Source organism: Morchella sextelata, assembly GCF_020137385.1.
Source record: "Morchella sextelata strain SCLS chromosome Unknown scls_6, whole genome shotgun sequence".
Lineage (NCBI taxonomy): Eukaryota > Fungi > Ascomycota > Pezizomycetes > Pezizales > Morchellaceae > Morchella > Morchella sextelata.
The window spans coordinates 1163745-1412343 of record NW_025408621.1 but is presented as its reverse complement, the minus strand read 5'-3'; the positions used below and the strand labels follow the sequence as shown (position 1 = coordinate 1412343).

Sequence of the window (248599 nt, the reverse complement as noted above, 5' to 3'; positions counted from 1 at the left end):
GACTCTCGGTACATCACATCAAGGGGAAAGCACGGCTGCGATGCGCGAGATGCCGGGGTTGCGGGCTTGCTTTTTTGCGATCTATCCTCGCCTATCTGTCTAATCTTGCCACATTCCGGCTCTAATTGGCACGATTCACGAGTAATAAGGCTTAGATCTTATGATCATGCAGGATGCCCAGGGATTATGCCCGTCACTCTCTAAAAGAACCCCTATGGAGCCAGATTACGCATGTGCGTCTTGGGTCGGTTGTTATGTGGTCGTTGAGTGGTGGGCGCGAAGCAAGTGAATGGTCTCACAGCGAATTTGGAGACGTGTTCATCCTGGTTTCCAAAAAATGACCAAAATCTAAGTCTACGAGAAAGAAACCTGCTTTGATACTGCAGGTCCTTTGAGGTTCTGTAACATTTTAGCAGAGTCCTGACCTAGCCATGGCAATGTTTCAGACTTGACTGGAAAGGAAGGAAGGAAAGGAGGGAGGGGGTAAGTTAGGTCCTGGGTCCTTAAGTCCACTTGGAAGAGTGAATCATTGACACATATCCTACCTGCATCGTTGATCTCTATCCCCAGTCAGACAAAGATCCTACAGTCTAATAAAATCCCGAGATCTAGAACAAGCGGCCGCCGATATGTGACGATTCACTACTGCAAGGCCCGCCAACCCACCCAGTTTAGGGAATGAGCGCATTTATCAACTCACTACTGTTCTGGAAATAAATCTAGCAGAGCCAAAATACCGCGCCGCCGCAGGTGTCTGAGTGTGCTGATGCCTATCTCACAGGGCACGGGAACAGGAATTCCCATATACAATCTCACATTGCCCATTCACCTAAACCCACTTTAGTCAAGAGAAGCGACCTTCAACGGCTTTCGGTAGGGGGGAGGGCCGTTGTTGTGGTTGGGGGACTCTACCCAAGAAAAAAAAAGGAAATACCTACACATAAAAAAAAGGTCTCAGATCGCCATGTACATATACTTCCATCTCAGATCGAGGCAATTCAAGATCGATTCACATGTTTCACACATATACCGCAACGTAGGTGTCTAAGATGCGAACTGAGCACTGATGCACTGATGCACCCCACATGCGAGTTGCTTCCGGGATTAGTACGTGGCCGTTGAGCGATCAAGGGTTTTTCTCGATTTTGGATTCCTGTTTTTCCAGGTCTCAGATTTTCGAGATCCATGTAGGGTTAGGGTTGATATTTTAAGCTCAGGGCCCTGACATTTTAATTTGGGGGGAGTAGATCCAATGACGTCAATGAAACCTGGTTGTAGGTAAGGCTGCTGCTACTGCTGTGCTGTTTGGATGAAGTCGGGACGAAGATGAGACATAAAGCATGTAGTTTTGGCGGTAGAGCTAAGAGCTCCGTACTATGTGAAGCTGTAGTAAGACAGGATGGATGGCGTAGAAGGAATATGCTGAAGCTGTAGTAAGACAGCAGGAAAAGAATCACACAAAAGAATTGGATGCTCGTTATTCTTCTCACTAGCCTCTAATTGGCTACACGTTGTTTTCCTTTTGCCTCCCGCAGATAACAAGTTGGGCTAGCTTCCGCTTTCATTTGTGGTACGGAATAACCCATCAGCCACAGCCTCTGGCCAGATAACTAATACTTGCGTGTGAGCGTGTGCCCTCCACCGGAATGTCTACAACATATGCACACTCTATCTACATCATGTATCCAATCTCAGGAACAACCGCCCTTAAACTCGGTGTTTAACCGTCTGTTCATCCATCTTCCATTGACTTCTTCCTCCTCTCACTCAACCCTTCCCCCCCAAGGGCATCCTTGCATAATGCTGCAAGATTATCCTGCGCTAGGGAATGGGTTCTACTTGTGGGCGGTCCAGATATCAAACGGTCTGAATATCACTCGCCTCGCTCCATGAAGCAAGTCCTCCATGAGTAACCTATCATCCATGATCGCACAGGCAAGTGCTCTACGGTAAATTCTCTAGTGTAAAACTGCACAGTGACTGACTGACCGCTCTTCTTCTTCTTCGCTACACATTCCCAGCACTAAACTACACGAATAATCCCGCACCGAGTTTGAGGAGGACACCCCCCCCCCTTCCCCCGTAAGCAAGATTACCGAGCCGATGCAGCTTGTGCATACAAAGCGGGCACGAATTATGCCGTCTCGTTTTCTTCATATGAGCACCCCCATTGTTGAGTACCCCATTATTAACCAACCAACCATGATAAACCTTGCCTGTCCACCGGATACCAAACACATGGATCCCCCAATGAACAGGCAGGCCCTCGCCGGTGCTGATTAGCTGGCCCAGTCATTCCACAGCGCTCCATGACGAGCCACGCACCCTTCCTAGGACAGCCAGCCGCCCACGATGAAGGATCGAGCCAAACTTGAAAAAGCGCCGTCGGAAGGTTGTAATCCTGGGAAGGAAAATCGGGAATTCCAACGTGGGCCACTCTATCTTCCTCGCTCTCCCCCCATGCATTACAAAGTTAGATACACCACTCAGAAGCTTCTTTAGGAGAAAAGCCACCTCTCACATGTTAGTAGATAGATTGATGGTCGTTTGTTTCCTTTAGTTAGATGCTCATCTGGTTCCTTCTCTCTCTCTGAAGTTGTTTAAACGGTGCTTTTCCCCAAACCGATCAAATCTTCCTTCTCCCCCGCGCGCCGAGAGAACCGAACCGATCGTGCAAATCTTTCCTGGTGCACTCAATCAATCAAAACCCACCCTTTCCTTCATATCACATCTCACACACTGTTCTTCAAACTGTACTACCACGCCTTCTTTTTCCCATGAATTATTTCATTTATTTTTTGGTATTAATTAATCCCCTACATCAACTACTATATACCTACTGACCGGGGAAATTGATCTCCCTGACTCCAGATACACATCCTCCTCGCGAATCGCATATCGTGCGTTGTCCCGCGGAACAATCAATAAATAGTAAGAAAACAGTTACCTACAGGGAGGCTAGCCTAATCTTATTACACCCCTACTAAGTTAACTATTTGCAATTATTACTACAACAACCACAACTACGAACTACCACCACCACCTATCACCACCACAACACTCTGCTACTACCGCCCAGCCGGCTGTGTGCGCTTTCAGAATAGTCATTCGAACAATCAGGCCGGCAGTAGAGTACAAGAAAAAAAAATAAAAACCACAGGGCGCATAAAACAGAAAAACGTTCCGAACAACTAACTCCCATGTACAGTTGTCATTAACCCAAATCTCCCCTCCTATTTCTCCGGCAGATCCCATCAATGATCCATACTAAACCCACCTCCTTCCCAGCCCTAACCCACATCAGCAACATCAGTGAGATTCACATCCACCCTGTTTTTTTCATTTCCCTCGCTCCTTCCCGTACCCGCCGCTACTGGCTGGGGGGTGGAACGAATATAGTAACCTACCCGTAGTGGGGGAGCGTCCGTCGCCTAGACCACTCTCAGGGCTGCCACGCGAGCGAGAGGAACGCGGCCTGTTTTGGCTTGGCGGGGGGAAGGAAAAATGGGAACAAAAGCTTAGCGGAGGCTAAGCTGGAGTTGTACTAGAAAGAAGTTCCCCCACCCTCCATCTTCCCCCATTTTACTTTTTTTCTTTCTTTTTTGGGGTGGCTTGTTTGAGAGGTCTCACATCGTAAGAAAAATGAGAGGAACTACTATGTACTACTAATCATTTTAATTATCATCTCTCCCCAATTCCATTGCGGATGGCGGATAGCGGATAGCGGCGAGAATGAGTGAGTGTGAGAGACTGGCTGCACTGGTAAGTACGGGCAATTGTGACGGCAGTATGGTTGTGGATGTAGGTAGGCCGAGGTGGTAGGTGGGAAATTAATGAGATATCCCCTGACTTACCTAAGCTGGCCGGCCAAGAGAAAAAAGGGACATAATAGTAATAAACCTTGGGAGAGATGGATTGATGAGGCAAAAAAAAAAAAGGCCACTAGGTGTACGGACCGGATTCTTCCATGAAGCTTACTTTTTTTTTTTGATTTCTTCAATACCCTAGTTTCCTATTTCCTAACCCAGAATAAAATGCGATATACATTTCGATGTCTCGATGCCAAAAAAAGTTAAAAGAAGCTTTAGTTACCTGTAGAAAAAAATAAATAAGAAGTTTTGACAAAGGAAATAAAAATAAGGCCCCCCAAAAAGAAGTTGCACGCACAAATACCCAATCCCAGTTTTCTGTGGATTAGATCAATTGCAGTGGGAGAAGAAAGAAGATGAAAGTAGATTTCCCGTTCGCCGACCAGTGGAATTTGATATGAAGGTGGTAAAAGACATCCGTACAAAAGAAAAAAAAGAAGAAAAAGGTGAGATCCGTTTAAGTAGAGCGTTGATAGAACAAATCGCAGATGTGAAGAAAGAAGAAACAATTGACAATAAAAACAGGCTCAGAAGGTCAAACGGAAAAGAAAATATAACACCGCTACAAGAAAAATCATGATCATGAAGAACGCCCCAAGACCCCCGTGAATGGAAAACAAAAAACTAACCTGGCCTAGCCAGGGGTTTATTGGGTAGCATGGCACCACACACCGTCATCAAATGCAAAAAAGGGAAAAAGATAAACCATCGGCAATAAGAAAAAGTAAACCTAAGGAAAAATGTGGCTGGTTTTTCTCACTCTGTCCTCGCTATGGTAGGGGCGAATTTGGTGCGTTCCTTCCCGCGATTTGTCCGCTTCCGTTCGTGTTCATGTTGGATTTGCTCAACTTCCTGGTGAGCTTAGCGTAATCTGTTTCAATTTCGATCTAAATCAGTATAGCTATTCTCCTATCCATCCCCCCCTCGAAAAAAAAAATCCAGATTGCATGTGACATACGTAGTCCGCAGGCGTTACAGAGCGTTCTCGCACCATCAGGTCCTCTTCTCCACTCAGGTGTCTCGGCCCGGTGGCAGCTATGACAGCGCCCAGGTGGTGCAGCCCGCTGTTTCAAGTCAGCGGGGATGAAAACTACGAAAACTACTTTGGGCACACAAGAGCACTCACGCCTCTCCGGATTTTCTTGGCATCGGGTTGTGCCGATCCATTTGACCTGGTATCATCCGCATACCCATGATTGTCGTCGCCCCCATATTCCGACGAGTGGTTGGTGCTCACCCTCTGTGCATTCTGCTCCGCATATTCCTTTGCACATAATTCCTGAAATACCTGTTGGCAGCTTCTCAGAGCCTCTGTATTCCGAGTCGAACAGTCAATCGCCTCCGACAATTCCCTCAAACAATGGTCCAAAAGGTTCGGTTGTAAGTTTTTGGCGACATCTTGGCAACTCTGTACAATGTAGTAGATTCTCGACGAATTATCTTTGGTCTGTGAAAAAAGTAAAAAAGTTAGAATTTCAAGTTGCTTCCAATATAATTCTTAAATCCTTACCAAATCAAAGTCCCTTCGCAATGTCGAGATAGAAAGCGCCCTCTCTATTGTAGATCCATAATTTCTCTTCATCCCTCCCCCTGAACCAGGCGACGTTTGTGGTGGATCATGCGGTGGATATCCATCTCGCGGAGGATATGAGTACGACGAAGCTGAATGCGGAGGTTGGGGGTGTGGCTGATACGTTGATTGTGGCGGCGGAGCACTTGAATGCTGCGGGAACGGATACTGTTGTGATGTACTACTACCGTTACTATACGACGGTGTCGGTGGGTATTGCGGCGATGTGATATGGTGCGGTGGGGGCGGAGGGTAATGGTGTGATGGTTGATACGAGGAATGGCCATTGGGTGGTGGTGCTGGGTACGGGTCGCTGGGTCGAATCGCAGGAATGACAGGTTGCGGAGGTGCAGCTGCATAAGGGTTAGGCGGTAACGTCCTTGAATGCTCTTGGCTGTTTCGTCGGTTATATGATTCGTGGCTGTGCATCGGGCCAGGACCTGCTGAGCTCTGCGGCGCCGGTGGGGGTGGAGGCAACGGCGTTGGATGTGAGTATAACGAGCTCGAAGTCGAGCCTGACAGTGGCAGCGTCTGCACACTCGGCAGCGTCTCCGGTTGACTTCTCGGCATCGAATCCGGGTGCGGTGCTGAAGGCCCCGAGAATGAACCTTGGCCTAGAGGTGGTGTCTGCATTGGTGATGGGGCTGGAAATCGGTCATCCTTATTGTACAGAGCCTCCGACAACGACGGTAACGACTGTCGTCCCTCCGCCAGCGGTGGCAGAGTCTGCCTGCAATCCTCATTCCTCGATGTTTTTCGCGAGTCGGGCGGTGTGTTGTAGCCACTGGTAGCATGCGATGATGCTGGGGGTGGTGGAAACGACAGTGGTGGCGTTGGGCCAAATGTGGTTGTTGGACTGATGGGCGAGGCTGTCGATATGCTTGTGCGATTTATGGACGGATGTCGCTGGTGGTATTGGGCACCCTCCCTCGATACCCTCTCGAATTCCATGTAAGTGGACATCGATGGCAGAGTATCACTAAAAGGTTAAGATTAGGCTCAGGTCTGTTTGATATTTAAAGGTATCCTTGCGTCTTGTGTAGTTGAAACCCTTGAAAAAGCGTATTCATTACGTCGTCTCTACCTATTGAGGAGTAAAGAGGTAAAGCATACAGAGGTATGAATGTAGCGGAGAATAAGGTAGAATTTGAGAGCGGGTAAGGAGGCGGAGTGAGGTAGGTATTGAAGGAAGGTTATTGGGTAAGTGTGTGGCTATTCTTTACATACCTCTGCCTTCTATTTTCCGATGACTCCATGCCTGTGGCGGGAGACAAAGGAGGTGATAACAGGATCGCGGAGGGAAGAATGTTGAAGGCTTATCTCGAGATGAAGGTAACTTTCTTGAATAAGGCGGGAGGCGAGCCGCCGGTAGCTGAGACTAGTGTGTTACTGGAGCTAAAGGGCTGGATCGTGGGTAGTGGATGGTCGTGGTCGTGGTCGACGACAACGACAACGAACGAACGACAGCGACGAAAGGCTAATCACAACGACTCAGCCTTAGGATTTACCGCGAACACAACTGCAGGCAGGCGAATTGATGCAATCTGCGATAAAAAGATTGGAGGTTTAGTATTTCTATGGTTCCTTGAGGATAATGAAACTTCAGCCGTCGCAAAGTCTCCCAGGGCTAGTTACCAACGCAGCAATAAACCAGCAAGAGTTGACGAAGGAAGTAGTAGTAGTAGGTAGTTGTAGTAAGTATGTAGGTAAAGGTAGGTACCGGGTTCCGGTAAGTGAGTGAATCGAACTACTAGACTAATAATAATATAACAACAACAACAACACAACCCTGATGTGTTCTATTATCTTGGTTCCTGGCTGATTGTAAAGAAGGCCAGGCGTGACGTTGGGATAGGTGGGTGTTATGTAGTTGATCGAATGTGGGAGCAACAAACGAATGTCTGCGACGACAGATGGGCGGACCTGGGGATAAGTAGGTATTATGTTATGCGAACAGGTGGCGGAAGCTCGCTCTTCTGTTGCTTCTATCTATGTCTGTCCTGGTAAGGGGGGGACTTTTGTGAGCATATGAAGCTTTTTGCGCGGGGGGGTGTGGCAGTGGCAGTGGTAAGTGGGAGAGGTGGGAAGGGTTGGGTTAAGTTGGGGTGTGGTGTGTATGTGGTGGTGGTGGGTTGAGCCTAGCGAGACTAGAGATCGATCCAACGATCTAACAGCGGCACCGGGGAGGCTTCTGTCTGGATGTGATATAAAGATGGGTGGTTGTGAGGTGAGGAATATTATGTAGACTTACTTTTACACTCACTCAGGAAATCAACGAGCAGGAGCGCGGCAGTATGTAGGAAGAGGCAAGCGAGGGGATGGTCGGACCAACAGGCAAAGGGAGACACCCGGGACGGCAGAAGAAGTAATTGACGGATTTGGGGTGTTAGTGTTCTTGATCTGGGCGAGTGTGGAGGGTGTGGAGAGAAAAGAGTAGATAGAGGGAAAGTGTGAGCGTAAGAAGTAGTAATGTATGTATGTGAGACTGAAATGACCAGAAGGGAAAGTACGGTAGGTACGGTACGGTGAGTGAGTATTTGTGTGTGTGGAGGAGGATGTGGGTGATTGTGAGTGAGTGGGTGTGTCTGTCGTTCTGTCTTCTGTCCGTCTGTCTGTCTGTCTGTAGTGTATGTACGCACGAAATATGTGTGTATGTACGAATATGTACGTATGGGTATGGATGGAACGGGGGTGGGAGTGGAGTGTGGGATGTATGTATGAAGCAGCAGCAGAAGCAGCAGAAGCAGCAGAAGCAGCAGCAGCGCAGAGACAGAGAAGTGAGTGAGAGAAGATGTGATGATGATGGCTGGTCAGAACAGAACAGCGAACAATGGGAGGACGCGGACGGGGCGGGCTGGGATTATTAGATCGAGATGATGATGACAGCGACTTTCTTTTCTTGGGGTCCAGGTTCTGCTTTAAGGTGGATGGATGGATGTGGATGGGTGGATAAGTAAAGTATTGAAATGATGGTCACTGGGCGTATGTAGATATACGGTACACAGCTTCTTCTTTCTGTCTTTCCCTTCCCTTCCTTTCTTCAGATGAGGCCAAAGGAGGAAAAGAGAAGAAAAAGAAAGCACACAGGAAAAAGAGAGGAGGGTCCCGCCTGAGAAACTACTACGAAGCCAGGCAATAAATAGAAACCTCCCGGGAGTAGAGCTGCTTTCAAAAAAAAAACAAGCAACAAGCAGATCTGCGCAAAACGGGGAAGCAAGTGGAAGTGCTAGATGGAGATATAGCTACGACTAGCTAATGCAGGGTGTTTCGCGAGGAACCGAGATATGAAGTGAAGGGGAAATCGAGAATTAATCTCAAAGGGTAATGTATCTAGTAGCTAGTGACAAAAATATGTTGCGCGCGCAGAGATGGAAAAAGTGGAGAGATAGGAGTAGTAGTAGTAATAGCAGCAGTAGGAGCAGAAGATCTTTTCCTTCCTTCTCCCCTACTAACTCACTCACCCTCTTCGAATTCGTTCCCTCTCCCCAATTGCTACTACCACCTCACAAAACACAAAGACCTCAAACTTGACTCAAGATCCGTAGCCACACAGCCGCCACACGGTGCAGGGTCAAATGGCCAAGTCAGAATGACGAACAGATAGTAACCCAATAACCCAATTCCAGATACATATTAGCAGCTAGTAATGTAGCAGCAGAAGCAGCAGCAGCTGGGTATGTGCTTCCTTTTGACATCTGAGCATAAACGGCCAAAGGTTTAAAACAGAACATGACATCCATCCAACCAACCCGATGGAGCTGACATGATGACGGATCCAGTTACAGTGTCGACCTTCCCTTCCCCTTCTCTTCCTTCCCTTCTACATACATAGGTACATACATCTACTGGCAGGAACCTCCTCCGCCCTACATCACAATATCACAATATTAACTAAATGTATGTACCTAGGCTACGGTACCTACCTCACCCCTCCCCCCCAAAAAAAAACGTAGAGTAACCCAGGCGCCAAAACAAAAACGCAGCAGAAACCGTTCAAGGCAACAGGGTATACCAGGGCCGGGGATCAAACGGGCCTACATCGACGATTTGACTCTCCCCTCCCCCCCACCCCCTTCCCACCCCTACCAACTACTCTAATTCCTGTTTAAACAGTTGCGCCGATCTCTCTCCCACGCGCAGGCAAAGAGAGAGAAAAAATTCCTGTAGTTTATAATAAACCCGCCGCCGGCGGAGATCATGAGGTAGGTTATGTAGTTAGCTAGGCCGGTAAGGGAGTGGAGGGGGGGGGTGGATGTCTATTATTATTATTACTATTATTTCCGTTGCTGTTTTATATCTACGCCCACCGGGCTTCCTCCTACCTACCTACCCTTCCTCCTCCTCAGGGCGGCTAGAATGGGAATATCAATTGGATCGCAATTGGTGGAACTGATTCTCCTCCTCACACAAAAAGGAAAGAAGAAAAGGAAGAAGAAAAACACACCCCCAGCCAGTACCACAAAAAAGAAAAGAAAGGCAAGAGAGCAAGAAGACAGAGAAAAATAAAATAAAAATAAACCCGCCATACATGTCCACTTCTTGAGCGCCGCAATGAACAATTCACACTTTCATGACCCTTCCACTTCCACCCCCCATCCCTCGTCTCCTTACCGGCTTCAGCGGTTCCCATAAATATAGTCTACATCTCTAGTCCCCTTCGGCGGCGGCCACAAAAGTGCGGAGAGAGAAATCATCGTTGATTGAAGACCCTTGGGGGGGGGAAGGACAGCAGCAGATGGATAGATGGATGGGGGTTAGCTGCCAGCCCAGCAGCCCAGCCCAGCCTAGCACTCCCACCTCGCAAAAAAGGCGTTACATTACGCTAAACACGCTAGTGCCCCTACCTACATGTAACCTCCACCATCCACTCCACGCGCAACCGTGATCGATTTCATCGACAAGCGGTTTCGACCCGCCGGGAATGGACCAAAAGCAGATGCGTTGACGCATCTGCAGCTCACCAACCCATCCATTCATCTATCCACACCACCACACCCAGGTCCAGGTCCATCCATTCAGCTGGGTTCTACAAATATACCCTGTGTGTGGATGTGTGTGATCTTCTGTGACCCTTGGCCCGTGAGGGAAATTGCTTTTTTACCCTTCTTTCCTTTTTCTGGTCAAAAGGGAAAGGAAAAAAAAAAAAAAAAACTGGTGATGGACCTTTCCCAAGATCTCGTGTCTCTTCGCTTGATCAAAAAAGCTCGCAAATCGCCTTTTCGGATTCACCCGGCGCCCCCCTCCCTCCCTCCCTCCGCTTGCTTGCTTGGCTCTATAGTAAGTATTATTGGCCAATTGGAGATTGCCTAGCGGCATTGCGAGCGAGGAGATGATATCTCATGATGCTGGAGCGGTGGGGAAAAAAAGAAAAGAAGAATCAATTATGACCCGGTAAACCTATGTCTCCTACCTCACTACTTCCTCTCTACTCTACTCTACCGGGTGCTGCAACTAACTAATACTACATGCTCTAGTACATGGGTTCGTTCGATAATGATTCATGAGTAAGAAGGGAGTGAGTTGGTAGGTACAGTATAGTGACGTTAGAACGAAAAGAAAACCGAAATGAAAGGGGCGTCCTCAAATACGAGAATTGACAGTTCCTGCTGCTGCTGCTGCTGCTCCTGTACGTCTAGTCGACCCAGCTATCTGGCATCCTCCGCGCACAACACAGACCAGCTGGGTCGTAAGGCATAAACTCACTTTCCACCAGCTAGCTAGGCAGAGGCGGCTGTGGGGAAGGGACCGCGGGAGAGGGAGGAGAGAGCAAGCAAAGCAAAGGAAAAAATAAAACGTTTTTTTTTCCATTTATCCAAGGACTGCCTTGTCTGGCTATCTATCTCATCCGTCAAAATCCAGCCCAGATCATGATACAGAAGGTACGGGGAGCGCCGTCCAGAGTATTGGCATACGATCCCATCCGGCCCAACAAAAGCGCAAAAAAAAAGAGAGGAAGGGCCACCCCCCCGAAAAAAATAACCCAGATCTGGAGTTTCTCCCCCATCTAATCGAAGCTTCTATCACATCAGCCAGCCACGCGAAAACCCAGGAAATTGGTCAGTCAGGACCTAGAGTAGACTTAAAATGCGAAAAAGCAAAAAATAAAAAGGTAAAAAAAAATGAGAGACCATGGTGAGAAACAGAAACTGCCACATCAATTTGCTTGAAAAGGGAAACAGAAGCAAAGAAAGAGAAAACCCCTAGTAATTTCACCTGGGACTGGACTGGCTGGCATGGATAGGCATGGCGTGTCCGTCAATCTCCATCTCAATCTCAATCTTCCTCACCTCACCTCACTCACCCCCTTATGCGGGCGATTTTCGTGCACATATATGCTTTCTTTTTTTGAGGGGGGAGAGTTGCGTCTATTAGATAATGGACACCAGAAAAAGTGGTACCTACTGATGAGTCGTTGGGCTAGCTAGGTTCTTCTAGATCAGTAGAGATGAGAGATTCAATTCCACTCCCAGAGATCCTTCTCTTCTAGCTGTGATCTCCGCGCACGCGCTCCAACCTCCTTTCGACTATCGCAAAAAGAAAAGGAAATTCTCTTCATCCGTTTTTACACTTTTGCTTCTGTTGTTGGCGACGATCTCCCATCGACGAACGCCATACGCCTCTCTCCCCTCCCCAATCCGAAGCCAATCATGGGGGGCGGCGCGTGCGTGCAGGGGGAGGGAGGAGTTTTTCCTCTCACTCTTGTCTTGCCGAGATCTCTTTTACCAGACGTTACACAGGTATCTAACTAGCATAGTTCGTGTAGGGTGAAGCTGGTAGGGGAATATCGCTCAAAGAGCTTCTTCCCAGATCTACTTGTCACTAAAACTAAAAAGAAGTTTCATCATGACGGATTCCCGCCTGTCAAGCAACAGCTCACACTTCACAAAGGTGCGGTTGCGGTTACGGTTGCGGAACATCCCATCGCGCGAGCACTCCACACCCCGGGTCAAGTTGCCCACCACACACACCACACCCATCCCGATCACCCTCCAGATCCGAGATTTCAGATAACCGGCAGACAAGGCTTCCGGGGTAGGATGTGCCGGGGTCGACACTTAACCTAGGAGGGAGATGATAGACATGCTCGACAGTCGACAGAGGACTAAATAGACTGAAAGTCTGAGATGACTGACTTAGTCTGACAACTGTTGTTGTTGCTGGTAGTTCAGTCAGTAGGTGTAGGTGTAGGGTGTAGGTGGTGGAGGTAAGGTAGTGATGGTGGTGGGGGTAGGGGGTTAATTGTTTATATTTATATGGGCATGAATGTATGTAGGTAGGCACTCGTGAGATATCAGAGATTCTGATCACGCCCGTCATCATCTAGTGAGTAAGTAATCAACGTGAACATCTCCAAACCCCTCTCTACTTTCCTCTCTCTCTCCTCTTCCTCTCATCATCATCGCCGTCATGTCCTTGCCATGACTCTACATACATAACCCTTTCCTTTACCTGGTAACTCCTCTCTCGACCCCAGGTACATCCCTCTCCCATGCCATGCCATGCCCGATCGTCCCCTCACTTCCGCCACTCGCAACAACCCCAATCTCGGCAAAGCAGGTCACAGCAGCCACCCTAGATCCCAAATCTCTCTTTTCTCCTCCTCCCCCCAGTCATGTCTTGATCGAATCGGAAAACCCGCAGTCTATTCGCAAGCACGGAGGGCAGTGGGAAGGCAGGAGGAGCCGGATCTCAGATCAGACCACTCTTTTTTTCTCTTCTTCCTTTCCCAAGGGGGGGAGGGTAGGGAGGCCTAAGCGACAAATGGACACAAGACAAGCAGGACAAGCAAGACAAGACAGCAGACAGCCCTCTCTTGCTCCTTCTCCCTGGGATACGAGACGAGCGAGAAGGAGAGGGCGAGAGACCCGATACACCCGACACAGTGGATAGGTGGGAGGGGCGCTAAGCTGTTCTGGGGCGTGGTGGTCGCTGGTGGCTAACTGATGGGCGATGATGAAGGGATGCTTATCTCCGCGCGCGCGGGTGCGGTTGTGCGTTTGCTGACTGATGTAGGTAGGTAGAGGTATATTTAGTCATTTAGTTCCGTAGATAGGGTATGTGTGATATGTAGGCTCAGGGGCTAATTGTTTCGTTTTGTCTCCGCTTTTTTTTTTCTTTTTGCTCGTAATAGAGGCGGATCAGAGAGAGATAGATGGGACGGAAGGGATGTGAGAAACGGGATGGATGGATGTTAGGGATGGGATGGAAGGGGAAATGAGCGGATGTGATGTGATGTGATGGACGTTTCCTCCAACGACAGCTTTTTAATCACCATCATACAACAGCATACAGATACAGCATAACAGCATACAGAAGAAGAAGCTCCAATTCCAATTCCAATTCCCCGCGGGAAAGGGGAAGATGTAAGATGGACGTAGGTAGCCTTTCGAATCAAATCCACTCTAGATCTGTCACCGTCTCCCCTTCCTGTCCTGTCCTGTCACTCCCGTAAGCATAACCGGGGATCGATCGTCCACAGCTACATGGAGTACTACCAAGTACCTACCAGATCAGTAGAGTAGATGGGACGAAAGGGGGAGGGGAGGGTCTGGTAATGATCAGATCTATCTCCCTCACACCCCCCTCGCCAAACCCCCCCAAACCCCCAAAACCTCCCGTGGGGAAAGACAAGACAGTTGAATATCAATGACGCACCGGCCGTTACTCTACATACACACCTAGGTACATGTAACGGCCATCTGTGTCTGTATCTGTACCTGTACCTACCTGTATCTAGCCACTTTATTTCGCTTGCTTGCTTGTCTGGACCCTCCCCTCCCCCCGGACCCGATTACTATTCACCCCGTCCGATTCGAATCTGGGCCAGCGCCCTGGGATGGGGAATTTATATATGTTTTTTTTCTGGATGAACTGTTCGCTCCCCCCGCCCCGGTAGATTCTGTCTCTAGATATAGTGTCCCTATCGGTCGGCGCGCGCGAGCGAGCACGCACACAATCTCGATCCCATCGTTCCTTTCGTGCTTCTACACAGCCCTCTCTGTCACAAATGGGTGTTGGGTTGGTTGGTGCTGGGTTGGTTGGTGGTGGTGGGTTAATTACTGTAGATACAACACCACATGTAGCCCAGTCTACAAACATGTACCCTACAGGACCCTACGCTACTGTAGGTACTCTACACACAAAGCTAGCCAGCTAGTTCAACGGGTGAACATGAGGCGTTGAGTTATATATCTCCCCCTCCCACTACCCCCTCTCTATCCCTCCCATTTCACCCTCTTCCCCCTCAATATCCCTCCCACTCTGCTCCCTCTCCTCTCCACACCCCATACATACCCATCCACCACCACGGCACACACCCCCACCCCGCCTCGCGATGATCTGCCCCGCAGCAGTGATTGGCCCCATTCTTCCGATGCGATGCGGAGTGCGATCGATTCCGATGTCGTCGACACGATGTGTGGTGGTGGTGCCCCCATCCCTATTTTTGGCCTGGTCATATCTCACAATGGAGGTTGAAGAGGGTGGAGGAGAGAGCTTGAGATAGGCGGGGTTGCCGCCGGTGTGTATGGTGTGTGTGGCTGGGGATGGGGTGTGTGGGTGTAGTGTGAGTGTGGGTGGTGGTAATGATAGGGTGAGTTGGAAAATGGACATGGTATGTAGAGAGAGGTTATTAGCCCAATAGTAGAACAGCAAGAGGGTCCAGAGTGAAAATAGGTACTTTGAAACACACGGTTTAGTAGTAGTAGTAATAGTAGTCATAGGTAGTAAAAAGTAGAAGTAGAAGAATGAAGAAATGAAACACCGCGAAAAAACCCAAACGCCAACTGATACTGAGACCCGCCTCCCTGACAGTTATTTTGCTGCCACTACTACAACAAGCCATACAACTCTTACTGTAAAACCACACCGCCCGATATTCCATAACCAAACAGAGGCCAGCCAGCACATTAACGAAATGAAAGAGAAAGGGAAGTCTCTCAGTTCTGTACAACCCATCCGATTCTACCCGGACGTCCATGCTACTTTCAAAAAAAAAAAGACTTAGGACAAGAATAAAAGAAGAAAAAACGAACGTTAAAAAGAAAACCCATATATAAGAATGCTATGCAATCATCGTTCCAGTCTCGCTAGTGACCTAAGAACCTCCATCAACGGCAGCTTCCCCGTCCCCGCCTCACCCCTAACCTTGGCCTCCCTCACCGCCAGCGCCGCCTCCGCATCCTCCAGGATCCGGCCCGCCAGCCTATCCGCCGCTTTGCCATAGTGGTTCAACTTATGGATCCCATCAGCTAGCTGGTCGACCTGGAACTCAATCTCCCCGCTGTGCTGCTTGACGAGGCCCCTTGCCTCCGCCAGTAGGTCCTGGGAGCGGGATGAGGATGCGAATGCCGACTCGGACGGCTGCAAGAGCTTATTCATATCGGGCCCGCCGGCGAGAGAGAGAGTGGCTTTGATATCGGTCTTGAGCAGCGACTTCCATGTTGCTTTTTCGGCTAAAAGTCTGCAGATGGTTAGCGGCTGTCAATGATCAGAATGACAGGAAAATGTGGTGACCTACTTTTTTAGGCTGGCTTCAATGGCTTCAACCTTGGCAAGGTTGTCAATGTTACGGGGATTCGGTTTTTTGATTACTGTAGAAGGTTGAGAATCTTCCTGCATGGGATTGTCAGCTCCAAACTTAACTACCTGCTGAATCTAGGGCTGCCTGAGTGCATAAGGCTGAAGCTGAAAATGTGGGGGTGGATGTACTTACCCTATTGAACCAGCTTGACAGTCCGGGGTTTGATAGGACGTCTGATAATACTTCTTCTTCGATTATTCGTGCTGTAAAGATAGACAGTAGTCAGCAATTGTATACAAAGCTAGTATTTTTGACATTTCGAGGCCAATGATAATCAGAAGACGCCCGGAATCTTGACTTATGTTGCTAAATCTATAATGCCGGACTTTCTGATATATTTCAGTATTCAAGTCGTTATTATAAATTTGCCATAATTCAAGTCCGTAAGCACCTTTCCGGTGTATTGGAGAGCTTTAGCTGTTCGGTCACGCGACCGAAAGTTGAGAATTTGGACAACAAATCCAACAACTTTTGCGCTGCACGAATCTGCAGATCAGATCCCATGTCACGAATATCTGTCTAGCTCAGACAGCTAAAACCCTCCAATATCACAAATAGGGGGTTATATTCCGGAGGAGGGGGGAATAATCAGAACAGAGTAAGAAGAGTCCCGGTAAAACCACCGAACCTCTATCTCAAGGCCTAGCTTTCGTCTGATATCCCATTACTCCTCCTAATTACCCCCCTGCTCCTCCGGCCCGATCTGATCACAATCATCCCCACAAATTTCCAAAAAAAAAAACCTACCAACAGCCGCCGCATTAGCGTCCCCCACTTTCCCATCTTTCGGCGTGAGTGCTTTTCGTCCACACCATGTCAGCAGTTGCTTCATCCTCTGGGGTTCCAGAAGCTCGTCGTGAATGTGCTTATAGTATTCCTCGTGCGCAATCGACGGATGCGGTTCAGCTAGAATCACCCCGTAATCAGTCACTTCACCATGCCCCCACTAAGATCCATAAAAAACATACCGAGAACCCCCGTGTCCATCAGCGAGCTTGCCCTCCGTCCTCTGAGCCCAACACTACTCCTACGGTTCCCCCCACCCTGCCCGCCTTTCCGCATCTGCTGATTCCGCCTGATAATCGGCGTATCCGATACCGGTAGCGCCATCTTTGTGCTGCTACCACCACCGGGCGGTATTCGCGGCGGCGGCGACATGGGTATGGGTGCTACGGCGACAGGAACTTTAGATTTCGCCGCCTTCTTAGTTTTGGCGGCCGCCTTCTTTGGCGCCTTCTTCTCCTTTACCTCCTCCTCTTCCGCCTCGGCCAAGGAGATCTTCTTCCGAGTCTTGAGCTCCGACTCCTCGATCGGCGGAGGTGAGTCGTGTGCGCGCTTCCGGGAAGTGGTGGTGGGTTTCTTCTTCTTGGGGGGTTCAACAGCGACAGGCTGCGGTGGAGCGTTGGGCAGGACGACCTCATTAGCTGCAAGGCTGGCACGGGTACGTGGTCGGGGGCGGAAGATGAAGCCTTCGTCTTCGAGAATGTCGGGTTTGGTGCGCTTTTGCTTCTGTGTAGGTAGGGGATCATGTCAGTATTTGAATCAACCTTGAATTGGGCAGCTGGTCCATTTGTTCCGGTCCTGCGATCTTAGATATCCATTCCCAGGCCGGTGAAGGGGGAAAAACACCCCCGCGTATCATAATACCCCAAACAGAAGAAGCAAACAGCCCACCAATCGCCCGGAGAACAAAGAAAAACAGAACCAACCTTCTTTGGCGGCTTCTCCTTCACCTCCCCCTTGTCCCCGCCATCCTCCTCCTTCTCCGCCGCCTTCTTTGCCTTTTTAGTCTTTTTTTTTAGCGGCTCCACCGGCGCATTCTCTTTTTCTTTCCCATCCACTCCGCCATTGACCCCATTGCTGTCATCGTCCAGTCCCGCGGTGACGCTTTTCCGTTTCGGCCGTGTGCTGGTCGGCATTACTGTCAGTGTTTGTAGCGGCCGTGTCGTGGTCGCGTGTACGGGCATGAAAGTCAACGTCAAACTCAATTCCGGCGCAGATCCGTAGGGTATAGTGGCACCGTCGAATTGGTGCCTTGCTGGGTGGGACAGTAGGGGGTGAGGTTATCGACACCTGTTGTATCTAAGAAACGTTGGGGGGTATATTGGGGGGGGGGGGGGGGAGGGTGAGGGTGAGCGCGTGTAAGTATTGTCGTTTGTTATGGAGCTAGCTGACTGGTTGATGATGATGATATGATGGTCTGCCAATAGTGTACTCGTCCAACTAGTTGCCTGCCCGTAGTACTAGTAATGGTGGTAATGAATGTCTGTATTAGTGCTAGTGGTGATCTGATATCGTAAGGGGTGTTCGTGATATGCTGGCCGGCGGGCAGGCGGTGGCGGGGGTGTGGGGAGAGGGGAGGGGAGGGAAGGGGAGGGGAGGAGGGGAGGGAGAGGGAGTGATGACGGGTGATGGAGGAAAGGATGGATGGGGCGGGCGGAGAGACAGATGTCGGTCTACAGACGATGGTTGGGGGTTTGTGGTTGGGTTGGCTTGGTTGGGGTGTCGCGTTGTTGCTGCCGCTGCGCTTCTGCTTGTTTTGATCAAACTCAACAACGACGACCCACATGCGTCTTGGCGTGTCAACCGCAACGCAGGCGGAAGGAAGGAAGGAAGGAAGGCTTGTTTACGCTGGTGTGCGTGGATCTTATCACGGCCCTTGCGTTCCACTCAACGTCGAAATTCGCCAATCACACCGCAGACAGGAACAGAACCAGTGTTGCATGAAGCATTGTAGAGTGGTAATAATAGTGGTAATAGCTAACTACACGGTAGCTGTTCGTAAACGAATACCCGTCGCCTTCGTCCCCTCGTCCCCCTTATTCGTCTCGTTACATGATGAAGTACATATCTCTCTCTTACTACCTGCCATCCTTCCCTTCTCCTGCCATCCTTCCCACCTCTTCCTCTTCCTCTCCCTTTTCCCCTTCCCCGGCTGTCTCCCCCGTCTTGCCTTTCTTTGATATCTTAATGCCTGCCTGCCTGCTTGCTTGCTTGCTTGTTGAAAATGCCGCCCTTCACACCTGCATACAAACAACAAAAAATACCAAACTAAACAACAAAAACACACCACTCCCGCTGCTGTAGACCTAGCTTCCATGTTGAATAAAAAAATCTTTGTCACCCATATTTATATGGGCCAACAGTTGTGCCGAACCCGAAATTGAAAAAGAAAAAAAAGTAAACTAAAAATAACAAGCCAAAATAAAGGATAGAGAAGAAAAAAGAGATTACAATTCTGTCCCAAACAGCTCCCCGCCAAACTTGTCACAACAGCGTAGAACGGCCTTTTTAGATCTCTCTCTCCCAAAATGATGTCTTGTTTGACAAAAGATGCCTTCTAAATCGTAAAAATCCATAAACCCATTTTTTGGTATTGGTACCTTAATCATGTAGATCTATTGGTAGTCATGTCAATACATGAGCACGTCTAGGCAGGATTTTGCGATTGCGTACCTGAACAGCTTACGGGGCAAGGCTGCCTTCGATCCTCCTGCGAGCCTCCATCTTCTCTTCCTGGCTCACATTTTCTTTCCTCATGGTTACAGCACCTGTTTCTGGTGTGTGGCCAATGCTCATTCCTACACGGATCAAAGTCTCCAGCGCGGTCCTTGAGTTATCAACAAGGTCCTCATCGAAAACCATCCTTCCAGGTTCAAATAGACAGACGATGGTACTGCCACCAAACTGGAAATAGCCCAGCTCGTCTGTACGCTTGACCTGTGATCCCGCCTTGGCTGTGATGACTGTGCTACCAACCATCATGGCTCCGACACAGATGACCATCACCCTGCCGTGTTCTACAGAATCTATAGGGACACAGATACGGACGTTTTCACCATACACATCAAGTCTATCAAAATCAGCGCTGACTTCATTTCCACGTTAAATCAAAGAGAACTTACGCAGATCGAATAGCCATTGGGTTGACGGTATAATACTCCCCCTTTATCATCTTGGGCTCACCCATGAGCCCATCGACGGGGATGTGAAACCTATGATAATCTTGTGGCGCCAACCTAAAAATACCTAATGCACCCCCAGTGAACCGCTTGGCATCATCCGGATAGGCGTCACCAAGAAGCCTCTTGATTGTGAATTCTCGGCCCTTGATCCATATTGTTGTTGCTTCATCAATACTGTTGAATACCACAGATCTACAATCTGCCGGAGATACAATAACTCTTTGATCCTCTGGTGAGGCGCAAGGGCGTGCACCAGGCTTAAGAGCACGGTAGAAAAATTCGTTGAATCTACGATTTCAATTAACGCAAATTCTTTGAAAGTGGTTTAAAACAGGGTATGCTTACGTCTTGAACTGATCTAATGGCAGAAGAACCTCAGAAAGGTCGAGCTGATGGAAAGCAATAAATCCCTTTATATCCCTGGCGGAAGCAGGGTTATCAAACTTCTTTCCTTGCTTGACACTAAGTGATTTTAACAGTTTTTTGACTATAGATATTAGCTTTCTGATCCAATGTAGTACTTGATCTTAGGATGATATACTCTTCTTATTCTCCATACTGCTGCTGCTGAGACCCTTATAAAGCAATCGAATACCCAAACGAACGTAAACACTCATACGTTCTTCCTGGATCTGCCCTGTAATCCTGTCCTGGACCAAGATATTCGCCGAGTTCGCACCCAACTTGTAGCCTCCGTAGGATATCTTTGAGATAACCTTGGAGTACCATTTGCGTTGAGCCTGACTAGATGTCACAAACCCTCCCATCACAAGCTTATCCACCTGTCTCCAATCTTGTGACGCACATGTCGCCAAGTGCGTCACAATATCTTGTTCCGACCTTTTATTGAGGCGAGGCTGATGGCACAGCGGACACTCTTTGATCTGAATGACATGCTCCTCTGCCTTCTCGTCTGCAAGATCATTTTCACCAAGCATCATACCCTCCTCTCCCGCAGCACCAAGAACATTGATATTTTGTGTTGGCGGCAAAGATACCATGCTTCTACTCCTTGGGTCGGCCGGAGTATTTGAGCTGGTGCTGTCCTCCGACTTCTGAGACCTGTCATCCCTTCCTGAATCATCCCTTCCAGATGTGGAGGGGGTATGGCTCGGTGTCTTCGGTGCGGTTGACGAAAGTTGATTCTCTAGACAGATAACTGCCTGATCAATAGTCAATTCCACATCTTCCAAGTCCGTAACCCCGTTCTCCTCTCTAAATCTCTCGAAAAACCCATCAATGGTGTGGGCTGACAGTGTAGACCCCAGAGTATCAAGCATAGTGGTAAGTTCCACACGGCTGATTTCACCACTGTCATCTGCATCATACTGCCTGAGCATGACTCGCCAGAATTGCTGCCGGAGTGCAGGGTATGGAACATATTTGGCCTTGATCTTGATTTCAGGATTGTGTTTGTCTTCCCATCGATCTTTATTTTTAAGAGGAAGAGCCAATGTGTACGGCTGTAAATCATAATCCATAGAATCATTGTTTACTTGTATCATCCTATTCCCTGGTGGGGTAGGGCCATTTTCATCACCAGGAGTCAAAGTCCCATCAGATGGGAAAGCGCTTGCCACGCTTCTCAGTGAGTTTGCAGATGTTCTCCGCTCAAGATCTGGTCGGCCCTTTTTGCCAGCAGAGAGATTGGTTCCGGAAGACGACCTAGGTAGTGGTATACGGAAACGTGATTTCCCAGTGCCAGACGGAGTCATAGGAGAAGGTGGAACTTCATCTTTCAAAGGCTCTCGAAGATTATATAGCCCAGTTACTGGGTCGGCGGTGGGCTGTGTGGAGATGATATCTTGTAGCGCAAAGTTTGTCTGTGCTACAAAGTCATTTGATGAGAACTTATCGCGGTCTACAACTGCAATATTCAGAGAATATCTCTGCTCATTCCGTAGAACTTGAAACACCATTTTCTCGTCGTATACGGGATTCAAACAGTGTCGGATATGTCTAGTACGGTATGTTTTCTTTCCCAGCGAGACAACAACAAAAGGGTCCATATCGAAACCGGTACGTGTCACTATTCCGCGTTAGCAAGCCAGAATTTGTTAGCATGCACATCATGAAAGTCCAACTTACTGTTCTTCTCTGGTGGTAAGTCTGTAATGGAATTGATCTCTAGAAAAACAACTCCAACAACATCTGACTCCCTGGATAGCTCATAATGACGGCCCTTCTTGTCGCCACCTGCCTTGCCCTTCATCATCGAAGGAGTGATCGAAGGAGCAATCGAGGGTGCCATTGAGACTGAAGTTCCCATCCTGTCGAATCTAGGACGACCCAGGGTTCCATCTGGTTCCATCATATCTTCTTCGTCGTCAGAAATACCAGTATCACCCAGATCCCGCGAAAGAGGGTCATCCTGCTCATAGATACTGGGAGAGGCGCTCGGACTCGGGGTTCCGTTGAAATTGCTGAGCCATGTCGTCCATTTCTGCATGATTTGCTCGGGGGTTGCAGCATCATCAGACGTGTCCAGAAGACAGAGTTGAAGTTGGATCTCCCCGGAAATTGTGGCCTTTTTGCGGCTAGACTTCAATGGGAACCATCGGGGCTGAAAGAAGAGTTGTTGGGTTAGCAGGGGCCCCAACATAAGGATAATAAAGGTGCTGACTGACCTCTTGGCTGGTTCGTCCATTTGAGAAAAATTCATCGAGATGAACTGTGAGGTCGCCCATGTAGTCCTATATTTCCCTCTTCACATGTCAGAAACTAGGAATTGCTCTACTGCATCATCGTTCGCCCCTTTCCCCGATCCGAAAACCATCCCCTAGGTGCATGGGTAAATCCAAACCTTTCCAAACCGGTCCTTGTCCCAACAAACGCATTCCAACGTAGATGAGTTGGCTCCGCTGAGCGGTATTTCAAAGTTGTCGAACCATTCAGGGTCGAGGGTCTTGGGTATCGCTTCCGTCTGGAAGCGATACTCACCCAACGATACGACAAGATACTGATGGCGATTAAAAGAGTCAGCTTGCGGGTGGGGGAAATTGTGGGGTGTAGCGAATGAAGGAGGTGACTTACGGGATCGCTGAAGCCATTCTTATCCTTCGGAGCTAGATCTCGACCCTGCACGATGTACTAAAGTCAGTAGTTGAACCCCTCAATTTTCTATCCGATCTGATTTTGGATCCATACTCTGAGCACAGTGGCCTTGAGGACGAGGGAGCTTTCGTTCATGAGTTTTGGTGAGCCTGATCGGCTTGGTACTGGAGATGTAGGTTTGGAGGTTGTCTTCTTTCGAGTTGGGAAGGGAAGGTTAAGGAGCACCATCTTGCCAAAATCCGTGCCCGGTTTTGTTTGAGGGGAAGCTACAAACAAAAAACGTAAAACTTGATTGCGCGCGATCCGAGGAACAGCTCAAGGCTGATTTGCTGGTCGGGTGGTGTACAGCAGTAGCAGTAGCAGATGCACAACTCACAAAAGAATCCACTCAAAGTATTGAAGTTGGATTGAATGTGATCGAGACGTGCAGGCACACACGATATCGTGGATTTCCTTTCTTCTTACTTTTCTTTTTTTCTCTTTCTTTTCTTCTTCTACCCCAGGTATTCGTCTGTTCAACAGGTGAATAAATGAATGATAGAAGGGCAACAAGGAGAGGATGGTGAAGCTGGAACTTCTTCACCTAGACTGAGTTATTGTAAGACTTGGGGGTGTGCGAGGGTGGTAACAGCAGAAAGAGCAAGCGTGTTTAGGTGCTCGTTCAACTTGCTGAGATCATAGCAAGAGAATATATTCCCAAAATATGCCGTTTTAACTTCGTCAGACTCGCAGACACGGCCAAGCTTAAGCCGCTTCCCCTTTCCCATAGTCTGACCAGGGGTGGAGGGGTCTACATAAGTACATGACCTAGCTGCTGGGGGTGTGAGGAAGAGGGGCATTGGAAGTTTGTGGTAGCAATATTACAACGATCACCAGCCAGAATATTCATAGCATCATCTTGCGGCCCTGGAGGAACAGCAACTAAAGGTCCAGTTGATCCAAACATGGGCCATGCGCGTTGGGCCATTTCAATCCTGCATAAGGGCACATTCAGCCCCAATCTCTCTCCACCAACAACACGAGATGCCATCGCGTGGTTGTGATTGTAAGGTACATGGACAATACACTGACAGTGTTCCACTCAGTAATATCAATTTTTATATTGACAATAAACGTTCCACAACAACTCCAGGACATTCTATCACATACTGCCTCTTGCACCTAATGCCCCTGTAGGAGGATCGAAGAGAGAGCAGGCTTTTGAGGTCTTTGCAAATGGATAAGACCCGTTGTTGTCGCGTACTACTCGGATACACCACTACGTTCCGTCTTCTCCGGCCTTTCCCCAGTCCCGGAAAGCGGAAATCACGTTGACCGAGACAGAGACTCACCACCCACTTGCTCACATAACCCCCCAGGTTTTCGAAGGTCTGATACTCTCCCGAGCCAAGACCTCCCGATTTTCTTTAGACTGTAACAAAACGGAAGGAATCATCGCCACTAGTTACCAGGGAATCACAGGAATTCGCATCATCTATCATCATAATAAATAGCATCCTCTTACACTTTGGCTTTGCCTGATGGATGCTGCAAGATCATGAATCAATTTCCGGCACAACCACAACCGACGTCACAGCCTAAAGGTGTGTGTGTATGTGATGCTCATTCCGAATCCTTCAGATACTACTTCCGTCCAATCTTTGCACTTCGAGCCTGGTCCTTGAGCTTTTGGCCCTACTCTGAAAAAAATCGTCTTCTTTGTTGCGCAAGGAACGGGAAATGCGGCATCAAGTAAAAGTTCATAGAACTACCAAATGGGCTTTCAAGGCTAGAATTAGTTGGCGACATAAACTCCCAACAGTCAAAGTTCTAATATTCGCGATATCTAAAGGTCACCAACCACCAACCTCTGTGCAGGTGCGGCTGATCCTGCGGTAGGCAGCGGTTATTTCTGTTTCTGGAAGATAAATCGAAAGCTGTGCCCTGTGCCTTACCTACAATTTGGGGGTAGCACAAAATCGGAGTGGTTATGAATATGCCCGTAGTGGCATTAATATCAATGGAAGCCCTTTTTCTCCAGGAAATAATGAATTGATCTACGCCGTTTAAACAACATCTTGCCCCATCAGGAACATCAGGAATCAACGCGCCCCCTAATTGTCACTGGCCGGCTTATTCTATTTTGCGCGTCGCTCGAGACTTGATACACTGTACGATCCCACAAAACTCCCCGTTTCCCTTGTGTGACACCGCTGAAATGTTATATAGCGGGGTAAACATGGAACACCCCTCGCAGCGCTTGTGGCTAAGCTCTAAAATGACGGATCACAAAATGCCCATACTTCCTATTTTGGTCGCAGTGAGGCTTAATCGTGCAGTAAAAAAAGGACACCAGAGCATCTTCAACACCGGACCGGACTGACCAGGGCACGCAGCACCACATTTTTTTTTTGCTTGATATTTGGTTGCGCGAGCGAAAAATGGAGAAGTGTCTCTAGATTTGGGGCCCACTATGCATGTGACGCTGAGTTGTGGTTGTGGATAAATCAACCAACCCCCAGAGCTGTCACGTGCGATATAACTCTAGATTTTCTGACGAATCCCTAGAACTTCCTGAGCTCCTTTTTAAAGTCTAATGGGTGTCTATCATAAGATCTCACGGGAATCCCTAGTTTCAGATTCTACCCCTGGACCCCGAGCTTGAGAGCTTGGCATATTGTTATTCTTGGCGCTGACTATAAATTCTGATACTGTATCAGTCTGAGCCTCCAAAAACCGGTTCCCAAGTTAAGGTTCTAAATCGAAAATACAATACAGGGAATTTCAGAGCTGAAACGGCCTTGCGACGGGATAAGAGGCACAGATTCCAGCTTGACAGCTGTCCCGAAGGTCGTGAGCAAGGAAGTTTGGGCCGGGTAACAACAATTTCAGCCCTGACCCTGAGGACCCTGGGTGTTCGAACAGCAGTCAGGGTCTATATAGTGTTTACGAACTATGGGTATTTACATACATATACGGCCTGAAGAATTGGGCTGGGTTTTAGTCTGTAACACTAGCCAGATTCTAGGGGATATAATTCCTGGAGCTCAGAATATATCGATATTGAAAGCTTTATTAGGGCACTTTAAAGGCCCTTAATTGCGCGTAACGATAGGTTAATTGATTAATATATATCGCATCAATTAATCATGACCGAGTTGGAACACTGGTATGTAATATAATTTGAACATGGTTTTTTAATGGTCGATGCTTCAAAGGCACATTTAGAAATACATGTGGTAGCCAACATAGAGTATAATCATAAAATATGTTTTCAGCCTTAGCATTTGAGGAACGATTACATGTTGTAATATTAAGGAGGACTGAAGAGGGCTGAAGAATTCATTGTATCATAACAGGTGGTGAGGGCCTCGTGTATGAAACAGGGACATTCATGGATAGCCCTTAACAGCAGGTAAGTTACATAGTGTATTATTCAACCCGAAGTGAGATATGTTAATTAAATTACTTAGATCTAAATATCATGTAGTGGTGTTCAGTCACTAGACCAAGCTACCAACGAAAACTTGGCAGACCGAGTGATATTGCATGATCAGTGGCACCCATCACCAAGAAAACCCCAAGCCTCTTGGCCTATGATTACTTATCGATAATGCGTATATCGCACAGGGATAATTTTATGTAGCTCACCGTTAGATCTAGTCTTAGGGTGAAAAAAAAGTTACTGCGCCCATTATCTTGTCCTATGCTATGTTTGGGTGCATCACCTCCACCACTATGGTCAAAATACACGCGTATCAAGCCGTGTGTTCCGGTAGACTTCAAGCGACGTCACTCTTAGAAATAAAAGGCTGGGTACGGAGACATACATCACTGATAATGCGAGAAGTGTGACTCCTAGGGTTGTCGATCATATTGAGTGTGGTGCGTCGTGTGACTTGGGTTTATGGAGCTAGACTTGTGTTGGATCAGTGAATAAGAAAACAATATTACGGAATCTTCGGGCGCGATTTCTTCATGACAGGCCTAAATAGCGCGCCAATATAAGGCCCTTCATTCCGGAGTCTTCCCGCCCAATAATAACGTTGATATAATCCACCATTTAACTTGCGGCGATTTGATGATTGACAAATGGTTGAGGTTTAGGGAAATTCCACGGGTGGAGACTAGGTATATCTATAGATATCACATGATTTAGTCCCGTTAGCAGCTGGAAATCGATGCTAGCCTTGTTATTTAGCATTATTAAATATACCCCGCATGCGCGCATGCGCACTAGGACAGCGATGTGTTCCCCTAACATCCCCACCTACAAGGAACGTCTATATGCCCGAGATGGATGGCAAAACGACCTTAACCTTATAGTCCAGGCTATAGAGATCTTATGCTTTCTATTATATCCGCTATGTGTATGCTGATACCTCTGATATTTGTTATCTCTGGCATTTGTTACCTCTGACATTTGTTGCCTCTGACATTTGTTGCCTCTGACATTTGTTGCCTCTGACATTTGTTACCTCTGACTTGCACAGTACCGTATTTGTAATCGAGTGAGATTTCATGATACAAGGCAAAATTCCCGGGTAATTTTGTTTCTGATTTAATTTATTATTCTAGTGACCCCAGGAAGAGCCACTTGGCTAACATAAATCAGAGAAAATCTTTTTATTAATGCTAACATCATGTTTGCAGAAATGCCACCCTTCCTCATAATACATACAGCCACTCAGCAAAAGCGTTCGTGATTTGGTTTTAATGTCAGTGCGCACCGCCACGGTTACATATGGAGAAATGTCTCACTCCGAAATCGGAATCACGAACACTTTTGCAGAGTGGTTGTATATAACCTTTTGCTTATATATACCATGTCCTCCATTGTAAGGTATAAACCTCCTTCCTATCGAAGGTTCTCGAGCTCTTCTTCCCCTGCAGATATCTAAGTGAATGCCATCACGACCCTGCGCCCTTGCCTCGGTGACATAACTTCGAGGATATATACAAAACGAGTGATTTACAATGTCTAGGGCAAGCTTATCGAGGTCACTATTTGTCGTTTCCTTGAGGCAATAATAGATAATGTACATAGGGGATATCGTAGCTTGAATTTAGGGGTTCGCTTCAGTCATATGGATCGAGTTGTATTGTAAATGACCGCTCCGGAAATCCTTACTGTCTTGCCTTGAAAGATTTTGTTACATTCTATTTACTCGAGACGGGTTGACTAACAGATTGATTTGATGCGGAGGTCTTGAATTTGTAGCTAGCCCTTTGGCAAACACGGTCCATACATGAACACAATCCTACATCAGAACTAATAGTGTTAAAATCAGTCAGTTCGTGCACAGATGGCCTTCTCCATAAAACATGCATTCTGACTTCAAGCCACGACTTGTGTTGAGAAGTAAAATTCCATTCCTGAACTGACTGAAGGTCATAGTCCGACTGGCCCGTTGCTGCCGTCGTGTATCTATGAGGGACGCCTATTGGCACAGTTTTTCGTACAGTAGTCAGAACGTTGAATTTTTTGAGAGGGCAATTGCGGATCGTATGATATGAGCACTGTAGCGGATATCCCACCAATATGCAACAAACCCGAGGTTATGATACTCGGATGACTTGTGGCTCGTCTGAGTGTTTCCCCATAGTTCGCAGACAGTCCAGCAGTTGGCATTCTTTCCGGCTGCTACATAGTCTTGTTCAGTGGTTTCCAGACATTTGCGAGTGACAGCCTGTATTATTCGTCAACGGGGGTGCTAAAACTTATATTAGGAGAAAGAGACTTCTGACCTATAAATCAAACTAATTATATATAGTGTAGTGTAGTGTAGTGCAGTGTGTTGGTATATCCAGCCCCGGCTTCTGTAGGTTGGGGAAGTTCCGCACTGTGAAAAGTTGCTGGTTGTATGTATCATGTTCCGTGTCAACGGCCAAGATGAGACTAGGATACGATCTGGGATATAGAGGTGAGCTGATCTTTATATCCTGTAGCGGGTAACAGTGAAGTAACTCCGTTACTACCTATAGTTTTTTCTTGGTTCACTAAAGACATAGTGTAATACAATCACAAGTGGTGTATCACGACGGTACAGTCTGAAACTTGTTGATTGGTCGGACATACATTATCACTCGACGAAAAATATGACAGGTGGTAATTGTTGACTTCAATACAAGTAGGTACATACATGTAGTCGAGCAATTCTCGAACAGAAAAAACGATCACGATATTTGAGATATACAGCATAGCCTTTAAAGTGCGTCTATAACGTTATTTAGGTCATCTCATTATTTATTTAGTAACTAAGGAAATTCTCAGTAATTGAGTAGTGGTCATGGATATTGATGTAAGCAAACGAGTAAGGGGGGGTAAACGGTGAAAAGACATGAGTGTGCGAGAATATTCGGGCGGTGTATCACCTTTCCAGCTATTGCACTCAATCTTGTTTTGCCCAAACCCTGATGAAATTCGTTCGCTTCATAACAAAAATAAAATGCTTTTGGAACCCGTTTATTTCAAAATTTTTTTTGATAGATCCCCGAACCCCCACCATACAAGAAACAAGAACAAGAACAAGAAAAGTACACAAGAAACAAAATTAAGCAGAGGCAATATCCTTCTTGAGGGTTCCCAAGAAAGCGTGCTTCTCCTCTTTGGTCTGGTACTGTCCGTGACCGAACTTGGATGAGGTGTCGATCCATTTGAGGTCGACCTTCTCGAGGGATCGGCGGGAGGTGTGGATGAACATGGATTTCCTGAGGGTCATGACTCTCTTCTTGACACCAGGGCATGAACCCTTGATCATCACGAAGTCGTTCTTGACCTCACCGTAGTGGGGGAAACCACCAAGAGGAGTCTAAGGGTTTGTTAGCTCCAGTATCAACTATTTTGAGGGTAATGTGCTGTTTTGAGGACTTACGATAGTCTTCTTGGTGACGTCGAACTCGGTAGAGGCGTTACCAGCATCGCCAGCCTTTCCGATACGGTAGATCTTGTGGTTGACGGAGGTACGGTGGTGGTAACCGTCTTGACCAGCACGGGCAACAGTCTATCAAATATCGTTAGTGCGTGATTTTTGGGCAAAATTTCTGCAAACTGGAAATTTGACGCACCCATTGCACGTGAGCAGGATGCCAGGCTCCAATACAAGCGACCTTCCTCAGACCCTTGTGTGTCTTCCTTGGCAGCTTCTTGGTACCCCATCTTGATGTAACACCAGAGAAACCGTGACCCTTGGTAACGGCAATAACGTCGATCATCTCATTCTTCTCGAAAACGTCGCTGATCTCAATTGGCTTCTCGAAAAGGTCGCGGGCGAAGTCGACCTTCTTGTCAACGGTGCCACCGTTGACTTGGATCTCCATAAGGTGGGCCTTCTTTTGCTTGAGAGGAGTGAGGCGGACCTGGGAGTGGGCGAGGACACGGACGACGGTGCAGTACTTCTTGATACGCTCAAGCTCGAGGGCAATGGCCTTACCCTCACCAGCGTGCTTCTTGGCGTACTTGGTGAAAGCCTTCTTCTTTGACTTGTACCAGTTCTTGTAGAAACGACGGCGGACGGCATCTGAGAGATGCTCAGCCCAGACGGTGGTCAAAGAGCGGAGACCACGGGGAGTCTCGATGTATCCGACAACACCGACAGCGATCATCTAGAACGCATCAGTCTGAAAGCTCCCTCCAAACTCCACCAAATCCTTGAAAAAACATACAGGAGGAGTGTCAATGACAGTGACGGCCTCAACAATCTCACGCTTGTGCATCTTGGCACCGGGTCGGTCAAGATCACGGACAATGGTGGTCATACCAGCCTTGTATCCGAGGGCAGCGGTGAGGTGGACAGGCTTCTTCTGATCATCCTTGGGGAAGGACTAGATAGGAAACACAAGTAATATTAGTGACTAAAATTCCCTTCCCTCCTAGCTAAAAGCAACCTCTTCTGTGCTCTTCTTACCTTAACCTTTCCTCTGTGACGGGCGGCACGCTTCCTGGGAAGGAACGCAAGAGAACCGTGTCTCGGAGCTTCCTACAACACCATCAATATCCATTCCCAAAAACCATCGTTGAACCATTCCGTCGATCTTTCAAGGATTTATTTTCGGCGGGTTGTGGGTGAACATACGAATTTTCTCTATTGAAAAAAAGTTAAAGTTAGCATCAAAACCTTCAATTCGAGAAAATGAGAATAGGAACTTACGTGGGACATCTCGGACTATTGCTGGTCAGTTGTCGAATTTGATTGTTGTCGTTGGGTTGAGATTGTGAAGTTAGAATATTTGCCTCATGGAAATCGCTGTAGTGGGGCGAAATGGTGTGGGTGTGGGTTGTGCTTAGTCAATGGGCCTAGGGCTGCGAACCAGCAGTCACGACTGAACATGAAGAAAGCAGGGTAACCCTAGCTGTGACAATCTTGTAGGCGTGCAGACGAATATTATAGATCGTTTATACACGATATTGTGCGAAAATGCATGTAGGCACATTTGATTACTCTGCAAAGCACACCTATCCTGCTTTGCGCTCGATTCAGAACTACATACAATTCACCTATCGAAACCCTAACCCTGCACCGTTTGTTTCAGTACCTACGAGCTATCGAGTATGGGTATCGCGACTCTTACACCCTATCGAATTGGTAATGCTCCTTCTTTCTATCTTTTTTGGGCCTGAGTTTTACCAAACACTTATTGATTAACTAGACTACTAAGTAATATACACCAATTGCTTCCTGAACACCCATCCCCAGCACAGCTGTAAGAAAGAAAAGAAAGAAAGAAGAAAAAAAAACGAGGTCAAAAACGCCAAATATCGCCTACCCAACCTGTTACTCCCTCAAAAGATCTACATGCCAAATGGCTGGCTTTCCCTCAGGTCTGCCACTAAACCCTCAACATTACTCATGAACTCCCCAAGCATCCTTTGCTTTTCTTCGGTTGTTTTCTCCAGTCTGATGTCATCCTTCCTCCTGGATGTCCTGGACGGCTGTCTGTCGCCAGCAGTCTTTTCGCCGACCTTTTGCTTCGATGGCGTACTAGGTTTATCCGTGGATCCTGGCGCCGTCTCAGGCATGAGATAAAAGTACAGGAATTCCAGTATCTTCAATTTGACTTCTCTAGGAGTGTCGCGACGCTTGAAGAGCGAGGTAACAGTTGCGAGGCCATCAAGGACTTCGAATGTCTGATAAGGCATCAGTATTGAAACGTTCATGCAGGTGGTGACTGGGGGGAGGGTGGAGTTACTTACTCGAGTATTCGCAGGGTTATCCAGTAGCGCGCATACAAGCGTCAACAGAGTTGCGCATTGGACAGGCCCACTGTTGTCGGTATCCAGGAGATCCAATAGAACCTGCAGATAACGGTTCGTCAGCATGCCGCCTGTTTGAGGTCGTGGGGGGTTCAGCGGACTAACATTCATATGGATTTCACGTGCAAACAACTTTCGCGACGAAGGATGGAGCAGTAACAACCCTTGAATCAAGTCAAGGGTAGAAAGAATCAACAGATTGTTTTGACCACCTGCATGTTCCAAACGTCAGTTATTGCCTAGATCTATGCGAATTTGAAAGGTGTATTTACTAGTCGTTCTCCCAAGTAAACGTTCCAAGCATGAGATTAGGCGTATCGTGACTGCAGCCGCATTAGCTTCCTTATTATTATTTATTTCCCTTGTTCGCGCATCAACCAAACTCACCATTATATTCAAACCCGTTCTGTAATCTCATGAACTCTTTAAATACAACATCCTTTGGCCTGCTGGCCACAGGTTGGTTCCCAACTGCAGCTGCAGGGTTTGAACTCGATCTCAGTTTATCACCGTGACTTGAAGCACCAGTGTTTGCGAGGCACATTTTCGCTAGAAAACCTTCAAGGCATCGTAGTCCCTTGCGAATGTGCACCGGATCGTAGGAGGATAGGAGGTCAAAAGATGTAGACAGGAGATGCTCCATTGATCTACGTTTCGGGGTGAATTAAGTTGGTTTTGTTTTGTTTGGTTTTGGTTTATGCGTGTGTAGCAAAACGCGTAAAGTGGCGGCAGCAGCAGCTATGCGGGTAGCTAAGCAGAGTAGATCGATTTTGTGTGATGGATGTAAGAAGCTGAGTGAGATAAATCGATCCTATGGGACGATATGTGATGGGATGGGGATGAGGTTGGGGGGGTATGGAATATGATAGGGGGCTTTCACTCGGGAATGGAGAGAAAAGGAATAGAGCTACTGTAGGGCGCAGGCTGTAGGTGCTTATGTGCGTGATGCGTGAGATGAGTAGCGGAGGGCTGCAGTGTCAACAAGCGCCAAGATCAAGGGGCGGAGCCTCAGTTCACGTTTCCAGGACAACCGCTGATCGGGCTGGTTAATGCTTGTGGTGATCAGTCTAAACCTTCTTGAGGTCCACAAAACACCTCGAGCTCTCGAATCGTCCTGTTCTATTCGCTGCTAGCACCCCGCTACCAACTAAAATTATAATAATTGTTTCATTCTTACCGCATTCACCCTTTATATATTAGCCGTCGGAATATCCACCACTCATAGTTCAGCTGTGATATTAAGGGAGAGGCTGGGTGTGGGATACATCGAGTTTTGGATTGTTTTGATATTGAAAATCCGATAGATATTGGAGTTTTTACCCGAAAGGTTCTACCCTTTTCGAAAAACTCGCTCAAAAGGGGACGACGGGTGACCTTTTGCATCGTTTGATACTATTTATAATTACATGTACGTTCCGGTTTCGAATTGATAGATACATGTAATTCCACACACAAATACATGTCTTTATTGGAGAGTGATTACACATGTCTATATACTCGTGAAAGGGCATAATGATTTTGGTTATAAGGTACATCTCCTCTCCTTTTGTGACTTCCGGGTACAATACCAGTTCATGTTATTTGAAAATTCGTAAGTAAGCGCGTTGCGTTACCTTTTGTAGAGTCGGCGCGCGCGTGACGTAATTATAGGGCTGAAAACCTACCGGCCGCGATGCTGATTGCATGCAGGATCATTCAGAAAATTTCTGCAGAGCTGACAGATTGATTTCGTCTGTCTCTAGTTCTAGGACTGGTACTTGCATTGGTGCAACTGGGCTGATTAGTTATGATCAAAACAAACAAACACAATAGCGGGGTAAACTCATGATTAAAGAGGATTTTATGGGGTTTTGATCATTAAACATTAACTCAGACATTTAGGGAATCCTAGCTGTTGTTTTATTTTAACCGGCTTTGTCATGGTCACAAACCCCGATAACGATATTAACTTATACGAACATGATTATGAATGCTGCTAAATTCGACATTCATCAATCGTTATTGGATATCAATCTTCTTTCTCGTAAAATCATCTCAGCGTATTCGGGAGTGGCAATAACAGAGGCCATGATACATCATATCACACTTTACCAAGCATCAATCCTCATTAAAGAGATATCATGCGGTGCTATTAATGAATGATCGAGTTTCTTCCTTGCCTATTTGCTAATCCTGTCCTGGTACAAGTCAGAACTAGAAAAACCTAATGTTAATAATGTCCGTCTGAAATTAAGATAAACACTCCGATCCATAGCCCTGTGCGGTCTTCTGATATCTATAGTTGACATGCGTATATAGACCTAGTCAAGAGCTCTCATTTACTACTCAAAGCTTAATAGATAGAAGTACAGTTCGTCATTCAGATCTAGTACGTTGTAAGCCTCGATGCTGTCGTACCAAGGGCTATCTGCGTGAAGTAATGTAAATATATAGCTTCTTCTTCTTCTTCTTCGGCATGTATCATTACCACAAAACTTTATATGATAGGTTAAAATCACTAGGAAGAGCTGAGCGTATGCATCTTGTTGAACACCAGAAGTTGTTTGTATTTTGCTGGTCGATTCTGAAGGATTCCCATGGTCGATTCAATTGTTCAAGACGCGAGCCTGGACATGGATTTGTTAAATCATAGAATTTCTTTTTCAAAATGAGCGATCGCAGTATTCAAGCCAATGGGGTATGACTGGTGGAGGGAGGATGTATAAAACACTTGGCCAATTAGCGGAGGTCTTATTAGATTAAAGCCGTGATGACTATTGGTAATCAGTGATAGGCCTGTGGATTTATGTCAAAGATCGAAGCTCCACTAGTCGAAGATCCTGAGCGGTACATGTCGCGGGGTCCGAAGATCCCAAGGACTGGTGTAGTACACGCCCAAATGGCTAAAAATAAACGCTTTCAGGAACGAAATCAAGTTTGGCGAGAGCTATGTATGTACAGTATCCGGTAGAATTATTGCGAAAGTCAGAACTAAAAGGGTGGGTTTCTTGGCCCGTGCTCACTGCAAAAATTCCTTTGAGGGCCAATGGGACTATCGGGTCACGGAAAACCCACTTTCGCATTAATTCTACCACAATCTGTATATACAAGGAATACTTAAGCTTATAGATAAGAATTTCGAGAGAAAATACCAAGAAAACTTTAGAATCCGTCAGGTGTACGTTAAAGGGTCGAATTGGGCACAGAACCCTAGGAGACCAAAGGAAAAATGAGAAACATGCACGGCAATGCATGTATTTCTTGCCCATAAATATTACTGGGAGGAACGATAGCGGCTTGTCCTCAGTTCACCGGTTCATAGGGTCAGCGTGAAGATTTTGAGATTTGGTAGATGGGGGTGATACGATAAAAAATTTGAACCAATAGCATCTATGGGACTTGACCAGCCGGCTTCGGGTATATAGACTATATTGTAATGCAAGTAACAACTTAGAAGTCGGCATTCATTTACCTCCACACACATATTTCGTAAGGCTATGCTGATACTCAACCAAGTGGTGGACTTATATCTCATCCGAAAACTTTGCAGGAAGTAGCTAAGCCTTGTAGCGAGTGGTTTTAATGAAATCTCGATGCCTGGGCGATAGAGTTTCCTCGTATTATAATCATAACCACTTGCGGTTCGCCAACTGAGCGAGCTCCCGTTATGTTCTTTAGAATTTACCGGAACCAAAGAAAATCGGATCTAGCCTCGTTTCCAGGCTGTATTACGTAATAGTAACAAGGTCAGGGTAATGTTATTACAGCCACACATCCAGCCACATCATGATATATCACGTCAAACCTTCATACAGCCTGGTGAATTTGATCCTCACCACATACACCTACCACCGCCACATCGTATACTCTGCCCCTAAACCCCCAATTCAATTCCTAGTGCACCATTTTCCACGCGCAAGGTATTCTACACGCACGGCGTACCCTACGCGTACCCATATTCTTGTATGTATGTCTACATTCCTGCGCTCATGTTTGCCCGCGCATCTGTGTCACCGCGCTCCTTTTTCCCCGCGCATCTGTATCATTGCGCCCCTGTTTCGCTGCGCACCTCTATCCTTGCGCTACCCGCTCTCCTGTTTGGCTGCGTACTTCTATTCTTGCGCTCCTTTTTGCCCGCGCATCTCTATCCCCGCGCGAGTACACGGGCGTGAGGATCCCCGCGCGAGTACACGGGCGTGAGGATCCCCGCGCGAGTACACGGGCGTGAGGATCCCCGCGCGGGTACACGGGCGTGAGGATCCCCGTGCACCTTTTATATTTTCCTGCGCAAGGATAATCACGCGTACTCATATACTAGTGCGCGTGAAAAAACACTGCACCTCACATAGATATATATCCATACTAATATCTTGCTTGCCCTTTAGCTCGCAATTAAAGCCGTACACCAAACATGGCAGGGCCAGCTCGCAAGCGCACCCATACTCCTGGCCCCACGACGCCCCCCCCCCCAAAGCGCTCACGCAATGCCCGAGTGGAGGAAACCCCAGATCCAAACTCCACCCAGGAGCCAGACCCCAAAAAGAAAAAGCAGCCTGCTTCAAAACCTACCATTAAGCCTGATTACGCACCCAATCATCTCCGCAAGTTCATGCGAAGCTCTAAGGTTTGACCCCCCCCCCCCCCGCGCCCTACAGATATTCCCACGCGCTGCCTACTAACCTTCAATAGTCGATTGAAGAATGGAGCGCGCGCGTGCCGCTTTACTGGGCCCAAGTATTCTTCGTGCGCGCCGGGTTTCTTCAAGCCCCTATACGCGCCCTCTTTAAGCAACTCCTGCCCGCCGAAGAGTTGTTTGCCAAAGCCGAACTTGATCTTCTTGGCGACTTCCAGGCTGCGCACGATAAGGTTTTAAACCATCTGGTCAAAAAGGTCAAGCAATACGCCCAAATCTTCCAGGAAAGCCCCCTCCTGGAAGACTATCTTAAACGACGGTCCCTTGCAGAAACTGCGCATAGGGTTCGCCCCTCCCCACCTTTGGCGGACGTTACCGCTTTTGGGATGACGGAGCTCATTGAAATCCACACGCCCCTACTGATAGGCGTGCCCACGGTGAAAGCTCCGCCTGGCCATATTGGCTGGCTCGAAGATGATACGGATGAATACTGGGAAAAGACCCTGCGCGATAGATTTTGCGTCGCTGTGGGCAAAGCTCTCCATCAGTGCGGCACAGACCCCATCAGCGACCTGGGCGATAATTACATAGCGACTATCTTCAAGGACATAACCCCTGCCACCAATTCCCCCCTTATATGGCCTCCGCCAATTCCCTCCACCCCCATCAAAGACCGTCCACCCGCCTTACTACTGCCATATTGCCCCACGGAGAATTCATCGCAAAATAGCGGCTACACGCCAGTTCTCCCCACTCCCCCATCGCCGCCACATGGAGGTTTACTCTCCGACTTTGACGACCCTAACTTTGACTTCACTGGCATCGTGAAAGATGCGGAGAATGCTGTTTCGAGTACCAACCAACAGATCGCAGAGGATGTAAGCAAGTTCCGGGCTTTGCGCGCTAAATCTGCGGACCTAGTGGACGCAGATATATTTGCGCGCCCAGGAAATCTTGACTCCGCCTGTGATTACAATGAAGAAACTCCACTCTCCAATACCCTCGCCAAGATATACGCGCGCTCCAATATTTACATGAAGCATGAAATTCATCAGCGGGTAATCCTCGACGAGTGCAACAGCATGGATACTATCGCCTACGCTGCCCTACGCCGTAAGGAATACCTCCTCACTGCTACTCGTAAACAGCACGCTCTTATTGAGCAGTACAAAAGAAAAAGAGACAAGCTCTGTGAGCTGTACGGAGAAGAACCATCGCTCCTCGAAAATTTGTCTAACGCAACGCAAGCCATGGAAACTGAGAGAGCATATACTACGCGCGCGCGCGATCAGTCCAAACAGCCAGCGCAACAGATGCAGCATCACTCCAACCCCTCATGGCAAAACCACCCCGCCGAAGCTCCTGGCACCGCGCAACAAGCAATGTCGCCCACCAGCGCCTTCTTCGGCATTCCTCCTGCGCGCCTACCCACCGAGCATATTTTTAAATCGCGCAAGGTAGCAAAAGCCCCGCCTGCAGAATCCTACGTGAGCTCGAGAGGTGACATGGGCTCCCAATATCACCACACGGCGAACCCTTCTGCACCCCTTAAAACCATGAGAATAACCCCCGAGCGTAAAACGAGTGAGCACGCGCCATCACCGCTATCTACGCAAATGGATCCTCAATCGCCCCGCGAAAACATCACGCGCGCGGGGTCGAGATATTGGCCCCCTAATATGACCACTGCGTTTCGTGAGCCTTCCAGTGAAGCTTGTAGTGTCATTGACCTTGAAGCCGAGGATGTTGTCGATTCTGGAGCGCCCCTCCCTACCCCCGCGCCCCTCTCTACCCCCGCGCCCCAGACTCCCCGCTATGGCCCTAGACCGCAGAGCCAGGGCTTCGAGGATAGGCATAAAGGGCTCTATACAAGGCAAACCTCCAGCAGGGCGGTTTTCCCACCTAAGCTTGAAGTGATAAATGAGAATGAGGCAGGCTCCTCCCCCACCGTCCCCGATACCCCCCAGCACGAGGACGTCAATACCGATGCGCGGCGCCCCACCCGAGGCTCAGCAGAAATATCACAGAAGACGACAGATGTCGGCAATTGGGTGAATGCAATCCCCTCGGACGGAGATGTAGAAGGGGGGGCAGAAAGTCTAGAAGGGGGGGCAGACAATCTAGAAGGCGGGGCAGAAAATCTGCCAAAGCAGGATTCTTGATTTTGGTGCGAGCTCCATTTCTCGCGCCAACCAGGCCGTGTCTTTAAAGGGTTTCTTTTATACTAACCTGTGTGCGCTCTCTATTTCTTATAGCTTACCTGTGGTAGATGCGCGGGGTATCATTCTTTCTTGTTCCTGGTGGTGCGCGCTGTATTTCTTGCGCGGGGGTATCATTCTTTCTTGTTCCTGGAGGTGCGCGCTGTATCACTTGCGCGGGGGGTATTCATTCTTGTTCCTGGCGGTGCGCGCTGTATCTCTTGCGCGGGGGGTATTCATTCTTGTTCCTGGCGGTGCGCGCTGTATTTCTTGCGCGGGGGTATCATTCTTTCTTGTTCCTGGCGGTGCGCACTGTATTTCTTATAGCTTACCTGTATTTCTTGCGCGGGGGTATTCATTCTTGTTCCTGGTGGTGCGCGCTGTATCTCTTACGCGGGGGGTATTCATTCTTGTTCCTGGCGGTGCGCGCTGTATTTCTTGCGCGGGGGTATCATTCTTTCTTGTTCCTGGCGGTGCGCACTGTATTTCTTATAGCTTACCTGTATTTCTTGCGCGGGAGGTATTCATTCTTGTTCCTGGTGGTGCGCGCTGTATCTCTTGCGCGGGGGGTATTCATTCTTGTTCCTGGCGGTGCGCGCTGTATCTCGTGCGCGGGGGGTATTATTCTTGTTCTTGGCGGTGCGCGCTGTATCACTTGCGCGGGGGGTATTCATTCTTGTTCTTGGCGGTGCTATCACGGGGACTATAGGCGATAGACTGTGGTGCCAAGGAATACAACCTAGGTAGTGACGTGGTCGTGGACGTAGACGTAAAGGTATACTTTAACTATGGACTATGGGGTGGCTCTACCTGGTATGATAAACCAGTTGAAGCCCTATGACGTAGTGCGAACAAAGAATAGTATTCGTAGAATAAATACAGAGGTTGCGTAAGGAAGAAAGAGAAGAAGGAAAACAGACAAAAGCACGAAACAACGCCCCCTTATATATCCATCCATAATCCAACGATGACTAATACCTTCGCGTAACAGAAACCCAAAGAACATAACAGAAATCCCCATTACAAATCCTAATTCCACTGCACGATACCTCCTTCCCTCATCCCAGTTCATCAACTAGCCGAAATACGTAGTTGCCGTTACAGACCACGCCCCCCTCTAAGGCCTACCTCCTGGTAGGCTTAGGCTTCTTTGGATGACGCTCATGGAATCGTCTAATAATTTCAGGTGAATGTTCAAGGTCCGATAGCGGTTGCCAGGAGGCTTCGTCATATCCCATATATCGTACCAAATATTCAAATCTTCCTCTTCGTTTCCTCGAATCCAAAATATCTTCGACTTCCCATTCTTCCCCCCCTTCGATTTCAACCGGAGGTGGTGGTAATCGTTGTTGTCCTGGTAAAGGATCATTCGCTTCAGGTGACAATAACGAAACATGAAATATTGGATGAATTTTCATCGACCGGGGAAGTTCCAACTCGTAAGCATAGGGATTAACGATTCGTTTAACGCTATAAGGTCCAATACGTTTCCAGTCGAATTTCTTAGAGGGTCGCTTTGTTAGAATATGACGGGTCGATAGAAAAACCTTATCTCCTAAATAATATCGAGGAGCTGGAGTTCGATTCCTATTGGCTGATTCTTCTTGTATCCTTTGCGCCCGGAACATTTCTTCTCTTAGGAAGTCCACCACATCCTTCATTTCCCTTGCAATACGGTTCGCTTGATCCTCCGCCGTCGTTCGACCATGTTCCAAAGGCCCAAATGTTATCCTAGGATTCCTTCCCGAATTAGCATAAAAGGGGGAAACTTTTGTTGTTTCGGAAACGTGGTTGTTGGTTGCAAATTCAGCCATCGGTAGCCATCGGACCCAGTTATCTTGTTGATAGGAAACATAGCTTCGGAGGTATTGTTCCATTATGGCATTAATTCTTTCTGTCTGTCCATCTGTTTGGGGGTGGAATGCAGTAGAGAACTTTGGTGAGATTTCCAATCGATCACAAAGGGACCTCCAGAATTCCGCGACGAACTGTGTTCCTCGATCGGATACCATAGTGTCGGGTAATCCATGTAGCTTCCAGACGTTATCAATATATAGCCTTGCTACTTCCTGTGAGTCCGCCTCCTTTGTCGTTGGTATCAGATGCCGCATTTTGGTTAGTCTATCCACCACGACCAAAATCGCATTATACCCATCACTCTCAGGAAGATCAGTCACAAAGTCCATCGAGACATCTGTCCAGGGTCCATCGGGAATTGGCATGGGGCGAAGTACTCCATAAGGTGCATTGTGTGATGCCTTGCTACGGGTGCACACATTGCAATTCCTAATATACTGATCGACAAACTTCCGCATCTGTGGCCAGTAATATTCTCGACTTAGAAGCTCCAGAGTCTTCGCTCTACCCGGATGTCCTGCAGATGGTTTGTCATGATATTCTTTTAAAAGCCTTAGTCGAAGGTCATCGTCGTCTGGTACATATAGCATGCCTCGATAAAGCAGCCGACCGTTGTTATCTTCCATACATTCGGCAAGTGAGATTTTGTTTGAGTGGCGTATGCCATTCCGAAGCATATTGAGGACCTTGTTTGGGAAACTATCCACTTGGTAAGCTTTTGAAAATAACTCCTCTACAGTGGACACTCCTTCAGCGGATTCATTTGACAAAGAACCCGCGAACAAACTTAGCTTGGTATCCAAATTTTTTCGCTTCAGAATCACTTGACTCTGATGCGTTAACCGTTCATCCCCCTCTTTAGGTAGGTCACCTGACCTCCTAGTCAATGCATCTGGTTTTGTTCCTTGTTTTCCTGGCCGAAATTGTATAACGAAATCGAAGCGTGAAAGAAATTCGGACCAACGGGCTTGTCGACGATTTAACAATTTTGTTGTCATAAAATACTCAAGATTCCGATGGTCGCTAAGAACTTCAATTGGAAATTGAGCTCCCTCCAGATGATGTCGCCATTCTTCAAAACATCGTATAATTGCTAAAAGCTCTTTGTCATAGATTTCGTAGTTGCATTCTGCGGGAGAGTGTTTCTTGGAAAAGAAAGCAACTGGATGTAGGATTCCTTCGTTGTCACGTTGAGATAGGATTCCTGCTGAAACATAGTCGGATGCATCAGTTTCTATCACAATTTTTCGATCTGGATTGAAATGAGCTAGTATCGGTGCCGTTGTAAACATCTTTTTCAAAGTCTGAAATGCTTCCTCCCTTTCATCCGTCCATTCAAATTTAACGTTTTTCTTTGTCAAAGCTGTAAGCGGGGCAACAATTTTCGAATATCCCAAAATAAACCGTCGGTAGAAATTTGCAAATCCTAGGAATACTTGAACATCACGAAGGTTTCTCGGTGTAGTCCATTCCAAAACATCGATAACTTTCTTTGGATCCATTCTATTCCCATTCGGAGTAAGGATTAAACCAAGATATTTTGTTTCCTGAACCATAAATTCACATTTTTCAGGTTTAAGGTGAACATGATTTTCATCAAGTACCTTTAGAACCTTCTGAATATGTTCTTTATGTTCTGATAGGGTCTCGGAATAGATAAGGATATCGTCTAAGTATGCTGTTACGAATTGATCGAGGTAGGGACGTAGAATATCATTGATCCAATGCTGAAATGTGGCAGGGGCATTAGCTAATCCAAACGGCATTACTGTATATTCGAAATGTCCATATCGAGTCCGGAATGCTGTTTTCCATTCATCTCCCTCCGCTATCCTGATTTGATTATATCCCCATCGTAAATCCAACTTAGTATAGTATTGTGCTCTTGACAACTTAGCCAGGGTTTCTTTCAACAATGGTAATGGATATCGATTTTTGATTGTAATCGCATTTAGGCCTCGATAGTCAACACAAAGTCGAAGGGTTCCATCGCTTTTCTTCACAAACAGTATGGGTGCTCCCGCTGGCGATTCACTGGCTCGGACAAATCCCTTTGGTAGATTTTCATCCAAATATTCCCGTAGTGCTTTTAATTCGATTTGGGACAATCCATATATAGGTCCATATGGTGGTCGTTTGCCTTCCTCCAATACTATCTCGATATCATGGGATGGTCGATGTGGTGGGAGAATTGAAGCATCATATTCTTTGAACATATGAAGACGATGGTGAAATTCCTTTGGTACTAGTTGTTCAATGTTGACAGTAGATTTTTCGATTGCTGAAACAATGATCGTATGGTGTTCCGGTAAGGGAATCGAGATTCCATGAACAACAACTGCGGTACCAGTGATTGAACAGTGTTGACAACAGCTTCGAGAGTCAAAAACAAGTAGATTTTCTTTCGGTCGAATCGTAACATCATGTCGTCGCATCCAAGGTATCCCCATCACAATCGGATAATGTCCTAACTTCGTTACAAAACATGGCGCAACTTCCCGATGACCATGAATGTCTAGCGAGACATCGACAATGTGGGTAATCTTTCCTGACTTAATAGGCCTTCCATCTATAACATCTACGTGGCGGGGTATTTTGAGGAGGGTCATTGTAAGATTGTTGTGGCGTGCAAAAGATTCATCAATGAAAGCATATCCTGATGCTCCGGTATCAATAAGGGCGTAGGTAGGTATAAACGAATTTTTATTCTGTGAAATCGAACAAGTTACTACAAGTTGATTTCCATCCATTTCCTCCTCTGATACCGAAAAACCAGAAATACACATTCTAGAAAAATCCTTAAACAGTCCCTGGGCTAAGCCACTTAGTGCAGGGACAAATCTTTTGCCGACTCATTATCGCTTCCATCATTTTCTTCCACTGTCAACGCTGCTCCTCTCATCACAGGCCTCCTTGGTTGATTTCCAGTTGCCCTCGCTTGGGGGCAATCCCTAACCATATGTCCAACACCTCCGCAATAGAAACATCGGCCCTCAACTAAGCGGGCATTTCTTTCGGTAGGGGAGGGGCGACGACGTCCTCCAGATAGATCCATTGGTACATCACCTCCCGGGCGGGATGAGGGATGACTTTCAGTAACGGGTGCATTGGCGACTGGGGCAGCAGCACGAGGAGTAGAAACAGGCTGTGGTGGGGGACGAGGGGCCGGAGTAGTAGTAGTCCAAGGTTTTCTACTTCCTCGCTTAGCTTCTGCCGCTCGACGACGATTATCCAACCGTTGTAGAAGTGTCGCACAGGCATTTACTGTTGTGGAAGTGTCATGGTGTATCATTGATTCATCGAGTTCCGCATTAATACCTTCCATCAAAGCCTCAATCCGAGAGACTTCATCCATACCCGACTCAGCAGCATACCGTTGAAACTCAGCAAAATAATCGGCGAATGTTCGATTTCGTTGACGGATGTTCCTAAGATTCCTCCTAGCCGTACGCATCCGATCGGGATCCCCAAAAGCAGTGTCCAAAACCTCATAAAATCGTAGCATAGAGGGCAAAGCAATGCCTTCTTCACCGACATATTGTAAAAACTGATTAGCGGCAACGCCTTCCAATCTGCTGAATGCATAGGATAGTTTAGACTGTAGTGTGGGATAGCGATCGGCATTTCCCAATAACTTAATCTTCATTTGTTGCTTAAACAGGTGTAGTCTTTCTCGATCACGATCCCCCTTGAATACTTCAGGATTTGGGAGCTTCTCCGACCGGTAGATAGTATCTGTAGCAGGTGGTACTGGGGGTGCAGGTGGAACATTATCTTCGAGGGGTGCTTGCACAGGGGCGACAGCCTCAACAGGAGCCTGTTGAGCTCGGGCAGCAGCAAGATCTTGCTCAAACCTTCTTCTCGCCCTCTCGGCTTCCGCTTCTACCTCCTGTAAATCCGTTGCATATTGAGCAAGACCATGTTGGCACTGCTGGAGGAGCGCATAGGCTTCAGTTCCAACAGTATCGTCGACCCGTGGATGCGCTTGAAAAAGGGCTTGGAGACTATCGCTGAGTTGTTGATAATCAATAGGTGCATGTTCCGACATTGTAAACTATGGTGTTGTATTGGTTGGCGATAGAGCACGCAACCTACGTATCACGGGGACTATAGGCGATAGACTGTGGTGCCAAGGAATACAACCTAGGTAGTGACGTGGTCGTGGACGTAGACGTAAAGGTATACTTTAACTATGGACTATGGGGTGGCTCTACCTGGTATGATAAACCAGTTGAAGCCCTATGACGTAGTGCGAACAAAGAATAGTATTCGTAGAATAAATACAGAGGTTGCGTAAGGAAGAAAGAGAAGAAGGAAAACAGACAAAAGCACGAAACAACGCCCCCTTATATATCCATCCATAATCCAACGATGACTAATACCTTCGCGTAACAGAAACCCAAAGAACATAACAGAAATCCCCATTACAAATCCTAATTCCACTGCACGATACCTCCTTCCCTCATCCCAGTTCATCACCTAGCCGAAATACGTAGTTGCCGTTACAGGTGCGCGGGGTAACCATGTGCTCCACTGTATCTACTACGTAGTTAGTTTTCAGGCACCAATTATTGTCACATCGCCCCAACCTCCTGTGCCAAAGAGTTCTGAAGATGGAGAGTAAAAAGTGGTTAGATTCCGCCGATGTCGACCCAAATCATTTACGAGCACACTATATCTTGCGCGCGCTCAACGTTGCCCGTGCAATGTACAGCATCAAGCTCCATGATTGGCAAGCTGCCGCCATCGCCGACGTATTGATGCACCGGGACGTCGTTGTCAGTGCCGGAACGGGCTCAGGGAAGAGCATTATCTTCCAGACGTTGCCATATACTGTGCAAAATGGAATTATCCTAGTGGTATCTCCACTGCTGAGCATAATGTACGACCAGGCAAGTAATCATGTGAACCTACACGGCATACTAGTAGCGCGCGCGCATACATGTACGTATAACTGACCAAACATAGGTAGCGTGGCTTCAATCCAATCAAATAGGTGCTATCGCTCTTACCGCGACGGAGATTCAAGCGCGCCCCCAAGCATTGCGTGAGGTCGCTGAGGGCAAATATCGTCTCGTATATGCATCCCCAGAGGTCCTCCTTACCTCTGGGTCGTATTTCTGGGTGCACATACTGAGAAAGCCCTGCGCGTTCAGAGATAACCTCCTTGCAATAGCCGTGGACGAAGCTCATGTGGTGTGGGGATATCGAACATTCCGCCAAGAGTATAGCAACCTCTCCGATTTCCGCGCGCACCTACGCAGCATTCCCATCATTGCACTGTCCGCGACACTTGCACCCAACGTATTGGGCTATATCCATAAGGTTTTACTGCTTGCGTCGCCGACTATAATATACAGGCGGCCAATCGGCCGTGCCAATATTACCCTCGCGGTTATACCTATTAGACAAGCATTACTAGCTGCGCTACATGAACTTGACTTTCTTATAGACAGACAGGTGGTTATTGGCTCTATGATTCCAAAGGCATTCGTATTTGTGGACAACGTTGATAGCGCGCATACAATTGCGCGCTATTTACGAAACCTCTTGCATCCCTCGATATCTGCGCGCGCCAAAGATCTTATAAAGGTCATGAGTGCATCCCTTGAGCCAGACACCCGTGCACAATACATGAGAGGTGTGAAGGATGGCTTGCACCGTATATTTGTTGGCACAGAGGTGTTTGCTATGGGTATCAACTTTCCAGACATCGATGTCATCGTGCAGTGGGGAATAATGCCACATCTTACCCTCGCTGCAGTATGGCAGCGCATTGGTCGCGCGGCGAGGGATTCAACGCGCCATGCGGTGGCATGCATATTTGTTCAGGAACGTTATTTTCTGCCGGAGGAAAACGACCGCCCAGGGAATGAAGGGGGCTTCTACTTTGGATGGCGCCGCGCGGCTGACCCCGCGCGAAGGCAATCCATGGAGGAGTTTCTTAGGGGTCTATACAGCGCACTCGCGGCGGATGTGCGTTGTGTGCTGGATAATATTGACCCTGCACTAGTATGGTTTCTGAACACCGCGGGGTGCCGTTGGCGTGCTGGTATTTGCGCGTTTGGGGACCCCTCCTGGATATCGGGCGTCGGTATTCCCGTGCCTCCAACGAGTGCGACGGCGTCTACTTGTTGCGATAATTGTTTCTTCAATAATGCAATAGAATGGGGGGACGGGGATTTTTTGATAGGGCCTCTGGATATTCGGCGCTCAATACGCTATACATATACTACAGAGTACCACGAGACCCAGTATTGTGTGCTATTCGAGAAGAATATGGACGTAGTAGTGGCAAAGAGCAATGCGCCCTCCAAATCTGGGATGGTATTGGCGCGTGAGAAGCTTATAGAATGGCGCGCAACGGAATACAACGCCTGGGTGCGCGGGTTATACCCTTCCTTGATGCCTACGGATTTCATGAGCGAGGCTGCCATCGCCAAAATTACAGGGGAGCTATTCACTATTAACAGCCCAGAATCCTTGGCCGAGGTACTGTCGCCTGAAGTGCATCTGGAATACTCTGTCCTCCAGGCCTCCACACAGTCGTTGCTATCACTCATCGACAGTATCAAGATGGTGATTTCCCCGCGAAGACGTGAGCGAGCACCGCCACGGCCCCGAATGTATGATTTCAGTTTTGTTCAAGTGGATCCCGGAAACCCCACGCAGGCGCCACTACTAGAGATTCAGCGTGCCATCGCAGCTACAGACAAAGCTAAAGAACAGCGCGCGGTGCAAAAGAGGACTATTCTGGCGGCACGGAAGACACAGGAACAAGTTGAATCAAAGGCAATAGCAAGCTGGAACGAGAAAGCAAAGGGATTAAATCTGCCACTAAGGCCTCGGGGAGGGCTGCGCGCGGGTAAAGTCAGGGCCGCTGCTTCAGTACGCACGGGCAGGAAAGAGTGATTTGATAAATATATATTAAGCCTATTGATTTATTCCCCAATTCAATATATTTACGCGCAAATATGCACACGCAAATGTGTGTCCCTAGCATATACAGCGCGCAAGAACAGCGCGCATAAATATCCGCGCTCTTTCTCAAAGGTCGAGGCATCCAAGAAATGCCAGAATTTTTCGTCTGCGCGACGTAGGATTATTCGCACTCGCATAATTGAGCCAAGGTATATGAGTCAATCCATAATGTGCTGAGACGGTGCCCATTTGCTGGGGAGTCATGGCTAGCAACTCCTCGTGGTTGCGCGGGAATGTAGCCCCTGGGCTAGAGCCATCTACATGTCGCATGGGTATCCAAACCTCCCGTGATCCGCTCATATATATTGCGCGGTTGATTCGCCGCGCCTCCGCATTGAACAGATGGGCTCTAATCTCGATCAATTGGTTGAGTATCTGGCACCCAGTATTGAGCGCTGCCTGACCGACTGCAAAATCCACATCGACCGGATGCTGTATAGGATGATTTAGATTGGCTGCCATAATTTGTCCACTGCTACATGTCGGGCATTGGTCCAGTTTGTCCCTCGAGTATGCGCTCAAGTCTGGGATTTATAAGAAACAGTCTACATAGTCTAACAAAGAAATCCTGCGCACAGAGAAGCCCGCGCGCAGGGACAAAGAAACTTGCGCGCAAAGAAACCTGCGCGTAAGGACAAAGAAACCTGCGCGTAGGGACAAAGAAACTTGCGCGCAGGGACAAAGAACTAAACCATCAGACAAAGAAACCAGCGTACAATGTGTCAGAGGAGATCGTCTAGCCCGGCTTCTGGGCCAAGTATATCAGTATCAAAATCTTCTTCGGTTTCGAGATCCAGCGATGACGTGTTTGATGAGGACTTTCCAGGGTGCCAGCTGAATCGTGCACGCTGCATATATTCGCGCAGTGGCACCCCAGTTGCGAGGCGCGCTATTCCCGCGCCCATCAAATCTGTTGCCTCCCAGTGCGGTTGTTCCTTCACACTATCCAGCGCGCGGGGGATCGAGTCTCTGCATATGGCTTCATCGAGGAGTACGCGCACAATATTCGCCACATCAGTTGAGCTGCGTACCAAGGATGAGTGCGTCCCATAGCTGTGCGCACGCGATTCTCGCTCCATAGAAACCTTACTGGCGTGTAGCGACATCACTTGGCGAGATATTGTTTCTCTAAGGTGTTGGTCCGAGTGAATATTGCTGCTTGGGTGGATCCTAGCCTTGATCTCACGCACAACATACTCACCAAATAGGTCGTCGGGCACCCATGCCCCCCTGCGCCCAGAGGGATTAACCAGGCAGTTGTGGCGCCATATATTTCTCATCTCTGGGGACCATATTTTCTCCATGCAAGCAATCAAATGAATCACCTCGCGCGGGTAATTGATATTTTGGGTACCATGTAATTGCGTGGTCCAGAGGCGAATGATGTACTCCAGGCGCCCGGGATCCCCCGCGCATACCGCCGCACCGTAGTCAGCGTACACCAATCCTTGCTGCAGTAGTAAAATCGCATTTTCATATAGAATATCTCTGGATTGGTGCGGAACAGGAATGCCGCGCTCACAGAAACGCCTGCGCTTGACGACGGATAGTCCCCCGCATACTGGGAATATAGCATCAACCATATCCTCTATTACAAGACGCCAGTTGGCTGCGCGGAGGCGGTGATTGAACAACTCGACGGTGTCGGCGTTGAGAGTTTCGGCAGCAAGAGATATTACATGCGCTTCAAGTATTTGTTGAAAGAATTGATCGTATGCGCGGAAATCCTTGGGTTTAGGTGTGTTTATCGCGGGCTTTCGAAGTAATTTAACAAACCGGAGGATACTAGTGGGCTCTGGACCATCATTCCCCCAGTGCGCCTTAAATATAGTGCCCAGCATACACATTTGCAGATGAAAGAGACCAATTACGGGCTCCACGTATTCCATTTGGTGCGCAGGTTGATCTTCCTGCCTGCGAAAAACAGCCTTCCTAGCGGAAGTTAGCTTAGGGAATGCAGAGTTGTGCCAAGTACGCACGTACAGTATATTTCTCACGGTCATATAATCGCCCTTGAAGAGGATCAGTTTGTCCATAAGCTGGTGGGCGGTGATATCAAGCTCCTGTAGAATTGATTTTATGATGTCGATAACCTCGCTGATTATGGCCTCATTCTTATGGAAGGTGGGCATCGTGTGAAGGTCAGATTTTTTCAAGGGCAATGGAAACAGTGCGGGGGCAATGAATGGTTCGTAACCTGGCTTGATGATAGTGCCATCTTTTCCTCTGCGCTGCATATTGAGCTCTATAGCACCATGCGCATGTTTGTGGAGTATATTCCATATGTTGGCCTTCGCGGCGTCGCGCGTGTATTGGAAGGTTGTTGAGTCCACCATTACGTCGCGCGCAGATATCAATCGGGCACTATCACGGTTGAGCATTTCAGCGCGAGGGAGGAACCCAGCGCGCGGGGTGCCCTGCAGGAATGCAATATACCCCGCAGTGTAGTGTTGTTGATATTGACGATTACCAGTAGTATGAGTCTTTACCCTTTGGTAGAAAACCATGTTGTCGAAGGAAACAAAGAACGGGTGGGCAGCAGCCTTGATGCGTAGCATATCACGCAGGGCAGAGGCGTTAGCACGCAGTGCGTGGTTTACAGCCTCATAAGTGACAGAGATTCCCAGGCAGTGGAGGACCTCTATCACTCGTTTACCGGCGCCGGAGGCGTTCAAATAATAGCCCACCATGCCCTGAAGAGAATTGGCGCGTTGTGAGCGCCCATAAGCTGCAATGCTGATGGCAACTGTAGAGACAATATCATAACGCTTGGTGGGCGCAGGTTTCTGCGTACTAGTCGTACCGACTCCCAGCTCTATGAATGAAGGGAGATCTTCTGAGTCTTCTTGGTGGGGTTGATAATGATTGCCCAGCGGGGAGGCGGGGTCTTGAGCGTGCGCGGGGTCTTGAGCGTGCGCGGGGTCTTGAGCGTGCGCGGGGTCTTGAGCGCGGGGAGGGTGTTGAGCGCGCGCGGGGTCTTGAGTGCGCGCGGGGTCTTGAGCGCTAGGCGCTATCATTGCATCAACGAGCCTTTTGACTGTGGGGGCGAAGCTGTTTTGCGCTACTGCAATATCAGAGAGTGAAAATCCGCTGATGTATTCATGGGTAAATTGATTCATCTTTTTGCGCATGTGCGGTGCAGCTATAAGGGCGCTCATTTCGCTGTGCACAAGGTTCTCGACGATATCCACACATGCATTACGCAAATCAATATCCTTTGCGAGGGTTTTGATGGAATTAGAAGAGTGTACGAGCGCAGCACATAAAAGCTTGCCCATGCTACCGCGCTGCAAGTAAGCTTTGGAACGCGCGAGCACGGATGGATCTGTACACTGAAGTTCTGCTAATAGGCAATTGGGGATATCATCGAAACCATACTGTCGCACCATATTCCGCGCAGCAGATAAGCGTTGAGCTAGGGTAGGAGGCGGAGGCGGCGAGGTCTAACGGGGACTATGGACGTAGGAACTATGAAGCCAAGGAATACAACCGAGGCGAAGACGTAGAGGTAAGGAGGTTCGTGGACTATGGACTATGGGGCCGAAGGGTACACCTAAGGCAAGGACGGGGACTGTGGACTATGGACTATGGATGGTTATACCTGGTCTAGTATACCGGGTAAACCCTATGACGTAGCGCGAACCAAATAGTATTCGTGACTGTAAAGAACAGAGGTTGCATAAAGAGAAAAGAGAAAGAAAGAGAAACAAGAAATCACGAGACAACGCCCCCCCTTATATATCCATACCCTATCCCAATGCTGACTCATACCCTCGCGTAACAGAAACAGAAAGAACATAATAGAAACCCGCTTTACTAAACCCAACCACACTACATTATCCTTCTCCCTTATACCCAAACAACTCACATAGCCAACCCGTCTAGCTGCCGTTACAGACCACTCCCCCCTCTAAAGCCTACCTCCTGGTAGGCTTAGTCTTCCGTGGATATCGTTCGTGAAATCGTTTGACAATATCGGGCGAATGTTCGATATCCGACAATGGTTGCCACGAAGCTTCATCATAACCGGCATACTTAACCAAGTATTCAAATCTTCCTCGACGATCCCTGGAATCCAAAATATCCTCGACTTCCCACTCCTCCTGTCCTTCAACTTCGACCGGCGGTGGTGGTAACTGTTGTTGTCCTGGTAAAGGATCGTTTGCTGCAGACGACAATAAAGAGACATGGAATACGGGATGAACTTTCATAGAACGAGGGAGTTCCAACTCATAGGCATAAGGACTAACGATCCGCTTCACGATATATGGTCCAATGCGTTTCCAATCAAGTTTCTTCGAAGGGCGTTTGGTGAGGACATGGCGTGTTGATAAGAAAACTCGATCTCCTACTCGATAGTGGGGCGCTGGAGTCCGATTCATATTGGCCGACTCCTCCTGTATCCTTTGTGCTCGGAACATTTCATCTCGTAGAAAATCTAATATTTCCTTCATTTCCCGTGCAATACCATTTGCTTGATCTTCCGCCATGGTCCTACCATGTTCCAAGGGTCTAAAAGTCATTCGAGGGTTTCTTCCCGAATTAGGGTAGAAAGGAGAGATTTTCGTTGTTTCTGAAGCATGGTTATTGGTTGCAAATTCTGCCATTGGTAACCATCGGGCCCAGTCGTCCTGTTGATAGGAAACATAACTCCGAAGGTACTGTTCCATCACGGCATTAATCCTTTCCGTCTGCCCATCCGTCTGAGGATGGAACGCGGTAGAAAACTTTGGTGATATTTCCAGACGGTCGCAAAGAGACCTCCAGAATTCCGCAACGAATTGTGTCCCTCGATCGGATACCATAGTGTCAGGTAATCCATGTAACTTCCAAACATTGTCAATATACAGTCTCGCTACTTCCCTTGAGTCCGCCTCCTTTGTTGTTGGTATTAGGTGTCGCATCTTAGTTAACCTATCCACCACGACCAAGATTGCATTGTATCCATCGCTCTCTGGGAGGTCGGTAACAAAGTCCATTGACACATCCGTCCATGGTCCATCGGGTATTGGCATCGGCCGGAGTACTCCATAGGGTGCATTGCGTGGTGCCTTGCTACGGGCACACACATTGCAATTCCGAACATACTGATCGACATACTTCCGCATTTGTGGCCAGTAATACTCCCGATTCAGGAGTTCCAAAGTCTTCGCTCTGCCTGGATGACCTGCCGATGGTTTGTCATGATACTCTTTTAGAAGTCTTAGCCGAAGATCATTGTCGTCGGGTACATAGAGTGCGCCACGGTAAAGTAGCCGACCGTTGTTGTCTTCCGTACATTCGGCAAGCGAGATCTTATTCGAGTGACGGATGCCGTTCCGAAGCATCGCGAGTACTTTGTTCGGGAAACTGTCAACTTGGTAAGCATTTAAAAACAACTCTTCTACAGTGGACATTCCTTCAGCGGATTCATTTGAAAAAGAACCCGCGAACAAACTTAGCTTTAAATCCAAATTTTTTCGCTTCAAAACCACCTGGCTTTGATGCATCAACCGTTCATCCCCCTCCTTAGGTAGGTCACCCGACCTCCTAGTCAATGCATCCGGCTTTGCCCCTTGTTTCCCTGGTCTAAATTGAATGACGAAATCAAAACGTGAAAGAAATTCCGACCAACGGGCTTGTCGACGGTTTAATAGCTTTGTTGACATGAAATATTCGAGGTTCCTATGATCGCTGAGGACTTCGATTGGAAATTGTGCCCCTTCCAAATGATGTCGCCACTCCTCAAAACATCGTACAATTGCCAGAAGTTCTTTGTCATAGATTTCGTAGTTGCATTCCGCAGGGGAATGCTTCTTTGAGAAGAAAGCAACTGGATGTAAAATTCCTTCATCATCACGTTGGGACAGGATTGCAGCAGAAACATAGTCGGATGCATCGGTTTCTACTACGATTTTCCGATTCGGATCAAAGTGCGCTAGTATGGGTGCCGTTGTAAACATCTTTTTCAATGTCTGGAATGCTTCCTCCCTTTCATCCGTCCATTCGAACTTAACATTTTTCTTCGTCAAAGCCGTAAGTGGAGCAACAATCTTTGAGTATCCTAGGATAAACCGTCGATAGAAATTAGCAAATCCCAAAAATACCTGAACATCATGAAGGTTCCTTGGTATAGACCACTCCAAAACATCGACAACTTTCTTCGGATCCATTCGATTCCCATCCGGGGTGAGAATCAGGCCGAGATACTTTGTTTCCTGAACCATAAACTCGCATTTCTCAGGTTTAAGGTGAACATGATTCTCATCAAGTACCCTCAGAACCTTCTGAATATGCTCTTTGTGCTCCGACAGAGTCTCCGAATAGATCAGGATATCATCGAGATATGCCGTTACAAATTGATCGAGGTAAGGACGTAGAATATCATTGATCCAGTGTTGAAATGTGGCAGGGGCATTCGCTAATCCAAACGGCATTACAGTATACTCGAAATGTCCATAACGAGTCCTGAACGCCGTCTTCCATTCGTCTCCCTCGGCTACCCTGATTTGGTTATATCCCCAACGTAGATCCAGCTTGGTGTAGTATTGCGCTCTTGATAATTTGGCCAGGGTTTCCTTTAACAATGGTAACGGATATCGATTTTTAACCGTGATTGCATTGAGACCTCGATAATCCACACAGAGCCGGAGAGTCCCATCACTTTTCTTTACGAACAGTATGGGTGCTCCCGCTGGCGACTCACTGGCCCGAATAAATCCCTTAGGTAGGTTTTCATCAAGGTATTCCCGTAGTGCTTTTAGTTCGGTTTGGGAGAGGCCATATATCGGTCCATGGGGAGGTCGTTTACCTTCCTTCAATATTATCTCAATATCATGGGACGGTCGATGAGGTGGAAGGGCTGAGGCATCATATTCTTGAAACATATGGAGACGATGGTGGAACTCCTTTGGTACTAGTTGCTTGACGTCGACGGTGGATTTCTCAACTGCTGAAACGACAACAGTATGATGTTCCGGTAGAGGGATCGATATTCCATGGACAGTGACTGTCGTTCCACTGAGTGAACAGTGTTTAAGACAGTTCCGAGAATCAAAAATAAGTAGATTATCCTTTGGCCGAATGGTGACATCGTGACGTCGCATCCACGGTATTCCCATCACGATCGGATAATGTCCCAACTTTGTAACGAAACATGAGGCAATTTCTCGGTGACCATGAATATCCAGCGACACATTGACAATATGGGTGATCTGTCCTGATTCAATAGGCCTTCCATCCATAACATCTACCTGACGAGGTACTTTAAGGCGGGTCATTGTAAGATTATTGTGGCGTACAAAAGATTCGTCAATAAAAGCGTATCCAGAGGCTCCGGTATCAATAAGGGCATAGGTGGGAATGAAAGAGTCGGGATTCTGAGAGACCGAGCAGGTAACAACAAGAGAGTCTTCGGACATCTTATTCTCAGACACAGCGGCAACAGGGAGAACAGAAACAGGTGGCGGGGCTGGCCCCTTTGGTTTGCCATTTTTTACCAAAGGGGCTGACCTTTTAACGCCGGCTTTGGGGATCCATTTTCAAGTGGCCTTTCTCGCCAATTGCTAATGGAACGGGGATCTTTGGCGCGAGGAGCCAGGTAACGAGGTTTGGAGACATGGCGAGATTTAACTGTAGCGGTGGAAACAGAGATACGAGAACGAAGGTCAGCGATAGTGGCATTGGCTTGGGCCTCCCAGGCCTTTGCAACAGAGGTGATATAAAGAACCTCATCTTCAACATCAGCGAGGTTCTCGTCGGCAATGGCGAGACTTTCCTGGTGTAGTGCCAGACGGAACCGAAGCTCTTCTTCTTCAGCTTTCGATTCCTCCAGCTCAATCTTCAAAGCAACAATAACCTCGTCGCGACCTCGGATGATCTCGGTAGAATCTTCCTGGTTATCGCACAAGGTTTGCCAAAAATCTGCAGCCTTTTCGTTGGCTGCTTCTAGTTCTGTGGTGAGGCCGGCAATGACCTCTTCCTGAGCCGTATCGATAACGGGTTCTAGTGGCGCGGGGGTTTCAAGAGGCTTGGTGAGAGCCTCCAAACACTCAGCAATAAGACCATGAGCCTCCGTAAGTTCTTCGCCGAAGTCTATATCGGCTGGGAGGGGACCATAGGTAATCAGAAATTCTGAAAGACGCTGCAACAGCGTATCCTGAGTGGTGTCGGACATAGTCACGACCAGAGCTAAGCAAGGTGGTGTTGTATCGGTTGGCTGTAGGGATGCAACCTAAGTCTAACGGGGACTATGGACGTAGGAACTATGAAGCCAAGGAATACAACCGAGGCGAAGACGTAGAGGTAAGGAGGTTCGTGGACTATGGACTATGGGGCCGAAGGGTACACCTAAGGCAAGGACGGGGACTGTGGACTATGGACTATGGATGGTTATACCTGGTCTAGTATACCGGGTAAACCCTATGACGTAGCGCGAACCAAATAGTATTCGTGACTGTAAAGAACAGAGGTTGCATAAAGAGAAAAGAGAAAGAAAGAGAAACAAGAAATCACGAGACAACGCCCCCCCTTATATATCCATACCCTATCCCAATGCTGACTCATACCCTCGCGTAACAGAAACAGAAAGAACATAATAGAAACCCGCTTTACTAAACCCAACCACACTACATTATCCTTCTCCCTTATACCCAAACAACTCACATAGCCAACCCGTCTAGCTGCCGTTACACGAGGTATAATTACTGTGCATAGGTGACTGTTGAGTGGTTGAGCTGGCGGATATAGGATAGTGCGAAGGAATGAATGGGCGCCCGGAGGCGGCCCTCCGTACTGAACGTCGGGCTGGCATATATGTAGGCCACCTAGGCGACTTACTCGGTGATTTGGGTGCGCAGCGAGCTGGGTGCAGTGGTGATTTGGGTGCGCAGCGAGCTGGGTGCAGTGGGGATTTGGCTGCGCGGATGGTTGCTTGCGCTGCGCGGATGGGTTGCCTGCGCTGCGCGGATGGGTTGCCTGCGCTGCGCGGGTGGTGGCTCGCGCAGTGCGCGGGGTATTGCTCGCACGACAAATTGGGTGATTTGGGTGCGCAGCGAGCTGGGTACAGCGGGGATTTGGCTGCGCTGTATATTCAGCGCGATCCAGTCATTTTGGAGGAGGTTTTGGGGGGTAAAAAATATACGGTGTAGGCATGGCAGCAAATTCACCAGGCTCAGAAGTGGTGATAGAAATTTGATGTCAAAATAGGACTAGCGGGCATTATCAGCCACACGAAATAAATCACACCACCTGAGCCTGGGACCGAGGCTAAATCGGATCTGCGGAAAAGGTCCCGGTGAACATGGTTACCGATTTTCATTCTCACATCCTGGTGGATGTTTAATGTACCTGTCAAGATCCCTGAGTGAATTGATCCGTAGAGGGCGAGCTTAGGTGATCATCGAGGGAAGACGATTACTGATTTCTAAACTTAAGCTTCACCCTACATAAAGTTACTCTACCTAAGCTTGGGATTGGGTGCAGTATACGACAACATAATTTAAAATTCTGTCTTCCTCTGTCTTCGTAATGCACTCCCATGAATACCCCCTTAGTATGTAATAGTCACCCGGTAAGTACCCGGAGTGAGTATGTACTTGCATACATGCGTTCCCTTCCTTGGCCACTGTCATGGTACATTGATGACCATGTAGCAGGTCTTAATTCTTGCAAGAGAAGCTTGCCTGAGGAGCTTGTACTTCGACATTTCCAGGTCAGTTGTCTAGTACAGCCTCGGTTTGTATGGAAGACGTACCAGTGCAGTGATCGTTCGGCTTCAACGCTCTCCAGCAGGAATGTGCATAGTGACGATGTCTTTTTTGTGAAGTTTTCGAAAAGGTGGTAGCCCAGTGTCTCCACGTGCGGATGCCTGCCGAAGAACGGTTTGACGTCATAGATGTACGTCACTGAAACCACGCTAGCTACTCCCTGCAGGCGGCACCTTGGCACCATTTCAGGGGCGCTTCAGCCCGTTCGGTGTTGGCGTGCGCCAGACCGGCCCCGATAAGATACCAAGCTCAATCAGAATCTGATCTGCGAATTAACGGGACGTGCCGGAACACAGGTTCTTCAAAATACTCAACGTCCTCCGCTATCCCGCGGCAAATATCACCAGAGTTATTACCCTCTTCAAGATACACTAGCCTTCTCAGCCCCTTTCACAAACTGGATTTCACGATTGTACAAAGGTATATTCGTTATAGAGAAAACCCTCATACATAACTGCAGGGAATCACTCTATATTGTGTGTTCGCGCTTAGCGAGTCGAGGATCTCTTTATTTGCTGATGCGGCATTTTAGGTGTAAAAGATGAGGATTATATCTGACACAGCCTCTTTTTTTCTGACAGGGTAGCTTTTCCCAATCGATAGGGAACTTTGACGATTGTACCGACGACGGCTGATCAGCAAGATGTCCACTCTTTTTGCTCGTTCCGTATCAAACCAACCGAGATGGATTGATATGTATCTATGAGCAATCAGGGAAGATTATAGTTGGATCTTTTTATCTGCCTGCCATCGGTCTTTTATGAGCCTTTCCAGGCACGGTTTTTTTCCCTTTGAAACAATTTGATTCTTCCGGAGACGCTTGCAATATTTATTTATGCAAAGTCCGGCTCATTTCTTTTCTTTTCTTTTTTTTTTTTTGCTGCGACCCCGCGGCATGTTCACTATATAATAACATAAGTTGCCAATAGCTGGGATAAGTTGACGAGCGATTTCTGACGTTGGGCTAAGACTATCAACTGCTTAGGATGTTCAGATAGGGCTGGAGTAAGAATTAGTGGCGACGGTGCCGAAAAATACACTCGGATGCAAGTGCAAACTACTCGTAACGTCATAGCGTTTCCGAACACGACCAATATTGCATGACATACGAAAAGGTGGATTTGGCGCTTTTTTATATGGTATGCAATAGCAGTCGTGTTCGGAAACGTCATGAATTTACGAGTAGAGTACAGTAGAGTTTCTAACCGTGGCAACGACGTGTTGCTTTTTCTAGATAATTGAGTGCCTTGATACCTAAGCACAGCAACACCACCGAAAGCAATCCACACTTTATTCATACCCCAATTGTATTTCATCTGGCAGACGGCAAGACGGCAAGCGGAGAACAAGTGTCATTGGATGCTACATGCATGTATTAAAGATCTCAGGTTGCCATCGATATCGTGCAGGATGAAGCAGAAAAAAAATGATACGAATTCATATCCTAGCTCCACCGGCTCCATACAGAATAGGTTAAACCCTCAGTTTTCCAGGGTCCAACGGAACTTGGCTAGTATGCTTTGAGGGTCTGGCCAATTTGTATCGTCATTTTGCATTTAAGGAATTGCCGGTACAGATACACGAGGAAGGGGTTAGAATTAGTGCTTTCTGTTTCGTGCGATTTTCTGCGGGCTTCCAATGCATCTTAGAGGGGGTACATGGTACATACATGTGGTGTAGTTATCGTTGGCTCCACCCGATATGTTGCAGGGTTTTGCTTTGCTGTTCTGGGAGGCGGGGTGGTGTTGAAAGGGTTCCCATATCAGCATGTAGCTACGATGGCCATGATCCACTAATAATTGTACGTATTTTACAAAACCGGGACTCAGACAATGGTGATATAAAAACCCCCGCCCGCCCCCATTACTGTCACCTCTCAACCTTTACCCATTCATCTTTTAGTCTACGGGTTGTAAGATCTGTAAACTTTATTAGCCACCTCACCCTTATCTCTCTACTTCTCGCCTAACTCATTATTCGAGTACCTGAGTCTTCCCTTATAAACTTTAGCCACCTATCACCTAAAGAAAATCAATATGGCACCTGCTGTAGTAAACACCCAGCCAATCAATGCCCCCGAGCTTGAAAGGGCCAAGCCCCATACCGGAGAGATCAAGGTCCAGGACCTTAGAGTGCCGACAAAGAGCTTGGAATATGCAGATGGTGATCTTGGACCGAAGAGAGACATTATCATCTTCTCAGGTGTGTTGTTTTGAACGAGAACCTGTGCTAGAGAATGTTTGTTAACGAGCTTTCTAGATTTCGATGGCACTATTTTCATGCAAGACACTGGACATATCTTGTTTGATGCCCACGGCTGTGGTGCCCAGAGGAGAGAGGAGTTGGACGAGGAGATCAAGAATGGTGTAAGGTCATTCCGTGAGGTTTCCGAGGAGATGTGGGGAAGTTTGAACGTTCCGTTCGACGACGGCTTCGAGGTCATGAAGGGAGCTCTGGAGATCGACCCTGCGTTCCTCGAGTTCCACGACTTTTGCATCAAGAATAACATCCCATTCAACGTCATTTCTGCCGGCTTGAAGCCAATCCTTCGCCGCGTTCTCGATGAGTTCCTGGGAAAGAAACAGGTAAGCTCCTACCCATCATTTCCTACTGTTGCATCCGGCTAGTCGAGCTAACCCTTGTTTCCCCCCTTAGTCGAAATTTATCGATATTATTGCCAATGACGCCACAATCAGTGCAGATGGATCACAGTGGAAGCCAGTTTGGCGCCATGATACCCCACTCGGTCACGATAAAGCAGCTTCCATCCAGGAATACCGAACTATCGCCTCCTCAGAAAGTGAGGACGGGTCATGCCCTCTAATTATCTTTGTCGGAGATGGCGTTTCAGATCTTGCAGCGGCCCGTGAAGCAGACGTCCTTTTTGCTAGAAAAGGATTGAGACTCGAGGAATACTGCAGGGAAAATAAGATCCCGTATATTGCTTTTGATACCTTTGCCGATATTCAGAAGGAGATTATCAACATCACCCGGGAGGACCAGAAGGTTACCAAAGGTTATGGAAAACCTGTCCAGTACAACGTGAGTACAATGATCTCTAAAGACTTGAGTAACCTTTTTCTAACGTTGAATCCAAGCCTCGCGCCAACTTTTGGAGAAAAGCCATCAAGAAGAAGGCGGTACCTCGCTTTGTCCGAAATGCTTCGAAAGAGGACAAGCTACATCTCTGGCCCGAGACATTTTCCGTCAAGGAGCCTACAGCCAAGGATTCTGCTGCTTCATCAAGTGCTGAGCCAGCCACCGCCCAGTAAATCTACAGTGGGATCACATAGAGATCGATATATTCTTTTCAAGAGGTTTAGCGATATGCCCTTGTGTTTTTTTTACAACCTTCAAGACCTTGGCGAGGTAGAATTAGACGACCTCTCACGATGCGAATTTTTGTATTTCATTTTAGTTACCTGTTCCTGGTATGGGATTCTGGCGTATTGGGTTTCATTTTTATTGTACTGTCCGAGTTTATGTGCTTATGAAGTACACCATGAATCTACCTTGGGAAAAGGAAGGATTGGAACTAGGAAAAAAATAGTGAATCATTCATTCATATCTACAACCTTTGCGCTTCGACATTCATAGTTTGAATGAAAATGTGAATGATATCAACAACTGACCGACTACATGTAGCTAAATTACCGGGTATGTGTACGAGGTACATATGCAAGGACGGAATGGTGAGGTGTTTTGTGTTTTAGGAATGTATGCATCGGCTGCCAGCAAACGAACGAACAGACGAAAAGCGAGAGCTAGAGAGATACATGTGAAAATGTATGTATCCAAGCTAACTATGTACATGATCCTTAAAGCTGCAGGCACTCTACTGACCAAGAATATTGGCGAGCAGTGGCCTTTTCGAGCAGTGGCCGACTCTTGCTTGCCGGCAACGTTGCAACGTCGCGGTCTGATTTGCTTTTAGCCATCCTAGCCAGTCGGTGTTTAAACGTTTAATGATATCAGATGCGGGGCTTCTTATGTGCTGTACACCGTCTTATCGGGTATCAGCACTGCTAAAACAGCGGGTATGGCGTTACTGCCTTTGGTACAAGTACTTAGTTTTGTGAGGTAAGTTCTCATCTATTGTCTTTTTGTCGAATCCGCTGTTATCGCTCATCTTTTATTTCTGACACTCGTTTCCAGCTGCTTTTTACATAGAAATACTCTCATCATCGAGTCTTTAATATGTTGACCCGGATATACTTTATCGTTACTTCGCCATCGAATCCAATCGAGCCCCGCTTCTTGAACACGGGGGTGGGATCGTCCGGCCGGGTTATCTCGATGCAATAACAAATTGGTTGGTAAAACTTTCCCGGACTTATCTCTGAGTATGTAGGATGTGGCAAGTATCTCAAGTTTTGCATGAGTGGGGGTGATCTGGTCTTCACATTTGTCAACCCGAGAGCTAGTTAGTGATGGATCGTGACGCGAGTTTGGAGGGGTTTGGAGGGGTTTGAGGGCGTTTGGGGGCGTTTGGGGGGCTTGGGAGATCCCCCCCCCGAGCCGCAATTGAACACTACAATTCGGGTAATGATTTGCTGTCGGGATTTTTGCCTCGAGAGATTAGTTATCACTTGGCTACTTAGTTCTATTGGTTATACTGAACCCATAGATACTCTATATATTCGGACTATTTCAAATCCTAACAAGTACGGGACGGAAACAACGTTTGGCTGCATAACGAAACCCCTTCAGATGTTTATATATCGTGGAGATATTGTATTGATTTGAGGCAGTCTCCCATAAAGATATATTGGCATTGCATGGTGAGTAATTCGCTCAGCGAATTGACCGGTCGAGCTGAAACTGCCCTTAAGATTATATCATAGAAAGGTACCCGTACGTTTCACGTCACGTGCATAATGTGGGATGAAGGGACAGGATATAGTAAACCTGCAGGAGGTCGAGATCACGGCAGATAATGGGTCAAGATCATAGTAATATCACTATATCTCGGGTTATATGGGGGAGCTTATGCTTAAGTATGTAAGTGAGTACATGCCCCTGTATCCTATACAATTGCTATAAGTACAACGACATTCCCTTCAATACAATGAAATGTTTTCAAGTGTAAGCTTTTGATTGGTGTTACTAATTATGCATGTATGTACCTACGTTGTAAGTATTATCAGTACTCTACATGTAGCCACGTGGCGTTCATAGCGCTTGATAACTAAGTGCTTCCCACACTCAGCCTCATTCGCTTTGGATTCTGGGAGCATGGATTATCACTCGTCCCTTGATTTGGGTGTCATAATTTTCCAATGCCCTGAAGTTTACTTCAGGGTTAAGCGAGCATAGTCGCTTAGCATTTGCTTAGTTATTCTTGAGTCATCATCGTGCTGAGCAGCTCAAGCTTGAATGTAGAGACTTGACCGTCAAGCAGTTATCCGTTCCCAATTCGGAAGGTTTCTAGACAACTTCACATGAAGAATATGACCTAACAAAGCATATATATATATTTCCCTGTATCAAATAAAGAATTCTGCTGGCTTGACTTTTTAATTTTGTCGATTGCCTTTTGAAATTAGGGAAAGGAAGGCGTTAATTTACTTTGCAGGAGTTACGGCGAAACTGAAGTTAAACTAGGCTACAAGTGCGAGAAAGGAGCTCTTGTAGAGTAGGAGTACCTATGAACCGTGGGCTTCAGGGCGTTGCTAAGCGCAGCGCAGCTCCAGTTTAGATATCAAGCAAAGGATATATTTAGGAATCGAATTATATTGGCACATAATCATCTTAATGTCTTCTCTCATTCAACTTGTATCGACCCCATCATACCCTATCTCGACTACAGTCTTCTGTACTGATGATTGCTCGTAGTACTACCCAAAGAATCTTTCTATCAGGCCTCGTGAACAGCAACAATTACCTACTGGACCTAAGTGGTCTACCGTGGGCGCACTGGCGGCTGAGGTCTGGGACCTGACAAGTTGGTTGGTAACTTATTTATTGTTTTTGGGAGGTCCAGGACCTTGTTCGTTGTTCACACGAGTAGCCTGAACTATCGTTTCATCAATTGATCAATCGTGTAGAATACAGAAAGCCTCAGCTCATCACAAACATAATAGAAAATTACAATTCTTTCCATACGCCCCCAACGTACAACCCGCCCTAGAATTACATATACATATTTTAAGTAAAAACATAATTAAAAAAAAAAACGGCAAGCAGATGAAAAGATAATTTGGACACCAGATTTTTGAAACCCGAGGGAGATCTGGACTTTATGCCCTCGATTATGGCATCTCAGCTCTCTCTATTGGCGGCGGTAGATTCTCAGTGCTTCTTAAGAAGGTACCAGGACCATATTCTATTTTGTTATCTCTTCCCCCCAGTTCGTGCAATTCACCTCCCGCGCCGAGTTCCTGTATATGAACAGGAGTCATTGGGGGGTCGATCTGGACTTGTTCATTTTGGCGGCGACGTCGGCGCATGAATAAGAAGCCGATTGCTCCGGCTGATAGGGCAAGCAATCCACCGACAACACCACCCACTACAGCAGGCGTCGAGGATTTGGTTTCACCAGAAGATCCCGACGAAGATGCCGAATCCGATGTGCCTGATGATGAGGATGATGAGGACGATGAGGACGATGAGGACGATGACGCTGGACTATCTTGACTTGTCGTTGACACACCATCACTAGTGAAGAATATCTTCTCAATGGCTGGATTGGTCCAGGCGCTAGGCTTGTTCTTGTCCTTATCTGGGTTCCCGCTCTCATCACCGCCGATCACATCTGTAATGGCCTTGGGCAAAACATATGTAGCCTCAGATGAGTTGAATTCGGATTTCCAAGATAAACTGGAAGTATCAAAGACGAACAACGGGGATGTCTGGCATTGCGATATTGCAGAAGAGCTGAATGCGCCACCAATTACCGCCATTTGTCTATTGCCGATAATCTGACATGAATGGGATGTGCGCGCACCGGCGATAGCATCATCTGAATCGGCGGTGTTGTAGACCTTGATCCATTTGAACGAGGGCAACGACAGTATCCAGAGATCATTGTATGATTGCGACCCTTGGTCGGCGATGGATCCGCCAAATATGTAGATGTTGAAAGAGGACTTGTCGGGGGCGGCTTGAACCACTGAACAAGCTTCCACTCGATTGCTTGGGATATCTCCCTGTGAATTAGTGCCTACGGCAGCCTGGGAGTACCAAGTTGATGAGGCAATATCGAAGAATTGAATTTCAGCAAAGCTTGCCTGATGATCCCTGCATTAGCCGATGTAATATCAGGGTAAAGACGAATCAATATTACCATATTCTCATAGGTAGCGGTAGCGGAAGTGGTGTGAAGGGTTGGTCGCCCACTAATTGGGACCAGAATTCCCGATTCCCCGACCGGTACATATACCAACGAGTCATCCACAACAGTCAGATTTTTATCAGACTTATTCTCATAAGTCACATTTCGCGTAACTTTTGTCTCCCAGTCAAACTCAATAAGATCGGGCCTTCCAGGGGCGCCCTGTATCTTCCCTAGCTTATAATACCAGGGATCACTTGTGGTTGCCTGGTCCTGAAACCCTCCAAACGCATAAGACCTTTTTATTTTTGGAGCATTGGTGCATCCGCCTGATGCGAGTCGATTCACACTGCTATCAGTCGAGGCCTCCTTCCACGATATTTCTGAGGTGCTGGGATCAAGCTCCCAGAGTCGGAAGGTTTCCTGGGATATCTCTGTTTGCCAGCCACCATACTGGAAGAAGCTATTTCCGTCACTCCAGGCACAGGCCTCATTAACATTGGTGACGTCGTCTGGTTTAGAACGGGTGTTTAGTGGGGGTGCATTGATTTTCCAGGAGGATGATAGGTCGATGTATTGGATGCTGCCAACTATCCCACAAAGTTAGCATAGTCACAAACATTTGGTGAGCCCAAAGAGACCTAGAGCTAAGACGACGTGCATTTTGAGTACTCCTTGGTAGAGCTGTTGACAAGGTTTTGGCCGCCGTTGATGTAAAGTCTATCGCCTACAACCGTGGCTATAAGGATCAGGAACGTCAGTATATACTTATTCTTTTGAACGTTTTATCTCAAGGGAGACCTATTACTTGAGCTCCATCGTCTACTACAAAGATCCTCAAGATCTGTGGCTGTTGTCTGTCGCTTAGTCGCCAAGGAACGAGCTAATGAGGTATCGAGTAGCGATATCGATATTGTAACCATGAAAATGGCGAATCTGTTGATGACCACCATGTTTGCTGTATCACTGAAATTCGAACAATCAAATAAAAAGTGAAAAGTCGACCGAAGGGTGCCAATTATATCATCGACTTGGTTATCCAAACATCTCCTTTATACGGGCCCAGAGAGCCTTCTTATTGTTCCCAGATTGAAAGTCATGGCACCCGCCTCCCTGCATGCTGCATGCAGAATTGTTTTTAATTTCCCCAGGGGGCTAGAGAGTTGGGTTATGTAGTGTGTCGTATACGGCTCGGTATATACCGTGTGGGGTCGACATAGTTGGGACACGACAGATGAAAAGGCTAAGTACATTGATTCTACTCGAGTACTGACTTTGGTTACCAGATACTAGTACCTATTGCACATTATGAAGAGGCAATGCTCGAATCAACAGTTCTACAGACAGGCGTTTGTTTTCTGGTTTGCATCGTGCAACTAGGCTGGCTGCGGTCGATCACAATAATGCATTAAACGGGGAGTATCAAATTAATCACGATACACGGATAGTAGGTTACTCACCAACAATTACTTCAGAATACCATATATTCTTTGTAAAAACGTGCAATGAATAGTCTGGAGTAAATACTGCCAAAAAATAGCTACATGCATGTAGCCAATGTGCTGTAAAGTAGCTGATTTTCAAATTTCCCGAGCACTTACAGGCACATGTATGTACGCATAACTACCAAAAAATCCTTCGGGCTAATTGATTAGCTAAATTATTAATTGGAGAAGGGTTTCGGTTAAAATGGTGGTTTATGGGATGTGTCACCGTGTAACCTGGACCCCGAAAAGGTTATCTGCACAACTACATACGGCTTTGGCTGCACAGCCCTAGAATGGAGATTAAAGTTGGGTTATCGTCCTATGACTCTTGAATAGATCAACTACATACATAATTGGATATTGTAGGAGCTATCAGTTGCCTCTTAAGGGCTGGATCTGCGGAAAGTAATTATAAGTTAGGCGTTTTTATTTTGGGGGTCGCCAATTTGGTGATTGCTCTCTGGCGCTCCCGCAACATGTAACCATCCACATCCCTACACGCCAAACGTTCAAAGTTACAGGGTTATGTACCTGATTTTTTTCCAAAGAAGTTAGCCCCTCCCTTACTCCATACCGCACTTACTCTTTTTATTGCCGGTACATGTATCTTATGTGCCAGCATAAACGAACTAGCTTTTCCCCCATCAGTTGCAGGAGAAAAAGGGTAAAACAAAATATAGGGGAAGACAGTCAAGAAAGTCAGTCGGAATACCTATTGTGTCGCCGTTGATTGGATGAACGCGCACCTCCGATGCTGGAGATGCGTCCGGTGTGGCTTGCAGGTGTGGTACGGAGCAGAATAGGTACTCTACTCGCGACAGGCATGAAGTACCCGAATATGCAGCTGCAAGTTTTTGGTGTATTTTTGACTTCTACTCCAATGGAAATTGCAGATTAGGGCGTGCATTTTCGGGTACTTGTTACCTGCTGCGAGTATGTACTCGAGGATGCAGGTGCGGTACCACAGTTTCAGCCTTGCGATGTCAACACCATCGGCCCTATGGCTTGATATTGAGATCAGAAGAGTAGTATTTTGGTCGACACTATAATCTAGAAGATTAGAGTTGGAGGTGGAACAGATCTTAGGGGTACATATGCGTGGGGTGAATCGTGTACCTAATTGCTTCATCATTCAATTACAGATTTATGTTTTCGTCCGAACAATGCTGGCGCGGGGTCGTAGAACTTACCTGATCACCATCGTATTGGACGAACCCCGTTCGAAGATCCAGAGCCTCGGATTAAGCATTCGCCTACCAAGAGTTTAATCCTTCATTGGCAGCACAAAATACCCTATACCTCGTGTCTGCACTCTAATCCTCGTGCTGTACTCTAAGCCTCGAGTTTTTGGCGAAAGATTGGCCCCACCGTTAGAATACACATATGTTGTACATACCAAGATCAAATGCTAGTAGGTAAAGCCAGGGGGGGGGGGGGGGGGCTTTCAAGCCGACAGTATGTAACTACAGCCACTCAGCAAAAGTGTTCGTGATTTAGTTTTAATGTCAGTGCACAGTGTGGCGCACCCGTATTCTTGATGTTATTAATGTTGAGATTCAAAATAAGGAAAAATATATAATATAGTTGGTGACTATATATAAAAGAAGATAGGTCATTGATCTTATTCTTCATTGATTCCGGGCGCCATTGATCACTGGGAAAGTCTTCTCTTGGAGTTTTTTTGATGCTCCGCTACGGTTACCTATGGAGAAATGTCTCACTTCGAAATCGGAATCACGAACACTTTTGCAGAGTGGCTGTACATGTATGGCATAGTCAAAAAACATCAAAGCTTCTAGACAACTAATGCCGAGGTACAATAACGTTCGACCACGTGGGTGAGATGTGGGGTAGTGAGATAGGTAATACCGTGCGGACTGTATTCCCCGAGAATTTTCTCCATATACCGCCATAACTCGAAAAATTGGCTAGATCAAAATTACTTGTACGGGAAACTTCTGGTGCAGATCGATGCCATTCAACCAATCACTCAAGTGGTAATCCCTGGACGGAGATAGCCAATTTTTCGAGTTTTGGCGGTAGACAGGTACCTCTAGAGCGGGCGTTTTTTAAGCATTTGAAACCTCATGGCGTTGTTGGCGATTGTAGCCTAGAGGGGTTGTGCGTTTTTTTGCTGTTCTCGGCAGAGCGATAAGGAGGGCGGCGGCCAGGATCAATACATGTACCTAATAGCCACAATTGTACAACCAAGATCAATTGGAGAGATAAACTTTAATTGTGCACACAGTAAGATCGCGTTGCAAAACGGGAACCGACGCTTTAGAAACATATTAAGGGGCATATTCTCACGGTCATGGCATGTCATGCGATATATTGAAGCTTGAGCCGAGTAATAAAAAAAAAGCAATTAATTGAGAATTCCATTCAATAACCACTGCACCATGAGTGAGATTTCATGATCCAAGTGCGATTAGTCATGCGGCTCTTCAAACCTTCACCTCAAAGAGGATCTGTAGCAAAGAAAAAAAAACCTCATCCAATTCAAAGCCTCCCTCAAATGTCGCCATTCAACATCCCCCCTATGCTAAAGCGAGTCTTTGACTCCTTTCCGCTCCTCATACTCCCCGATGATCCTCTGCCATCGGGATATCTGCAACCCAGCAAAGACAGGCCGTCGCTATACGTCTTCACCACTCCTGCAGACGCAGCAGCTGGAAAACCGAGCTTCAACCCAAGCTGTCTAAAGTGGCAGGTGGGTACAAACCTCCACCCGAAACCGAAACCCAATCGTTATATATACCGTTATCTGAGGCTGTAGTTGTTGTTGGGTTGTAGACATATCTGAAACTCTGCGGGATCGATTGTAGGATCGTTCCCTCAAGCAACCATGCCTCGCCCTCCGGCGCGCTACCGTTCCTCATCTCTGCTGCTGCGGCCCCTTCTTCGGCCACTAAAACGATATCTGTGGGTGCGCTGAGAAAGTGGGCCGCCGAGAATGGGAGTGCGCCAAATGAGATCCCCGAGAAGGAACAACCACGGGTGCAGGCATTTCTGGCGATGCTGAATTCGCAGATACGAGATGCATGGGTAGGTTCAACTTTCGTCTTCCTCCTACAATAGACATGTCAGATGTCACTAAACAGAATCGAAGCTACACACTCTCTACCTCTCCCCCACAAACTTCCTCACCATTACCTCGCCGCAGTACCGCTCCACCACTGTCAGCGCCGTAAATCTGATCCTGTCACATCAGATGCAGGCCGCCGCGACTCAGGAGCTTCTGAAGGCTCGCCCAGGTGGTATCATCAACCCAGACGACATCTATGCTGATGCAGAATCCGCAATTTGGGCTCTGTCGGCGGTGCTAGGCGAGGATGAGTGGTTCTTTGGTGCGAAGGAGCCCGGGTACTTCGACGCTGCCGTGTTTGGGTATACCCATCTGGTGCTGGCGGCAGAGTGGGATGAGGGAGAGGCGGGACTAGTGAGAGCGGTGAGGAAGTATGAAAACTTGGTTTCGCATGAGGAGAGGATACGTAGAAGGTGCTTCCCAGGCGTGAGTGTTAGAGAGAAGTAGGGCGAAAGATGAATCTAGGCTTGTCTGCTCCTCCTTTCTCTTCCTCAAGTTGAGGATGAATGTATATATGGTAGATAGAAGTATCTCTCCTCGAAAGACCTGGAGGTCACCAGTAATGAAATATCATCTATTTGCAGCATGTGTCTACCGGTTCTCGTAAATCTTTACATGCAATCATGGAATGCATCTGTTTGTTACTGATCTAACCCGATAAATATGTAGATGTTCCAGTTAGAAAAAACCAATCAAAGTCGATCGCAAAGCGATGCATGAGAGGAACCTGATGGTATATTGGTAAGAGAAAATCCGACTCTAAGATATAGATGACAGGATCGTAGTTATCTAGGTTACCTGCCGTTAAACAGAGAGGGAACAAGAAAATCCACATTTCAATATCTAAACAGAGTTTTCTGTACACGTGTACACATTTGTCTCATAGATATTCGTAAAATAGGCTTTGCCTTAGTTCTCTACTAAAGCCTCTCCGTGGGTAATTCTAGTCACGATTTATCGATGAATAAAGGTATGCAATGCCTCTTAACCGACTATCCCCCATTCAACTACTAGAGATACATATCCATCAATTCACAGCTTGAGATAAAAGTCGTCGAATCATGAATTATCACTCGGACAACTTAGCTCCAGTAGTTATGTTTCAACCAAGGTGCGAACAGGCCACTTATTTAAGTTATGTTCATAGATAGCTCGCACACTGCAAGACCCAAATTTGGGTGACGCCCTAAAGAGTCGAAACGCTTCGTTAAGAGCGGGGTGATAGTTTCGGGACCCACTGGGGGTCAAGCCGTTTAGGTATGCCCTATTGGCGAATAAGCCGAAGCGAAGTATAGTATCAACCCGATGAAGAGAAAAGAAATTATAAGCGGGCAAGTACATACCCGTTTCTCTGCGTTTTGTTCACTAAACGTTAAGCATCGCGGATAGGTCAATCATTGAAACTTACGATCCGGCAACACCACCATAAAACCATCCTACCTGTGTTCATGACTTTCGAAGGCCTTTCCCGTATATTATTATCATTGTCTATTACCGAGAACTATCATAGAATTAAGATTTGTGCGCACCTTTGGACGTCTCAAATACGCTCAAGATCCTTTGTACCGGATCATCCCAAACCACAAACCTGTACTTCGGATTTCAAGGCTACTTCCTAGCTACCATAGTACTAGTCTTAATTACATTCCTCTACATGTAGTTTTCGGTATTGCTCAGCGAAGCCACGAGCATGGGAAACAAAGATAAGACCAATATCGTACGTAAAGACCCAACTGATGTGTAACTTACCCTTGTCACGAGCTCTTTGTTTTCTACCAGGTTGAGCCGGTGCAGCCCATGCATGCTCTACTGTTGGTAAGTTAAACCGGTGCCTCCCTAGAGTCAAGAGAACTCCCGTTCTCTGTACAAATCTCGAACCCCCAACAACAAGTTTCGTGGTATGTAGCACGGAAGTAACCCAGCGATGTTCCTAGCTCCGGGGAAATTTTGAGTTTATGTCATTACCTCTCTCGCTTAACCTCTAGTCGAGAAGCTAAGGCTGCTCGCTTATTTAGATGCAGTTAGCTGCACAGAGAGGTTACCGCAACGTCCGACAACCAGCTGCGAAGGCTTGGCGAGTACATGAGTTAGCATGGAGGCGGTAGCTTTGATGTAGCTTGCCACCTTCAGTATCGAGTCGAGCTCCATGTAACTCTGGTCGGAAGAAATGCCATATCTCAAGAAGAAACAAGTGGTCTATGTATCGAAACAAACTCGAAGCAACCCAAATGTTCTAGACAATCGATCTAGAAATCATGTACATACATGTAGCTATATATAGTCGAAGAACGATCGATCGATATGTGTCGAGCCGAATGTTTCGATGCAATTCTCCATGGGATATTTTCCCTTATTTTCCTTGGGAATATCTTAACTAGGGCGGATTGGCCACAAAGGCCGCATTCGTAGTTAATCTACTTGATTATGCCAACCGAGTTACCCAGAGGTCCAAAAAGGGGTATTATATATCATTGATACCTGTATCCTAGTGGCTTAGGTGTACTAGTATCGACAATTGCAACCACTTTTGCCGATGAAGCTGTACTGAGAATAAAGCAGAATGGGGGCTTAAAAGTTTCACCCGTGGTGCTGATTAATTTGTGTAGAGCCTATAGAAATTTGTATGAGGCCTAGAGCTCAACTTAGAGTGAAAAGGCCGCCCTAGTGACAAAAATCATAACGTGCCCACATACTTGACCATCTCAACCTCTGGGATACTGGAGGGCGAGTAGGAAGAAAACGAGAATTTGCCACTCCTCAGCATACCGTTCCTTTCACGTCGGGGTCGTAGCACGCCATATCTGTTTTCATTTGGCCCATTCGTAGTAAAACACCTTTATCTACAACCCAATGCCGCGCACAGGGCCATAATCTTCTCCAAGGCTCCATGTAGAACACTACCTGAAGTTCGTTCTAATCGATAATCTTCGACAGCAGGTGCTCCGGGGATTGACCTGCTGACCTCCTGTGGCTCACGCCAAATCAAAGAACTCTCAGATCGTAATAAGACCAATATGAGATTTTTAAAGCTTGACTCCAATTCTTTTTATTACTGCTCATACATACAGCAAGTATGTGTCCGAGGTATTCATTTGCGGAGTAGGAATACACCTCTTGGAGACAAGTCCGCTCCAGATCTTAAGATCTTATGTCCTCCGTAAATATCACGTATCGCAGGAGAATAAAATCTTTCCTAGAAATAGTATCGCCTTTGATAGTTGGTTTTTCCTGAAATCGAGTAATATAAGAGCCATCATTGTAGAAGCTCCCCGCGAATTCTGTCTACAATACTGGATCACCCAAATATAAACGTCCTAAGTATGATGTTTGTACCTATATTTGAGCTTTTAGTACTCTCTGCTGTTGGGCTAGCCCAAGATACCGCCGCCCCAGTCCCCACAACTAGTGGGCTCACTCAAGATGCACCTCAAGTCTCATCTAGCGGTGTTACGAATGTACCGCAAGTTTCTGTCCTTCAAGCCTCATCCACCGTTGCTTTAGTTGTACCCCAAGCTTCTGATGCGCTTGGATCCACTACCGGACCTGAGGCCTCTGCTGTACCTGAAATCTCCGCCGAACCTCTGGTTTCTGCTGCACCTGAAGCCTCTACTGAACCTCAGGCGTCTGATGCATCCGAAGCCTCTGGTGTACCCGAAGCCTCTGGTGTACCCGAAGCCTCTGGTGTGCCTGAAATCTCTGGTGTACCCGAAACCTCTGGTGTGCCTGAAACCTCTGGTGTACCCGAAGCCTCTGCCGTACCTGAGGTCTCTGCCGTACCTGAAGCTTCTGCTGTACCTGAAGCTTCTGCTGTACCCCAGGTTTCTGGTGCACCCCAAGCAACCGCTGTACCGCAAGCGTCTGCCCCTAGCGAAGCTACTGAAGAATTGCCTGTACCTACCGTCACTCTTGGAATTGTCGAGGGTGACATACCCGTTCCGGCTTCTAGCATCGCTGTGATCGCTGTGGAGGTACCCGCCGTTTCTGCACCCAGTGAGCCACAGGTTGAGCCTACAGAGGCTGTTATTCCGGAGGCTACAGCCCCAGAGACTGTTAACCGTGTCGTTTCTCCCCCTAGTGCGCCGCAGGTCCAACCTAGGTTTCCGGAGCCTGCTGTTCTGCCAACACTTCCAGAACCTATTGACGGGACTATCGCTCTCCCCCCATTTTCAGGAGTTGTGGCCGAGTAAGTGGATATATAAAGTCCATTATTTTTCTATGGTTAAAGCATGTTGTTATTAACAAGTATATTTTGATCAGTTATCAGTGCCCTATTGCAAACGGTAACTTCTGTTACTATATTGGTAACTTGGTTTCGCCATATATTGTTCGTTGCAACAACGGCAAAGGATCAATTGGAAGCTGTAAGATTATAATTATGTCATCCTCTTTGAGCAGAAATCAGGCTGATGTCGTGAAAAGGTATTGATGCTTTGGTTACTACCGGTACCGAAGGTCGATGTAAGTTCCCCTTTCTATTGTTTTGTATTACTTGATAAGGGCTTACACTGTAAACCAAACATAGGCCACCAACCAGACCCTAGTTTGTTCAATGCCATTTGTGTGAGCAGGACTACTGCGTAAGTTAATTCCTATCAAAATCCAGAGGGAGTTTCGAGTCTCACAAGCAAATCCATACAGCTACCCCGAGGACGGCAGTTTGCCATTCCCAATCCCGCCCCTTGACTTCCCGCCAATTGCAACGAATATACCTCTTCCTCTCGTTTCAGCAGTCCCACCAATTGCTACAAATGCCACTCCCCCATCGAATGGGGCCGTCCCTGATGATCCACCTCCAGGACGACCGGGGAATGGAAACAACAATATCAATAGTAATACCAACATCAACAACAACCAAAATTCTAACGTAAACCAGAATGGCAACGGTGGTCCTGATGGTGGGCGACCCGGTGACGGCTTTCCAGACGGCGGACGCCCTGGCGATGGCGGCCGTCCTGATGATGGACGACCCGGTGACGGCTTCCCAGACGGCGGACGCCCTGGCGGCGGTCGTCCTGAAGGTGGACGCCCCGGTGATGGCTTCCCAGACGGCGGACGCCCTGGCGACGGATTCCCAGGTGGTGGTGACGGTCGTCCCGACGGCGGATTTCCAGGCGGCAACGGCAACGTCAATAGCAATACCAACACTAACAACAACCAAAACATTAACACAAACCAGAATGGCATTGGTCTTCCTGATGACAGGCCAGAAGTTGGCCTTGACAATGGTCCTGGTGTTCTTCCAGGCAGTCCTTCCGATGGTGAAATTGGTGGTCCAGGTAATGGAAACAACAATCAAAATACCAACATAAACCAAAATACAAATACCAATACCAACACGAATGGAAACACGGCCAGGAGAGATATCGAAGCCGGGGTCCCAAATGTTATTGCAGATGTGGATTTCGATGAGATGGAGTTAGATGAGGATTTATACTCATTGTTAAAGCGTCATGAGGAGGAGGGCATCAAGAAGGCTGCGGGTTCTCACCTTGAGTTTAAGACCTACGAGATGATTGCTGCTATTGCGGCAGCCATGATGTTGATGTAAAGTGTGGTAAGATGGAGTTTTATACGTGAGATATTCGGGTCAGAACTTGTTCTTACTGGTTATTTCATTCCCGCGGATGTATCATTTTTTTTTTCTTAAATTTATAGACAAATCAATTTAATGAATATATAGCTAATTAAGCTATCATTATTGAAAAAAAAGACGTGAATTGAGCATCGACCCTTTGAAGGGCTTTGCGAAACGAAAGGGGCTAATTCTGCGAATACCCGTGCAGCTAGGTAAGCTTCTAATAGAACCCTTCTTTCACTGCGAGGAATCCAAAGAAATAGTTCACAGTCGTTCTGCAATTAAATTAAAAGAGGGCATTTGTACGCTGTAGTTACATGACGCCAAGACCAATATTACATAATAATAGAAATGTGGCGTAACAGGAGGTGTTTGGTGTTGGTGTCGGCGAGCTCCTCAAGGTTTTTCTTATTTTAAAGATAATGTTTTTGTTCACCGCTACTCCTCTGCTGGGTGCATGCCAATTATGCTTTGTTCAATATTGATCGATTTTGGAAGAATACATGTAGGTTGGTTGACGACATCATGGCCGTTGTAGTGGCTGTGTCTGACAGCTTGAGCCTCATGTAGCTGAAACGCCAAGCCAAAAGCGGAATGGTTTGCTGATGTGAGTGATCAGGACTACAACCGTTACAATTCCCTAGGCGCAGGTTTGAGAACACCCTGGCCATAGTTCAGGACAACTCTTGCGAATTGAACCCTCAAACACACCCAAAGCGCCAGCCAAATCCCGCCGCCCATCTCAGAATTCTCCCTGCTTCCCTTAAACACCTCTCCCTTCCCCGCCGTTCCCGCCGCAGCCGCACCCGCCCTCTGTTGTTTCTGCCCCTCTTCTCTACACCCTCCTTCCTCAGACCCCCGCAGCTCGAGCACATACCTATCAATCACTCTGCGCGGCTTGTCTCCTTCTCTTTTCCTGGACCTTCCCAACCCCTTTCTAATTCCTAGTCCTGGATCCCCGCATCTCAATTCAAGATGCAGTCCATGCTTACCAAGGTGAGACCTTCACCCCACTTTGACCTTTGCTATCGGAGAGCCTTCAATCGCTAACTATAGAATAGTTCGAGTCAAAATCATCACGAGCTAAAGGCATCGCTTTCCATCCTAAACGGTAGCTTCGAACTCCTCACCTACTATTTAAGCTTCAGTTTTCATCATTACTATGATGCAATAGCAGTAGATTGCTAATTTGTATCAAATTGTCCTCCATATAGACCATGGATTCTTGTCTCACTCCACACCTCGACTATCCAGCTATGGGATTACCGCATGGGAACTCTGATAGACAGATTTGAGGAGCACGACGGTCCCGTACGGGGAATCGATTTTCACCGCACTCAGCCGCTATTTGTTTCCGGGGGTGACGATTACAAAATCAAAGTTTGGTCATACCAGACTCGCCGCTGCCTATTTACCTTGAATGGTCATTTGGACTACGTTCGAACGGTCTTCTTCCACCACGAACTACCATGGATCTTGTCATCCTCGGATGATCAAACAATTCGCATATGGAATTGGCAGAATCGGTCATTGAGTATGGACTCCATCTTGCGTGTTTGAGGGATATTGTGTCTGTGTCAATGTTGAATATTGATACTTTTTCTCCAAACAGTTTGTACCATGACCGGTCACAATCACTACACCATGTGTGCCCAATTTCACCCCAAAGAAGATTTGGTTGTCAGTGCTTCTTTGGATCAGAGCGTTCGGGTATGGGATATTTCAGGTCTACGGAAGAAACACTCGGCTCCAACTTCAATGACTTTTGAAGACCAGATGGCTCGTGCAAATAACAACCAAGCAGATATGTTTGGAAATACCGATGCAGTAGTAAAGTTCGTCTTAGAAGGCCACGATCGGGGTGTTAACTGGGTCTCTTTCCACCCTACGTTGCCTTTGATTATCTCTGCAGGTGACGATAGAAACGTCAAACTTTGGAGGATGAGTGGTGAGTGATTTGGCAAAATCATTGAACCTGAGAGTTTGGGGAGCTAAACAGCTTCTCTTTGTAGAAACCAAGGCATGGGAGGTAGACACTTGCAGGGGACATTTTCAAAATTCCTCAGCATGTCTTTTCCATCCCCACCAGGACTTAATTCTGTCAGTCGGAGAGGACAAAACTATCCGTGTCTGGGATCTGAACAAGAGGACATCTGTTCAATCTTTCAAGAGGGAGAATGACAGGTTTTGGGTTATTGCAGCTCATCCGGAAATCAATCTCTTTGCCGCAGGTCATGACAATGGTGTCATGGTGTTCAAGTTGGAACGGGAGCGACCCGCTTATGCAGTTCATCAAAACCAAATTTTCTTCATCAACAAGGAGAAGCATGTCAGGTCTTACGACTTCAATACAAGCACTGAGAGCCCTTCGATGTTGTCCTTAAAGAAACTAGGATCTGCTTGGGTACCACCAAGGACGTTGTCCTACAACCCTGCTGAGCGTGCAATCTTGGTCACATCTCCTGCAGATGGGGGGACATACGAGCTTATCAATTTGCCAAAGGATGCCTCTGGCGCTGTGGAGCCTACTGATACCAGGCGCGGGACAGGGAATTCCGCCGTATTCGTTGCTCGTAACAGGTTTGCTGTTTTCAATACGTCGACACAGACGATCGACATCAAGGACTTGTCAAATTCTACAACAAAGTCGATCAAAACACCAACAACGGTGAATGATATCTATTTCGGTGGAACTGGCTGCTTACTCCTATGCTCTCCTGCAGTTGTCATTCTCTATGATATTCAGCAGAAAAAGACAATCGCCGAGTTAGCTGTTGCGGGTGTAAAATATGTTGTTTGGTCAAACGATGGTCTTCATGCAGCGCTTCTCTCGAAGCACAATGTCACAATTGTGACAAAGACCTTGGAGCAAGTATCCTCGCTACATGAGACAATCCGTATAAAGAGTGCAACTTGGGATGATGCTGGCGTACTGCTTTATTCTACCTTAAACCACATCAAATATACTCTTCTAAACGGGTAAGTTTTATACACCTTGAATACCAAGATTGCGAATGACTAATATAAACAGTGATAATGGAATTATCCGCACACTGGATGAAACTGTTTACCTTACCAAGGTCAAGGGTAGGAGTGTGTATTGTCTTGACCGACAAGCAAAGCCAAAGGTGCTTACCATTGATCCGACCGAGTATCGGTTCAAAATGGCCTTGGTCAAGAGGAATTACGATGAGATGCTACAGATCATCAAAAACTCTAATCTCGTCGGCCAAAGTATCATTTCATACCTTCAAAAGAAGGGTTATCCAGAGGTAATTTATTTCAATCTGTGTCTCATATGGAAAGAGTTAGACTGATAAATCTTAGATTGCTCTGCAATTTGTCCAAGACCCTCAAACAAGGTTCGAGCTCGCGATCGAATGTGGAAACCTTGAAGTTGCCGTTGAAATGGCCAAGGAATTGGATCGTCCAAAACTCTGGGGAAGACTTGGCGCCGAGGCACTCAGTCAGGGAAATCATCAAGTCGTCGAAATGGCTTATCAAAAGCTTCGGAGCTTCGATAAGCTATCCTTTTTGTATCTCGTAACTGGGGACAAGGACAAGCTTAACAGAATGGCAAAAATTGCCCAGCATCGAAGTGATTATACCTCCATGTTTCAGAACGCCATTTATCTTGGAGACGTGGAGACTAGGATTCAAATGTTCAAAGAGATTGACTTATGTAAGTTTCTCATCATTGGCTCTTGTCTTCGCATGCTTATTTAAGTCGGATAGACCCCCTTGCGTACGTGACGGCCAAAGCCCATGGCTTAACAGAAGAATGCGAGGCTATTTTGGAAGCAAGCGGTCTTACTGAGGATCAAATTAAGCTCCCCGCAATTGGCGCACCTCTTACTCCTGCGAGGACAATCGTTTCTACCCACGAGAAGAACTGGCCTCTACGCGCTGCCTCACAATCATTCTATGAAAAGGCCCTTTTGGGTCAGGTTGAATCCATGACCCTTGAAGACGAACCTGTGACATCTGGTGCAAATGGTTTCGGGTTTGAGGATGAGGCCGACGAAAGCAAGAAATTCAGTGGCAATTTGATGGATGTCGACACTGAAGAAGACGGCGGTGGGTGGGATATGGGTGACGAGGACCTCGGCTTGGAGGACCATGGTGATGAGTTTGTCAATGTCGAGAGCGAAATAGCAGGTGTTGGAATGAGTGAGGCGGAGTTATGGGCAAGGAACTCCCCGATAGCGGCCGATCATGTTGCTGCTGGATCTTTTGAGACTGCAATGCAACTTCTCAACCGCCAGGTAGGCGCTGTCAACTTCGAGCCGCTGAAGCCTAGATTCTTGGAGATCTATCAAGCAAGCAAAACTTTCCTTCCGGCCAGCGCTGGCCTACCTCCCTTAATCAATTACGTCCGAAGAACTGTGGATGAGACCGATCCCCGGAAGATTTTGCCGATCATCCCTAGGGATCTTGAGAGTATTCGCACTTCCGATTTGCAAAAAGGTTTTTCTGCCATGAAGGCGAATAATCTCGAGGAGGGCGTACAAATTTTCCGGAACGTTCTGCACACCTTACTCCTGACTACGGTGCAATCCAAGTCTGAGGTAGAGGATGCGAAAAAAATCATCCAGACCGCGACAGAATATATCATTGCCATGTCAATTGAACTGGAACGTAGGGGCCTCGCAAGCGATGAGTCTCAGGTCAAACGCAACCTCGAGTTGGCTGCGTACTTTACTAAGCCTATACTTGAACTACCGCATCGACAAATTGCCCTCATGTCTGCGATGAAACTTGCCTACCAGAAGAAAAATCATGTTTTGGCTGCTCACTTTGCTTCGAGAATTCTGGCGAATAATAGCCAAGGGAAGAACGCGGAAAACGTGAGTAGTTATCATCGAGTGATATTCTATGATTCATTTAACTGACCATTATACATATAGGCACGCAAAATCAAAGCAGCATCCGAACGTAGCGGCAGTGACGCTGTTGAAATTGAGTACGATCAGTTTGCAGAGTTTGACATTTGTGCTGCATCCTTTACACCCATATATAGTGGCCAGCCATTTGTGCAGGATCCATTTACAGGAGCGAAGTATCATCCAAGATATAAGGGAGAGCTTTGCAGGGTCAGCCAAGTCACTGAGATTGGTGCACCGGCTTCTGGCTTGAGATTGATGGCACAGTAGATTTTTATTATTTGATACGAAAACGTGTTCGTGTGCTTATTCCATGTATGGTTGTGTTAGAAGGTGATGGTTGGGGTGGAACAAAAAAAGAGATTTCTTGTGTATTCATTCACACTCCCTTCCTGGTGAAGTAACTACGCAACGGGATGGATGGTGGGGATTTCCATGTGTGTGCTTGGTGGTAATAGTCGACGATTTGGTGTTTTATTTGTTTCTTGTTTCTTCATGACTATTCATGTACCTTTGATGGTTTACGATTCGCCGTAATGTTTCTGCCTCCACCTCAAAATTTCTTATCTAGCATCAGCCGTTCCGAGGCCACGTGGGTCCCTAAACCTATCTTCTACTTTTCATCCTGCTATTTCCTTCCAAAACGCACGGATCAAACTAGAAAATCGGGAAGATTTCCCGCAGCCCCGATATAAAAGACGGATCGGTTTCGTCTACTTCTGGTGCAGTACTTGTAGTTATATATACGTGATTATGAATATCCCTTGCACGGATTAAATTCATACCTGAATGTCGAAACTATCCAGGGTTAGGTTATGTAGCATGTATGACTTATATAATGAATCAACACAAGTAAACCAATAAATCAATATATCAATACAACGTGTATGTATACTTGGGGCAAGAAATAAGAACCTGAAAATATAGGCTGCAAGCAGGGGCTCAATTTGGTCTAGCTTTTCACTACATGTAGTCGCGAAGGAGAGCAGTTCTTCTTGCCTGCCCGAGTATGCACATAACCCTAGTCTATTTTCCTAAACCAACGAAACAGACACACAAAGATGCAAATGTGGATGGAACTGTTACCACACATATATTTAACAATAGGATTGGAATATAATTATAAGAGCTATATGTAGATCTCAATCTGCAGAACTGCCAAATTAAATAGGGTGTAGTTTGACAACCAACCATTAAATTTGAAACGATGCGGTTTAATGATTTCAAACTCGGCGCTTTCCATACTCCTAATACTCGCTGACAGTTAGTAAGATATGCATGATGCCTCTTTCTTCCCGGAAACTGGCCCCATTTATAGGCTCCCGGCATCGATGTTTCCATGCGGGTGTTTGTTAACGCCGTGGCTTACTCTACTTCACTTGCAACTACGTACATACATCAACAAACACATGTACTTACCGAGAGACAAACTCGCGTGTAACATAAATGTAGTACACAATGCACTGTTGGAGTCTCTTTATGCAGTTGCGCAATTAAACGGGCAAGTGCAGTTCTAGAGGCGATGGATTTAAGGCTGTAAAGACAGTGAAGAGGCGTGGACCCCCTCTTCTATGTAGGAACGAGTGGGGAATATTACCTCTTTATGAACTTATCAAAGAAGTCATTAAATATGGAGAGTTTCTCAGCACTACGTGTCTCGATCTTCCTTTCTGCCTGCAACGAATGTCGACTCAAGTAGCTATGTATTTAGTGAGGATTAATCTTGACTCTTATTTTAGCAATTATCAGTGAAGCAAATCAAGAATACCTTAACCCCACTGTAGCTGTTGACATGTCTCTAACGTAGTAGGAATCGCGATTGATGAGTACTAAAGTTAGGGGAACTACGTATATCTGCATAAACGAACCTCTGAGACGGCATGTAGTTACGCCTTGCTTCAAGTTTGATTCGAAACTATCGGCTGTGGTTGCACATCACTCGAGAAACATATGTAGCATGGCGCTTTTGCGTACTCAATCGCATGTGTCCCCTAGGCCCTACTACAGCAAAGATCCGGTATTCAAGAGTGTATATTGATAAGTCACGATGCTAAGGTCTATTTGGGCCTAGATTCTCGAGTGTTGGGGGAGAAGGGATCTGAAACCACGACCACAGCCACCATGGTGTTTGTTTGGCGGGCCTGAAAGCTCCTGCCTGATAAACACTACACAACTCGACGATGATCTTGATTTTGCGCTCTAATTAGCTTTCTCGGGTGGAAACGACGATAATATTTTGCCTTTCCATAATACACACAGGTGCATATCAGCGGCCATATATATCTATGGTGGCCTGCGAATGGTGTGTGCTATGGCTAACCAATCAGAACCGGCAGAATCGATTTAAAGACTTACCTTTGATTCAAATGAACTTGTCAAGTTGACTCATGAAAAATGATTTCGAGGATTATGCAATGCTCGCAAGTCATCGCTAGCTATAGTGAGGTCGGGAGGTACGTTGAAAACGATGATTTGATACGGATTCTTACTGTCCGCCGAACCTGAATAGATATTGGCAGAAGATACATGCAATACATGTCTTTTTTAACCATGCCATATGGTGTGTCTCGACAGTTCATTCGAGAAGCCAGGTATGCCTTGATATTCATCACCAATCACTCGCACCTCTCCCGTGGCTTGGCATTGACCCAATCGCTTAGCACAACGAACGGACCTCAACTTAAGGAGTTCGCATCAATATCACATTCTAATCATGCATGGCCGTTAAATCACAGCCCAATCGATGCTTGATGCTGTCAAAACCATGGTTCAAATGGTACTTAGCGATATAACAGTAATTTCCCGAGTTTTCGCCGAACATAGGTGCATTAAATAACACACCACGATATCCTGGTTTCCAACTTTGAGATTAGCCTTTTCGATAGTTACAAATCCGAAGTGGTTTGATATAATCTTCACCTTCCTTTCGCAGCTTTTATGGACTGAGAACTCGAGAATGAGTATCGCTAAGGGGTATTCTGTTAGGGAAACTCCATGGCCCTTGCCGGTCATGGGCATGATCATATGAGTTAACAGAACGGCCAGAGGAAGTTAAAGAATTAGAAGTATAAACAAAGAATTGTCTTGACTACTATGAAGCGAAATCTATACGCTCTTTTATGAGGCATTTTAATTGTCTGAACGCAGCTCGATCATGAATTTATCTGGGCATGAGAGTTCAGTTATTTACCCTGCCAAAACATTGTGCCACACAAACCAAAATACTATATCACCTGGATAGATTTGGACGGTACTATAAAATATAGCCTTCCGAAGAGGGATAGCGCTGTTCTTTATCATCTTATGGAACGGTCACATATACTTGCTTTAACCTTGCGCGCGTGTCGTGTAACCCGCGAGGATGTACCGATATCGGAATGGAAGTTCTAGGAAGCGTACACAGGGATCAAGTTGATAGCTAGCATGCTACTAATGATCTTGTAACCACGCTACTGGGGATGCGCGCGAGGGGCCATGAGCTCTTGGTGCCTACAAAACCACCGCGAGTACATGTGCGCATATCGACAGCTTCTGGTACGAAAGATAAAAGGAGTATCTGGAGAATAGGGAAAGAATAATTACTTAGTACATACAGCCACTCTGCAAAAGTGTTCGTGATTCCGATTTCGGAGTGAGACATCTCTCCATAGGTAACCGTGGCGGACCATCAAAAAAAACCCAAGAGAAGACTTTCCCAGTGATCAATGGCGCCCGGAATCAATGAAGAATAAGATCAATGACCTATCTTCTTTTATATATAGTCACGAACTATATTATATATTTTTCGTTGTTTTAAATCTCAACATTAATTCATAACATCAACGTTACGGGTGCGCCACACTGCGCACTGACATTAAAACTAAATCACGAACACTTTTGATGAGTGGCTGTACATGTATTTGTGCACATACATGTAGTTAACTCCTAGCTAGGATCCTGTTGTGGATAAGATGTAGCTGCGCTGGCTGAGGCCAGACCCACTGCCAAGGATCAATACAAACGGAATCCGGACTGTACTCAAGTCAGATACGCGAGTTCCCGGTATTCCGTTCGACACAAAAGCTTAAGTACCTTCCCTACTGTAAAGCGGGAGTTTCGGAATAATGTTTGGCGCATGAGACTAGTAATTTGTTGCCAGATCTTTCCACAGTTGTACATGTAGTTACAGTCCTATAGTAGACTTTGCGGGGAAATGTGCCCAAGACTACATGTAAGTATGTAATTTACAGCGGGTTTCATAATACTAGGCTCGAGAGAGCAAAACATAGCATAGTAAAATAAAGCAAGAGTGCTCCATTAGGCAACTCGAGATACTAGATTAGGTATCTCAGTTTAAACTTTCGGCCGGATTGCCTACATGTAGTTAATGAGGCTATTGAAATTACCTAGAGAGGTAATAGCTTGAAGATTCCCACTATTATGAAACCCGCTGTAATAAAAGTACTGATGTGCCTGGTTGTGAGATGATTCATGTTCCTAATCAAGTAAGTACATGTAGTTTTAAACCATATATACTTGTACATACATGTACCCATCTAGGGCTCTACTAACATTGTAATGAGACTGATTAACTAATCTTCGTTTTAAATTACATGTAGTTGCTTGTGCTCAAAGAAATCAATCAATCCAAAGTTTTAAGCTTCACAAATTATGTAGTCTTACGCTGTGCCGGTAGCCTACAATAAATTGTATGTACTCGAGCCCTACGCACGCAAATACGTGAGGTATAGATGCGCTGATAAGTACATACATGTACTCTAGCTATAGCCACTTTCATAATAAGTTCATTTGGAAGCAGCATAGCGCGCGCCAAATCAGGATAACTCAGGTACGGATACAGCACTCTAATACCCAGTCAAAAATGATCATGTATCCCTGTGATGGTGCGAGCTACATTTTAATATTTCCTTGTGATACCTACATGTATACATACAGACCCCGGAATACATGACCCGAGTCATGTTGGCGACAGTAGGGTACCAGCAGCTTCAAGATGTCACCCTCCCCCCAGGAGTAAGAAGCTATGTACAGATCTTCGAATTGACGATAAGTGCTCGAAGATTTCCCCCGGCCTATGATTCCTATAGCAGAGAAACCACATATTGTATGTAGTAGTAGGTACATACTATCGGTCGGTTTAGGAGTATGTAGGATCTGGCACGAAATGAACGGGGCCCATCGGGAAGCGGGGTTCGAAGACATAGGGAGCTTTATGTTTCACGGCCCAGTTAAAGTTATCCGAAATCTGAGACAGCGTGGGAGAAGTTCCTGTACTACAACCTGGGATAAGGGTTGCAGTAGCGTAAATTACAAGCCTGAATAGCACATACTATACTTTGGCGACATCACTCTAAACAAGGATCAGCAAGCTAGATGTGTTTCGCTCTTACAGGTACATGTATCCAGCGCGCGCGAAGTGGCAGCCCTAGATTTTAATTGTTCGTTGTCGACTTTATTTTTTATATGTCCAAATAGTCAGCAAAATTAAGCGTGGGTTCTTTAAAACCCACAATGGAGAGATCTAAATACTTACATGTACGTATATGTAGTTATAGTCTGACATCTTATGATGTATTTTTCGAATTCAGAAATGACCTCCAAACTTTTACCCTAAAATGCATGCTTCCGCGATGGCAGTTCAGCCTTGAAAATGCGTACTTGGATGTACAGTCGCATGCAACAAGTTCCCGCCGTTTTTTGACGGTGAGTCAAACCATAACCACTCCACCACGAACTCTGCAAAAGTTTCAAGATATGACAAGTGGCAAGCTGTTGTTATTCTCCATAAAATTGGCTGAAATACTGTACAGATAAATAAAGATACAAACTGTCAGTCAGGAGGAGGATTGGCCTACTGGATCACCAGATTTCAACGCCATAGAGAATTCATGGGAGATGCTCAAGAGTGCACTAAAAAGGGAATGAAGTTATAGACAGAGAATACCTCATTGTGATGATGAACCTTTTATCGCTGCACAAGAGGAGTAGGGGGCATTGTCCCAACCAAAGCTAGATAAATTGCCATTAAGGGTTGAGGTGTGTCTCAAAGCCAATGGAGGGCATACTAGATGGTAGTCTCAAAATCGCTTTCTTTATATTCTATTTAACTTTACTATGTATTCTCCATTAAATATCTTCACTTATGGTTGAGTAACGAGTATTGAGGTTGGGTGTTGCATCGTGAACGGCGAGAACTTGATGCATGCGACTGTACCTGCATAAATCCGTTTCAGGGGAGCTTTACGGGAAGTTTGTAACAATACATGTATACACATACTAATTACATGTATGTACATGTACCTCTCATGATACCATTACGACTTTATTTCTTTATGTTCATATACCCATATATACAAGTTTATAAGATAGGACGCAAGAGACTCAATTACAGGCCTCTTGCCAATTGAATTACATATTGAAGGTTCGTAAATTCGCCCTAACCCACATTGTACCACATATTCTCATTTTGTTAACCGAAGAGCTAGAGCCACAATTCTAGCCAGATACATTTTCACAAACGAAGCTAGTGATATGACAGGGAGGAGCCACTCCATGTTTCATCATGTAACCGGCTTCTAATAGTAAGTACAGGTAGCCTTAGGGTAACATTTCTTTCACCACCACCACCACCACCGCCAGCATCATCAACAACGCCCATGCCTCCTCTTCTTCTTCCTCTTATATAAACCCACCACCCTCAGTTCTGTGAACTAAACCTTCTTTCCATGACAGTCATCGTTGATTGAAAGTTGATCAGCTGTCTCCCACGCTCTTTACTCTCTACCACACTCTTTACTGTATCTCGTTTTATTCACCCCACTCCTTTCTAATTGCTGGGCAAATAACTCCTTCTATTCTTTTCGAGTTGGAAACCTCCCTTAAAAGTCCAGTCCTCTCACTCCATAAACATCAAACACACTCTGTATCTCGGAAACAAAATGATGTCTGGAATATCTTCTGCGTCGCTGGCTACCTCTGCCCTTCTCGCTATCTCATGCTTCGTCCCGGGGACGTCTGCTTTTTGGCGCCTACCCTGTCTTAACCCACTTGTGATCGAACGCGCCGACCCCATCGTAAATCCTGGGGCAGTTGCTGGTCATCTGCATACCATCATGGGAGGAAACGGATTCAATTTTACAATGGATTACGATACTGCTCGTAGCTCCACCTGCTCCTCTTGTACAGTCACCGATGATTTCAGTAACTACTGGATTCCCTCACTTTTCTAGTAAGTTTCAGTCAACCTGTGCTGCTTTAAATACTAATGAAATTTGTTTTAGTCGAGCTCAAAACGGCACTTTCACCCCTGTTTCGCAGATTGGCGGAGCCACAATTTATTACTTGTATGTAATAATTATATCCTTTATTGTATCAATTCAACTTTATATACTAATTCATATATGTTTAGGCAACGCAGGGAAAACGATACTGAGAAGCTTTTTGCTTACCCCCCAGGCTTTCGTATGCTTGCTGGAAACCCCATGCTCCGGAACTACACAGATGTTCCAGAACAACAAGCCATCAGCTATTCTTGTTTGGATTATTCCGGCAATGGTGGTCCTGAAACCAAAGGCTTCCCCCAGAGGAACTGCGCTAAGTATGTTGTTTCCTTCTTTCCTTCTTTATCCTTGGCTTTTTTTATACTGATTTAATAGTGGATATCGTCTTCAAGTCTTTTTCCCTAGTTGCTGGGACGGGGAAAACCTGGATTCTTCAGATCACAAGTCCCACATGGCTTACCCGGATGGCGTTACTGGCGGGACCTGTCCCCCTACTCATCCCGTGAGATTTGTATCGATTTTCTACGAAGTTATATACGAAACCAATAAGTTTAGCGACCAGTGGTACGATGCCACAGCACCATTTGTACTTTCTAACGGTGATCCAACTGGTTACGGTGAGATGTCTATCTACCAAGGCGTTCTCTAATAACACACACTAATCGTATTCTCCAGGTCTTCATGGTGATTTTGTCAACGGCTGGAATGTTGATGTTCTTCAAAGCGCTATCGATGATTGTAACAGTGATAGTGGAGTCATAGAAGAGTGTCCTCATTTCAAGTACTTTGACACTGAAAAGGTCCAGAATTGCTACATCCCTCCAAGAATTGATGAACCTACCGAAGGATTATTACAGAAGCTTCCTGGTTGTAATCCAGTACAAGAGGGGCCTGAAAATGCTACCCCACAAACTAACTGCGGTGCCCCAACTGAAATTGGGGCTTCTAAGTCTTATGGGACAGATGTATCAAGCAGAGGATGGAGCTATCTCGATTGTGTCATGTATACACCCCCATCACCCTTACATATTTTATCCATTGTCTAATTAATTCTTAAATCTAGGGACGACCTTAATAATCGAACATTTCCCATCCGCGGAGCTAACAGTACAATGACCAATGAAATGTGTATTGATTACTGTGTTAGCAAAGGTGCCATTTATGCTGGTACACAGTATGGAGAAGAATGCTACTGCGGAACCAATGCTCCTCCGGCGGATCGTATGGGTTTTGCTAAGTGCGGCATGCCTTGCGCTGGTAATTCCACCCAAATTTGTGGTGACGCTGCAAAGTTGTCAGTATATACAAAGAACGTCTCCCCCGTTGCTGGTTCAGGAGTCCAATCCGTTCCTACCATATCCAGCTCATCCGGAACAATCGCTGCTACAGCCTCCAGCCCGCCTAGCAGTTTTATTACTTCTAGCTCTAGCCCCACAGTAATCCCTACAAGTACTTCATTAAGCTTTGCTGTATTTGGTCTCACGGACACCGTCACCGTCTCAAAAGCGTTATCTACCACTACTACTATCAACCGATCTTCTGCTACCACATCTGTTGTCGGAACCGCATCTGGCTCTAAAGCTACGAGTACGAGCCTACCCGCTGCTATTCCATCTGATATCCCTACTGGTTGGGTCTCAGAAGGATGTTGGATTGATCCTGTCAATCCCCGTGCTCTAGAAACATGGGGGTATTGGGGTGAGAAAATTACTACATCTGGCTGCATCAAATATTGTGACTCGAAAGGATTCACATATGCCGGAACCGAATACGCCGGACAATGCTTTTGCTCCAACAGCTTCGCAGCCCCTGGTGGGAAAGCTCAGCCAGATTCTGATTGTAATATGCCTTGTGAGGGCAATCCCGCAGAGATTTGCGGCGGAAGTGCCAGAATGAGTCTTTTTCAGAAGAGTAGCGGTAGTGTAAAACGAGAGCCTATCTCTTACCGCGTTAATCGCCATTATAGAGTTTAAAGGGACCTTGTATAGCCCGGAGTATGAGCAAGTACATGAGTCTCTAAATCTCCATTTCCTATCTCTGTATATACCCATTTCTATTTTCTCTACATATCTTTAGTCTAGGCTCACCAAGCCCCTATATCAGGGCGTCGATGTAGTAGAACTTCGTTATTCATTATTATTTACATACATGCACCTCTTAGTGCAAGCCGCAGAAACAATTATAAACTACTTAAAAAATAACAATGAGAGACGGGTGTTAGATTTTGTAGTAATTTAACTTTGCCCTGATGCAACTTTCAAATCCAAATCTCCCCGTTATTACCTATATCTACGGTCAATCGCGAAAGGCCCAGTAAATCAATCAATCGAATCAAAACGCATGGCATTAGTGTACGTTATAGATAGAAGCCTGCATATATACTTATACTAAATAAATCTGGCTTTGGTAACTACTGACTAGTCCGAGTGACTTCTCATGATTCATGTACCTACCAATAAATTATAGAGTACAGCGGTAGGTAATAAGTGCTGGAACGGCCTGAGACACAGTGATACCTGTTTTAGGTAAAACGCCACCAACATACGGTGTTTACAGGTATAACTGTACCTCAGGGCGTTCCATCACTTATTACCTACCGCTGTACATACCTCAAGCGCAGGGATAAGTCTGTCCCAGAGAGCTTTTATAGATTCCGAAAATTCCCCCTGGCGCGTAACTGTGTTTTCTGGGTGTTTTGTCTTCCTCGCTGTCACAGGAGGCATTTATATTGGTTTATTTATGCACTCTATCAGGGAGACCTAGAAGATAGATCATGATTAATGAACTTTTCCCGGGCCCGGAAGAGACCTAGCATCTTTAAGCGGACATATAGATACTAGGTCATGATCTGGGGGAAGCCTTTGTACCCACAGATACAACCTGATATCTTCGAAATCTCTATTTTGAGCAAGAAGTGTTCAGTGTTACTGGTCTCTTTTTATTTCAAGTTGCGGTAGGCGGTCGGAGCCGATACTTGAGTGAGTAATTATTAAATCTTCATTATGGGCATGAAGCTTTCTCATTGGTTAGTACATTTATCACGGAAAGGGCCGGTGGGGTACATACTAATGCACATATAAACGATGATTACTACACTTACTTGCCCACTAGATTCTAGTTATTCAAGACACCTGTTGAGGATTGAATTTAGTGCACTTGACCTACTCTAAGATGTTCTAGATATATATTGACCAGCTTACATGCATGCAGTGTGTGGGGACCACGAATAGAACTAGACTGCAAAACTGCACTCTCAGTCGAAGTCGAGAGACCCTTGGCTAAGTGGAGGTTGAGGCTCAACGCCCATTCGACTAATCTGAAGGGCAATAAATATTCCCTGAGATTTTGATGCAAAGTGTTGACATGGCTTGGCATCACATTCCAATCATTTACTCACCTAACCCTGACAGATCCCGGCCCGGATCGATCCCCCAATCATTCCTCAATGCCCCTCCCCACCCCCAAAAGTCAACTCCCTCTCATGTGTGGAAAAAACAAAAGCCAATCAATCGGCCGTGGCCTAACGGTTCGCCCGGCCGTACATACATGAAAAACAAAAAATAAAGTACTGTAGCGGTAGATTCTCCGTTGCCAGTGACTAAACACGTTGCCGGTGACTAAACACGCGGTGTCTAACCGGCTAACAAGCTCAAGTCCTCTACCGCTGGACGAGTTGCCCACGCCTTGCGGTACGGTGCCGGGAGATGAGACTTGAGGAGCTGCTGCAGTGCGCCAAGAGATACCGGGGGTGTATGTCAACCATATGTCTTTGAGTAGAACGAGCACGTCTCGGAAGCTTCTTATGATGTGTTATACGGGGCAGATTCTAGACTTACTTTCTTCATCAGATGCTCTGTATCCAAGGATATACCCTGATCTGCATTCGGTGCATTTTCATATGTACCCAATTCCACTTTACACATTTCTCGTATAACTAAAGCTTCCTGGTCACGTTTTAGTCGTGGATAACAAGGTGTAAAAGCCATTTAATTCACCAGGTGGGTCGAGTACTAGAGGCACGGAGGTACGTAAGTAAGGCGATAGATGGCGGTACCATACAAGCAAATACTATGATGTTACCGTACCGCCAGCTAGCTAGCTGTCCGTCAGACACCCTCCATTTCGATCTTCCAGCGTAAACAAATCCCGAGCCTGAGACGACCTTTCGCGGCACTGGCTGCCCTGTCCGGTCCGACTCCACATCTCCGTTGTAACAAGTGTTTGTCCTCCGGATCCGTTATGTATCCAGCTAGAATCGCCGTAATAGATACATGTATCACGGCGTTAAGGCGTGAGATAGCTAAGACGTGGCGGTGCCGGACGTTATGCTGTGTGGCCTTCATGCTCTCCTCTACTGGCCGTATCCGTACCGCCACGTTCCGCACATTTACCCGCAACACACCCACCTTCATAGATCTCCAGGCACTCCGTGGAGGAACATTGAAGGAAGATCCATTCCTGGCCAGCCAGCCCAGACCAAGACAGCATCCTTAGCATCTGTATCTCGATTGACAGACAGCCTTACCTACGCAATATTCATCTCAAGTAGCATTCAAAAAAAAATCCGCATGTCCCCCCCCCCCCATATGGCTAGTTACGTAACCCCCCCCCCCCCCACCACGGCGCGGCGCTGACATTGAGGGGATTTATCGATGAAACATCTTCGTTGTGTGTGCAAAATTAAGAAAGTTTCCGATGAGCTCGATATTCCAAGATATGGAGGTTTGGGATGATGTCATGGTCTGGGGGGGTTTATTTCTCTGTGCAGGCAGCCCCACCAGATATTTCGATCCTAGCTGCTTGCGCATCTGACATCTACTCTAGCTTTTGTAGAGCAGCTGAGCTGAGGAGTGTGAGTGAGAGTGTGGGCCGCAAACAAAAAAACTAGCTATGTAAGTGTATGTGCCTGCAGTGGAAGAGTTTTCCATAGATTGATTAGATTGGTTTCCGATGAGTTTAAATCAAAATCTCACCTCTTCTGCTCCTGCCAATATGTATCACATGTCCGCAAAGTCATCTAGGATGGGGGTAGAGTAGATGGGGTGGTTGGAGGGGATGGAAGGATAAACCCTGTTTGCGTTTTTTGATCGAGAGGGTTGTCGGGACACGTGTGTGGGAGATGATCGAGTGATAGTCCATGAATCACGATCTGGACCGGATTTCATATTTCTTTTCTTTTTCCTGTGCCCGATGGGGACCGGGTAGATACAGTAGCTACATACATATCAAAAGCTTATATTATCATTACTTATGATCAATTTCTTGTCTCTCGGGAGTTAAACGTTCTCCTCGTCCTCCTCGTATCGTATGTAACCACCACCATCCTTCCACCCTTTCACTCTCCCCCCAGAGTAAAGAAGAAAAAGAAAAGAAAAAGAAAGCCCACACGTGTGGAAACAGCATTACGACTGAATGGAGTACAATCCGCGCAATGAACGTGAAAAAAAATGTTCGACTCTAATCGTGCTACATGATTAGTTGGTTCCTGCGGCTGCATTTTAGAGTTCTCCGACCTGACACGTATCCTCTCATCGGTCATGCCCAGCTTCTGCGGGGGATCTCCGAGATGGACCATCGGGGGGAACGAAAAAGAAAATATGGGTCAGAAAAGGAACGGGGGGAAAAAGCAAACGTGCAAAAAACTCAGGTACAAACGAGCCGCTCTGGTGATTCGGAAGATTCTACGGTACATGTAATCAACGAGTGCCTAATTTAAATCTACTCTACTCCACAAGTTTATATGTACCTACTCATTGCAGGTGCAGATAGAAAGGTACTGTTTCATTCTCGCCAAAGAAGCCATCTAGAGTACTCTACCCTACAGATATGTATGTATGTATGTATATGCACTTGAGAGTATCATAAGTCTGCACTGCCACGTCAGGCACGGGTCGTTGGATACTGGATATTGGACGAGAACGTGAAAAGAGGGAAAACGGCGGCCCAGTCCTGGTAATGTGGGTTGTCATTGCATAGAATTGGTTACTGTTTTGACCAACAGGGAACCTGTTTGCTAGTAATGCAGCAGCTATGGCCAGATGGAGGTAGGGATGTACGTAGAACAGGAGCGGGAGAATTGATGACCCAACCTTTCTCGATGTTCCGCTGGGTATTCCAGCGGTAACTATGTCCACGCTCCGACTAAAAAGATTCCGGGAAACTTGGGGATGACCAGATCCCACAGGCAACTCTCATTATTATTGACTGGAATAGGGGCTTGGATCAAAGCAATTGTCAACACTGAGTTTGTATTAGTAGCTTGCAGCCACAGCATACATCGTAGGACTTGTGTGTCTGTTTATGCCCTTCCCTGAACTGCTACCCAAACCCCCAACGTGGGGGCGGGTTGGAGGCCGTGCGCGTGGGAGGTAGGTACATGCAGTGCTTTGGGCATGCCCGTTTGAATCGGAGGCGTTCTAGAAGTCGTCCTCACGACTACGGCTAACGATTGGTAGAGAATCCGATAGGGACGATATTGCAGCTCCGAATCACTAACCCTTACTCAGGGTACCGGTGATTGGTACGGGACTGATTCAGGCCGAGACAGTGCGCTGATACCAGCGACGGACCCTTGCTATAGGCGGGTGGGAAAAGGCGGAATTGGATGCGGTAGACCCTATTTTAAAAACCCACCTCTCTTTGACTGATTTCCCCCCGTGGTACACACATACCTACACTACCTGCTATATGGGGCTCCCCGTTATGACTTTTGTTGCAGGCTCCTAGTAGCGAATAGGGTAGAGTTCTCAGAGATGACGTGCGAAGATACCATAGCTGAATATACCTAGTCAGTCATATGATCATTATTTACGCTTTGTATGTTTGCTCTCAAGCTTATGAAAGTTCTGATGTGATACATAGCCATCTAGTTCCGAGTGACACTCCATGATCTTTCATCCTACAAAGTTTCTTAGCACCAACTTCCAACGATTTCCCGGCGATAAACCAAGAGAATCGATGTTGAAATATTGTTACGTACCTTTTATTCTTTCTTTTCCAAGAGAAAGAAATTTATCCCATTTCAAAACAAATGTTCGATCGTCCATGAGCTACCACAGCGGGCCTCTAGAGTAAGTACCGTAGGTACCACGTACTCCACATTTAGCATTACACAGACATTCGTAGATGTTCCAGACTCGGTAAAATCCACACATTGGTCGATGCCAACATGCAACTACCCACGCCAATATCCCACGTTCATCATAATTTCCTATTCTTGAGTTTCCGTCCAAATTTGGTTTTGTTTCATTTGGTGAAAACATGGACGGATCCCGGAAATGTTTCTAACCCGGGATTGAACACGGCAAGGCCGTTAATCTAATCTAAAAGTTTCCCTCTTCAGCTCGAAAATTAATCACCCATTGATACGGAGACACTGCCGACTTCTTCGGTGTGGAGTATAGAGGCCTGAACACGCTGTAATTGAATACACCGGTACCGAGGTATCCTGAGCACAGGATGAAGTCACTTGGGCCAACAGGATCGGCTTTGCGTTGGACCTGCGTCGGGTGGTTCCTGGGGGGGAGGCTCGAGCCCAGATAATCCTGGGTGTCCCTCAGGAACGTGCACAAAATAAGCACTGATCTGAGTTAGTAGCGATTTGAAGAAAGGATCTTAGAATTCCGTTTAGATAATCGATTTTCTTTCACTTCGGCATGCCGCTTTTCTGTTTGGTAAAACTCGATTTCTATCGATCGGAATCTATATTTCGGAGATGGGCGATCTCCTTGGGACTGAGTCGGCGACCACTCCATTTGGGCCAGCTCGATGCCTTAGTAAGACCATCCTAAGTCACATATGTTTCTGTCACGGTAGTTTCGATTCGCCAACCGCGCTGTCACATGACATGCCAGTTCCCGATTTATTGAGTCCATAACTCATGTTTCCGAGACGATCGCTCCCGTTGACACGAGTCATGTAAATTGAGTAGCGAATGCATCTCTTGGAAATATTTGATATAGTTAGCCGTACCTTTTTGACACGGATGCTTTGGTATGTATGGCGTTTCGTTGACTAGGACGGAACGGCGGGAAAAATTCTCGAAGCATACATGAGCCCATCCTACATCCTTCTAGAAGACATGGTTATTAGATCCCCTTTGTGCCTGGTCCGGGTATGCTAGGTTAAATGCTTCATTTAAGAATGACGTGTAGGAATAGTGGTAAGGAATTTATTTCTCCCTTCGCCTCCCCGAGTTCCCTCTTTTAGAAATCAGTGCTGTTCCTCGCGGCTGTGATCCCGGGAGCGAGCGGTTCGAGAATTAGTCGGTTTTAATGTTTTATTCAAACGGATAAGTACTCCAAGGTTTCGGTAAATTGAAACCCGGGAGAACTATTTTGATCCCAGGCAAAGCCAAACGTCGCCTTAAAACATCCCAGGAGTGCCGTGTTGAGAGGTTGTCGCGTATGTGTGTGGGGTCGTTTACTGTAACCTATATTTTATCATGTGAAGCGGTGGTGTATGTTAAAGAGGGAGTTTACTCTAGTCTAGAGTAAAGAGTAAAGAGGGCTTTGGGCCGAGCCGTACAAGTGCATATATGTGCGTTCTTCACATATCTAGAGTACTTGCTTACCAGCAAAAGAACCAGAAAATGCAAGTGACGGAAACAGGGATTATTTGTATGAGAGAACGGCGCCACTCCATACAAATTATCCTTGCCCTGAGCAAATGCATTTTCTGGTTCTTTTGCTGGTAAGCAAGTACTCTACTGTAGGTACCGTAGAGAACGCACACTCGGGTCTATTGGTGAGACTCCGAAAAAGTTACCTCCACTCAGGGTGTAGCAGACTTTTCCCTTCTATCTGGAGTAGAGTATGTAGGTAGAATGTATGTATGCAGAGGGTAGAGTAGGCACTCTAGATAATTCCTCGGCGATTGACAGCATCGATAATATATTGCCACGCATACGTGTCTCAACCAGTGAGTTGTGAGTTCTTGAGAAGACCAAGCCGCATAGAAGAAAACCCCATTTTCAATCTGCCTGTTATTCGCCACCTAGCGAGATACTCCATACGTTTTGGAGTTTGGCTCCTCAGAATGCCAACTGTCTCCCTGACCTGCATGAGTTTAACGCCTTCCCTTTCCTCCCCTGCCCCGCTTTGACCACTGAGCGGAGACCCCAGACCTACGGTGCAGGCCCCAAGCTTTGTTACACGGCAGGTTCGTTGGCTGGGCAGATGCACCGCAAGTCGTCCTTTACTTGGCAAAATCGTTGCTGCCAGCTTTGTATCCAAGTATTCAAGTGGGACCTGGAGATGTTCAGTGAATTGTTTTCTCGTGCCTGGGAACTACCTTGTCTGAAGCCTCAATCTCTTCGAGATCAGGTAAAGACGGCCGACGGATGATGCGAGTCATCTGCTGTCACTCTGCACCTCTTAAAAGCTATGCATTTCTTATTTCCCCTGCTGTTATATGTTACGCTGTTACGCCCTTGCTTTCTCAGTGTAATTGGGCCAGTTTTCCCTCATATGGTGCCTGGCTCCTTGGAAAGATCAGTTGTTTATTAGTTGTTTAAAGGAACAAGAGCACCTATCAAATGGTGGCTGGTAGAAAGCAAAAAAAACGGACTTCTTGTCCGGTTACTTATCGTCTTCTCGCCCGAACCCCACGAAAGAAAGTAGGTAAGGTAGTTCCCGTCCCGTCGTCACATTTCTTGGAGGGGTGAGGAGGAGTAGAAGGAAGAACGACGTGCTGGAGTCTTCCCCATTCGGCGGCTGATACTAGTCAGTGTATCTTCTCCTCGTTTCGTACCATTCACCGCGGTGCCGGATCACGCGTATCCTATTCGTGTAGACCTGGATCCAGTATCCTTCCCCGATCGCTCGTTTATTATTATTTTTCTTGACAGCTCGCTCGGGCAGAGAGTAAAGAGTGCCCTGTCGGTACCTAATACATATAGAGTATACGACGTACATCAGCGTTGTGTGCGGACCATAATACGCACGGCCAACCAGCGTCCCAGCCTCCAGAGGCCTTACAGAAAGCCCTACAAAAACTAACAAAAGCAAAAGGCCCGTTAATCTGGTGGTTGTTGACCAGCTCTGTCCCTTGCTTCTCTGTCCGTGTGCTCTTTCTTCTGCTCCCACCTTCATCCCCGTTTAAACGCGGCGGTTCGGCAGGCCCCTCCCTCACGACCTCCATAAGAGTTCATCAATCGACACATTGTCTCCTGCATGTTGCTTTGGTCCAGGACGATCCCGAACGGAGTGAAAAGGTGACAAGGGGAGCTGTTCTTTCTTTTATTTTTATCAAATCTGCCAGCGTGGAAGAAAAGAAGGAAGGAAAGGAAAACTAAACGACCAGCTATTGGGAGGCCAGGCTGCAACCTACTAGCATTACAGTGGAGAGGAAATAGAGGGTGGAAGAGGAAAACGAAGGACACGAAAACGAAAAAGCGAACTGTTTATGAAATAGAATTTTCTACGACATCTTTCTTTATATTCCTCTAATTTGGGTTTTGTTTCGTTATCCCCCATAAGCTACTATCAACCTCCGGACCAGCTGCAGCACATAGTGGGGTTTCTGGGGAAGCAAAAGATGGTACCAACGAGTTCCGCGGCTCCGATGGGTCATCGCCGAATATCATCCTTCAGAACTTCGACATTCAACTTCTTTAAAGGAAATAGTAAAGGCTCATTACATCCTTCGGGCAGCATACGACGAAACGAAATAACAATTAGCAATCCTCTACCCTACACCGAGGAGAACGTTTCGCCAACAACTGCGAGTCCACCAAGTAGAGCAGACACTGAACCCACCATATCGCATCGTCACAAATTTCCAGCTGTATTTGAGATTGGACCCAGTCGGGCTGTGCAGGGTATTAATACGCGGGGGACAACGTCTATGGTAGGCGAAGAGTCGGATACTGGAGAAGGATCAATTACAGTTGGGATGGATTTACGGGACTTGTCGCCCTCAAGGCAGACACAAACAGACACAGAAAGCTGCACAGATGACAAGAAAGCCGCATCGCCATCTTCAAGGAGCAAAACGAAGGGGGCGAAGCTGAAGATGGCACTGAGTCTTTTGAGGCGGAGGAGCAATAACAATCTGCGTAGAGCATTTGCAGATCCAGTCGATGAACGATATGAATCAACTGATGAACGAGAACCTTTTATCGTGAGTGATTGAAGATGATGGATTAATTGGGTGTGGTGCTAAGTTTTCTGAAATAGGAGCCACTAATGGACCCTGACTTTATCGATCGATCGAATGCTGGTTCTAGATTATCATCAGCTCCTTCTACAGTTCGTCCTCAACAAAAGTCTTCCGGGTTTAAGTTTGCCTTTACTGCCCGTAACCACAATCGGCAAGTTCTCACCAAACAACCGCCCGCAGACACGCGAAGGCCCCGAAGAGCAACGGTTGCAAGTGTCGTGTTTGATCCATCAATGTCCCGTGATCCGGAACGCCCTCGAACATCAGTTTGGTCTACCTCACCTAGGCCCGGTAGTAGCCAATCTGTGATACCCAAGGAGGAGGGCTTCATGAATGGAGATGGTACACCTGGAACCCCCGGCGGTGGTCTTTTCCCCAGACCTGCAAGTTTGCAAAGAAATTGGAGTGATGGCCCGCGACACCACCGCGATGCTAGTGGAGTTTCTAACGCTGATTCGTGTGGAGGAGATGCTCCGCGACCAGCAAGCCAAGCTCCAGATCATGGGCGCCCTGCGAGCTTCGCGGGGATGCTCAATGGCTACAGCAGCATGAAAATTACAGAAGCTGTTAGCTTAGAGACCAGAGTAAAGGAGCTGGAGAAGGAAGTCGAAACTTTAAAGGAATTTATTACGCAGAACGGTGCAATTCCTTTACGACGAAACTTCTCTACAGTTCCTGGGAGTATATCAGACCCCAATTGTCTCGATGTACCATCGTTTTTACGTAGTTTATCAATTTCTTCCGCCGGATCATCTGATAAAGTTGACAGCTCTGAATTCCCCAGCACCCCTAAAAATCTCAATGCGCCTCCGCGACATGAAGGCTCATTGAAGGCACGAGCTTCAGCGCAGAAACGGGAGGAAACGCTTAAAGCACTTGAGGGTAATAGAGAGGATACGAGGAGCAAGCGGGATACTTCATCAACAATAAGGGCGCCAAAAAGCACTGATAGGTCACCTTCACCAGTGACACCAACGCCCACTGTCAGTATTGCGCAGTATACTGGGCTTTTATCATTAGTGAAACGTGAGCAGCGTGCACGGCGAAAAGCCGAAGCTCAAATCTCGAATCTCCAGGAGCAAATGGCTTTGGTCCTACATCGGCAACTTCTGTCATCAAGTCCGACAGATACGGTTCATTCTTCCACCAGACTCAGATCCGGTTTCGGAAGTATTAGGCGCAAAACAAGCAGCGAAGTCCCAACACCAGATCTCACTCCACCACGGACAAGTCCTACCAATTACCACGCAATTCCAGGGAATCTATTTACCGGATTCGATAGTGAAGCTGGAATTGACGAAAGCGACTACGAAAATGATGATGAGAGTTTATTCATTGGCGTTGACGCTGATGATAATGAGATATGGGAGACTCCTGCAGAGGATAGGGAAAGCATGATGGGCGACGACAGCGACAGCGACAGAATCTTCCGGGAAACAATGTCAGCGTTTCCTTCTCCCGGTGGTCATGGCAATGGTGATACACAAAGAACGATGAGCTTAAGTCAGCTTACTCACAAGTCATCACTTGCTCGCGATCGATAGCATTTCTGCTACCATGATATCATCCCTCGATATCACCTACAACTACGGTTTCCGACTCACTTGTACAGTATTGTGATACCTATGATTTAGCATTGTCCACTATTGCATTTTTGGATTTTCTTTTTGGGCGGTTACGTTTTTGATTTTTAGCGCCTCTGGCTCGATTTCTTTCGTTAAATAATTTTTTTTTGGTACATTATTTTTTTTTATTTGAGAGCCTTGCATATTTCTTTTTGGCTTTTGTTACTTATGGGCGATTTTCATAATATTGGGTTTAGTCTGGTTTTATGGGTCACGGGTTTCTTATCTTCTTTCTTTTCTTTTTCTTACAAATCCCTTTTATTTTTCTGATTCGGTATTTTGTTTCATTGCATTACATTGCATGGTGGGCATGGCCCACCCCCAGGCGTGGTTCGTGTGTTACTCCTTTCATCGCATCCGAGCAGTTTTATTCGCGAAAAAAAAAGTTCTACACGACGGTTACAGCGTACATTGTGGAAAAAAAGTGCGCTTAGAGAAAAGAAAGGCTCTCCCATTGGGGAGCGGTTTCGTCTTGGGAGGCACCACTTGCAAAGAGGCTAGAGAGAGGGAAGGAAAAGAGAGGCGCATGGCATGCACGTTATCGATCGATTGATTGACTGAGAGGGGGAGAAAGATACAGGCCATGTTTCGTTTTTTTTTCTTCTTTTACCCTCTCTGCATGCTAAGCTGCTGCTGTTTTTTTTTGGATGGAAAGTTTGACGGCGGCCGGCTTACCCTAGGCCTTGTTGCACTGTTTCAGAGAGACAACTAATTCTTGAACTCTAAGTAGTACGTTCGTTGTCTGTACTCTTTTTTTATTTTATTATTGTTTATTTTTGTTTGACGATGATGTTTTGGCATTTGTTTTGTTTTGTTTAATATTTTGCCCTTTTAGTAACTTTTCCTTTGTTTTTTGTTTCTTTCTTTTGTAGAATTACTTACCTTACGCCCTGATATACAGGAAGAAGAAGACGAAGAAGAACATAGAGGAGGCGGTGGAGAGAGGAGGACATATATCGACCCCCAAGTATGATAACATGTAAAGATAATGAAGATGATACCTACGAAATCCGAGTCCAAATCAAAACGGCCCTGCACCCCCCCAAAAAATCTAAAAAACCAGGAACCGAATACGGATACCCTCTATCTATTTCCGCCCCCCTTCTCAACCTATCACAGACACATACTGTCTGTACATGTTCCTCTCCTGCCTTGCCTGTAGGTAGGTACATCAGTAGGTACAGGCTACATCAGTTGTAACATATAAACATCCCTCCCCCCCTTCTTCCCCCTCCACCCCAACGGCCGCACCTCCGCTGAATCGAATAGTAATAATAGGCCTCTTTCCGAGAGTGGGAAAAATAGTAACAGGCAGCTTGGCCTCCTTGGCCCTTGGCCCCCATGCTCGGAATTAGATGTTTGTTTGTGTGGCACAGCTAGGAAAAACAAGCTTACTCATTAGGAATGTCTTGTCCCGACCTGGATATACGTACTGCACTTTAGCTGCGATATCGCACGCACGCACGCGCGCCTTGCACTTGTGCTCGGTGAGGTGAGGTGAGGTGAGGTGATGAACCGACGACCCCCGAGTACTAGTAATGAGCGCTCTTGCTATCGTCATTAGTACTCTATCTACATAGTATACTACGGGGACATGTGCGGAGAGGGGAAAGAAGGAAGGAAGGAGGGCGCTCGGGGAGTGAGTGAGATTGTTCTGCCCAGTCTTAAGTTGCTAGGTAGTATACTCTAGAGTACTAGCTGCCGGCCGCGCGAAAAGGAACAGATACCTAGTCCGCAGCCTCACTTACTGGGCGGGAGACTGAGTGAACGAGAAAAGTCTAAGGTGGAGTTTTGTGCAAGTTGTGCAATTGTGCATGATAACAAGTATGTATGTATGTAGGTAGTGAACCCTACTCTACTCTATCCACCTTGACCTACATATACATCATACATCATACCCACATCTACCATCACAGTACTACATAGCTGGCGCGGCGGCTATAACCAGAGAGAGAAAAAATATAACAAGGGGCGTTTTCCGCGAATTTTTTTTTTTTTTTTTTTACTTCTGCCTACTCTACATGCACCCCCTACCCTACATACATCCCCTTCCCCGGCCGGTTGGTACCTGCATAAGTACATGTAAGTTGGCCACCACCACGGCGGCGCCGACTGACGACGTGGTTTTTTTTTCCGTTTTTTTTTTTTTTTTTTTTTTTTTTTGCGCGGCGCTCTTGTTCTGCGGGAGTTATGTACGGGAGCTAGCCAGGGCAAGGGGAAGATCTAGAGGAAGGGGGGGAAGCGGCGGCGCCGGACAATTGATGCAGGTAGACTTGAGTGACAGGTTGCGTCTAACTACTTGTGGTGGTCGTGTTTATCCACCCCAGTAGACTCTAGAGTATGTAGTAGAGAAGAAGAAGGGAAGGGAAGGGAAGGGAACGAACACGAACATTGAGGTGACTTCACCCGGGCCGGTACTGTATATGGATCGATGTGGATGGAATGGATGTGGATGTGGATGTGGATGTGGATGTGGATGATGGATGGACGAACGGTACCTGATCAGCAGGCACCACAACCACCAACCAGCGTACCAACCGAGATCCGACCCCAGGGTTGCGTTTCAGAGCTTGTGCAAGGGTTGCTGTATTTAGCGAGCCGTGGGGGGGGGTGGTGGGTGGTGTAGTGGTGAGGTGAGGTGAGTTAGGTGAGGGAAGAGGGAAGAGGAAGGAGACGGGGGGAGGGGGATCTTTCACCGCTCAGGGGGGAGAGAGAGGGAGGTGATGCTGTTTTGTTAAAGAAGGGGGGTGACATGTATGCAGGTACCGATTTCTCACTTTTTTTTTTTTTTTTTTTTTAGTGTTCATCCTTCGGGGAGGAAAGATATGAGGCGAGATGGGCCCATGGGGGCTCTCTTTTTTTTTCTTTTCTTTGCCGGTTCGTAGATACATGTAGGTAGGGTAGGTTAGGTCAGGTACAGCACCTACATAGCTTATCCATCCCACCCCTTCCCCCCTAGTTCCCTCATATTGCCTCCGGCTCCCCCGCGGGAGGTTTAGTGTTGAGGCGGTGAGTGGGAAAGTCTGGAGACGAGGGCCGGGTGGTCGTGGTGGTGGTAAAAACGGTTGTTATTCGTGGGGGGGGGGGGGGGGGTAAAGATCGACATAACAGTTTTACTATGTATTTACTCTACTATTCGATCCTCCCCCCCACTACTCTAGGTTGACTTATTACTATTCTATAATCTATTACTGCAATTACCAACTAACCCGTTCCTCGGTAGGCACGAGATGAGATACAGAAATATGTAGGGTACGAAGAGCAGCAGCAGCGGACGTAATCTCCGTTCGTCACAAACATTTAATCTTTGCGGGTGCACGTTACCTGGCTGTTATGTAGAGCAGCTGCTGTTAAGTTTTTTTTTTTTTTTTGGCTCGTTGTTGGTGGCTTGGGGAGCAGGTACGACATGTACCTACCTACGTATCTAATAAAGACGAAATGCAAATGCTGGATTGGGCACATGTACTCTATGTATGCTCTGGCAGCCCTTGCCTCGTGCATTGGGGGGGGGGGGGGGGGGGATTGAAGCAGTGATCACGTACAGATCTGGGTACATACATGCACCCGGTACTTAATTTGGCCCCATGCAGGGGCGCGAGGGAGAGGATCCAACCTGATGATGAGTGACGAAGCGTGATGGGAGACGTGATGGGCGTTGTTGTTTGTGTGTGTAGATCGATGCTTCTACCTGCTCGTCGTGAGGATGTCTGTCTGATACTCTCATGTATCTACCCACCACCATTGCATGAATTCGTCGACATTTAAGCTTATCTCCCCCTTCACTTCACTTCACTACATCCTACAACTACATATTGCGATGATCATGATAGCTCCTGCTGCTACCAACTACACGTGCTGATGCTGTTGCTGCTACTCTACTAGCTACGCTGTTACACTACATGCATATATATAAACCATTACCGCAATAAGACACACAAAAAAAGGGCCAAACAACAATCAAAAAAAACACCGGCTCTATCAAAAAAAAAAAAAAAGCAAAAAGCAAAACTCATCCTTGCGCGCGCAGAACAGAACCGCAACAACTACAGCCTCGCCCGATCCTGTCCCAAAGCCGCAATAATCGGCGGGTCCCCCGGCGGCAGCAACCTCTCCCCCGTCATGTCCTCCAGCTCCCTGACGGCGCGCCACGTCTCGTCCAGCCCCACCCTGATCGTGCGCAGCCCCAGCGCCCTGGCCGCCTTCAAGTTCATGCCGATATCGTCGAGGAAGACGGCCTCGCCGGCGCTCAGCCCGAGCTTCTGCAGCACCAGCTCGTAGATGCCGCGCTCGGGCTTGCGCATTCCGCTCTCGCTGCTCGACACATAGACGTCGAAGAGCGAGCGCAGCTCGGTGCTGTCGCTGTACGGGTGGTCCTTGGGGAACGGGTAGTCGTTTGTGAGCGCGGCGAGCTTGTAGCGGCCCGTCTCCTTGAGGCGCTGGATGGCCGTGACGAAGTAGGGGTCGAAGGTGCGCGACGTCTTCATCATCTCCCAGAAGAGGTACTCGCCGTCGATGGGCGGGGGCGCCAGTGAGGCGGGCGTGAGGTTGCGGGTGGTGTGGAAGTGCGCCCAGATGGCGGGGTTGGTGAGGTCGGAGGTGAAGTGCAGGAAGAAGTTGGTGTCGAGCGGGATCTCGCCGCGTTCGAGCTTGTGCCAGGCGCCGGTGGGCGAGGTTTGCACGATTGCGTGGTTGATGTAGCCCGGGGGGATGTGGTGCCGCTTCTCGTAGGAGCGGATGGCGAGCATGGGGGAGAGGACCTGGAGCTGGGTGTTAGTGGTAGTGTCGGCCCCCCGCGGGGGGGTAGAGCATGGGACATGGGGGGAGGGAGGTGTGCTTACGCAGACTCCGCCGACATCGAAGATAATGGCCTTGACGGCGGGGCGGCGGGCGGACATTGTACAGTTGGTGAGGATTGGGATTTAGGATGTATGTTCGTGGGAGTTGCTGCGTTGAAAGGGGGAGATATGGCAAGGTTCGGCGATAGACAGCCACATGCTGGGTTTCGCCGGGCGTAACCGAGGTAACGAGACGGCATGGCGCGAGTATAAACAATAACATGAAACACCGCTGCATGCTGGGGACGACAGTGGGCGGTGAATTGAGTGGAGTATCCGGTCATACGCATTATCGGATCCGTAGAAATCAATGGCGGTTTGGGTTGGTAAACACGCACGAGTGATGGCCTGTGATGGCCTGTGATTGCTTTCCACAGCAGTTAACTAGCCACACATGCCGGTTCAGGCCGATGTTTTTTTTTCGGCTGCATGTTCTCTGGCCAATGAGTACTCGAGGAATATTCTCTGCGGTATCTTGTCCAATCTGCAATTCTGTTCGAAACAGTCCAAAGGTGCAGATATTAATTACATGTACTCAGTCAACCGACGATAGCTCAGGCATAGGCAGGGCTAGGGTTTATGCACACGCTATCACTCAGCTAGCGCCTACCCAGCAAGGTGCATACATGTATCCGGCCGGTGCTTTACGCAATTACGCACTTTACCCCCCACCCCCCCCACCCCCGGTTCCCATAACGTACAATCAAATGTCAAGATCCATGTGGAACTGTTCGAATGCCACCTTCAAGTACCCACCCGACTGGGTATATGAGACTACTATGTAATTCCAGGGCATATAGGTGATTGTGTTTAGAGTGATGTACGTGCGCCGTAAGTCGCGCCGTATGTTTGCTGTACATGTCTCGGTGTACCGGTATAACTTAGATCCTCGAATTTTTGATATTGGCGTATATATAGTAGGTGCATAATAAGAAAAGTTAAGGGGGATATTATGATGCGAATATCAACCCGGAGCACACAAGTATATTGGGGCCGTAAACTTTCGTTTTGTGAGGGTTGGTATTAATAACTTCCTGGAGAGAGCAGATTTCCAGCTATCATTATAGATTTCTGAAGATTTTATAATGTGATAGCTAGACCATTTACTAATTAACGATATTAGGATTGAACAAGTAGATATCTACTACTCTGAGTACTTATATAGCTATCATCTATCCCAATACCACTGCCCACGTCGAGTCAAGTCTTTGTTCTTGCACGTTGTCATCCATCTTTACCGTTGCATCGGAGAAGTACTCGTGCGACATTAGGACCATCCTCAAATGGTACTGTTTCCAAGTACTAAAATGTTTGTAATCGCCTCATAAACGTGATTCAGTGGTGTAGGGGTATCACGGGCGCTTGCCATCCTTTCGATAGTGTGCGCCCGACCCGGGTTCGATTCCCGGCTGATTCATCAATTCGTTGGAGCATCTGTTCCAAGCCATCTTGCTCGTTTTGTAATAAATATTTTTACTACATATGCGGTAGTACTTCATCCTCAATAGTAAAGATTAAAGCGCTCGTTATGTTTTGATATCATGACCGAGTACGTATACGGACTGTTGTCGACTTCAGAACAAACCGCGGCCAAGCTGGAAACCTCTTTGATCCATAGGATTAAACCTTCGGCCAAAATCACACCTTTGTCACGAACAAAGACATTTTTGATGCTGTGAGACACAGCTACTAATTGAGAGGCCAATCGAAACCATCCATCCATGAATGAACAATGACCCTAATGCTTCTTCACAATGTGATAGAGACACCGCACACACCAAAGGATACAAAGACAGATATATTGCTGGCGCATGTGGTAATATCTGGTTTCCTTTCTCCAATTGAAAACTGAGCATCTCAGTTTATTAAGAACATTCCCCGGCCACCTTCCGCACCCCCAGGTATATACTCTCGACTGGTAATTTCGAATTCGCTCCCCCGAGGTCCTGAGGATTCCTACTATAAATTATAAAACCAAACAGAGCGAGAGAAAAAAAAACCCAGCCCACACTACTAGATATCCTCTCTCTCTCTCTCTCTCTCTCCAAAGAAAAAAAAAAAAGAAAAAAAAAAGAAAAAATGCCACCCAAAAAAGGCGACCATATCAGCCCCCTCGCCCGGATCCGCAAAGAGTCCAACCCGCCCTGGCCGCCCGCCTCCAAGAAGCTCATCTCGATGGCGCACGCCTTCTCGCGCCTCTGGTGGGAGCTCTGGGAGTACCATGACGAAGCGCGGTGGATCCTCGAGGGCGAGGTCGAGGCCGTCTGCGACGAGATCGAGCAGCTGCGCGCCATCGTCCTCGTGGAGGACGAGAGCCTGGACCCCGTGGAGCGCAGCCCCGAGATGAAGAGGGCCCAGGAGCACCTGGTGCTCGACTACCAGGAGGCCATGGTGATGCAGAAGAAGATGCGCGCCTGGACGGCGAATTGTAGGACGTATCTGAGGAGGCTGGTGAAGGAGCGGAGGGCCTTGGTTGCGCAGATTGTTAGTGAGGGTAATGGGTTGGGGAGCATTGGGATGGACCGGTGGAGGTATTGGTTTATGGGGTCTTTTGATAAGCTTGGGAGAGAGGAGGTCGTGTTCCATTTGCCGCTTGAGGACTTTATCAGGTGCAAAGGTTCGGCCAAGGAGCACGCCAGGATTAGGCTGGAGGAGTATGGTGAAGGCTATGAAAGTGATGACAGCAAAGACGAATTGGAGAATGATGCGGTATATTTAGACCAGGGATTGGTGCCAATAGCTGTTCATGTGGACGAAATACATTTCGATAGAGGGAGGGAGATCTATCATCTTGTCCTTGAGGGGAATTAACAATGCTACTGTGGGGAAAAAAGAAGTCTCGTTTGGACCTTGTATAGTCGAAGTTCTTGTTTGCCTTTAGTGGAGATGTACGTTGTGCAAATTTGGTTAATTCGAATGTCAGACTCAAGTGTTGGGTGACAGTTACGTGCAGTATTATCGATATCGACTTCATTTATTAAGAATATCAATTGATCAACCTTCTAAATTTAAGACTTAAATATGATGTATTAGAGTTAGGAGAATGGCTAGTTTTTTAACGCCTAATTGTAAGATGCTGGTTTGCTGATAGACCAGGCAATAATATTCCCCATAAAGACTACATGTATCTCAGCTAGGTAACTATATGTAACTACATGTACCCCATCTCCCTTGCTCGCACCGGATCTATTTTTGGAGAAAAAAAATATCTTTTATTGATACTATGAGTACATGTATGGTATGCGTTCTTGTAAACTCAATACAAGCTCCATATGATTACATTCCACAAAACATGTCCATGCTTACAATACCCGGGTCTCTCAGGCAGGGTGTCCCTATCACCGAGAACACCCCCCCTCGGCTAGATGGAATATGTAAGTTGGGACTGATTTTGGATCCGAAATAGACCAAAGCTATTATGCCCTCGAATTATTCTCTGTTGATCATCCCTCAAGTGGAAGTCGTCAAACTATTGACATCAGTGAATAGAAAGACATCAAAAGAGGATTATTTGATGCACATACCTGGCGGCTGTGCAGCTTAATTTGATTCAAGTATTCCAGACAAGGCCTATACGATTTGACCTGCAGTGTTAGGCTGGGAATATTTAAGCTTGGGAAGCTGACAGTGATCGTAATAGTCCTAGTTACAATGGGTGAAACATAAAGCTCTGCTCTAGGAGGGAAAGTAGGCATGAAGCTATATTTTTTGTCCATTTCAAGTCCGTTATATATCAGCAGCATCTTGCCAGGGGGTAATGCACAATGCTTTTTGATTCTTTTCCAAAAGAAGAGAGCTAGGCTTCCCGGCTTATAACGGATCTGGAAGTGGTTTTGCGGACCTGGAAGGGTGTGATGGATTAGTTGTGGTCTGTAATTAAGTTTGTGCAAAATTATGTGTATATACCTATGATTACTAGTACCCTTGGCCCGGGGATATTGGGGTTACCGGGAGTGCGGACCACCACTATTGGCAGCTGAGGTGCTGTATTATTGACAGGTGGAGCGGACATGGCTTATTCAGTTATTAATATAATGGGGGTTGTTTGGATCTGATGTCCCGAGGTTTAAAGATAGAAATAGATATGTGATCGGGAATAGCAGAAGTCGAGGTGACAATTGATTCCTTTTAAACTTGAATTAGTATCTGCCAGCGTGTACGTCTCTGAACACTGATATGTGTCTGGAAACAACTGACTAGAAACATACCATATCTAGCTTTCTATCATGAGGACAACAGCAACCGCCCACGCCCACGCGGACGAGGCAAGGACAGAGGACACTACCTGTCCTTGCCTCGTTATAAGGGGAGTAATCGGCGGTCCTGAAATACTGTTCCGACGACATACAAGGACAGAGAGTCTCGCGGGCACTACCTGTCCTTGCGATGCCGCGTTGTAAGGAGAGTAATCGGCGGTCCCGAAATACGTTTTACCCGTTCTTCCGAACAGATCTTCGGTCCCGACCGTATCCTTGTATCGAGAGACGACGGTATTATACATTTCTATAATCTGCCCAATCGAGACGAGGTCAATTGCTACATGTAGTCTCGCGCCAGACTACCAGAGGTGGGTGCTGGGGTTGGAGGTTGGCGGGTGGGCGTTGGAGGTTACGCGTAACATGTTGTTGTTGTTGTTGTTGTATGCGGTGGGAGCTGAGGGCTAGGGGAGCTGTACCCTAATTACATGTAGTAATTAGCGCGGATTATCTCCAATTAACGCGGAATCCGACTACAATCCCTCCGTTATAACGAACTTGGATATCCTCGTTCGATACAGCAGATTATTCAGTACAGTAGGTAAAATTGTGTCATTTTCTATGTGAAATTCAGGTTCGGATCACCAAAACCCGTCCGTTATAGCTTTTTTTGGCATTCGGTAGAGTATAGCGGCGGGCAACTGTAGTCAATTGCGCAGTTGCTCAAAGATATATGCTTTTTATATAACTGAAATATATATATACCGCCTTTTGCTCTCCCAGAGCCGCCCTTGAGGTTCCTCGAGACACCTCGTGGGCGGTAGTGTCGGACCTCGAGGTTAGACAAGGATAGAGGTCGATCAGCGAGGACGGCACCTCGAGGACACTCTCAAACCTCGCCTCGAGCGTCCTTGTGGACCACACTGGGTCACCCATACATCATGTTCGTCTGCTCTTTTGTCAATTGCAATGCTTGCTAGTGTTTCTAGATCTATAGATCTATATGGATAATGTATGATAATACACTGTATATATTCATCCTGCCCACCCTTGTCAAGCTTTCTGGCGATTTAGTAGCTTCTATCATGCATGTCGTACTGAATGTATCTATATATTGATAGAAAATGTAGTGCCGCGGCGGAAATCGAACACATCAGTCCGGTGGATACATGTACCGTTGGCAGAGCTTGATCCCGATTAACGTTAGAAGTGAGGATAGGAGAGAGAGGGTTAGCTTAGGTGTACTTGGAGGTGGACTGACATACGCAAGTACTTCATGATATGTAGGCTGGATATCTCCCCCGTGAGTGGGGATGCCGCCGAATATCGAATATTAGGATGGAATTGGATACTTTCCCTTCCCTTTCAATCTGCAGCTGCATTGAAGACCGCTTCTATCATCAACGGGTTGAAATTTATGCATCCATTAAATACATATCAAGCAAGTATATATATGTTATTACATGTTTCTTTCCTCGGGTTTCCAGTATTCCAACAATAGTGCCAACAAGTCTTCGTGTCCCTCTTCATCTGCGGCCTTACATGCATCACCAATCACGCTCTTATTGGTCACACTCTTCAAAAGCTCCGATATAACATTAGTATGTGACCCATGCCTCGTAGCTTCGACTAGAGTAGTGTCTGCGTCCGCTCCTTTCTCCAGCAATAACTTGACAACATCTATAAACCCATTCTTCGCTGCTTGTACTAACGCACACCCGTCCTTCCCATCATCCGCATTCGCATCAGCACCCCATTCTAACAGTAGGCTTACAACTCCTCCGGATCCGTTACCAGCATCTTGAGTTAGCGCACTTCTATAGTCGCTCTCATCTGCACCCTTCTCTAATAGCATCTTTACAACTTTCGAATGTCCATATCGAGCCGCTTGTACTAGAGCACTTCCTTGCTCCCCGCTCTGTGCGTTGACATTCGCCCTATGGTCTAGGAGTAGTCGCACTAAATCGGAATCCCTATCACACGCAGCCACTTGGAGCGCATTGTCTTGGTTGTCTTCGGGCGAGTCTACTTCGGCGCCGTTATCCATAAGAAATTCGGCCATCTCTAGGTTTCGAGTAGCGGCGGCAGCTTGAAGCGCAGTTCCGTATTTTTCCGTTCGGGCGTTGACATCTGCACCGCTTTCGAGGAGTAGTTTTACAACGTCTTTATTCCCGCGAGATATGGCCCATAGGAGGGCGTTGGGGCTTCTACCACCCTGGATATTGATATCCGCTCCTTTATCGAGGAGTAGCTTGACAACTTCTACATAGCCTTCTGCTGAAGCCCTTTGAAGTGCGCTACAATGCTCGTCGCTATAGGCGTTGATATCGGCCCCGTGCTCGAAGAGGAGCTCTAACAATCCTAGTGAAGGCAACCATTCGGCGTCTTCAGAAAACAGAGCAGCTTGAAGAGCACTGCCGTGTTTATCCCCGGGAGCATTTGCGTCGACGCCGTTGTCTAGGAGTATTTGAACAATCTTTTCATTCCCAGTCAGGATTGCCTTTTCTAGAAGCTTTCCACCATCCGCATCTAATAGCAGAGCTGTAATGCTGGGGTGTTTGTGTTTGGTTATTGTACTATGATCTTCGTACTTTCTGTCCACTTCACGTTCTAAGAGAACACCTAGCACTTCCTCATGGCATCGTTCAACTGCCATGGAGAGCGGCGTATGCTCACTTTTATCTTTAGTGATGATATCTGCCCCGTTCTGTACCAACATCCGGACAATTAGGTCCTTCCCAGCAGCAGCCGCTAGAAATAGTGCAGTTCTATCTCCCTTGTCTTTGATGTCGATACTAACACCGTGCTCGAAAAGGAGATTTAGCACCAGCTGATGTCCGGCTTCTGAAGCCGCATGTAGTGCGGTTAGACCATTATTATCTTGGAGATCGACGCTTGCATTGGCGTTCAATAATTGCTTCACAACCTTATGATGTCCTTGGCTCGATGCGGTTTGCAATGCAGTTTTACCATTCGTATCGCGGGAGTCGACATGCTTTCCTTTGGCTAAGAGATCTTTTACTACAGTCTTATTCCCGGCCCTTGCTGCAATATGGAGATCCTCGTGATTTTTGTTGAAGTTGATTTCGTGAAGTATCAAGATGTCTTCAATCGTTTTAACACCGGATTTTCTTGCTATCTGCGCGGCAATTTCGCCATCTTTGTCCTTAACCGTCGGATCCGCTCCATGACCGAGCAATAATCGTACTATTTTTTCTTTGGATAGCAGGGCGGAAAGATGTAGTGCTGTCTGTCCGTTTTTGTTCTGAATGTGAATATCCGCTCCTTGCTCGAGAAGACGTTGCACGGCTATCTCTTTACTCCCTCGAACTGCAACATGCAGAGCAGTTTCGCCGGAATTATTTTGGATATTCACCGAACCCGCCATCTTAGAAACCAGCAGATCGATTATCTGGAAATGCCCTAACCTAGCTGCTATCTCCAGTGCGGTACCGCCGTGTTTGTTTTTTGCCATAAAATTTATATTTTTCGGCAATAGAAATGCGATAATATCATACTGTCCTGCTTCTGCCGCTGCATGAAGAGTTGTGCCGCCATTCTTATCCTCAACATTTGGGTCTGCTCCTTCCTTGATGAGAAGCTCGACGATATCCTTATATCCTGCTTCCGCTGCCGCTCTGAGAGCGTTTGAATCCTTTTTATTTGCGCCCTTGGAGATCAACAAGTTAAAGACCTCCAGGTTCCCCGCGTCGATAGCCACCTTGAGCGCAGTGACTGTTTCGCCCTTCTTGTTGGTGAAATCCATGTTTGCTTTATTCTCTAGAAACATTTCGATAATTCTTCTTTCGCCAACCTTGATGGCTGTATGTAGTGCAGAGCTAAACTTGCAATTGGGATCAGCTCCTGCATCAAGAAGCTGTTTGACACCAACAATATTTATATCTCTTGTAGCTTCTTGTAGGGCACTACGGTATTCGTTGGGATTCTTGCTCATATTCGCTCCCTTAACTTTTAGAAGGTTGCGAATAGTGATGTGATTCGTCACTCGAACAGGAGTTTTTCCATCACGATCCAAAGCCTCAATATCAGCACCTGAATTCAAAAGGACTTCCAAAATTTCTTTATGACCACGAAGAGCGGCGAGGTGGAGAGCAGTTCTTCCAAGATCATCGGCTGAGTCCATGTTTGTGCCTTTCTGAAGTAGAACGTAGGCAACATCAATTGATCCGTAATGTGCTGCCCAGTGCAATAAGGTTCTGCGAAAATTATCGATGGTTTGGATGTTCGCTCCATTATCAATCAACGCTTCTGCCATAGGAACATTATTACTTCGCACCGCAAAATGTAGTGGTGTGAGTCCTCCTCGACCCTGTATATTGACGTCTAACTTGATCGTCCGGACTGTTTTTAAAATGTTTCGTGAGGGTTTCGATCCGGCAGCAAGGTGTAAGGGTGACCACTCTGCTAGATTGAGTATGCCCCATTCCGCACCCCATTTAAGTAAACTAGTGATAGCCCGATAGTTCTCTTTCATCACTGCGTAGTGAAGTGGCGTCCACCCTAACGCGTCCTTCTCTTTGAGCAGTTTTCGAATCTCCTCCGGATTTTCTCAAAGCCCTTATCGATATCTGCCCAGGACGAACTTGTAGGATCAGATATAATGGCTTGGTGGATCTTATTAAATTTCAATGGTATGCTGGGTTCGTTGGTCTTCATCTTTGTGATTTCTTGAGAATTCCAAATTTCGTTCCCTTCGATTCGCCCTTGTATGATATATATCTCGTGAATTTTTTGGCGTGTGTAACTATCGCTGAAATCTCGTAGTGTTTTGGCGAGTGATTCTCTTCTCTTGCGGAACCATTGAATATCTTTCTGGCTGTACTTATGCTCGGCCATTATGTCGGCTACTTCCTTGAGTGACTTGAGATATTCCGTTAATGATGCAATTGCGTAAATTGCTGCTTCTTCATTCCGATCAAATGATTCGCAAATTGACAATGCCCAAAGATGGCACTGCGAAGCCCGGTCCCATTCTGCGCTTAGCTCATAAGTTCTTGCCTGCTGACTTGCATACTCAATTGCCACACCTGTATCTGGCAGACGACGGAATTTTGAAAGTGGTGGGATGATTGTCAAATACACTTCCTCCACACTTGCCAATCCAGTTCTGCTCACATTCTCGGCAATTTTACTGAGTGTTGAATTCTTGAGGGTGAATGATTGCCATGATACATCACCGCCCTTGGAAATAATGCGGTCCGATTGCTGAATTGTGGTGTCCCCGGCGATCCGCTTGAACTCTAGAGTTTGAGCGTATGCCCACATGAACGCGGAGAATATGTCAAGGGCAAAAAGTCCTTCGAGTGGTATATTTGTCATTGTGGCGAGACTGTGTTGATACGACTTTATTTGGTCAGCTCAGGTATTAATTGCTGTTGGGCGTAATGGGGAGTCACCTTGGAATTGGTCGTGGAAGCCTGCTTAACTCCTCCAGTATATTCCGCTCGAATGCTTGATTTCATAGGGTTGTGTAGCCTACTTGCGCCCTGTGCATGTATGCATATGTGCGATTAGATGTATGTAATTAGATGTAATTATATATAGGTGAGATGTATCAATGGTATTTTATACCTCGCTGATTCCGGTGCGTCTTTTCCCGGCTTCGTTCATAGAATTAATTGAAATCTTGCGCCTGGTAAATAACTTGGGAACCCATTAAATCTTATAATCAATTTATAACAATGATTTGCAGGTAGTACCTCATTTTCGGGCATATTATTGTTATCATCTGAGACCACATGGATTTGATATTTGCGTTTACAGGACTTCTCTTGTCTCACATCCAAGGCGGCGTTATCTTTCTCATCTTTCTCATCTTTCTCATCTCCCACCAGCTCGTAGCCACTATATCCCACAACACGATGGGAGCTGAATTCAATTGTTTCTTTCTCGTCAGAAGTGGAAGATACTTCAATGATCCTGTTATTTCCACTTCCGGCCCACCATCCCATATCTCTTCGACTAACGGCGTTGCTCTCGCCCAACAGTCGTATGCTATCCCCTCGTGAGGCTTCCCCGCTCCGCAGCCACGCATCGTCCCTCTCATTATCCATAGCCACTGTTCCGGCTCTTTCTTTCTCGGCCGCGGCAAATAACCAGAGTGATAAAACAGCTTCGATGTCTGCAACGTCGACCTTCCACTGCTTGCCATCATGTCTGATCTCAAGACTTATCGGTTCTATTTTAGACGTGAAAGTGTGTAGCTTCCACTTCCAAACCTTGCTCTTTTCAGATGAAAACAGTGTTTTTCAGAACGATTTCTATGGCCTTTGCAACAGAGGTCGCTTTGTCGGCCGCTGGTCCAGACCACCTTGTCAGTCTTCCCAAATCCTTGCGTCTATTTATCACCATCTGAGCACGGTTGTTCTCATTTATTTGAGAGACTGTTTTGTCCGTGCTAGGTTGAGACTGTTCGTTTGGATGATTAACTTGGTCTGACGGGGTTAGCGTCCCGGCGTCGATTGAACTATTAGTTGGAACCATCTCAACCCCACAAGAAACTGTTTTATCTGTTGCAGAATGATGCTCGTTGTTTTCCGTAGTGTCACACAATTTTTCGTACCCTGATGAGCTTGCCCCCGTGATAATGTCCCATCAGTAGGAACCCTGTCCTTCAAACCCTGGATCTTGTGGATTATCTACCATATCATGATTTCGCCACAATTGTCGATCTCGAAGTTTAGAAAGATCCTGAGCCATCCTTGTTGCTAACCAGTCAATCTCGTATCCTAGAGGCAATGGAATTGCGTGCGTGGGTGCCGAAAGCCCTCTTCGGACCCAGGCACGTATTATTGTAGTAAATATTATTGCCAGAAGTTGCGCAATAGAGACCGTCCAATGCATCCCCCGGTAGCCAATCATTTGAATAAGAACCCCAATAGACCCGCAACTACCCCCAATATAGTCAATACACTGAACATAATATCATGACCTGGACTATTGAACTTTTGATTCCTCCTACTGGTTGTAACCACTTGCCGTGATTCTTCGCCGAAAATCGCATAAGAGTCAAAGGCCTGATCGGAGACGGCAGCTGATTTTTGTAGCCACATAACATGAACACGATCATTGGGTTTACAAGCATGATATTGCTCCTCCTGGGTGGAATGCTCAATGATGAATGTACAGATGAGCATACCCATCACTACCCCAACGGTACCGATCATTATAAGATGTACAGCCCATGAACTCTCATCATATTCTCCGAGTCTTCCAAATACCAGTCGTAATGATTGATTATTGGCAGCGAAATGGGCGTAAATTAAAACTGATGCCTGAAATACCGTTGCTACGAGAGCAAAAAATCGTAGCTCCCAGCGGGAGACATGGGTATTAACATTCAGTGATATATTTGGGGCTTCGTCAAATCGTTTATTACGAGAGTTCAGTGGGGATATGGGTTTCTGTCCGTCTTCGGGGCTAGCAATGGCGGCCTTCTCGCGGTGCCCAACCAGAAGTAACAGAAATGAGGATATGGCTAAACGACGGGAGTTAGTGATACCCCTATAATTAACAGTATTTATCAAGGCTCTTACAACGACCAATCCTTCCATTGAAACGCTGAAATTTATCGCCAGCTAAATTTTACTACATTAGCATACGCACATATATTCGTAGGTACATCTATATATATATACCAATCTTGAAAACTCACCTTTTTTCCTCAAAATATCACCGCCCCCCTCAGTCCTCGCTTCTTTAAGGGTATATAACTTCTCTGTTCCATCACGTGTAATACACACGAGTTCTCGTATCGGCGGCGCCCCCATAATCCTGACAATTTGCTGGCCGTTCCACAACTCATATACTTCATGACTCGTGCTACTCATCAACTCGATCTCAGCAATCGCTCTATTCTCTCTTGCGCGGCCAATGACTGCCTTCATCCAGTTCGGTCCTCCAATCCGAATTGCGCCGACAGACGCCGTTATAATTCCGAGAGGAGCCATGGCAAATAAGATGTTGTCGGAAAACCCTGTGGACTCAGACATGAATTGTTTGGCCACTTGTTCCCCAAAAAGGGCGAGCAGGGGGCGTAGATCTGAAATTATGTTCGTGGAAAGGTTTGAAAGATCAAGAACCATTGTGGCTAAAATATTGCGTTGTACGGTATATATATGTGAAGAATAGACTTCCACTATTACAATAACAATATTAGAGCCCAGCCTATGTTCACGATGCTAGTTTAGGAGTCTAGGTGCTTCATTTACCTTTGAGGTGTCTACCTGAATAGAAATTTTTTGATGGGTGCGCAAGGGGGTCGAAAGGTACAGACTCTTCGCATTTCCCAGCAGAGTTCCAATGATGCGGGCAAAAAAGAAGGGTATAGGGTTTGCGGTATATATTGATAGATACCATCGCCTTCTGGACTGGAGGGTGGCAAGAAACGGAATCAGTCTATCCATTAATCCCGTAATCTCACATATAGGCCGGCTGCGCATTTTTACAGACTGTTCAAACGCAGTGTAACTTTGAATTGGGGGATGGTTTAAAAAACCACTGTAATTGGTGAGTGTTATGGAATGTCTCTAGATCTGCGCTCAGTAGGTGGGGGCTACCTTAAATAAGCGAACCTACCGGAGTTCTCGATAGCCAGCGCCTTCAAGCCATCAATGCACTATATATTGCATATGGCGGTTCTCCAAATCACCGTCCGCCTCATGAGCTTGAGAGGGTGGCCCCACCTCCACTTTATTTCTAGATACAGCGAAGGTCCCAATAACCGAAGGTCCCAATAACCGCTCGCTTGGGCTGGAATTCTATCTGTTAAAGGGATATAGCTGTTATGAGTGTACACATATATATCTAATAAGTATATAGATATACCGATATGCAATGTGTTATTTAAAGGTTTTGATTGGCCAGGTTTGAGGGGTTTTCTTTTTCTCTATCAAATATGTTTGTCAGTAAGTACATGTAGATATTCTATCAAATATGTTGGAGTTAGTAGATATTCTATCAAATATGTTTGAGTCAGCCAGTAGATATTGGTTCCAACATACCTTGAGTCAACCAAATATATAGTATATCAGATATGTGCACAGGGCATCTTGGGGTTTCAGTGATCTTAAGCGTTGGTAAACTGATATTGTTTAAGCCATAACAGTTCCTACTCCGGCCAAAGGCCGGAAAATGCTTGTATGTACATACATGTATATACAGTATACACGTATACGATTACAGTCGCAACTCGATATGCCGGAACTCAACATGTCGGATCCTTGCTATCCCGGATGGATTTTGCTGATACTCTCATTCCTCACCAAAATTAATTTGCTATCCCGGATTTTGGCTTTCTCGTATCGTATGGGAAACTGGCCAACTCTCTGACCCCTGTCCCCATACAAATAATATTTGCTATCCCGGATTCACTAGTCCATACACAGCTAGATTTTCCCATTCACTGAAGGTCGAATTCTGAGGTTTTGAACACTTTCCCCCCTTCAAAATTGAAGCGGAGAAAAGCTCTATCAGATATCAAGTACTGCTAGCACTCAATACCATTAGAAGCTGGGCTTTTGAAGCAAAAAAAATGGTTCAGAGGTGATAATGGACCAAATCCAGGGTTAGGTTTATTTGTTGAGGATTTATTTGCTGTCCCGGATGATTTGCTATCCCGTACGAAATTGGCTGAATCTTGGCCATCCGGCATAGCGAGTTGCGACTGTATGTCTGACAGTGTTTTCTATGTTCTCCATATTCTAGAGTCTATGTAGCTACGTGCTCAAGCCATAATGGACCACAGCTGGCCTCAAATTCAATTATCATACATGTATGTACCTACATACGTAGAGTACATACATGTACGTTATTATACTAGAGGCACTTGATCGAAGAACTCGTTCAAGGACTTCTTTCTGTAGGGCACCGATTAGATAGCCGAAAATCAAGTTGCCTGACAAACTGATCGACTAAATTGATTGGATGAATTGTTTAACTACACGCATATAATTACTTAATTATAATTGACAGAGGTACATACTTCATATATACAAACATACATACATAAGTAGTTCTTCGCACCGGGAGTTCTAGTCGACTTTTTTGATGTGACCTCTGGACCTAGCTTTAAGATCTTAAAAGATTATCTTCCCACAGGCGCTTACAATTGAGATGATCTTCACGCATGGAAAGTTGTTTTCCCTTTCTTGCGGCTTAAGCTTTAATTGAACGATACTGGGTGATACGAAAGAGCCACAATTGATCAGTTTTAAATTTTATGCAATACCTGCATGTATGGACACATATACGTATGTATGTTCTTCAACTAGAGTAGCCTCTAAGATCACATCCCTCGCCTGTACGTAAAACAAACTCTAAATCTATATCTCTCAGCACCAGCTTTCGATCCTTCATGATTCAACCACGCGCAACCATATATATATACACACCAGCCTCGACAGAGACGATACCAAGTATCACTAGTTACAACACATTTCTGGTATATGCTACTATCTGCCCTTACCCAGCGCAGTCCAATTGCAACCATATCACCAACCACAGATATTCTGGGTACTAGGTAGGGGTAGTACATGTACCTCCATTCGATAGCAAATTTAAATGTATCTCGTTGAATTGAGATTGGGGGCTAACGTTTGTATTATTGGAACCTCATACACGCCAGAGCGAACCCAGGACAGCGCTCTGCAAGGATCAACGTTACCCACAGATCCAGAAGATACATATTATAGCCCAAACGAAAAATGCAATAGGGCCTCGAACTTGAAGACGAGTCAGACCAGGTAGATATATCAGCCGTTCTCATATCCTAATGCAGCTGCGCAGAGCATGTGATTATGAGGCGGCCAAAGGCACACGCCTAGATTGATCTATCAATATCTCAATTAGTGTGGCCTACAAGGCTACTCGAGGCGAACAAAGACAGTTATCTCGAATAGAGGTGATGCCTCGAGGCGCTCGAGTTGCGCTTAAGGCAGATCATTACTTTATTAGACCTATGAAAGTTGGAGTTGACTGTTGAAAGTGTAATAATGATAGGCAATTTAAGCGAAGGATGAGACTGATCATGAACTAGGGACTCTGGGAATCATAGTATACATAACTTAAGGGATACCCCAACGTTCCCCCAGGAAATATCAATCCCATGGGCCCACTGAATACATGTCACTAATACTAATATGATTACCTAAACCTCGAGCATCTCGAGGCGAGCAGGAGCTTGTCTCGAGCATACGCATCTTGTGAAACCCATGCCTTGAGCCTCGCAATAGAGCATCAATGCCTCGCGGGCCACACTATCTAAGACTGAGACTAAGTAATATAATCTCAATTAATCGCCCACGCCGCCAGGGGAAACCTTAATCTGGATACTTGCATGAAGGTTGAGCTGATTCGCGAAATCTATTATTTACCATATGCATTTGATAAAAATCTATGTCACTTAAACTTTCAAGGTGGACGTAAACAGCAAGGAACAGGGTGGTAAAGACAGCCTGAGCATGAGGCTTACCTCCGCAAGTGGGTGATACTTAACTTAACCTACTCACATACATAACTAGAGGTGATAAAATGAGATAGAATTTTTTAGGTTTCAGAAGGATCCAGCCTTGCTCTAAACCAACCAAGGGTTTCGACTATTTACTTCTATCCATTTGAAGGGTCGCGGGTTGAGTTTATTAGTGCCCCTTGTACATGTATGTCAGAAACGGGGCTTTCAGAATACTAGACCCTGAAGTTCCGCTTATACCTCTTGTAAGGAGTTGCAGAAATGCCCGAATATACCAATCTCATTGAGATATACATATATATATATGTGTGACGTCGACTGGAACTAGCAGCTGAATTAGTTACTCTCGTCCTCCGATCCAGGCTGCTGGTATATATGGCGGTAGATTGTAGATCCAGCTGGGTCTTAATTAATTATAGTACCTGTAAGAAAGCCTAAAATACCAGCGGTTGACCGGAACGGAATGTTCATAATCAGTTGATCCAGAGAAACGTTTCTCTTGTATGTGGATCATATGATATCACTCGATCATGCGTCTCAAGAATCATTCTCTTTGATAACATGGATTGATTGATTGGTTGAAGTGAATATCCTTGTAATTGTAATTTTAATGATGTATCGACCCTCCTCTGATCTCGAGATTATGACCTTTTGAGTGTTATCTAGAGTGTATATACCAGATAAATATTAACCCGTTTTCCAAACTCATGAGGTATTTATCTTGAATTAACCTAAGTTGCGTGCGGAAAATCTTGATTAATTTCCTTGATCAACTAAATTACAACTAAAGCTCCAATTGTTTAAGAAAAAGGCCCCTTCTCCGTCACTATAAAAGAGAAGCCGTACAGTTATCAATCAGTACTTGAGCCGACCATAGCCAAGAAGCTCAATGCGGATCCCAATTTCCACAGCCACAGATATCATTACGATGTCTGTATGCGCTACCCCATCTACTCAGGGCTGATTAATCCCGGTAGAAACTCCGGTATATTTGCCGCATACTTCTTGACTGCATATCTGTACAGCTCCATACATTCCATCAAGCCATAATTTTCACCATGGTCCTCCAGGTTGCGCTGATGCATTAGTGGAAACATCTTCTGATATTCGAACACATAAGCCCTTGACAAATACATATACTTGGCCATAGTGGCTGCTTTAAACATTTTTCTCTCCTCATCTTCGGTGGGTTCCCTCGGGTCGACTGTAATTTTTGGCAAGGGCTCTATCGGAGGAACTGGCAAGGCGGGAAGATTGTCACCAAATCCGGGTCTGTCTTCCAGACGCAGAGGAAATAGTTCCCCTAGCTTTAGCCTGACGATCTCTTTCTCTATGTCTAGCCCAGAGACAATAGAACCTATGCCTTCAAGAAACACTGACTGGAGATCTCCAGCATCTTTAAACATCAAGTAGTTATAAGGTGCTTCAGTCTTCTTTGACTCTAATATAATGCGAAGTCATATCATGTCAGCAGTTAATCATATAAGATTAATAACACACATAAGATATATTTTAGACAAACCAACCTGTCTTTTCAGCTGCCTCTCTGGCATCTCCAACCACAGTCACACTAGGCCTAGAAGTCGTACTGGGTAAATTATTTCTAGTACCGTCTGAAGTTTTGTATGAGCTCTGCCCTTTGTCGACCATATAGGCATTTTTTTTATCGTCCCACTCTGCCCAAACTGATGCAATATATTTCGTTCAGCATATAATCATTAGTTTATGGCCCCCCGGGGGGGGGGGGGGGGAGGTGAAAAAACCAGAGCTATACTGAGAATTCGGTGTGCCTGAATCACGGGAACCTGGGTTCGCGTCCATACCAGGTTCGTTTAACCACGCAAAACCTTCCGTATTAGCACCCGGCCACGGCTCCTGAAATTGGAGCCCTGGGGTGTAAAAGTCTTGAATTCAAAGGGTTTAATAGCTGTATGATATATGGGACGTTAAGAATCGATGCCCACGTACCACCAGTTCCAAGCTCTGGAAAGATAAAGCCTTTTTCTTCCATCAATATTCTTAATAGGTAGCTGAGATTCGAATGCGGTCTACTAGGGCGCTCGATGTAGTTATTTCAAGATGCACAATTCGAAACTTAATAAATGACAGGTCGTGATTTAAGAATATGGAAGATCTGTTTATTAATACTCTGCGTACCTAGTTGTGGATATCTATACGGAAACTATAAATGATGTCATAAACTCTCCACCAATTACCGCAACAGCCACATATCAATACTGTTCTCACCACACATACTTCATGAATCAATCCATACACCCGTAATCCACCACTAAATCCAAACATAACAGCTTAGCACTTAACAACTAACCAGAATCAGTAGCCTTCGCCCAATACCTGAACACCATGATCAATCCACCACCAGACCTATGCACAATATTTCTATTCACCAATCAATTTTCTGCAGTATTTTTCGATTCAAATTTGCCCACAACTCCAGCCAAAACACGTTTATATGCATGCAGCTTTGCTGGCGGATCTGCAGTTATAGCCAGGCCAGGAGCCAGGGCCTGAGCTCGGCCTCGAGTTGGGGTCTGATTTAGAGCCCACATTGGAGTTGGGGTCAGAGCGGCAATCGATTCTTGAGCTGAGATGGGAATCAAAGATAAAGTTGGAGCTGGAGTCACATGGATCGCGGTATTAGCTGCTGATTCCAAATTTTCTGCTAATAATTGCTCTCGTCTGAGTTTTTCCATTTTACGGGCCTCTCTGATTTCTCTCCGGCGTTTTGTATCGACTTCTCTTGAAAGTGGAAATGAAGTCCACCCCCGCTGAAGGACTGGGAGGGACCTACTGATTTGACTTTCTAGAGATTCCTCAACTTCTGATAGTGGTGCGACGTCCCTTGAATGCATTGGACCATCTGTGGAATATGGCGATAGGCCAAACTCAACCGGCGGCGATAAATCTTTGGATGATGAACTATGTATGGATAATGGACCATCTCTGGATGGCGGCCGCGTCCCTGTATGAAGCGCACTGGAAAATGGACCGATGTTGCCGGTGTTATTCCCCTGTGTGAGCGGCATTATAGTTCTTTCTGGCCTATTGCGGCCGTAGGAGGGCTGATAATATGCATTTCTAACTTGTGGCCTCATATCGGCACCAGCAGTGATGGTGTTTGAAGCGTTTGATATAGCAAGCTTTGGCTTTTGTAGCTGTCTGGTGGACGTCGGGCCAACGGTATTGGTATATACTGGTGGAGGGATTGTTCTTTCTGGCCTATTACGGCCGTAAGAAGGCTGGTAATAGGCCGTAGTGATAGTGTTTTGCGTTTCAGTTTGAGCCTTTTTAATGTTTCGGTTTCCTGATGGATTTGGGGTTGGATTGACATGGTGGGCATTGGGTTCTAAACGAGCAGTGCACCCCGGAGGAGGGATAGTTCTTTGCGGTCTATTTCGACCGTAAGAAGGCTGATAATAGGCTGTAGTGTTATTGTGTTGCACAACAGCTTTAAGATTCTTTGTAGTTTGAGGCCGGTGTCTGTTTCTGCTGACTGAGTAGGAATCTGTAATGCTTGCCGGCTCAGGAGTTGACGGCGGGGTAGAACAGTTCGGAGCCCGAGCCCTGTCGATCATCTCGAATATGAGTAAAGAATGGTTTATTCTAAAGAAAGGATTTTTTTGATGGTTTATGATGGATCTTGATGTTGAGGCGAGGTTGTAAAGAGGTTTGAAGTTTCTACTGACTCTTATCATGGGTTAAGGCTGACGCTGAAGTACTACATGTAGTGTACATCTAGTTTGAGGATTTTAGGGAAACTAGAGCTAGTATATTTCAACATGAATAGATAACTTGAGTGTAGTTGACTGTATTTTGAACAGGGATAAAATAGGCAAGTTCAATAGATATCAAATGCTAAGTGCCTATGTTGATCTAAATTGCAGGGGATATTTCTATTCATCTCTCAAAACGATACTCACCATACCCTAGCGTAAGATCAAATATTTCCAGAAGTTACCTAGCCTAAAGTCAAAAGGTTCCCAAAAATCAGGAGCGGCCAGCTCAAGTTGGTCAATTTCTCAGTACAAGGCGGCTCAAGTAAGGTGGAGAAACGAGATGTCAGCGTAAAATTCACAGGGGATAAAATTCCGTCAAAGCAGATAATAGGTTAGTCTACACTGCTAGTCCTCTCTTTTCATCTTCCAGCGTTCTCTCACCGCACCCTCCCCATCTTTCAAGGTCACGAGTGGTGCCGTTCCGCTATATATCAAATTAAATCATATTCAACCAAACATTTCAAGTTTCATCAGTACGGGGTTCTTCCGAAACAAATAAACATTGTTAGTAGACAGTTTCAAGAATACCCAATTGCATATCTCAGGTTGAACAAAACAAATCATGACTTCTCGAATCTAATTGATCATCTATCTATCCCAGCATACCAAATATCAATACACGATCTCTGATTACCGCACCTCTATCACCACGATTAACATCACCACACATCGCCACAATCGATAGTTATCATGCCAGGCCAGGCATACCATAAGAAATCTGCGTGCACAGATGGTGCCGAGAAAGAGTCATTAGCACGCCACCGACAAGTGTCGTGTAGTTCTCTATATTCACTCTATGATGAAAATGACATCCCGCCTGAAATAAAAAGAATCACTTCAATGCAAAAGGCGGAGCGGTACCCTCCGAGACGTGCCCGTACTGAGAAGAGAGTAACTGAAAGAGTTGCCAAAGAATCGAAAGCTGACACTGCTGCTCGTCAAAAAAGGCCGAAGCCGAAGCTTGAACCCTCAAAACCTGGAACGGAAATGGATCTGGGATATTTGCCGAGCCCTGTATCTGGCAAACAAAGTGCCATGTACGAAAGATTAAAGACGATACCCCCTCCTTTGAACGTCAACAAGTCTGCTCAGAAGCCCGTGGGGGAATACCAGTCAACTGTTAATATTGGTGGCACAAAAAACAGACTTCCCGCTACGTCACAAACCACAGCAATGCCATTTGGAATCATTGGACCGTTTGCGGATACAACCACGACAAATCATGGCACATACCTCGGGACTGCACAAGCTCTTGAGTTAGCAAAAATTGAGCCTGCGTCTGCTCAACTAAAGACCAAACTTCCTCGTCTAATTCCAATTACTGCTCAGTCAACCATCAGGTTTCCCCATCAGAACACACCTACCGTTGCACCATCCATGAATGCCGACTCTAGATCCACCGAAATCGGAAGCTCGTCTACCACCCCACCCGTAAGTCTCTTTACGGCTTCCTTTACTACATTCCACGACATAGAGTTCTCAACCACGGCTCCCTTTATCCGGGGAATATCACAGCCCTTTCCTTCTTCAGAGACTCTCGGCAGCTACCCCCAGTACCCTTACAGCAAAAACCTCAACCACCTCGCCGATGGTTTCGCTGGTACGACACACCCAGGCTTCAATCTTCAGACCGAGCACATTAAGCGCTCTACACCAGGGGGTGACATGGTAACCTACGCAACCAAGAATACCCGTGATGATGAGGACCGTATGAATAGGAACCCGTACTTTCATGATGGAATGAAGAGTATGAGACCGGGGGATATGGATTCAGTCTGGAAGGAAAAGCAAGAAGGGATGAAGGCGAGGAAGAAGGCGATTTCTAAGAGTATGATTTCGGCGCCTATCGGGCTGGTGGTGAAGGATGAGAGAAGGGTGGTCTCGGAGGTTATCATCCCGAAGGATAGTCCTTCGAAGGGAAAGGTTTGGTCGAAGGTATTGAAGATGATGGTTTGAGGCTTGTTATTCTTGCTTCGTTTTTCCTGAGGTTCCATGGGGGTATCGTTGATTGCATCGGATATCATTAGATATCTGCTCCTCGCATTAACTGTCGATTTCGTCAGATTTGCAACTCATCAGATATCGTTAGATATCTATTTTCTCAGTTATCGTCAAATATTTGCTTCGCCAGATAGAATTAGCTTTGATTAAATATACATTGTGGGATTATCACCTTTATCAGCTCAATTTGTCAACTCACTTATGCTCACTATGTTTCTCATAATTCCTAAAATTTCCTCTCAGCTTAATTCATATAAGTCTCCGTCGATATCACCACGTCTGTCATTCATTTAACACATGAAAGTGCTTTTTATTAGAAATCTAAGTTGCCATTTCGTGAACACTGATAGGGGACGAAGTGAAGTGGGTGGTACATGATATGTGTACATATGTATCTTTGACGTGTATGTGTACGTGGACGAAGCTATGCTCCGCTAAGCTTCGACATATAGCTGCCTTGACCGACGAATAAACAAAATATAACCCCTTACAACACGGGTACCCTAAATCCAGCACCAGATTAATGAATCAATCGATAAACCAATCAATCAGTGTAGCACCAGATTTGGTTTAATATGCGAGTGATATCCTATGACTCCGGGTGATCGATACCAATCACCAAGCAATGGATGTGGAACTTATTGGAATATGACACCGAGCTGATTATATATCATGATAGCTACACGCTTTAGTATAAGCCCGAGAAGGGATCATATCAACGAAACCGTGAGAGATGTCGTTGCGATTATATACTAAAGGAGACCTAAACTCCCATGTCTCGTGCCCAGCCCGCTTGTGATTGGCTCTTGATTACACTGCGTGGCTTCTAAACTACACCAGAAAATCATACATGTCTTCATAACCTATTTACTAAATTGCAGTTTTTTGAATCTCTCTTACAATATTTTGTGGAGACAACTTTTGGGTCCTAGTCGACAGGCTTTTTAATGGGCGGCCACATATACGGGCCGGACCGGTCCAAATATACGGGCGGTGGGCCGGGCTTGGAGTTTTCTCTGCTGGGCTGGGCCGGTCCGGATGGCTTTTTGGACCGGTCAAGGAGACTAATATATGAGCTAGTTTATGACTAGATTTCTCCACTCATTATGAGGTAAACACTCAATACGACTGGTTTATAATACCTTTTTTCCTCTTTCGACTTCAATAAATATCATTGGGGGGCCCATATATTTATATGTCTGTGACCGGTCCTCATGCTATATGGGCCAGTCGGTCCGGGCCAAGGTCAAATATGGACCGGTCCAGCCCATTATAAAGCCTGCTAGTCGAGGCTACATTTGTGTCCCTAGTCCCGACCGCTAAGTCTGAGGTTTGCCTAAACCATCGATTAATCAATTAATAAGTTTCAGGGTTAATCAGAAACACTGTGCAGCTGTTTTCTTATGCATTATATACCCCACGTCAACTTTTGTAACCCAAAATGTTTAAATGGGTAGGTGCAACTTCGAGAAATGAAATATTAGAGAAAAAGCGTCTCAAGCGTTTCAAACGTCTACATGCATAGCCAGATAGTACGTACAGCGTGTGGTAAAATTATTGTAGAAGTATGGGAAGGGTCCTAATATTGGCCGAGTCAGCCACTTAAGCCCTGTTTTTAGACCCCTGTTTCTACAATAATTCTACCTCTCGCTGCAGCGCTGTACGGCTTTTGGCTTTGCCAATAAGAACTCTTTGCTACATACATGTACCCATCAGGGTGTACGTATTTGCAGAGACGTAAGGCCGAAAGTCATCAGAGTCATGTTCCGAGGACCAGGCATGGGCGGAGGGCTATCGACGGGATTGCGTAATTAAATTCGATGAGAAAGACGCCATCGACCCTCTGGCCATTGCAGCTCCCGGCCAATAGGGTCGAAACTGTCGCTAAAATGGCTCCACAACATATAGAGCGTTTAAGCTCAGTCGAACAACCTTTTTGTTAAAAGAAAAATTTGGAAAAGAATATATGCAGCTCCTAATGAAACTAGGGTTTGAAACCCGTATATATCCTGTTGATCTTATGTCTGATCATAACCTACTTAGTAACTAGTTCTATCATATATTCACTTAAATATTCTTTAATAAAGGAAACAAGTGAGCTCAAACGCTCTAGACCAGCTAATATGTTCGCCCTAAAATGTTGAAGGTATCTAACAAGAGTGTGCTAGCTGGAGTATGTCATGTCCATGTTGGACGATGTGCAGACAGGCTACGCAAATCATGAAACTAGCTCTTGCGGCTGCCTGGATACCAGATGTTTGGTTGATGTTGCACTAGCTCTGTGGATTGGCCGTGGAGATCGAATGACAAGAGCCAATCATGTATCATGGGATTAATCAGATACGCGTATACGTTTAAGTGAAGAATAGAGCTGATAGGTCTACTTCTTGCTAACCGCGGCTCAGCGGCCTATTTCGATAATTCGATATCATAGAAGCGCAACTCTAATATTAATCCGACGAAACAATGTATCATTAAGTAATCCTAACTTCATACAAAAATTTATCATAATTGTCAGAGATCTCGAGCTCGATAATCACACACGCAGCGGGAACAACCGCATATGGAGATCTTGCGCTGTCCACGCTATCAGCAGCTTCAGTTGGCACAAGTACCGATTATAAGCGGTGCATGTGAGGCTTCAGGAAAGATATTCTAGATAGGGCTTAATTAATTATGTACATATGTATGTGCCCCACGAGATGTTACTCGACTGGTGGCGCTCTTGGCATGATCAGATCTTGCGCCTTGCATGGCCAATTGGCCCATGGCCCCAAAGGCCTCAACACAACGTGTCAACATGAACAAACTACATACATACATACATCATGTAGCTTCGCCTGACTCCGGACTGTACTATAGTCTGTGCAGCTAGCTTTATCTCCGACAGCTTTGATCGCGGACTAGAGTATTGAGAACACAACTCACTTGCCCGATAACAAGAGGTATGTACCTGTCCGGTCGCGGTTTTCTTCATGGACCATCTAAGGTTGACATTTGCAGCCTTGATTACATGTGAAGTATCTACTTTACTACATACATGTAGCTAGAGTACTTTACTGCAGCTGACACTCGAAGTCTAGGCGCACCTCGTGATGTTCGTGAGCAGGGGACATCTTGTGGTCTGAGGGTATGCCGAGGATGCGAATGGCAGCGGATGTGTACGCAGATCATCACGAGCAGCACGGAATACATGCAGATGGTTGGCCACTGTTGTGCGGTCAATGCCCAAAGGAGCTATCTGCGTGTATCATATATCACTCCAGCGTATGTATATGGAATTGACTAAATGAAGGCGTCCACAAGGATTGTCCAGGAAAGTGGGGAAAGATGTCTGCCTACCACCGCCAAGCTTCCCACGGTGCCACGCCAGGAAGCTCTATTAATTGAAAACAATACAGTGTTTAAATTTATTGAGGCGCCGAGTGATTAACCATGAATGACCGAGCGATGCAAGAAATACCGCTCGGTATACTCACCGGATTTCAGAGGGCCAATAATCGAAGCACGTTTACCGATTTAAAGGAACGATTATGATTGCCAGTTTGGGGAAGATATAATAAGGCTCTCGCACGGTGATAAAAGGGACTGTCATGATATGAGTATCGTTATTTATAGACCTTTTCTGTAAGGTCAAGTAGTACATGTACTTTGTTTATTTGTCTAAGCGCAATAGAGAATTTAGACACAATTGAGGGAAAATGACCGGGGTGGCTGCATAAAGATACCTAACCCTCGCAGCTTGCAGTGTGATACGAGGTTTACGCAATGCAAATATTAGGCCCTGGCTGACCATTGGTGCTCATTTTGAGGTATTTAAATAGGTACTGTACAGCTACATGTAGCAGGTACTCTAAATACCACTCTAGGGACTCAGTGTAGGTAGAGTAGAGTACATGCACATATGTAGATACATTATTTAGTTATCAGCCAGCTCAGCGTTCTCAACCAGCAGCACATGCCGTATCCTGTGCGAATCATATGCAAGAACTGATGCAAGTAATCAGTTATATGGCTCAATTCACCATATGTAGGGGATGGGTGTGCCAACTTGAGTGGCATTAAATTTTGGAGGGAGCCTCAAGTCAAAACCCTAAACCACGCTTCTTTCGAGCTAAAAGTCGGTTTCTGCCAATGAGAATTCAAGTTGACACACTCACCCCATATGGTGAATTGAGCCATATTTGTTTTGGTCTGATCCCCTTCAAGACAAGGCCTAAGCGACAACACTACATACTCGCAATTTCACAGCGTTTCCGGACGCAACTGCTATTGCATACACAGAAAAAACCCGCCAAGGCTATCTTTTGTATGGCATGCAATAGTGGTCGCGTCCGGAAATGTCAAAAAACTACGAGTAGTCTCTTCCTGAAGTTTTTGAACTGGGCCATTATTGCATACATCCAAAATCATGAGCTTGGCGTGTTTTTGTATGGTATAGGAAAATACGAGTATGTATATGTAGAGTAGATGATTGTCTGCAAGGATTGACATCGCTAGAGTAACTCCGGAACGTTTTATCCATAACGTCCACATCGAGGTCTATGTGCAATAGAGCATGATTAAATCAAAAGTAAGAGCACATACCTGTTTAAAGTTCTGGAGATAGCTGAAGATCAACCTAGTCGCGGAGGAATGGGTTGCTCGAAAGAACTAAGGTCGGATACATGTTCCTCGTAGGGAAGGTCCACGAGGGTAATAACATAAGACGACTTCGGATCCTGATAAGAGATGAATTGCACACCACATCTTGAATCATTCGTTACCTTCACAAAGACAAGTACTGGTACTCTGGTTCCCCAATTCTTATTATCTAAGCTATAAGCAGCATAAAAGCCAACAGCCAGCCACTTCAGCTAGATGCAGAAGCCTAGTGATCATGAGAAGCCGGTAAGTACGCTGAATACTGATTCGAAATACTGCTAGTGTCATATTGTTTACATGTAAATTCGGCTACCTAGCTTGAATACCTCCATGTAGTCCATTTTAGAATCGAGGAATTGATTGGATGCTATTTTTAGGAGACGTTAGATGGCAGAGCTCAGTCATGATGTTACATAATACAGCCTGCTTTTCTTGATATAAGTACCGCCGCCTCGACCAGCTCGATGCTAAGTATATCCCGGTATTCCCGGGCTCTATCATGAAAATGTCTGATCGTGTTGTTTACGAGTGGCCAAAGGGCGAGCGTGGTAGTAAAATAGCAGCGAGTAAAATCACCGCTAAATACATTGAAACTTGTGTCGGCGCCGATGTTGCCGATTTGGCCAAAGTAAGTACTTATTTGTTATCAAATGCCAACCCTCGCTCCCTTTACCAGAATTAGAATCTTACCTCCAGATAGATAGTTTTTAATAATCCTTCATCCCGATTCCATCAGGAATGGACTGCGGCTGTCAAGTCCTGTGATCCGCTTGATAAGGGAGAAACTCGAGATAGAAGATGGACAGAGTTTAGGATCAGGTGCGGGGCTACGCTGATTGAAGCGATGATTACGGATATTAGAAGTGACCCTACACTATCTATGCAGTTGAACCCCAGCGACTTTGTGGATCACTGGGTGTTTTCTAAGTGGATATATGATTACTGGCTCGCGGCTAGTCGTGGGAATCTTAACTGGGCAGGGAAAGGCAAACAAACATGTAAGTTTGGTTACAGTCACTCAAGGTCGACATAGCAATCAACTAATCTTATTCCGCAGATACACCAAAATCACCTCAAAAGATAATGGCAGCGCCTCCTCATAGTATATAATCCCGCTCAATATTTTTGAATGATAACGAAACTTGAACTTGAGGCTAATATTCATTCTTTAGCGAATGATTCACAAGAATCGCGGGAGTCACCACCTGCAAGAAAAGTAATGAGTATCGCCGAATTAGCGTCCTAGGAGTCTCTTGGGAGGGTTTCTTAATTATTGTGCCTTTTTTCCTACGTTTTCTCTTTTTCGTATTCCCTATCATCTTTTTTTTTCTCCTTTCTGCTAATTTGGTTTCTCGGCATACATATTTACAAGATAAAAAGCTGAGTTAAAAATTTACACAAACACTTGCAAATCATTCATCATGGTACCACAGCGGCTGTTGCCGTATGCATCACAAAAGATGATGCAAGAGACTGAATCCGACTAAACATTCAAACAAATCCCTCCTTCGAAATGATTTACTCAGGCTGGGAGGCTGGACCTTGGCGTGCGCTCAGTAGCTGGTGGTTACTCATATACTGCGCGTGCTGCAAGAGAATATTCCTGGGCTTTGCTTCCATCAGCACAGGACCTTTTCTAAGCCTTGGCCTCTCGCACTGTCTCAAGTGACAACAGTTCTGAGACGGGGACACTAGTGCGATACAAGACGTGCACCGCAGCTTGTCTTACCCGATCTTCTCCCGTGGTAAACTGATTGTAGTCCGGATCTGTTCGGGTCAAGTGCCTCGACAGTGACGACGGCGACCGCATGCCCGTCGTAGAGTAAGTGCGAATCCTCCAAGACAACCTCGCGTAGCAAAGTGACAGCTAGGTAAGATTCATCTGGGGTGATTTACTGATCTTGTAGGGTCTAAACCCCTGACTGACTTGGAATCTCAAAGGATCCATCCCAAGGCAGAAAACCGTGACACGCTCGTGTCTGGTATGGACTTGGCTGAAAGCTAAGCTTTTGTTAAGAGTCAGTCAGGGGTTCGAATTGGAGCGTGCGGGTACCTCAAATCCTCAGGTGCTGCTTTAAGTCTGTTCAAGATATATACTGGGCCATGTAGTCTCGTTCCCGGACTGTTTTGTTGTCGCACTTCGTGGAGACACAAAAACGTTAAACACGGGCACGAGACGATGGGCCATGCTTACATGTAGCTATAGCTGGATACAAAAGTACATGTATCTAGTCGGACAATCAGATATTTTAGCTAATCGAGAGAATTTGATCAATCAGGCCATGTACCTCAAATTGGACTGGAAACAAACCGTAGGTGTTTCGCTTTTTTGACATTGAAAAATACACACATTCCATACTATTCTTCCAGAGTACACGTTCATTCCTTTCCGTTTTTGTTTACATTCCTCATCCCGCCATACCCACTCCAACCTCTCCTAACCCCCAGACAACCATTGAACCTTATCCCCTCCCTATTTCCTGTCTCCCCCTCTTTACCTCCTCTCATTAACACCATCACGGCCGCCATCGGCCTCATCCTGTCAATACCACCAGACACAACGTATACTACAAAGGCCTTACAACGTCCGTCTGTCATTGACAACCACAGACCCAAACCTCTCGACTCAAGCCTACATCTCAAGGCTCCACATCGATCTTCAAACCTCCAGCCAACCGTTCAACAAAACGGGACCACAGAAATGACCGCCCTCATACGACCACCCAGAAGAAAGCTTCTCGGCCCAAGACCAATGCCCGGGAAGCCAGCCCCTTACTGGTCTGCGCTGCCGCTGTTCATGAGGCCCCGATGCCCTAGGCTACCAGACGCCGATAAAGGTGCGATGGTTGCGTCAATGAAGTAATCAGTTGGTTGGTTCTCTGCTATAGAGAAGGGGGTGAGCATAATTACGACCGAGAGCTTCCCATGGTGGTGGATATATCGGCATCGAAAACTAGAGAGAGCATATGGAGGAGAATAAAGAGCTGTTAACTGGTAATTTTAATAATAAAACTGTGTTTCTTTGGGGGGGTTGGCTGCCTGGTCTTGTGTTGCCATTTTTTACTTATGGATTTTGCTCGTTTCGGCTGTGGGAGATGTCGGCTTTCATGCATTTTGGATCGTGTGCCAATCAGGCTCTCTTATGGGCTATGGGCCTGGATTCGTGGATATATTGGATCAGGGAAGAAGGAATACTTTGGGGCTTGGGGGGTCACCATTATTTATATCCATCTTCGACCCTCCTTTGAGTCTAGTAAGGCTACGGTCTTGTGGATGTTCTTATTTAAGCACAAATCACCCCACCAATCGAGCAAATCTCACACCACAGGTTTATTTCAATTCGATATATCAAAAGCAGAATGGAGAACGAAAGTCGACTTTGGTGACATATCATGAAAAAAAAAAAAGACCTCAAGGAGAATGTTCTTTGGGCCGGCAAAATGTTCCTGGAATGAGACTTTTCTAAAAAGTTTATATTCAGCAGAACCATTTCCACTCTGCGATGGTATTCGAGCAACAAATTCAAAAAATCCGCAATATATTGGCTCACTTATTTCAACCAGATAATACGATATTAGAGGTAGGGCTTCTGGGGGGAATGACTACTATAAAATGTGCGATATTCGAAAAATACAATAAGAAGAGGTAGGCAGCATATTTATCGTGTGTGTTAGATTTTTCTTGGTCTGCAGGCGCTATCAATCGAGCACAGCGTCTATGTAGAAGGTATGATCTTTTGAAATCACATAATAAACATCGTTAGCCATCCATTACTAAAAAATGAAGAAAGAGAATACAACAATAACCCCGAACCTGATACAGTGAACGTCATTATACTACACGGACCTGAATTATTATTGTATCCCACCACCCTGTACCCATACATGCATGTACGGATCCCGGCTACCAGTCTTATTGGGCAGCACAACTATCGCTTAAAAGCTTGACCTTTTAGTGCCGCTCAGGGTTTGAACTACAAGCTGTCTTATTGGAGGAGAAGACTGAACCACTCTCTACTGAACTACGCATATACCACCACTCCACGAGTCCATGTTTACCTCAGGTAACATACTGTACACCTTATGCCTGCTGATTGGGGCATAAAATCGAACTCGCAAAGTACGACGGCATGTAATATGCAGTGCTATCCCGAGAATGCAGTGTTTCTTGTTCCCTTATCGGGCCATAAGTTTTTGGTCTCCTCAAATACTCATTGAAAAAAGAAAATGAAATAAAAAAGGTTTGCGAACGAGTCTCTACCTAGGAGCCGACGTTGCTACAGTTATTATGTGGGTGGTATTGAGTCCATATTTCTGGGCTGGGCTCGTAGTATATATACGCTACTTTGGCAATATAGTACGAGTGGTATAATTGATTAATTATACTACGTGCCAGGTGCAAACAATCCTCTGACCAGTGCACGACTCTGTAACTTGGAGCAATCCTTAACTAGTTACTCTCAAAGTCAGCCAGACAAATACAACCCTCAAATACAGAAAAGCATTCCCCCACACTTCACTGCCTCAGCTAGAACCACATCCCCCCGCGCAGTCCCACCTATCCAACCCAGACCCTCCACTACCACTTGATCTTCACAAGCTCCCTATACCCCGTCCGTCTCTTCACCTCCTCCGCCTCCTCCACCGACACCCCCATCCTCTCACTCCTCACATGCCTCACCTTCCACCACCTGTTCACCACATGCATCCGATACGACCACGCCATCCCCGTCTCGCACAGTAGCAGATACGCGATCGTCTCTTCCCAGCTCGAAAAGCTCATGGGCGTCTCCTTCCCCTCATGCTCGTAGCTTTTCGTCAGGCAGTACCAGCACCTGAACCACATGCGCTGCATGTCGGGGTATATCCCCCGCAGCTGGCAGGCGGTGTAGCCGCGCGCGGTGACCTCCTCCTCGATTGGCTTTGCGCAGAGGACGACGTACTCGGCACCCCAAAGGCAGCGGCAGGAGAATTGGACGAGGCGGTAGTAGCACATTATATAAGAGGGCGTCTGTGGGAATTGATTTTTGATTTTTGGTTACGTTGGTTGTTGGTTTTTGGTGGAGAGGAAGGTGAAGAGAGGTTTGAGTTTGGGGAGGGGAGGGGAAGCGAGAGGAAGATGTGTTCGTTTATGTTTGTGTGTTGAAGAATATCTTGCAAGAACGATATTAGTGAGATATATATAGTAGCGTTTTCTTTTTTTTTTTCTTCGAAACTCTAGCCTCTTCCAGGGAGTATCTAGCTATATATAGCACTTTCACGATTCTGTTCCAGCTTGTAACTAATCGTATAAAGGGTCAATAGTATGAACCACCCGAGGATAGTGATTCAAGATTTAGAAGAATATAATGGCACGTTCGTGTACAGCAAAAAAGATCTTCTGATTGCACAAGAAAACGCCCAAATCACGGAGAATCACTCGCTTCACCAATCACGAAATCCGAATCAACAAGCCGTGCAAACCCAATTCGGGTGCAAGAAAGCAGTCGGTGTATTCTGGATACACAAACAAAAAGCGAAATCACACCAAATCACTCGCTTTACCAATCTCCATGCAGCACAAAAGCCAAACCGACAAGCCGTGTAAACCCAGTGCAAACTCTAGCACCCCCATACCACCACCATCTTTCTTTTCTACCACTTGAAAAAAGAAGTCGTTATCCTTTCAACCCCCATAAAGCGCTCTATACCCCGGCCACCTGTCCCCACGCGCGCAGCAAAGCGATCAGCACCAACACCATCACTAGCATCACTGCAGCCCTGACCAGCACATCTCTAATCACAAGCCACAGTATCACCTCCGCAAACCCTCCCACTGCAAGTCATGGCCCCAGCAGCCTCGGCATTGCCCTCCGGACGCGGCGGTACCCAAGTACTGCCCACCTCTCGGGAACTCTCATCCAGCGTGCGCCTGCAGTGTCACCGTTGATCCAGGTTGTGTATCTGGTCTTCATTGAGGTTGCAGATGGCATTTCTGTTGTCTTTGGTGGTGGTGGTAGTGGTGGTGGTGGTAGTTTGGTGATTAGGAATTTAGGGATTCGGGGGTAAGCAGTGCTGGAAGAGATATCAAGGAGGGCTTAATATAGATGTGAGGTGTAGATGTTGAGATGTGACGGTCTTGGTGGGTTGAAAATGGAGGGTTGAAGATTTGACGTTGAATGTGCATGTGGTGGAGTGGTGGTATACGTATAATCGTTGGTTGACGACACATTTTCAAGTACCCGACTCTACACTAGCTAGACGGAAACGTTTCTAGGTCTACTTCTTTCCCGTGGTCTGGATGACGAATCGCGGAACCCTCTACCTACCTACAACGCACACGCCAATATTCACGAGATCTTGAAATTAAAAGGCCATTTTCATGGGGAAAGGCGGGAAAAAAATACCCAGCCACAAGACCGATGGTAGAGCTAATGCTCACCCGCACAACGACAAGTCCTGGGTTCTTTTTGGAAAGGTCCATCACCAGGTCTATCTAGGGAAACGGAAAATTAAGAACTCTCGAGATTTGGGCAGCTTAAGACTGGCATTAGCTCATACTCAACTACTTTGAAATCCTTTTTCAAGTTTACACACAGCAGACGAGGTCTCATCTCCGTACGTTTTGGGGTGGAGTGGGTCACTTTCTCACTATGGGAACGGTGTCCAAAAAGGTCTAGACGTAGTTATCTTATTATTCTGGACTCTGGAATTTACGCTTTATCGACGACTTTTTTAGATTTGTGCCGTTGAAGGTGGAATATAAAAACTATAGCTGTCGTGAGTTGAATCTCGGTATGTGGTCATATCGATGTATGTACTACCTCATGCTTTATCGTGATCAGCTACGCTATCGTTTCATTGGGTCTTGGTAGTTTTCTGCTTACCAAGAATCAACACATTTATCAAACTTCAAGATTTGAAAGTTTTCTGTGATACGGTGGAAGGTCGTCTAAATGAAAGGTACCAGAAGCGTATATCGGAGATAGCTATCGTAGTGAAAAGCACGTGCCAGAAAGCCAGGCATTACTTGATCCATATTTTGTAAAGTATTCCTGTCGTAGAGAGAGTTGGGTACAGTCGTTCACTGGCCGGTATCGACGGACACTGGATCCATGGATGTCGACGGACACTGGGTGTTGCCGGATTCAACAAAAAGAGAAAAGCAAAACACTCAAGCTCTTTCTCTGGCTTAAACTCCCTGTCAGCTAACACCGTATCTCATTTCCAATAAAGCTCCGGGTGCGCTGGTGAAAGAATCGCCCCCAGAAAACAATCTGTTGATAGGCGGGCGCAATGGGCGCCAGGTGAGTACGCAAAAACGCTGCATGCATGCCAAACTCAACCCATCGACGATAGTTAAGTCGCTTCTACCACCGTGGCCTCCCTCCGGAAACACATATATACCTTCGTTTGGTAGGTCCTCTAGGTAGGCTCGAGGTTTAAATTTGCAGCCTTGTCATTAGAGTAGGCTAGTCTGGTTTTGCATGACACGTACTCTACATGCAGGTACACATGTACCAGTACATAATAATAGATCACAAAGGTCGAGCCTATAGTACCAAGATAATGTCTTCAAAGGTCGAGCCTACGACACGGGCTAGCCAATCATAAGCGATTTATATGTCTTGGCATGGCACTAGTACGTATGTAGAACAAGTAACAACAACAACGCCTGGCCCAAACAATATCAATATCGATATATCGTGAGCTCCGTACGTATTGACCGAGTCTCTTGAATACCCGCACTTGGGCATTTATTCACATATGTTTCTATAGGGAAACAGCACTCATAGATTCTTAGACCAGTTCTGTTATGTCGTTAGTCCAACAGGGATAACTACATGTAAATAATATATGCAATTAACACTGTTTTCACTTAACTTTGTAACGTTGTGAACTGCTTCACTTATTCAACAATCATTGGCGTAAGATGTCTTTTAGTAGAGATTTATGGGGAGAAGGTAAAAGTAAGCTTGAAGGTAAATACATGTAGTAAATATATGCTCTCAACTAAAAGTTACTAGCTGCTGTGGATGTTCTCACTACATGTACAGATAGCCTGTAGGTCTACATGCAGAGTAGACACTACATTTGCCTACTACGTACTTAATTATAGGCTCACATCATGAATGTATTTACATACTCCGTAGTAGGTACTGCTTAGGTCTTGGTGTATACTGGGGAGGAGTATATATTCAAAGCCGCCCCCCATCCACATTTCGAGAGCTTTTTCGACATTTTGCTGCCCTAGATTCTTCTACTAATAAACTGAAAAGCATCTAACCTATCAGATACGCAATATTGAGCAAACCCTAGCAGCCATGTCTCAGCAACCGGATGATTGGAGTGTTAATGATCACCTGCATGATGCAAGGTGATTGCTTCTTTTTTTTTTTTTCGCTAATGTACATATGCACAGTACCCACATGTACACGCGGTTGCCTTTAAATTATGTGTACATCTCTACGTATGAATACGTACTCTTGCCACCGGAAGATCATCTCATTCAACAAGCTACCGAGGAAGTTGCCCGTGCGCATGCATATGGCCAAGAATTCCCCCTTCCCTTATCCCCTATCCTATCCGCACCTCGGCCTCCTATCGCGGTTCCCGCAGCAGTCCTAGCTCAGGACGCGCCCGCGGCTCTCCCTGCAGCTGCCTATCCAGCCGAAGAACCCAACCGCTGTCACCCGCCTCCAGGTCGCTGTGCCGGAAACTTTGAGTATGTCCTTACAGACCTTCCTATTACTATCGAGATAAACATCTAATGTTCCCCCTCAGCGGTCCCCACGAATGTATTTGGAGCGGCAGAAAGCTCACCATATCATGCACCACGTGTGGCAAAGTCTTCCCACGTAAGAGTGACTTCAACCGTCACTATAATAATATCCATGATAAGACCTTGCATCATTGTCCGTTCCTGGGCTGCAGCAGCGTCTTCGCCCGCCACGACAACGTCATTCCGCACCGCAGGAGTTTCCACGGAGAGATCATCGAAGTCAGAAAGGCAGCACCGCCCGGCAGCAGGGTCAGAGCCCGCGCTCGGGCTGCGGAGAATAGTAGAGACGGCGCCAAGGGTAGGAACATGGACGTTGCCGTTGCCGAGTAGTCAGACAGTATTGGGAATCGAAGCCCGTTTATGAAGGAGTAGCACGTCGTTTTACGGAGGAGAAGAGGATATGAGTGGTACTTTCGTTTTTTCTTTCTTTTTTTTCGTCTTGAAGTGGAGGATTGGGTATGAGGTTGCGCAATTGCGTCGGAATGTCTTTGCTCATTCATTGCTCTTTCTTTTGTTTTTGTTTTTGGTCGCCTTGGCAGGTGTTGTTCCTATGTATGTTGAATTTGAAATTGTTTGTGACGTCTGCTCCGCGTGCGTTGATCTTAGAGTTGGTCCTATGTTTTCCGTATATCCTCTTGCGATGGGGCTTTGGTGGTGAGTTTGTAGAAGATCTATTGAGGTAGGTAAATGTCGTGAAGGACCGGACAGTCGCACGAACACGCGGCCTAGTCTACATGTAGTGAGCATCCGTGGCTTCTTCTCTTTATCCTGGGGTTAACAACATTCGAATATCAGAATCGTTTTCGAACTATACATTCGGATGACAGTTTTAATATCTGTACAGTAGACTCTCGCTATAAGGATATTTGATATAAGGATATACTCGCTATAAGGATACCAGTGGCCGTTCCGCAACCGCCGTTTTGCTAGCATTCCCCACTTTCTATAAGGATAATTCGCTATTAATTCGCTATAAGGATACATATTCTTGGTCCCGACCGTATTCTTATAGCGAGAGCCTACTGTATCGTCTTCCACGTGGTGTCAGGATTTGGTTTTCGATTCGCCCTTCGGCATGCAGCGCTCATGCAATCGTCCAGTAACACAAGTGCCGGTATGATATGTTTGAATTCAATCATTTAGCAAAGTTTATTGATACTCCAGCAATATGAAGAGAGCCTGTGCAGGTATACTAGTACTTGGTAGTGATTATTCTTTGGTTTTGGCCTCTGGGCGCCCTGGGTTGGCTTCTTCGGGCTGACGTTGGTTCACCAAAAGAATCAAGGCTTTCACAGGTTTTATTGCGATATGGGCTTTTGTTCCTGCAACCGGGATTTTTGTTTAACGGGATTCTATATTTATGTAGCTCTGGACATATCCCCGTAATATAGATGTTTCTTTAGTGGTCTCCAATCCTGGACAAGGGCTCAGAGAGTGATAGTTCATGAAGCGCTGAGTCAGCACAGTTCCGTGGATCTATTGTGTCTTGCCAAGGCTTTGTTGAACCTCATGCCAAGGAATCTCGATCCTGACACTCTGCATGTCCTCAGGCTCCATGCATGCCCTCAGGCTCCAGAATGACCGTGGCTTGGTTTCAGTTCATGTATGTCAGCAAAGTGTAGTTATTGTGAAATAGCGATCTGTGATTGCTGGCCGAGAGCCTCCAGTGCTTCTAAGTAAAGTGTCACATGTTCTCTCCATAGGGACTCTATGTAGAGTACGAGCCTTGATCACAGCATGTGGGGTGGAAAATGAAATATTTCTTCCCACGAATCAGGTACAGATTTGACAAGAGGTTCGAGAAGAGACGGTCGACTAAATTTCAAGCAGACACAGTACTATATACTGTAAGTTCACTACGATATTCCCGCTAATTCAAATTCGCTGGTAATACGGAATTTGTACGGTACGCGGTGTTCTTGTTGAGGCAGCGATTTCACCCCGTTTTTTTTTTTTTTGTAAAGTGAGGAGTTGTAGGAATGTGGGGGTGATCGTGAGGAGGTACAGAGAATGGTATCTACATATCGATATTCTATAGGGGGACTACGTACGTAATATACCTCGTACCTGCACATTCTAGAATGATGCAATAGCGATTTCGACCTCGCAGGGGTAATCTAGCTAGACATTTCGATACCGCAGGAGAATCCAGCGGCCAGCTGTAAATTGGATGAAAAAATATAAAGAGCCACCCACCCCCCATCCCACTTCACAGCCTTTTGCCCACCTCATACACCGAACCTCTGCTCCTCTATTCTACGCCCTGCCCCAACAACTAATCTAAACTTTGAATACCCCTGCTACGCCACTGACTTTGCGATTCGCCCGACATGTCTCAAAACAAACCTGATCCATGCACCTGCAGAGACATGCAGCTGCAGGACGGGTGAGTAATTTTTTTTGACGCTAATGCATACCGTGACCCTGGGCCACCTTTCGGGCTTATAGAGCGTCCGCTTTTAAAAATCTGGAGTTATTGTGTACACGTGGTTGCTATAACCATCTCTGGGATATTGATGGTGAACACCAAAAGATCGAGGGATGGCCCTTTGTTTCTACTGGTGAAATTCGCCGATATTACGCCAATCGCGATGCCGGCTGGATCCTGAATATACATGGCGCGCGCTGTGAAAGGGGGCCACTTGTGTACTTAAATCGGAATCCTTTGTGTACAAAGGGTAAAAACCCACCCCGGCCTAATTCTGTTATTGGTGACTGCGTTATTGGCTTGCATTCCTCAAAGTAAGTTCCTGTTCTCCCAGAACCCACTTTCCAAATAATCTAATTAATTCTTAACAGAATACCCCACTGCTGCGATGAGACTGGTAAAGTCACATGTAAAAAACACGTAGCGTGTAACTTTACATGCTATACTCGAAAAGGACTCGAGGACCACTTCAAAGCCTACAGACCTTATCATTGCACTGTCCCAGGCTGTAAACGATTTGGGGAGGAGAAAGGTTTCCTCCGCAAAGACAACCTCACGCAGCATATGCGGAAAGTTCACAAAAGATTCATCCCCCGCGTTGAAAGCCGGTTCGCCAAAGGGGGCTGGGGGAATGTTACCCGTACCGTCATCGACAAGCTCCCACAAGATCCACGACTAGGAACATTCGAGCTTGCGGGAGCGCCCTCTGAGACTGTTAGTAGCGACGGTACATCCGCTGAGGCAGCCGAACACCTGTATTCCGGCGGGGAGAGTTCTGTTGTGTTCAGGAAGGTTGATCAAGGCGATTATGAACATGGCCAGACGGGGTAGGGTTTTGGCAGGCAGAGATATGTTTCGATATAGCACTTATTCCCCACACTACGTTGTTCTTTTGTCAGCTTGCTTTCTTTCCTTATCACGCTCTCTCTACTCGTTCATTCACCAGGTCACGTACATCTATCTTTGTTTTAGGTATGCCTGTGAAGGTTTGGTCGCGCTGGTATCTGGCGGTTTTGTGACTGCACGAGTACTGTATTTTCATTTGTTCAAGTCGCTCATTCTTCTTTTCCTTTGTCTATCAATAAAATTTTAAAAACCCCCAATTGTCAACTTGTCCACTTGTTACTGTGACTGGGTTGGATAGGACAGAACTATCCGGTGCCCTGTTATATATACGTGGCTTGTAAATGTGCACGTGAAGAGACGATTCAGAGAAGACCTCGCCGGTTATTACAAATTGTTTCGCTTGCCAAGTCGCTGAGATAGTCAATTCGAGTGATAGTTCATGATTGCTATTATTGATTGATTAATTCACTATGCATGTACATGCAATCCGGAAACCAGATACACCACTCCCTCCCCAGATCAAGAAACGTAAGCAACAAGCTTTATTGTAGAGTAAAAGTACATGTAGCTATCTCACCACCATCTGTCTTAGCCAGTAAAAGTCATTCTCACCCGAGTAAATCCCCTGTCGATCCTTCCCTGATCCTACTTTCGAACGGCCTGTCTGCAGATCAATATCTGTGTTATGCTGCACCATCCCTGGCTGCAGTAGATTTTCACGTACCAAAGCACCGGGATGAACAATGGCCACATGAATAGCTCTTTGGTAAGATCGTCCACTCAGACCATGATCCCACAGATACCTCTAAACCTCTATTCCAGCTGCACCCCACAACCCACCCAAATACAACCCACAACCCACATCGAAATAGAACCACCGTACCCACAACACAACACAAACATATGGAGGGTTAATTAGTCCACCTATCCATATCCAGCCATCAAAACACACACTCAAACTCCTCGTTTCGTTCAACAGTCCTGCCTCTCGCTGTAATAGATATAGATATCAGATGTGTAGGTATGTATATTTGTATGTGCAGCTAGCTAGCTAGCTGATCAGTTGGTATTTCGATGTGGATAGTTATATACAGCGGGCCCATGGATACCAAACGCCGTAACATAGGGGGAAAGAAAGCTAGAGAAGCGGGGGAGGGGGGTGGGGGATAGATACAACTGGAACTGGAAACTGGTCAGATTCCAGTAGACAGACAGACAAACAAGATGTAAAAAATGGAAATGGGTAACAAGTAGGGGCAACCATAGCTCGCTCGGGCTGTGGTACGGGTAGGACGAGTAAAACAAAATCCCGGGCATAACGATGCAGATATACACCTCATCTCAGACCAAGAAGACCAAAATATCACGGGCCAACACCAGTCAAAAACCTAAGGGAGGGGAGAAAACGATAGTAAACGAAATAACGGAAGAGTAAAGACACATCAACCCGCACCGCGCGCCTAGTAAGCCCAGTAAAGCCAGCAACCCATACCAGCCAGCGCTTTAGCCCATTACCACCCAATCTCCACCTCCAAAAGCACCGTCACAAGCATTCAACACCTCCCCCCTCAACATCCACCACTCACCGCCCTCCTCCCCTTCCCCCTCCCCCCAGTTCCAAACCCGCACCCCAACCCCACACCCACCCTCCCCAACTCCCCCTGCCACGACCTCTTCCTCCCCGCGGGCCCCCTCTGCATCTGCCCCACCATCCCCGGCACCCTCTCCCTCGCCCCCGGTAGCGGCGGCAGCAGCGGTGTCATATCCACATCCCCACCTCCCCTCGACGGCGGCGGCGGCGGAAGCGGGCGCTCACTCCCCGGCAGCGGCGGCAATGGGCGCATATCACTAATAGCCCGCCGTAACGCACCAGAGACTGGGTATGTGGATGCGGGCTCAGACGGGAGCGGCGGCAGTGGGCGCTCGTGTATTGGGAATGCAGTTGAGAGCGGGGAGGGCGGGTCTTCGGGTGAGGCTGGAAGAACGCCGTTGGGGATGAGCCTAACACCCCATTGCGCGGGGAGGGAGGGCAGGTCTTTGTCTGCTGAGTCTGGTGCGGGGGGAGGCGTGGGCGGAAGCGGTGGCTGCGGGCCGCGGACGTAGGGTGGGGGGAGGATGGAGAGGCGGGTGGGGTAGGCGGGGGGGTTTTGATCGTCGTCGTCGCCGTCGTCGTTGGTGTGGTGGTGGTCGCGGGGTGGGGGGATGGGGCGGTAGGAGGGGGGGCGGGGGGATAGTGGTGGCATGATTGGGATGGGGTGGGGGTTCAATCTTGAGTGAGATGATTGTGATTCTGATTCGTGGAGGTGGTAGTAGGTGGAGATTGTAGATTGTGATTCCCAGAGATTGTGATTCGTAGAGAAGATGGTAGGTGGTAAGTGGTAGTTGGTGGAGGGTTGCTGGTTGGCCAATGCGATGTGTGGTCAGTGTGGTCTGTGCAGACCTTGTAGAGATTTCTCAGGCCCTGATGATGCCAACTCGAGTGCAATGTTTGGCAGGTACACGATAGTTGAGATGAATGGTGGCGAATGGTGGTGATTGGTGACGATGGCGATGATGGCGCTGAGGTGTTGAGGTCTCCGACTGCGAACACAAACGAGAAGAGCTCCAGGAGAAGACGACGCGTTTATTGGCCATCCCAGCAGGTTTTCTCTCGTCAATTTCTTGGAAACAAGCTGTCGTCGCGGGGCCGAGTGACGACTTGTGGACCCCTGTATGTAGCCCGGTCCCCCAGCCAGGGGTGGGTGTGCGGCGTGGGAGAGCTCAGCCTGCGAGTGGGCGAGTTGCCTTATATATCAGACCTAGGTAGGTAGGTGAAGAGCTATAGCGACTATTTCCGGTGGGTATACTGCAAGAGATGTCTATATTTCGTGTATCGGTATCGTCAATGCTGATCATGATATCGATATCCTCCTCGTACCTGCATGAGCCAGACGAACCACGACGGCGAGTGAGATGCCATGAAGAATCCCCCATCTCCAACGTCCCATTAAGCCCCTTCCATCCGCCCCTATTCCCTCTGGCCATCTGTAGATGTCGCGAGACTACATGTACCTTCCCTCCCTGCCCAAATCCGGGGATGTCTGTTCCTTAATCTCAACCCGTAACACCACAAACTCCAGACACCCTGATCACGTGTCCGGTTGTTTCATCCCGCCCCCCCCCCCCCCCTTGCACACATCTCGTCCACTTCCCACCCTGGTCCCCCACGTTGTGCCATCGGCTTTTCGAGAAATCTTGCTTTGTGTGTGTGTGTGCGACCTTGGACGCTTACCGGGGCGATCTTTTGTAACGCCACATGAGTCGGTGTGTATATTTAGCCCAAACTCTTCACCTCACCCGTACCCGTGCGTTGGGGCCGGGGTAAAAACACGACGTTATGATATCCCCCGACCGCGACCGTTGGGAATGTCAACGACGTGGGGAGATGCGTGTCATACCGACCGAGCGATCTGATCTGCGCGGCCTTAAAAAAAGCTTGTACGGTAGATACATGTAGTTGATGAACAACGAGACGTTGTTAATTACTAACTGTGGCTACATTTGGTAGCGGCGTGAGGTTGTGTACTAGTGCGGCTAGCTAGTGCGACTAGTCGCGGCGGCACTAGCCGGATGGAGATTAGATAGTAGACTTTTCACAAGTGCTAGCGTTGCTTGCTGGCTGTGCTAACGGGAACGGGAGTACTGTGACCTCAACTACACTGATCAGTGCTGTAGATGTAAGGTACGTTGCTGTTCGTTCGCAGTGATTTCTCGGGTTCATTCTGTTCTGACACTCTTCATCGTTTGTTTCTCTTATCACTTAGCTTTGTCAATAAAGGCCCACAACAATGACAGTCGGCTAGTTGTTGGAGGAGCAGGTACTTGGCCTGTAGTTGAGGGGGCGGATACGTGGTATATTCGAGCAGTGGGCTGATCTAGGCGATACCTGGCTTTAATTGTTGATTAGTTAAATAGTGAACTAGAATCCATCCTTTGCAATAAACCACGTCTTACCAGCTTCTATCAACATTGAGCATGAAGTAATATTCTGGAGAGGTACATGTACATAGTTTATACGTACTTGTATTGATGATGAGAAGAGAAGGAGACAGGGCTAGATCTCTCTCGTATACACGTATACACTAGATCTAGATAGGTCCTGGCGACACATCTATGATGTTGACAAGTGGTCCTTTCTGAGTACAGTCTCTTCACTGAGCCTCCGCTACGTATACATAACTAAGCCATATGGTAACCAACCTTATACTACATGTAACCAGTGAGTTTATACACGAGACTACCACAGAGCACCATTCGGCCTAACAATGGCTGTTCCCCCAGCGTGGAGAGATGGCAGCATGGGATACTACTCCCTCCAGTTACCGTAGGATGAGAGAACGACGGCGAGTATGATGATGTTATATTCATATACTTGGCTAGCTCAACAGATGCCAAATCACGTTATCAATGGCGGAATATATTAGCAACTAATTCTCGCGTTAGATACGTCTCCAGAGCCAGATAACACGCAGGACAAGTATGGTTTTTCTTCTATTATTTTATCTCCATCTCGCTAACTAGCTAAATAGCACTAAATCATTGCATCGATACCTAAACGTCTACTCGAGCGCTGCTTGCAATACTCTCTAACTCTCATCTATCATCTATGATCTCCGATCTAACTTACCTTAGCCACCTAAGCTATTCAAAAAAGAATTCATTCCAGTCCAAGTCCCCAATATCATGCCATGCTCCACCAGCACGTCCTTCACCATTATCTGTAGCTCCACCGCCGCCCGCCGCTGCTGCACGCTCCGCAATCTCAAGCTGCAACTTCCATAATGCGTCCTTCGACCTCATCAACATCCAGTCCACAATAAGCATCCCCCGTTCACCCCCACCAGCCGCAGCCGCAGCCGCAACCGCAGTACCACCATCACCTGCAGCAATCCCAGTAGTATCTCCTGCAACAACAGGCGCCCCCGGAACACTTACCGCCGAATAAACACCCTCCACCGAATCTTCCCTCTCATCAATGACCGCCGTCACCTCGGCCCTGCAGAACGGACACGGAATTGAAGTCGGCCACGGATCCCTCGCTCTATCCGGTCTATTAATCCTCGACCACCACAACTTCTTCGTGCAGCTGGCGCACGCCCGATGCCCGCACATGACGTAACGGATCCACTCCCGCCGGCGGCCGCAGATGTTGCAGAGTAGCTCTTCGGGGGTGTCGGCGTCGGACTTGCTGGATCCTGAGCCGTGGTCGGAGTGCTCCTCCTCAAATTCGAAGCTCTCAAATTCGGGTACTAGCTGTGTGTTCATGGCATCAGCGATTTCCCCGATAAGAAACATCGTCGTTACACCCTCAACATGTGCCTGTATTATTCTGGGTGTTCGTAATGTGACGAGGCCGAAGGGTGGTCTTGGTGGACCTGCTTCTCCCTCTGAGTTGTTATTGTTGTTGTTATTATTGGTGTTGTTAGTGTTGGCGTTATTGTTCGACATTCTGAGTGATGTTAGTAGGTTTTTTTGTTTTGGTAATTGTAATCTGTGTGATATTCTACTGGTAATTGTTTGTGATGAGCTTTCTGTGGGAGGGAATTGTATCCATTTTATAAGAGCTTTGAAGCATTCGAGAATCAAAGCTAGACATTCTTAAGATGCATTATTTCAAGGGATCTATACTGACATTCGCATAGATATCACTCTATAGGCTGTCGGCAACTTTCGACTGTCGATTTACACGAACTTGAATATTTTCGTACAGCCACTCATCAAAAGTGTTCGTGATTTAGTTTTAATGCCAGTGCGCAGTGTGGCGCACCCGTAACGTTGATGTTATTAATTAATGTTGAGATTTAAAACAACGAAAAATATATAATATAGTTCGTGACTATATATAAAAGAAGATAGGTCATTGATCTTATTCTTCATTGATTCCGGGCGCCATTGATCACTGGGAAAGTCTTCTCTTGGGTTTTTTTTGATGGTCCGCCACGGTTACCTATGGAGAGATGTCTCACTCCGAAATCGGAATCACGAACACTTTTGCAGAGTGGCTGTACCTATTATGCTCGGAAAACCCCCTCGGGAAATTTGAATGCTTACAAGGAAAAACTTTTAAATTGATTCAAGTCGGTTACAGGCACTCCAGTCAAGTCTGTATCGTATTATTTGAGCCGAAAATCCCTTGGTTTGATAAAGACTTGAGTCCAATAACCTCAGCCGGATCGGATCGACTCTGGGGTCGTGATAGTTCAGCATAGTTTTAATTTAGGCCTCGATCTGGCTACATAAACATCCTTAAGCCGCGGCATAGACCACCGGATCTTTCAGTAATGGTCTAAAGTCCTCCTCCACGGCGTCTTCGAAAACTATCAAATAATTAAAGGTACGAACATAATGTTAGGAAAATCTTCAGATAACCGGTTTATTAAGGAATTTATACTGAAATTAGACATAAATTTGTTTCCAGCTCCTAAGCTAATTGCGACATCCGCAACCGTCCTTGGTTTATCGCCTATCATTTATAATTACGAGACCGTAGAGGATAAATTAACTAGACGGTAGACTTCCTTTCACGCGGTCGGCCCCCGCCCGTTATCCTCCAGGTGGACCGTGTAAGCCGAGACACGGATATTTAGCGAAGTCTGACCTTGTAATTCCACTCCCGAGACATGCGCTATTGACGGGACGTTGCAAGACATAGATCCCGCCGTCGTTGGGGGAAACATCTCGGTGCTGGTCTCTTTAGTCCGCTCGCCGGTTCCCTAACGGGAAACTGGCAACGCCAAGACCCGAGTGATGTCTTATGCTCACACAACCTCACCGTACACAACAACGCGCGACGTATATAGGCGGACGGAAGTCTCGCTTTTCTCGAATTTATAGGATGACTCTGTTGGTAGAGTATCAACGGGGTCCTGGATAGAGGGGGTATACGCTGGAATCCAGTGTATTCTGTCATGCCAGGCAGCGCCACTACACTCTAGCCACGACGAATGCAGATCGGGGTGTTAATCTCGCCGAACGAGGACTCGACTGGTATGTATTCTTGGAAGCGTGCGACTGGCGTGGCTTGTATCTGGAGAGGGGGGGGGGGGCTTTCTGCTGCTTTTGCCAGGATTTGGATTGCATGCATACGGTATTGCCGCCGCTGCTGGCAGTTCCTTCGTATGGCGAGGCTCGTAATTCTGCCCTCCTTATGAAGATTCCAGCGTTCAAACTAACAAACACTAAGCTTCTCGTTAAACTTTATTCATTTCTACATCGCCTCCAGCAAAATCCGGCCACCGTGGATATGGAATTATGGAAGGTTTTGCTATATATGGCGAGTCTTCGTGTACCTTTTGTGTACAGAAAACCGATCCTAATTCTATCCTGTCGAAATTTAATTCCTACGAAACTTCCAGCTAGCGTTCAAAGAAGATAAGGCCTGTGTTTTACTAACAAACACTTCTCTCTAAATTCTATCCCCACGGTACCTCCAGCGAATTTCGGCCACCGTGGAAATGGAATTATGGTGGGTTTGCTGTACCTGCAAAGAATAGGAAGGTTAAGATCTTGTTCGAGTTCGGGATTATGGACTTGGTGGAAAATAACCCGCATCAGACTGTTCAGTTCGGAGTATTTGTTGGGTATCCACACATGATGGACCTTGGGAGCGGTAGGAAGAGATAAAGTTCGTTCACCATCGCATCAGGTACGTATCTGCGTATCTAAGAATATACACCTATCTCAATACCGGGGGATTCAAACTGTAGACCGTAAGGCTCGCTCACTACCAGTACCTACATCTACATGTAGAATCAAACAGCTCCTAAGATCCTGTAGGTATTTTATTTCAGAAAATTAATCTCTTTGAAATTCAAATGCTAAGTCTGGCTTTGAATACAAACGATATGGATTACATGACTACAGGAGCAGACTAAAGCCAAATCCTCCATGACATCTACACTTTATTTTCGGAGAAAAACGGTGCAAATTCTCACGCTCACCTTCCCTCGCACTGCTTCCTCACAATGGCAAACAATCCGAAGAGGATATACATACATTCTCCCGTTTTACCCTTCTCTCTTACTTTTTCGTCCCACGCGGAATTCGTGTAGTCACCGGTTCTGACTCCATTGAGCTCCAAGCCCCGATGTTTCCCGCCCGGAATGACGGCTAGCTATTGTATCATTGTTGGTTGTAATACAGCCAATGCAGCACAAAACCTGCAAAACAAAATCTTCACGATCCCTCCTCTCCTCATTCTCCTCAATACGGCAACCGCCAACTCTCCAGATCTTGCATGCCATCCCGCGCGCTCAAATTGAGTTAAATTAACCTCGCGCTCCCCTCCCCTCCCAAAAAAGAACCCCATCACCAGTACAAAAAAAAAAGCCCCACGGCAGAAACGGCAACCGAATTGAGTTTCACCTCAGCTCAGATTATCACATATAGAGTACCTAATTTTTAAGCTTAGGCTTTCTCCTCTCTGCTGTACCACCTTTGTAGGTGTGTACATTATGTACACTAGAGTTCTCTCATTTCCTAAAGCTGTAATTCGAGCACCCCCATCCCTGCATCTGTGTCAGCCACTGTTGATCTGGCGGTCATTTTGAGTTGAGTTTTGATAGGCGAGTGGGCCAAACCGAGGGTAAACACCGCCCAACCCGGTGGGGCGTTGCGGGGGGGGGGGGGGGGTAGAGGCTTGTGCATCTTTTAAAGCTGGTGGATAGGATGGGGGCGTGGAATTTGAATTGGTTGCGAGTAATCAACAGCAACATCTAATCAGATCTTCTCTACTACGTAGAGGATTTCCAGACAAGGCACACCAAGGACATAAGGGCGGAATATCTTGGATTCTTGGTCTGGAACATGGCCCTTCACGTGGACAGGAGAGCGTATTAGCCGATAGACGGTTGGGCTCGTCTGGTTGGGCAACACCAACAAGAACGGCAGGCCTGTGGCTAAGCGAATTGGGCAGCAGCGAGCGGACTGAGGATAGGTGAAGGAAGAAAAGGGGATATTCCATCGTGTCGGGTTTTCAGGCTTTCTTTCCGGGCTGGATAAAGAATTAAAAGGATTAAGAGCGCAATGTAATGTCGGTCTCACCAACTCCTCACGAGACAGAGAGCCGCGACTCCGAGCAGAGAAAGCAGGTCTATGGCGAAAGGGAGTGTTTAAATTAGGTACCCGACGATTCAAGCGAGACCTCTATCCCGGGTTGAGTAAAATGCGAATGTACGAGTAACTGGAATGCCCGTCCCAGCATGATGTAGGTTGCTGTATTCTATGCTGATCATGAACATTATTGGAATGGTTAAAGTAAGATGTATATGATCTGCTCTGTATTAAACACCCACCACCCTGATCTGATCTGAATTGCGTTGCGTTGGTGCTTTCAGATCTCGCAGGCTGCATGGATTAGTTAGTGGTGAGTGATGTGAGACATGTTTAATCTGCAGGCTTCCCTGCATATTGCGCTGATCGAAATCTGCGTCTAACCGCCACTGACAACTGGATATGTGTTAGCAGCAGCGCTAGATAGAATGGCGAACGAAGGCTTCGGATCTCTCTGTAACGGATTTGAGGGGGAGTTGGGCATGAGTTATGCGAGGGAATGGTGCGTCACACATTATCACTCACTTTTACGCATTTCCCCCCCCGCCCCCAAACCAGCTTGAAAACCTTCAGGACACATGTAGTCTTGTGTAGCTACAACACCGTATAGCAGTTGTTGCAAGATAATACGAACACACTTGTGACGGCAAGAAGATGGTATCGAGGACAACTAAGAATTTATCTCATTCCAATCGCAAAAATAATTTGTGTTAATATTGTAGTGATAAAGACAGCAACTCCAGAGTTTATTCACTCCAATTCGCACTCGCGATGGTAATGATCATGAACACTGTACCCACGGTTGTCTATCGATACCTATGCACCCAACCACGAGCAAATTCAAGTTCCTCCCATCACGTACCTGCCCACCTACCAACCACCCATCGTGCACACAACCGGTTTTGCACGATATCACAAGTCCACACATACATTCTCACTCGCCCGAAATTCCCAGCTGAAAAGAAGGAAAAAAAAGTATGTGAGTACACGCATCTCGGTTCATGACGCGCAAAGCTTGACCCTGAGCTGGGGGGTTATTGCAACTGCAGATAACCCAGTTCTGACTCCTAATTGCTGCTAGCATAAAAATAAATCCTCTCGTTGTACTACTACTCCTCACTAGAATCTTCTACATACTCGACAGGATGGCTGGAGTATCTGCCTCTCTATATGTTGTAACTCTAGATTTCTTGGATAGAGTAGCTACCTGAATTCACACAGAGTAGCCTACTCTCTCTGCAAGAACCCCTCGGCCACCACCGTCATCATACTTCCAAGTTCCCCCACTCTGGAACTCCGATCCTCTAGCTCCCCTAGCCTCCTAGCTAGTCTCCTACCAAGCTTTTCCTCTCCCCCGAGAACGAGATCCATTTCCCCACGCCCCTCTACTAAACTCCATACAGTTCTAGCAAACGCCGGACAAACAGAACAAGGTCCTTCTCCGCCCGCGGTCCGGCGTGGCTTTGGTGGCTGCCGACGCTAGGATATGTGCCGATGAGTTGGTGGTTAAGGGTAGAGGGGCATGGGTAAGGGCATGGGTAAGGGTATGGATAATGTGCGCTAGCATGGATAGGAGTGAGGGGCAGGACCGTGGGAACGACACTGTATCGAGCTAGCATGGCTAACTTTACTTTAGATCTGGGTGTGTGTTATTTGGTTGTGTAGATCTGAGCTGAAGGGGAGGCGGGTGAAGAGGTAGGGATCTCTGAAGAGGGTTGAGTTCCCGATCATTGTGGTGGGGTGGGAATTGGAAATCGATTATGAGGGAATATTATGATCGGCAGGTACAGTCCAGAAGAGAAAAAACAAGAAGGAGGTCAATGAGGAGGAGGGTCTTGGAGGAGGAGGAGGAGGAGCGGGACCGGCAGGAACCCTTGGGGTTTTTGGTAAGTGTTTATTTGAATGTGGTTTTGTTTTTACATACATCCTCGAGGTTTGATCATGAGGGGAGAAGAATTTCGCTGGGCTCGGCTCCAAACTTTTGCAATTGTCGACAAGGAGGAGGCTGGTAGGGGGAGTAAGAAGGTACCAGTGGAATTGCTCTTCGCTACCTGTTCTTCTCTCCATGCTCTCTACCATAACCATACTCTACCCCCCTAGTTACCTACATACAGCGATCGTGGAGAAAACCCTGAGGATGAGGGATCGAAAAGGAATAAAGTGAATGGCGCCATGGTGGAGTAGAGAAGACTAGGTACAATACTCTAGAGCGCGCCCACAGACGTCCAAACAAGGTGCGGCTGGGATAATTGGCTAAACAAGTTCTTGGACGATATGCTTTAATTACTGAGTAGGGGCGTAGTACCCGGAACTATTCTACATTTCTCTAGAGTTATATGATCCCTGACATATGGGTTCGCGAGAATCTTTAGCGAATGTGACATCACCAACTTATCAATGTAGAGTAGAATTGAGAGTGTTTGCCGGTTGATTTCAATCTTTACCTAAATTTTTGTTATCTGATTCTCATCTCAACTGATATAATCTTATGCATGTTTTGAAGGAAATGGAGTAGTCTGGTCTCTATTCGCTTGAATTTGTTTCTTGCTTTGTTTTTGTGGTTTCGCTTTCATGTCATGAGAGTGGTTTTCTCCTGCTTCTTTCTGTTTGAGTAGGATTGCGCGATTTAGAGTGTAGAATAGGTAGGAGATCAGTGAGTACCTACATATATATATGTGTTACCTATATCTATCATGTGTAAAGAAGAAATTTGGAAAGAGAGACAGATAAGTGAGTCAGGAGTGAGTGGGTGCGAGTGTGTGTGAGTGAGCTGTTGAAGACACGCGCGGAGAATTTCTTGTGTGTGTAAGATATTGCAACGCCTAAAGACATGCATACACGCACGGGAAATAACGTTGTATATGTCCATCCGAAAAGACGAAATACTATGCGATGGGCATACTTCTTCACGGGAGCGCGCGTACGCCAGTGTGGAAATAGATATCGATGGATGTACTAGACATACATATTGGTATTTCTACACACATATGTACTTGTACTTTACTATACTTCTCAAGTATTGTATACAATATTGATGAGTTAACAATACTTCTCAAGTTAAGTTCTACATTAGAAAAGTGAGTGAGAGACCATGACCGTGAGCTCCCCCATGAAGGAGAAGATCTAGAGCACCGCAAATTAACCTCGCCCTCCCCCCCCCCCACGGCCCAAATGCAAATCCCGATAACCCCCAACTCTATAGATCTACCCATCTCCATCCCGACAATCCCCAGTTCCGAGTGATCCCTCACGCATCTGCCCCCTCAGAGCCCAACTTTAGCTGAAAGACGGCACACTCTGCCTCAATGTAGAGTTAGTTTACATACATATCTGTATGCACATCCTCTAGTCCTGCTGATCCGGCCAATTCGGAGATTTTTATTTCTCGTGCAAGGGTCCGGATCTGGGACAATATAGCGAGTCGTAGTACTAGCCACTATTGATTTAGGGTCCGGCGCGGCGATCATTTGCTCGGCTAGGCGGCTATCTGGCTCGTCTGCACTATGCGACATCAAGACTAGTTGCTAGGCGAGATCGGGCTTGGCGGTGTGGGTAGGGGTTACCAAGATTGACTTGTGAGACATTGTGTCATTCATATGATCATTGGTTTGCAGCTCAATACAACCACATGGAGTATGAGTACGAGATTGGGTAAGGGGATCTTTACTCCAACTTGGGAGATTGTACTTGCTTGTACTACGGGTCCAGGTCCAGGTGAGAGGTAATCTGGAGGGGCAATTGCAATTGTAAAGCTTAAGTGCAATATTTCATGCTTGCAATTGATTTTGTTGTACTGTGTATGGCATCAAATACATGAGAGGTTTGATTCTCTTGGTAATTTTGAAAGCCGGCACGTTATGGTGAAGGTAAATTTTAAAGCACAACATGGCTTCTGAGAATAACTAGCAACTGCCGGCCTTTTAGCTCCCTCTTTTCTCTGATAATTGCAAACTAGAGTACTCTAGAGGAATTTATCCGACGCACAGCCCAAGATCTAGAGTCTAGTTGAAGCTTAACCCCGTGCTGCGTTGTGATGTATCGTCAAATGGCTCATTGCAAAATTCAAACTAAACTGCTTATAGTAGATATCGTGCAACAAGAAGGGGACTTTACCTCGATTTTCTCTTCTTCTTCTTCATTGACCTAGATTTAGTCCCTCGTTCTAGAGAAGTGAGACAAAGACGGGAAAGGGAAAACTAAGAATGCTAGGTGGAGTCCCTATTGTACCATCGGAGAGATGGTGGTAGAGGTCATTAGATTCGAGGTAAGACATCATCTGATCCCCTAGCTAGAGTAGCAGCTGATGCTAGCTATCTAGGCCGATGTCACCATCAATGATCGTGAGCAACACTATCTCCGCGCACGATCTCAGCTGGACTACGTGAACATGTGCGGATATTCAGTGCACTCACCAGTGCCGAATTCTGTATAAGTAGCACGCCCTCCGTCCACCTCTTGTCCCAGCACCAACCATCACAAATTCACTCCTCATCCAGCCTTCTCAACGTCCTTCCACTCCCACTTCTACTTTTTAAGTAACCAACTCACCAAACCACTCAATCAAAATGCGTTTCTCTACCATCATCGTCGGTACTCTCGCTGCCTTCGGCCTCGTCGCTGCCCAGGCTACTCCTGCTCAGCAGATCGTTCAGACCTTCAAGGAAATCACCACCCTCTCTGACAACCTCCGCATTGAGACCCAGAAGATCAACCTCATCAACGCGCCCCTCCAGGGCTACAAGATCGCCCAGGGCTTCGCTACGATCATCACCAGAGTCGGCCAGGCCAGCGCCATGCTCAGCGGTGGTGGCAGTGCCAAGACCCGCCGTCAGATGGCAGCCCTTGGAGATGCGGATGCTCAGCTTGTTGTGCAAGCATTGACTACTGTAAGTTATTCTATACTGATCTCGATAAAGATTTAAAGTTCTAACAGTGAGGGAATATAGTTCGTTCAAGTTCACCAGGCCCTTCTTAACGTTGTTATCGGAAAGCACGGACTCCTCACTTTGATCCCATTCTTTGAGCCTATCCGCCACGCACTTGTTTCCCTTGAGGCCACAGTCGACGTGAGTTTCCAATATTCCCTGACGATTATATCAATCATATACTGACCAGCGCTTGAATAATAGACCTTCGCTTTCTACCTCATCGCCTTGATCCCTACTCAGAAGCCTGCTGCTGATTCTCAGTTCGGAGCTTTGACTGTCACTGTTCAATTTGCCATCAGCACCTACGAGCAGCCTTTGTGAATGGTTACTACTGGTAAATGGGAATTATCTAAAGATTAGTTTATGAGTTGGATGATTTTGGAGGGTCAATCTTTTACCTTTTCTATAATGTGCGCAAACTTTTACATAACGATTGTTTCTTTTTGGAATGAGGAAGAGGTGGATCGAGTAGTTAGTTAATTGTGTCTTGGTTGATAATATATGGGATATTTCCTTAAAAGAGAGTGTGCCTTGAATGATCTTTGAGAAGCTAGTGCGATTCGTGATTGATCAATGAGCCCAAAGACGTCTGAAGAGTCGAAATTAGAAGAGAGGACTAATCCAGCATCAAAATTTGACTGGCAACCAGTTTACACAGTAGTAAGAAGAAAAAGAAAGGCCGAGGGCTTGAAAAAAGACAAGGTCTGATATGATTAATGTTCCGATATGAGTGCGCCCATAGTACTCTTTCCGGAGGGTCATGATGTTGCACTCGGTACCACTGATCGGATTAGATTAGATTAGATCCTTCGTCGCACAGGCGAATTTCTGAGACAGCAGATAGGCCCTGCTTGGCGTACCAGAAGAAGAAAAGATAACCAGCAACCCACAGGCAGCTCAACTGGATCAAAAAGAGCCATGTCTTACTTCGTCTAGCTTGGGAGCGTGACAAACACGAACGGTTCGCAGTCATGAGCCATGACTCGTTAAGCTTTGTCGAGGCTGCTGTTGAAATGGTTAATCGTAATCGAAGAGGGAAGATATCGGTCGGACGTACAGTGGTTGGTGTGATTTATCGGGTTTGCGTCGTACTTGTGCCTGGGGTCGGATTGTTGACGGATGTTATTGTGGGCACTTTCTGCCAACGGTGTCCCAATCAGGGGGAGGGGGCGAGACGAAACGACAGGCCGTGTGGGAAGACTAGATTAGATCCCCATGTAATAAGATGTCCAACTGTCGTTATCGGCGGCGGGCTTGGGTCTTCTAGTGTACCCGGCCTTGAAACTTTGTTGTTTCGTTGTCCCGAATATCATGGATCTCAAAGCCCATGTCAGGAAAAACACGCTTCATTTCATCTATGTTTAGGAAACCACATACATCCCGAGTCGACGTTTCTATATTACATAAATATAAAGGCTACAGTCTGTTGATACACTGACCCACCGGGTGTTTACATACATATACTTTCGTTGTTAAGAGGAGGCAAGGAGATGTGTCTTCGATCATCACGCCGTAACAATCGGTTTCTATTACACATCAGACCGGCATCTGCTCCCTCTATCTTTTTCGTCAATTAAATACTGCGAGCTAAGGGGGTAGCTCCACTTCTCTCAATTACCACCTCCGTGGAGGAAGAACCTATTTCTACCGAAAGTAAATTTCATCTAATCTCCTCTCCGCACCAATTGACTTTGAACATTAGTCCGATTAGCCGTCTCATGCCCTCCATACCCCAACGTACCTCACCCAGCATATCTATTTGAACCTCTCTACTGCCGCGCCTGATACTTCAGTGGAGGCGATTCTTGCTTTGAGTTTTATTAATGACTACTCTCAAGCGTATGTATCTCCCCCTGTTCCTGGACCCATTTTGCTCTGGTTACTTTCGCCACTTTCAAGTGGAAACATAGAATAAGTTTTGAATTCCCGAGGAGAAAAGTGCGCTCCAACTGTGTTGCTACAAGTCATGTGTCGCTATTTCGGAATCCGGAGAGGTCATTCATTATCGTAAGTGTCGGGATGTCGCGCTAACTAGAGTGTCGCTGTGCATTTGCCCGCTATAGTATCTTTGATTCGGGGCTCGAGGGATATAGACATTTTTCGGCGTTGAGCACTGCGATAAGGTGAGTTATTAGATCGAAACCTAAGCGTTGATCTTCTGAAAGTATTCTCGTTAAATACGGTGACCACGTACAACACAGCTTACTTGAGAAAGTAACCAAAAAGGGCGGTGACGGTGACACAGTTGATAACTGTGCAGTCCTGCTCAGATGATTTAAGCAGTGAGGGAGCTGGCAAGGACTGATAATAAGACCAGGGTGAGGGGCATGAGTGTTGGCTCAGCGTTTTTTTTGAGTCAGTCACGTGTCGTAACCCTAACCCATTTCCCCTATCAATGATCGATTCCCCAGAATATAATTCAAAGTCATTGCTGCATAAATGTAACTAACCGAAAGCCTCAAGATCATAATTATACCCCCCGAAATCTTTCTAGAAAATGGCACCGTCACCGAACCGGTTGGGGGCTTAAACCCGGTAACATTGGTTCGCCGGTGAAATGCGGCAAAGAAATATAACCCTTACCCTGATCCATAACGCAGCAACACCATGGAAGGAATCATCGGTGACAACGAGAGCGGTTTAGAAGACTTTGTATCTTGGCCTGCAAACAGCCCTGCCGATAATGTCCACACCGTGTTGCGTTTATCCCAGTGCACCCCCGACCCGCTGTGCCACAACCAATCCGGTAAACTATCTTTGAAGATATATATCACGAATCTCCATGCCCATCCTAAGTATTGCTCTCAATTCCTCCACGAGTAACAGAGAACAAGTCATAAATACAATTTCAAAGTCTTCGAGCTGTGCTTTAGACACCACATTCCTTTACCAACCAACCAGAAAACACCTATCAAGATGCAACTCCCCGCCATCACCTTGCCATTCATTCTCCTCGTCTCCACCGCATCCGCAACGCTGGCGACTCCGCAGCAACCCCAAGTACAGGCCCAAATTGTCCCCATCCGCTGGGAAACCCTCGAGTGCGGCAAACACTGCCCCAAGAACATCACAGACATCCTGCACAAGCTTCCCCCGCAGTGGCAGCGGTTCCACGATGGGACGCTGATGCGAAACTTTACGGGCCCGTTGAAGCCGCCGAAGCCGGCCAAGGGGAAGATTGAGTGGGCGCTGCTGGCGGAGGTGTTGAGGAATAGGACGGCGACGTTGAAGAAGCAGAATAGTACTGCGACGGCTCCTCCAAGGTTTATTTTGGGATGAGGCGACGTCTAGGGGGTGGTGAAATGCTTTCTTGTGTTCTTTTTCTTTCCTTTTTTCTCTTTTTCTCTTTTTTTTTCTTTTTTTTTTGAGGAGGGGTGGGATGGAGATCTATGGTTCGATTGTGTATTGGTGTTATGGGGTTCTTTTGGTAATCTGTAGAAATGAAATTATGAGTTTCGACCTAAATCAATATTGTTCGATAGTCATATATGTGGAGCTGGACGAAATAGCCCGATTACCGAGTTTAATTTGTCTTTTCTTATTCGATTAGCCATATCCCACGCTTAACTCTGGGCATATCTTTTGCGTGGGAACTATCTCAAGAGAAAAATCGAGACTTTGTGGCGCATACCACCAAGCTAAGAGAAAGACGACCAACTGGACAAGCGGGACACGTAGCAAGAATGCAGGCGAAAGGCGAGCGGTAATACGTGGTTAGAAACGGTGGACTATAGCTTAGATTCTCACCACTCCTATTGCTTCATCGCTTTAGTTATTCACGTTTGCATCAGCTCGCCGAGATCGAGAAGCTTCGAACGATCAAGGCCTGAATATAAGCAGTAGCCAACCAAACAAACTTCAAACCAAATGACCAGTTGCACTAATTTACGTATGTTCACTTGTCTATATCTCCCCTCTCAGTAGCGTATATACGAGAATAATGGTTACTATGAGCATACAACCAATTACTTAGAACGGGATTCTAGAAGACGTGATAGAGACTTACCCTCCGCTTAACTGTCAACAATGAGTTCGAGATAATTTACTCGACAGGAAACATCCTTATATCAAAGCTTAAACGCCGCGAATCTATCCACCCGGTACGACTTTCCTTGGGCTATATTCCTTGTACTCGGTAGAAACTATATTGACCTTGTATTCTAACTTGCATTATTTAGCATAGTTTGCCTTATTATGCTTAAATCTCACTACGGTGTACAGAAGTAGGAACTATCACCATCATATATTGGTAGCCATGCAGATCACTGGCCGACAAAATACTATAAAAACCCCAGAACCTAAAACGATCTCAACAAGCCCGTCAGCTGTGCTGCTCAAAATCTTACATTCCTTTGTCTATTCCATTCGATCGCTCGCTTCTTCTTCCCCACATTTTAATTTTCGAGTCGTTTATTGGTTGACCCGACGTTCGAATATCGATTCACCCACAAGCTATCCAAACCGCCACCCAACCACAATCTACAACCACTCGCAGTACCTAAACCCCCAACCTCTCCATATCTCATTACCATGCGCATCGCCGCCCTCTCCCTCACTCTTCTCCCCCTCCTCCTATTCCTCGCCGCTGAAACCACCGCCGCCCCCGCCGACAACCGTACCTGGGCCGAAATGCTCGCGGACATCCCGTTCCCCACCGACCCCTGCAACCACGGCAACCTGGTCTGCTTCAGGTATGGGAAGAAATAGGAGGAAGCAGTGGCCAAGAAGAAGGCGACGCTGGGGAGCGCGCGGAAGAAGCTTACGCCGACTGAAGAGCTAACAGAGAATGGGATAGCGGTCATGAAGGTTAAGATAGAGAGATTAAAGAAGAAGGAGGAGGCGGCAAAGAAGTCGAAGGGAGGGTAGGCTAGATTTTGTGGAGTTTGGGGTTATAATATGGAGAGAGGAAGTACCGCCGCCGCCGCCGCCGCCGCCGTATGGCCACTGCAGGGACTTGGCGAAGCGTATAGGGGTGTATGTAAATATAGACAAGGAGACCCAGCTGGACTGGTTATGATGGATAATAATAGACACAAAGGCTTCGTTGATCGCTGTTTTGTCACTCAATTGATCAATCAATCAAAGAATCTCTCGTGTTGAAATTGTGAGTTGAGCAAAGATAAGCTTAAACTGGCGACAAGGATCCCGGCTTCAAACCCCACTACATTGCGACATTGGAGATTATTATATACCACTCTATCCGAGTTGACCAGCGATAAAGGCTGGTCTGTTCAACTTGAAGCAAATAACTACATGTAGCGTGACAGACCGGGAAAGCTACTTACGATATCGATCATCAGCCCTGACTCGGCCGACGAGTGATAATCTATGAACAAGTCTATCTAGAGTACATGTTTGATTGATTGATTGATTACCTCATTAATTGTATGCAACCCGGAAGTCTATCTACATGTAGTTTATATGCTGTCGACGAGACGTACCCACAAAACTACAACCCACAGTCCCTCAAAAAGGTCGTGATGGTTCATCTGCTCCTCTCGAACTCTCGGTATCACCCAGAGCCCAAGAGGGACAAAACGAACCAACGTAAAAAAGCCCCCTCCCTTTCACAACGGGAAGGGGAGAGGGCAAAGTATCCTAACGCAAAAAAGCCCCCTCCTCTTCTTGCGAAGAGGAGAGGGCAAAGTGTCCTAACGCAAAAAAGCCCCCTCCTCTTCTTGCGAAGAGGAGAGGGCAAAGTGTCCTAACGCAAAAAAGCCCCCTCCCCAAATGGGGAGAGGGCAAAACGACTTAACGCAAAAAGGGCCCCCCCTCCTTCAAAAGAAGGAGGGGAGGCCCCAGTGCAGAAAAAAAAAGGGGGGGGTGCCCCCCTCTCTTCCCATTATGGGAAGAGAAGGGGACAGACCCCCCACCACCACCAGCAGCAGCCCAGCCCAGCGGCCCAGCCCAGCTCAGCGGCCCAGCCCAACCCAGCAGCCCAGCGGCCCAGCCCAGCCCAGCAGCCCAGCGGCCCAACCCAGCCCAGCGGCCCAGCCCAGCCCAGCAGCCCAGCCCAGCCCAGCGGCCCAGCCCAGCCCAGCAGCCCAGCACCCCCACCAGCAGACCCCCCCACCAGCAGACCCCCCCACCAGCCAGCCCACCACAAATTTCAAACCCCTCCCCAACAAGGGGAGGGGGGACAGTCATCGACCTCCCCCCCCAAGGACTTGGGGGCCTAGGAGGCCGATGGAAAACCCTCCCTTGCTTTGTGAAGGGAGGGCCGGGCGCCCCAGGGAGCGCCCGCTCTGCCCCGAGAGGGGACTTGCAGAGTTCTGTGATTTTTCTGGGAGAAGTGGGAAGAAAGGAGTCCTTATAAAGAGCTGGGGACTTTGGCCGCCGTTTGGCTTAGTATAGTGTTTTACGGTTTAGGATTTAAGAGAGTGCCAAGGATTTGCGTTTTGGACACCTTGGGGCGGGGGGGATGTGCGTTGCATCACTCGTTTCTCGTTGGTGGCCGACCTTACGAATGCGTGTTGCTGCACTTAGGCTTACTTTGCGCAACTTCCACAGTTGATAACTTTGTTTGATTTTTCTTCCCTACCAATTCGCACCTCCTTCAGTTATATAATGGACCCCTCTTTATATGTCAAGTTGGAACATTAAACTTTATCACCTAAATAATTCCAATTATCCCGTTGAAACGTGGCAAACGAATACGAGGATTTGGCATACTGGTGAGTGCTACGCAGGGTTAGGGATTTCCCACATTCGACAAACCAGAGCATATATGTCGATGTGGTATTGACATAGTTAACCAACTCAGACGCCCATCTCTACACTAAAATCTCAAGGCCGTGGGAAGATGGAAAAACACGCGCAGCAGCTACATCATGCAGAACTAGATTTTAGGCAACATACCCCCGAAGGCAACATCAAACATTCTCGCCGACATATTTTTATTCCAAACTACATACATACTCCCCCCCCCCCCCCCCCCACCACCACCGCCAACTCAAAACCGTCTCCATCACATCACACCACGTCACACTACACACTCTTATTCATCCGGCACCTCGCCCTCCTTCGGCTCCTCGAAGTCATAAAAGTCCACACTGGGGTTGGTATCCAACGCCTCCTTATAGTCAGGCAGAGTTGCCAGCCCCTTCATATCACCCGCCTCCGCCATCTTAGCCACAGCGTCAATGCTACCCGGGTCGACAGTAACCGTCCTATTTGCGCCCGTCTCCGTCGTGTACACAAAGACATTGGGGTCGATACAGCCCTCGGCAATTTGGCAAACCTCGTCTTGACGCTCGAGGAGGACGCTGCGGCGGAAGGTCCATTTGCAGATCCCCTGTTGCCAGCGGCCGGAACGGACACCTGTGGTTGGGGGTGAGCGTGTGTCAAGGGAGAAAGGGGATGGGGAGGAGAGCTTACCGAGAAGGCCATTGTAGTTGACGCAGGAGCTGTAGCGGGGACCATATACCATGGGGTAGTTCCAGCTGCAGTGTCTACGAACCTGACCAATTCCACGACTATGTGTTTGAAATATATCAGTAATGGTAGCGTCAGATGTAGGAGGTGTAGGGGGGCATATCACATACGTTCCGGTGGGAAGAGTCCAACGCATAGAGCGTGCTTTAAAGGGGAAATTGCAACAGGCATTGGCTGGGATGTTGTGGCAGACAAAGTAGTAGCCCCAGCAGCCATGGCTGCTATAACCGCGGATGTCGACAGCGGCGACGGCCGCAATGGCAGAGAGAATGGCGAAGATGGCCAATGTTAGCTTCATGTTTGTTTCTCGTGAAGATGGGAAGTACTTGGGTAGGGTGATGAGAGAATATGGAGTGGAATTAGAGGGCAATTTATAGTAAATCGATGAGGTATATTTGATATGAATCGAGGCATATATTTCTAACTAGATACAGACTCAATCTAATCCTGTAGGCATGATATAGAAGTTTCTCGTGAATACGGGGAGATACAGATAGTGTTCCGCTTGCATGATCGTTTGTGACCGGCAGACCTATCTAGGCTCTGCTGCGCACATATTTTCCCTGTTCATGAGGAATATGTGCCGATGCCATGATGCCGGTTCGGGTGTTATCCTAGGTAATCATCCTAAATATCAATTGAATGCTTATATTTATGCTTAATCTAACAACAGGCTCATACGATCTCAAAAACACAAATGTGAAAATGCCAAGTACTCAGGTATGGATATGGCACAGTAAACCTGTAGTAGCACGTTGCTCTTTTGAAGAAATACTGTCAAAGTCAATGCTATCGAGAGTGTGCTTCACATCACGAAATATCAAGTAAGGAGGATTAACAAACAAACCTGCTTATGCCGTGGCCAACGTTTCTTGCTCATCAGGTACCCTTAATCACGCTTTAATCTCTTAAATACGAAGGAGAAACAAGGATTCGATTTACAACCTGAATGCAAATATCCTCAGGTATTGAAGCCTACGAGTAGTCTTAAATTGAGCCGTCTCGGTTCATGTTACCATCACCCTCGATCGAGGTGTCGGAGTACGAATAACACAAGGGATATGTACATACATGTACTCTTGTGAAGCAGAGGCATATTCTCCGTCACCTGAGTACTTTGACGTGGCCCCACGAAAAATACGTTATTTTGATCAGATGAACTTTTAACACTAAGAAATAGACCACTAAAAGTTAAATCTACTGTACCAATGGACAATTATTAACGTTAAGCAGTTGTACGGAAGTTTCCGAGACATAATTTATCAAGCATGGCTTGATGTTGTGCAATCCCAAGTCGGACTATCCAAGCGCTGAGGTACTTGACATTGCACAACCTTAATAATCTATCATGCTGTGCTATTCTCGCTACTCTTTACCCGGCGCGGTGAATATCAGTATTCAGCTACCCGTGACAAAAGTTGTATTCCTTACGCAGGCATTCGGGGACAACCGAGTGCGACAGAAAGGTACCAGTGGAGTGGCTAGGGTGGCTAATGTGAGTAGATTAGTTATATACCCTGTTTCATGAGCCAGGTTGAGCCAGATAGAAAGCGTAAGAACTCAGAGGTTTTTCTTCTGGGAGCATCAATTTTTCGAAACCCGACAGTGGAGAACCTATACAAAAATACGTCTGTCGGAACGGATTTATATAGCGATGGTCTTCCTGTTTTTCCCGCGTTTGTCGCTTGCAGTCAGCACACAGCAAATAAGTCCCGGTGAGAATTCGAAAGCTCGTCGCTTGGTGCTACTATTTCTCGCCATTAAAAGCTAGCCTCTAATCCTTACTACTTGCCAAGCATCGATTGAAGTTAGCGACACGCCACGGATTCCGTTTTTGGTTTTACTTGAAATTTGGAGCAGCGCCACTGTTGTCGATTCATTTATCCTATCTCTCGTGAAGTCTGATTTTATATTATGGCTTACCGTATATTAAGCAGTATCCATCGGTTCCTGGCCGCTCAGATACAGATTCTTGGTGAGACGAGAGCTGTTTGACTATGAAGGCGATGAACACCCCCGGTCAAAAGAATGCGTGACACAACGTTCTGCTGTGCTCTGGACTGCAATATTCAGCCTCGGAGATGCCTTAAAAACTTTGTTTGCAGTGGCCTAGGACGCTTGCACAAATCACCAACACAGACACCGGCAGTAATTGTTAGTGCGCTAACTACATGGACCACAAGCATGGACCCTTTCAGACCAAACCAAAGAACCGTGAGATTCTTTACTTTTCGGAGTTGAAAATACGGTAGTTTTGATATTAAGCGAAGATATGTATGTGATTGGCGAACCATAGGCTATCACTCGGGGTTCGAGCAAGGTAGCTTCTGACTGTAATCTGCCGATCGTTTGTCAGACGAAAGCTTTGAGAAAGATATTTTTCTTTAGCCAAGAGACCTTTAGCGATGTAGAACACAATACATATGTACATGTATTCATTATAACTCGGTACGGAATTGCCTTAGATATATGCATTCAGTAAGTAAGAGAGGCTATGGGAGGACGTCTTACCACTACTGAAGAACGTTAGTGTTAGTCTCACAGGGGCTGAATGCGGAGCTCAGGTATAGGTGGGATAGCCATGAGAACATTACTTACATGCCACCCAAAAGGGTACAATCGTGAACCTCCAAACCGAACACGAAAGTTCTAACCGAGAAAGGGCACGGGATTCTTACCCAAATACCTCTAGAAAGGTGCAAGACTGTAAAGTCGAGGTTAGAAGTTATGGGTTAGTAATGTTTGTTAAGAGAGGAAACGAGGCCGTTGTATGACTTTCCTTCAAAGGGGCGCCGATGTCAAGTCATCGTCAGTTGATCAAAGGTGGAGTATGCGGAAACTACCTGCAAGCAGCAGCCGTAAGAAATGATGACCAAGTTGCTGTGTATATGCTTCTTGTCATGCCTGGAGTAGAACATATAGAGATGTTTAGAAATTTGGAGAGGGCACGAAAATATCGATGGATACTAAGGCGACGTCGCAATAAAATCCGAAGGGGCGCATCCGTACACCACGTGCGCCGCATACGGCACGTTGCACACAAGCTCTAATCATCGCCATAATTACATACCGCTAAAACTCCATCTTCTCTATATACCACTACCGCTCTGGTATATAAAGCTCCTCTACTCGTGAGCTAATTAACATACCGCAGCAATTTTGATTCCTGAGGGTATACAATCGAGGACGGCATTGATGCGATGAGATTAATATGTAAATATGTGAGCGCTGTGATATGAAGAGGGTGTAAGCTGCGGAGTGAATATCGCTAATTTCTACGGAGACATAGTTATTTCACTGAGTTTAGAGTAATGATATCTCTTATCTTGTTGGATACAATTTTGACAAGGCGGCACCTTATATCTGGTCAGCGACGATTGGTTGTCATCCTGAATAAATCTAGAGCCCATGTTGAAGCAATCTAACATAATTAGATGTTTACGACTCATGGTGTGTTGTAGAGGAACTCGTTGGCCTATTATTACGGGTATTTCTAACCATACTCTGTATGTTTTCGAATCCTTTTACCACTATCATCATCGCCTATAGCCTATAGTTTGGTTATTTGTTTTGGTTTTTCTCTAACATTTAAAGATAGTTTCTCTCCGAGCCTCTATATCTAATCCCTCACCTGAATCCAATCCGGCACGAACATATCTCGCATCTCACTTCGCCTCCCATGGTCATCACAACGGGTATCGTCTATTCACTCAGAATCACTGTTATCGCTTACTTTAGACTTACTCAATATTCTAGAACAAAAGCAGGAAACCCTCTCCATTGGACGGCTGAAAATACTATAACGTCTGACCATCGCATGCTTCGGCCCACTCTTGCAGTAGGAAAGATTGCTAACTGAACCTGTATCTGGAGAGGTGGGGATCTGGGCAGATTCTGCGACCTGCTCATACAACTCCTCCATGCGCTCCTGGTCTTCACCATCTAGCTCTCTCTGAAGACCATAGTGGACACGTCTTGCCTCTTCGATATGCTCTAATGTCAATCCAACTGCCATAAGCGTGGCTGGTTCATAAAGATCCACACACTCCAAAATCTCGGCTGCAAGGTCCGCTGGCATTGTTTCGGCTTTTATCTCCTGACATAGCGGCGAAGGGGTACGCTTCCAGGCTCTATTGGGGGCGTTCAATGGCTTGGTACGGTACTCGTGGGAGGCACGTGAAGCGCCCCAGGAGTCTGTCGGTGGGTCTGACCTGCTGGAAGGGTATCCTGGAGTGGAGCTTACCCCGCGATGATGGGTCGATGGAAGCGGCTGGATCTCGGCACTTCTCAGGGAGCTGTAGGGGCCAGAGGCAAATGCGAGGCCTTTGTGGCCCTCATTGTATTCGACAGTTGGATCTGCAAAGAACCCACCAGTTCTAATGTTGTAGAACGTGCGCTGGCCATTGTGGATTGCCTCTACAAAGTCGGGGTTATTTTCGAGAATACGACGATTTTGTTTGGCCCGTTGGCTATATTGGAGGCCTCCGTCAATACAGTGCTCGTATGAATCCATTTTGTTGAGTGAGACAATAACTGTGAGCTCTGTGCTGAAGAATATGATTGCTGGAGATGATACTAACAGATTGAGATGTTGTTGACAGATGAAGTGCGCTTCTTATAAGGAAATTCACTGTCTTATTGATTTAGTCAACATTGAAAGGATTTATTCAAGTTTGTACGGCCAATAGTGGAAAGTACCTGGCCGTTTGAGGATATACCCTAGGTGATGTTCACATGGACTACTTGAAATAAATGTTTCAGCATCTTGGCTTCGCGCCAACACCTATTAGAAAAAGGATGAAAAAATCAACCTCTCGGCTCCAGAAAGCTCACCATAATTGTTCAAAGAATAGGCTCTCAAGAAACGGTACGTATATATACCTACTCGCCTTGAAAATTGATGCCCTATTTCCTGCAAAATCTAGTTTATTTACTGATTCACCCTCAAATATACAGCTAGCAGCGAGTGGATGGTGGAGGAGGTTTTGTAACCATCCACCAGAAAAGGAAGAGAAACCTCGAGGAGGTTATGCCCTTCAATATCTGTTATGGAACTGTATAACGAATCATTTAAAAACCTGTTTTATTTTGTCACTACGGCCAAAATTACCTTGACCAGGGGCTTTGATCATACACGAATGAATTACCAATCGATCAACCGTACCCCAATACCGCTAGGCCATTAGGAGGTTCAGCGTTTCTAACTGCAGCAATATAATGAGCTAAACCTTTTCACTTTGGGCCGACCTGAGGCTTGGCATTCACTCCCACATATCGCAAAGAAAAGGGCATGCACGGTACTATGTAGTATGAAGTATTCAATCAATCAATCAATCAGTTTCAATCATGATATATCACTCGCTCGGCCGGAGGAACACCAGCGATGATTGGGAAAAGGGAAGTCTCCGACCTTTGATAACACCGAGAATTTTTTGGCTTTAGGATCGGGTTTTAGCACGCAGCTTGCCTTACGCGAGAAAGTTCTCTAAATCTCTATCATGGGCAGCTGCGTTAGTCTATGGAGTGTGGAAACGTGTGGAAGCGGGGGGTGAAAGAATATCAAACCAGCCACATCACCGCCACAGGCCCGCTTGCTAACGGTCCGCCATATCAAACTACGCACGTGTATTCACCCCCATGGTTATCATCCCTATGCATGGCGCAAAATCCCTCACAAACTTTCATGCTATGATTCAACATGGACATGAATGTTCTCCAGGATCTAAGCATCCACTTGAATCCCAAGCTTCAAGATGAATCTTCCCTATAAACATCATATATCAAAACACGACAGAACACACCTCTAAGCACTTCCACCACTATTCATTCCTCAGATACTCAAGGCCTAGATCATTTATAACTAACAAACTAACACTTCCAGAAACAAAGGAAAAAAAACAGTAATGTCATCAAACACCAACGAACCCACAAGCCCTCCAAAGCCGCCAGTTCTAAACAACGAGGATCTTAAATCTCGATCCCCTTCACCAGCTCTCACACCCATGTTCCCACCCCACCAGCTAGCCCCAGACGGCTACACCCAACCCGACCGCTTCCCCTACAGCGTCTACCTCCGCTCAAAACACTCCCACCTCTGGGATACCGACACCGATATTGCAGCTGAGGCCTCCAAGATGTCACTCACCGATGTGAGCCCTACCCTTAACCCAGTCGCAGTAGCTATCAAAGCCACCGAAGAATACCTCCGAACACACACACCCACGACAGCTAGCGAGTGCTCTACTCCACCACTCCCGCTTTCCCCGCCATACATAGCGCCCGTCGAGCGCCCAGGTAATACCCGCTACGACCCCGAGCACGGGGGCTGGGTTGCGCGGGCGAAGGGTAAGGGTCCGGCGAAGAAGGTTGCGTTTAATCTGGAGGCGGAAGTGTTGGGCGATGAGAAGCACGAGAAGCACGAGAAATATGAGAAGCAGGATAAAAAGAAAACCAAGGAAGAGGAGAAGAGGGAGAAGAGGAGGGCGGAGTTGAAGGGGAGTATCTCGGAGCCTGTGGGACTGATTGGGCAGGCGAGGAAGAGGAGGGAGGCGAAGAAGGCGGGGCAGGCAGGGTGAGTTTGGTTGCGTGTCAGATTGGTACTAACTTAGTAGGTCTGATTATGTCCAATTTTTAGACCTAGATTTGAGTTTGAAAAGTTTTGTGATGCTAGTATCTCGAATTTGTAGTGGCTAGAGTGATGGTTATTAGATTAGATTATGAGCGGAATAGATCAGATCATTGATAGAGATTATAACACAAATTGCTTCATAGTTGCAAGTCACCAAGTGATTATGATACCTCTGCAACTCTGCGAGTAAATAACCACCTACAAGTATTTATCAATAGAGAGACATCACATATTTCACTAGACAGAAGGTACTAGAGATCAAATATAAAATCAAAAACAGAGATTCTGCTCATCTAAATTCACTATCTAGCCATCTCTCTCCCCAAGATATACCCCCATCTTCAAACACATTCCCACAGATCTAATCCATTCCGTCTCTATCCATCGCTCTCACTCTCCTTCCCACTCGGTCTTAATGCCCAACATCCCTCGTAAATAATTCCACTAGTCTACTTCCAACCGAGACCGGCTCCAGCTGTGAATATCACGCAACTCCTTCTCCGATCAGTTCTTCCTCGCCGGCTTCGGCCTCGGTGTCGGCGGCGCCTTCGGCCTCGGTGTCGGCGGCGCCAACGTAGCCCTTCCCGGCAGCGGCGAAGGGCGTGGACCTCCACCTCCACCTCCACCTCCACCTCCGCCGCCCCGTGGCGGGTTAGGCGCTACCCGTGGGCCCCCGACCCCCCGCAGTAGATTAGGCGCTACCCATTGACCACTCGGCAGACCTACAACCGGCCGTACCTGAAATGATGGTCGTGGTAGTGGGGCTCCGGCCCATTGCGGTCGTGGCGCTGCGGTTTGGCGGGGTGGTGGCGGTGGTGGTGGGACTCCTATTTTTTTGCCTCTTGCGGGGGCGCGTGGGAGGAGGTGGGGGGTTGGGGTAAGAGTGAGAGTGATTGTAGTGGTGGGGGTGGGGTCGTGTGCGGGCACAGGGGTGGTGGCCGCGAGGGTGGCGAGGAGGAGGGGTATGAGGAGGGCGGGAGTAGGGATGTGCATTGTGGTAGATAGTGCGTTAGGTGGTATTCTAAGTGTAAATAAGTGTGTAAAAGGTTTCGAGAAGGGGAGTGTATAGGTTTAAAAGAGCGTGGTATCCTCAGCGCAGCTGTAGGATGTATGAATGAATATGAGTATGATGAGAAGATCTGGAGATCGAATTTAGCAATGGGACTTGCGACAACTTATACCCCTCAGATGAACCATTTCTGATGGCTTTATGTCAAAAGCATTTCATGACCATATCGGTCAGGTTAGTACCTGAGGTCGTAGTGTAACTAGAACTCAGGCAAAACCGGTCAATTGGATCTTATAATCCGATATATTCCAGAATACTACGGAGACAGAGGAACACAGTAATTCTATTGAGCCAGAATTCTATAGGTTCATAAAGAATCTATAATATCAAAAGCATCATTAACTTATAATGTTGGTACCACATTACTCATGTGAGACACCGCCGGACGAAAAGTATAGCAGAGGGCTATGGCCAGAATTCCAAAACAAAGGACCCGGCAGGATTTATATTGAACGGCGAGAGAATAGGGGGCGGTAGAGACTATTCTCAGGCTGCCTCAGAGGGTAAAAATGGACCCGTTGTATTTTCTTTTGAAGAGATTGCAACATACGAGTGCGATAGCACATATTAAGGCTTGTCTCTGAAACCCGATGGTCGCGCGGCCAAACCTATAAGTCGTGTAATTATTATCCCCTAAGCGGTCGCCCAAAATACCGGCCCTCTTGCGTGGGGAGGTTAACAGTGTAGCATTACTAACAGATTTATCAATCGAAACCAATCGCTCGTCTACTTTTTCTTTTTTGGATAGAGACATATACCTGAGGTTAATGATAAATCGTGCACGCCAATTCTTGGCATTGAAATCAATTCGGCGGTCACAAACTATCACTCATCACTTATTAGCAACGGCCGGCTCCGTAACATATATAACGGCATGTCCGGATTGGATTTGTGGTGGGGGAACTTACATCTATGATCTGCATATGCGTAGCTGGATCGCGTATCTGGGTGAAGCAACCGTTTTTTCTTTCTTTCTTTCTTTTTTTTTTCTTTTTCTTCCTTCACTATCAAATTTCTTGATATTGCACCTTTTCCTCTCATGGAAATGTCCGGTTCCCTAGCTCGATATCCCGATCAATCTCGTATATTCCAAATCATGCGTTGGTTCTTTAGACACCGGCATATATCTAGAAAAACTACAACGACCCTAACACGAATTAGAACAACAGGTTTGTACAGTGTCTCAGGTATGTAGTACTCACAATATATGGCCAAAATATCTCACAGCCAGCCAGTATACCAACATTCCACACCGATCTCTCCAAATTCCAAAAAGGGCGTCCAATCATCTGTGAGGGTCGAGAACAGGCCCGACACGATGAAGATCTACATCCAAACCTACGCAATTAGCTTCTCTCTGTAGCAGCTTCAAGTTGAGGTTACTAACCGAGCAGTGTTTTAAAAAAAAAACAGGCCTCGAACCAAGGAGCCACAGCAAGTATTTTGCTCCCAGAAACAGGCGACATACTCTGTTGACCTTCCAGAGATCACTTGTGTTTGACGAGGTCTTGCCAGGTGATAGTGCCCGTTTTACCGAATCGGCCGGGTTTGTTTCCAACATCAGTAGAATCCACAATGTGCATGCACAGAGTGTTCTGGCTGATGCTCTGATGATGGATGGCCATAGAGATGACAAGGAGTATGGCGAGCGTGTGCTGTAATTGTGGGATGGAGTGATACGGGGTTGAGAGCTGTGGATGGACGGGGTCGAGAGAGAGAGGTGTTGCTTCAGAGGTGATCACTCGTGGCCGTGGCTGACTAAACTTTTAAGTGTTTCCAAGCACGCTAGGACTCGCCAAGGGCGGGAGGGGAGCGCTAGACCTGTTTCGGGCCGGCCAAGCCTGTTGCTAAGAACTGTTTTGCACTCTGAACCCGAGAACGCAAAATTGAGTGCTACTACAAGTCTGGAAACACATCGCATCACAACTCCGGATTCATCAACTGTCTCGTACATAAGATAATCGTTTTTATTCCTCATCACCACCACTTTTCACACTTGCACCGCAATTTCATGATCATCAGCACACTTCAATTCCAGACTGTCGCCAGGTCTATAAAAGAAAAATCCCAATATATAAGTACCAAACCACCCATGAGCACAGTACTACACTCCGGAACTAAAGAGAAAGAAAAGAAACAGCCACAAAAAGAAACTCGTCACAAGAAGGAAGAAAGGCCCCTTCATATCTATACATGATCCTCCAGCTACTAACAGCTAGCCAATCTAGTTCCTCTTCTTGCCACCGCCATACCTAACCTTCCCGTTCCTCGTCGCCGGCTTAGCCTGACCCTTCCCCTTCTTGCCCCCCTTCTTCGCCCCCGCACTCTGCCTCCTCACCCCCTTGTTCCCGCCCTTCTTCTTCTGCTTCTGCTGCGGCCACTGCCCGTTCTTGTTGCCATTGACCTTCTTCTTGTTCCCCTTGCCGCGCCCACTCTGCACCCTCGTGCCCTTCCCCCTGCTGCCCCCCCTCTGCCTTCCACCGCCCTGCTGCCTCCCCATCCCCTGCTGCTGCGGCATCCCCTGCGGCGGCATCGACGGATCCGGCACCATTCCACCCGCGGCAGCGCCCGCAGCGCCCGCAGCAGTGCCAACAGCGTCAGCGACCCCAGCAGCGCCCGCAGCGGCCCCAGTGGCGGCGTCAGCTACGCCGGTTGTGGCATCGGTGGCAGCGGCAGCGGCGTCGGTGCCGGCGCTGGCGAGCTCGTCGGCGGCACCGAGGGCGGCGTCGGCGGTGCCGGCTGTGGTGGCGAGCGCGCCGGTTGCGGCGCCGGCGGCGCCGGCGGCAGGAACGGCGGCGTGGACGCTGACGGCGAGGGCCGCGAGGAGGAGGGCGAGGTAGTTGCGGGTGTACATTTTGTTTGTGTTTTGGGGTATTAAAAGGAGTGGATGTAGTTGGTGGTGGAGTGTGCTATGAAAGAAATATGATAAAAAAAAAAAAAGACTAGCTTTTTGTAGAAACGGACTGGAAAAGAATGGAAATGTCTAGAGCACAGCTCGAAGAGACGATTGGTTGGAAAGGAAAGGAATGTGGTGGTGAAGGCTGATGGTGAGTGAGTGAGTGCTTGGGGAGAGGAATGCTAAGCCGTTATATATCCCTTCCTGGCCGCTCTACCGGGCACTACTGTATTACTGTGCACTGTCTATACTAGCATGGCAAACACACCTACCTCCCCCGGGCCCTACTAGCCTCCACTGCAACTGATACTGAAGCACCCACCGCGGTCAGGACGTGTGTCCCTGATCTGCTTGCTCTACACCGGCGTGAAGTAGTAGCGCCATACGCATGTGCGTGTGCCTGTACGTACTATGTATATATGGAGACACTTAAAACAGCGGCGTTGTCCATGCTCTGCAGCTGGCTCTACGGTGTGGTTGTGGTTGTGGTGCGGCGTCGACGCGGCACACAAGCCGCACACTTTACCGGTGGCAGAGATCATTACCCTTTGTGTGTGGCGAGTGCGTGCGTGTGGCGAGTGTGGGCGTGGGTGTGGGTGTGTGTGGCGCTAGCACTGATACGCAGAGGCACAGTTTCGATTGGCCAATGGGGCACCGGGTGCTGTCTTGGTTCTGTACCGACTGTTCGGGAGATCGACCTTGGAGGGAGGGATTGGCCGATTAAGCGAATCTTGGGACCTCTCTTGCAATTGCCCTGTGGCCACCGTGGATAACCAGTCCACTCGGTCGCTCTCTCAACTAAACTCCTATTTTGGAATTAAATGATCGGAGTTATAATCTGTGATCCAATCGAATGTAACTAACACTGTAGCTGTAGCCAGAACAGATATGCCAGTCGACTAGCAGTATATTTTTTCTTCCGAAATCACTCGATCCATCTACACACGAACCCAATCGTGGCCTTCACAAAACCACCCCCCCCCCCCCCAATCAACAGACCGTACTACTCCACGGCCAACTACTACTAAGACCTCACACTCCTGATGCCCAATCTATTAATACCCCCCGCCACCACTCGAACGCCCAACATCAGGCTGACTTACTTTATACCTACTTCACGGCGCCGGCGCGGGGGGGGAGGGGGGGGGGGGGAACATAAAGTATTTAAAGGCGGGCGTGCAGATATGTCGTCCCACTTTCTTTTGTTTCCTTTCTGCACTTTTTCTTTGGCGTTGATCCGGCCGAGGAGGGTGGTTGGCGGTGGGACAGGCCGGGCGGGGCACAGCTGCATGGTTTCACGGAAGGCTTCTGGAAGATGGCTGGCTGTTTCAGCTGGTGGATACATAGTACTCTACTCACGGTTGAACTGGACCTGGCATGCAGTCAGGCTCTACTGTATTGTCCGGATCTAGATCTAGATCTAGGCAGGCCGCATGAGAATCACAATCACAATCACAATCACAAAAAACAAACTCAAATCAAGCTCCAAGGTATAAGAATTTCATAATGACATTCAACGTCCCTAACCGTGCTACCGCCCCCGTCCCAACGCCCCCTCTCCCTCCCTCCCTACATGCCTAAACTTCTATCCGCAAACATGCGACGAAAACAAAACCGCGCCCCATCACAAAAAAAGAAAGAAAGCCAAAAAAGATCCCAGCCCTCCAAAATCAAGAAAGAAAGAAGAAGAAAAAAAAAAGATCCAACTATCTAGTAAGCCGGCACCTCCTCAGCAGGAGCCGCCTCAGAATCCGCGGCCGCAGGCACATCAGCCGGAGGCATCTCGGCCGCCGGAGGAGGAGGTGGTGGTGGCGCACCACCACCTGGCGCACCGCCCATCCCCATCCGTCCCTTACCGCCCCTGGGGCCCCCCATGCCCTTCTGACCACCGCGTCCAGGGCGCCCACCCGGGCGCCCCCCCGCACGGCCCGGGCGGCCCCTGGGGCCACCACGCGGGCCACCGCGGCCCTTGCCGCCCTTACGGACCGGCCTACCGGCACGAGGAGGCCTCCTGCCCATCCCGCCTCGGCCCTTTGGCCTGGCCTTGACACCACGGACGCCGCCGCGCCTGGGTCTGCCTGCGGCGGCTCTGGGGGGGCGCTTGCCGGGCTCGGCGAGCGGCATGGCCCAGCGGGCGGCGAGCGTGGGGCCGTTGCTGGCGACGTCGCGCGGCACTTTGGCGGGGGCTTTGGCGGGGGTGGCGTCGTCGTCGCCGAATGAGACTTTGACGCTGCCGGCGGAGGCGGTCACGGCGAGGACGGCCATGAGGAGGGCGACGAGCTTGGGGGTGTACATTGCGATTGGCTTGGTTTGGTTTGGTTTGTGGGTTGGGATAAAGTGGAGGTGGAAGGTGGAGGTGAAGGAATGTGGTGCTAGCTAGCTAGGTAGTTGGATTGTGGTAAAAAAAGAATGTATGAGTCTCTGCAAGCACAGCTGCGAGATCTGGAAAAGGAAAGTAAAGAAAGGAAGGACTGCGGTTGGAAGGAGCGTACTGAGTGAGTGAATGACTGGAGAAGGGGAAAAAAGAGAAGAGCAGATGGGGATAGTTATACGCCGACGAGCTGCTTGACCGGTGCCACGGAAACCGTGGATTCCGTGGTGCCATTACTGTGTTGGCGATAATGTCGCTGCGGAGATCGCTATTGCCTACCTGGATATCGGACTGTCATGATGCCATCTGTCGTATCGTCAAGCCCACACCATCCCATCCCATCCCATCTCGTACCGTACCGTACCGCACATACCGAGCAAGACTGCCAGGACCACGGCCCCCAACCGACCGGTGCAGATAGACATGCGTGCGTGTAGCAGGCAGCTATAGGATGCAGCCCTATTAATCAATCCAATCAACCCATCCCAACCCAATCAATCGTGAACCTTTTTCTTCTCCTCTCGCTACATACATATGCACTGCGGTGAGTGCTGCCATGGTGTTGTGGTATGTCAGTGATAAAGATAGCACTTCACTCAACTGTGCCGCATCTCTCTCCCTCTCTTTCTCTCACTCACTCACTCACACCGGGCCGGTTACGAACTGGAGGTTAGCGAGGAGCGTCCCGGGGATGCGTGCAGTTGTTGGCCCCACGTTTGGCCGTGGCACGGTGGTGGTGCCCGGTGGTGGTGGGGCTGTGGTTGGGTGGACAGGGGGGGAGGATAAGGGATCTGATTAGATTAGATTTGGATGCTTGGCGGGTGGGGGGAGTGGCCGTGAGGTACATAGAGAACTACCTGGGGTACATGTAAGCGTGTTATTCTTTGCCTCCGTAGGTGTTGCATAGAGTAGAGTCTGTTCTGTTCGTGATTCCGATTTCGAAGTGAGACATTTCTCCATAGGTAACCATCAATGAAGAATAAGATCAATGACCTATCTTCTTTTATATATAGTCACCAACTACATGTATATTATACATTTTTCCTTATTTTGAATCTCAACATTAATAACATCAAGAATACGGGTGCGCCACACTGCGCACTGACATTAAAACTAAATCACAAACACTTTTGCTGAGTGGCTGTACTTCGAAGACCAAGACGAAGTTAACAGCGATCCGGGAAAACCTTGCTTAGGAATGGAATTCGCGTGTTTCGAACTCTCATATTGACACAAACGCTTTAGCCGATTGTTTTCCACTCAGGCGTAGCATAAAGGTTGCTGTTGCCAAGTTTTTCTAGATCGCCGCCTCGGTCATCTTGGGCGCATGACTAAGCGGAATACATGGCCGGCGTCGTTTGCTTGGCGTTTCCGGCGGGCATGGACACGTGTGCAAGGCGGGCACATTTCTAGATTTTGGTATAGGTTCTCCAGCTATCATCATCATCAAAATATAGTCATCGTCGGGGAATGTAGAAAACAGCCTTGCGAATACCCAGCACGCAGGACAATCCCACGTGGAAAGGTGAAGACCTAGGTAAGCTCCGAAGGTTTTCTAGAAGCTTTGATTTACTTGATCCGTGGATTGATGGAAGCTTCTCTCTGACATTCCTTGGCTAGGGTCTACCCCCCCCAACATTGACCCACCGCCGGCCATCTCCTCAAGCCCGCATGCACAAGCTGCACAGTTTATCCGCATGGCATTTAGCCGGCCTGGTTCTGTGTCTATTTCTGGATCGATGTCCGCTCTGGTGGGGGCGGGGCGGGCATAGCTGTGGAGGGAACGTATAGATGATGTAAGCTGTCTACGCTGACCCTTTTTCGGGGGCAGAAAACCCGAGAGATTTGCCAAGACCAAATAACTGATCAGGATTAGTTCGCAGCAGCCACCCATCCTTGGCCGCCCCCCCACGAAAAATATCAGAATTAATAACCTCCAACACGCATACTGCAACGGACCGGTTGAGCCACACACAACGCCTGGTAGGGCGTAGATGAGTAGCATCTAAAGTGAGGAGTTTACTCTGGCTACATCCGCATATGCCGTGGTGTTACCATCATGCAGTCACGGTCATTTACCGCCTTACTATGCTTCCCCATTGAAATTTATCCGGGATGGGATTGTGGAAAATGCCTTCGCCAGAACACTGGAGGTTTCTAAAATGGAAGCAGATCGGGATTTTTTTTGTTGATCCACCGACGCCCGTTGAGTTGGTCGGTCGAGTGCTGCTAAAGCGAGATGGAATTCGAGTGATATCGCATGCTTCAGGCGCGGGCGGCAGGGTACATACAAACCTAGCCCTGACAGCGAATATGTGCCTAACCTTTGGATTTACCCTGTGGCCAACCTTAACGATAAACTGCACGCTCTATTTAATGAGGACCGATCGGGTACGTGCTTGTCTCCGCTTGGAGTATGCGGGGTCCCGCTAACATAAAACTCTGTGATGGAGAAAGAACAGGCCGATTTCAATTTTCAATACAATTTCTCGGGCTGTAGCTGTACAGTACAGTCTGGCTATAAGGATTTGATATGAAGATGCAAAATTTTGATGCCATAAATACTCTTAGAGTGTATTCATCCTGATAAGAAGTGCCCGCGCAGTTCACTAAAAAATAATCCCTGTCGGGACCGAAGATACATATCCTTCTAGGCTCACAGGTCGAATATCCTTATCACGACATTGTACTGTATATATCTACAGCAAATACTGTTCAAAGGTTTTGAAAATAACAGCATCGGTGGCGCGTTGTGCGTTGTGCGCGCGCCTCCACACCGGCCCGCAAAAGGCCGCGCGTCCCTAACCCTCGTTTTCAAAACCCTTGCCACACACACGTCAACTGTGCCTTCTGTCTAGATACGACCGAAATAAGGACTGATGCATGCGGCTCTTCGGATCTCCTTTTGAGAGCCTCATCACCGTTGCATGTACGTACATGTCATCTCGGTGGTGGTGCATAACCGGGCGTGGGGGCGTATGCGTTAAGGACTTTTGGTGGGTATTCTTGTCCGGGCATGGGGAATGGTGATGAGCATGATGGATTTGCTAAAATGGTGGTTTTTAGTCTCGCCATTAGAAGAGAGTGCGCGCCTTTGGCCTGGATCTATGTATAGTTGTGGAGATTTTTACGGCTAGTATTTGGTAGTCTGGATGATAAACCCTGAGGGTACCACACTCGGGGACCCACAGCGTTAACGACACTCGTCAAAAAATGACGCCACAATATTGATAATATATTTCACCATAGATATGCATCCATGCAGTGCTCTACTAACTACATATATTAACGTCTACCCCACATGTCTTAGAATAGTACACGAGTTGATCCGCACAGCCCAATTGCAGCCTGGAATAATTGCCCTTCTAGCAAAAGAACGGCGCATGAATGTCGTGCTGCTGAAAAAAATGTGATATTTCGTGGCCGGCTCGGCGAGTGTTTTGGAGGACCGGTACGGGATTTAGAGGATTTAGTTGCTGGAGGTTTGGTGGTGGTATGGCTGTTTAGTGGGTTGGCCTTTGGCAATTGCTTAAACCGTGAGTATCAAAAATGATTGGAGAGATTGGGCTAACGTCTCCTTCGCATGCATAGATCCGGGTATCAGACCCAAGACCCCAAATAGATCTACGCCTTTCAATCAGCACCACCTCCATGCTATCAGGACTCCACCTGCGTTACGGAGGCGTGACAGGACCATGCCCATGGCCAGCCGGTGGATAGTCAGGAAGATCGACTCCGTCGATACCGATGCATCAAGAAACACAATTCCCGGGCCCACCCACAAAGCATCACGGAGTCTCTCACCACGCCGCCGCTGCCGTCGCACCCATTAGCTACACCGCGGACGTTAGTCCGAACTCCGTCTATCATTCTAGCACATTTCACAACAAAAAGAAGATGTATATAACATCCCCTTTCACCACTCACCACCAACTTCCTCTCACCACTCACCACACTCATTCACACCATCGATCCAGTCTCTTAAGCAGTGCTTGAGGCATCCCTTCTTTTCTTTTCTTTCATTTTTTTGCACATCCAACGTCTACAAAGCAGCGCTTTAGACCCCACACTCCTTCATTTATTTTTTACCTTACTCCACCCTACACACAACCGCCATGCACACCCAAACCCTCCTCGTCGGCCTCGTCGCCGCCCTCGCCATGACCGTCTCCGCAGCCCCCACCCCTAGCTCCTCCTCCTCCACACACCTCTCCGCCCGCTCCCTCCCACTCGCAGCCCGCAACCCCCCAAACCGCGACTCCACCAGCGGGCCCTCGCACCCCCCGGGCCAGCCACAAAGGGGCGGCGGCAACAATAACAATAACAACAATAACAACAACAACAACAACAACCGCGACAACAAGCCGCCCAAGGGCAAACGATCCCCCGATGATGATGAATCCGAGATGCTCGATGACCCCGCCGGTGCGTTTGATGACAGTGATGATGTCATCCCACCGCCGAAAATGAGGAGGAGTCCCGGTGGCGGGATGGGCGGTGGCGATAAGAAGGGAGGTCATGGAGGCCCTGGCGGATCTGGAGGGCCTGGCGGGTCTGGAGGCCCTGGCGGATCTGGAGGGCCTGGCGGGTCTGGAGGCCCTGGTGGACCTGGTGGATCAGGTGGGTCAGGCGGGAAAGGCGGGAAAGGCGGGAAAGGTGGACCAAGGGGTGGGTCTGGCGGACCGAAAGGTGGGCCAGGCGGATCAGGTGGACCGGGTGGTCAAGGTGGACCCGGTGGACAAGGTGGACAAGGTGGGCCGAAGGGCGGACCGAAAGGTGGACAAGGCGGATCTGGTGGACCAGACGGAGCTGGCGGACCAGGCGGGGCTGGTGGTCCGGGTGCGGGTGGACCAGGCGCGGGTGGACCGGGTGCAGGAGGACCGGGTGCAGGGGGTCCGGGTGCGGGAGGTCCGGGTGGAGCTGATGCAGCGGGGGGACCAGGTGGAGCTGAGCCAGCGGGTGGGGCGGGTGGTAGCGATTAAGGGTAGAGACGGTAGAGATTCATAGATAGATATAGATAAAGCTGCACGATTGTGCTCGAGATTAACTCGAGCTTTTTGGTAGTTCTGAAATACATGTATTGATTCTAGAACGCTTTCAATGGCAGTATGAATTTCTTTGAAAGTGACTTTATGGCTTTACAAATTGGTAGTGATTTATAGACGGGAACAGTCTAGAATAACACACTTATAATTCAGACTAGTGTAGTCCGAACTAGGATTGATAGACAAATGCATTAATACGTAGTTGGCTGTCGTTTCTATTTCATTATTAAAACCCACAATCCTAGATAAAAACATCATACAAAGCCACTCAGTAAGCCCACATCACCGCAATCTATTCACAATCGGCACGTTGACAATCACCCGAGTGTCGATCGTCGACTCTTGGCAGCGAGTGATATTCCATGATTGGACCGCCATCATCATTCACAGCTTATTAGAGGGGATATAAGTGTATTGAAGCACTTGAGTTCACAAGGTTTTATTGTTCATTTATTAATCGATAGAAAAACATTTGGAAAAAAATCAAAATCAAATCTGATCAACTGTCCATCTCAACAAAGGAAAAGTCTGCTGCGCTGTCTATAATGAAAATGTCTCGAAGGGGAAAAAAAAAAAAAGACATACTCAACACAACACAATTGAACCGTCGACAATATTAATATGCAGAAACAAATGAAGCCCTCAACAACAACGCAGAGCAGATCAAGCTCGCAGAAAACTCTCAACTCAACTCAAAGTCCATCTCTCATCTCTCGTCACTCGAGAACCTACCCGCCCACTCAACACAGAAACCTATCCAATAACCCCCCAAGCTCCCCTACCCTACCCTACCCAATCTAAACTCCCCCTCCCTCCCTCCTCCTCCTCACCACCCCCCTCGCCGGCTCACTCCCCATCTGCAGCACCGGATACGCATAATCCGCCGTGCTCCCCTTCGCGCCGAGGTCCTTCTCGACACCGCGGTACCGTGCGCCCAGGCTCGGGTCGTTCCAGCGGTACCGCATCTTGCCCAGCGAGTTGAGCGTCTTCTGGTTCGGCGGGGCGGTCAGTGCCGGGAGCGGCACCCGTCCACGGGGGGGAGTGCACGGCGCTGTTGACGCTGTGGAGACGGCGGTGGTGGTGCTGGTGGTGGTGGGGCGGTGGAAGGGGGGGATCTCGCGGAGGGGTGCGCCGGGGACTGTTGCGCCGGCGGCGGAGGAGGAGGTGGTGGGGCGCTGGGGGGTCTTGGGGGCGGTGAACATGGTGGTGGTGGTTGTTGGTGGTGGTGGTGGTGGTGGTGGGATGGTGGAGTAGGTTGGTATGGCTGGATTGGTTGGTGTATCTGGTTGGTAGTACTCAAGACAGCTGGATGATACTGATGAATGTTGGAGGAGGACGAACAAGGTCTTATAAATACACCGCCCTCACCTCTCCGTAGAATTCAAGAATCCAAGAAGAAGAAAAAAAACCCACATCTTGAGGGTGTCATAGTATTGACGGTGGTGGTGGTAGTTGCTTGAAAGCTATGGCTGGTTCGGGGAAGTCTACGTGGAGCTCTCTCTGGTTGCTGGGAGAATTCATGTTGTCGCTGCTCTTCAAAACTTTCAATGGCCTTGGAGGGTCGGGCGGGGTTTTCTTTGTTCAAGGCTTCTATGGATTTCAACTGCAAGCAAGGCTAACGGGGGAATACCATGGCAACTATGGGCACAACAGACAAATTGAAAATTGAAAATGTGCTTTTCAACTGTAGAACACAAGTGGGCATTCCATTTCAACTGGAAAATCCAATACTATACACGCACCTATCTATGTACTATCTGCACCAGACGAGTACATTTCAAAGAAGCAGGCGGGCGAATGGGCTAACAAATCAGTAGCAACCTGAGGATTTGGTATCGTCACATACAACCCTACCGAGAGAAAAAAAAAATCGAGTGCTCACTCAATACTCTCCAAGTAGAGAGAGTATTATGAAAAAGTACCGAGCAACTGACATTAACACCAGTTACTCAGAAATATATAGGCTCGACCCCGGGTTTGAACCGGGGACCTCTCGCATATTAACTTAGAGTGCGACCCTAAGCGAGAATCATACCACTAGACCAGCCGAGCTTGTAACACAGCCAACTTTTAGCGTATAAATTTCTCAAAATACCTACTAGCTCGTCCCCTAGCCTAACAAATAATCCCTGTCAAAAGGAATTGTTGAAGTTTACCGTGGGTTCTTTGTCTGCGTGCTTGCGTGATCAAACTCACGACTAAAAGTGGCCGCTTAATCACTTCGGGAAATGGGACAAATGCTCTTTTGGTCAATATATTGGCAAGTTGAGATACGTTGTACGCAATCCGAGTCGGTGCTTTCAATTTAAAGCGACGACAAACAACCTCATCTAATCTATGAGTCCGCTACATATACACATCCCCGAATCGAATCCTTGACACTCATTAACGCCTACAAATGAACTCTATAGACATACCAACTCCCTACCGCCCCACTGTTCTTCTCCGTCAAGGGGATTATATCGCACACTGAGCTGATACATATATATAGCTCCAGTCGCCCTAATCCCCCCCGTACCCCAACCACTCCTGGTTATCAGAAGCGTCATCATAATACTGCATGTGCTCATCCTGGTGCCGATGACCCTCATACCTATCATAATGGTGAGGTTTCGTACGGTTCAGAGAATCCAATTCATCCTGTAAGTTATCACGATCTTTATTTAGATCAAGGATCGCAATATTCAATTTATCGTGTTCTCTCGCGATATTTTGATACTCCCTTGTACCCTTTCTATAGGATCTAGCCTGACGAGCTAGGAGATCACGCCTAACCTCCTTGGCGATTATTTCGTCGTGGACTTTCAGGAGGCGCGCTTCGACTCTTCGGATTTTTTGTCTGAGTGTGCTGGCCATTGGTATTTGAGTTGGTGTTAAAAGTTAAAGATAAAAGTTAAAGATAAAAGTTAAAGTTGGCTTTATGTTGTTTAATTTGTTTGATGTGGATGTGATGAGGTGGTGTTAGTGTAAAAAAGTCATACCTGCGGTTTAAGTATTAGCTTGCTTTGTTGATATTGTTTTCAAAATGACGGGGGGATAGGGCCATACAAGCTTCGAACTTCGAGTCGAATGGATACTCTGGTTTTTCAAAGACTGTATATTTCAATTTCAAGATTTCTTGTAGACGGGAAGAGCTGGCACCAATGATCATTTTCCGTAAGCTAGTGATAGAGCATCTTGTATTGCTGAATTGGTCAATCACTCACCTTCGTCGGACAAAACGAGGGGTATATCCATTTCCTATTCGTTGCGTCGATGGACAGAAGACTTTGTAGGAATTTATGCCTATGATACGGGAAACTGGACGACACGAAGCGCAAAATATAGGTGTACTAGAGCTACAAGACACGTTGACAGGAGACACGTGTCGATGATATTCATATGAGAGAGCCAGATGACAATCAGACTTTGATAGCCTTCGCGGCTGCCGGTTTGTTTATATGCGAATGAGCTTTAATTCGGTGCAATAGCAACTAAAACAGGTTAGCATTCCAATGATTTTCAGTAACCTTAACACTCAATCGTTGAAGAAACCTAGAACCGATATATTAAAGGCCAAATGCCGTGAATATGGCTGCTCTTAAACGGGAGGCTTGATTTTATTTATGGTCACATGGTGTCACTCGGTAGCGATGTTGTCGAAGTTTTTTATTCGTAGACTAAAATGATCCGTTTGTCAAAGCAGTTGCACATACAAGGTGAGTTTGCGTAGACTGGATACATGATATGTGGTTGAGAATGCCTCTAGAGAAATGCGCCGTGGAATTGTAACGAAATGGGTGGAACACAAAAAATATAAATGTGTCAACCTCAAAACCGACGACGCCTCTCCATCTCACAAGCCATCAGTGCTGTTGCCCTTACTCATGACCACGTTAAGAGAATACCCCAGAGAAACCGGGCAGCAGTGAGAGGGAGATTCCCTACTCTTCACCACCCATCTTTCCCTTCTCGCTCCCATCCCTCGCCTCCTCCGGTTGCTCCGGATGGTCTGGGGAAGCATCCTTCTCACTCTTTGCCAACACCCATTGACGCATTTCCTCCTTCGTCAGCATTGGATAGCTGTCCATCTTCTTCCAAGCCTCCAACGAGTCCCCACCCTCGTTGATTGTCTGGATCATTTCCTCAATCGCCTCGATAGAACGGAAATACTCCTGGTTGGGTTTATCGGGGAAGGGGACTGTGTTGTCCCGCGTGAAGAGTTTGATGAGATTCAATCCAAGCGGATCGATTACTGGGGGCGTAGGAGGACCCAGAGTGGAAGCACGTTCGTTCGTTTCCTTTGTCATTGGTTCTCCCACGGCGTTAGTCTTTTCGATATCTTCTTCCATCGATTTGAGGTCACTTTCTTTCATCATAGGCTTGGCTCCAGTTTCACAGGGGGTTTCAGAGTGTTTGATGATGGTGAGATTCTTGGTATCCTTAAGGACATCGGGCTTTCCTACAGAGGTTTTCGGGGCTGGTCTGGATGATGACATTGTTTCTCTCTATACTAGTTAGTGGAAGAATAGGGGGGTAGCGGATCGGAGGTGGTTTCTTACAGGTTACTTGTAGATTTGAGGTGTTAACGAGATGAGTAGAAACCGAAAGTATCAGTAACAACCTTCTATCTATCATTAGCTGGCATTTGGCTGCGATATTTTATCATATACAAACCTTTAGGTTAAGACCCACCCTCGAGAAAGTCGTTTGGCGACGATGTTGAAAGTTCTCATGAAAGGAGCAGACACAAGCACAGGTTGTTGCAATGAATATGATGTCTCGAAGTTGGGTGGAAATAAACAGAACTAATAAAATTTACACAATGCTTTAATTTAGTATGTCAGGAATTATGTAAATAAATTCTATAGCGGCTGGAAAAGCCCTAAATTGTAATTGATTTTCTTATTTAGGTTGGCCGCATATGACCGTCACTGTCTATAAAGCCCTCTTTTTACTACGTTACCGGAGAGAGTTTACGTCACTGCATGTTAGGCGGGTATGTAGTATACATTGATCATGCATGAAACATCCCCGGCCATGGACACATGGGGAAACAACTCAAGTATGCATGCTTTATAAAGGTTGTCTAGAATTCACCGATCAAGCAACGTACGCGATATCGATAATCAATTATTGCTTGTCTATAAATTGCAACCATACATAAAACTCGATTCAAAGGCGCATGCGCGCACACACACAACAGTACTACCTGGCCTCCAATCAAAGCACGTACGTGTACCTAATTCGTTACTCAAACACAATCAATGTTCAAGTCCAAGCTTCCAAGCGTCTCCTCGAGATCAAGCTTCTCTTCGAATCCCTCTGCTTCTGCAACCATATCACCAAATATGACCAGCGCGTAATCGCAATCCGCCACCCCGCGCATTGCTCTCTCAAACTCCTTCCTCAACCTAGACGCAGCTTCGCTATAGTTATCAACATTATCCTTCACCGCCCCCTGACCATTATTCGCCACCAGACTATCCTTCTGTACCTGCTTTGCATCGCTCATCAAGCCACGAATCCTCGCTAGCCTTTTAGTTATCTCCATCGCTTCGTCGAGGTAAAATTTGGACAGAGCCTGGACGCCATTGGTAATCATATCAAAGAATTTGATACGATCAGCGAAGGGGACGGGATTGGCGGCGTGGCTATCAAGCGCCACTTGAATGCGACTCTCGTAATTGTAGTCGAGAGTATCAAGGACTCTGTTGCGGGTTGTCATTTTGAATTTTGGAGCGTTTTTGTTACTGATTTAATTTGGATAATTTTGTGTGTGGGATGTGGATGTAGGCGGTTGGTGCTGTACGAGTTTGGTTGAGGATTTGATGCAAGCTTATAATTTAGAATAGGTCTTATTATATATTGATTTCTATATGGCTTTCAAAAGTAACTCAATATGACTATATTTCAAAGTTGAAACGACTGCTAAGATTAAGATTCAAGATCGAACCCTAACTAAATTAGCTGCGAAGGGACAATCCAGTGGCTCAGTACTTACAGTACTGACAGGCGGTCTTTACAATTGATTATAACCAGGCTAGTTGGAAATAATACAGATATAGATGGAAGAGGGGCCCGATACTAGATGTATAGAAAGAAACGAAGTATCTAGCTCAGTCTCTAGATATAATTTACTTCACACAACCGGACCGCGCGACCAACGAAACAGCTGGACTGACACGAGTCCGAGCTGCCTCCTTTACCGGCCGTGGCTATAAGTTAAGAGTAGACCATATATGCATAACTAAGTACTAAGCTGATTGGTTATATGTCTATAGTAAATTATAAACTAAATTAATTAAAATCACTCTTTAAATTATTTTAGTAACTAGAAATTCATAAAAATCCTATTCTCACCCGATTAACCGCTCTAACCGAACAAACTAGTCGTTCAAACGGCTTTAACTAAATAACCCAGTAAAAATAAAAATGATCCCGAGTGATATACTATGATGTTTCTAGTAAACGAGTGATATATCGTGAAGAAAAAGACTCGCGAATGAACTCAGCTAGCAGTTTAGTATGCGCATCGATTCAAGATACACCTAGAATACAGAATACCTACATTTCATATGATCGTTCATGGTCTGACCTGATCCGGCGCGAAAAAGAATTGTGTTCTCTCAACCTAGAACAAGTATTTGGAATCATTGATCTACACGCAATCTCCTATAAGTACAGTCAATAGCACACTTTAGGGTTAGCAAGCCTACCAAACAGTATGTTTTCATCCTCAAGGCGCCAAGGCCGGCAAAATCTTTCAAACAATACTTTACAGCCACCACCAGAGGGCCCCATTTCATCTGATAGATATAGTGTTTAGCGAAGTACAGAATAAATTCACATCGGTATTGTGAGTTATCAAAATTATCCGGACACTCGCGTCACAACCAACTAAATTGGCTACAATAATCAAATTTTGAAACCACTTCAATTGGCCTCATATTGAAGCCTGAGATAATAGAGGCATAAAGAATCACAAAATGAAATCTCTTGTCTTCTCGCCTCGTGGTTGTGGAGAAAGGTGATGTTGAAGTTATTTTATTACAACAAGCGTCCGGATAATTTTAATAACTCGCAATACCTTCATAGGCATAGGTAGTAACATAACATATTGTGTAATATCAATATATCATTCTACCCGAGGACACATAAGTTCAGAGCTTTGTCCAGATGTTATAAGAGTACAGCGGATTAGTATTGGGAGTACAGTCGGCGATATATGATCTTCCAGCCACTAACTACATGTAACTGTGTGGACCTTTTCGGGTGCTTTACGTTCGGTCTCTAAAAAGGGATTTATTTGCAATTTATTGGTATGATACAAAATGGTTAAACCACAATCACTGTGGTGGTCTTTCTTTCAATAGAAATATAATAGCAATCGGCCAAAAACCAAACCCTCAAGTCTCACTATACATCCTCTCTTGTGCTCATCCACTCACTATAAATCGTATCCATCACTTTTCTCCGCTCCACCCACTCCTGGAGTACTTTATTCAATGAGGCGGTCACATATTGCCTTCTAAGCATTGTGGCCGGCTCTTTATCACTCCAGGTTAGATTCTTATAATTGTAGTTTTTGATCTCACGTTTGAAATCGGCGCTTTCAACAGCTTTCCCGTCAAATGTATAGGTATCCCATCCACTGTAGTCTTCATCATCGACCGGCGTGGATGCGTTCTTCTCGGCTTCGTAGTCCAGGACTTCCTGAAGAAAGTCTATTTTGGTGAAAATAGAGTCGCCACGGGTGATTAACGGGAAATTTTGCCAGACAGCGGGAGGAGTCCCCGAAAAGAGGTACCTATTGATCGCCTCCCAGGCATTGGCGCGATCATTGGGATCGGTGTTAGGGTCTTTGACCCGCGAGAGGAGATGAAGGACTGCGGCAATTTTGTTGCTCGGTTGCTGGGGTGAGTTTGACGACATTTTTCCGCTCTATATATATACCAAGTGATATTAAGGCTTGGTTTTATGGACAGGGCCCAACTTGAGTAGATGAGCTAAAGGGAAGTGAGCTGTTAAATAAGCAGATCTTTGGGTCTGTGGCGTGGGGTGGCTCTTTGTTTGATACGATGGCTTAAGGGCATTGAGATGGTGAACTCTATTTGTCGTGGGGGAGGTGGTTTCTAGTACAAAGGAATTCGAATGTTTGACGTCCAGAATAAAGAGCATTATCGAATTCTCGTTTTAGAGCGATACCGAAAGCGCTCGAGTTCACCATTCGAGGCTAACAAGATGTATATGTTACCTACATCCAAACACTCAGCTGATCAGACTAACTTTGAAAATTTACCGTGAGCATTTTTATTATTGCGATTAAAACATTTTATGTTCGATATATGAATGTCAGCCAGCTTAAGTACTAAGCTACATGTATGTAAGTACATACATGTATACTACCGCCGGAACCGTAGGGCGGCACCTCTGTCAGCCGTATGCATGACGGGACGTCATGTCATGGCACGACCGACATTAGAGTCAACCTCGAGCCCTACATACTTCAAACAACCACATACTCATCCCCTCATAACCGCAGCGAATCGCTTCATCCGAGCAACTCATCATCCAAATTTATCTTGCGATATCATCAGCTACCTAAAGATGGATTTTCCGAAGGCAAATATGAGAAAAAATGACGGTTCTTTACGTTCTCCCCCATATGTTAATGGGTACAAGCAACAAAGATCTGCTTGCCTGAAGTCCGCGAGTACTGCTAGCATCATTAAAGCACAACGCTACCCTCAAAGCCGTGGAAGAAATCTCGATAGTATAGATATCTCTAGTCGCGTTGTGGAGAGGACGATTGCCAGGTTGATTGAATTATTGGTTCCAAACAAAGAGGAGTGCGAAAAGGCAAGAGCCAGAGGAGATTGCGTGTTTACAACGAAGATGACAGATACAGGTAAGATGGTAAATCCTTTCCGAATGTGCCGTTACCAACCTTTCAACAGGCAGCATTGTGGAAGTATTCTTCAAAATCGACTTGAATGGATGTCAATATAAGCTTGCCGAAGTAGGAATGGACACCAAGAACAATCACAAACTCGATATGCCACCTGGCGCCATTTATATTGCCTTGGATCTAAACTATAAACGGATGTTCGTGTACTTCAGCAAAGGTTTAGAGATGGTATACGGGCCATCTATTGGGAAATGGGTCCTAGACTCGACCACGTACAATATTGAAGAGTATGCAGAAATTCACCCTCCAGAGCTACCTCAGGACGAACATCACCAGGAGTACGAGAAGTGGCTCTTAGCCAACCCACATCTTAGCTGGGCTCCCTGGTCCAGAGCTGGTGTATATCACTGGGGGTTCCGCCCCTTGATGGAGCTCGAATATACACATAAGGATGCATGTGTTGCCAGAGATACTTACAACCTACCATCGCATATACAACCAGTCCTTGCCGATCTACTCAAATCATTTGGCAACATCACTCGCGCACAAAGGATTCTTTTAGGAGTGGTAGATCGTGATTACAGATACTACTGCCAGTCAATCATATCTGCTTGTCCGGAGAAGAGAAAGAGATTTTGGGCTACAGACGACAACCAAGAGTGTTTCTCCCTTAGGACATGTACAGTGAATATCCCTTTTGAACCCAAATTTGACGGAGGGGATATCAAAGTTGGGTGGGCTGTAATGGTGCCAATGGGAGACTTTCGCGGTGGTGATCTCTGTATCAAGGAGATGAACAGAAGGTTTGTGTACAAACCTGGAGGTGTCTGTTTGATTCGGCATGGCAGGCTGGACTTTTTTACCGCAAACTCAAAAGGTAGTCGATATTGTATGGTTTCCACCGTTCAGGAAACACTAAAGGGGGAGTATTTCGATCGTTTGTGGGAGTTTTGATGTGGTTCTTCCTCCTTTGTACTGTACAAAAATTGGAGTCGTCAATGTATGCATAACCGTAAAAATAGGGCCCCTCATCTCGTTTTTGTCAGCTCGAACCAATCTTTAAAAAGAGATGTTCTATATTATAATTAATCACGTACCAATATTAAACTTTTAACTAGCGCGGCGAAGCGGACAGTTTGATTCTTGTCTACTACAGAGGATTCATCTTTCTCGAGCTCAAACAAGTGCAATTACCAAATCCCGAAGATTGCGTCTATTGCAGGGTGTACTAACACTAGATTACAGCACGAGATAAGGCTTTCACGAAAACGGAGCCACCTCTACGCTCCCATAAACTAATTGGCACCAATTTTCCCACGATACGCCCTCAACAGATACCGCGAGTGGCAGATCGGCTCAGGCGTTTATATAAAAAAAAACGCCTGCCGCACCGACTTGCGGCTGTCGCTAGAACTGCTGTCACTTAGACGCCAGAAAGGTTCTAAGGAGAGCAGCTGGGATTCGCCTCTTACGACATAAAAGTATAGTTGTCCACCTGAGCCTATGATTTGAGATATCTATGTGTGCTTATCCACTTCGGCATGTGAAATTGCGGGGCCCCGCACCTAAATAGCGAACCAGAAGTCGACGCCCAGACTTTAGTCATTATGTGCGGCGGTGATGGTGGCAACCACCCTGTGAAACCACACAACCCAGTCCGTCATGCCGTCATGCCGTCACAAGGGAAAAAAGATATGACGATAAAGCCATGATTATCAACCTCATGGATTTACTTGTGTATGTGCCGCCAAACTAACCAGCGAGCAGCAAGGTGCGGCAAGCGTGCACACGCAACACCTCGAAGGAAAGACATCGAGCCCGATTTATGAAGAGGCAACGTAAGAAAGACGTGCTCGGGAATGAGTATCCTACGGATAGGCCATAGGACTGAGTCCACATTCTTATGGCTCATAGAGTATCACTCGTACATCTCACGTTCCGTCATGTACTATCACTCGATAAATCATTCAAATTTATTAGTATTTCTCAATCCTTGGTATCTATACTCTATGCTACAGCTCGCCTAGTGACGGCGGATCCTGTCTGGTGGTTCTGTTTACAGTAATTTAGCCTTGGCGGTCCAAAGGTAACTGTTATTGGCCTCAAATCCTTGGCCGCCATCAGACAGGATCCGCCTTCAACCCGTGAGTGAATGTAGATGCGTTTATGCATTATTTTCCAAGCCCCCCCCCCCCCCCCCGAGCTCAGACACACAATCCAGCACTCAATTCCTCTGGTTGTGCTGTTTAATGCGCAGCTACCTATCTTGTACTCCCACACAGCAAAGAAGGTTTTCTATTTGCTCCTTCAAGATAAGTCAATGCAATGCAACGAAAACGCACTGCGCAGCATATGGATGACTGACGTATATAAGGCGACTACCAACCATCCTAACTTACACGCCAAGTTCTTTGGCCAGGCGGCCCAGAAAACTTTACAAACGTCTCTCGGTCTCAAGCGTTAGAGTCCGTGAGGAACAAGGCGGGGTACCCTAGATATGAGTTCAATATGGGGGTATTATAGGCATGTGTGGATGTACAGGCTTCACTTGCAGATACCCGAGTAAGCTGAGCTGGTTCAAGCCCTGTGAAACTACTCTCACTGACTTGAAGCATCAATTAACAGTACACAGGCAAATCTTAGAATATAACAGAACGACTCGGGAGATATCCACACAAAAGAAATGCTCCGACTGGCAGAAGGCGCGAAAATCTTAACCGTCAACTCAGGCATTGACTAGGGGCCTCGCCATTGAGTATATAAAATTTCTAGCTAGAGGAACGATCCTCCAAATCTAAAAATACACTCCACCGAGATACATGCAGGAAATCTGTTCTTTCGGGGCACGTGAGAGAAAAACTTCAATACCGACTACTCCAAGCACCACCTGTACTGAATTCCAATAACTTAACTACGATAGGGTTTCATCGGGGGTAAATTAAATCTATTTAAATTTTCATGAACTACTGCGCAACATGCCACCGGCGAGTGGTAAATCGAGGAAAATATTCGTAAGCCCTCGCCAAAATTGTACAGACCGGCCCGATATGACCTATAGTATAATTATCCAGGCATGCACTGTGTGCACAATTTCTTCAGACTCACTAGCGAATGCTATACTACCATCGCGTCTTCAGAATACATTTGGTGGGTGCTATCTATTTCAAAATTTGCAGCGGTTATAGGAATGAAGCAAGTTAAATCCACGCATTACGACAAGACTCCACCTCATTGAGATAACAAAGTGCGGAATTTCGACACCACCGAGTTTTTGGTGCATTCCAATCATCTCACGGCCAAAATATCACAAGCCTCATGAGCAATCGTCTTGATTTTCTTGAGAAGGAATGCGCTTAAGCCGTTTATAACCATCGAAAGGCGGTGTGGACTTGAGCCGGCGAGTAGGAGATGGAAGAGTTGCGTCGGAATCCAGCCCCCGGCCCCGGGATATCCAAACCAAACACGCAGATTGGATAATTTGAATGAATGCTTTTCGATTGCCACTAAATATACTTTATACTCTCCTTCGTTATTATGCTCATATTCCATAACGCCCCTAGATGTCTACCCTTCACATAATAATAATACAGGAAAAACAATAACAAAAATTCAAATAAGCTTAAAGGCTCTACACCTTCTATATATCCCAGCGCCTCCACAAAGAGTCAAATTAAACTCACTGGCCAGTTAAAAGACCATAAACCAGTTCTATCCCTTCAAAACGCCTTTAATACCCTTTCCCCTCCCCAATACTCGTACAACACCAGTCAAACCTCTCGCCTCCGCCAGCTTCCCCGGTGTAAGACACCACTCTCCGTCTGCATCGACATCCGCCCCGCCCCGCATTAATACCTCAACAACCTCAATAACTCCCGCCATTGCCGCCACATGCAGTGGCGTATACTTCCACCCGTTTCTCACGTTTACCTGCGCCCCGTTATCCAGCAGCATTCCCGCCACTGTTGCGGCACAGGGAGCTGCCCCAGAAACAGCGATATGCAGCGGTGTATCGCCTTTATTGTTTCCAATATCTAATGGGGGGTCATACCCAAGCAGGAAATTAAGAAACCGTGTTTCTGTTTCCCAGCTGCGGAATGGCAGTGGTAGCCAAGCAAGTTTCCGCTTTCCCGCAAGACTATTTGCCCGAGTCACTGCGGCATGAACTGCTGTATCACCAAAGGCATCTTGGATGTCACACTTGGCACCTGCGTCCAGTAGAAGCCGCACGATCTCCTCGTCACCACGAGCGATCGCATGGTGGAGTGCTGTGGTACATGAAGGGGATGGACGATTGCGTGTGTGGGTTGCAACTGTATTGATGTCTGCATTGTTGGGGTGTGAGAGTAGGAGACGTATGAGCGGTATGTGCCCGTTCATAGAAGCCCATTGGAGAGATGTAAGGGTTTCTTTTGGTGATATTGATACTGGGAGGTGAGCGTATGTGTGGAGGGTGGGGGTTAAAAGGTGGTTAAGACGTCGATTTATCAGTATCAAGCTGTGGACATGGCTAGCACGGTCGAGGTGGGTTGATATTATGAGAAGAAGCTCGTTGGGGAGGGAGAGAAGGCTCGTTGATGGTGCTGTGGATCCGGACAGCTGTAGCTGTGTGTATGACTGTGAGGAGCCCATGGTTCTAGGCATATATAAGTAAGATATTGAAAAGATCTTTGAGAGTGGAAGAGCAGAAAAATGGTGAATGGGGTAGGATATATATATGATCGAGGAGAGATCTAGGGTACGTGGCTTGGTAACATTATCTTGGAAGATATTAATTATATCGGATGAAGGGGTGCGAGGGCGCAAGCTGCGAGGGTGTGTGGGTCAGCATCATCGGTTGATCGGGAGGTTGTTTGTTCTAATCTATTTGAGATACTGCACTAGCTAGTACTCGGTCAATATCTCTAATCATAAAAGCCAAACAACCACCCAAACGTCCCAGTAATACAGAAAACACATAGGTAAGTAACGTCACCATTCCGCAGCGGTGAATTTCCTCTCCACAGGCGAAGACCTACGTACCACATATCGTGCTCCCATGCTAGGTACATGTATGTATGTATGACCCATTCCCCCATATTTCCATCTTTCGTGAGTTAACAACTTGTTTTGCCTATGTCTATGTGCCCCCCATTCACACCCGCCCCTAACCACACCCTCGGTACGCATCCGCACCCGGGGTCAGTCAAAGTCAGCTGTCAAATGCGCGTGTCAACGGCTTCTACAACCCCTAAATCAACGCGAACCAGTTAGCTTATTAGCGCCTAACTAGACTCATGTGCCCGTCTAAGGATCTCAACAGTTGGCCCGGGAAATAAAACAACCGCCAGTACCGAAAAGATACATACACCTATCATAGTCACCCCCTGCCCATCCTTGCATGGCGTTTTTTCGCGAAACAAGGAAAGAAGACCGTTGATTTTCCTTCGAGAACGAAAAGCAAAACAAGGAACAAAGGGAAAATTAAAAAAAAGAAAAAAAAAACCCGCCGGGCTCTCCCTTACGTGAGATTAACCTTCCGTTCCGTCTGTATTAACTAGGTATCTCCTATGCACGCCTTAGACGGAGTCAGCTTCCGTTCAAATCGCCTAGCGAAATCGTGAGGGTGGCTTTTGTTGTGCACTTTTGGGTGAATGGACGCGTGATTTTTTGCCCTGTGGCGTTCTGCGAGGTACAGCAGCGAGTTCCAAAGATGGTAAATATATCTGCACATCGTACGACTGCGACCACGACCGCACAGTATTTAAGAACGAAAGGATTCGAGGGTGCATAGATAGGGCTGAAGATGCAAGAGTTTTAATACTCTGTTCCAATCCAAACACGTACCTAACTCATTTCTCCTCTGCATAACTGGATTCCAGTTTATCCCAGGTGGTTGCGGCCCTCAAATCCCCCATCCTCCAGCTGGCCAGCCCGGAGCCTGTTGCTGCTCCTCCTCCTGTTAACTTGTTTGGCGTTACGGTTACTGTTACGGTGGTCCCGGACCCCACAATCAAGCCACGCTGTTTCCCGGTTTGTATGGACGTACGCTCAGCCCTAGCCCTAGCTAGCCCTGCACTGGTCCATCCCGGTACTCCCCACTTTAAGATGAACCCTGTCTCGCTTGACAGACATTCCCGTCCAGATAAGACATCATCCCATCGTAATATGTAGGTACATCAGAGTACCAAGTCCAAGCGCGGTGAGAATGGAAATGGGCTCGGGGCTGAACGAACGCCTCCTCCTCCTGGGGCACTCTGGGCGAAATTTGGAGTCGCTGCAACTGTACGCGATATCTATCGTGCTGCACACATAGATGCCGAGAAAGTTGCCCTGAAAATCGGGTAGGCCTAGATGTGCACATTATGTCCAGATAGCACTTTATCCACATGAAGGTCCTCGTCTAAGATACCTAGGTGGAAGTATGGTCTAGATATCTGCCGGTTCTTGGTTTCTATTGGACCAAACACGAGATTCGTCAGACTAGCCATAAACAACTACATACTGGGAGGCGGTGGCTGTGGGTATGCTTCGACCTTGGAGAGATATTCATGTTTGGGGCAAAACACTTGTGGCAGTATCTTTTTTGAGTACATATCAGCAGTGAGGAAACCTTAAAACCAGTCATGCTGGTTAGCACATCAAAGATCTGCATTGCGAGATCAAAGCGAAGGATCGAATTCATTGCAACGGGGAATAAGTCGGGTCCCATGCCTCCTGTTGATTAATCAGTCTTTAATATCAAATTGATCTACGATTATGTCTAGAACATGTAGCCCCAGCCATACCCTAATTTCAAAACTACCTTTCTACAAAGCTCATGATTTATCGGTTCCGCCCCAGTTCCCGGACGTCCTTTCAAGTCCAACCAGGAAAGCTCCTCTTGGCCAGTCTGCTAATTACCTACCGAATACACATGTATATGCATAGTCAATCGGGGGTCATCAGCTAAAGGGGCTGGACAGCAAGGGCTTTTTTTTCGGCCAATCGAACCCTCCTCCCCCACACAGCCTTCATGAATCAATTCATCTACCGCTCCTAGACTTAGAGACGTTCTACCAGACCACCAATCAAGAAGGCGTAGGTTGTACAACGCGCCACACAGCCCAGCCCCCCATTCACTATGTGATCAAGTCTCCCGGCAGTTATGTGCTACGATTCATGACCAATACTCCCAGAATAGCGTTCATAAACATAAAAGTATCTACCCGTAGCCTGACCCGCTGAAAATTATATTGCATATTAGTATGCGTGTAGGAATCGGAGAAACATCGTCAGGTGCTTTATACACGAACCTTTCCTTTTCCGAATGGCCTAAATAACAGGATCGATGAAAATCTAGTTCCTGAAGGAATATGGGATTTTATCACATGATGAGTATGATTCCGACTACAAAAGCGTATGTGTAGTGATTGCCTTCGTTGGGTACTTAGTATTCAAAGAATTGGTGGTTTAATCATAGAATATCACTCGTTTCTTGATCTAGCCACATGTTACATGTAGGCACGGGCAGAGCCTGTAGTAGCGTAGCTTAGCGCGGATGGTCTGCACACCAATCCCCTCACAACCAGTGATGTAAGTCGGTCTTATTCCCTCTAGTACCGCTGGTCCCTCTCATCCTCTTCCTCCCTTCCTCGCTGCTGTTCCACCCTTCTTCGAATCCACAAAATCAACCGTACATAGTCCACTCAATCATCCAGATCTCATCTATAAAGTACCGACCATCTACTCTCAGTATTTTTATTATCTGTACAGCTAATTCTTTGCAGCCCCCGAGCTCTACAGCTAGTCAACCTTCTTTGTGAATACTCAGCAGTCTGCCAATGGGCTTCGATACGCAACACTAAATAATGCCAATGGCTCACATGTAGAAGTGGCGCTACATTCTAAGAGCTTCATTGAGGAGAGAATGTCGCCCTCCAATAACGATTTTTCCATGTGGATGGGTAGCTGCATATCTCCAGCCGGAACTCTTGAGCGGGAGGCTAGTACACCTAGATCCGTGGAAAGGACAGGTTTCCGCGACCAGTACCTTTGACTTAACGGAGCCCTCCACGGCCCCATACCACGATAGATGGCGAAGATTACTTATGGTGGAGTTCGACTTGCAGTCGGAAGAAAACAGGATGCAATCTGGATCACCATGATGCTTCGTCGATTGTGTTTTAGAAATGCCCGCGCCATGAAAAGAGAGACAGCCTACTATACCTTCTTCAATATACTGCCTCGGACTTGTCTCGTGATGGGGATGTGTCGGGAACCCCATGAGATGCCTCGGGACTCTCCTGGTACTGGGAGAAGTCTCAGCAGACAGCGCTAACTGTTAAACCAGGGGGTATCAGTCCTTTACTGGAAATGAGTAGTCAGCTCTGGTACGAATACTTAAATAGAGTCGTCAGCACTAACGCCATAAAAGTCCAAGAGAAATAAGAGAATTCCATCTATTGAGATCATGGATCCAAGATACCTATTATGGTTACTGTCCAGGTAAAAGACTTTTACCATCGCCGAACACTCTTTCCAATCGCGGGACCGGCCGCATCCCATTAATAAACCTAATTATCTTTCCTTTAAAACATCCCCTAGCAAGACCACAAGAAATACCTTCAATCTATTGATAGCACGACTATTCATAGTACTATGCTCAATGCTACTCCTCTAAAAAAATGGTGGTTATATGTGGAGGTAATAAATGGGAAGGCTAGCGGACAATCATCTGAGCTCTTGCTAGTATAAAACAATGAATATTTGCATATAAATTGCGAGAGACACATACATCTAGCTATAAGAACTGAAATTTAACTACAGAACGACCCCTCTAGATTCCTGACATATATATATCCCCTTCGTAATCTAAACATGCACCACTTTCCCTCGCTAGATAGTACACTTCGGAGGTTTCGGGACTCTCTTCTTTCCTGACGATACTCTCTTCTTTCTTAACTTCCTCTTTTTTCTCGACAAATTCCTCTGCTTTCTTGACGGTCACTTCTTCTCCTAGGGTGACTGGACTATCCTGCTGTCCGATACGCACATAGCGGGCCCCAATGATACGCTGGCGCTTTGAGGGTGCTGGTGTTGGTGTTGAAAACCAGGATTCGTGGTCGTCTTCGTCTTCATCTCCGTCAGTGTAGTCATCGAAGGCTGAGCGCTGACGCTTTGAGGGTGTATCTTCCTTCTTTTCGCTCTTAAACTTTAGATAACTTCCATGCTCTTTTCTGCCGGTATCGATATCCAGCATTAACTCATCGCGTTGCTTATTGCTTTTCTCCCATGTCCTTTCCTCCCCACAAGCCTCAAGATCTTCCTCAAATACCTGCTCATCGTCACCATCATCGTCTCCATTGTAGCCCCAGTCCGAAGAAACATCACTTGCTTCCTGAAGGTCTTCCGCCGCTACTTCATTCTTCTTCTCACTCTCTAAGCTATTCTCTTCCTCTGAGTCGCCACCCTTCTCCCTGGTTAACCTGACTTCCTCATGGCCGTCCTCTGGTAAGAATTCTACATCAACCGAGCTAGTATCACTGCCTTTTTCTTGGCTTTCCAATTCTTCTCTGTCATGTTCAGGGATATGTTTACCCATCAAGGCTAGTTCGCATGTTCCCGCTTCGCTTGGTGTGTCCCTTTCCTCCTCTGTCACATCCCCCCCTGCTGTCACATCTGTCACCTCTTCCACTTGTGTCGCCTCTTCTTCTTCTTCCTCTTCTTCTTGCTCATCTTCCTCTTGCTCGTCTTCCTCTCGCTCATCTTCCTCTACATGTTCCACGACATCCCCTTCTATTTCATGATGCTCATCATCTGAAGAGGAGTCTTCATCGAATTGAATCTTCGTAAGGTCAAGTGGGTTTTTGTAACGACAAATAAGTTCTTTCACGACTTCCGCGACGATCTCTCTACCAGGAGAGCCAAGTTTTCCCGGAACCAGCTCCAGTTTCCGGAGATGTCTCTGCCGAAGCACTAAATTTTCGGACAAGTGCGCCGTTTTCACGTGCTGGCGCAGGGATCCCGCACAGCTGTCGGATATGCGTTTACCGCAGATTCGGCCCTGTTTACTGATGATGATTCGGCAAATGCTCTCTCGAGGATAAATGGAGAATTCCCCCTCGATTGGCCATGGGGGGCAATCCCTGTCACGGTATATTGCGTTCAAAGCTTTTGGAGCGGTCATATTTTTCCCTAAGGAGTTATTGTAAGTCAATGCCGACTTTTAAATGATATCATACAATCAGGAATCCTAACTTGTTTGATCAAGAAATTCGCCATGGATTTTGTGGACTCGTGCGGGAAATATCTCAGTCATTGTGAACTTGTGATTGAATCGGACCAATATCTGCTTGTGGCTGGTAGCTCGTAATTCCTGGGGAGTCTTTGGATAAATATCCAACCCGTTTAGCTTCAGTACACTCAATCCAAGGATCCTATCTCGAGGGGCTGGCAATTGAATGCTGTTGACTCAGGTGACTGAAAAGAAAAAATATCTAAGCCTCAGAACCAGTGTGTTGGCCGGTTACTCTCATTGCACAACATCTGACGAGTGACGTTACGTGTTCCTATGAACCGGCCTCGAGGACCACAAATCTTGGCTTAGTATGTACGTCGAGTGACAATGCATGACTCACACATAAATAACTCCGGCTAGTTATTAAACTCCTATGACGCCCAAAAACAGTCATATAGGTCTGCTGTCCTATGACTCTATGTCAAGAATACATCCGATGAACAAGTCGGCAATGATTTTTTCATCATTGATTATCAGATCTCAGCCAGCGCCATATCTTGCTATCGATAAGAAAGTGGCAGAAATCACAGTGGCTGGAACTCACTGATTAGTTAATTCAGCGTGACTCTTTATGTTGAGCTGGTCGCAGAATCGAGTCAGGCTTCTGGGTGAAAATGAAATGTGGTGGCTGGATCGTGACTCGATAGCTTCGGTTAGTGTGAATGATTAGTCATCGGCGCTGCAGAGGACAGACGACTGCAGACGGTAGGTATCCTCTTACGTTACGCCCTCTTGGTCTTTTCTATCTTTTCAGAACTGAATATCGACCCCTCCTCAGAATTAATCCGGCGAGATTTGCAGATGTACGCATCGGATTGCCGGTTTGGACGCCAGTCATTTCGGAGCACTACTACGGACTAATTGATTCCAAGTAAATTGGGGCTTTCCCGGCAGCTGAATTGCTGAATAGCTCTTCTAGAGTCTAGAGGAAGTAGGAAGAGAATTTTCTGAATGGCGGGAGTAGCTAAGAAACGTTCTTAGGTGAGCTGGCAAACCCAGAACCCACCCGGAGAAACTAAAGACTATTACAGCCGTTTCTGATAACTTACCCGGGTTTACATAGCTCAAATGTCCCAGAACTGTCATTATCTCGCATTCCTTCTTTCAATCTACCGTGTGTACTCGTCTCTGTGCCTGCTATGGTCTTGGTCTTGATTAAGCTTTTTCGTCTGAGCTTCTTGATAGCCTTGGCCAGGTATTCTACCATTTTGGGCTAAATAAGACGAGTAAATCACTGGATATATGTCGTAATAATCCCCGGAATTCTGAATTTCTTCAAAACCACGTTTACGTTGGGCGTCGTGGTCTCTGAAACAGCCAGGTAAGGAAGGTCCAACTATCGTCGTGCTACCGTTAGGCTTGGCGCCGTCGTGCCATCCTCCGGTCAAAACATCAGTAAGGTTGCAACCAGGTAACTCGTATCCGAAATAGAACACACCTCCATTTACCTACTATTTCATGACTGTCGGGGAATTAATAATTGCCGGCCAAAGTACACAATGCTTAGTTATGGATTTGCAGCTGTTGCCAGTGCTATTACTAGGCACGGTATCATACTACATTAAAGTGCAATTCGAGACATCCACTGTCGAATACGAGGCATCACACCGGTTATCTGGAAACTGCTGATCAGGATCTAAGGTTGGAATATTCTTCAGCAGGCAACCCAGCTCTTCAGAAATTAATTCACCGTGGAGCCGAAGTTCTCACCCGAGCTTTTCTACTACATGCATATATTTATGTACAGCTGCCAAGAGAACTATACCTACCGAAGCTTCGCCGAACACGATTAGAAAGCAGCGCAACCACAGCCATTTATTGGGTAATTACCGGGTGCTGTCTAATAAATTAGCGCTCGTACCTAGATAATCGATCTAATAAACTATATATTTCAGCTGCAGCTGGCCGCGGATGGGGACTCACCTAGATATAGAGATGTCGATCATGAGATGACTGGGTTGCAGTCAACCGTTTTGGATGTTGCTACTATTTAAAACCTGCTCAACTCGAGAGAATTTTCGGGCCTGAATCTCAAGAGCAGTCTCTGGACGACTTGGAGTCGGCCCATCCTACGTAGTTAGGGAGAGGAATAAATCCCCTTTCGATAAGCCTGGGTATAAGGACAAGGCACGTTTAAGCTTAACTTGAATATCATTACCCATGCACCCACCCAGTGTGCATATAGGGCAATTATGACGATGATCCCTCGAATGCCTTCTATCCCCATAGCATCTCCAAAAGTCACCACAGCACCCACCCCCCGGTGAGAAAACCTAATGGCAAACACCCTCTATCACAGCCTCGGTGATGGCAGATATAAGACGAAACACATACACATCCCAACCCGCGCCTCTCACCGCAGGCCCGGAATAGTACTAGCACCACACCCAAGGCGTACCGAAACCTCCGGCAAGGCCAAGCTTCCCATATAAACCTACTTGGCCATCCCAAGAAGAAGAATTAACCCACACTCCTGCGTAGTTTCTGGCGAATTAACGCTAACACCCCACGGTCCTTACCTCGTACACACGATCAATAATTCAGCAGGCTGAAGAAATTAAACACCAACCGCATCAATCCAACTTCTCCACACTCGTTTTTACACAAGTCACTACTGCCAGCCAGTAGTCCAGTCTAGCACAGCCCAGTCCCGCCCAGTCCGCCCGCCCAAAATGCTCCCGTTCAAATACGTCCTCTGCCTCCTCCTCGGCACCTCGGCCGTCGTCTTCGCCGCCCCCGCCGCTCTGCCCGTCGCCAACCCCATTCCGGCGCCCCGCGCCTCCCCAACGCCGTCAGCAGAGCCCGAACCCTTCTGGTTCCTGATCCCGCGGTTGATCAGCGCCATCGCGCGGCCGATCGCGAAAGCCGTGGCCAAGGGGGCAGCCAAGAAAGCCGCCAAGAAGGCCGCCAAGAAGGCGACGCCAAAGAATGTGGCAAAGACGGCAAATAAGGCCGTCAAGGGCGCGAATAAGGCGAATGATGCGCACCAGCAGCAGAAGAAGAAGCAGGAGCAGAAGAAGAAGAAGGGGAAGAGGGCGGCGCCGAGGCCGGCGGCGAAGGGGGGGAGGACGGACGAGAAGTCGGAGAGGAGGCCGGATAGGAGTGGGAGGAAGGGGGGGAAGTTTGAGAAGAAGAATTAGTGGGGTGCGTGGGGTGGGGCATGGGGTGTGGGGTGATGTTTGGGTCTTTGTTTGCGGTTTGAGGTTTGGGTTTGAGGTTTTTGGGTTTTGTTTGTGGGAGGGGTTCGGAGTTTGTAATTATATCACGGCCAGTCTGCAGATGGTGGTGCACAATCAATATCAAAATCACATGAAAACCTGAAGCTCGTGCTAGTACATAGCTCAATTGCAAAAATCAGATCAAAGCTTTCAACAAAATATCTAGGTATATCCGTCTGGATATGCATACAGTACGAAAAAAGAGGATGTAATAGGTACTGTACCAATACGGAATTGTGCAAAACTTCCGAATTAAATCGGAATCCTAACTATTATACCGTAGCAATACCGTAACAATACCGTAACCCTACGTTATTTTGTCAGATATGGTACTGGATCCACCCGCTTTTTTGGTACTGTACACCCGCATCCCCACGATTCTTAAACGTGCGCAAAATAAACATCCACACATATATGCAGTACGTGAATCTTGAGAGATATGTATAACAATGTACAAATTGCACCCTTCGGGTCAAATATACTTCCCCCCCTGGGTACGTCCTCGAACAAGTTATTTATATCCCTTTCATCCGAAGCTTTCATCCCAGATCCTCGACCTGGCAACATATGCAGCAATGTAGTGAAACATCAGGACTTCTACACTAGTTCGCATATGTAGCCTAGCCGGTAACTCGAACCCCCCCTCCCCCAATCCACTATATAAACCATCTCATATCACTCGGCCCCCAATATCTTGTAGGTATATACGGCGGCTGGCCCAACGCAACACATACACTCATACTTCACTCCACGTCTTCCGAGAAAATGCACGTCAACATGAATTCGAACCTCGTACCACTGCTTGTGCTTGCGCTTGTGTGTATCTCCAGCGCTAGTGCAGCACCGACACGGGAATTAAAAACTGATTGGATCAAGCTCGCGCAGAAGAGTACGGAGTCGAATGGGCCGTAGGTTTATGGTGGAGGTACGCGGGGAAAAGAGGAAGGGGTGAGGGGTGATGGGTATCATGGGGTAGTGGAAGGTTGTGTGTGGGTGGTGTCTAGAATTCACGGTGTTTTGAGTTTTGTATGGACAGATAAATGTATTTGTTTTCCACTCGAACTCATAGTTTCACTGCCCGTACATAATCAGACCAGCTAGTATTCAATTAAACAATGCCATTTATAAATAATTATTTCCACGCCCCTCATGATTGTAGAGGGAGAATTAAATTTTATTTGATACCCATAATTCAACGTACAACTCGCGGTCGCGAGTTGGCACACCCCTAGTGGGTATGTATGCTTGAACACTCTCACGTACGACATCACGCGTGCTCGACAGTCCGCTATAATGCTGTGAACAAGCCACACGCAGTACTCGCATTATATCCCGGCCAGCACTGATCTCGAAACGAGACACGAAATGTTTCACGGTTACACCCACCGGTGATCGGCGTTCGTTAGTTACACAACCGCCCGGTCAGTGGCTGCTTATATTAGTCGCGCCACACCACACGGCAACCATGCCAGATATCCCCCAGCCAGCCAACGTCACCAACTCCAAAGTGACACCACAACTACCTCGAGATAACCGGACCTCAGAACCCACACTCTGAACGGTAGTGGATTTGGATAACTTCAATACAGCCAATTCCTGATGCCCCCCCCCCCCCCCCCCAATTTTTCCCACTAGCAAAGACAATAAGCTTCACCAAATATCACTCGACCCTGTTTCGGTTAGAGTTATTTGTTACTAATTAATGAATCCGGTTAGGACCGTTAGACCTCATCTCGTCCAACGTCTTCACGCCTCCCCCCTAACCAGAGGCTTTTCTTTCCTCACGCAAACGACGCGGTTAGTGGATTGCTTAAGCAAGACGGGTGACCTGTGTTTCGGAGAGACACATACTTTATAGCCCTCCCAGTAGACATAAACACCGCGTAGTATTAACTGGTAGTTTTCCTCTCCCGTATCAGCGCGGTTATCTGATCCCCGCCCAAGTTATGTTTCCGTTTGGTAAATATAGTCCGCACCCGCCTCCGCCAGCGATACACCTGCCAACTTCGTTTTCATCGCCTATTCCAGTACCCATGGCCATTCCGGGTCATCCTAGGTGTACACCACTAGCTCCAGACTCCAGCGGCCAGGATCAGACCAGCATCCAGTGCTGCAGGTCCCCAGCTCGAACAACACAAGATATCTGGATATTTGGCTAAACTGGAAAACTGATCATTACCACCACCAGGGTTAGGTTTGTAGCTGACTCTTACAATGTTTCAGGCCACCCACACCTAAAGCTGGAGGGCTCTTTTTTTGTGTGCTCCCAAATGGGTTGGATTCTCATCCTGATAGGTCAAGAAGAGTGTTTCGGCCGCCTTGTACGTTGTTTCCCGCGGATACGGGTATATTAATCAACAAGAGATCCATATGATACTTAGGCCACCCATAGCAATACCTACTCCGAGTGAAAGCGACGGCCTGATTTCCCTCCCAAAGCCCTATATCAGCTTCTCTCCCTCCCACTCCCTCCCATTCCCACAGCTCCCGCCAACACACCCAACATGACCGACACCCACCCCCTCTTCCAAATCACCACGATCCCCAACTCGGGCCTCGGCGCTGTCGCCACAGCCCCCATCACGCGCGGCACCCTCCTCATCTCCGAACCCGCCCTCTTCCTCCTCACCGCCGACTTCCTCACCACCGCCGCCGCCAACGCCGGCATCGCCGCCAAGCTCCGCACGCTCACCCCGCCCCAGCTACACTCCTTCCTGACGCTCACAAACGCGCACACCACTGACACAAGGCACCCGTTCGCGGGCATCATGCGCACAAATGCGCTCCCTTGCGGCGTCGACGCCGTCGAGTGCGGCGTGTTCCCGACGTGTTCTCGGTTCAACCACAGCTGCAACCCGAATGCGAACTACTGCTGGAACGAAAAGACGCGGCAGGAGGTGGTGTACGCGGTGAAGGACATTGCCGTGGGCGAGCAGATCTGCGTGTCGTATCTCGACGAGGAGTCGACGAACTATCCGCGCGCGCAGCGCCAGCAGCGGCTCAGGAAGGACTTCAGCTTCGAGTGCCGGTGCGCCGTGTGTTCCGGGGATGCAGCGGCCGTTGCGGCGAGCGACGAGCGGCGGAGGGAGGTGGGGAGGTTGGATGCGTTGGTGGGAGGGGGCACGCTGATGATGGGCAGCCCGCAGAAGGCGCTGGGGTGCTGTAGGAGGATATTGGCGCTGCTGGGGGAGGAGGGGATCAAGGATGTGAGTCTGTATCGGACGTACTATGATGCGTTTCAGATCTGTGTTGCGCATGGGGATATGGCGAGGGCGGCGGCGCTGGCGCGGTTGGGCGTGGCGGTGAAGGTGGCGTGCCATGGGAGCGTTGCTGTCGAGGAGAAGCTGTGGACGTATGCCAAGTCGCCGGAGAAGCATCGGTTGGCGTCGATGTCGAGGAGGTGGGCGACGAAGGTGGGCGATGCGAAGGAGATTGGGAGTGAGGGCTTTGAGGAGTGGCTTTGGGCGAGGGCCCGTTGATGAGAATGAATAGCCATTATGTTATATATATAGGCTCTCGTTGGCTTGATATAAACAAGTTCCCCAGTGTCTGTTTCCTCGTGTCAGCCATCAATTCCCATCGTGACCTCACTTCCTGTAGCTATCCGGAGTTTGGTTAATCATTACCTATCTGCAATATCCCTAGACATGCGCACTGCCGAGCTCTCCCATAAGTATCACTACCCACCCTAGATCGACTTATATATCCAGCCAGATCCTGAGAGCATGCATATCCATATCACCTCCGAGCATAAAACATCACCCGCCCGCCGCCAGAGCCAAAAGTAATAAACAATCCTGATTGGTGATCAATCCCCAAGTCTCTTCGTCTCAAGAACACCCTGACCGCTGGTCTCGACGGAGTTTCTGGGTAGCGGTATTTTGTATCGATTGATTGATACCTCAGCAAGGGCTTTCTTTTTTTCTTGTGGGTGACATCGTTGAGTATAGTACTTGTAGTTGAGTATTGACCGATTGATTGTGAGGTTGATTCTGGCTTGTTGAGGTGAGCTGTGGGAAGTATGTAGCTCAATTCGCACGACTGTCAAAGGGACAGAAAGTACTCTAGACTGGGTAACAACTATATGTACTGCATACATGACCTAACCCTATTTCGGATGGTTTGTATTGTTACAATGATCGCTGGCTGTTTCTTCCAGTAGGTGAGTGGTGATAATTACATGTAATTTCCCATCCGGAGATTGGATCCCACCTTGGACTTTGGAGATGATGATCACGTTTACCATCCTTTTTTGTTCTCTTACTAAACGTGTATGTACTAAGAAGTGCACGTAGCAACATATAATTCTTCTAGTCACGGCGTTACTTGTTGGGTTATTTGTTCGGTTGAGACTACGTATGTATATAAGTAATTTGGAAGATACAGATATATTAACACCAACAACTCCAACACCACAACGTATCGTATAGACTTAACACTGCCCCGCTCCCTCCTAGACACCGTTCACCAAACACCCACCCCACCGGCCACCACTTCGGGAATCGAGTGACACTCCATGACTCACCCGATCGTTTCGACCACATCTCTATGCACCCAGCACCGCACCATCCCCGCTTTCCATGTATGTCGGAGGGTACGACTACGTAAGATATATGCCATCCTCAACATTAGATTTCATATATGTGTCCGCAACTGATCGACCGGCGATGATGAAAGGGTGGGTGGCAACATAAACGACTGGACAGAACGCAACGGGCCCCCATCACAAAAGAGACCCCCTATATTGCGAATCCCGGCCAACTCACCTATTTCGCTCCTGGAACAGAGGATGCTGTACGGTTGTGTTCTCTCCCCCGGCCAACGGGCCAGTGAGATTGTGAAAGTGAGAGAGGGGGGGGGGAGGAGTGAAAGAAAGAAAGAGAGACTCTGGTTGAATATGTAGCCCCATCATGAATACGATACGAAGAGCACTCAAAAAAAGCATCTCGCTCAATCGGAAGCACCATATTTCATGAGCTACTGTTTCAATAACCGTTGTTTGGCCAATGGGCCGCCGATTACTCGGGTCCAAGTGCCGTGATCAGCACCATCGAGTAATCCTGTATCGTGCCCTGCGAATCGCGGGATGGAGTGACCCCTCTTTCATGGCGCTTGGCGAGGGTGCTTAATAGGTCTTTGATCCCCACACTGTCGGTGCTGCTGGTGCCCCTCCTTGATAGCGACGGTGGTGGATCATTCTGGTTGTGCTTGCTGGTAGAGCTTCGAAGCTTGAAGGGTTAGCAGTTAACGTTTGGTATGGGATGAAATGGGAGGGGAGAGGGGGAGGGGGCTTTGGTTGTTCGGGATGGGTGTTGGACGTTTCGATAGAAGCTTGATGGATAACGTTAACGGTTCCCGAATACGCCAAGGAGCTATCGTCCGGCAGATGGTGGTACTTGGAGAGATTGGGAAAAGACTCGATGGATATCCTAGCTGGGTGCGGCACTTGTGTTGTGTTTACTCTCCGAGAAACCGGGCGGGACGTTGGTCTTGCAGTAGCAATGGTGGAGGGGAAGCTTGAGCTTGAGCTGGCGATAAGCTTATCGGTTTCAGTGAGGGGCGGTACGTATTCTAGCTTGCTAGATTGAGAAGGCCTAGGAGGGGCAGAAGAAGAAGAGATTTCTATTTGGAATGGATTAGAGGGATTTATTCGTGTTGGCATCAAGAAATAACATATCGACTCAAGAAAGGAATAGGCTTTTCACCCTTCAGTTGAAACCTTTCGTCTAGTCTCCAGACACCTGGCCTTTCGGGAAACGAAGCTTAAGCTCGGGTTAATCAATCAAACTTTCGTTTCGATTCAAGACTAAACACATACCTACATGTATCTTTCGTCAAGCTTCTCACTACTACATGTAGCTATCCGCTCGGGAGGAGCTACTCTCAGAACCCAGCATCCATCCCTCAGGATATGGCCCTTCCCCTCCCGCAGAAACAATCTCCTACCACCCGAACGTCTAGATCTCGGTATCCCACTTTCTGCCTCCCGTACACGCACGCAGCCATCCGGCATATCGAGCTACATGCAATTGAATTGCGGCCAAAGACATTCTACCCCCGAACAATATGACGTATTACGTCATGACCATTCTGGAACCACATCGAGGCATCTGCGCATCTCACAATCTCAACTCAACAACCGTTACTGATTACTCTACGAGTAACAAACAGTACCAACCATTCTGGCTTCATCTAGAAAGAGGTGGCAACTAGCTGGAAACTGATGGTTGTAGCGAGAGGTATCATATTGACAGCATGTAGTTTGCGGAAGTTTCAATATTTCATGATGGACCCAGAAGAATCTTGAAATGATATATCGGTGGTATATAGCAGCAGCATATCCAATCCCCGTTGAGGAATACTGATCTATGTAGCTAAAGATAATTTCTATCTACACTAATTGCACAGCACAGCGCCTACAATATGTCGGACCCTGATACTTCGTCCCCCACCACTACCGCCGCCGTAGGTGGAGACATATTTGGCGACTACATCATCGATCAGCAACATACCGGCAGCGAAGTAAATACAGATACAGATACGAGTAGAGAGACAGATTCAGATTATACAGACCCACCACCACCACCACCACCACCACCACCACCATTACCGCCCATCGTAACCAATGAAGTCTACTCGCGCATACCCATTCCAGTCACTGGCAGTCGCCGGTCCTACATTGCACCCCCCAGCGAAACTAACGACCATTACCATGATGATAATAACGAGGAAGAAGATGATGAAGCTGCCGCAATCCGCGCAGAAGAGGTGAGAGAGAGGTTTAGGAAGGGTGTGAGGAGGGTCATTTGTGTGTTGCGGATGATGAAAGAGATGCCTGGCGAGACTTGGAGAAAGGGCTTGGGGGAAACTTGGTAGAAGGCGAATTTTGAGAGAAAAGAGTACCTTAGAGAAGTGGTTGGGAAGTATCGCGACGATCACGACTCTGAACGGCGGGTGGGTGGGCGGTGGGTTCTTGATATTCCTAACCCTTAGCATGCTGCGTTCGTCGTATTCTACGACATACAGCGAGCTGACGATACAGCAAGTTTGCTCTAGGCGCTTGCTGTGCGCATCCAGTTATTTACAAAAGATATCTACGTAGAGCTATGAATAAAAGATTAACCTACCTAGCTTATCTCAACTCGCAGTCTAGTTTTGCAGATGCTACATACTCCACTCAACCACTTCCCACAACCCCAGCCTCCTCCCCTACGTTCAACCCCGCATGAACGAGTGATCGCCCATGAATCCGGAAATCGGTTTTCTGTTCGCCTGCGACCGAAAAAAATAAAAAATAAAAAAAACCAACTCGGCAACTCTTCGTACCGCGCAAAACCGCGCCGGCAATTACGATACAATTCGATTTGCTGCGCAAAAGGAGAGACTCCTCGAAACAGCGAACGAACTGTGCAAGCCGTTCCGTCCAACAACACGTCCCATCCCGCCCGGACTAAATAATTGTAATCACCTCGACTTTCAGCTCCGCTCTCTAGATACGGCCCAAAATAACCAAAGCGAAGTACTCCTAGATGAGAAATCCAACAGTCAATCACGCGACAGAAGAGGATAGGAGAGAGACCGAGTAAATCTGCTAATCTGAGCACAGGAGTCGGTCGTGCGCTGACTCAGTCGTAGACTAACTGAAACTAATACTTTTGACATCTTGGCACACCGTCTGTGAGCTCACCTCCTACACTACGCTACCAACCAACCAACCCACCCTACCCATCATGCTTGCTACCCATGCGAAAATTAAACCCACGAGCCCGTTTCTCTCCCCCCCCCAAACAAAACTCCGCAATTCCACTTTTCTCTTCCAGAAGCCCATAGAAAGCCTCGGACCCAAACTTCCGTTTGCTACCTTCCTCTTCCTCTCTAATTCTCCCACCCACCCCAGCCGAACTACCAACCCCGGACTCTTGAGGTATGGCCCGGGCGAGGAGGCTACGCTGGGGTGTGTTCCCGCCCCGGCTCCCGAGTCGATCTGGAAACGGGGACGGCCTTCCCAGCGCAGTATTACGCTACGAGTAATCGATTGTCATACAACTGAACTGAAACCCCCTAGAGTAATAATTCGTTTTGATAAGCGCATATCATCATGTAGCGTGTGTTGTTGGCATTATTGTAGACGCGGCTGCGTTGGCTGCTTTCGGGGTTGGATCACCGATAGGTGGGAGGGGTGTGATGTAAGGAGGGGTGGTGAGACATGGGTTAGGGTTGTGGGCGTGACAGTGAGGATTGGGGTTTGTAGGTTTTGGAGGGAGGGGAAGGAGGGGGAGGAGAGGAGGAAGGGGGGGGGAGGGATTTGGTATTCTGGTGCTTGGTGGGTCCGGTTTTGTGTTTGCCCTGGTGCGCGCATGATGAAAACGAAGGATTCGTGACCGTCAAAGTTAAGCGCGCAAAGTGCAATTTTACAATGGCTTTAGAAACGTTAAACGAGGTAACGCATTGTAGACGAGAGAAAGAATAGAAGCTTTAGAGGCTTAGGGTGCAATTAATTAAATAAAGTACTCTCTATCTAAATTAAAGATTCCATTAATTTTATTTTGTTGTTCTATCTCTATCTTGTTGATACTTATTGGGATAATGAGTTTAGCGAGTTGGCTGCGCAGGTTCATGTATGTAGATGTATACAATTGACCACAAGAACTTCAACAATCTCTCATCGTTCACTCCACAAATATACCCATTTTGTCCCTGGAAAGCGTATATCCATCTCGCAAAGGCGGCGAATCTATCTATACACGAGAATAGATTATTCGAGCACCATAATGCCTTCAAAATGACCATGTTCATGTATTCTCACTCGTTATTCTAACTTTTTCTACACAGTTTGGGTGGGTCACTCAGTAGCCTCACGATAACCGAGCTGTGTTGCAATCTGGCGCTAAAGAAGAAGACGTTGAGGTGGCTTCGCTAGAGGTCACGCACGACAGGGGAGGGCGACAGGGGAGGGCGACACAAGTCCCTCATAACCACGTCCTCCAATTGTCTTTCAACCTCACCTCAAACTCGAGGTCCAGTCCATCAATCCATCACGATGTTAACCGTGTTATCTCCATGTTAACAGACGGCACGCCAAAAGGGCCAGCATTCCTCCCCCTCAATCGAGTTAGCCGACCAGGGCGCGGCTTAGTCGGGCTGAATTGAAAGGGTGATGACATCAGTAGGAAGAGCTCTATCCTCAAAGTTACTAAATTCTCTTACTAACTTATTTTTTGCTTCTCTTGCGACAGATCGCATTCTCTGAAGACTGGACTTGCTCTCCCCCCCTAGGGCGTGAAGGAAGAGTACCGGGAGAGCAGTTCTAGGGCGTCCGGTAGATGGCCTTCTGATCGATCTCGAAGGTACTCAAGGCAGAGAGTGAGATACTTGCGGCTATCAATCAACTCCCAAACCATACCGGAGGTACCTCAGTCAGCACAGTCTGCTTTCAGCGTCAAGACAAGGAGACAAAGAACAAAACATGTAAAGTCATCCACGCGCGAATTTTTTTTGTTTTTCAACTATGTTGTCCCAGTTGGGGACATAGCTGGATCTGGCTGATTGTCGATATCGATACGAGGGCTGGGCGTGTTGGGTACATGTGTGTTGTACACTCGTCACGCGTCACGCTCCGTTACTCCGAATTATTCCTGGCATTGGTCAGCCTGCACAACCCCAGGTGCCTAAACCGGTAGCGAGTTTGGACTGCGTAAGCGGACCACACACGAACATCCACAAAACACGGGTGGGGTTGTCTATCATTGGTTACCAGGGCCAGTGACCTGTCATATTGCAACCGTCGACAAAAGGGTGAAGTCTGCAAATGTCAATCCCAAGCCACTAAGCCAAAGCCTTGGCAGGGCAGGGCAAAAGCTTAACAAGACATTAATATAGCCCTATCTGCCACACCAACAGGTGCCGTGCATGGTCTAGGCGGTTGGAGACCCTTCTACAATCCAACCAGGAAAAAAAATTGCTGGTTCATAGAGTACCAATCAAATGTACTCCGCATACTCCTTGAGACGCAGACTCAGTTTGCGCAATGATTGGGGTAAAATAGAAAAGAAGGAATTGCGCCTTCTTTGCAGTAAAGATCTACACAACTGCTGCGCTGCTCTCCTCTGCCAACAAGTTAGATTACATTGGTGCCTGCACGAGTTCAATTCTTACGTAGGAGACGACGGTTTTCACGGCAGGAGTGCAGCTTTCGGCGAGAGCTGAATGGCTGTTCATCTTGCAATGCCAACATACTCAATGATCATCAATCACGTGGACAGATCAAGTGCATCCCTAGATCTCAGAGTCAAATTCTTTCTTTAACGTGGGTACAAGACAAAAGAATACTTACCTGGCGTAGTCGAAGAACACCACCGGGCATGTATCCTCTTCTGTCTTAACTCGAGGTTTCTTTTTTGCGGTGCCGATGAATCAATGATTTTCTGGTTTACCCGGCTATTTTACACATCGGTTCTACTCTATCGAATAGGTAATCGTCGGGTCCGGAGTTACTATTTTTACGGTTTCATTTGTGTGTGTGTGTGTGAGGAGGGCAATCATCTATTGATACTTGAGAATGGATAGCTAGGTATGTATTTGAAAGGACTCTCTGTTTGGGGATCAAATTGACTGAAAAGAGGTTCGCGATAGAAACAATTCGTAGGTCAGTTTCAAGTGGATTATGCGATATTGTTACTGACCAATTGACTAGCTGGAGGGTGACTCGCACGCACGATCTCTGTATGTACTCCTGACCAGCACCTGTCACTCTGACATAGGCGTGGTTACATCATGTTTTACCCAGAATACCCAGAGAGTTAGGGGTATTAACTATTTTGGAACATGCTCTTTCCCTTTGGAATGATTTGCGTCTAAGTCTGGTTGTCGGATACAGCTTGAGGTTTGAAGACATCCACGTATGTGACTAAAAGGATTGTCGGCCTAGTGCCTCTAAGGTACCAACAGACCGATGATTAGACGAGGACTGTAGCTACGATTACATGGAAAATCCGAAAGCTCCTGGATACGTGCCCTACTTTCACCGACCTCTTCGTTTTCTCTCTCTCAGGTTAAGGGAAGCTATGTGGAGGCAAGCAGGAGAAGACGATAGAAAACTTGATTTTGAACATTATCATCGGCGACCAAGAGAAAAAAACTAAAGCGCTGATAAGTCCCGATTCCAAGCTGATGCCAAGCATGTATATTATTTTGGACACTCGTACAAGGTGTCTCAGGCTCCCACAGAACCGGGCCGTGTATCTTTGGCTCTCGGGGCTGGGATTATGTGGGGAAGTAGAGAGATTGGCTGGATCAGATTCTCGCCCCGCCTCATCGGTACTTCTTGTCGGACAACTGGCTTAATTGGGATTGATAATTGTTCGGTACTGGATTTGATTGATAGCTACGCTGTCCATTCTTGGATGTACAACACCAATGCGGAGCTAGAAGTTCTTTTTTATCTAATCGGATCGTATTGGTAGAAATCAATTGATGAAAGAAAGGGGTAAATCATTTGATAGCTGAAGGATTTCAGAAAAGAAAAAAAAAGGGCCAGAATCTCAGTGTGCAGTATCGTGCCGAAATCCCGTTTGATTTATTGCTACCTACGACATGTCAATGAGATTTGCGAATATTATTTGGACGACATTAATATTAATGTGCAATGATTAATGAATCTACTATTGCTGTAGTAGTACAATTTCGCCCAGAAACGGCTGAATATTAGGTGTGGCTTTTCTGTGCACTGTTCCAGGAATCCTAAGGATACAATAGCCTCGTCTGGGAGAACTTCATAATTTCAGCTCTGTGGTAGGTTCCGGTACTTACCGGTGATCGTCTGTGATCAAATGTAGAGTAAACAAGTTTTCTACATGCTGCCAGGTTGTCTGGCACTCGAGTACTGGACGGAATAACCCTCGAGACTACAGAATGCAGTAGTGCTTCTGTTCAAGCAGGGGAACCGAAGTTTCCACCAGGACCTCATCTAACCACTACGGGATAAATGCTTGCTGGGCTGTGGCTATTGGTTGGATGGGACATCCACCAACACACAACCACTGGTGTACAACCCCAAATCTCTACGACTTGCAGGGGCAAGGGAAGGAATTGGCATTTTAGCACTATCCATGCATAGCGCCTTGTGAGGAGTGTAGCGAAACTTTAATCCAACCTTCAGTTACACCACTCGAGCTTGAAGATGTATTTTTCGCAGCGGACTCTGGTATCGCAGGTAGAGATATTCTGAAATCTTTTGAAGCGTAAAGCCAGATTGTTAATTCGATGACTGATAAATATTTATTTTATTTTTTTAATTTTCGCTCAAGTGCTCAGACAATGCGAATTGCCTATTGCGGCCGGCCCGGCTAGCTATAAACGGATCGGGCAATCGTCGCCGAGTTCAAAAAAAGGTTAGCGGCCTACACGGGATCTGCTTAATTCTATGTCCCATATGCCCTACTTGCAACAACATCGTGTTCAAGTGGTCTGACTGCAGAGTCCCGGTGTTGTGTGCAGGAGCTCAATCAATGCCTACCCAACAATGCAATAACAGAAATTCATTATGAGACAAATATCGACTACGTACCTACATTGCCAACGAAGATTACGAGAGTACTCGATCTGAGATTGACTCTGATCTCTCTCTGGAAAAGAATTTTACGAGATTTATTTTAAAACGTTTTAGGAATGTTGGTGGCTTTGCTGGCATTCATTATCGCCGGAGAAAGTAGCAAATATGGGACTCGGAGGAGATGATTGTATTAGAGTAGTCAATGCATGCGTGATCACAAGATTTCTTGCCAACCTCGACGGGTTTGCAAGGAGTGAGGTAATTTTCGTATTGAAATTGAATTGCGTTGGTGAAAGAGTCTACTTGTGTCTCAAGTGATTTTTTATTATTCTTTTTCTTTGCTGGCCAAAGATTAGGTTGAGAATTAGGAATTCGGCGAGCACGAGAAAGTGAAAAAAATAAAAAAAGATATCTTGCTGAGGAGGTAGATACGAAGATATGCACATACAGTCTTAGAGTGTATCAAGAACTCTGCAAGTTGTACAGCTGTCGTAAAAATCTCTAGTTCCTGCAGTAATCTTTTGAGACACTCTGCAAAGAGACCTCATACTGTGAGATGATACGCCCGGGCCAAGGGGGTGGGCTGAAAAAACGCCGATCCCGAAGGCACACTCAGAGCAGAGTGTGAGACACACGGACAGAGGACTGAGGAGTTCTTTCCCCGGCGCACTGGGGTCATGCAGCACGGCCCACGCACTCACTATCAGCTCTCGGGCATTGAGGGACTTAGACTACGGGAAATATTCAACTTTCTAAGGCATCAATTTTCTATATAACCTGGCCATTCTCCGCCCCAAAGTCAAATCTCATCCTCACTCTCATCTCAACATCCAAAGCATCCACTTCCAACAACAACCAACCTTCCACTCCACTCTTCTACTACTTCAATAACTTTTTAAGTTTACCCCCCAAACAACCAAATCAATCAAAATGCAGTTCTCCACCATCCTCATTGCCACCGCCGCTCTTGCCATGACTGTCATCGCCGCTCCCGTTGCCGGTGATGAGGGCCACGGAACTCAGATCCACGACAGCGGCAATGTTGGCGATGTCTCCCAGAGCGGAAACCACAACGTCTGCAGCAACCAGAACGACCGCACTACTCAGGTTTGCTGCAACAAGTCCAACAAGGCTGAGGCCAGTGGCCTCGTTGCCGCCAATGTCTTGAGCAACCTCGACCTTCTCGACCTCGGATGCGCTATTGCCAGTAAGTATCTCACTATCATTACTACAGTGAATCGATTCTAACAGCTTCACAGGCAACTGCAAGGTCGAGCAGAACGCCTACTGCTGCAAGCAGGACAACAAGAGCAACGTATGCATTCCACTCTGACTTCTTCCAAAGCCATTCAGTAGCTAACATTATCACAGGGCATCAACCTTGTCCAGCTCAACAGCTGTGGTCCTCTCGTCGATGTTTTGTAGATACCTTTCTACAAACATCGCTCGGCCACTACTTCTCAGCAATAGTTGGCCACGACTTTCGATGGGGGAGAGGATTGTGAGATTGATGAATGGGCTAATTTTTACTTCTTCATAATGATTGCATTGGCATGCTTTCCTTTTGTTCGCTTTCTTTTCATAAAAACTACAAAACCCGCAAAAAAAGCCTAATGGCACCCCATTCATGTTTTCTGTTATATTTTTTATCTTCAAAAGCAGTCTCACATTCCTTTTGGTATTGAGTGGAGGAGAAAGAGAGAGAGATCTTGGGTTAAAACTAGTTGGCTGCTTTTGGACTGCGATACATGTTTTCTTTATGAAATCGTTTGTTCAACTTCTCGATAACTCTAATTAGGTAGCAATCAAAATGAGATGTTAACAAAATCTTTGGTTCCGATTCTTCTTTTGCGAGTGGCAGTGATTTGAGAAGCTTCTTTATCTTACTTAACCAACAGCTACTACAGTACTTCGACAGGATAGAAAACTTCCTCATTGCAACACCCTTTTATACCTTATACTTATATCCCTATCATTCCCCTAAAAAAAACCCGCAGTACCTCCCGCCGAAGACCTATAGCTCCCAAACTTCTCGCACGTCATACGGCTACTCCTGCTCGATCTTATACCCCTAAACAAGTTTTGTAGATATCTGCCCCTCTCTTCGCTACTATGCGCGACACCTACTTTTACAGCGAGTAGTGTACTCTACATGCGCCTCGATCCCTTACCTGGCTGACATTTACATTTCGCCGGCCCACAAAACCTGTTTGTTTCCGGGAAGTACCGTTCCGCATGTACCTACAGATATGTACCCCTCATATGTATCCTATGAGCACAGTGTCGACGACCCGTGCGATCGGCGGAGAGGTAAAAGGGGTTCCCCGATGGATGGGTGCGTTGGTATTATTCATGACCTGTAATTGCTGCTTGGAAGCTAGATGTTTGGAAGCGTAGATGTTTGCAAGCGCTATTAGTCGGAGATTGGTAGTACCCGCTCACGTGATGGGCTTGGCAAACGGGCGAGTGATGGGATGTGATCGGGTTGCGTTGTGGGGTGTAATGTGAGGGGATGCAAATGGCACAACGCGACTCGTGGGATACTTGGGAATTTGACGTTTGACGTCTGAAATGTCAACTTCTCAGTACATTCCGATGTCAATGTCAAGTTTAATTTATCCCTTACTTGCTTCGGGTGGGTGGGTGGGTGTGCCAGCAGGCTAGCTAGGGGTCGTGTTTGTGTAGAGAGAAAACGACATGTTTTCTTACTTTTTTTCTCCTGCGGTGATGGGGCACAGGGGGGTGGACAGCGAGTAATCGAGTCGGTCCGGCCCCCCGTGGAATGTGGTGCTGGTGGGAAAATGTGAGGGGAGGAGCAACCACGCAAAGGCCATTTCATCGGGAAAGGGTGGCGTAACTTCAACCTCCAGTGTGACTGGCCGGGGTGCGCGTGTCGTGTGTTCGGATTAAGAGTTTATGTCACATCGCTTCTTCTAGATCTATGTATCGTGAGAACCTCGAAACTACCAAACTCTAACTACATTTCACCCCCACTGTTTTCATGAGGTCAGGCGAAAAGAAGTCTTCAAGCTTTCAAGCAGCAAACATACAACTCAGCCATCGTTACCGAGATGAAAGATGTGGCATTCTATATATAGGAAGGCCCGAAAACCGTTCAAAGGAACAGCATCCCCCATTACTGATTGATATATCATACCAACATCCAAACACTAACATCTACCAGCATACATAATAACCATGCCGAGTCATAGCCGCAGTTTAAGACAAAGTTTTGGAAGAAGAGCGACATCGTCAGGTCTTTCAACCATACACGAAGACCGGGTATGGAGCATGAACGACAGCAACAGCAGCTTCTCTGAACCTGCCAACGACCCAGAAAGCCCGGTCATAACGGAGGAGGCTGTCACAGAATCCTTGGAAACTTACAGGGTCGGGAAGTATAACCAAAGTAGTTGGAGAAGAAGATATAAGAAGTGGGCATCTAATCTGCTACCTACCTGAAACGATCTATCCCCCCTCAAAGAGTTGCGGTTTTGGAAGCATAGATATCACGACGCTTCTAGCGCTGACTCGCTGCATCGCTTGAGGCAGTCGAGGAGCGTCAATAATCTTGAGGATTACTATCGCGGGGATCGGAATGAACATGCCAATCTCAGCGTGACCAGTTTGCCAGAGGGGAGTACGAAGAAGAACTGGTTTAGAAGAGGGACTGTGTCACTTGCCACAAGGCTTGGCGTTGGAAGCAGCCGTGATTGGGAGGATGTTTTCGGGGGTGATCGATATTTCTGAGGGAAGAAAATGTTTGGTCTGATTGAAGGTACGACTTGATAGAGCAATATTTAGAAGCAAATGAATTGACCGAAAAAGGAAACGGCAGATTTTGAAACTTGACATTAAGAATTGCTTCTCTTCGCACCTCAGCCATGAGCTGAACCTGAATCTTTAGTGTGACAATTCCTTATATTCGGGTTGATTACTCATCAAGATTCCCGCAAGCATGCTGATATCTAGATTCCCGAAGGTCACGGCTGCCAATTACCGAAATAAATGGTTACATGTAACACCGCAGTAGCTACAATTTCTACAGCGCAAAGGTAGTACCATTAAGTGCAGAAAAGCAGTCTTCCGCTCTACGACCCGGTTATAGAGCGGATCGTGTGGTATTGAAAATATCTCGGGGATCCGGGATGGCGTGTTTGTGACGGGTTGTACAACACGTTCTTCCCTTCGGGGGTGGTAACTATTCTATTTAGTGTGATCGGAGGGGGTGATTGTGGGGTGGTTCCGTGTCGTACGTGTAAGGCTTTCTGCAGACGGGAGGCCCTGATAAGCTTCTAGATCGTAATAGAAGCAACGATATATATTCCGGTGGTACTGGAGGACGGATGAAACATTTGAGGTGGGCTGATGGTACTACGCTCTGGACGGCTCGAGTCGGGTGGGGAGACCAAATAATATCATCCAATATGTAGTCATGCTTATATATCACCTAGTCTATAAAACCCGTCCCGTCTTTCGTTATTTGGACTTGAGATGACATGTTCAAGATATATCAGCCAGAGTCAGCTCTCGGAACGGGTGCGTTTATGATGCTGTTTTGAGCGCTGTTAGTTGTTTCCCAGAATATTCACCAACATGCTCCAACACGTACGACTCTAAATGTTTCTTCACGGGATTGTTCGGTGGAGGGAGTTACTTCACACGTAGAGAGAGAGAGAGCATTAAGTGCCCTAGAAGGTCGATATAGAGACATAGGCGGATCACAACCGACGGAAAGCACAGAGAGTGGGGATATCCATCCAAAGTGGGAAATCTTCCCGGAATCTATCCGTTCCGTATTGCGAAATTTATACTCCCGCTAGTGCTATTATCAATTCCAGAAAAACGAAAAATCGATTGAAACATCAAGTTTTTGGTACAGTTCATAATAACTTAATGATGCATCATGTCGCCGCACAAGGTAACTTATCCCGTCCTTCATTAGTTGCTGTTTGTTTTTGAATATCGATATATACCCTGAAGTCCAATTGGTAAGTGGGGTAAACTTGCCAGATATGTAGAAACACTTCCTGATCGCGGCGAGGAAAAACTCTATATTTTAGTATTAATTACCTTAGAATATCGGCTATAAGCTGTTAATGGCGGCCCCTATGTGGAAATATCTCACTAGGCAGCAGTCTCGCTATCAAGACTGATCTCGAAAGTACAAGTATCATTGTTCGGGCGTGATTACTAATACGATTACTCTAACCGAAACAGTAATAGTGTAGTTGATCATAGTTGATCACTCGACCACCCCGAAATGACCTTAGATTGCAAATTTGTGAAAGGCAGTTCTGGGACGAGAGTGTTGGTTCGGAACTACTCAGGACTCAAGGTTTACCTATCTATCTTTGAAGAACATCATCTACGAATTCGTCTTGGTAAAATAAACAAAGTAGAACCTTTGAATAATCTTTCAAGAGTCATCAGAGCACGAATTGAGTGATGGGCGAGTACTTGTACGATGCAATAATGCTTTTTTTTTTATTAAACACACTGACCTATAGACATTACAAACATCCGAACTCAAACTTCAACCAACCCACTAATCACCAATGTCAAAATATCTCTCGAAGGAAGAGATGGAAGTAGCCATGAAAAAAATGGCATACCAAGGAGACGCCGCCGCGAAGCTAAGAGAAATACGTCACCTCCAAACACCACACAAGCCAGAAAAGGACGACGGCCTAATAGAGTTGGACGGTTCGGGGGAGTATTATAATACTCTAGAAAAGGACAAGGAAGAGACTGGTGATAGAATAGAGGTGAATGGTTCAGGGGGGACGTATGATATTACTCCAGCGAAACAAATTACTCAGGGCCTCCACTGGTATTTTGATCGTGATATGGGGCCGGAGATAGCGGCCGAGACTGCGCGGCAGAAACGGAGTAGTAGCCGGAGAGATAGCAATAGTAATACGGGAGGTACTGGCGTAGGTCGTAGAGATGTTAAGGCGGTTGTGGTGGATACGCTCGGTAGGTTGGGCCGTGCGGGAAGTAAAGGGGAGAAGGATAGGGCGGTTGGAGATCTGGGGATGAGGAGATCTAAGTCTGAATAAAGAGAGAATTATATCGTATGATCGTAGAAGGAAGGATTGAGGATATAGATGCGTATCGATGAGTTTGGTATTGTGCGGGCAAACCATGGCCGTCAGTTATACTAGTATTAACCGCGGCCGTATTTGGGAATTAATAGAACTATAGAAAAGAGAGAATTTGTTCTCTCAAATAAAGTGCTTGAAAAGATCGATCAATGAGGAGAGATAGTATCGATCCTGTGCGCAGACATAATTGACAAACACGATTCCATTTGTATGGGTGCTCTGAATCATATGCTCTTCTTTATATTTGAATTAAGGAAAGAAAAACCATTGAGATCTATCTAGGTAGAAATCGTCTACTTCGGGGTCGGGAAATGATATTCTGACCCACTACTTTGTCCTTCGAGCGGTGGTAGCACAGGTGCAAGTGTGGCTATATAACTTACACGCCCATGCGCCACCATATATGACATTGACAGTGATGTGTAACTAGATTGTATAACACACAATCTTTGTACTACGGTGTATTACGCTAGCCCTATTACAGCATCTAGGGAAATACTTAACGCATACAAATATCTCCTAACTCTAATCTTGTATTTTGTGCCTGAAGAATCTCGGATATCAATTTTACCAGATCTCAATTTATCAACAGATCCCGGGTTTTCATTAGTTGGTGGGCTTCTCAGATCTGGCATCTGCATGCGCGCATTTGCAAAAAAAAAAAAAAAAAAGGGCTTTATGGCCATTCCGGGCATGAATGAATGATCTTAACAAGCTATTCACTGGTAGTGTCAGCTGGGTAACAGTTAGGTGAATGTCGAAAAATGCCCTAACTCACAGTTCCGGATGGGGAAATTCGGCCAACATTGCGTTACCCAGCTGAGCCGGCGGCCTTTGGGCGTGTGAATAATAGTATGTGTTTCTCGGTCCCGTTTTCCCACATAGCAGCAACTGAATTTCTTCCTTCTCCACTCCTCCTTCGACTACATATACTCCTCGTCATCTCTCACCACCACACCATCATCGTTGTCATCACTTTCTTCTTTTCACACTCCCACGACGCTGGATAACCGTAATATTCTGCACTCCCCCCGCGGGAGCCAACCACCACCACCACCACCCACCCACCTTCCCGTATACCAAGTACTACCTACCTAATCCAGGTGCTAAATTTGAGCTCCACAACAACATACTACCTGGATGGGCATACAAAGCCCGCATAAGGCGCAAAGTCACGATGGAGATCTTGCTCTTAAGGACATCGCATTTCGGCCTTTTGAAGATTTACGGTACGGGTATGGTTCCGGACCGCTTATTGCTACCACTACCCCGTCACGAAATCCGCTAGTGTTGAGGTTCTATTTAACATAAATGGGAATTACCTGTAGTTAATGAATTAAACAAAAAAAGAAAAAGAAATAAAAAAGCGGGAATTACCTTAACGTAATTATGCAAGGAGGAACCGGTTCTTGACTTTGGGAAAACCACTAGAGTTGATGCGGTGGTCGCTACTAGTACTTTGAAGGTGGGGTTAGAGGTATGATGGGGCCTGTCGACAGGTAAGTGAAAGCTGCTCTGGGCGCTGGACTCGGCGTGAGGATAAAAATGTTCCGCTCAGCTCGAATTATCAGAGTTTAAAACTGAGGCTGGGCTAGAATTTGACTAGTGGGATACAAGGTAAGTTCTTGAGTCAGGTGGGTAAGTTCCTTACCTATAGTTCAAAACATGATTTTATACACCGGTAAGTTCGAGGATACTTGACCTGTTGGATTTGCTGCTTGAATAGACTCGACAGTTCGACTAAATTATCGAGAGAACTTCGAAATATTACATCCTTTCTAGCAGATTCAGAGATGAACTTTGGACTTTATGTTTTTCCATAAACTCTGTCTAACTCCGCTAAGCACCTTGCACTGTTGGCCAACGGGGCAGACGACCCCGAGCAAGCGGAACGCCCCCTTCAAATTGGATTAGTGCACTCACTCCTTTCATTAGTTCTCTTACTTTGACCCCGCTCAACCGCCGAGCTCTTAACATACCGAGTATATCAGGCCGGAGGCTATCATTAAATACTAACTCCTAATATCAGAAGGCTATTGCGGTTAGTGCTCGCGAGAAAAATAAGTCTGCCCTTTTTGGTACGTGGGTAGGACATCAATCTTTCTTGTACATACACCCATGTACCAAAAAGGATAGACTTGTTTTTCTCGCCGAAATTTGCTGGACTTTCGAGCAGTGATGATCGGGTAAAGGTTCATGTAGGATCCGGAACAAGATCTATATGTCTCTGGGTGTTATGGTTGGTAAATATTACTTTACTATGAGATCCCGTTGATGGCTGGAATAAGTTATGGGGAGGGGGGGGGGGGGGAAAGCATCGCGATGTTAATTGGTCGTTTGATGAGAAAAAAAGGTCATGTCACATGTATTCCTTAACCAGGTATCCGTCCTGGAAATAATTCTGAGCTGATCAGAGGATACATTAATATCTCGAAACCCTGGGAATTGTTGACACCTAGTGGTCTACGATCGGCCATTTATCGGACAGGCACGCCAGAACTATTGCATAATGAACCGTGTGAATGGGAAGTGGCATATACCGCATTAAATGGTGGAATCGGACAAATCGCTAGCAACAAGAGTATCCAGAGTAAGCTTAAGTAGAACTTGGACAAAATCTGGCCCCTAGACTCGTTTAAAATCGATTTCTCAAAGATGTTACAGAGGGTTAGTCCTTAGTGGTCGCCAGCGGTGTGTCCGATTTCGCCAATTAGTGCGGTGTAAGTTAGACCCCGCCATAGCTTTCCCGGAAGCTACATGTATTTTTACTAAAGAATCATGTTGATTTTTTAGCGCTTTCCCGTACCTTTGCTGGGTGGCTAAAGATTCGCAATATTTATTAGACGGAGATCAAGCAGGGGCCAGTTACTGGACGCCTTCCCGTAAGTTATTAAACGTGTTCTATTGCAATAGAGGATGGTTTTCGAATAGACAAGGTTCCCGTAAGCATACGGTGATTGATATATTTCCTAAAAATCTAATCGATTATAATCGGTGCCTAATACAAATTGGGTATCGTTAAGCCATCTTTTGGGACTATTTTTCGCGCTAGCAAGGTGTTCTCTCCATTGCAACGGATAGAAAATGGATAGAGTATATCTATCGAATAGACCCCCCCCTCCCTAGGGGGGTCTATAAGAAACACATAGACCCCCCGTTCTATTCGATAGAACAGCAAAATTTGATCTATCCGGCAATAGAACGCCCGCTATTGCTTACGGGAAGGCGTCCACTACGGCGGCCCAGTCACTAATTTTCTCGGCAATGGTAGATTGGGCTAGTTTTGTGCCAATTCGAAGAGAATTCTGTAGATCACTCGGGATCGCCCTTATTATAGTTACCGAGAAAATCAGCGACTGGTGCTGGCCCCTCCTCCGCGGTACTTGACCGGCAGTCTTGACCGTTGGTTTGAAGGCCCCCTTTACTGTAGGTTCAAAAGTCCCAGTTCTCTAAATGGCTTTTAAAGTCTCGCCGCAATGGCCGTCGGGTACTGGATTAGACTTGTAAGTTAAGATTAAATTCCAGGCGTTTGTCCAGATGACCGAGTGATATCTAACGACTCACACGATTTCTGGGTTCTGGACAAAGGGCCACTAATACTCGGAGGAAAAGTCAAGAAAAAAGATATTCTTGGGCGGTGACCTCGTCTCAGAGTAGTTGTCAAACGGTTTATGCCCCTGCCCTTACCCTTTTCTATCGAGGGCAGTATATATAGTCCACGAGGACGCTCGAGGCGAGGTTTGAGAATGTCCTCGAGGTACCTTGTCCTCGTCGGCCTCTGTCCTTGTCTGACCTCGATGTCTAACACAGTTGTCCTCGAGGTTCCTCGGGGAGAGAAAAAACGGTATTTATTTCAATTAAAAAAGCATATTCTATCCTTGACCTCATCTTAATTGGGAGATTAAGTGTATAATATGCTAAGAATTATCCTCGGGGTCCTCAAGACAAGGACAGTTAGTGTCCTCGAGACTCCTTGTCTTTTTAGACCATTGCCCTTGTATGTCATCGAGGACATATCCTCGAGGCAAGGACACAAGGACCCTCGTCCTCGTGGACCACACTAATCGGGGGTTTATTGAAGATTTATTGAGTGTCTCCTAGTGTGCTAGGCATAACGGAAAGGCTCAAGAATCAGATAGATGCTTGATATTAGTAGGTGAACACGACGGAAGTAAAACCCTTCCGGATCTTGTATGACATCGTTGGCTCCCATCAATCTTGTGTATCAGACGACTTTCCTAGCCACTCGGACACCCCATCACTCGGATAGTCAATGATGAAGGGATATAGAAGTTGGTCACAACGCTAATCCTCTCCTTTCTACGTTAGGACTCTGAGTGAAGAGAGTGTCCGAGTGGTTAGGGAAGCCGTCCCTAGTAACTAAGAGTGGCCTCACATAAAGTATCCAGACTTTTTGGCATGCATTTTTTCCCTCCCCTCTGTACAGGATAGCTCGATCCCAGGACTTGCCATCGGTGGAAAGGGTAATGGGGGAGGAGGGTATGTTTTCGCGCAAAAGGTAAGGGAAGAGTGAAATTTAACTACACCGCAGCTCTGACTTCAACTACGCCATAAACTACCCGGAATCCCAACTCACGGTTTAGTTTCAACCTAACTTTGGCGCGAATTGGCTGTTTTTCGGGGAGATTGGTATTTCCCTTGAATTACATTTCCTGAGACGTTCGTTGAGAGATATATACTATTTGAGGGGTTTTGAGTCAAATATTCCCCCAGTCGATATCGACGCTGGAAAACCTAGTGACAAATGAGACCACCTTAACCGAGCTTATCTTATTACCTCGCCTTGATCAGGTGCCTCGCAGGTAGCCTTATTGACGCTTGTTATACCGGGGATTATATCCCAATATCAAAAGTTTTGGATCAAGGGGGACGTGCACCTAGCTCCTCGTTTTTGAGAATACCAGCCTGGCACGTGTTGTTGAAGTCGCCTACCGTGAATGACAGACTTCGATTATCCTTATTCTTTAATTTTGGAGCGCTCGAAGCCGCCTATAACGTAAATCACGGGGAACTCGGATATGACAGGGAAGTCGGATGTCTCAGATTATTCATTCACTGTGGTGTCCGTCCGGTTTTCATAGGGTGAACCGCAACATGATCCACACATAATTAAGGGTTGTGAACGCCAACATGATCTACACATAAAGGTGGTGAACGGTAACATGATTTGTAATTTAGATATGAGTTGAGTTCCCCGTACTATGATCCTAACAACTGCTATCACCCGCACTACAATCCCAACTAATAACTACTATACAGAAATAATATTATATCAATACGGTACCACACTTCAAGTTTCCCCTTATGCTGAGATGATAATTAAAGATATTAGTAGGAGTTCTGGACGAGATTTGAATGCGACAAAGGAATGTGTATAGGTTAGGGTACAAGAGACTGACCTTCACTTTTGGTTTTTCCGGTCTTTGTTTTTGATGTGCGCTTTCCCTTCTTCAACTTGTCCGCCTCTTTCTTTTCTAACAGTGCCTTCAGTCTCATTATCTCCGCCCCTGTAATCACCTGCGCTTTAGAGATCACTCTTCTGTCGGTTTTTACTGCCCTTTTTCCCTCATATTTGACCCTAATGTCCCGGAGTTGAATTTTGGCAATTTCCGCTTGAGTGAGGGACTCTTCTGCTAAATGTGACATTCGAAGGATAATTGCTTTATATTCATTTTGAGTGAGCCCCGGTACTGGCCCTTGGTTGATATTTGATACTTGAACTGATCCAGATTGCTCCGTTTTAGAATAGATTCCGGGATTTAAAGCAAATTGAGTTTGATGGCGCAGGTCACATCTGTTCTTTGGTGTTTGAAGGCATGGGTGATGTAGAATTTGGAGATTGGACTTCCAGGGAGTTGCAGGACCGGGTTTTTGGTTCGGTTTGAGTTTGGTTAATACTTTATCGGGGTTGAATGGGAAAATACCAGTGGTCCGGAAAGCCGCCTGTATTGAGGATTTGGTGTATGTTTTTTTCCGAGCATCGACAAAGAATGACCAAAAAGTGCTTTTATTTATACCGGTTCGGATTTCTCGAAGGTGTGTGTCTGCTGCTTTACCATAATAATGTTGAAGGGGGCCGAATAGACCTACATCTAGAGGTTGAAGTAGGTGAGTTGAATGGGCAGGGAGACACATGATATGAATGTTCTGAGAGGAGGCATAAGAGCAAAACTCATAGGTTAGGTGTGAACCATGACCATCTAAAATCAATAGGCATGGTCGGGCTCCACTGATCTTTTTGGAGTGAATGTCGAAGTGCTCTTTCAACCATCGCAACCCCATATTATTGTTTGTCCAACCATTGTCGCTAAAACAAAAGACCGCTTCCGCATCATCTGTCGATTGGTGCCAACCTATGTAATGACTCTTCCCTTTATAGATTACCCAAGCTGGAAGAACACAACCTGCTACAGAGACCGCTTCAATGACTGTGATCAACTCCCAGGAACCATCCTGGGCAACGTTTGGATTTCTTTTCCCTGACCGGCAGATCACTTTCGCTTTTGATGAGTAACCAAGTATAAACCCTTTCTCGTCAAAATTGTACGTATCCTGGTTGGGGCGAAACCCTTTAGAGATTAGGGTGTGGATAAGCCGGTTTAGCTTATTGTAGTAGTCTCTTAACGTGATGGGATTATTTGCTAGCTGCCTTTGACGATCCAGTTGGGTGCTGTATTTGGCTGAAAGATCTGGATGCCTATCAAGGAAACGTGTTATCCAGTTTCGTCCAATATGTGCTGCATCGGGCCCAAGATGTTCCTCTTCCGCGATCTTCTGCGCTAAAGCTGTCGCCATACCCCGCAGTAGATCCACCCTGGGTGGAAAACCTGCATCGTCCATGTCCTGGCACCATTTCTTAAGTGCCCTTTCCACGCTTGGTGGTAGCTTCTGCTGGTCCTGATGTGCTTCCCGTCTATTTTTTCTGCCATTGAATCGATCGTTCAATGTAGATGCGGCAATACCAAATTCTAGTGCGAGAACTGACCAAGGAGTGTTGTATTCCGCCCTCTTTGACAGTGCTCGATGTATACGATCCTCTCTTTCCTGCTCTGATAAAGCACCAGGTCGCGACTTCACTCTCACCATTTTCGGTTGTGGTTTTGTTATCACGGCGTTGATATTTTTCACAGGAGCAAACGATGATTAATGGCAAGGGTCAACTTGAATGAGTAATCTGGGACATCCGACTTCACAGGGATATCCGACTTCGCCGTGATTTACGTTAGCAGCTACTACTCCGTTTCCCTGCTCAGCGAGATCCCTACTGACCAAAACTTGGGGCCGCCGAATCTACGGCCAGGGAATATTTGTATGTGAAGTCTCGCTCAGTAGGGGTCTCGCTGAGCAGGAAATTTCCGTGCGGGGATGTTTCTAATAAAATAAGCGTGTCAATCACGGAATATCACTCGGGTCCGGCCGCCAGGGCTCCCGTATTTCTCAACCACACTGCGCATCATCGATTGGTACAGATTTAAGAAGCTTTGAATTGCAGGGATAGCTACATGAATGGATTGCTTAGAACCTTATGGTCAAATAGTCTTTCTAGAGGCTGACAAGCCGGAAAACTCGATCCAGAAAGGTCAGGATCGGGCAGGCAGACTCGGGACCAGAGGGATCTTTTAAATATTCTCCTTTCAAAAACTACCACGGGTATTTATACCTGCCACTTCCATATACCACGAATGACTGATATGGGCCGTCCCGATCGGCCTAGTAAAGGCAAGGCCTGACCAGCCGGCGATTAACCCCGACCCGACCGGACCATGTCCATCCGGTAACAGATGACCGGATAATTTCTTTATGTCCGGGCCGCCGGCGGGCTTAAGCCGCCCGCACCTGTATTACCTGGTTTAGGATTTCCCCGAGACCACGATATCACGATACTACCATGACAGCCAGACCAGCTGCCAGCTCGAGATACTTGCGTCCCCGCCCCGGATCCTGGCCAGAAAATTATCGGAGAGATTTGTTTTGGATTCTGTTCTTCACATGTCTACTTCATATCCACCTACCTAGAAAACGGCTATAGCTACTCCCGAGTCCTAAGTCATGGATCCCTGGCTCGAATTGGAGCAGCCCAAACAAAGAGCCAAGGCAAGCATAAAATAAAGTTTGCAAGTTGTAACTCTGAAGGACGACATATCCGGTTTCAACAAGCGTACCCCGGATTTGCAGACGATCATATGACTATGTATAAAACAGTCGGGTTCTGCAGTGAAACACTGCACTGCTTTCATTTCCGCATCTAAGGCCTAGGTAGCACCGGGAAAGATTCCTTGGACTCTTGTCGAGGCCTGACGAGTGAGACTCTGTAAGTGTATTCGTGAAAGTACTCGCGGCGGGCATGAAGTACCCGAATCTGCAGCTGCAAGTTTTTGGTGTATTTTTGACTTCTACTCCAATGGAAATTGCAGATTAGGACGTGCATTTTCGGGTACTTGTTACCTGCTGCGAGTATATACACTAGCAAAGGCTTTGCTACCCTTCACTCCATAGCGTTTCCGAACTGGACTTCCGCCAAAATCTTGTTGTCATGCACGATTTACTCTACTCTACGCCCATATGCAGACCCAGTCCAGTTCGGAAGCATTATGAAATAAAGAGTAGAGTAGATGTAAAGGTCTCAAACAACCCGAGCTTTTAGGTTTCGTCCCACATTATTCGCCCGTGGTCAATATATTATCTTCCCCACAAGTCTTGATATATTTTCTTTTGACAGCAGCATAGTTAAATCGTGCCGGTTATTCCTTATGAGACGTTCTTTGTGCATGTGAATAAGCTCAAGAAAAAAGATGTCCTATATTTGTACCTAGAAGAGTTTAGCACGACCTAGTGCGTTCCCCCACTAAGGGAATCCGGCCAATGATTTTCGGTATAGGGTTGGGGCCAGGCGCGATTGTGCTTTGAATGAAAGCTCTTGGTGCTTAATGTATGTAATATATGGGGGGAGGGGGGCGGAAAAACAAAGAAGAAATCACCATGGGGTACAAACATAGTTGAAGATTTTGGTCAGGTCTGACAACTAACCCTAACCCTGAAGAGCTTGTGACACTTTGGAAATGGTAGAGCGTTGTAGTGATAGAGTAGAGTGTAACTATCGGCTTAGCGACTTGGCCGTAAAAATAGCCCGGATGTGCTCATTGGCTATAAACCTGTGATAATGCCAGGTGCCGAGCTGAATGATGTAGATGGAGTAGTAGGGAATGAGCTGGGGATGCAATGACAAGAAGTCGCAAGTTCCCCGCAGTCTCAGGGCTGAGAACCGCAGATTCAAAGCTTCTTTTTAGATAGTAGATACTCTATCATAGGATATAATTGCGTTGTCATTGCATCCACCTCTCATCGAAATGTAGCTTTACCAATCAGCCTACGATCCCAGGTAACTTACATGTAGGGCATTAAGCAAGTTGAGTTGCTTATTCTCGATTGCTTAAACAAGGCGTTCCTGGTTACCAGCCTCCAAGGGTATCATTGCTATGCAGTGAGCCTAATGGGTTGAATCCGGTGCCTGAAAAGGGAGGCAGACCCTGGTTACTCACCGTGTTTTGCACTTGTTACGCCTTTTGCACTTTTTTTTTTATCTAATGGACACCATGACTTGAGGTGTCCGGTTTGTGTTGCTGTCTTTAGTTGTTTCGATGAGCTGGCGGAGATGGCGTCCCTGCGTATGCCTGATGACTAGAGTAGATACATCAGATATATAGATTTGGATATGGTGGGAGCAGTGGGGTAGGTAGCTAAGACTTAGAAACCAGCTCCCCCTCCAAAAAAAAAGACTGGGCTGGGAGAAGTGCAAAACTCGGTGCCGTTGGTAATGATCTTGAGATATCAGCCATGCCAGCAGGACACGTACCTGGGCACTCCTGTTGAAGCGAGATGATACCCCAGATATCAAGATAAGGATTTAATTAGGCAGTTGGTAAAGTACATCTGATAGTTAGTAAGTAGACAGTAGCGGTTGTAGATCGCAATTAAACACCACGTGATATGGCGTGTAGCTCACCTGCTTCCTACGCGTGACTGTCGTTCCAGACGACACGCGTACAAGCCATCGCAGGTCCTACTCTGGTACATAGGTGTTTTGGTTATCGGGAACTAGGCGGAGGGGGCTTTGTGGGGTGCATTGTCGGCTGGTACTACTGTAGTAGTAGAATACTCTAGTGGTGCCGGTACCTTCTCTAGTGACCGGATGACCGGCGGCGCACTGACTAAAATTTACCAAGAATAATACTAACACTACCAAGTAGTACTGCTACTAACTGGTTACTGTAGCATTGCACTCCGCATTCCAGTTTATTGAGGCCGGCGTAGGATAAAAGGTGAGATCATTTGGTTTCCTGTGCCGCCTGGGGACACGCGTTCTGTTTTCTGAATTCCCGGATAATTCCTACTAATGTTGAACAACTGTAATTAGATGGTCCCACGGCCGTACGGCGCGGGTGACGGGTCGGAATTTTGTGGTTTGTGGTGACTCGGAATTGTGGTCCAGAACTGGAACGGCAAGATTAAGGAATTTTGTGCCTTATTCTTTTTAGACCTTATGCACCCAGGAATTTGGGTATCATTGACAAGGTTTGGGGTGTCAGTAAATCATGGTTCAGGGAATACTTAGAGTGTATGGCCAATTGAAACTCTATTACCTCACAAAAGTGCATGAAAAACACTTTTTAATTCGTTCTCTAGAGATTTCCTGAATAGTGTGTAAACCCTGCCAATAGGGCTGAGGTTAACCATGACCACTTGAAAGTTGGAACGGGGTGGTCATGACCAGTTTGCGAAGAGCAGGGTTGCGATAATGCGGCTCACACCTGTAGTTGAATAGAGCTTCGTTATCAAGGGCCACTAGATATGAAGACTTTGAGTGGAGAGCATACATAGATTTTTTCAGCGCAGGTACTACCGAGTACCCAGAATCCTGGCTCTGAAAAAAAAGAGGAGGAAAATCGCTTCCCAAATGACGTGAAGCGCTTCGCGAAATTCCCTCATCTTAAGAAATTGCGGTTGCGGCTACTACTGCATGTGCTATGAAATTGTGTGGTCGGTAATGCCGGCAGGGTGTGTTTGTTCCTGCATCATGAGAACCTCAACGGCAGCTTAAAGTGCATACATTCCTACAATGCCTACAATAGATTTCTTGCAGCGGAGGGTCGTTATTTGGCTGATATCTAGAACCAATATATTGTTGATTGATAGACAGTAAATCTTTACTGAATAGTTGTGATGTTCTTCAAGGGATATAGCGCAATTCAATATCACAGACCTCTTGCTGTCTTCCTGCCGGCGGGCCTCCGCAAAGACCAGTCCGTTGCATGGAACCCAGGGCCTAGTAGCCAAGGATGCCATATTCCCTGTATGTTTACTCGCATGCCCATCCAGAAAGAGTTCCCACTTGGCGAGAATGCCTAAAGTCTCTATCTCAACAACAACAACAACCCATAAAAAATGTGGAGTACAATAATTAATTTTCTAGAGTAGATTGTGTGGAGTTGCCGACAACATTACGATTTGAGGACTTAGCTGGCGCACGAGGTATGTACTATCATTAACCTTTAATGATCGACGCCGAGCAAGTTCTTGTTAGGAACCGACTCACTTGGGCCCCGAGTATGTATGTATGTAGAGTACTTAGTGCTGCCCAGACACGTGTATGTAGATTATCATCGCGACTCGGACCTAACGCTTTTCTCGCCTTGGAATTATTATCCACTGATAAGGATCTCGGCGGGGTTTTATTTTTCCTTTCGGAGGAGCGGGAGATGTCTGGAATTTGCAGGTTGACATTTTGGTTCTTGGGTTCGGGCCACGTGCGGGATATTAGTGACAAGACAAAAGACGTTGGTTTGATCAGCTAGGACTAACTGCACCTGGCCTTGGAACCAAACAAATTGTTTCTCATAGTTTTGTAGGAGGCGGGTCTTTGGATGCTCTATGCAGGTTCATACTCTACATGCTCCGCTCCGGCTCCTTTATTTCTCAGGGACGTGAAAGCTAACAGATGCGCTGTGGAGAAGCATAGGCCTAAGAACAGAATAGAATGATAGGGGTCTGTAAAGACTTATGCTGAGTCAATTCAGGAACAAAAAGGACGGTTTAAGGCGTTACATGTGGCTGTAGCCTCCCCCCAAGTAAGCATAATGAAATTGTATCAAAAACGCCATGAAGGAGTCAAGACACAAGAGACAAAGCTGTTCAGCACAGCCTCAATTTACTGGAGTCTTGGGGGCAATTGAAAGGGAATAGTTGATGATAGAAGGCGTTTTTTTTATTCTTGGGACCGGCTTGTGGAAATCATATCGAATCCAATCAAGAAGGTTGTTGTTGTTCCTGAGCTAGGAAGCGACAGACACCCGATCCGTCAAGCGGTTGAATCTGATGCCGGGGTCAGAAAATAGGGTGGTGTGGGGCCTCTAACTTTGAGTGGTGCTTCTTGCATGTCAGGTACAGAACCCACATGTACTTTATGCTTGGCAGGGGGATTGCAGTAAGCAGCATCAACAACATCTTGAAATTCGTTTCTGCCGTCAACCAGCCCGAATCGCGGCTACATGGCCACACCCACATCCACGCCCCAGATAGAAATAAATGGATCAAGAACAAGGAAGAGAGAAACACGATGAAAAACTCAAGACTCCTCCACATCGTGTGCCGCAAACCGTTAGATCTCACCAAGCCCTACGATCAACTACCGCCCTCGCAGAATCTAGAATTGCAAGAGAAGAAGAAAAGTTGAAAGATTTTTTTTGTTATCTATAGATTGATTCACTTAAAAGGTTCGATTTCCGCGCCGTTGTGATTGTTTCTCTTCCTATCATCGTTACACACCCTCTCTCTCTCTTCTCGCAAATTACTTTCCTTTACTTGGGCTTACACTTTAGGTGAGTTGAAACGACTTTGCATATTGTTCTTTCTATGATATTTTCCTTTGCGCCTTTTTTCCTTTTCACCTATAAATCAACCGTGCCTTGGGGGCAGAGAATCAGCCATGGAGCGGATAGAACAGGGTATTTCCACTCGAAGCCCCCCTGTTGTATTATACCTTGATGTTTCTCATTTCCCCATCTGCCCAGTCCTTGTCGCCCGCTTATATACCTGTATTGCATGTTGTGTGGCGCCATGGGTTGTTGAAAATGAGCATGGGCCTTTGAAGCTTGGCCCTGTTCCCGAGTGTGAATAGCGACTTCAGCATTAGAAGCGCAGCACCATACATGTACATACAAGCACCGTTTGGAGACGACGGCAGACAGCCCCCTGATCACACCTTTTCCTAATTGCCCAATCCTCTGCTTACCTGTTCTCAACACATGCCAGTTCTCTGCACTACTTCTACCTCTCATCTTCCTCTAATCCTTCTTTCTTCTTTTTCTTCTCTACAGCAATTCGCTCTCGCCGTTCTTTATCTTACTATTTGCTAATTAATTGCTCTCTTCCTACAGGAAAGGATACACTCATTCCTTTTCCATACACATTCCTTTTTAAGACAAGCAACGTAGAAGTTTTATACTTCGCACTCACCCTTTCTATCATCTTATACCTCTCGTATAAGAAGCTAGCTTTTGCTCAAATAGTCCCTGCAAACTTCTTCACAACTATTTTCACCCTCATCAAAATGATATTCTCCGCTCCAGCTTTCACAGCACTCTACATTCTCGCATCTACTGAGTTACTTGGTAGTGCCGCTGCTCAGCCTCACGGTGGTAGCCAGTTCAAGCACAGAGCTGTTCATGCCCGTGGCAACGTTGGTGAACATAAAGTCAAGACCGAGACCGAAACCGTAACCAAATACGTTACTATTACATCTGGATCCTACGGAACTCCCACCCCCGTTGTTGTTGCCTCGCCATCTCAGACTGGAGACGATCACGATAGCCATTCCAGCGTGGTCACATCTGTCATCATTCCGTCGGTCACCACCTCCCTGGCCTCTACTCTCGCAACCTCCACAACCGCCGCCGCATCAGCGTCAAGCTCAGTCTCTTCCGGCGGAAGCTACAACCTCGACATTGATGTTACTACCGGCAAGGGCGTCGACTCAAATCCCAACACCGGAAAGAACTTCCCCGATGGCGAGATTGACTGTGATGTCTTCCCTTCAGCATATGGTGCTATCCCTCTCACATGGACCACACTGCAGGGTTGGTCTGGTATCCAGGTCAACGGCGGGAACGGAGATGCCATTGGCAAGTGCACTGAAGGTGCTCTTTGCTCTTACGCCTGTCCAGCAGGATTCAGTAAGTCCCAATGGCCTGCTGATCAGCCTGCATCTGGCGAGAGCCATGGAGGACTTCTTTGCAAGGGTGGCAAGCTCCGCCTTACTCGCCCTGCCTATCCTCAGCTCTGCCAGGCTGGTGAGAGTGGTGTTACCGTCAGGAACGAGCTAGGAAAATTCGTGGCCGTGTGCCGTACCGATTACCCTGGATCCGAGAATATGGTTGTCCCATTGGCCTGTGAAGCCGGTTCCGAAAAGCAGTTGACCGTTCCCGTTTCCGATGTTTCATACAAGTGGCAGGGTAAGCCGACGTCCGCCCAATACTATGTCAACAAGGCCGGTGTTGGTATCAAGGATGGTTGCACCTGGGGTCAGGCAGGTCAAGGTCGTGGCAACTGGTCTCCGATGGTAAGTTTACTTTATTTTTAATCCGCTATTCAAGTCACGCTCCTAACCATCTATAGATTTTTGGTGCCGGCGAAGACTCTGGTATGATGTGGCTGTCTATCAGCCAGAACCAACTTAACAGCGAGCCTCTCGGTTACAACGTTGCCATTATCGGTGGTAACAGCGTCTGCACATACGAGAACGGCGTCTTCTCCACAGCTGGAGGATGCACCACCGCCGTCAAGCCTGGGCAGAGCGCCTACTTTGTCCTATACCCCATCGGCACTTCAAGCAAAGCTTATGCTTAAATCATTTGAACTATTTTTTCTTTTGTTTATTTGCGTGCATTTTAAGGGAGCTCAGTACATGGATAGGACACTTTATGTTGCGCATCATTATCGGTCACTCGTCTATGTTTCGGGAAACCAATGAGGTTTGGATTTGGGCTTGTCTTAGACTTTTTTATTTTGTTTGGGGGGGGGGGGGGGGCGAGGGACTTTTTATCTTGGGTTTTTTCTGGTCAACCATTGCGGGGCCAAGTAGCATCTTCATGCATTTCATTTGTCCTTTGTCTATATTATTTGCTATATACTTTTATCGTCTGTTTGAGGAAAGGGTGGGCATTTACTTGGCTTAGGATGGAATAAGATCGGGGACGGAGTGGTCTTGCGAGACGAGATTTCAATTCTTTGTATAAATTCACATACAGTCTTTTTATTTCCTATACCTTGGATACTCCTTTTTTAAGCATAGTTTTTATTCAATTCTACATACCGTGTTCTCAGTCATGTCTTTTGATATCTCTAGTTGTTCGTGACTACATGTATCGTTGGCTGTTGCTGCAGTTTGGTGTTTCTCTTTCCTTAAAGCACAAGTCCTTATCTACCTCGACCAACCACAATAGTCTTATCAACATTGTTATTATTATCTGCAAGCAATCATGCATGCATGGTCAATCAATCGCTTCATCCCTCATCTGGAGTGCCCTACCTACTCTATTTTCTGTGCATGAAGTCATGTCGCGTGCCGTAAATACTTTAGCAGAATCGTCTATCCACCCAATCGGTACTTCCCACAACCCACAGAGTCGACATTCCTCAACACTCACCCACCAATCATCGCTTATGTATCGTCACCATCACTTCTACCATACCGTTGTTTCGTTTTCGCGGCGGTCAACATCGAGTGAGTCGAGTACAATGCCTTTCAAGAAGCCCGGAGGTGTGACGCACCGCGGGTGAGTGGGCGAGTGGGTGGGTGTGGTGGGTGGTGGTGGTGGTGGTGGTGGTGGTGGCGTGCTGGGCTGATAAGGCGTTTGGTAACTCTTGCCTTCTTCTAACAATCTTATCATACCTACCTCCACCGTCGGAAACTACTACATTCCAACCAGCCCAACCCGATGTCATGTCCGAGAACTTCAATGCCGTGAAAAGAAGGATGGTATGATAGTATACATGTACCTTTTGCCGCTGATGATACTTATGATACCTTTTTTTTTTTTTTGCCGCCGCCGCCGCCGCCGCTGATGGTGAATGATGTCAATACTGATCATGATATGATGGTTACCAAGCGGGTCCATATAACGGTAATAATAATAATAATAATAATAATATATTTTCCCTACATAGCATATTCCTTTTTCCATTTTTTTTTATGTCTCCGACATCCCCCCCCCCCCCCCCCCCAAAATCTTCCCCCTCCCCCTCCCCCTCCCCCGCGCCCCGATATATGGTATATGTAAAAAGAAAAGTAAGAATATATATTTCCTTTTCCGCGACGCACTGCACTGCACTGCACTGTGCTGTTTCTCCTCGACTCTCTTTTTTCCCCCCGCATCGGACGGACGCCTTTATCGTGCCGTACCCGTCCGTAGCAAGCAGCAAAAAAAAAAAAAAAAAAAGATTAGAGACAAGGAAAAGAAGGGCAAATGTAAGAATAGCATAAAAATATGAAATATGAAATAGGTAATGGAGCCAGGTGACCCGGCATGAAAAAAGCCACCGGTCACACAGGGCCTGGCCAAAGAAAACCGAAAGATGAAGAAGACACAGGGGCCCAGCCAGAAGGAGTAATAGTTCTACATACACAGAAAGGAAAAAAAAAAAATAATAAGAACCCCGCGAAAAATGAAATGAGGAAAAACCGGGAAGAGTAAGAATGATTATCGTAACGTAACGCTGCATGCAAAAAAAAGAGTACAGTGGAGTAAGAGTAAGAGTCGAGTCGAGCAAATGTTCTCCCGCCCGCCCGGCTATCCCGCCAGTCCATGCCCAAGCCCAAGCCAAAGAGTAAGAGTAATAGTAATAATAGCCATCCCATATGAAAGCCCCCCCGCCCAGACCAGCAAAAAAACAATAGTAAAAAGTTATCACAACCCCCCCATCTACGCCGCATCCCCCGCCACCGTCTTCTGGAACCTCCTCGCCACCTCCTCAACCCCCCAACTCGCCATGCGCGCCTCCGCCAGGCGGTCCGCCCGCGCAACCACGGTCCCCACCAGCATCTCGCGCTCCTTCCCCGCCTCCACCGTCGCCGTCTGTATCACGGCCGCGCCGGCGGCCGTCGCGATGGTCACGCGCAGCGGCGTGCCCAGCCCCATGCGGCACGCCGTGTCGTGCGCCTGCACGAACGCCGACGAGAGCGACGACAGCGCGGGGCTGTTGGGCGACGGGTGCGTCGACAGGATGGGGATCGAGTTGGCGTCGGTGAGGTGGGTGGTGAGCGGGCCGGAGAGGGCGGTGAAGTGGCTGGTGAGCGAGGCGGAGGGGGAGGGAGGTTCGGCGGCCATTGGAGGTGTGGGGGTGGTTGGTTGGTTGGTGGGTGGGAGAGATGTGGGACCGAGGTGTCGGGTTTGTGGACGGGTGGTGATAGGTAGGTGGGTGCTGGTGGGTAATGAATGTCACGTCGTATGTAGGTGGTTATTGGAGTGCAGCAGCAGCAGCAGCAGCGGTAGAGCGAGCGCTGTCAGCGTATCGTATGAGATGCAATGTGCGGGATGCGTGCCGTGGATATGGAGATGTGATCGATTCGCTGTAGCAGTATTACAGTGACAGTGGCAGTGGCAGTAACAGTAACAGTAACGACTGGGAGAGCAGCTCCGATCTGAACTGTAGGTCGCGCGAGAGGTTATGTATGTGTATGTGTATGTGTATGTGTATGTGTATATGTATAGGCAAGGCAGGTCAGGTCAGGTCAGGTCAAATCAACAGAAAAGAAGATTGGATGCCCCTTCACGAATCGACGAGCAGGAACGAGATCTATGTTATGTTATGTATGTAGCAAGGGGGCCGGGGTGGTGATTCCGGGAGAGAGGAAGGAGGTTGGGGGGAGGTTTGGTGGCCTCTCTCTCTCTATTACTGCTCTATATAAATGTGTTTCAATTCTCCCCCTTCCCTTGGAGGGAGGGGGGGGGCGCAAAAGGGAAGAAAAAAAAAAGTTTTTTTTATGCTATCTTTACTTCTTTCGAGACTGTCAATCTCACGAAGCCCTCGCTCTCTCTTCTCTTTTCTTTTTCCTTCCTTTGCAGCTCTCCTGGTCCTTGTTCCCTGCCTGCCTGCTTGCCTGCTCTGCTCTGCTCTGTGTCTGTGCTTCTCTCCCGTGTGCAGGCGCGGTTTGGGCCTGTGTCACGTGAGGCAGAGGTCCTGCGCATTAGAGATTTGTAGGGGACAGACAAATTTAGATTGAGCCCTCTGCCTCTGCCTCTGCTCTGCCTCTGCTCTGCCTCTGCTCTGCTCTAGCGAGCTGAGGTGCGTTTATTTATTTTAAATTTGCTGTTGCTGGCGCGCGACGGTTTTCTGACAGACGAGACGAGACAAGACAGGGTCTCGCTCTGTATTTTTCTTCCTAGGGCTGGCTGGCCTGCCAACTGCTACAGTGCTACCCGCCTAACGATGAAGTGGGTGAGTGGGTGAGTGGGTGAGTGGGTGAGTGGGTGAGTGGGTGAGTGGGTGAGTGGGTGAGTGGGTGAGTGGGTGAGTGAGATGAGTGAGATATGTGTCTTTTGTAGGCATTGTGTGTGGTGGACCGCCGTTTCATCATGTCTCAGTTTATCATCTCTTTTTCTTTTCTTCTTTCTCTTCTTTCTGCTTCTGCGTGTCTTACATGTAGTTCTGTCTCTTGTTTCGTTTTGTCTCGCGTAGCACAGCTGGTGGCCCTTCCATGAAAACGGAGACATCTCGCGTGCCCTTGGGCTGGGGACAGGGGAGGTGGAGGAGTGGCTGTCTGACTGGCTGGGGAGAGGTGAGGAGGTGAGTGCAGCCGATGGGATGGGATGGGATGGGTGCGAGTTATCTGATTGCTGAGATGGGATGGGTGCGAGTTATCTGATTGCTGAGATGGGATGGGTGCGAGTGATCTGATTGCTGAGATGGGATGGGTGCGAGTTATCTGATTGCTGAGATGGTGCATGAGATGAGAGATCGTTATCAGATGCAAATTGGCGGGTGTGTGGCGCCGGGTGGTTTGGATGTAAGTGTTTGTTGCGTTGCAGAGCCTCATTCTCGATCTCACGGATATTCACATCTTCGTGTCGCGGGGCTCCGAGGGGCCGGGCTCAGAGACAGAGCAACACGTAATCATATGACTTGTTGACTTATTATCGTGGTCGGGCCGTGGACCGTATTCGTACGGTGAACACTCATACTCATGGTCTGTATCAGAAACTGTTGAGGCTGCTAGCCAGCACCAGTAGCCAGAAGCCTGCCGTAGGTGTAGATTGCTGCTTGCAATTGAGCTTTTGATTAAACCCCAAAGGACGGGAAGACAGCAGTAATCAAAGCCCGCAGAGAATATATAACCAACATATCGATGATCTCCCCAACCATACATACATGTATATATATATATATATACACACACCGCAGCGCTCCAATGGCGCAATGCGTCGAAGTCTGTGCAGCAGGTGTAATTTCGACAGCCTCGCACGTAACCCCCCCCCCAATGACGCATCCCGAGGACTCATGCAGGAGGGGAATCGAACCCAACTGCCCGGCCTCTTCCCTTCCATCCTTCATCCTTGCACCGAACAGAGATATTCCTGCAGCGCACCGCTTCTGTCCAGTCCAGTCCAGCTGTGGCTCGGCCATTGATTGTGCTGCACGACCACGTGATCGCCAGGGCAGGGGTTGTTTGCTGGCCCGCAGAGCCTCGTCCGAGAGAGAGAGAGCGCAATCCGGGTAATCGCAACAGCATTCATTCCCCACCGCCGTCCTAAGCTAGCAAGCAAGCAAGCAAACCTCACAGCTCCACGACCCAAACCATCACCACCACAGCTTCAACAAACAGCCAAAACAGCCAAAACAGCCAGAAACCCCCCCACCCCCCCAAAACCAATGCCCGAAGACGAAGCCGCCAAAGCCGAACGGCTCGCAGCCGCAAAGAAACGAGTATAGTACCCACCTCCCCTCTCAGCTCCAATTGGCCTCATTCCCAACCCCACTAACCCACCACCACCCCCCCCAGATCGAAGCGCTCAAAAAGAAAAAAGGCAAAAAGGCCAAACCCGACTCCCCCTCCCCCTCCAGCAGCCGCCCCGGCACCCCCGACGTCCCCGACGACACCCCCGCCCCTGCCTCCACCAGCACACCCCCCCCACCATCCGACTCCCCCGCCTCCCCCTCCTCCGAGACGGACCAGTCCACGCCCCTCCCCGGCACCTCGCTGCACACGCGGCGCATCTCCACCTCGCTGCGACGGCCGTCAATCACCGGCGCTGAGATCCGCAAGAGCCCACTGTCGCCGACGGACCTGCCGGACCTGTATCGCAAGCAGGCGACGACCATCTCGGAGCTTACGGAGGCGGTGGAGCGCCATGAGGCAGAGATTGAGAGGCTGAAGGGCGAGGCGAAAAGGCTGGGGGATGCGGAGGTGGAGAGGGATGAGGCCGTGCAGGTGCTGGCGGGGGTGAAGACGAGGCTGAAGGAGGTGGAGGAGAGGGCGGAGGCGGACAAGGTGAAGGGGACGGAGGCGGAGGGACAGCTGGAGAAGCTGGTGAGCCTCATTCCTGTCTTTTTAGTGGTGGAGAGGGCCGTGAGTTAACGGGTGTGCAGAAAAACGAAGTCGCAGACTTGACGCGCCAGACGTCGCACCTAACCTCGCAGCTGTCCAACAAAGACAAGCAGATCGCCGACCTCAAGCTCCAATCCTCCACCTCCTCCACCACCCAGGACAAAGAATCCCTCACCGCAAAAGAGGAGCAGATCGAAACTATGGAAATGGAGATCTCCAAGCTGCGCGGCGACCTCGACCGCGCCATAAAGTCCCTCACCGACTCGCAGTCCAACCTCATCACCACAACAACAACCCTCACAACCATCGAATCCACCGTCGAATCCCTCACCGCCGAACTCACCACCGCCAAATCAACCCTCGAGTCCACCGCCGCCCTCCTAACCACCGAAACCGAAGCGCGGAAAACCGCAGAGGCCGCAGCAGCATCCGCAAAGGCCTCCCTCGCCTCCGAGTCCGCCGCGATGAAAACCCAGGCCGCCACACTAGCAACTCTGGAGAAGGACTACGCAACGCTGAAAACAATGTACCGCGACACCGACACGCGCAACCGCGAGTCCCTCGCCGAGCTCAGCGAGCTCCGCAAGCGCGTATCGGAGCTCGAAGCCGAGAACACCCGGCTGCGCTCGCAGCCGCGGGGCAACGGAAAAGACGACGAGGACGTCGACGAGATTGAGGACGCCGAGCGGCGGCGGCTGCAGAAGCGCGTGCAGACGCTTGAGCGCGACCTGCAGGCGCGCAGCGGCGGGGGCGGGGGCGGCGGTGGGTTCCAGACCGTTGATCTCGGGGCCGGGGACAGCGGCGGCGGCGGCGGCGGGTATGCGGCGCAGCAGCAGCAGTGGCAGCAGCAGCAGATGCAGGCCGAGGAGGAGCGGCGGCGCATGGAGATGGAGCGGCTGGAGAGGGTGCGGGAGGTCAAGCGGGGGCTGGAGCAGTGGAGGGGGTGGAGGATGGATTTGGCGAGTATGGGCGGGCCCGGGGTGGGGATGGTGTTTGATGTGTAGGGTGCATGTAGTTATGTAGCTGTAGTGTAGAGCTTAGGGCTAGGGGCGGGCGGGCTGGCTGGGGTGGGGGGGTGCGCAGGGCAGGGCTAGGGTTGGGCGGGGGTAATGATAGGACGCTCATTTTGTGTGCGTCATGGGGTGTCACTCGGGTTGTCATGTGATGTCGAGTCTTTGCTTTGCTTTGCTCTTTGCTCTTTGCTCTTTGGTTTGTGGCTGGTTTATACTGCGTAGCCACTCAGGCGGCCGCCTGTCGTTCAATGTGTAGTCCAAACGAATATAACTAGCCAACGCCGCTCAATCGTATCCCAAGAATGATAGCGCAATAAAACCTCAACACAGCAGTTGCGCATATTACATTTGTTGCACTCAATGGTGATGATGCCTTCGATGGGGCTGCAAGAGCCACCATCATCACTATCACTATCACTAGTATTATTACCGCTGCTATCACCGCCATCACCGCCATAATCATCATCACTACTAGCTAGCCAACATCACAGCTGAAATCAACGACAACTTACAACACCGCACATGTCTTTAAGCCGCAACTACATTTACAATAGGACACTGGTTACCCGCTTCAAGTACACCAGAAGAGCTAGTAGAACCTCCTCTCTGAGCACCCCCCCCGAAGCCGGACATCCGGCCAAGTAATGGCACAAGTTTACGCAAACAAGCAAGGAATTCTTGGATCTCTCGGGAAACGGTGAAGGACGGATTCAGACGAGCAGTCACAGTCGGATCATCTAGTAGAGCAGTCACAAGCAGTCACAGAGTCTGGGGGGGGGGGGGCTTGATGAATTGAAACAGCCCTATAGCTACGGATTCAATAGAGCAGTCACAGAAACTGGGAGGATAGACCGCCTCCCCCCCCCCCCGGAGAAGATGCTTGAGCTGGGGGGTGTATCTACTACGTAGCTTGCAAATTACCGATTTCCGAAGCTCTCTTGGATGCCCGGAGTTGTCGAGGAGTCGACGTTGCTGTTAATATGGGTTAAGGTTTAACACCGAGTTGGCCTGCTAGAGGAATTATATCCGCTCAAATTCTAGACACAGCGCTTCTACTGCTCATACCGATGATGAGCAGGAGTACTACTTCCGCTCATAGCTATAGCTATCGACTTTGCGATTACATCAACTTGGCCACCAGGGAAGATATATTTCCACTGCCTTTCCATCTGTCTCTATATCTAGATCTCTTGTAACCGGGCAGTGATTTTCTCACACGCGCGTCCTCCTCTCTGTGCATGCACTACACGCCATGCGGGATTGCTGTGCGATGCAAACGGCGGTCAACCCTCCATCTAAGGTTCCTTCTCGGGGCAAAGAGAGTTCCCGAGACTCTTTAAGGCTACGGACCTCCCTCCGGCCGTGAAGCAGAGGCATGTCCGCCGCATCAACTAGCCAAGTCTCGCGACGGCGGCGGCGTGGACCTGCACCGGCCTTGGACCGGTTCTGCAAACAGCTCTTCCCTTCTTCCACGCCGCTGGCTCTACGGTACGGGTTAGTTAGGCAGTGAACGCAGTATCCAAATGCGGTGAAGCGTCTCTAGAACCGCTCATGTGGTAGCTGACCTTCAAGCCAAGTCCTCCCGAGTCCCCCACTAGCCAAACACGACAGGGTAACGCACCCACCAGCCCAGAGCGGTATGAACTCCCCACAGCCGGTGCCCGTATCTACGGCACATCCGTAGCCACCATACCGCCACCCCCACCTATCAGTCTATCCCCCATCTGGACTAATACCACCACCACACCTCTACGGAGCTTCTAGGGACAGAAACAGGTTCGACGGAGTCTTACGCGTCTCCCCCCACTGCCCCCGGGGCTAGCTTCTAGATCCTTATCGTGATTCACGCGGCTCCTCTTGACGTCATCACTACCGCGGAAGTCTACACACTCCGTGATCCGAGATGTTCGGAAGAGAAAAAAGCTCGATTCGAGGTGCCGGGGTTAGGCATTTTTGGACGGCAGTGGAGCTCCGAGATGATTGATACCGACGGCTGGCGGAGGTTCAGGTGTACGCGTACGTATGCTGGGCGGAAGATAGATGCCTTTGGTGGGTTCGTAGTAGTAGACTCGACTCGGTGGCAAGAAGCGTTGGGTGCAAGTGCCCGATGCGTTTGGCTTAGGGGAGATCGACTTTGACGGGCCGGGAGTCGGGTTGATGGACGATGCTGCACATGGTGAGCGGAGGGTATCCCAGCGTTGATAGTCTGATGGAAAACGGGAGTAAACCGTGGCTGTGCACAATATCGTCAAGGGGTCTTTTGTCTGTTCTTGGATAGTGCTGTTATGGACGCTGGGGTAGCCTCGTTGGGACCGTGGTGAGATTCGGTGATGCGGTAGCGTTCATGGGGCTAGGTTTGTGGTTTTCGAGGGTCCTGTAGGCACATAACCTTAATTAGACCTTCGACGATACCCCCACGCTGGATCCTGTAGTTGGTTCTGAGTGTTTTTGTGGAGAAATAATTAAGTAAATATACATACAATCATGACCTACGGATGACACCAGTAGCCGTCGCTTACAGTGTTATATAATTTTCCTGCGTACGATAATTATTTGAATTTGCAGAAGAGGAATAGTTAATTGGTTGTTGATTAGTCATTAGCTACTCTTCTGCATGGATTCTCACTCGGGCCTGCTCCTGACGTTCCCATCAGGCTAAATAAAAAAAAACCAATATGAGATCCTTGAAGCTCCGCCTCGCGACATCAGAAGAGAGGGTGTTACGGGACCAGAGTAGAAAAATAAAAATTTAGATAACATGATTTATTTTTGAAAATGTTGTTCCAAATAGCTACATACCGAAAATTTCTTAGCAACGACGGGAAGCTCGGGAGTACATTCAACCTCCACCCGAAAGGAATTCTGTTAGCTACAAGTATGACCTGACATCGTGTGGCAGAGCTGTAACGCTCGAGCTCCAGCTCACCATGATCTAGCCACGATTAGATCTGCCATGCAGCGGGAGTAATTCAATTTAGGAATGAGATCCTTACATTGGAATGCCTGTTCTCTTGATTTAAAGCCGGCTTTATAATTAGGGACAGTCCCCACTAGCCCGATCATGGCCGGAGGCATCCTTATACTCATGCACTGTTTCTTGTTTTTGGCCATTAATGTTGAGAAACAAAATCTCCCTTATTTAGAAGTTTTTGAAAAAAGGGCGATGAGTAATTACAAACACGCAATAAGTAAACACAGGGTCAGAGTAGAAAATATATACCGATAGATTTCAGCAGATGAGGTTGTGGGCCGCTAGTTAGGCTGAGTTCTTAGATGACTCAAGGCCAATGATCTTTTTAATTGGTAAGGATACACCTTACTCAGTGGCCTCTGATTGGTGTTTATTTAATACTAGATCACTAGGGCGCAGTAAATAAAGCATTAATCATCGCAAGGTGATGCTTATGTTGATACTATTTTTATTTTATATGGGCAAGTACAAACGTATTGATG

General features: G+C 47.1%; 67 protein-coding genes across 67 annotated transcripts; 31 read left to right on the top strand and 36 right to left on the bottom strand.

The window, feature by feature from the left end:
- Nucleotides 1-4639: 4639 nt before the first annotated feature.
- Nucleotides 4640-6402, bottom strand: H6S33_011495 (uncharacterized protein; the record flags this gene model as incomplete). The annotated part of the gene is made up of 4 exons (XM_044842863.1): nucleotides 4640-4740; nucleotides 4828-4933; nucleotides 4996-5316; nucleotides 5380-6402. 4 exons carry the CDS (start codon nucleotides 6400-6402, stop codon nucleotides 4640-4642), a joined length of 1551 nt encoding a protein of 516 aa, XP_044696263.1.
- Nucleotides 6403-6693: 291 nt separating this feature from the next.
- H6S33_011494 (uncharacterized protein) lies at nucleotides 6694-7128 on the top strand (the record flags this gene model as incomplete). Its single annotated transcript, XM_044842862.1, has 1 exon — nucleotides 6694-7128. The coding sequence occupies one exon, from the start codon at nucleotides 6694-6696 to the stop codon at nucleotides 7126-7128; it is 435 nt and encodes a 144-aa protein (XP_044696262.1).
- An 8382-nt stretch (nucleotides 7129-15510) lies between these two features.
- Nucleotides 15511-17940, bottom strand: H6S33_011493 (uncharacterized protein; the record flags this gene model as incomplete). The annotated part of the gene is made up of 6 exons (XM_044842861.1): nucleotides 15511-15901; nucleotides 15959-16053; nucleotides 16154-16224; nucleotides 16769-16927; nucleotides 16990-17530; nucleotides 17731-17940. 6 exons carry the CDS (start codon nucleotides 17938-17940, stop codon nucleotides 15511-15513), a joined length of 1467 nt encoding a protein of 488 aa, XP_044696261.1.
- Nucleotides 17941-19486: 1546 nt separating this feature from the next.
- H6S33_011492 (uncharacterized protein) lies at nucleotides 19487-23268 on the bottom strand (the record flags this gene model as incomplete). The annotated part of the gene is made up of 9 exons (XM_044842860.1): nucleotides 19487-19874; nucleotides 19927-20274; nucleotides 20332-20473; nucleotides 20528-22015; nucleotides 22075-22549; nucleotides 22614-22679; nucleotides 22790-22945; nucleotides 23020-23064; nucleotides 23134-23268. 9 exons carry the CDS (start codon nucleotides 23266-23268, stop codon nucleotides 19487-19489), a joined length of 3243 nt encoding a protein of 1080 aa, XP_044696260.1.
- Nucleotides 23269-29573: 6305 nt separating this feature from the next.
- H6S33_011491 (uncharacterized protein) lies at nucleotides 29574-31178 on the bottom strand (the record flags this gene model as incomplete). Its single annotated transcript, XM_044842858.1, has 7 exons — nucleotides 29574-29831; nucleotides 29895-30023; nucleotides 30088-30624; nucleotides 30685-30843; nucleotides 30927-30998; nucleotides 31095-31103; nucleotides 31170-31178. The coding sequence occupies 7 exons, from the start codon at nucleotides 31176-31178 to the stop codon at nucleotides 29574-29576; spliced, it is 1173 nt and encodes a 390-aa protein (XP_044696259.1).
- A 632-nt stretch (nucleotides 31179-31810) lies between these two features.
- H6S33_011490 (uncharacterized protein) lies at nucleotides 31811-32915 on the bottom strand (the record flags this gene model as incomplete). The annotated part of the gene is made up of 5 exons (XM_044842857.1): nucleotides 31811-32146; nucleotides 32213-32314; nucleotides 32378-32484; nucleotides 32545-32595; nucleotides 32660-32915. 5 exons carry the CDS (start codon nucleotides 32913-32915, stop codon nucleotides 31811-31813), a joined length of 852 nt encoding a protein of 283 aa, XP_044696258.1.
- Nucleotides 32916-36662: 3747 nt separating this feature from the next.
- H6S33_011489 (uncharacterized protein) lies at nucleotides 36663-39046 on the top strand (the record flags this gene model as incomplete). The annotated part of the gene is made up of 2 exons (XM_044842856.1): nucleotides 36663-36875; nucleotides 36941-39046. The coding sequence occupies 2 exons, from the start codon at nucleotides 36663-36665 to the stop codon at nucleotides 39044-39046; spliced, it is 2319 nt and encodes a 772-aa protein (XP_044696257.1).
- A 1160-nt stretch (nucleotides 39047-40206) lies between these two features.
- Nucleotides 40207-43689, bottom strand: H6S33_011488 (uncharacterized protein; the record flags this gene model as incomplete). The annotated part of the gene is made up of 1 exon (XM_044842855.1): nucleotides 40207-43689. One exon carries the CDS (start codon nucleotides 43687-43689, stop codon nucleotides 40207-40209), a length of 3483 nt encoding a protein of 1160 aa, XP_044696256.1.
- A 74-nt stretch (nucleotides 43690-43763) lies between these two features.
- Nucleotides 43764-44987, bottom strand: H6S33_011487 (uncharacterized protein; the record flags this gene model as incomplete). The annotated part of the gene is made up of 1 exon (XM_044842854.1): nucleotides 43764-44987. The coding sequence occupies one exon, from the start codon at nucleotides 44985-44987 to the stop codon at nucleotides 43764-43766; it is 1224 nt and encodes a 407-aa protein (XP_044696255.1).
- Nucleotides 44988-45552: 565 nt separating this feature from the next.
- H6S33_011486 (uncharacterized protein) lies at nucleotides 45553-47851 on the top strand (the record flags this gene model as incomplete). Its single annotated transcript, XM_044842853.1, has 2 exons — nucleotides 45553-45835; nucleotides 45912-47851. The coding sequence occupies 2 exons, from the start codon at nucleotides 45553-45555 to the stop codon at nucleotides 47849-47851; spliced, it is 2223 nt and encodes a 740-aa protein (XP_044696254.1).
- A 135-nt stretch (nucleotides 47852-47986) lies between these two features.
- H6S33_011485 (uncharacterized protein) lies at nucleotides 47987-48382 on the bottom strand (the record flags this gene model as incomplete). Its single annotated transcript, XM_044842852.1, has 1 exon — nucleotides 47987-48382. One exon carries the CDS (start codon nucleotides 48380-48382, stop codon nucleotides 47987-47989), a length of 396 nt encoding a protein of 131 aa, XP_044696253.1.
- A 260-nt stretch (nucleotides 48383-48642) lies between these two features.
- H6S33_011484 (uncharacterized protein) lies at nucleotides 48643-51309 on the bottom strand (the record flags this gene model as incomplete). Its single annotated transcript, XM_044842851.1, has 2 exons — nucleotides 48643-49852; nucleotides 49904-51309. The coding sequence occupies 2 exons, from the start codon at nucleotides 51307-51309 to the stop codon at nucleotides 48643-48645; spliced, it is 2616 nt and encodes an 871-aa protein (XP_044696252.1).
- A 4102-nt stretch (nucleotides 51310-55411) lies between these two features.
- H6S33_011483 (uncharacterized protein) lies at nucleotides 55412-56075 on the bottom strand (the record flags this gene model as incomplete). Its single annotated transcript, XM_044842850.1, has 1 exon — nucleotides 55412-56075. A coding segment is annotated over one exon (664 nt), but the record flags the coding sequence as incomplete, so codon positions are not given.
- A 658-nt stretch (nucleotides 56076-56733) lies between these two features.
- Nucleotides 56734-57850, bottom strand: H6S33_011482 (uncharacterized protein; the record flags this gene model as incomplete). Its single annotated transcript, XM_044842849.1, has 3 exons — nucleotides 56734-56977; nucleotides 57504-57590; nucleotides 57654-57850. 3 exons carry the CDS (start codon nucleotides 57848-57850, stop codon nucleotides 56734-56736), a joined length of 528 nt encoding a protein of 175 aa, XP_044696250.1.
- A 1852-nt stretch (nucleotides 57851-59702) lies between these two features.
- H6S33_011481 (uncharacterized protein) lies at nucleotides 59703-60938 on the top strand (the record flags this gene model as incomplete). Its single annotated transcript, XM_044842847.1, has 4 exons — nucleotides 59703-59868; nucleotides 59926-60251; nucleotides 60322-60708; nucleotides 60765-60938. The coding sequence occupies 4 exons, from the start codon at nucleotides 59703-59705 to the stop codon at nucleotides 60936-60938; spliced, it is 1053 nt and encodes a 350-aa protein (XP_044696249.1).
- Nucleotides 60939-63917: 2979 nt separating this feature from the next.
- On the bottom strand, nucleotides 63918-65892 carry H6S33_011480 (uncharacterized protein; the record flags this gene model as incomplete). Its single annotated transcript, XM_044842846.1, has 4 exons — nucleotides 63918-64895; nucleotides 64952-65529; nucleotides 65601-65678; nucleotides 65748-65892. 4 exons carry the CDS (start codon nucleotides 65890-65892, stop codon nucleotides 63918-63920), a joined length of 1779 nt encoding a protein of 592 aa, XP_044696248.1.
- A 1057-nt stretch (nucleotides 65893-66949) lies between these two features.
- H6S33_011479 (uncharacterized protein) lies at nucleotides 66950-67627 on the bottom strand (the record flags this gene model as incomplete). Its single annotated transcript, XM_044842845.1, has 4 exons — nucleotides 66950-66957; nucleotides 67139-67234; nucleotides 67351-67469; nucleotides 67617-67627. The coding sequence occupies 4 exons, from the start codon at nucleotides 67625-67627 to the stop codon at nucleotides 66950-66952; spliced, it is 234 nt and encodes a 77-aa protein (XP_044696247.1).
- A 1317-nt stretch (nucleotides 67628-68944) lies between these two features.
- Nucleotides 68945-69961, top strand: H6S33_011478 (uncharacterized protein; the record flags this gene model as incomplete). The annotated part of the gene is made up of 3 exons (XM_044842844.1): nucleotides 68945-69139; nucleotides 69223-69474; nucleotides 69539-69961. The coding sequence occupies 3 exons, from the start codon at nucleotides 68945-68947 to the stop codon at nucleotides 69959-69961; spliced, it is 870 nt and encodes a 289-aa protein (XP_044696246.1).
- Nucleotides 69962-72834: 2873 nt separating this feature from the next.
- Nucleotides 72835-75062, top strand: H6S33_011477 (uncharacterized protein; the record flags this gene model as incomplete). The annotated part of the gene is made up of 5 exons (XM_044842843.1): nucleotides 72835-73697; nucleotides 73772-73875; nucleotides 73934-73972; nucleotides 74037-74091; nucleotides 74153-75062. 5 exons carry the CDS (start codon nucleotides 72835-72837, stop codon nucleotides 75060-75062), a joined length of 1971 nt encoding a protein of 656 aa, XP_044696245.1.
- A 1002-nt stretch (nucleotides 75063-76064) lies between these two features.
- Nucleotides 76065-80242, top strand: H6S33_011476 (uncharacterized protein; the record flags this gene model as incomplete). The annotated part of the gene is made up of 9 exons (XM_044842842.1): nucleotides 76065-76085; nucleotides 76151-76200; nucleotides 76304-76623; nucleotides 76702-77037; nucleotides 77102-78068; nucleotides 78121-78361; nucleotides 78417-78771; nucleotides 78825-79936; nucleotides 79997-80242. The coding sequence occupies 9 exons, from the start codon at nucleotides 76065-76067 to the stop codon at nucleotides 80240-80242; spliced, it is 3648 nt and encodes a 1215-aa protein (XP_044696244.1).
- Nucleotides 80243-86913: 6671 nt separating this feature from the next.
- Nucleotides 86914-89225, top strand: H6S33_011475 (uncharacterized protein; the record flags this gene model as incomplete). Its single annotated transcript, XM_044842841.1, has 7 exons — nucleotides 86914-87172; nucleotides 87253-87319; nucleotides 87381-87569; nucleotides 87628-87869; nucleotides 87928-88255; nucleotides 88316-88546; nucleotides 88616-89225. The coding sequence occupies 7 exons, from the start codon at nucleotides 86914-86916 to the stop codon at nucleotides 89223-89225; spliced, it is 1926 nt and encodes a 641-aa protein (XP_044696243.1).
- Nucleotides 89226-97788: 8563 nt separating this feature from the next.
- On the top strand, nucleotides 97789-101020 carry H6S33_011474 (uncharacterized protein; the record flags this gene model as incomplete). The annotated part of the gene is made up of 3 exons (XM_044842840.1): nucleotides 97789-98373; nucleotides 98430-99853; nucleotides 100939-101020. 3 exons carry the CDS (start codon nucleotides 97789-97791, stop codon nucleotides 101018-101020), a joined length of 2091 nt encoding a protein of 696 aa, XP_044696242.1.
- Nucleotides 101021-104080: 3060 nt separating this feature from the next.
- On the bottom strand, nucleotides 104081-104932 carry H6S33_011473 (uncharacterized protein; the record flags this gene model as incomplete). The annotated part of the gene is made up of 2 exons (XM_044842839.1): nucleotides 104081-104794; nucleotides 104876-104932. The coding sequence occupies 2 exons, from the start codon at nucleotides 104930-104932 to the stop codon at nucleotides 104081-104083; spliced, it is 771 nt and encodes a 256-aa protein (XP_044696241.1).
- Nucleotides 104933-106951: 2019 nt separating this feature from the next.
- Nucleotides 106952-107683, top strand: H6S33_011472 (uncharacterized protein; the record flags this gene model as incomplete). Its single annotated transcript, XM_044842838.1, has 1 exon — nucleotides 106952-107683. One exon carries the CDS (start codon nucleotides 106952-106954, stop codon nucleotides 107681-107683), a length of 732 nt encoding a protein of 243 aa, XP_044696240.1.
- A 2844-nt stretch (nucleotides 107684-110527) lies between these two features.
- On the bottom strand, nucleotides 110528-117173 carry H6S33_011471 (uncharacterized protein; the record flags this gene model as incomplete). Its single annotated transcript, XM_044842836.1, has 9 exons — nucleotides 110528-113637; nucleotides 113673-114432; nucleotides 114486-114575; nucleotides 114661-114732; nucleotides 114789-115250; nucleotides 115330-115523; nucleotides 116051-116566; nucleotides 116625-116666; nucleotides 116744-117173. 9 exons carry the CDS (start codon nucleotides 117171-117173, stop codon nucleotides 110528-110530), a joined length of 5676 nt encoding a protein of 1891 aa, XP_044696239.1.
- A 4333-nt stretch (nucleotides 117174-121506) lies between these two features.
- On the bottom strand, nucleotides 121507-122109 carry H6S33_011470 (uncharacterized protein; the record flags this gene model as incomplete). The annotated part of the gene is made up of 3 exons (XM_044842835.1): nucleotides 121507-121832; nucleotides 121914-121997; nucleotides 122079-122109. The coding sequence occupies 3 exons, from the start codon at nucleotides 122107-122109 to the stop codon at nucleotides 121507-121509; spliced, it is 441 nt and encodes a 146-aa protein (XP_044696238.1).
- An 858-nt stretch (nucleotides 122110-122967) lies between these two features.
- H6S33_011469 (uncharacterized protein) lies at nucleotides 122968-124152 on the bottom strand (the record flags this gene model as incomplete). The annotated part of the gene is made up of 2 exons (XM_044842834.1): nucleotides 122968-123191; nucleotides 123369-124152. 2 exons carry the CDS (start codon nucleotides 124150-124152, stop codon nucleotides 122968-122970), a joined length of 1008 nt encoding a protein of 335 aa, XP_044696237.1.
- A 1041-nt stretch (nucleotides 124153-125193) lies between these two features.
- H6S33_011468 (uncharacterized protein) lies at nucleotides 125194-126309 on the top strand (the record flags this gene model as incomplete). Its single annotated transcript, XM_044842833.1, has 1 exon — nucleotides 125194-126309. The coding sequence occupies one exon, from the start codon at nucleotides 125194-125196 to the stop codon at nucleotides 126307-126309; it is 1116 nt and encodes a 371-aa protein (XP_044696236.1).
- A 5188-nt stretch (nucleotides 126310-131497) lies between these two features.
- H6S33_011467 (uncharacterized protein) lies at nucleotides 131498-132244 on the top strand (the record flags this gene model as incomplete). Its single annotated transcript, XM_044842832.1, has 4 exons — nucleotides 131498-131626; nucleotides 131699-131996; nucleotides 132056-132100; nucleotides 132171-132244. The coding sequence occupies 4 exons, from the start codon at nucleotides 131498-131500 to the stop codon at nucleotides 132242-132244; spliced, it is 546 nt and encodes a 181-aa protein (XP_044696235.1).
- A 3332-nt stretch (nucleotides 132245-135576) lies between these two features.
- Nucleotides 135577-135993, bottom strand: H6S33_011466 (uncharacterized protein; the record flags this gene model as incomplete). Its single annotated transcript, XM_044842831.1, has 1 exon — nucleotides 135577-135993. One exon carries the CDS (start codon nucleotides 135991-135993, stop codon nucleotides 135577-135579), a length of 417 nt encoding a protein of 138 aa, XP_044696234.1.
- A 3307-nt stretch (nucleotides 135994-139300) lies between these two features.
- On the top strand, nucleotides 139301-140088 carry H6S33_011465 (uncharacterized protein; the record flags this gene model as incomplete). The annotated part of the gene is made up of 3 exons (XM_044842830.1): nucleotides 139301-139353; nucleotides 139399-139701; nucleotides 139761-140088. The coding sequence occupies 3 exons, from the start codon at nucleotides 139301-139303 to the stop codon at nucleotides 140086-140088; spliced, it is 684 nt and encodes a 227-aa protein (XP_044696233.1).
- A 2552-nt stretch (nucleotides 140089-142640) lies between these two features.
- Nucleotides 142641-143017, top strand: H6S33_011464 (uncharacterized protein; the record flags this gene model as incomplete). Its single annotated transcript, XM_044842829.1, has 1 exon — nucleotides 142641-143017. A coding segment is annotated over one exon (377 nt), but the record flags the coding sequence as incomplete, so codon positions are not given.
- A 1583-nt stretch (nucleotides 143018-144600) lies between these two features.
- H6S33_011463 (uncharacterized protein) lies at nucleotides 144601-145275 on the bottom strand (the record flags this gene model as incomplete). The annotated part of the gene is made up of 1 exon (XM_044842828.1): nucleotides 144601-145275. One exon carries the CDS (start codon nucleotides 145273-145275, stop codon nucleotides 144601-144603), a length of 675 nt encoding a protein of 224 aa, XP_044696231.1.
- Nucleotides 145276-147712: 2437 nt separating this feature from the next.
- H6S33_011462 (uncharacterized protein) lies at nucleotides 147713-148519 on the bottom strand (the record flags this gene model as incomplete). The annotated part of the gene is made up of 1 exon (XM_044842827.1): nucleotides 147713-148519. One exon carries the CDS (start codon nucleotides 148517-148519, stop codon nucleotides 147713-147715), a length of 807 nt encoding a protein of 268 aa, XP_044696230.1.
- An 8168-nt stretch (nucleotides 148520-156687) lies between these two features.
- Nucleotides 156688-157371, top strand: H6S33_011461 (uncharacterized protein; the record flags this gene model as incomplete). Its single annotated transcript, XM_044842825.1, has 3 exons — nucleotides 156688-157008; nucleotides 157069-157188; nucleotides 157252-157371. The coding sequence occupies 3 exons, from the start codon at nucleotides 156688-156690 to the stop codon at nucleotides 157369-157371; spliced, it is 561 nt and encodes a 186-aa protein (XP_044696229.1).
- Nucleotides 157372-159966: 2595 nt separating this feature from the next.
- Nucleotides 159967-160329, top strand: H6S33_011460 (uncharacterized protein; the record flags this gene model as incomplete). Its single annotated transcript, XM_044842824.1, has 1 exon — nucleotides 159967-160329. The coding sequence occupies one exon, from the start codon at nucleotides 159967-159969 to the stop codon at nucleotides 160327-160329; it is 363 nt and encodes a 120-aa protein (XP_044696228.1).
- A 1251-nt stretch (nucleotides 160330-161580) lies between these two features.
- H6S33_011459 (uncharacterized protein) lies at nucleotides 161581-161916 on the top strand (the record flags this gene model as incomplete). The annotated part of the gene is made up of 2 exons (XM_044842823.1): nucleotides 161581-161730; nucleotides 161758-161916. 2 exons carry the CDS (start codon nucleotides 161581-161583, stop codon nucleotides 161914-161916), a joined length of 309 nt encoding a protein of 102 aa, XP_044696227.1.
- A 978-nt stretch (nucleotides 161917-162894) lies between these two features.
- Nucleotides 162895-163404, top strand: H6S33_011458 (uncharacterized protein; the record flags this gene model as incomplete). The annotated part of the gene is made up of 1 exon (XM_044842822.1): nucleotides 162895-163404. The coding sequence occupies one exon, from the start codon at nucleotides 162895-162897 to the stop codon at nucleotides 163402-163404; it is 510 nt and encodes a 169-aa protein (XP_044696226.1).
- A 643-nt stretch (nucleotides 163405-164047) lies between these two features.
- Nucleotides 164048-164782, bottom strand: H6S33_011457 (uncharacterized protein; the record flags this gene model as incomplete). Its single annotated transcript, XM_044842821.1, has 3 exons — nucleotides 164048-164370; nucleotides 164428-164525; nucleotides 164595-164782. 3 exons carry the CDS (start codon nucleotides 164780-164782, stop codon nucleotides 164048-164050), a joined length of 609 nt encoding a protein of 202 aa, XP_044696225.1.
- Nucleotides 164783-167795: 3013 nt separating this feature from the next.
- On the top strand, nucleotides 167796-168430 carry H6S33_011456 (uncharacterized protein; the record flags this gene model as incomplete). Its single annotated transcript, XM_044842820.1, has 5 exons — nucleotides 167796-167850; nucleotides 167919-167990; nucleotides 168083-168179; nucleotides 168241-168288; nucleotides 168376-168430. 5 exons carry the CDS (start codon nucleotides 167796-167798, stop codon nucleotides 168428-168430), a joined length of 327 nt encoding a protein of 108 aa, XP_044696224.1.
- An 82-nt stretch (nucleotides 168431-168512) lies between these two features.
- H6S33_011455 (uncharacterized protein) lies at nucleotides 168513-168997 on the bottom strand (the record flags this gene model as incomplete). Its single annotated transcript, XM_044842819.1, has 2 exons — nucleotides 168513-168614; nucleotides 168728-168997. The coding sequence occupies 2 exons, from the start codon at nucleotides 168995-168997 to the stop codon at nucleotides 168513-168515; spliced, it is 372 nt and encodes a 123-aa protein (XP_044696223.1).
- A 1390-nt stretch (nucleotides 168998-170387) lies between these two features.
- On the top strand, nucleotides 170388-171170 carry H6S33_011454 (uncharacterized protein; the record flags this gene model as incomplete). The annotated part of the gene is made up of 2 exons (XM_044842818.1): nucleotides 170388-171055; nucleotides 171119-171170. 2 exons carry the CDS (start codon nucleotides 170388-170390, stop codon nucleotides 171168-171170), a joined length of 720 nt encoding a protein of 239 aa, XP_044696222.1.
- Nucleotides 171171-171616: 446 nt separating this feature from the next.
- On the bottom strand, nucleotides 171617-172105 carry H6S33_011453 (uncharacterized protein; the record flags this gene model as incomplete). The annotated part of the gene is made up of 1 exon (XM_044842817.1): nucleotides 171617-172105. One exon carries the CDS (start codon nucleotides 172103-172105, stop codon nucleotides 171617-171619), a length of 489 nt encoding a protein of 162 aa, XP_044696221.1.
- Nucleotides 172106-173238: 1133 nt separating this feature from the next.
- Nucleotides 173239-173647, bottom strand: H6S33_011452 (uncharacterized protein; the record flags this gene model as incomplete). Its single annotated transcript, XM_044842816.1, has 4 exons — nucleotides 173239-173328; nucleotides 173384-173440; nucleotides 173512-173519; nucleotides 173569-173647. 4 exons carry the CDS (start codon nucleotides 173645-173647, stop codon nucleotides 173239-173241), a joined length of 234 nt encoding a protein of 77 aa, XP_044696220.1.
- A 758-nt stretch (nucleotides 173648-174405) lies between these two features.
- H6S33_011451 (uncharacterized protein) lies at nucleotides 174406-175035 on the bottom strand (the record flags this gene model as incomplete). Its single annotated transcript, XM_044842814.1, has 1 exon — nucleotides 174406-175035. One exon carries the CDS (start codon nucleotides 175033-175035, stop codon nucleotides 174406-174408), a length of 630 nt encoding a protein of 209 aa, XP_044696219.1.
- Nucleotides 175036-176787: 1752 nt separating this feature from the next.
- H6S33_011450 (uncharacterized protein) lies at nucleotides 176788-177372 on the bottom strand (the record flags this gene model as incomplete). The annotated part of the gene is made up of 1 exon (XM_044842813.1): nucleotides 176788-177372. One exon carries the CDS (start codon nucleotides 177370-177372, stop codon nucleotides 176788-176790), a length of 585 nt encoding a protein of 194 aa, XP_044696218.1.
- A 2389-nt stretch (nucleotides 177373-179761) lies between these two features.
- On the top strand, nucleotides 179762-181281 carry H6S33_011449 (uncharacterized protein; the record flags this gene model as incomplete). The annotated part of the gene is made up of 6 exons (XM_044842812.1): nucleotides 179762-179839; nucleotides 179906-179955; nucleotides 180437-180444; nucleotides 180515-180532; nucleotides 180922-180954; nucleotides 181040-181281. 6 exons carry the CDS (start codon nucleotides 179762-179764, stop codon nucleotides 181279-181281), a joined length of 429 nt encoding a protein of 142 aa, XP_044696217.1.
- Nucleotides 181282-181563: 282 nt separating this feature from the next.
- On the top strand, nucleotides 181564-182430 carry H6S33_011448 (uncharacterized protein; the record flags this gene model as incomplete). Its single annotated transcript, XM_044842811.1, has 1 exon — nucleotides 181564-182430. The coding sequence occupies one exon, from the start codon at nucleotides 181564-181566 to the stop codon at nucleotides 182428-182430; it is 867 nt and encodes a 288-aa protein (XP_044696216.1).
- An 860-nt stretch (nucleotides 182431-183290) lies between these two features.
- On the bottom strand, nucleotides 183291-183695 carry H6S33_011447 (uncharacterized protein; the record flags this gene model as incomplete). The annotated part of the gene is made up of 1 exon (XM_044842810.1): nucleotides 183291-183695. The coding sequence occupies one exon, from the start codon at nucleotides 183693-183695 to the stop codon at nucleotides 183291-183293; it is 405 nt and encodes a 134-aa protein (XP_044696215.1).
- A 1300-nt stretch (nucleotides 183696-184995) lies between these two features.
- Nucleotides 184996-185349, bottom strand: H6S33_011446 (uncharacterized protein; the record flags this gene model as incomplete). The annotated part of the gene is made up of 1 exon (XM_044842809.1): nucleotides 184996-185349. The coding sequence occupies one exon, from the start codon at nucleotides 185347-185349 to the stop codon at nucleotides 184996-184998; it is 354 nt and encodes a 117-aa protein (XP_044696214.1).
- A 105-nt stretch (nucleotides 185350-185454) lies between these two features.
- Nucleotides 185455-186216, bottom strand: H6S33_011445 (uncharacterized protein; the record flags this gene model as incomplete). Its single annotated transcript, XM_044842808.1, has 4 exons — nucleotides 185455-185474; nucleotides 185542-185627; nucleotides 185700-185778; nucleotides 186189-186216. 4 exons carry the CDS (start codon nucleotides 186214-186216, stop codon nucleotides 185455-185457), a joined length of 213 nt encoding a protein of 70 aa, XP_044696213.1.
- A 200-nt stretch (nucleotides 186217-186416) lies between these two features.
- H6S33_011444 (uncharacterized protein) lies at nucleotides 186417-186971 on the bottom strand (the record flags this gene model as incomplete). The annotated part of the gene is made up of 2 exons (XM_044842807.1): nucleotides 186417-186773; nucleotides 186939-186971. 2 exons carry the CDS (start codon nucleotides 186969-186971, stop codon nucleotides 186417-186419), a joined length of 390 nt encoding a protein of 129 aa, XP_044696212.1.
- A 755-nt stretch (nucleotides 186972-187726) lies between these two features.
- H6S33_011443 (uncharacterized protein) lies at nucleotides 187727-188200 on the bottom strand (the record flags this gene model as incomplete). The annotated part of the gene is made up of 1 exon (XM_044842806.1): nucleotides 187727-188200. The coding sequence occupies one exon, from the start codon at nucleotides 188198-188200 to the stop codon at nucleotides 187727-187729; it is 474 nt and encodes a 157-aa protein (XP_044696211.1).
- Nucleotides 188201-189891: 1691 nt separating this feature from the next.
- On the bottom strand, nucleotides 189892-190407 carry H6S33_011442 (uncharacterized protein; the record flags this gene model as incomplete). The annotated part of the gene is made up of 1 exon (XM_044842805.1): nucleotides 189892-190407. One exon carries the CDS (start codon nucleotides 190405-190407, stop codon nucleotides 189892-189894), a length of 516 nt encoding a protein of 171 aa, XP_044696210.1.
- Nucleotides 190408-191082: 675 nt separating this feature from the next.
- On the top strand, nucleotides 191083-192337 carry H6S33_011441 (uncharacterized protein; the record flags this gene model as incomplete). The annotated part of the gene is made up of 2 exons (XM_044842802.1): nucleotides 191083-191383; nucleotides 191433-192337. The coding sequence occupies 2 exons, from the start codon at nucleotides 191083-191085 to the stop codon at nucleotides 192335-192337; spliced, it is 1206 nt and encodes a 401-aa protein (XP_044696209.1).
- Nucleotides 192338-195091: 2754 nt separating this feature from the next.
- H6S33_011440 (uncharacterized protein) lies at nucleotides 195092-196012 on the bottom strand (the record flags this gene model as incomplete). The annotated part of the gene is made up of 1 exon (XM_044842801.1): nucleotides 195092-196012. The coding sequence occupies one exon, from the start codon at nucleotides 196010-196012 to the stop codon at nucleotides 195092-195094; it is 921 nt and encodes a 306-aa protein (XP_044696208.1).
- Nucleotides 196013-200177: 4165 nt separating this feature from the next.
- Nucleotides 200178-201527, bottom strand: H6S33_011439 (uncharacterized protein; the record flags this gene model as incomplete). The annotated part of the gene is made up of 1 exon (XM_044842800.1): nucleotides 200178-201527. The coding sequence occupies one exon, from the start codon at nucleotides 201525-201527 to the stop codon at nucleotides 200178-200180; it is 1350 nt and encodes a 449-aa protein (XP_044696207.1).
- Nucleotides 201528-202300: 773 nt separating this feature from the next.
- Nucleotides 202301-202855, top strand: H6S33_011438 (uncharacterized protein; the record flags this gene model as incomplete). Its single annotated transcript, XM_044842799.1, has 4 exons — nucleotides 202301-202343; nucleotides 202440-202459; nucleotides 202603-202619; nucleotides 202702-202855. 4 exons carry the CDS (start codon nucleotides 202301-202303, stop codon nucleotides 202853-202855), a joined length of 234 nt encoding a protein of 77 aa, XP_044696206.1.
- Nucleotides 202856-204310: 1455 nt separating this feature from the next.
- H6S33_011437 (uncharacterized protein) lies at nucleotides 204311-204778 on the top strand (the record flags this gene model as incomplete). Its single annotated transcript, XM_044842798.1, has 1 exon — nucleotides 204311-204778. The coding sequence occupies one exon, from the start codon at nucleotides 204311-204313 to the stop codon at nucleotides 204776-204778; it is 468 nt and encodes a 155-aa protein (XP_044696205.1).
- Nucleotides 204779-207360: 2582 nt separating this feature from the next.
- On the top strand, nucleotides 207361-208335 carry H6S33_011436 (uncharacterized protein; the record flags this gene model as incomplete). The annotated part of the gene is made up of 1 exon (XM_044842797.1): nucleotides 207361-208335. One exon carries the CDS (start codon nucleotides 207361-207363, stop codon nucleotides 208333-208335), a length of 975 nt encoding a protein of 324 aa, XP_044696204.1.
- A 2944-nt stretch (nucleotides 208336-211279) lies between these two features.
- On the top strand, nucleotides 211280-211732 carry H6S33_011435 (uncharacterized protein; the record flags this gene model as incomplete). Its single annotated transcript, XM_044842796.1, has 1 exon — nucleotides 211280-211732. One exon carries the CDS (start codon nucleotides 211280-211282, stop codon nucleotides 211730-211732), a length of 453 nt encoding a protein of 150 aa, XP_044696203.1.
- A 6604-nt stretch (nucleotides 211733-218336) lies between these two features.
- H6S33_011434 (uncharacterized protein) lies at nucleotides 218337-218831 on the top strand (the record flags this gene model as incomplete). The annotated part of the gene is made up of 3 exons (XM_044842795.1): nucleotides 218337-218613; nucleotides 218666-218721; nucleotides 218778-218831. 3 exons carry the CDS (start codon nucleotides 218337-218339, stop codon nucleotides 218829-218831), a joined length of 387 nt encoding a protein of 128 aa, XP_044696202.1.
- Nucleotides 218832-222964: 4133 nt separating this feature from the next.
- Nucleotides 222965-223468, top strand: H6S33_011433 (uncharacterized protein; the record flags this gene model as incomplete). The annotated part of the gene is made up of 1 exon (XM_044842794.1): nucleotides 222965-223468. The coding sequence occupies one exon, from the start codon at nucleotides 222965-222967 to the stop codon at nucleotides 223466-223468; it is 504 nt and encodes a 167-aa protein (XP_044696201.1).
- Nucleotides 223469-228913: 5445 nt separating this feature from the next.
- H6S33_011432 (uncharacterized protein) lies at nucleotides 228914-230620 on the bottom strand (the record flags this gene model as incomplete). The annotated part of the gene is made up of 1 exon (XM_044842793.1): nucleotides 228914-230620. One exon carries the CDS (start codon nucleotides 230618-230620, stop codon nucleotides 228914-228916), a length of 1707 nt encoding a protein of 568 aa, XP_044696200.1.
- A 6520-nt stretch (nucleotides 230621-237140) lies between these two features.
- H6S33_011431 (uncharacterized protein) lies at nucleotides 237141-238435 on the top strand (the record flags this gene model as incomplete). The annotated part of the gene is made up of 2 exons (XM_044842791.1): nucleotides 237141-238148; nucleotides 238205-238435. 2 exons carry the CDS (start codon nucleotides 237141-237143, stop codon nucleotides 238433-238435), a joined length of 1239 nt encoding a protein of 412 aa, XP_044696199.1.
- A 2075-nt stretch (nucleotides 238436-240510) lies between these two features.
- On the bottom strand, nucleotides 240511-240915 carry H6S33_011430 (uncharacterized protein; the record flags this gene model as incomplete). The annotated part of the gene is made up of 1 exon (XM_044842790.1): nucleotides 240511-240915. The coding sequence occupies one exon, from the start codon at nucleotides 240913-240915 to the stop codon at nucleotides 240511-240513; it is 405 nt and encodes a 134-aa protein (XP_044696198.1).
- A 2542-nt stretch (nucleotides 240916-243457) lies between these two features.
- Nucleotides 243458-245137, top strand: H6S33_011429 (uncharacterized protein; the record flags this gene model as incomplete). The annotated part of the gene is made up of 3 exons (XM_044842789.1): nucleotides 243458-243511; nucleotides 243588-244115; nucleotides 244175-245137. 3 exons carry the CDS (start codon nucleotides 243458-243460, stop codon nucleotides 245135-245137), a joined length of 1545 nt encoding a protein of 514 aa, XP_044696197.1.
- Between the last annotated feature and the right edge of the window lie 3462 nt (nucleotides 245138-248599).